The sequence below is a fragment of the Neolamprologus brichardi genome, chromosome 2 (genome assembly GCF_056152115.1).
Source record: "Neolamprologus brichardi isolate AB-2024 chromosome 2, ASM5615211v1, whole genome shotgun sequence".
Lineage (NCBI taxonomy): Eukaryota > Metazoa > Chordata > Actinopteri > Cichliformes > Cichlidae > Neolamprologus > Neolamprologus brichardi.
In genome coordinates this window covers 18,500,375-18,754,278 of record NC_142105.1, presented here as the reverse complement: position 1 = coordinate 18,754,278, position 253,904 = coordinate 18,500,375, and the positions used below count along the sequence as shown (strand labels likewise).

At 41.6% G+C, this 253,904-nt stretch overlaps 13 protein-coding genes across 19 annotated transcripts; 9 read left to right on the top strand and 4 right to left on the bottom strand.

Annotated features, from left to right (window-relative positions):
* The first annotated feature begins 7,529 nt into the window (after positions 1-7,529).
* On the top strand, positions 7,530-16,365 carry ube2d2 (ubiquitin-conjugating enzyme E2D 2 (UBC4/5 homolog, yeast)). Its single transcript, XM_006781836.2, has 7 exons — positions 7,530-7,805; positions 10,235-10,298; positions 12,786-12,817; positions 12,981-13,058; positions 13,209-13,314; positions 13,675-13,768; positions 15,147-16,365. The coding sequence occupies exons 1-7, from the start codon at positions 7,782-7,784 to the stop codon at positions 15,190-15,192; spliced, it is 444 nt and encodes a 147-aa protein (XP_006781899.1). The 5' UTR covers positions 7,530-7,781; the 3' UTR covers positions 15,193-16,365.
* Positions 16,366-17,143: 778 nt separating this feature from the next.
* On the top strand, positions 17,144-19,449 carry zgc:110843 (CDGSH iron-sulfur domain-containing protein 1). The gene is made up of 3 exons (XM_006781837.3): positions 17,144-17,343; positions 18,021-18,223; positions 18,569-19,449. The coding sequence occupies exons 1-3, from the start codon at positions 17,265-17,267 to the stop codon at positions 18,656-18,658; spliced, it is 372 nt and encodes a 123-aa protein (XP_006781900.1). The 5' UTR covers positions 17,144-17,264; the 3' UTR covers positions 18,659-19,449.
* Positions 19,450-20,620: 1,171 nt separating this feature from the next.
* On the top strand, positions 20,621-23,419 carry cxxc5b (CXXC finger protein 5b). Its single transcript, XM_006781838.3, has 2 exons — positions 20,621-20,891; positions 21,742-23,419. Exon 2 carries the CDS (start codon positions 21,930-21,932, stop codon positions 22,821-22,823), a length of 894 nt encoding a protein of 297 aa, XP_006781901.1. The 5' UTR covers positions 20,621-20,891; positions 21,742-21,929; the 3' UTR covers positions 22,824-23,419.
* An 8,765-nt stretch (positions 23,420-32,184) lies between these two features.
* On the bottom strand, positions 32,185-46,242 carry zgc:92242 (uncharacterized). Of its 3 annotated transcripts, none has more exons than XM_087847865.1 (6): positions 45,858-46,242; positions 37,917-38,396; positions 35,275-35,392; positions 34,828-34,933; positions 34,509-34,737; positions 32,185-33,659 (listed from the first exon to the last, which is right to left on the bottom strand). In XM_087847865.1, the coding sequence occupies exons 2-6, from the start codon at positions 38,095-38,097 to the stop codon at positions 33,517-33,519; spliced, it is 777 nt and encodes a 258-aa protein (XP_087703991.1). In that variant the 5' UTR covers positions 38,098-38,396; positions 45,858-46,242; the 3' UTR covers positions 32,185-33,516. The 3 variants fall into 3 exon arrangements, with proteins under 3 accessions (XP_087703991.1, XP_087703996.1, XP_006781903.1); XM_087847870.1 differs by lacking the exon at positions 45,858-46,242 and adding an exon at positions 42,180-42,198; XM_006781840.3 differs by lacking the exon at positions 45,858-46,242 and adding an exon at positions 40,256-40,409.
* Positions 46,243-52,634: 6,392 nt separating this feature from the next.
* On the top strand, positions 52,635-87,488 carry psd2 (pleckstrin and Sec7 domain containing 2). 2 transcript variants are annotated; one of them, XM_006781842.3, is made up of 15 exons: positions 52,635-53,062; positions 61,098-61,665; positions 62,333-63,082; positions 78,176-78,364; positions 78,786-78,866; positions 79,557-79,684; positions 80,055-80,113; positions 81,785-81,874; positions 82,046-82,089; positions 82,229-82,419; positions 82,513-82,583; positions 82,983-83,140; positions 83,691-83,835; positions 84,075-84,218; positions 84,504-87,488. In XM_006781842.3, exons 2-15 carry the CDS (start codon positions 61,178-61,180, stop codon positions 84,732-84,734), a joined length of 2,769 nt encoding a protein of 922 aa, XP_006781905.2. In that variant the 5' UTR covers positions 52,635-53,062; positions 61,098-61,177; the 3' UTR covers positions 84,735-87,488. The 2 variants fall into 2 exon arrangements, with proteins under 2 accessions (XP_006781905.2, XP_006781906.2); XM_006781843.3 differs by having other exon boundaries at positions 52,636-53,062; positions 79,557-79,669.
* A 5,001-nt stretch (positions 87,489-92,489) lies between these two features.
* On the bottom strand, positions 92,490-98,897 carry purab (purine-rich element binding protein Ab). The gene has a single exon (XM_006781844.2). The coding sequence runs from the start codon at positions 98,822-98,824 to the stop codon at positions 97,979-97,981; it is 846 nt and encodes a 281-aa protein (XP_006781907.1). The 5' UTR covers positions 98,825-98,897; the 3' UTR covers positions 92,490-97,978.
* A 3,937-nt stretch (positions 98,898-102,834) lies between these two features.
* nrg2b (neuregulin 2b) lies at positions 102,835-176,377 on the top strand. 2 transcript variants are annotated; one of them, XM_006781845.2, is made up of 12 exons: positions 102,835-103,603; positions 145,546-145,708; positions 148,321-148,439; positions 148,865-148,988; positions 158,368-158,426; positions 163,353-163,376; positions 165,848-165,950; positions 167,742-167,871; positions 168,641-168,768; positions 169,923-170,138; positions 172,194-172,377; positions 173,558-176,377. In XM_006781845.2, exons 1-12 carry the CDS (start codon positions 103,192-103,194, stop codon positions 174,032-174,034), a joined length of 2,139 nt encoding a protein of 712 aa, XP_006781908.1. In that variant the 5' UTR covers positions 102,835-103,191; the 3' UTR covers positions 174,035-176,377. The 2 variants fall into 2 exon arrangements, with proteins under 2 accessions (XP_006781908.1, XP_035767686.1); XM_035911793.2 differs by lacking the exon at positions 163,353-163,376.
* Positions 176,378-178,371: 1,994 nt separating this feature from the next.
* LOC102796203 (N-acetyllactosaminide beta-1,3-N-acetylglucosaminyltransferase 2) lies at positions 178,372-180,787 on the top strand. Its single transcript, XM_006781846.3, has 2 exons — positions 178,372-178,480; positions 179,365-180,787. The coding sequence occupies exon 2, from the start codon at positions 179,369-179,371 to the stop codon at positions 180,758-180,760; it is 1,392 nt and encodes a 463-aa protein (XP_006781909.2). The 5' UTR covers positions 178,372-178,480; positions 179,365-179,368; the 3' UTR covers positions 180,761-180,787.
* Positions 180,788-190,291: 9,504 nt separating this feature from the next.
* On the bottom strand, positions 190,292-194,209 carry eif1ad (eukaryotic translation initiation factor 1A domain containing). The gene is made up of 5 exons (XM_006781847.3): positions 194,017-194,209; positions 193,618-193,736; positions 191,363-191,471; positions 190,845-190,953; positions 190,292-190,752 (listed from the first exon to the last, which is right to left on the bottom strand). The coding sequence occupies exons 2-5, from the start codon at positions 193,702-193,704 to the stop codon at positions 190,524-190,526; spliced, it is 534 nt and encodes a 177-aa protein (XP_006781910.1). The 5' UTR covers positions 193,705-193,736; positions 194,017-194,209; the 3' UTR covers positions 190,292-190,523.
* Positions 194,210-195,056: 847 nt separating this feature from the next.
* On the bottom strand, positions 195,057-202,312 carry ctsf (cathepsin F). The gene is made up of 14 exons (XM_087847821.1): positions 201,893-202,312; positions 201,169-201,279; positions 200,625-200,706; positions 199,925-199,986; positions 199,711-199,783; positions 198,521-198,634; positions 198,257-198,405; positions 198,042-198,138; positions 197,863-197,943; positions 197,621-197,740; positions 197,423-197,487; positions 196,081-196,171; positions 195,903-195,961; positions 195,057-195,660 (listed from the first exon to the last, which is right to left on the bottom strand). Exons 1-14 carry the CDS (start codon positions 202,139-202,141, stop codon positions 195,586-195,588), a joined length of 1,428 nt encoding a protein of 475 aa, XP_087703947.1. The 5' UTR covers positions 202,142-202,312; the 3' UTR covers positions 195,057-195,585.
* An 893-nt stretch (positions 202,313-203,205) lies between these two features.
* On the top strand, positions 203,206-213,540 carry aup1 (AUP1 lipid droplet regulating VLDL assembly factor). 3 transcript variants are annotated; one of them, XM_006781848.2, is made up of 12 exons: positions 203,206-203,499; positions 207,035-207,172; positions 207,663-207,813; positions 208,616-208,797; positions 209,453-209,525; positions 209,642-209,715; positions 210,075-210,141; positions 210,342-210,444; positions 210,530-210,661; positions 210,826-210,965; positions 211,851-211,939; positions 213,200-213,540. In XM_006781848.2, exons 1-12 carry the CDS (start codon positions 203,459-203,461, stop codon positions 213,243-213,245), a joined length of 1,236 nt encoding a protein of 411 aa, XP_006781911.1. In that variant the 5' UTR covers positions 203,206-203,458; the 3' UTR covers positions 213,246-213,540. The 3 variants fall into 3 exon arrangements, with proteins under 3 accessions (XP_006781911.1, XP_087703941.1, XP_087703932.1); XM_087847815.1 differs by having other exon boundaries at positions 203,469-203,495; XM_087847806.1 differs by lacking the exon at positions 203,206-203,499 and adding an exon at positions 205,608-206,155.
* Positions 213,541-214,538: 998 nt separating this feature from the next.
* Positions 214,539-220,074, top strand: fnta (farnesyltransferase, CAAX box, subunit alpha). Its single transcript, XM_006781850.3, has 9 exons — positions 214,539-214,707; positions 215,535-215,620; positions 216,114-216,228; positions 216,468-216,572; positions 216,706-216,832; positions 217,071-217,219; positions 218,692-218,754; positions 218,966-219,158; positions 219,265-220,074. The coding sequence occupies exons 1-9, from the start codon at positions 214,583-214,585 to the stop codon at positions 219,430-219,432; spliced, it is 1,131 nt and encodes a 376-aa protein (XP_006781913.1). The 5' UTR covers positions 214,539-214,582; the 3' UTR covers positions 219,433-220,074.
* A 10,646-nt stretch (positions 220,075-230,720) lies between these two features.
* On the top strand, positions 230,721-237,094 carry tmem271 (transmembrane protein 271). The gene is made up of 2 exons (XM_035912304.2): positions 230,721-232,053; positions 237,037-237,094. Exon 1 carries the CDS (start codon positions 231,144-231,146, stop codon positions 231,933-231,935), a length of 792 nt encoding a protein of 263 aa, XP_035768197.1. The 5' UTR covers positions 230,721-231,143; the 3' UTR covers positions 231,936-232,053; positions 237,037-237,094.
* The last annotated feature ends 16,810 nt before the right edge of the window (positions 237,095-253,904 follow it).

The window sequence follows — 253,904 nt, the reverse complement described above, 5'->3', positions numbered from 1 at the left end:
GCAGCACATGTTCCATCTGCGTCAGGTTTTTCAGCGTTTGGCAGAGCATGGACTGATTATTAATCCGTCTAAATGCCAGTTTGGGTTGCCGGTTCTCGATTTCCCACCTGGAACAGGGTCTGGAACAGCGAATCTCGGGTGTCTGGCAACCGCTCGCCCTTTTCAGCCGTACACTGCGTGACAGCGAACGCAATTACAGCGTTTTTGACAGGGAGCTACTGGTCCACCTGGCGACTCGTCATTTCCGTTTTTTTCTCGAGGGTCGTCACTTTACCGCATACGTGGACCACAAACCCTTGACGTTTGCCATGTCCAAGGTTTCTGATCGATGGAGTGCACGCCAGCAGCGCCAGTTGGCAGCAATTTCTGAGTTTACCACGGACATTTGGCACGTGGCTGGTAAATCCAATCATGTGGCTGACTGTTTGTCCCGTGCGCTGGTTTCTCCCGTCTTTCTCGGCATAGACTACTCCGCCATGGCTGCCGATCAGAGCGGTGACCCGGACATCCTCGCGCTTAAATCCACCCAGACGGGCCTCATACTGGAGGACAGACCCGTGCAGGACGGTGGTCCCCTGCTCGTCTGTGACGTTTCCACCGGCCGCCCTCGCCCAGTGGTTCCCGTTTCCTGGCGTCGTCGAGTTTTTGACTCGGTACATGCTCTCTCTCATCCGGGGGTCCGGGCCTCTGTTAAACTGGTCAGCTCTAAATTTGTTTGGCCAGGCCTTCGCAAATCTGTTAAGGAATGGGCGTCGGCGTGCATTCCCTGCCAGCGTGCGAAGGTTCACACACCAAGGCGCCCCTGGAGCAGTTCTTCATACCCGGCAAACGTTTCGATCATGTGCATGTCGATCTGGTGGGTCCTCTGCCGCAGTCACAAGGTTTTACGCACCTTTTGACTGTTGCTGACCGCACCACCAGGTGGCCGGAGACGGTCCCCCTGGCGTCCACTACCGCAGCAGTGGTGGCCAAGGCGTTTTTGTCAACCTGGGTCTCGCGTTTCGGCCCACCCGCGGACATTACGTCAGACAGAGGCCCCCAGTTCATTTCCGAGCTTTGGTCGGCCATGGCTGATGGACTGGGGGCTAAAGTCCACCGCACAACCGCATACAAACCGCAAGCTAATGGGATGTGTGAACGGTTCCACCAGTCGCTTTAGGTTGCTTTTCGAGCCTCCTTAAAGGATGGCAATTGGGTTGACCGCCTCCCGTGGGTTTTGCTTGGGCTGCGCTCTGCGGTTAAGGAGGATCTCGGCGCTTCGCCAGCTGAGCTAGTGTTTGGTCAGCCCCTCCGCGTGCCTGGAGAATTCTTGCCCAAGAACCCTCCCCCCTGCTTCGATCCTTCTGTGCTATCTCTCAACCCGCTTTTGCACTCGCTTCGGGTTCCTGGTCCGGTGCACCATTGCGTGCCTGACACTTTTGTTCCAAAGACTTTAGAGACTGCCAAGTTTGTTTTTGTCAGGCACGATGCCCACAGGACACCGCTGCGGCCGCTGTATGACGGCCCATTCAGGGTTATCGAACCGGGCCAGAAACATTTTGTTTTGGATTTTGGGGGTCGAAGGGAGACTGTGTGTGTTGACAGACTTAAACCTGCACATGTTCTTCCGGACATGTGCAGGTTTTATTGTTTTTTATTTTGACAGCGAATGCGCACCTGTGGACCACTTATGTGCAGCCCTGGTTATTTAGCTCATCATATTGCAGCCACAGAAATTCTTTTGTCCATGAAACCATAAAGCTGCACTTTCTTTTTGCCTTATAGTCTGATTTGTTATAACTTTTCCGTTTTGTGGTAAGCTTTTCTTTGGCTGTCACTTCTTCACCCTGACCTGTCTTATTTGGCTCAGCTGAACTAAAATATATATCTTGCAGCTTTTACACAGGCACTCACATAACGCTCAGCGATTCTCTGCGCGATCAACCTCTCACATGTTTTCATTTCACTTGTGAATTGTGAATTTCACTTGTCATGTTTGCATAGTAAGCTAACGATTGATAAGATGATGTCAGAGGAATTGGTGCGCAAATTATCATCACTCACCAATCAGTGCTGTTGCTCTCTATACACAGTTCGCGCGATTGCAAAGTGAAAGCAAAAAACAAGCGCAAATTCAAACGCGATTTTAATATGTCACATATTGACAGTGGCTCACCGATGCCAATGACATAATTACCCAGCTACATTTCCGAAAGAATGCAAAAGCATTGACATATATTTTTCCTTCCTACGATAGGCCGACGGGCAGGGCAGAGATAGATTTTGGTAGCCCAACTGGAAAAATCGCCATCCCCAGGACGTCGGGCTAGCGATTTTGCGAGCCCTGTATCTGTTAGAGGAATCACTCATCTTTGGAAAAGAGAGTTTATTACAGAGAAATGGCTCTTTCCAAAATAAAAGCTATACTATACGCTTCTTCTGGGCTATATTCTCGGCAGCATATTAAACATATCAGGTCCCCATAAGGAGAATCATGTGCTAACGGCTGTCTAAATGACTCGGGTAAAGTTTATAGCATGCGTGCTTGTTGTTTTTGTCTGCTTCCACTTGTCTTTGCACTAGGATGATGTCGGCGTAAATGTGCAGTCATATTCGTTGTGTTCCCACTAGTGCTGTCAGCGTAAATCTCGTTGAAATGACGTTAACGCCACAACAGGGCAAATCTCCGTTAACGAGCTACCGCGGATTTGCCCCGTGCGTGGGGCTGGATGGCCAACACGTTAACGAGCTAACTGCGGTAACACACTAGTTCCCACCAATGTAATTGAGCATTGCTGGCACATCCAACATACTGTTTTACTTTAGTCCATGACGCGCTTACCTTCAGGGTCATACATCACATGAAAACCAAAATAGTTCCAAACGCCACATCTGAATGAGGGTAGGGGAGGTTCAATTTGCCATGTTGTAAGGAGAGCTTAACTTCTGTCTCGCTAGCTTGCCCTGCGCTCAGTGAATCTGCGTTCGACTACTCCGCCTAGGCTGCACTGTCGAGTGCAGATCCACTGAGCGCTCAACACAGACAGCACCATCAGAAGGAAAGTTGATAAAATAAATTAAAAATTTTGTATTGTTTGATACATATGCGTACCGAACCGAAAGCACTGTATCGAACGGTTCAATATCGATACGAGTATCGTTGCACCCCTAATATATATATATATATATATATATATATATATATATATATATATATATATATATAGCGTTCGGGTATGTGTCTCTCAAATTACATAATTATTAAAGTCATAATTACACACTGTTTCAGCATATCTGTGATGTTTGAATGGTTTTAAAAATGAATCCTGGAAATGAAAATGTTAATCTGCAGACAGCCTACACTCCTCAGAGCAGTCAAAAAAATGTGAAGATCCTTAAACAGAAGCAGCAGGAAACAGAGAGATCCACACTGCTCGAACCACAGGAAGTGATGATGGAGGGACTGCGGGGCTTCTGGGAGCATCGTCCTCTCCTGATCGTGCGATCTCAGATTCTGAACAAACTTGGATTGAGTCTCTGCCACTCACACAGCAACAGAAAGCCAGGCCACCTTGTCCCGCTCCATCATCACATGGTCCATACCATCCTGACAGGAATCAGAGAGATGTACACACACAGCCAACTTTGCACGTGTGTTGCTCACTATAGTTGTTGATGTAGCAATGGAACACATTTGGAAGATCTTTTAGCGCAGGGCCCCAACAAGCTGGCTCATCAAACACTTCCTCCCAACGAGAGCAAGGTTCCTTAAATATTACTGGAACTGAAGAAGAACCAACAACCACTCCATACTCTCACCAGGTTCTGCATCACCTGCTGCTATACAGCCATCGATGCCTAAAATTTATTTCAGGGAGGATGAAATCATATCATGCAATCCCAATAAAAGGGACCTGAGTCTGCTGGGGTATTAGCTCCAGCTCCTCCTGCTGAATCTGTGATTATTCGTTCAGCACACACAACAGAGCATCAGACCACATTCTTACCTGTCATAAGAAATTAGCAAAACATATCCAAACAACAATGCAAACATATGACCAACATTTACACATCTTATCATATCACTTTTATTCAATAGCCTACTGAGAAACAGCCTATTCATCTATGTCCTCTGTAATGGACATCTGTTTTGACTTACTTAAGCTACCCTACTAAGTCCCGATGTACTAAATAGAGGACATCCTGGGCTTACCATTGATATCTCATCTGTCTGGGTGGCCTCTTTTAGCTCCAAAGAGGAAGGAAATCACAGACAAAGTTCAATGGGAAGATTCTTTTTTTCCACGGTTCTCAGGAGGATATGAACCAAAATGAGGATATGGTTTACAAGAGTCAAGACAACTTGCTTCAGCAGGTAACAAAGGCAGCGATGAGGAGTCAACCTGTAGCCTCTTTTTCTACCTGTTCATGTTCCTGAAGTAGAATCACTGTGGAGATTACTTTGAAGTCTATTTGGGCTGATTTCCACTTTGCAGTTTTTGCAAAGCTATACGTGGAAGGAAACTATGACCTAGATCAAGCTGATGGCATAAGATGTAACTACAACTCCTCCGGTTTCATATGCAAAAAAAGTTATTGCGCTAGCTTACGTGGTTGCAGTTCTACCAGGATTTAAAAATAGTTATGCAAAACGGAGCGTGCCCGCTCCGACCGGCTTTAAAGGGTTAATACAACTTGTACCTGAAAGAGTCTCTTGGTTATTCTGTAGGTCAGGAATGTCACACTCATTTTACATCGTGGGACACTTTAATCTTTAAGTGGGCTGGATTACTGAAACTTCCCATTCTGTCAATGTAAAGACGTTTAACTACACAGTCTCAATATCCTCCTGAGAACCAGCTCAAAAGATGACATCCTGGCCTTTCCAATGATATCTCATGTGTTTGGGTGGCCTCTTTTAGCTCCAAATAGGCAGGACATCACAAAAAAAAGTTAAACCGAAAGATCCTTGTTTCCTTTCCTTGGTTCTCAGGAAACAAAAAGAAGTGCAATTTAAACTGTGTGCCTCAGTTTTTCTACATATTAAACAAATTGTGCTGCAGCAAACAAGTTTTTCGTGTATAAATTCTAAGAAATAATAGCCAATTCCTGAATAAGTCAAAGTCAGAAATTCCGAGTTCCCAGTTGGAAGTTTTTTGTTGAACTCCCACTCAACTCGGACTTCTTGCTCAGGAGTTGGATCAGCTCCAGATACTTTGATCTATCAAAGCATTATAACATAAGTATTATCCTGTATTGCTAGTGATACTTGAATCGCTCTACTTTGCTAAGAACCAGAAGAAATCTGTTTTTGTTTTTTTTCTGTCTGATGTATCTGGAACACAGTGTAAATGTTTTCAATTACATAGAAACGTTTGGTAGCTCATTGCCCATGTTTTTGTTAATAATGTCCCACAGTGGAAAAAAACTAATTTCTAAAAAACATCTATCACTTTATTGTTTATCTATTACTTAATAACACTGATGTAGTAGGAATGCGGTATGGGGAAGCTCTTTATCAGTTGGCAAAGCTTTAAATGCAAATACAGTTAAAAGTCCAAAAACTATGCCCTCATTCACATTGTCCAAACTTGTCCAATGGGCCTTCATTGCTAGGCCGACTCTGGGACCCGGGCCTTATGTTTGACACCCCTGCTGAAGAATATTGAGAACTGAGAAAGCGGAACATTGTGTGCCACACGGATATAACAACGAGTTACCGAGACAAACAAAACAAAACCACACAAGTAAGGCACAAACATAAACTGCAGTTACTGTGCAGCTAATATATTTTTCTCTTGCTTAAACAAACCAATTATGTGCCCTCCGCCAACGAGCTCGCACCCACAGTCGCGAGTCATATCTCTGCACTAAACAAACCCAGACAGTAGTTTATCTATTACATAAGCCTCTGAAAGTGGACTTACACCTATAGCCACAGCCAGCGGCTTTAGCATGTTACCAACTGCTGCGCTGCACTGCACTGCAAGACGCATACGACATTGAAACTCTTGTAAACCATTTTAGTCTCACGTCCCGGGAGTTTACCTACTGCAAAAGACATATACTGGGTAGACATCTTGGCTCAGCCCAGACCGTGCCCGTTCAGCCTTACCCTCGCGTGGCGGGAGCCACAATGACGCCAGTTGCACCACTACGTAGGCGGCGTGCACCGCGATCCCTCAGGTGCGCATGTCAGCGAAGGGGTTCCCTAGCGGTAACGCAGTGAAAAAGCGAGCCAACAACACTATTTCCGGTTTGAAAATTGCTTTCAGAATAAAGGTTTTTAAGAAACATTTTCAAAATGTTTTAAGCCACTGAATATTTGAGTATTACTGATCTCAGAAAAGGAAAGAAGTAAATTATACAATCAGCTGTCATTTTTGAATAGTTCAGGCTCTGTCCGGAAATGGACGATAAATCCTGCTAGTCTATAATCCAAAAATATAATGATTGTGTGGGGACAGAAAATACACAGCTGCTCCCAGCTTTTGAAGTCTTGAGCTTGGTAAACCAGCCAGGTTGCTTTTGTTGATGCAAAATAGTTGTACCTGTGTGAAAAGACTTATAATTTGCGATGTTAACAGATATTGGATTACTGTTTAAATACTCCTGCTCTCAAAGGCGGCCCTCCACAACATTTTATAAAATTGTTTAGGTTTTTTCTTAATTCAGGATAAAATGAAATCTCCTGTCCTGAGCTTGGGATATTGAATCTCACTGCAGCTGGGCAGTTCTCTAGGACTGTGTAGCGGCCAGTTTTTCTTTTCTTAATCTTTCTTAGCGAAATAAACTGGAAATAAATACTGTTTAAGCTGGGAAAATTCTTCAAAGGTTGAGAAAAGTTCTAATGAATTCTCTTAAACATTTTTTTCCACCGATGTCTTTTTTAACCTAATAAAATAAAGCATTAAAAAAACATATTTGTTTTGACTGTTCAACTGCAAGTGTGCTCATTCTTGAATCTATGCCTTGAACAGCTGCGGCAAGCTTTACATGGATGGTTCTTGTTGCAGTGGATGTTGTCCGACACATCCAAACACAACTTTCTTGTACTACTGGCAACACACCTGCCTGAGCGAGGTAGACCGGGAATGAATTATTGTTGAGAAAACCAAAGAAAACACTGGCACACACACACACACACACACGCACAGACCTGTCTTCCCGTTTTTTTAGAGAGGTTTACGGAAGTGCCAAGTATTCCATGGTCCAACTTTTCAGATGTGTCATCTTTTTACTGTTAATATCACAGCAAATTGTTGTATGGAAGTATAGTAATCATGTTTGCAGCCCAAATAATTCTATGCATGAATAAAGTAAAGGTTTACTTCCAGCCTAGGAAAAGGATGCTTCTTTGAGGACATTGCACAGAAAAGCCTGTCAGAATATTAATTTGAAGGCGTCTCCTATGAGACTGTAAACATGTAACAGTCAAAAAGCGGATTTACTTTTGTGTTATATGAGGATGGAGGAGAGCAAGGTAGTTGTGTCACCTTTAGATGGTCGTGGTTTAATTGTGAAAAACGGAATTCGGAAGTGTTGCCGTCTTTGCTGCTAGCAGAACACAGGCCGCAGTGATTTGGTAGCCGCTGCAGTAGGAGGAAGGACCGCGGTTCTACCGCTTCTATCTTTCAGTTTCGCCTCAAAATTCGCTTGGTGGTTCTTTCTGGTAGCAACCAGTTAATTATATGTACAGTAACGATCTTATATGACAGCTAAATCGTAGTATTACTAACGGACAGTGATATCAATCGCCATTTTAATCGCACGTTTTCCCTGTCAGAAGCGCTAGCACAACAATGGCTCTGAAAAGAATTCACAAGGTAAGGAAGTGAACGGCGAGGCCCAGGATTTCGCAGTTTGGTTATAGATTTAATTCCAAGGTTGTCTAGCGGATGCTTGTCTGGCAGATTAGTTGTACTGACAATAATTTGAAAAACGGATCTATTTATTCAAGTTAGGTTTGAGCTGGCAGCTAACGGTCTGTGAGTCTGAATAGCGAGCGGCGACACTGAGAGCAGCAATGCGCCGCCTTTCAGTGCTGCTACAAATGGGCCAACTCCACCATTGGCTGTGTTAGCTGTTCTTGGTTGTGTCACATAGCTTCACAATCTGTTTCGGTTCATTAAGAATGTATTCGATACCGCGTATAAAAAGATGTTTAGCTTGCCATGGTTGTCACTAGTTAATGGTATTAGTGGTGTGTTAGCTGCTGCTGGCTAACATTATCTCTCCCGGTTGTTGGCTAGTTTGGATGAGCTAAAGGGTTCTGTCAGGCTAGCTGACTACATTTCTATCTTTATAGTAAACTAGCGGCAGTTTTCACGATATGCTATCAGATATGTCTTCATTAGTCGATATAAACGGCAGCCTACGTAGCTAACATTATTTAACACGGCGGCTTACGTTTACTTAACCCGCTATTTGATTTGACAGATAACTGAAGTTATCCGGCTAGCGGTAACGCTAACGTTAGCTCAGGAGTCCAGAGCTTATTTAATTAAAGGACGGACGGCTTCTTTGTCGCTAGCCATTTAAATATTCGATCATTTGCTGTTGTTAGAGGAACAGTAAAAGTTCAAACATAATGATCGCCATATCGGAAGCGAGCATGTACCTCCTCCCCGTTTTTTTTCGTTAACTGTATATTGTCATCTTAATTCATAACCTGCAGGTTTTCGCAGTAGTCATGTCAAAGCAGCCATGTTATTGTTTGTATTGAACATGCTTATGGCTCAGCGGGAGAAGCGGTACATAAGGAAATTCTTGTTAATGTTAGCAGCGAGTCGGTGTTGTAAAAACAGGCCCCACGCGTTGTTCGCCTTTGATGGCATGTTGCTGATAGCAGGCGAGCCCTATAATCGTTATTGTGTCGCTCGTCTGATTGAGTTAGCTCCGCGTTGTTTGGTCCTGTTGCAATTAATTCCCCACGTAGCATAAAGGCATGTCATAATTTGGCCAGGCAGCTCGCTTCATGTTTCTCTTACATGACATCCTGTGCTGCTGTCGAGCCGGAGAGGTTAGCGTTTACGCTAAGCTAACGTTACCAGCATACCGTTTACTGCGAGCTAACCAGTTTACACGGCTGTGTGGGCTATAGTAAAAGCTTTGTTGTCAAATTACCGTGATCTCGGTTTGGGTGTACGTGTGTTAGCCGCTCTACCTGGAGAAAGGCTGTTACGTAATAGCGGTCAGTGCCATAAGCAAAGGCTCGGGGTGCTATAGTAGTGTTGTTGTGTCACCGGGAAATGCTTTGAGAGTTACTGTAGCAGGGAGCCTTTATGGCTGTGGCACCGGCCTCAGGAGCTGTCTGAAAACAAGACAGAGCTCCTGGTGAGCAGAGGAAGTAGTAAGTAGAACAGCCTCTATAAGATTATTGAAGCTCTTTTTTTTGTGCCCACCCCAAACACATGCTTAAACAGAGGAAATTCTTGTGTGGTTATTTTTATGTTGCATTTCCTTTTTCTCTCTGTTCTTTAGATTGGGGTTGCGCGGATTGTTTAATTAATAGCCCGATATTGGTGTTTGTAAAACAACCTGGCTAAAGCTGATATTTCTGCTTGCTCCTTTTTTGTTTGTTTTTTGTTTTTTATCATTTCTTCTTTCAGTTTATTCGGAGGATTGTTGAAGGGTACTTTAAAAATGTGTGTATTAGAAAGATATATTCTTAATGATTAAGTTGAATTTCAGAGACAAGTCAAAATACACTGATAATCGTGTTTTAGAAATGAGGACATTTTCTCTGTTAATATATAGACTGCTTTGCTTGGACCTCACACAGAAAAGAAGAAGAAGAAAACAGCAAAGTACTCAAGTGCTCTGTTCTATACATTGTAGCTAAGAGCTTGAGATGCAGTTTGGCAGGTTCACCTTAAACCTTCCACACTTTCCTAACACCCTTTGATGAACTCAGGGAGTTGACTTCAATCTTTAACATTTTAAATTTCTTTTCAAAATGGAAAATATTAAAATCAATTACTTTATATTATTCTTATTTTTTTCTTCGTTTGGCCCTACTTAATTACAAAGAACTAAATGTCATTCACCTCTTAAACACACTGTCTGGACTGTTATCTGGCACGATACTGATGTGACACAAAAGATAAACAGGACACTTTCATCAGTGAATGCTATCCTGTATGCAGATACTGGTGTTTTTAGCCCTCTTATCGGTTCTTAGTTTTTATGGTCTATTTAATACTTCGCTGTATGGCCGGACCCAAACAACTCACATCTCTTTGGTTTGTCTCAGGAGTTGAACGACTTGGCACGGGACCCACCAGCCCAGTGTTCTGCAGGACCAGTAGGAGATGACAGTAAGTCAACATTTAAACCCACAGTGTCACGTTAGCTGTGTGTAAGCAGGATTCAAAACCCTTTCCCGCTTTTTATTTGAACTTATTCATAATCTTATGTGACCAAATCATTTTCAATCATCAAATTATACTCGCACATGACTTAGGAATCAATGACAGATCCATGAAGACCAACATCTATAAAATAGAGTAAATTAGTGTTTGTTTCTGCTTGAGGGTTATTCTTAGAGCTCACATCCAGGAAATACCTGCAGCTCCTATTGTGAAGATTTCTGGGTAATTATAAAAGCATAACCCACTGTATTGCTTCATGTAGGTTTTACTTTTACTTTCACAGCAAGAGTATTTTTTCTTTTGTAATGTTTGGAGTAAATCAGAGTTCAGATTTCTTTTTTAATCTCATAGACTGAGCCAATAATGAAACGCAGAAGGCATTAACTGAACTGAACTGTAGTATGTTTGTCAATGTTTCCTTGTAACCAGTACTTTAAATGTTGTATGTAAAACTCCCAAGGTGCTCCTATTATTGCAGGTTAATTAAACAAAATTTGGTCCTAATGCTAAAATTTGTGTGCAGAGTAAAAAAAAGAAAAAGTACAGAATATTGAAAGAATTTGATGATATGGGGATTTTTTTTTGTACTGAAGGAAAATGTTTAGTGAGCAGTTTAACACTTTCTCTTTGATGCATTTCTGGTTTGATCAATAACCCCGTCACTCAGTCCTAAACCACAGTGTCCACAATCTTGTGACCTGAGGTTTAAGTGTCAGTAAATCCAGACACTTGGAGCCTCTTTTTTTTTTTTTTTAATAAATGCCTGCAAAATTTTGGAGTTTACACTTTGGCCCGATCTCATCAACTTGGTCTTGACCCTGCTGTAACGTCAAAATCCAAACTGTAGTTTTTAATGACCAGTGTCCAGTTTAGTTAGTTGCTTTTAAGAAATATTTTGATACATTAAGATCTTGTATTGTGGTAGATCTGACGCTGTCCCGTGCTATATACACAAACGGATACATTCAGTTAATCGCTCTGATGATGTGCCTTGATATTTAAGTCCATTTAACGATTGATCTTATTCTGTCTTGGTAATACAGCAGTGTTTTTACATATAGCTGTAATCCTTTATAATCATGTCTTTTATGAATGATAGTGTGGGAGTAATAGTAGCCCTAGATGGGTATGTTTAGAACAAGTAGCATGAATAAACACAGACAGATTGTATTTAGGATGTTTAAAAAAATAGACAGAGTGACTATATTAAGTGTATGCACACTGATTTAAATATGAACTCATGGACTTGCAAATTACGTGCTGCCCCAGTCATTGCACAGAGGTTGACGCAAACTTAGCCAGGGGTAGTAATGCGGCGGCTGCCTGCCCGACACATCCTGAGTGCAACACCTGGGTTCAACAAGAGACCGACACCCACGCTGTTATCTCATGTTTGAGGTTTGTGACGTCTGCATACATAACCAGAATCGTCACAGGGTGTACAGTGCAGCTGTGCTCTCATATATTGTGTTGTTTTTAGGAAAAATCTACATGCTTTATTGTTTCTTTAGTCTGTTTTCATGTCTTCAGACTGATTTTTGCATATTGATATCTGTTCCTAAATTATTTATTGAAACTATTCTTTAAAACAACAAAACTTATGTGCAAGATTCCTCGAAGATTATTAAATGAAATATGAATATGTTGTGTTGAAACTCAGACTAACCCATGAATGTGTTAATATCCTTTGTGTGCGTGTGTGAGGGGGGGGGGGGGGGGGGATGTTGCATTTAGGTGCCAGTGTTCCAGTCAAAACAAACACATTTGATTTTTATCTTAGGACCTCACGCGCAGGACACCTCCGTATGTGTCCGTATGCTGTCAAGATCACAACAACCGTCTGAGGAGTTTTTCCTTTGTGTCATTAAAATGTCAGACTTTAAAACAATCGTAGCGTGGATCCCGTAAGCACTGCGTCCTGGGATTTTGGTGTGCAGTCTGTGTTTGTGCACAATAGCGTCTAACTTTTGTACTTGTGCGGGAAAAAATTGGTAGCAGAACTTTTTATTTGTTTGCTGTACACATCGCTTCCTGCCATCAACATCAAAAAACCAAGACGGTGTCTCTTGTGAAATGCAGTTATTGTGGCTTTCTTCACAAATGTGACATTTCTCCTCAGACAGGATGCTTGAATTGGACAGGTTTAAAAGATCACAGTCAGATTACAGTGGTTTGTTTTGGTGGTTATCCAAGCTCTTTAAAAAAATCACTTCTTGTTTATTAATTTCCTCTGAAGCAGCAGGTTAGTGTTATTCATGTGCTGCAAGTGTATATGTAATCATTTCTAATTAAGAAAAGACTGTCCTCAGCTGCACTTTATTTAAAGCCTGTTACTCAACTGTATAAATAAACAGGCATTATTTATTCTAACACTTCCCAGACACACATCATGTCCTCAGAGTTTCATAACAAATTTCTCCTTTTTTGTTTCAGTGTTTCACTGGCAAGCCACAATAATGGGACCTGTAAGTACTCACACAGTCACAACTTTAACCGTTGCTTTAGGTTTATGGGAAATTCACGTACATGAGCACGACTCTGAATTGTTCTCACTATAAGTTTTCCACCTGCCTGTTTCCTTTTATACCATAATTGTAATGAAGCCCATTGGGCTTCTCTCTCCTTCAGAATGACAGTCCTTACCAGAGCGGGGTTTTCTTCTTGACCATACACTTCCCCACAGACTACCCCTTCAAACCGCCAAAGGTGAGAACCAGAGCATGCAAAGAAGTAGCTTTTCATACACAGAGGGCGCCTAAGTTCCTCTTGCCCGTTAAAGCGTGCCACAGCTTTACGTCATTCAGCTTTCTGCCGTCTCCCCCTCTTTCTTGGCTCCCCCCATTCATCTGTTTTCAGGTTGCATTTACCACAAGAATCTACCACCCAAATATCAACAGCAACGGCAGCATCTGTCTTGACATCCTGCGATCACAGTGGTCTCCAGCTCTCACCATCTCCAAAGGTAAGGAGATGTTTCTGGCTGCAGAGTAAAAGAGAAACGCCCCGTTTTCTTTTTCTTTTTCTCTGTCATGAAAGCGCTACCTCTAAATGCATTCCTGCGGCAGAGGTCCTTGATTTAAACTGGAGCAGCACTATCTCAGTGAATGTCAGAGATGGTCCTTGAGCTAATACAGTGGTTTACACAAATAGCGTCCCTCATGCACTGTGAGTGTTTTTGTAGACCAATTATGTTTATGATCAGAAGTGGAATAGATGGGACATGCTAGCATGTGAGGGTCATCCAAAGGAAAATGTATCCAAACTCTGAAAATGTCAGTTTTTATTTGTGAGAACTCTTAACCTTTTGTGTGGTCTGTTCCAGTTCTCCTGTCCATCTGCTCTCTGCTGTGCGACCCAAACCCGGACGACCCATTAGTACCCGAGATCGCCCGCATCTACAAGACTGACAGGGAAAAGTGAGTTTGCTTTCATGTGCCTTTTCAGATTGTTGCTAGTAACACTGTTGCTAACAGTGTGTGACATAACAGAAAAAATTGAAACTGTCACCACGAGTCTTAAAAATAGGCGCACAGTTAACAGTGAGGTTCGGATGTGTCACTCACTCCCCACATTTGGTTTCGAAACACCCAGACAGCAACAGCAAACCCAACTCGGGGCTTCATAATGGGCAAATATCCCCTGTGGCCATGTCCAACTTTTATATACAGGCTATGGTCAAGAAGGCATTCATTCACCCTCACACATGACTAATCAAAAATGGCATGTCTAATGTTAGAGCGTGTGAAACTTGAGCTTTTTGCAAACATTTGGGCACAGACAATGCCACCTTTCTGGAGTTGTCACCCTGTTGAGACGATCAGAATTTGCTACCTGTGAAATTAACGATTGATCGATAAGGCCGGAGAGCCAGAATCGGCTCAACAAAGACTCCCAATTTGGCCCACTGGCTCTGGAAAGTAAAAAATATTGCATATATTTTGGACTTTAAACTGTATTTTCATAACTTGGAACTTTTATAAAGACCCAAAGAGCTCCCCATGGTCATTTGTGCTACATCAAAGTAATTAAGTAGTAGATAAATGACTAAATGGCAGAAAAGGTCCTTTTTTTTAAAATATCTACTATAAAAAATAATAAAATCTTACAGTACAGGTCCACAGTAAATAAAAATAAAAAATTACATTTTATGTGAATGAACAAATTAAGTCACAACTCTTTCAGTAACTTTACACATTTATTTCTTATTCTTTCACGCCAGAGAGTCGTGCTGACAGGTGTGTTTTATATACAGCACGTTTCTCTTATCGTGTAGAAAAATGGACACGTTCCATTGAAAATTCCTTTGTCTTATATTAAAGTATTTGAGGGATTTCATATGAAGCATCTTTATCGTGACAGAAAGGAGAATGGCACTCATCTGAGCCTACGATGTAAAATGAGGATGATGTGTCTGCTCTGTGCCATTCGCTCATGAACTTTCTGCCCTCCTCTTTGGCTTCTTCCCAGCTTGATGCACTCTGACAAAAACCTAATTGCTGTGCAGGTTTAGTGACAGGCAGTGGATGGCCAATTAAATTGTTGAAAGTGCAAGCAAGTTTTGAACAGTCGTGGTGACGTCGCAACAGAAAAGTGATGCGGCCACACTCGTTGCGATTCAGACTTCGGGGAGCGTCTGCTCTAATTCAGCCGCCCCGTTTCAGACACGTTGATGGGACCAGTCAGAGTAAAGGCAGTGGTGCAGATTGACTACAAGTGTTCAACATGTTGATCCTTCACTAAGTTAAAACTGACCACTCTCTCCTCTTTCTCTTTTTTTTTCTTTCTTGTTCACAGGTACAACAAAATAGCTCGGGAATGGACACAAAAGTATGCAATGTAGTGTTGGGGGTAGAAACATGGCCAACCACCTCTACGACGTAAAGGCTAGGGGAGCTTCAGACGTAAAGAGAAAACAAACAAAAAAACCATACAAACAAATGAAAAGTTTAAACAAGATCTTGTTGGTTTCCATTGGAGTGCTTTCTTTGAGCCACGCCTCCCCTTCACCAGAGTACCTGTAAAACTCCCTCTGCCCCACCTTCTCTCTCTCTCCCTCTATTTGCTCTATCTTTACCCCTTCCCTCCCTCTGCCCCTCAGCTCACCCACCCCTCCTCTAGTGTACATATTGTCAACTTGCAACGGTAAAGCCCATCTCTCCTTTTTCACCACCTACCAACTCCTCCTCCATCTCCTGACTTCTGTATTCCATTTGTCACCAAGCAGGTTGGGCTGTCACCGATCCTCCACCCTCCCCTGTTTATTCCCTGCACGCCCGCATTCTCACCCACCATCACTAAAAGCATTCCTTTAAGCACCAGTCAAGCTTTGAGGGGACCTTTTTTTTCCCCATTATCTTCCAGTTTAATTTTATTTTTGAGGGGGAGGGGACAGTAAGATGGAGGGATTTTTACACTCTGCACCCTTTCTTGTTTTTGTTGTCCTAATGATTTCCATCTGTAGGGGTGACATTTCAAGGAAGTAGTCAAAGGGCACTCTGTGTTTTATACAAGGCTATGTAACATGGAAAAAAATTACACGCAGCCTATTTTTGGTCTTCTGTTGGATTCTATGAAAGGACTTGAATTTATCCCCACACCTCCTGCTCCTCATTCCTCCCTCCCCCAATCTTCCCTCACCCAAGTTGACCCCTTTGTACACACGCACACATGCTCACACAACTGTAACCCCCATGTCACCCTCACCACCACCGTTTCTTTATTCACAAAAAGTGGAGGTTCTGGACCAGGTATTTAAGCAATTCATTTTTTTTTCTTAGTTTAACCTGTGTTTTTATTTCCCACCCCATAATTCTTTAGGTTGCTTTTATCTTTCTTTTTTTGTTTGTTTTTTTTTGCTATTGTTAAATTAGAGGCTAACATCTTAAATGGCTATGGGACTGGCTTGGGCTCTGGGTGCGAGGAGAACCCACTCTTCTTGCACAAAACCTCTGTATATTGAATTACCTGAGAGGCTCGTTGAGCTTTGTGTGTTGATTAAACTGTGTAATAAAAACCCTCGACTCCTGTGTTGACTCATACTCAGCCTCTTTTTGAAAAAGGCATACAGAGGCAGGTTGGCAACATCTGAATGCAGTTAAGAGGAAGTTCTGCAGAAATCTAACAAGATAAATAAGATGAGCAATTACCTCATTCTTTTATGGTTACCTCTCTTCCACAGAATTCTTTGAATACTGGGGAGCATAACAAAAATACAAGACTTGAAAGCTTTTGAAATTACATAATTCTTGGGCGCTTGTGGAGTCCAGTCAAGCCTTTAGAAAAGGTCATTTGTCGCCCTCTGGTGGTATGTAAAGTAGTTAAAAGTTGGGAGACCTTCCAGCTCTGTCACAGCTAAATTAAAAGCTTTGACTGGTAAAACTTCATAATTTATATATTTAAGCATTGTAAATTTATAAATGGGGTTTGTTTTGAGTGAAAGTTATGATGTTCAACCCCCCCTCCTTTTTTCTTTTTTTTTTTAAGCCAGTGACCTGTAAAGGAAATGGGACTCACCAAAGCTCGCAGTGGTCAAGATAATTATCCGCCGTTAGGAACATTTGCCAGGCAGTGGAATTTTATTTTTTGGCTATGGACCCGATAGTGAAGAGTTTTAACAAATACACTTAAAATAAAACGTAATATTTATTTATTTTATTTCTGGAACGTTTTACTCATCACGGCAATTCCAACTTCAAAGAGGGCTAAAGCGAAGCCGGAAATGGTATGGGGGTTACACTCTTATCCTTGTCGAGCTTCGTTCTTCCTCGGTTTTGATTGGTTGGTGGGCAATGACGCAGCAGGTTTGGTACGCTGTCAGAGTGGATCGAGTTTTGATAAGCTCTGTGGTTGACCTTGCTGCTGAGCGCTGATCACATACAGTACACCGTCCGAGGAGAAAAAAAAACTCCCAACATGTCAGCCACACATTTACCTGCAATGCCAATGCCTCCGATACCCGACTTACCCAGCTCGGGTTTCAGGTTAACTAAAGGTAAAGTATTAAAGCTGGCTAATAGCATGCTAGCCTTGTATGAGTGTTTTGTTAGCCGTTAGCGGGTCTGCGACAGTGTTGTAGAAAAAACTGTAGGATACTGCGTGGTTGTATTGAGGCTACCGCGTGTAATAGTAACGTAAAGACTCAAATATTTTTATATAGACTTTGTAGTTGCATTGTAAACTTTTCCCCTTCTTCTGGCATGGCGCCGTTAGCTGGCTAACCGGTCATCGAACCCAGTGGGACACGGGTTAATTTTTCCAACTTTAGACTTCACTCTGTGTGGGGCACAGCTAAACGCTATCTCCGTATGCCCGGCTTCCCGCCGCTCTAGCCAAGCAGAAGTTCACAGAAGTTGCTGATCAGGTCTGACAGCAGGGCCCACATTCCTGTTCTGAAACGTGATTCTCAGTACTCGGCAGATAATCCTCTATAGCTTGGAAAAATTTCGCCACTCCTGGCCTTGGAAAACACAGCCACATACCTGCTTGTTGATTTTCTAAGAATAGGCCTAAACTACTCTGGCATAAACCCTTTCAGAACCGAGAAACTGTTAATGCCACTAGGTTCGACAGGCTGAAATGATGACTAAAACGATGTTGCCTCAAATGACAGTTATGATCACTTGTTTAAGACATTACATAAAAGTCCTCATCATATTTGTCTTTTTTCAGAGCATTTTTTGGTTGCGGTGCCGGTGGCTGTGGTTGCAGCTGTCGGAGGCTTCCTCGTCAGCCAGTACCTGAACAGGCGGAGCTGCAAAAAGGGCCAAGTGAACACCTGCATCAACAAAGACAGCCCTAAAGTGGTCCACAGCTTTGACATGGAGGACATCGCCACCAAGGCCGTGTACTGCCGCTGCTGGAAGTCAAAGAAGGTTGGTCCCCAGGCAGCGATAAATGTCCTTTAGCTTAAACTTCAAGTAACAGTCATTGAGCTTTCTAAGCTTGCAGGTAATCTTATCAGAGGTCCAAAACTGCTTAGCTTTCTGCAGTAACAGGTCACGGTTTGACACATATTGTGCTGATCACATCCCAGTCGGTAATGGGATGTGACCATCTTTAACATCCCTGACCTGCGCTGAAAGTTACCCTCTGACAGCCCTACATGCTTAGTCGGTTTCAAACTGCTGTTAGCATGAACTCATATGTGGCTAACAGACTCTCTTCATATGACTGATAAGAGTGAATTCTGTTGTTGTTGTTTCTCCTCTTCCCTGCAGTTCCCTTACTGCGATGGTTCCCACACTAAACACAACGAGGAAACCGGGGACAACGTTGGACCACTCATCATCAAAAAGAAGGACGCGTAATCTGAGCCACCGGAGAACTCGGCCCTCCCTGACTCCTCGCGCGCCCGGCCCGATCATCTGTCATTCTCATTGCCGTGTCACACTGATTGATGATTACAGTATGACGCTGATATGTTCAGTCCAAACTCTGAGCGTTGTCCTTTGCCCATAACAGAAAAACATAGTTTTAATATCAAACCGGCCACACTGGTCTGACACTGCTTAGTGTGACTTTGAAATCAAAGGTCATTTGAGGACAGATAACAGTTAGATATGGTGGCACTATGACTGCAGCTCGCAGTATGACCTACTTAATGTGCCGTTTGTTTAAAGTTCTCACTGGGCCTGATAAAGGTGAAATATTTCCCCGTGCGGGCATTGTGCCTTCATGTTTGGTGTCCTTTCAGCCACCTCCTCCGGCTGTGGGGCAGGTGGCTGAAAGATGAGACCTTCAGTCAGTCCAGCGTCTCGGTGAACTGAAGCGTAGGCCTTAAATTTAAATCTAAACCAGAATCCAAACGCTCACACAACCCTATATGAATGTTAACACACATTGTTCTGTTTGTTTTGCTGCTTTAGTCAGAGGAGGTAGAAGTTTAGTTTGTTGTTAATGAACTGTTGAAACTGTCTCCTTGTAACCAGTTCCTGTGGCTTTCTGGGAAAACTTGTGTTGAATCTGTGAAGTGTTCAGCAGCTCGTGCCCATTAAGAATATATTCTGCTGTTTCAGCAGGTTGATTTTTCTACTGGCTGCGGGGGTGTCTGGTTTGATTCATTGTTCTGTACATTGTGAATAAAACTTGAGTGACCCAATTTGAAAGCTTCATTTATTCATTTCAGGACACACTCCCACTGCATTCGTTCGCCTTTTTCCACCACAGGATCGGAACGCGTGTCACAATGCCGTGCTGATGGATTAACGCAGGACTGGGGTAATGAGTAAACAGCTCTGTGTGTGTGACTGCGGTGGGATCGGGGCTGTGATTTGTGTGGGAGAGACGGAAGTGAGGGGGGCTCCCGTGCTGCAGTGTCCACCGACACCAGTGGCCATTTTAAGACGGAGCAGTATTTGCGGTGACCGCTAGAAGACGCTGTGTTTACACGGATCGCCCAGGCCAGACAGACAGCAGTGTACGCGAACACGGTGGGCCCCTGCTCCCATAGTGACACGTGCGCGCGCTCGCACACACACATAGACACGCACGCACGAGGTATCTGGCTGCGTGCCAGATGCAACGGAGGACTCTCAGAAGAGGTGGAGTGGACTCCGCCGTCCCCGCGTGAGGAGTCACCTTTAACAGACAGCGAGCTCACGTGCTTCAAAGCAGACGGACATTAGCATAAAGGCTATTTATGTTAAACAGGCTAATTTAGCTCACAGGGCTCTTCCTGTTTTCCGAGTGACCTGTAAAAATATAATTTTATTTTGTAGCTGTTTGTTTTGATATTTATTTACATCCACCGTGTGTGACACCACAACCCAAAACGGTGTGCTTTTATGTATGAAAGGTCACGGCGCTGGCTTCCGGTGTGGATAAAACACCAGTTCAGACGGTAAAAAAAATAAACAGTAAATCTGTATATAAAACCATTTTAAGGGGAAGAGTTGTTTTGTTTGGATTTTTTATGTCTTGTTTTTTTAAATAAGAGCATTTTTTTTATGTTGGACTGCACAAACAGTAAACGCTTAAGAGTTTTTAGCTACTTTACTGAACATTTAATATAGCAAAGTTTGATTGAATACATTTAAAGATTTATAAAAGGACAAACAGGAATAATTAATAAACTGGGCTTTTGACTAGTTTCCTATATATATATATATATATATATATATATATATATATATATAAATATATATCTAACAAGAATTTCTAGTAGAGAAAATATAACGAGTGTAAATTATAAGTGTGCCCGGTGTTTACATAATTTTTACATGTGTCTCAGTTGTGCTGTTGACTGCGTGTGACCGGTGGCCTTGATTCGCCTTAGTATTCCCGCTGCCAGCTAACGGTGTGTGCTGATCTGCTTCTGTGGACGTTTCACGGGGTCGCTCTGACCAGAGCCTCGACTGCAGAGTCCACTTCGCATTTTGAGCGACGCCCCCAAATTCCGTGCAGAGTGTTTGCAGACCCTCCGGGACGGAGAGGTGGAGGAGGAATCGGCAGCTCCGCCGTCCATATACGCTACAATCACCACGCCATTAGTTCATGACTTCATCATATCTTTGACAGGAGAGCTCGTGTCGTGTTTGTAAGGTAAGCGGGGAGCTTTTCTCGACACTTCCTGTTGATTTTCGCCGTGTTGTATTGTCGCCTTTTTTCTTGCGCGCAGCGCCGTGTCGCAGCGACCACTCGGACTGTGGTCAGCTCGCCGTGGCGTCGGTCGAGCACCGTCTTCTTAGGTAACCTTAATAACGGCCAAATGATTGATCTGGTTTCCCGATCGATCCGCCAAAAGGGGCGATTGACCGGTCTTGTAATAACACCCATCTCCCGTGTTTAATCAGCGGAGTAGTTTTTCTACAAATGTGGACACGGAACATAGCCTGGTCTTTTTTTATCCACAGCAACCGCATCGTTGCGCACCTCGCTCCTCGTCGTCGATAGCAGACAAAAGACAGCCTGTTTTTTTCCCCCGGCGTCCCTTATTTAGTCTTTCTCTGCTGAGCTTAAGCTTTGGCTGGCACACATAACAGCAGTCGTCAAAATGTATTTGAAAAGCGCGCTCCACATTTGACCTGCGCATATGCGCATATCTTTGCATATTGTTGTCGCTCTGTTATTGATTGCATTGATATACCGTGAAATTCTTAAAGGGATACTGCCTCCTGTATGCGGAAATCATTGGCAAGCATGCAGTGTGTGTCAGATACATGGCTGCCTTCATCTCTGTCCGGGGAGTTTGATTTCTGAGCCTGTGCACATGCATGTAATATTTTTGTGTTTAAGCGCTGAATCTTTGCACTCTGCTTCTCTGGCTGTGTTTGGTGGCTCTGACTGAGAACATATCTCCCAGCCCTTCTTTCCTCGTAACTCTCTTTCTGTGTTTGTCACTCCAACATTTCTATTCTTAACCTTCCTCTCTTCATCCCCTATTCATTTCTAGCTCTCCAGGACTCCGAGGCTGCTGCAGAGAATGGGAATAGGGACACAGGCCAAGGCTTGCCATTTTGGCTGAAGTAACAGCAGGACAGTTGTCAGCCTCGCATCGGCTTCAATCCCCTTCTCCCTCACCTCTCCTCCCACACGCGCACGCATACTCACACAAGGACAGACAACTCCCCGTAGCCAGCTATGTCCACCGCGGTAGACATCGCTGGCCCTTCCTCCCCGGATCAGGCCCACAGCAGTGCTAAAATCCCCAATGAGCCACTGAGACCAAGCCTTAAGCGCTCTAACCACCCCTACAGCCTCTCCCATTACATCTCCACCCCTTCCCCGGCCGTGGATGTCAAAAGCCTGATGGAGCCCTCCTCATCTCAGCAACGGGCCACCCAGCCCGGCCACGCTAAGCCTCGCCGGGCCCCCTCCTGGCCTGACATGTGGGAGTCGCCCAGCGGGCTCCACCTGGCCCACGCTGCGGAGCTGCTGATGCGCGCTGGGCTGCTGGCTCTCACCCCTGCCACCACAGAGCAAGCCAGTTTGGGCGCACAGAGCAGCCAGCCAGCTAAGAGGGAGGCTGCAGAAGCAAAGAGCGGAAAGGGAGACGGCGAGGGAGGTGGGTCCGGGCCTGAGGAGGAGGAAGAGGACTCCTCTGCATGCAGCACTGACTTCCAGCCCTTCCTGGGTGCCTGGTTCCCCTTCAGCCCTGCCCTTTTCCCCCTGGCAGGCTTCCAGATGGGGGGAGGTCACTGGAGAAGCACGGCCATGGGAGCTGAGGGCATAGAGGGGCTGGTGGCCGAAGGATACTCTCCCAGCTCCCTGGGCGGGAGCAGCGGAGGCAGGAGGAAGAGGAAGAGGTGCGGGGAGTGCGTACCGTGCCGGCGTCAGACGAACTGCGAACAGTGCAGCAGCTGCCGCAATCGCAAGAGGGGACACCAGATCTGTAAATACAGGAAGTGTGAGGAGCTGAAGAGGAAGCCCGGGGGGCCGGGGTTTGAGAGCAGAGTGTCTGGGTTTGATCTGAGGGGGTCTGATTTTACTTTGGGTCTGGCACAGGAGAGAAGCAACGGAGCCTTGGACGGATAGTAACGCTTGCGGTGGCAGGATTTGTCAGAGGTTCCCAGTTGGATGATTGTTGAGGAGCTGCAGTTTTAACAAAACAAAAATTACAAAACCACACACACACACCAACACACACTCACCCACAGGACACCCTGTTAACATGCTCGGACTGTGACTGTCAGAGACGTTCAAAGATGTTGTGTTTCGTGCGGAGCTGCAGCTCCCGTTTAAGAATGTCCACACACGTTCCCATCCATTTTGACAATCAGAGAATTGGAGAGGCGAGAAAGAAGGATACCAATGTTTGTCAATATTCAGATGATGACAAAAATTCTGTAAATAGACTGTAAATATCTGGAAAACATTATGTCTTCTTCTTCCTTTTTCTTTTTTTTCTTTTTTTTTTACGTTGCTTTCCAGTTTGGATGTACTGTGCTTCAAAGGTAAAGAGGAGCCAAATGTTTTGTTTCTAACGAGGGGAGTTCTGTTTCTGTTGTTCTGACGTCACTGCATCAGTAAGAAGTGAATGAGTTTGGCCTCGGCTAAATTATTTCATGTGCAACTTGTACTGTATAGCGCTGTTTGCCCTTTTGAAATAAAAGAAATTTGCCATGTGCACTCGTCTACAAGCTCTATGCTACGTCTTTATGTGTGTGTGTGTGTGTGTGCGTGTGCACTCATTTGTAATTGGGCGTATGTGTCCGTTTGCAACCTTGTTTCTGCTTGCGCACACATGTGCTCTTGTGTGTGTGAGGTTGTGTGTGGATTATGAGTCACCTAATGGTGTGGCTGAGAGCCTTATCACAACCCCACAGACACACAAACACACCTACACGTTGCCTTGGCAAGTCCAGTGCGTGCACTTGAGCACACCTAACCTGACACACACAATCATCACAAACATTCGGGCTCTTCCTCGCACACAATTTCCTTTTTTTTTTAAATTTTCCACGTACGTATATATAAATCTCGCACACACAGATGGGGGGGGGGGCAGATTTCAAGCCGAATACACAGCCAGCTGGGCTGAGGCTACAGGGTGGGTTTTTGCTTGTTGCCGTAACGATGGCTGATGTGATAAGACCTTCTTCCTCGGCGCCACACTCCAGGGGACCGCAGGGAAGACGTAACCATGGCAACGGCCGGCCCGAGGTGTCACGCTATAATTGGGCCACGGCTGCACTTCCTGTGAGCCTTCAGTCAGGGGGGATCGCAGAGGGACTGTGTGTGTGCGTGTATGTGAGTGTGCATCTGTGGGGGTGGGGGCAGGAGGGGGATGTGCACGTCCGTGCTCGCGCGTGTGTGTGTGTGCGTGTGTGTTTGTCAGGCAGGGAGAGAGAGAGACAGAGAGAGAGGGAAAGCACTGCACGCCAGCCAACGCAGGACACTGCCAACTCATGGAGAAAAGCAGCGAGCTCCAACATCATGCAATTACAACGCTCCCACTGAATGAGAAACACACAGTCTTTTAGTTTTGAGTCCACAGTCTAGTGTTTCTTCATCTCCCAGACAAAGGGAGAATTTCAAATTCTTGGATCTGCAGCTTTTTCTTTTCTCACCCCCCTCTCTTCAGTGCCTTTCTAGTGATTTGGAGCTTAATCCCCCCACCCCGCTCCTCCTCCTGGTCTCGTCACACATGCACACACACACACACACACACACACACACACACACACACACACACCGGAAATCTGTGTCACCCGCTGCCCAGCAGGTCCAGTGACTCCCTGAACGCCTGCAGTCTGGCTCCACTGGCCTGCAAGATGGCAGGAGCAAAAAAAGGAGGGGGGGGGCATTGAACGGAGGACAGAGGAGAGGCGGAGGAGGGCTGTGAGAGAGAGTTGGGGGAGGTGGAGGAAGAGGAGGAGAAGGAGGAGGGAGTGGAAAGCGGATACAGGGAGAGGGTGAAGGGGAGAGGAGGAGGTGTGTGTCGGGTGGGGGGGTGGGGGGGCATGGTGAAGGGCAGAGAGAGAGAGAGAGGGAAGGGGGAGGAAGAGGAGGGGTAAGAGGGAGAGATGAAAAGCAGGCCACAGGGGGAGAGAAAAGAGAAAGCGAGGGATATGCAGGGAGGAGGATGAGGGAGATGGACAGCAGGGGATGAAGATAACGTGGGGCCAAACAAAGAGAGTGGGAAAGATGAGTGTGAGATCCAGCGAGAGCGGTGATGGAGGCCGATTGAAATGCAGCGAGACAGAGATGCGGAGAGGTTAATGATGGATGCATTGTCCAGATAGACGGTGTGTGCCGTCACAGACCCCTGTGGAGCCTACATATGTTAGCACCAGCGGCCCTGCCCACTCTGGAGGAAAAACTCCTCACACACACACACACACACACACACACTGCAGTGGAGCAACCTGCCAGCCCGAGGCAACCTGCGCTGGAGCTGGGCGGACCCTCGCTCATGAGCAAGTCCTCTGAAATTTTGGCCACTGCATTTGCTCTGAGACACTGTGTCTCATTGTGAAGATCTTTTTTTTCCCCTTCGACCATTGGCCGTTTCCCCAGTGTTAGGAAATGTGTAACAGCTTTGCAGAAAACATCATCTTTCTGAGATCACTCGTCATTATGCCTCTGTTATCCATTTGCATTCCCCCTTTGTACACATGGAAAACATGCATCTCCCAAACAGCAACACAATGGCTTCTTACATCCTCAAAAAGCCCTGTCTCATCTTCCCCCCAGGTTATATTTTGGTGACACCGAGGTCAAAGGGCTTTCTTGACCTTTGACCCTTAAAGCTGTTAAAGGTGGATTCAGAGTACGCCAGGTTCTAAAAACAGCCACAGGATGGTCTTGTTTCTACCAGTGAAAAACAAGCAGAGAAATCACTAAATGATACATGTGACTTCAAAAATATCTGAAATGGATTCTTATCCTGTCAAATCAAAATACAGTCATAAAATCCAGAACAAATAAAAATAACTTTCAAATCCTTCTCACATTTCTATGCTCGGAGGTAACGTGTGCACAAAATTCTGCTAATGTTTAGCTTGCTGCTGATTTCCAGGAAGCTAGGCAAAGCCCAGGGATAAAGTCTCCCTGTCTGCAGAGATATTTCATCATGACGTGGACCACCCCACGATGTGGAATTGATTATTACCAAAGATTATTGGGCTGGAACTCCCTTTGCACCTTTAAATTTGCACAACTCTGACAGCTACCAATCTCGACCACAGCTGCAATGTCAGTGATACGTTTTTGTGACAAGCCCTGCAAATTGTAGTTAATTATTAATAAATAAGTTATTACAAACAACTAATGGCCAACTAATAGACTGTATATAGAAGATGGATGTCATTTTCAGATCTGAAAAGTAAAGTCAGCGTTAACACGGCAGTCTTTCTCATTTCCAGCAGGGGGTGCTGCCTTTAATTATAAACACGTCTTGTTGTAACTCTTCCTGATAGTTTTATGGTTTCAGTGGCTAGTTTTAAGTTGTTCCTGAAACAACACAGTGCTCGTTTTATTAGTTATGGTCCCCATTAGAGTCAAAAAGGATGATAAAGTTTGGTTTACAGTGTGATTGACAAGTTGCTAGTCTATAAGTTTGTTGTGTTCTTCCATTTGCACCTAAGTGAAATTGTTTAAATATCTTAGTTTTATTAGTTTTGAATACTTTATACTCTATTTTACTATTGACGCATATGGAACATAACAACTATTTCAATCCATTCTTTAAAAAAAATAACAATAATAAAGTCTACTTTTTACTCTACCAATGCTACAACTCTGGGCCAAACATGGAGGATTGATTGTTGTTTTAATGTGTTTAAACGTGTTTAACATGTCTATTCTATATAGCGAAGTCCCTAAAAATAATCATTGGTCACCATCAGCCTCTCAGGCTTTTTTTTAGTAGTATTCCATTGCAGTATGTCTTTAAGCTCAGTTTTTAAAAACATTATGAAACAACTCTAACCCATAGATTTACAGTTTGCAAGCACCAAACATCTAAACACTTCAGAAAAGAATCACTCTCAAGCTGAGTAATACGCCAGTAGGGGCATAAAGCCTGGGGTCAGGAATTTTTCATAGCAAGTCACCCAAACCCCGAAGCAGGATATTAATGACTAACCTTGTGTTGTGGATGAATCATCTCAAATGTTCTCTTGCCTGAAGTTTGGTTCGTTTTTGGTGTTATCTTCTTGCCATATGATTGCATTTGTCTCTGGCCATTGGGGACTCTCACATTAACTTCTATTCTGGGTAAAAAAGTTAACCCTCATCCTAGTGAAGATGGAGTGTCTAATGTGTTTATATTATGCTGACCATCACCACACCAATATATAGCAGTTAGCCAGTTAGCCCAGCTTCACTAACTCTACGAACATAGCTGGGCTTTAGTTTTCCGTCTTTTTGTGCAAAGCAATAGCAGAAAAGTACATCTTGGTCCTTCGGTCCCGATCCTTCAGTTATACCACCTTCAAATGAAAACTAGCGAGCTAACGTCCTGCTTTCCTCTAGCTTTGTTAAACATCTTTCATGGAGGCCTGGATGTTAAACTTTAACATCTGAGAGAAACAGTCATGATGATCATTTTATTGGAGATTTATTTGGACCGTTTCTCAGTGTTTGATTGATTTTAACTGAGGAAGAGTTCTGACGCAGAAACGGATGATAACATTAGACTTAGGGAGCGGATACTGTCTTGCTAGCACCCAGTGAAACTTCACAGCATGAAGATGCTGTGGCTACCTCCAAATGTAATCAGGTATTTTTTAAAATGGGGATTTTTCCAAGGGTGTTTTGAAAAATATCTCTGTCCAGATCAAAATGCTAAAAACAAACTCAAGTGCTGTCAAGAACAGCCAAAGCAGGTGGCAATGTAACCTCGCAAAGACATGCTGCTCAATCAAAAGCACAGAAACAATAACAGAGCAGTCTAGTGTCAAAAAAGGAAATCAAACCACATACCTTCGGCTTTAAAATTTACGTTTTCCTTGTCCATATGTAAATGCAGTAATGAAGTTTAATGCATTTACATGTTTTAAAATATTCACCCTGCCAGGAGTCTTTCAGAAACTCAGTTTTCAGTGATCCAAACGCCGCTTACATGTGTACGAAAGACCCAAATAAATTGTTATTTACGTAAATAATCGTGTACATGCAGACGTAGCCTTTAAAACTAAACAAAAAACTCAGGGGACTCAAGAGGATCACATCAGTATAACCTATCCAACAGTTGTTTTAGTCTGGATCAAAGTGTTGGACCCATAGAAAGTATAAAGAAGAGACGTAGTGACCGTGCTGTCACCCTCTGGGTTCTGAAGAACTGTTTTAAAGCCTTGAGACCGAATGTTTCTGCCGTTGCCATTTTGGTGTAAAAGATCCAAATGTGACAAATGGGTATGGGTCTAACTGTGAACCCACTTGATCATTGGCCAGCAATGTGTCGGTTAATCATCTATTTTGAAACACGGTATGACCAAGGTTTACAAAGTGTTTACAGAGTCAAAAAGGTGTTTCCCGTTGACTTCCATTTTTGTAAGTCCTCTAGTTAGAGTACAAGCTGTGTCCAAATTCATAGGCTGCATCCTCCCGAGGACCCAGCCTTCGCGGTCTACGTGGCGTTTGATACTTATTCAGCTGTAATCTCAGCCAAATTGATTTACTCACAAACAATTAAAACAATAAAAAGTCAAACAATAACATTTTTAAGTTATCTAAGTGATTTATATATTATGTTTAATCTGAGTAGTGAAAGACTGTGGGGGGTTTGAAAACGATGTGCTGGGAGTTTGCTGTTCTCGCCGGCTCTAGCGAGACGTACGTCTCCGAAAACGTCAGAGCACTTTTGCAAATATGTGATGTCTTGATAAACCGAGCAGATATTTGAAGTTAACACAGCTACATTCTTGCCTGAAAACACCCTAAAAGTTTATTTTGTGACCCAGAAACAGTAATAAGAGTAATATTAAAACTAGGCAATTCCAGTTTCCAACAACGGCGGCAGTTGTTGTTGGAAACTGGAAAAAAAACAAAAAATATTTATTGGATTTAAAAATGTTTAATCTTACACATTTCAGGTGTATCCTACCTTTTGCCCAGTGGCAGCTTTAAATTCCAGCCCCACCCACATATCCTAAGTTGGATACACAAATAACAAATTTAATGGATGTAGTTTTCAACATTTGTATAGTTTCAAATAATTACATGAGAAGCACAATCTGATATCCACACGTTAGAGTTCCTGCTACATCATCATAACAGTGTTGGTGCAGGATCAACATTGCAAATGACCAATCATGTTGTCAGAGTATTCACTTAGCATTAGCCAAGAAGTTAGCAAATGCTATAAAAAACTATCACAATCAAACTAGCATGAGTAATCTAAATTAGGCTAACAGCAAATCTAAATTGCTAAAACATTTATTATGTTGCATAAATTAATAAAGAATAAAAGAAAGATTTATACAAACAAAAGTTTTTTTCGCTCCACATTCCCAAGCAATGACATCACAGCAATCCAATTGGTCAGTTAGCATTAACGGACAGCATTGTTGATCCTGGACCAACATGACAATGATGATGCAGGACCAATAACAAGATAGGGTTACATGAGAGACTTGCTTTTTACCAGAGAAGCCTCGTTACAAACACATCATGTCTAAAAGACGTGGCTATAAGTTAGGGCTTACAATAGATAATGTTTTTAAGGTGAGAGTCGAGCTGATCATGGTTAAATGAAAAGTTTTTTACGCTGTGTAGCTTAGCTTACTTAGTTTTACTGTTATTTTGCAGTGCGAATTCTTCAAAGTTAGCAAACTGAATAAAAAGCCTTAATTCATGAAACTTAGAACTAGTCAAATAACCAGAATTGTTACACGTAAAGTAACAATTATCTTCAGGCTATAAATGAGACTACCATTGCATTCTTGTGGAAAAGCCTAGGGTGTTGTCTGTCACAGAATCTTTTTTATTGCCTTTCCCCACAATGACCTGATTCACAGAAACGATTAGGAGATAGCTTGTCCAAAAGACAGCCAGATAATATATGTTGTTTACTGTCACACGGTCGACACATGACACGCTGCATGTGTCCTAATTTCACCTTTTGAGGTGGATAGAAAATAATTAGGAGCAGCAGCACTCTCTATACGCAGCACACCAGTGTATACAAACATTACAAGAAGAGCTTTCTCAAGGAACAAAGGTGAACAGGCTCCCACAATGCTTTACTGGGACACCCAACACTGTCCTACTATATATAGCGGCGCTTTTCACGCTGTGTGCATGACTGCTCGTGTAGAGTCACATGGTTCAAGATATATGGCCGGACAGACGCTCACACGCTCTTCACTCAGACACACACACACACACACACACACACACACACACACACACACAGACACACACACACACACACACACACACACACACACACAGAGGGTGAGGGTGTGGAAGTGGTGAAGGAATGCGAGAAGGTTTACTGAGTTGACTGTGACGTTGTGCTTCCCGTGACCAGACTCTCATTTTCTCTGTCTCCCCTAGCGTCTCGCCCTCCGTCTCAGTCTGAACCACATGCTAATCAGCTTTCTGTTCTCTCCGTTTGATCTCTGATGGGCTGTTTTCTGATAGAGCCCAATGAATAGATAATCATTGTGTAAGTGACCACTATCTACAGCTTCTCTGTGTCATCTGCAGCTGTCCCACCTATCCCTACACACACAAACACACACACCAACACTGTGAACAGAAAACAACTTTGTTAGAAGCAAGAAAACTCTTTTAGTTTGTTCTTTTACACAACAGGCACAAACCCATGTAGGACATATACAGTACAAATGCAAACAGAAGGTAAAAAACAAAGTGTCAGCAGGTGAAGACTTTTAGGAATTAATTAGTGACCAAGTAAAAGGAACATGTGACTAAATGGTTAGGTAGTAACTACAGCTCAAACAGCGCAAACCTTAAAAATAAAGTACTGCTGTCTCTGCCACGGGTGTGATTTTGTTCTTTTCTCTGGCTTCTTCCTCCTAATGTCCCGTAAAGCTGCAGTAGAGCCTATAAATATTTGTCCAGGGAGATGCTTTTCACTGTTTTAGATATGTACTCCAGCGCAGTGGAAAAGAAATGAAGCAATGGCCATGAGGTTAAAGTGCTGAGTCAAAGCAGTGGAGGGTGTTCACATCCAATTTGCTTGACCAACATAGAAACATAAGTTATTTTTACACACAGTCCCTCTAATTTGATGACCGTGCAGTTCTGTGAGTTTAAACATAGCAGTGTTTTAGTGCTAAAATGTGGATTCCCCCCTGCCAAGTCCATCACCTGATCATGCCCTCTTGACTGACCTCATCTGATGCTAAGTATAGAAATGTTAACATCTTTGGGTCCAAATATCCAATACGAGTAAAAAAAAAAAAAAAAAAGTGCACTTATGTGGCTTCCACAGCTGTCGGCAATCCTGAGCATGTGGCCATGTTGAAGTCATGAAGACATGGATTTGTTTTATTTTAACCACAAAAAGTTGGTCAGGTCAACAGATGTCAAATGTGGCTAAACGCTCCCTCAAAAAAAAAACAAGCTAATGTTTGTTTAGTGGGTTGTTTTTTGCTATTTTTATTGTTATTTTTTGCCAATGATCAAATAAAAGGTAAATAAAATATCACAACTTTTAGTTTTTGGCTAAATTCATCAAATTTCTTTTGCCCTACTAAAGTCTGTGAGGAGCAGTGCTCTGAGCTGGATGCTAACATTAGCATGCTAACTTGCTTATGTCAATGACGCTAATGTTTAGATATTAGCTTTCCTCATCATAATGCTGTAACTGAAATCCCTTATTGTACATTATTATTCAACGTATGCACTATTGTTCAGCATGTTTTTGACTGAATTCCAGTATTATGTTTATCTGTAACATGCTACGGGTCAATTCCTGAGAGCATATGTGCATTTCTAACAGAACCTGACGTCGTTTCAGATTAGCCAACTACAGATACACAATGAAAAAGTATAGTATACCTGGCAAAGAGAAATTTAAATGCTTAAATTTAAGTGTTATTGAAGTTAACTTTCAACTACTTTGGTCATTGTATCATCACTAATATATTGTTTTGTGGAATATTTATGTCTATGTAATGTCCTTTCTGTGTGCTGCGCAATTAGCGTATAAATGGGTTATTTTATTATAATTATGAGATATTATTTTATTTTGGTCTACTAAACTGTACATTGTTGTGTACTTTTAGAGGCAGCCTGATAAATTATTGCACAGTAAAAGTTGAAGGAACGTTACTCGTTAGCATTCTGTGGGGAATAGAGATACTTAAAGCAGCAGTCCTCAACCTTTTTTGCACCGCGGACTGGTTTATGTCCGGCAATATTTTCATGGACCGGCCTTTAAGGTGTTGTGGATAAATACAACAACATAAAACCAGTATTGGACAAAAAAAGAAGATTTATTCATAACACATGGGAAAAGACCCAGGGAAACCGAGTTAACGATAAAACCGATAAAAAAATAACAATAAAAACCGATAGAAAGCCTGAAAACCATGAGTTTCACACCCGAGTCTCATATCTCACGGCCCAGAACCAAGCGAGCCACAGACTGGAGCCATGTGGCCTAGGTGTTTGGGACCGCTGACTTAAAGGACCTACGTTTACTAAAAGTCTTATGGTCAACTTCAGAGAAAAAAAATAGAAAAGACAGAATTCACCATGTAATGAAGCCAAGTGTTTCTATCAAATATCATTCACTTTCATTATACTCCTGACACAGGATTGGTAGATCAGCTCAGAGACCTTATGCTGCATGCTAGAGCTCGCAGCTCTGTCAAAAAGAGCCACAGTTTAGTCCCTTTGAATCTGATAGGTACAGTTTCTTTTCAAGTCGAGTGTGCTGGAGTGGCCATTACTCCATTGGTAACATTTGCTCTGACAGAAAAAAAGGCACTGTAGGCTGCCACATATTCCAAATATTATCATATACATCTGGATAAATTGTTCTTGAGCAAGACACCAAACCTGAAAGGCCTCCTGAGCAGGTCCGTGTCTGTCAGTGAATGTCAGGGACAGTAGAAAGTACACTGAGTATACTGACCCTGTTAATAATTTTACATGAATTTGGTTGTTTTCTTTTAAACCCAAAACTCTTACGCCAGCTAAAACGCTGAAGGAGAATTTTGCCAACAAGCAATCAACACAGTTAAAAACATTATAGTAATACGGTACATGGACTACATTTAACATAGCTCCCACCTTTGGATCGGTAAAGAAAAAAATGCGGATGATTTATCAGTTTTTCCCGCTTATGACATGTAAAAAAACCACAGTGTTCTTGACCTGCAGTCAATAGTCTCTGTTCGCGTGCGTCTCTCTGGACACGATGCTCTGTGTCGACCTGTCAATCACAGACGCCGTGTGAGCGTATCTGTGCTCGAATTTCAACTCAACATCAAAGCTGCTTAGTTTTATCATTCAGGTTGACTTCAGTCCAAAAGCTTTCAAGTCTTTCTCTCACTTCACCCCCAGATGTTTCTCTTTCTGTAGCTCGGACCTTGAAATAAGGTCTAATAAAGTGGATTTTTGTTCACTGCTCGGGTTCAAGTCAGAATCCTTTTCTTTCAGTACGTGCAGCCTCAGCCTGAGCTGCTGCTGTACAACAGAGTGCTTATTTCTGCAGAGGGCTCATTACACTCAATAGAGTAGGCTCTTCGGGGTCATGTGTAGCAGAGATACACGTGGAGTCTTAATGGGTCGGTGGTGCGCTTCACTTCTGCAGATGAGCAGGTTTGGCTGGTATGGGTGGTTTCTTGGAGGCAGTTGATGTGTTGTGATGATTATCTGTGAATTTCTTCCTGAGCTGCTCCACGTGACCTCTGCCCTCTGGCTTCTCTTTGTAGCACGCAGTTTCTAAGAAAAGAAGCACAGGATGCAATCAATGACATGTTCTGGGATACAGCTGAGGTGGCACCTCTTTCCCAAGGATGAGCTAATACGTAAATATCAAACAGACATGTTATGCTGTGAGTTGCTAGTTTTAGAGATATTTGTCATTCTCTTAACTACAGTAGATCAAACTGGCACGTGCCAGATATCGTGACAGATATCATTCCTTTCCACTGAACTACAGCCCGCTGTGAGGAGAGGTTCACGCAGCATCACAGGTTGAAAATATTAATGGTGCCCATAATGTTGCTAGCTGATGGTGGATGTAGACAGTAGAAAGAAAATAGTTCCGACATGAAGCTGCTCACAGGCAAGCACTGTCTGGGCCTGATGGTCGTGACGATGTATGATAATAAAAAGGTTTTGGACATGTGATTGCTACACATCAACAAAACCTGGCAACCCACACACAAGCTATTCAGCACAGAAGTGTTATGTTCACATGAACTGTTCCTTTAAAACAATAATCAGCTTAATAAATGTGAGTCATGCAGTAATCAATATGTACTGTAACACTGAACAGGCCTGCATAATAATCCCTGATAGTTCAGTTTTTCATAGCTCACAGTAAAATAGTGCGCGTCTGTACTGCTCCTGTACTTTTGTACACTTTTGACCATGAGCCATCTGTGCTGATTGATTCTTTGAGTTTATTGTTTCTATGGGCTGTTCTAATAAATAGCTACAATTTTGTATTCAGACCCACTTTATATCGATTAACCTGAACTTATAAGCAGTTTGAGTTGGTGATTATCGTACACTTTTAACACTAGCATACATAGATCCCTCCTCTATCCTCTCCTCCCTTCTCACCTCTGTCCTGGGGGCCGGTCTTCTCCGTGTCTGCCAGCGGGGCTCTGAGCGGCTGGTTGCCATGACTACTAAAATGGGGCTTGTAGAGCGGAGTCCAGTCGCTGAGGTTGTCCGAGCCGCTGCCTGATTCGCTGTCGCTGTCCTCGGCCATGTCCTTCGGGTCGTCATCAGCGCTGCACGAGTCCATGTCTTCCTCGGATGACTGGTCATTCGGTGAAGCCGTGTCATCCTGTGCGTAAGACCGAAACGACTTGATGTTATAAACTCTAACACACGCGCAGGTCGTCGCACTTTCAAACATTTCAAACATGGAACTTGCATGTGTGACGGGTAGCTGGATGTCTTCTTTAAGGTTAAGCTGCTGGTCCTCGCTTCCTGGAAGCAAGTCCACTCTCTGGATGGCATTCATGTTATCAGACTGGAATCTGAAAGACAAAGACATCCGTTTTAGTCCCTCCGATAACAGCCTTTAAATGAATCCACCAGTCAGCCATGTCACTAATAATTTCTATAATCAAGTTGGTGCAAGGAACTGTCCGGCTGACTGAAAGTTTTTAGTTCACTGTTGATCTAAACAAACATAATTGAGAATCTATATGTTATGTGCTAAGTTAAAAACATGATGCAGAGCAACATTAATTCAGATCTATTTAAAATAGGTTATTGTTCTTTACTGTGATAAGATAAGAGCTTATCATCCTTTGGATTTCTTTGATTTTACTTGTCAAAGATATTTTTTGGGAAAAAACACACTATGTGTTTCTACCTGTTGTTCATGAGGTTCTGGAGGAGTCTGGAGGATCTCAGTTCGTCCACCTCACCAATTATACTGACGCTCACGTCACCATCCCGCCCGAGGAGCCACCTCACGTGTTTACTGGAAGCTGGAGAGAAAATAAAAGAGGAAAACAAAGTGTATATGAAGCATACAACATAAAATATATCCTTATTACACTCGGAGAGAAATGCTCAGCAGCATTTAGAATGAAGTCGTCTAACAAACTGTTATTGTGGCTATCAGCCAGAAGGTGGTGCTGTCCTATAAGTGTTGGTGTTGGGAAGCCTCACTCCTGGAACAGACTTGCCCTCTAACACTTTGTTGCTGATTTGTCCTTAGTACATTTTTAACCCAGTTTGTGTTTTCTGTGTCCGTTTTCCCCCTGGAATTATTTAAGTGTCTCCTACAGCAAAACTACCTTCTCACCTTCAGTAAGAGTTTACTTAAATGTCCCCTTTAAGTTTCACTTTAAGATACCTTACATGTTGTAATGCTAAAACCTTTATTTAAGGGTCTAATGTTACAATAATCATGAATTCACTCACAGTTATGAATCAATAAATTTTATAATGTTGCGTTCACATCTTGGAAACTGGTTGTTTTCAGCCATTGCCTCATTATGACGTTATATTGAAAAATAAACCCCCATCCTGATGGCTGCTGATTGTGTTTCCATGACAGTAGAGTACCTGATAAAGACCAAACACCTGCCGTGATGTCACAGATTGGGCGTGGCTTTAAAATTCAAATTGTCGGTGTTGAAATTCCCCCAGCGGGACCAGTGAACATTTACAGGTTTCCAGCTAATAATGGCAGCTACTTATTTTTAGACAATTGGCTTGTGTGCTACGCAGTGACATAGCACATAATGGTACCTGTGATGTCAGAAAAAAAACAAAAACACACCTTCAGTATTCACATTTATAGTCACCTCGCTGAGTGTCGATCACCTGCCATGACTTTACAGACCTGCGGTGCCTGTCTTTATTACCACCACACCCGCAAATTAACCAGAAATGCAGCACATAATAGAAATCTTCACACACAGGTGCAGGTTTAATCATGCATTTGTATTTAAAGACCTGTTTGCACACCACGTGTAAAGGCTTGTTTTTTCCCATCCACAGAACAGTGAACAAAGACAGAAAGATTGCAGACTGGATTGTATGGAGTGCTATGTGCAAACGGCACACACTCCGTCACCTCTCAGGTGACATGGCAGAGATTGGGTGGACAAAGATGGGAACTTAATATGTGCTTTAAAGCATGGTGACGCCCCAGAACCACAGGACCTCCTCGATCTTATTCAGCCAACAGAATGATTCAGCTGGCTGTGAGAGATCTGTCCATCAAACCCACACATGCTCACACACACACATCCATTGTCCAGGTGAACCGGCTGAGGCGGCAGGGTCTCAGTGAGTTAGAATAACACCTTAATTAGAGGAAGGCTGGATGAAATGAGTAAGAGAGAACAACAGGGATGGTCAAACTGGATTTCTTTGGGCGTAATCTGAACACATTAGTCAAATTGGTAACCAGAGAAGGTTTTGTACAAAACTCGTGCTTCACTGCTCACGTGTACTGAAAATTTAGAAGTTTTCAAGTACACATTAATTAGGTGTAAATGAACTCTGGTGCCCCATTTTCTAACGGCAACTTATGTATTTTTTTAATTGTATTTCTTTATTTGCACTTTATATTTGTGCATCTTAAATTAGCAAGATAAACATTGTTAAGGACAGTTACAAAAAAGAGAGGAAAAGCTAAGCTAGCTCTTTCACCTATTTCTAGTCTTACTATTACTATCTATATAATATTCACATTTACAATAAATGTATCCATATAAATTTATTGTAAAATAAATTTCAAGATTCAGGCCTGTCAGCCAGCTGAGAGCTAGCTAGTTTTTATTTTGTTTTCAATTCAGTTTTTGCTTTAAGCTAGCTTTGAGCTTAGCTTTTATTCGTTAAAAATGTTTCATTTTAGTTTTGTTTTATTAATTTTAATTTTTGCTTTTGTATTCTGTGGCATACAAAAGAAGTTATATTAGCAAGAAGTTATACAATGTATAATAAATAGGCTAACCAAAATAAAGATCACAACCTTTACTTTAAGAAAATAGCTGACTTGCATAGCAAACAAAGCCTTGAATGCTCGCTGTACTGACAAATGTAAACAAGACTAGAAATAATACAGGTCCTGTATCCTAACATATTTCAGTTAGCCTTATAAATAAACCATAATGTTTCCACAACGTTTCATTTTCTGGGTTTTTATTTTTCCATCAATTACACCTTTTTACAGGTAGCTTTAGTCTTTAGTGAACCAGCAGCTTTTCTCTCTCATTTACCTAAACAATTTCCGCCTACTTAACCTGTGGAAAGAGTTGTGACACCTGCTGTTCCTGTAAAGAAATCTGGTGATGTCAGACCTGACGGTATTAACCTCATGTCTAATGATGTTATGTAAAAATGGGAGCCAGGTTTACCAGAAACCTCGGTCCTTCCTCTTCCAAACAATGTTGTTTCATGAGTGTTTAAGGCTGTTCCCTTATTGGAATTTATACAAGTGTGACCTGTATGGTAAGCTGAACAAGTTTACCCACTACAGAATAACCAGTGCTGTACCTTTCTTTGACTTGGTGTTCCTGTTGTGTCCTCTTTCCCTCTCCTCCTTCTCCTCACGCTCTTTCCAGCGGCGTACCTGCTCCTCTCTCATCTTGAGGAAGAGGATCCTCTTCTGCTCCTCACTGAGGGCCTCTAGAACCTCAGGTTCCACCCACATATCTTGAAGGATTTGAGCCAGCATCCTGCCTCTTTTCCCGGGCACCACACACGACTGTCAGCCCCTCTGTCTCTTGGTCCACTGGGTCGTGTTTCAGCAGTGGGGTGTGATTGCTTCTTTTCCCGCTGTGCTCAGAGTCAGGTTGCCCTTTTCTTTGAAGGATATGGGATCAGGTACAGTCCTGGCAGTTGGAGGTCAGTTCGGTGTTGTTTGTCAAGTGCTGTTTCTCTGGACTGCAGCAGGAGTGTGCAGGCTCTTTCTGGAGGCGGAGGTGCAGGGTAGAGTGTCCGGATCAACTGGGCAGTAAATGCTTCTGTTGTGTGCTTTAAAGAGAGAGTGAGAGAGAGAGATTAAACCTACTTTATTGTTTTGTTCCCTTTCACTCAATGCAGCTCTGGCTGGCAGAAAACAATAGGCCCTAAGCAAATGAGTAACAATGCCAAGTGTAATGTATGTGTGTGTGTGTGTGTGTGTGTGTGTGTGTGTGTGTGTGTGTGTGTGTGAGTGTTGCAGTGAGAATGCTGCTGTGCTTCCAAACACTGATGGGCAAATAGGGGCAGGTTCAGTATGTCAACACACTCACACACACAGACATAGACAGGGTGGGGTGCTAATGACTCTATGCTATCTGTGAGTAACAGACCCAGGGATAAAGAGTTGAATATTACACACACACACACACACACACACACACACACACACACACACACACACACTAACACACACACACACACAGTCTCGTTTTTTCAGAACCTTATCAACATGCATGTCAACACAGTTAGTTATAAATTAATCAGGAAGCCCTGAGAGTCTAAATCCCAGAAAACAACCTTGTGCAGTTTTTAAAATATGTGGGCTAATGTTTTGCTGAGTGAGAGCCAATAGGATTTGTGTGGCTGATAAAAGCTGACCAATGAGCGCTTGAGAGCGATCGAGTGTTATGGTCACCGATAAAAGTTTCCTTTGAGGTTAGGTGTGGCCACATGTGCTTCACAGGGGGGCCCATTTAGTGATTCTAAATCCTAGTGGTGCTCAGTACTGCAAATTTTAGTACTGATCCGATACAGGGCAAGAGGTGCAGATATCAGCACGCATACTGATGCTAAAAAACCTGCAAAAGCGGCTCATGTAGGCTATAGCAGTGTGTCCAGTGTGTCATGATTTATGAGATGAATCATGGACGGTTTGCAAATTCTGAACACATTTTAATGACCCTAAATCACTGTGATTTATACCGTCCACAATAATTAGTTCAGTGAGCTTCATACTGTACTTAGAGGACAGAAACAAAGTATCGATCCTATCAGGCAAGTATTGATTCATTTCCAATACCAGAGTTAGCATCATTACTATCGATATTTGGATTGATCTGCCCACTTCTGCTAAATCCTGGACAAGAGCTGAATAATTCAGCTTAAATGAAGCAGTGAAACCAGGATACTGACAACAGGATTGGTGTCAGTTGTAGAACCAGTGTCCCTTCGTTCAATATCTGTCAGTAGTTTTTTTCCCTTGCTGTGATGTCTTTGTGATCCATGTTCTTGCCTATGTGAATGCCTATCCTCTGTACATTGAATGGGGGCTGCTAAAGCCCTTTCAGATTGTGATCGGGAGCAATTCAAATAAACCCAACCTGACTCGAAGACTTCATAGCAAACATTCAGCTCTGTGGCAAATTGCTTCAGCTCTCTATTCATGAACAGCGTTACACCTGCACCACAGCTCCCACAATCAACTGTGTGAATTTGGGACAAGAGAAGCATTCAGACTGAGACGTGAGTGCGTCCAGATTTCTCAAAGACAATAACAGCCCGTGCAGACTCTTTAGAGAAATAATATCACAGAAAGGGACAAAATTAGCACACTCGCGGCTCTGTTATTCTTCTGTAAAGGTAAAGCATTGGGCTCTGGCTCTGCGCCAGCATGCAAATAAGCCAGGGGTTTGCCTCTCTGCCGCTACACATACACCGAGAAGAAAGAAAGAAAAGCAGAAAGGCATGTGCACGGCATACTGAGAGAAAAGTTTGAAAGGTCTCTCAGTGTTAGAAAACACTGGCCATTTCACAGCGGCGGGGCAGAGTGTGAGAGATAAATGAACTTAGACGGGCCGGAGAATGGCAATCAAGCAAGAAAAGCAGGCAGAGAATGAAAGAGGAGTGCAGAGGAGGGAAAGTGGACTTACTCAGCAGCTGCCAACTCGTAGCATCTCCCAGCTCCGGTCTGACTTTCAGTGCCTGTGTGAGTGAGAGCTATGATGAGCGTGTGACGCGACAGGCCGTCACAGAGCGCCTTTGTGTGTGTGTGTGGGATCAGATCAGTCGTCAGCAGTGCTGGTATGCAGGCATTTGTACTTGAATAGAAGTGGGACGGACTGACATCAGTGCATTCGTCTTTTTTTCTCCCCTCCCCTCCCTTCCCCTCCTCCTCTTTCCACTACCTCTTATCTCCTGTTTAGATTACTACAATAACACAAAGAGGTAAACTAACAGCGGCTGGGTCACAGTATTAAAGTAAGCAGATTTACACATGCAGTGTACCTGCTGCTGTTAATGACTTCATAGCCTGAAATTTCTAATCTGCTCCGCTGATGAGATTTAGTTGTGTTCAAGGACATGAGGAGTTTAATTTCCCTTGACAGGCTCTGAATTTTACCCATCAAGGGAAAAGAGGGCAATTCTCTCTGATTCTTTTCTTTTTTTTTTGTCTTTCCTACATGTACTGTTTAAATCTCATCTAGCTGAGAGTGCCTGCATAGCTGCATTTACCTCCCCACTTTCCTCCCTCTTCTTCCTTAAGGAAGTCCTGTTGGCTTTGTACGAAACAATTAATCACAACACCGCATGCACAGAAAGGAAACTGGGTTTTTTTTTCCGCAGGGGTTTTCCGTCAACAGGTTGTTGACACCATTATTATACAGGTAGTCATTGTGTTTGCTCTCACTCTGCCCAGAGGCATAAGATCAGCTTTATAGCACAAATGTCATTCACATTCCTATTAGCAAACAAAGCTATTTACAACTTCCAGTGTATAAGTGATGCATCAATGATGAGGCTGTTGCGTGATTTTCAGGGTTATGTGACTCACAATGAGGCTTCTGAGATAAAAAAAAAAAGGGGAATTGCTGCTCCTGTGATTTTGTTTACAAGGTCCTTGATTTGAGAGATGATTACGTACACTGCTGTAAAGTACGTTAAGAACAGGCCTTTATTAAATGGGTCAGTAATACATTTACATTTTTATGACTATTTTTTACGTAAAATGTTATAATATTGTCATAGATTTATTCCAAAATCAATGTTTATTTCTTCATCGTTTATTTAACACAACTTATTTAACATGGTTTATCATTTATTTGATGAACCTTTAATACAAATTTTACCCAAGTTTCTGCACATTCACTTAAATGCTTGTTTGGTGTATTTTACATTAGTTTCACCACAGTTACTGCCACGTTAAGGTTTATTTAAAGGAAACTTTCAAGCCACTTATTTGGAAGGTCTGACTCATTCAAACTGAGTTATCAAGTTGTAAAGTTGGCTAATTAGCAATATCTGTTCAGCAAGGATGACGGGAGTGGTAGGAGTGGAGTGGAAAACAGGCCGAGTGTGTATATGAGATGGCACAACACACATGCAATTTTAATCCTGGTGTGAACAACAGCTGAAATTTGTTATAACACATCTGTTACAAAATGGCTTTAATAAAACTGACGTGTTACTGTGAAAAATGGATTTAAAAAATCTGCACTAAAATCGCAATATTGTTATTTACGAATAAGGCAGGAAATGGTTTGCTTGTTTAGCTGGAATGGACCCCAAACCCCCACAACAGCTACCATTGCGCAAAGTGAAACCGCAACTACCATCAGTCAATACTGCCGAGTCTCCACCAAAAGTGATACCAGACACCTGTTTGTCTACCTCTCCGTGTGTTTCTCTCTCTCCCTCTCTCTCGTGTTTTTTCCCTTTCCTTGAAATCTTGCTCACGTCATTTCTTCTAATCAGTGACCACACCTCTCAGTCAGATTAACAGGAATTATTTTGTATTAGGAGCTGATTTCCAATAAGGAAAACTTAGACTCCTTCCTTTATCTGTCACCTTCTTACCTTAAATAACACATGACTTTTGCTGCCAGGTCTCTCTTGGAAATGACGGACGTTAGCCACAAATGGCAGCGGCTGAAGGCCCCGCAGTTATTGGTTTGAATTCACTCTGAGGGTAATAACGTGCGCCCACACTGAGTGGTGTTGATGCATGAGCAGCTCCCTCTGCTGGAGCAATGCAAAATAACAAGTCAAGTCAATGAAAGGATCATGTGACTGCAAGCGGAGGGGGGGAATAAATGAGAGTGTGCTTTTAGTCATACTACAAAATATATGTTTAGTGTGTGATTATCCTTATTAGGTATATAGATCTGTTTTGAACAACATAAATATAGTATGTGGGAGATGCATTACCTCACTATATTGAAATAATGCAACCCCCCCCCCCCCCCCCAAAAAAAAAAACAAAGAAACAATAAAAGCACATTGCAATTAAAAGGATATTTTAATATAAATCCTTGTGTCCATTTAAATTATATAAAAATCAAAGGTAGAAACACAAGGATGAAATGGTTTTGACACATGCAGAGAAGGGATAGCAGACATACTGGACAAAGGATGTTAAAGCTGCCAGGCAGGAAAGACCACAGAGAAGATTCATGGATGAAGTGAAAGACGACCTGCAGAAAGCTGGTGTGACAGAGGAGGATGCTGCAGACAGGGTGAGGTGCTGGTGTGACCCCTAAAGAGAACAACGGAAAGAAGAAGACAATTCTAAAATTTAACTGGATCATGATATTTCTAATTTTTTGATGGATAATAAAGAGACTAACCTAAAAGCTGTGTGCTTGGTTTAAAAGGATGAACATTAGTGGAGTTTCAGTTGAGTTAGGGCTGTTTGTATTACCAACCAGGGCACTGGATCAGCAATCATTAGCATGATATACGCTGAAGTAGTCTGTGTGGGTTTGTGCCCAAATGTACTTTCATATATATAAATCCCATTGATTTAGAGTGTATGCTGTCACCAGACCTCACCATCCTGCAGCTGGTGCCTCTTTTTTCTTGGTTGTACATGCTGTTCAGAGCTTCTGTCTCTACACTGAAAAAAAGGGATTGGCCAGCTCTTGGATTTACATAAGCATCTTGCGTGTATTTAACACAATTGCCTCATGCTTTAAAGTTAAGTGTAACTATATAGTGTAGAAACTACATGATATGCAGAGAGGGTAGATTAAATTGTTCATATCATGTTCAAGTGAAGTAAGTCAATAATATAGCAATGTTAAATCCCGCGACACTGCACGGGATTTCAGTCTCGCACTCTTTGGATCGTGGTTTGAGGAAGGCATCCATCTCAGTCAAGTCGAGCAGCCACCTCTACTTTTTTTGGTATACCAAAAAAAGTAAATTGGGTGGTTGTTACATTAAAAAAGTCTACCTTGTAATTTGAACACAATAATTTCATGTTTCTATGAACGTAATTAAATCATGTAGGATTTGCATGGAATTCAAAAACTTAATTTGTTCTTGTTGAGATGACACGATACAATCTAGTAAGAGTGGTTAGTTGCTGAACTCATGAAATTCACAAGATCGCACAAGATTTCAAACTGCAGGAAAATCAGTGGAGTTATAAGAGGCAGAGAACTACACACACACCACGTGCATGCTATTGCTATTTATTGTGGATTAACCTGTCAAGGACAAAAACAAAAAAATTCTGCATCAAATACAGGAAATCATAGCGTTCCTGTATTTCCTAGATTGTTGGCATGGTGGTTAGTGCTGTTGCTTCACAATAAGAAGGTCCTGGGTTCAAATCCACATTCTGGCTAGTTTGCAGTGGCTTCTCTCTGGGTATTCTGGTTTCCTCCTACAGTTAAAAGTCATGCAGTTATTAGAGTTAGGGTTAACTGGTGATTCTAAATTACCCCTGAATGTAAGTGCACGTGGTTGTTTGTTTCTATGTGATAGACTGGTGAGCTGTCCAGGGTGCACCCTGTCACTTCAGGGTTATTTCCCAGCTCTCCTGCAACCCGGAGGATGGTAGTCATTGTAAATCCATTCAATTTTTATGGTAACCAAGATCTAGACTTTGTTGAACATTATGTAATATGAAGACAACATGTAGTATTTAAGTGACCAAGTAATACTGGGGTAAAAGTTATTGAATAGTGTTGAAATAAAATGACAAAATTGTGAAGGATTAAAATATTCCAAGAGCTCAACTTACTTCATCTGAACATGTTTCAATTGCGTTTTAGGAACACAAAATGCACAGGTTTACTGAATATGAAAAAATTGTGTTGATTTAACTCAGTTGTTTAAGTTTCTGCCAAAGCAAAACATTTGTGTGCAACAAATGTCCACTATTGAATCAAGTAAATCCAACATGGCCTTTTTTTCAGTGTAGGTTAATAATTGCTCATATTGAACTTGGTGTAAATTACTAAATAGATTTACTGAACTATAAAAGAGGAACATGAAGATCAATGTATGATAAAGGAGCTTATTTTAACACTGGGTTGTATCCTTCGCAGGTTTTTCTGGCCCTGTTAGGCGGTTAACAGCATTTCCTTGACCTTTAACCCCAACAAGTCTGCTGAGACCACATCTGCATAATCTGTCTTGTTCTGCTTTTCCTATGTAATTTTTCTCTCAAGAACTGGGATCTCATGTGATACCAGCAGTTTACATTTCCCATCATGTTTTTTTTTTTATCAGGGTGATTTTTAATAGTAAAACATTTGGTACTGCAACATATCCCCCCTCAGCTGCTCCATGTTTAATGCATGGGCTGACGCAGAGGTTGTGCATTAGCATGGGTTCACATGAGAGACGCGTGCGGCTAAAACGACCGCAAAGAAATATTGTTTTAGTCCCCAGCGTCTTTTAACTGGCAGAAGCGACTGTGATGAAGCTCTCAGTGCTGAGTGTTTGCCACAACGTGCCACCAGCGCTGTATGTTGACTTTTTTAATGCTTCATTTGAAAAACGTAACATCATTACATACACAGGCTGCATTTTTCATGTACATGCAGCAATGCAAGCTTACGCTGTGGATACTGATTTACGTTCCACATTTTAATACAAAAAAAAATATAAAAAAAATACCAGGCTTTACATGGATTAAAAATGAAACCCCATTTTAATCGCGAGTATTACAGGCAGAGCTGCTTTGCTGATTACATGGTGTGGCTGAATCAACACGAAGAAGCAGCTTAAACAGTTAAAACAGCATTAATTACCTTGGAAGGGAAAACTGTAAACGCAAATATGTCATCATTACCTTATTAGTGCTGCTAGCAAACAGCTACTGATCCTCACATCCACCAATGTAAATCCCTCTATTTTTTCCTTTTTGGTCTCCACCACTTCTTGTTTGGGTAAAGAAATGTCCTCTTCAGCTGTTTACAATGATTTATAATAGCTATAAACTAAGTCTGTGTGTGTGCTGTTTGGTGCTGGGAAGGTAGGCTGGTGTGCAATAATAATATTCATCTAAATCTATTTGTCACTGCTGACGGGACCCGTGAGAGGAAACAAAACAGCTGAATGACACTAAAACGATCTTGACGCCTTTCCTATGACACATACTTGTGATGAATAGAACATAGTTGCAGACCAGATAAGGTAATATTGCATCTCTAAGAGGAACAGGTCTCTCTTGTAAATGAGACATTAGGTGTCAATGGGGCTATCTGTATAAATAAAGTTTAAAATACAAACCATCTCCACCTTGTCTTTGTCTCCAAAAATAGCATCTTCAGCTATGTCACCTCCAGCTCGGCCTCATGTCTTTTTGTCATTGCCACCATCTCAAACATCCATCATAGCGGGTCTCACTCCTCAAACCTTCCCTTTCACTCTTGCTCTTGTCCTTCTGTCCCGAATCCCCTGACTCCTGCCTGTGCGCTCTTCTTCACTGCTCTTGTGCACTATCGATTGTTTTGGATGGTTGGGTATCTAAACTCCTAAGGTTTTAATTCTCTTGCATACGAGTTAGCAAGGCGGTTAGCATTTGGACGGACGACACCTGGGCCTGACACTGTCCAGTTGTCCTCTGGTTCCAAAGACATCCATATTTACAGCTTGACACATAGGGGCAGAGTGTGGCACTGTTGCCATGGTGATCGGTCTGTCGGTTGACCTGGCTGCCCAGCAGACTCGACTAGTTCATACACGCGCGCGCGTGCGCGCACGCACACAGACACACACTAAGTGTCGCTACTACACATGGCACATTCTGTCATCATGTTGGCAGGGCCGCCAGTGTTTCCCTTGTTCGTCTGGCTGGCTGTCTTTCTCTCACACTCTCTTTCTCACACAGACACACACAAACCCAAATAAATACAGATCGGCTTTGTCCATAAATAAACATGGAAGTTTACTTTTTTTGTTCATTTCTCCTGGGAATGCTCATTGAGAATCATTGCCATTTTCATTTTAGAGATAGATTTATACATCATCTCGCTCTCTCTGACACACACACACACACACACACACAGTATATCATTTTCTTTACTTTCATCCTTCAGCTCACGAGGACAAGTGGTCACAGGTGGAAGTGACTGACGCTGAAAAATGAGGACCCTTCCCAGCTCCATTTGCACTCCTGTCTCTCGGAGGAAAGTGTGTCTATGTAACCTGCTTTTTCATGCCTGTGGATATAATGACCCAGATGAGAGACACAGACACACACACACACAATGACATTTACACAGATACACACCACAAGTGCTGACATGTGGTGTCCCCCTTCCTTTTCAGAGGTAATGAATGCTGATGAGGTAGTCAAGGGAATCACTGGAGTCCGACACAAAGGCGTGCGGTTTAATAATGATGTCCAATGAGGAGGTAAGTGTGCGACTTCTTTGTTTTTTCTTCTGCTGAATCTGTTACAAAGATAAATGCGCAGTGCAAGGCCTTTGTGTTACTGATGTGTTCCCGTTGCTAGAGTTCTTTTCCCAAGTGTAATAAATTCACGCAAAACACTCGCTCCTTGTGTTTTTTCTTTTTTGTAAACGGCAACCAGTACAACATGAATTGTCTTGTAAGGCATTGAAGAATGGATTTGAAATTCATTTTTAAATTTAAAAACCATATTTTGCACGACAGCATAGTAATAGCAAGTAATATATGTGTATCCAAAGGGCAAATAAAGGCCACAATACTACTTCCTTTTACCTCTGTTTTGGGCTCCACAACCAGGAGTAATGTGCTCACACGTGTATGTCCCTGTGCAGCAGCATCCATTTGTAAATGTGATAGTGAGGCTTGATCAATATCGACCTAAAGTGCACTACAATAACAAATGCTTGTAAAACTTTAAGTCACAACAAGGATAAAAAGGATCAACTCTAGAGAATCCATTTTTACCACAAGGTTGGTAACAACTTGTTTGACACATGTTGCAAGAGGACTCAAGTCAGAAAGGTGGACAGCTTGGGCCACTCGGCCCAAAAATAATGACCTCATGAAAATTTAAAAGAGTGAGAACCAGCCATGCTCTGATGCCCTGAGGCATCCTAACATCAGCACTGTGGGGCTGGGTTCAATACGATTCAGTGGAAAGTCAGCTGACTGTCATCTGCAGTGTGTTTTATTAATAAGAGACCTAGGAGTTAATACTAAAAAGAAGAGGCCCGAGGATGAATCCTTGAGCTATACCGCAGAGGGTGGCCAATGATGAATGACATTTCCCATGAGAAACGGAAAAACTTCTGTCAGACAGTTTTGACTTGAGCCACTCCAAGGCAATGCCTCTAACATGCTGCTCTAGGTGGGAAATTAAAACATTGTGATCTAATGCGTCACAAGCTGCTGTGAAATGCAAAAGCATAAGTATGACAGAGTCCCCAAAGCCAATGGTTAAAAAAATACTAATAAAAACGTTCAAAAGTGCAGATGCTGTGCTGTGATTTGCTTTAAAACCTGACTGAAATACCTCAGAAATATTGGGAGTGTTTAAAAAAGGCTGCAGCTGTAAGATCTCTACTTTTTCCAAAATTTTAGAAATGAAAAGGAAGCTAGGTCTGAAACTGGACAACAATCAGACATTGTACATCATCTTAAGTCAGGCTGCTGCTTATAAGCCTTTGAATGTAAGTTCCAATATTGTTGAATATAAGGTCCAATAGTGCCCCAAATGTCTTTAAAAAACACAAACAAGTGGGAGGATATCATTGGGAGAGCCCGATCTGAGTAACAAGTTTCCTCAGTTATGACAGACACTGGAACAAAATGGCTAAAACTGCAGGAGTGATAATAAAGAAAGGGTAATAAGAAGGATGTAAGATATGTGCTCTACCAGTTAAAATCTCATCAACAAAGAAATGTAAAAATAGCTTCTGTGCATTTGGACTGAGGAGGGTTAAGAACAGAATTTTCAATGCTAAATAATACACAGGACTTGTGGCAGTGGCTGTTGATAACGCTTGAAAAATATACAGATTTCTGGTTCTTTATGATATTTACTCTAACCATCTTTTTAGATAAGTGTCCTATTATCATAAGACACTTGTAGCTTGCCTTTTTCCCCCCATTCATATTCTGCTTTTTTTTACATTCTCTTGGGGCAGCAGTATTTCTGTCCTAGCTTTGCTAAATGTTGGCATTCTTCCTTTTGGTGCAGTGTATCAGGAAAACCGAAACAAAACAGCAAAACTGAAGCCAAAGAGCCCCCTCTCCCCGCTGCTAAAGCATGTGATGCTCATAAATACGTATTCACACAGAAATACACATTAAATGGTTACTTTCACACATTTAATGCTTTGTGATTCATTGTGATTCACTGTTACAAGGGTAGAGTATAGTGGATTTAACTGAATTCAATTAATTGAAATCAGCTAGATAAGTGTAAATATATAGAATATATAGAATTAAACTGAAACATTATCAGAGATTTACTAAGCATAGCATAAGTAAAACCCGGGAACTTTATTTAAAAAAATTATACCTGGGAATCCCACAGGCCAGTGGGAGCCACAAAGAGGCTGCTGGAAAGCTGCAATCACCAAATACCCGCAAAGAGTAAGGCAAGTCCTGAGGAATCAGCTGAATGGTAAGAACAAGGTCCGGGCTATCAACACCTTCGCCCTGCCGGTGATCACATGCCCTGCTGGTCAAAGGAAGACTTCAAGACAAGGAAGCTTCTGAGCATTTCACCACAAACCCAGCACCCTGAGACTGTACGCTAAGCGTAAGGAAGGGGGCCGAGGACTAGTGAGTGTCATAACCCTAAGTTCCCAGGCCTCTGGTAGAGGACCTGAGCTTGGAGGATAAAGACTGCACACTGTCTATATATATCTATATCTATTTATAACATATATATTATATATATTTTTAAAATAACTCTTCCTATTTATCTGCACCAATGAATCTGTGTGTACACTGGTATTAATTTAATATCAGATATCACAGATGCACACGTGTTTACACTCCAGCACACTGTGCTATGAAGTCCTGCGATCAAAGAGCCACACCATGTGCACACACATACTGTGATGTGTGTGCTATATATATGTGCCCACAGTGGTTCCTGCTTGTGTGTGTGGTGTGTGTGAGTGCTCCCCAGCTGTCTCGCAGAGCTCCCTGTTGTTTGGCCTGACATGGCAGACGGAGCCGGCGCTGTAAACTCTCGGATCAATGCTTGTTTGGAAGATTTCTGTATCTAATTCCACCAAAGTCAGCAGCACTGCATCTTCTGATGTGTGTGTGTATATGTGTGTTTGTGTACCCTAGGGTGCTTGAATTTATGCCCATGTGTGTGCATGCTTGCATCTCCATCTTCCTAATGAGTTGTATATGTGAGCATGTGCAGAGGAATGCTGCAGGAGTTCCTGGTGTGTGTGGATGCACAACATCAGTGTGTGCCTCGGTGGCCTACACACACACACACACACACACACACACACACACACACACACACACACACACACACACACACACACACACACACACACACACACCCGAACATACAGAGCTAAGAGTCATACAGCAGGGGCTAAAGACAGACACACACAGACAGACATCATCAGTCTCTCTCGCACCTCCCCCTTGCTTTGATTAAAGACACAATGTTATTACTTGAGCAGACCAGCATTAGCTTATTGATTTATCTCCCCCAAACCTGCACACACACACACACACACTCAACATGCCAGTACACCTTGTGATTGCACATTTGGGCACCCATGTGTATGCATGACGGAACAAACGCATAAACATACTCTGACACCACAGCCGTGCACATTAACACACTCATATGCACCATTACAGGAGACCACCCGCTCCAACAAACCAAAATGCAAGCTGTTAGCTTCCCCCCCTCACCAGTTACCTCCCCGCCTCCCTCCCATCGTCACATCAGGGATTTCCAGCGCTCCCAACACGTTGCCAGCATCGTGGCCCTGCAGATGTCACTTAGCTGCAGACACACCTCTTCATTTCTCCATCTCGCCAGCCGTCCGCCTCTCATGGGACATAGAGGAGGGACCAAGCGGAGAGCACTGAGTGCATGTGTGGGTGTGCAAGTGTGTGTGTTTGTGTGGCTACAGAGGGGGAGGGGAAAGGATCTGGGCAGGTTAATGAATTAGTAATTAGGATTGACATTGCGTCTGCAGTGGGTTTTCCTCCAAACTATTTCCACCCCTCTCTCCCTCTCGTGCCTCTTTCTTTCTGGTCATCTGTGCATCCTCTGAACTCTCTTTGTCATCTTCACACCCCACCTCCCCTTGTACTTCTCCTCTCTCCATCCTTCTCCTTGGATAAACCCCTCCTCTACCTGCCTGGCTATGGGCCTCCCCTCTCTAACCTTCTCCTCCCCTTGTCTTCAAACGCACACCAGGCTCTTTTGTTCTGTCCACATCATCATCTCTTTTGCTTTATGCATCTCTCTCTCTTTTTCTTCCTCTTAATTCTCCCTGTGCCGCTTCATCACCCTTTTCACTCGCTCTCCCCCTTCTTCAGTCTCCTTCTAATGCTCTATTGATCTCTGGGATATTACTGAGGTCTCCACAGTCTGTGCAGATGTTACTGTAAAACCTGGCACTCCTGGACAGCACTGGAAAGGGACGTGCTTCAGAGTCCTGAAGTACCAACATTGGAAGATTTTGGCACCAGCCAGTGCAGAGCCATATGAATGATTGGATGCTACTGCTGTGCTCCTGTTCATGACCTTGAGGTTCTTTAGTATGAAGGTACTGTCAAAGCAGAGCACTGTACAAAGGCAGTTCTGATGGTTTGAACTGCCTCCTTATTGAATTTAGCTGTGCTTGTGAAGTGAAAGAGAAAGGAGAGAAAAATGGTGTCAGATATATGCTGTTACAGGGTGAAAATATCCCATTTGTTTTGTCAAGGGCAGAGGGGGAACAGAAGCTAATTTGCACTATATGCTGAGAGATAACATTAAATGCTTACCTGTTAGTTGGACCAAGAATGATAACACTTTTGTGTTAAATCCTCTGCAATCCAACTGATCATATGTGGCTCAGAGCAGGCACCATCAGCAGCCTGACAGCACAATCACAGTTTCATACCATGGTGTCTCTATCAGTCTGAAAAAGAAAATTAGACTATCTGGCAATTTCTCATTTTGACAAATGCAAATGTGCACATACACATGAATATTAATATGGGGCGGGGCAAAAGCATGTGCATTGTATTAATGGCAATTTAAGGCGTTGCAGAAAGTGTTTATCTGACACTATGTGCTCATTCCTTAAAACCAGTGTTCGTGTTTAGCGGTTCAATTGGGATTATTGCTTTTCTCAGTGGGCTTTAATCATAGTTTTGACAGAGGAGGTAGGAGCACAAACAGCATTAGAAAAAAAGGGGGACTGACAAAACAAAACAACTTCTGACAGAACTCAAGGCTAACCACAGGTCAAAGGTCAAGACAGTGGTCCGTTGCGATAAAATTAAAAAAATGCAAGTAGATTTTTCCATCATCAGTTGCACAATACAAGAACATTAGGATGTTCACTTTCATTTATGTGTGGTAGGTTACAGTATGTTCTGGCAGGATTACACTGAGCTGTTTCATGTAACATGGTTCACTGTGGGTCAAGCGGGCTATTGACTGTTTCATAGGTCATGTTTTCCCTTTTCAGGCATCTTGCTGAATTCCTGTTGAAACCAAACTTCAGCATGACCAATGCAGCATCCCAGATATGACAGCTGCAGGACTTTAGACCTTGGACAACACCATCTGAATGTCTGTAAATCATCTACATCCTCTCTTTTTCTGGTCAGTTCCCAAACTTTTGTATTCACACCATTAATTCTTAATTCTAATATCTGGTGGAGAGGGGGGGTAACGCCATCCAAGATCCCAGGACCTTAGCGTGGGAAAGGTTTCACCACCTTTCAGCACTCTATAGCTCTAATACCACCGGTCCAGCTGCAACTAAGCTCCAGGTCTCCAGGTTATCGTCAGTGGTCAAAGACGAGAAGCACTTATGTCAACACAACTGTCGGCGCTAATCTTCACTGCGGGCTGCAGTGTTTGATATCAACAGGCCATCGAGACACGTCTCGTTCACACCGCGCTCTAGCCACGGGAGAGGGATGGTACTCCCGAGCGGTCCGAGGAGCGGGTTTAGAGTTTCTCAGCTGCCACTCAAAGCACGCATAAGCTCCACACTGGGGAGGAGACGGGCAGGACGCCTCCGTTCATCCGTCCATTCATCAGAATTAATCCGGACCTCCCGCTTTCCCCTAGCAGCCTGAGCAGAGGCGCGAGACGACACCACGAGCTGCTTCGGTTGGACGTCAACGTCGGTCGCGCGAGCGAGAAGGGGGGCAGCTGAGGAAGGGAGAGAAAAAAGAGCCCGTCTGTCAGTGTGTGGCGTGTGGATGTAGGGGAAGAGAGTGGGAGAGAGGACCAGTGCCGCCGCGCAACTCCCAGCATATTTCAGCATCCGACTGGATGCATTTCACCGGTGAGTGAAGACACGACGCGTTTATTTTTAAGACAAACGGTCAAAGTGTGAAGATATCAACCTAGTGCGACTGTGTTAGCGCTGTTTAACCGGCGGGTCTAGCGAAGCCCATGCTGGGTGACCGTTTAGTAGTTTATTAGCGAGAGGGGCATTTCTCACAGAGGCTGTCTTTAGTTTTCCTGTTTTTCTTGCTAATGTGGGAGCAAAAATGCTCACGCGGGGCTGCAAGCCTCCTCGCGCCGGCAAGCTTAAGGAGAGCCGTGATTGAGGAGCTAATGCAGGCTGTGAGATACGCACCGTGCGGGCCGTGGGATTTTACGGAGGTGTGTGCGTGTCTGTGTGTTTGTGTCCCCCGAGAGGAGGCAGAGAAAAGCGTTTCCTCTGCTTTTTTAGGAGGACAAGTCGGTCTTGAAACGCGACCAAGGCACTATTTTGGAGGAAAAGAAAGACACCGGCCTCAATTGAGCTTGAACCGTGTCTCCCAGCCATCCTGTTGTCATGGTTACTGGCTCGAGGAGGCTGGGAGAACATGGTTGTCTCGCGCTGTGGTCTCTCGCTCTCTCTCTCTCCTTCGCGCACACACACACACGCACACACACTGGTAGAAACAATAAGCCTCGTCTGTCCGGTGTTTGTTTATGTCTTTTTAAGTGCATTGGAGGGGGACTCGCTAGAAAAAATAACACTGGGCCAAAGCTCTCAAATCAAGTGTATCCTATACATATAAGGGCAAAGGTGAGCTGTAACCATGAGACATGTACCTTGAATAACATCATACATACTCTACATTCTTTCCATAATGTCCAATTACAGGAATATTACAGACACAGTGCAAAGACACTGCTGTGTCTTTGCTTCTTCAGGATGTGGGAGGCTTCTTTTTTAACAGGTGTTTGATAGCCGCTTATTTTTTATCCCCAAAAGCAAAGTCGCTATTATCTTAATTATAGCCATTTACATGTCTAGTCTAGATCCATTGTAATTCATTCCCCCGATACAACTGTGGGCTCTTCCCAGGCAAACGTGTTGCTCGCTCTCCAGTGTATTCATTTCATACTCAAGGTGTCAGACATCCAGACACACTAGCACAGCAGCTCCACACCAAACTGTCACCTCTTGTTGTCTTTTTCTTCTTTTTAAATCATCCCACTAATGACTTTATTAGCAGATGTGGAAAAAACACAAAACATTTTACGCATTCAGACTAATGTTGTGTAAATATAGGGTTTTAGATATTAAACATATACAAAACACACTGAAATTCCAAAATGACAGCAACCTATGGTAGCACTTCATAGCACAGCCTGTGACTTACGGTGTAATATCTCAACACTTACAATGCAAATGTTCAGAATTATCGCTAGGTACGGTGGAATAAGGGTAACAATTTGAGTTCTTAAAGGACATAAGAAACAAATTATACTGTAAGCAATTTGAAGTAGTGAGTAACACCATGATATTTTAGAGGAAAAGACAAACAGTATTTACACATCTTGCACTGTAATTACTCAGTACTTTTAGGGACTGTATTACTGAGTAGCCTAACCTCTTCTTACATAGTGGTTACAAAGTATATATAGGGTTGTGCCATTCAAATGAGCTATTTTAAATTCAAAGCTTTAATGTAATTATTCATATTGAAAAATTCAAGGATAATTAATTCAAATTTATTGTCCCTAAATAATACACAATTACAATGTAAAATGGGGAGCTTAGGCTAATCAGTAATACAGCCCCTAAACTCTGTGGATATATTTTTTTTTCAATCCTTGAAAATTTGTTATCACCATTATTCTATAAACTATATTATATACCTTCTGTTAAGTATGATTAAGTACTGAATATAACAGCCTAAATTCAGAAATATTACACAACAGATTTAAGGAAATTACTCCGTAGTACGTGAGCTGTATTACAAATGTTTCCAAATCTACACTTTTCAAAATCACTCACATGTCACAAAGGTCTGTTATGCTTGCCGTGCATAATAATGAGTGAATTTGTATTAGAAGGTGAAAGCACCCAGGGGAATAGGCCCAAAACAAGATAAATCACCACATTATTGTAAGCATGTATTTAGATGTAAGCAGTTAGAGTGACAAAATCTGAGCGGACAGTTGACCTTGACTGCACAGAAGTGACATATTGGGGTGATTTCAGGGAGCTGGCTGACTGTTACGCTCCACTGGGCTGGTCTAGCAAGTTTTAGGCTCTGTGATAATGCTGGTGTGACTTGCAGCACAGGCATGAATGCTAAGAAAATAGCCCTGGACCACTTCCAAGTCCACATTTTCCTGCCTGCTTTCCCATCCTCGGCTTATAAGCAGGAAATGATGACATTATTTTCTCCCTCTCTGCATCTGTTCTTGTAGCACAACAGCATTTTTGAAAGGTGACTCTGTGCTGTGTGTGCATGTATGAGGATAGGCTGCAGGGCCAGTGCTGCACCCAGCCTACGTGTTATGAACAGGGTCAGTAGGTCATTTATAGTATAGGACTAGTCTTTCTGAGCATGTCTTACTGATATTATAAGAGAGGAGAAGGGAAGAACAGGGGAGGCTTGCCTTCTCTGTTCTTAGTATGCAGATCTAATATCATCTGTCAATGTTCAGCTGGCAGCTTCATGAATTAATTTTGATTACTAATTAGCTTGTAGAAAGTATTTAGAAGGCTGTCCCGGTGGTCTTAATGCTGCTCTGTGGTAGATTTTCTATTGAAAGCTAAAATAAAACGGCTGTACTGTTCCTTTTACATGTATAGCAACAGCTTATTTATTTTGATAGTATAATTTACATTTTAGAAAAATAGGGTGATCAACTTGATGTCAACTACTGTGGTGAAACACCAGCATTGCATCCTTCACACCACTTGACAGTATTGTGGTGCTGCCTTTTAGTAAGAAATGCTCACGGTGGCACGCAGCACAAACAAAAGAGCTGCATACAAATGCTTCTATATTAAATGAACGGGGGCAGCACTGCAAACGTAATGAGGTCAGGCAAGTTGAAAGTATCAATTGATGGCCTGCTCCAGCATCTAAATTCAGTGAAAGGTGGTGCAATGATGCCCAACAGAGGTATCTACAGGCAGGGGAGTGCTTCCAAAAAGATTTACTAGATAGAGAGATAGCTAGACAGAGATTAATGGATTAAGATGATTAAGTCTTCATAGAGCAGAACACAGTTAAGGCTAGTACAATACTTATATCATATTGAAAACCAGTATCCTGATTTTCTTTCCTATTGTGTCGCTCGTTCGTTTGTTAAACTCCCAGAGAATCCTGGGTAATCCTCTCCACTGCATCACATTACATTCAGTGACTGCCAATGAAATCTGGCCAGAGTGCAACACCACTTGAGGAGTCCTGTGCTTATAGGCACAAAAGTATCCTGTTTTTATGTATTTACAGAGTAAGAGAAACCAATTTTATACTTAAAGGTCAGGTTAGCCTGTTAATATAACTGTATAATGTCTTTGATTGTGGACAAGGACTGTTAAGTCTGATAAAATGGAAGCTATGAGTTTGAAAGGCACGGCACATCTATTGCTGCAATCATTCAAAATGTCCAAATGGGAATTCATGCATTATTTCAGACTGTCTTCTCACTGGGGTTGAGTTGTATGTTAACATTAGCCAGCCGACCACTGTGAGTACAGGAAGCAGTGTTTGCTAATTTGTCTGCCAAAGTGTGTGCAGCACAGACTCACCAGACTCTCAAATTTTGTATTATTTTTGCTATAGCCTTTAAATAACCAGTAGGACAAAATGAGTAAAGTCAGGGACACCTAACAAAACCTATCAAATTAGTAAATATAAAATTAGTGAGACAGCAAAGAAGACTTAAGTCCCACCCACACATAAAGTGATTTACTTGTTCCAAATCGCTTTTCAATTATTGATCAGTTTGCAAGAGGATATTCCAAGCCCCCTTTGTGTAGGTAATGTATTTGTATGGTAATGTATCTCATATGTCATTCACCAGTATTGCTTTAGTTCCTCGCTTCAAAGGTGAGAAGACTTTAATTTATGACCCTTGACTTTACATCGGTTATTTTGCCTGTTGTTGATACACATGGTTGCTTTTTATTGACATTATAACAGTGCTTATTCGTACACTGGCAGGTTCCCATGGTGCTACATTCATACATCATGAGAATCTCCATCAGAGCAGTCTGTCAGTATCTTTGTACAACTCTCTGATCTTGCTCAACACAACAACAAAGAAGGGAACCCTTGGACGACCACTAAATTAGAAGAATAGCACAAAAAAGGCACAAATAATAGCCAATCGAGTGGACTAGTCTATCACTGAGCTAACACAACAGAGAGACAGATAACCATTCACACTTGCAGTCACTCTTGTAGCCAGTTTTGAACAACCAGTTACGATATAACCAGATACAAAAACTACTGTGTATAGCTCTTAAAATCGAATTGATTATACTAATATTGTTCGTAATTTGTTCAGATATTAAATGAATGGGAGTTTGTTTTAAAAACACGAGTCGATGTGTCAGCGTCTGTGTTTGATGTGATCTTGGGTGTGTCAGAATTATGCCATGTTTTCAGTCACAAAGGCTTCCCCTTTTCAATTAAAATTTAGCACGTGTACAATTTAAGTTAAATAAATATTGAACCTAAGGATCTAAAGCAGCGGCATCTTCAGCACCACTGTGAGCTTTGTGTTCCTGTAAGAGCTTCTCAGCACTTTCCTTTTCACTCTTATTATCTCAGTAGTTGCTTCTCTGCTGCTTATAGAGACCAGTCATGCTTATCACCAGAGACTCCCATTGGACTGCAGCTCCTTGTCTCAGGGATCAATAAATCACACCACGGTGTATGTCTATGTGCAGTCTTTGCAGTGTGTGTGTGTGTGTGTCACAGAAGCACATGTAGACAGATAGAGAGATATAAAAGGCACAAGAGGGAAGAAAAGAGCTATTTAATGGCAACTTGGTCTTTTATCCATCATTCTCACTGGATTGGTGAGTTATAAGTCTAGGCGATGGCATGCTTTTAGATGTGTGTGCTCATGTTTGCGTGTTGGTCACATGATTGGCAGGTTGTCTGATCACAATTAAAAGAAATTGATAAGAGCCCCAGTGTTCTGCTGACAAAAGTGGAATGCATGCATCCATCCTGATAGCCATTGTATATGTTGAGACACAAAGCCTCAGAGACACACAGACACACACATACCCCATCTGATAACCGCCCCCCCAAACACACACACACACACACACACACACACACACACACACACACACACACACACACACACACACTGTCTCTCTCTTATTGGCTGTGTTTTCTTCATCTGTCCATGTGGGGTGTCTGAGCACATCTGCTCTGTCTCTCCTCAGCAGCCGGATTCATAGTGCTGCTCACTTCCACTATCCTTCTTCCCTCCACCCCCTCCTTTGGATAAGACCCATTTACCTCAATTACTGCAAAATGAGTGGTAGAGAGTGCAGAGTTAGACTGTGAGATAGCAGAAAGCATAATGGTGAACAGATGAGGAAGACAGAGTGGGAGAAAAACAGAACACCGGAGACACGCAGAGAGGGAGAGACGGAGAATTCCCACTTCTCGTGTCTGGTTTCATAACCGCTCACTGCTTCCATTTATGGAAATGTTTCACTGCTTTATTTGTGCATCTATGTGTGTGCGTGTGTGCATTTCACTGCTTAATAATATGTGCAAATTCCACTTTGTGGAGTAGCATAAATACATGCAAATTGTTCATATGCCTCATACTCATACATGAATATGGAATCCATAAAGCCCCGCTGGAAATATGAGCACCCGAGTTTGGGAATATTCAAGCTCATTATAGTAGAGATTGGTCAGCAAATTCTCATCCAAAAATGTTTTGGGGCCTAAGAAGCTTTCAGATTCATTACTAGTTTGTGAGATACACTTTTCATAGTGTGCTATAATGGAGTTTTAAATGTCTTGTTTGTGAAAACTATGATGTTTTCATGGATGGAACTCTGAAACAATCTGGTGACTTATGAATAATGCAAACCACTCCCATAATCCTTCTAGTAAAAGACAAAAAAACAAAAGAAAATGATGGTGTACTCAGAAAGACTTTGTTCAGAAATCTGTCGGTCCTTTGAGATCATCGCAGCAGCAGTCAGAGAGAGGATGAGGATTAGAGGAGGCTACAGTAGCAGAGACACAGTGCCTGGTTGTGTCTGTGTTGTGTTTTGTTCTGTTTTTAAAGGTTTACCTGCATTTCTTGCTGCGACACAAGACTGTCTTCGCCTTTTCAGAATGAAATGCGACAAACAAGATGCACTCTTATTTGTGTCTTTTAAATGTGTCTACAATAACACTCCCAGAGTGAAAGCTCCAGCTTGTATTTGTGTGACAACATAAGTAAAACTCAAAGAAGTTCAACTTTAGTAAGGGGAGAGCGATTTGTATGAGGCTCTCCATAAATTCATCATCATTTTGCAACTCTGAGAAAACAGTTTCTGGGCCTGTGGTGTCCTGATGCTCAGGGGTAAGCCAAAGCACTTCCAACATCATACTTGTAGATACACATTTGGCTCACTATCTAGCCTGCCATAAATCTGTCCTCTCTAAAATGGTTCAGTTTTTTTCTGCACAGTTTGGCAGACAATTTTTCCCCTGAGAAACCAGAATCCAGATATGGATGTTCATTTTGGCCTAACAGGACCCTTACCTACATCTGCATGCTATCAGAGGAAGCTATGAATTCCACTAAATATTTTACTGCAGTTGTGCTGCAATTCCCAAGCTGTGGATGATTCAGCAAAGCAGAGAACCAGTAGAGCATGAGCAGACAGGCAGGACTGCTTCCTGGCTGCCCTTTTTATGGTACTGACACATAGCACAACATAGCAATAAAAACATAATCAAATATTCTTGATCTTGGAAACAGCATTTGGCCCAATAAATAGCTGTTCTGGAGCTGTTCAGTATGACACAAACTCCCTCAGCTGATGAAGCTTATCCAGCTTTCATGTCATAGACGTTCATGTTTCAGTCTTTAAATTTTAAAGACTGAGCTTTAAAGTTGCTCGACTTTATGTGAAACTAAAAATCCAAAGCCTCAACAAACTTACTTTCAATGAGAGAAAGACAATCAATATGAGAAGCTGGAACCAAATAAGCTTTGCTTAACAGTGACTAAGAAACGGTTCATTATTCATTCATTATTCATATTTCTCTTAGTCACTATTTCACACCATCATTTCATCGGATCTCAAAAAAGATAAATGTATATTTTTTATTCTCACTAAGTCACTCTCCATATAATTTATATAAGAAAAATACATCGACTGCTGCATTATTGAACATTTTACAACAGGAACTGTTTCTGAGAGATGCTCATTAGCATTTGCCCTTAAACTCCTGAAAGGTGAATATAAACAGAGGGCTAACAGATCAGCAGCAGACCTTTACAATACGTGTACAGAGTTCTATGATGCATTAACTGTGTGTAAGCCATCATCAGTGATGAACCTAACACTATGCTGTCAGAACATCTGATTGTTTTGTTTTTTTTAAATAAAAATTGTTTTCCCAAGTCTTGACAATCAGTGGACAAAAAAGAAAATCAATCAATCAACCCCTGACCCTAACATAGGATTAGGATTAGGACCTAGAGGATGTGATTGGGGTTGTTGCCGTTGATGACTTGGACCTCACAGGGTTAAGTGCATTGAAGGCAGGCATCTCCATGGAGATCAAGAGGAGGTACTATTATAAGGAATCTGCTGAGAATCTCTGTGCCTGCCTGTGTTCCTCTGCCGTTCGTCGCCCTCCTTTCAGAGCTGTTTTGGGATCATCTGCTGCAGAGGACATAATGTTCCAACATATACTGTATATCTCTCTCCAACACTGGCTTACACACCTAAAAACACACGTATGCACAGCTGCTGCTTTGTTAAGAGTGACCTCTGTGACTTGCAGAGGAAAGCGCAGAGGTCATAAGAGAAATAATCAAATGACTGCTCTGGTTCATGGTGGTGTATCTTTCTTTTCTTCTTTTTTCTGCAGAGGATACATCCAGATTTAAGGTTTAATCTGCATCTTTTGTCTAAGTGGAGAGTCACCTATCCCCTGCAGGGAAGGGCACCATGACCCAGGAGGGGCAGGCTCTGCCCTCTCCCACCCCACCAGAGAACCTAGTAGAGCCCAGTACAAGCACCACCACTGACCCACCCAAAGAGACACATGACAAGACAGATGAGGACAAGGTGGATGCTCGGGCAAAGGATGAGACAGAGGAAGGAAAACAAGAAGAAGACGTCAGGGAAAGTGAGGAGGGGGAAACACAGAGAGAAGTAGAAGGGATGGTGGAAGTGGAAGGTGATAGAAGAGAAGGGGAGTTGAAAGAGGAGTGTGAAGATGGGGCCGGGGATGAGCATCAGCTGACAGAAGGAGAGGCGGAGGGGGAGAGGGAAGGGACGAAGGGGGGAGGATGTATAAATATGGAGGAAACCTTAACGGGGGAGGAGACAACACATGAGGCGGAGGAGATGAAAGAGGAAGAGGAGGGGAAGGAAAATGAAGAAATTCACCCATGCACAGAAGAGGAGGCAACTAATTCTCAACAAGCTGGCCGGTTAGTGAACAAAATTGTATTTGTACCACTTTACCTGTCAGAGCAAGAAAGTGTCATGTTGCCTGTTAATTTGCATTACTAAAAAGACAAACACAGCTTCCTTATATTTTTATAATAACCTAAGAGTGTCACTTTTGGTCAGTGAGACTGTGTCCATGTTTTTTGGGCTTTGTGATTTGAATATGTTTTATCTTAAATTGTTTTATCTCTGCGGTTCCCTTTGTACATAATTAGACTAATGTGCTTTACTCATATTTTACAAAAAAAATAGTCAGCCTCAACTAAATGAGCTGAAAAAATGGAAGAAAAATATTTAAAGAGCTAAGGGACCCAGCAACCATTTCCCAGCTCCCTAACTGTCCCAGAAAGACATTAGTGGAGGGCAGTCTGTAAAAAGCTCAACATGTGGAAGAAAAATGTGCCTGCTAATTAGCAGATTCATATATGACAAGCAAAAACTACTCAGAATGATAAAGACATACTGAAAGCAAAGTACATCTAACCTTTTTCTTTAAAAAAAAAGGGATGAAATAGCGATGCTTTTGTATCGTATTGTAGTAAATAGCACAGTGTTTTTAGATGAACAAGATGACTGATCTTTTTTGCATATTTTTATCCATTTTCATGCGTGTAGGTCAGATGTTTTCTTTTCTTCCTGTTGATATAGATTGGCAAACGGTATAGCTGGGAATGACGATGAAGATGAAGTAGGTGAAGAGGACGAGGGGGGAGATGAGGGAGCGATACAAACACACTTGGACACTTTCAGCTCTAATTTTGAGACAACTGTAGAACAGGCTGACACCGAAGTGGAGGAGGAGGAGGAGGAGGAAGAGGTCCAAAAAGAAGGTGATGGCAGAGAAAACCAGGACAGTTTCAGCTCAGCTTTTGAACAGATTGTCGAGCAGGTCGATGTTCAGGATGAAGAGGAGGAAGACGAGAGAGAGTTGGAGGAGGAGAGGGAGAAAAGTAGGGTGGACAACAAAGATGGTTTCAGCTCCACATTTGAGCGCATCGTGGAGTCTGCCCTGCTCAGGGGTGGGACCTGCTACAGCAGCCTGGACTCTCTGGATGTTCTGTCACTCACAGATGAGACAGACAGCTGTGTTAGCTTTGAGGCGCCACTGACACCGCTCATCCAACAGAGGGCACTGTTACAAGGTCCTGAACCTCTGGAGCTTGAGTTGGCAACAGTTCAGGAGCAAGAAGGGGCTGAGATTGGAACAGATGCCCCAGGGCCTGAACTCGGGGCTGGGGACAGTGCTGGAGTAGGAGCAGTGGCTGGAGTAGGAGGAAGCCCGCTGAGGACCACCATACCTGGGAGCAGATCAGAGTTTGTGTTGAGCCAGCCTGGACGCTGGGCCATTCCTAATGGCTATCACACAGATTGCCAGGGAGACATGATTAACTCTGTCAGGTAAGTTTTACTTTAGTTCCACGTGTGGACTAAATAACATTATTATAAAGGGATGAATTTGGTTTAAAAAGTAAATATGACAATCCTGAGAAAATATGGTGTAATACATTAAAGAATTTATATAAAATGAGGATGTTTTTCCATGGTGGGTGGGTAATTTTACACATTCAATGTTAAACACAGTTTAATGAATATTTAAATGACTGATGACAGCTTCCAGGATATGTGGTTGTTGAAGCCTTGTGCAGATGTCTTACTCAAGTGTAATTAACTTAATGTGACCTTGGCTTAACCAGTAGGTGGCGTGAACAAGTGAAGCCCAGCTGTAGGTCCTTAGAGACGGGGACAGGGAGGGCTGGTTGGGGATGAAAGAGGTGGCCCGCCTCTTTCCACATATGCAAACTGAGACAGTTCTTTAAACAATAACCATGATGGAAGTAACAAATGTAGGCATGCGTTACTCAGCTTAAAATGTTCATATTTTTGAAAAATAAAGGAACTGAGTCTTTCAGTGCTCATGACTGCACAGTTTTGTGCACTCCAGCAAAAATGTTGCATTCACACAACAGACTTAAGCCAAACTGAGCAAACAAAAAGTTGCAATACAAGGAAGCTTTAACATTTTGATGAAACCAGTGGGACTGTTAAAGCAGGACTGCTGCATTTGAAATTAGAGGAGCCTCTGGTATATGTATACAGAGTTTATTCACCAGAGCTGCAGACTGTGGCTCGACTATTTGCTCTCTCCAACCTCTTTTGCTTAAAGGATACAATAGAGAGAGATAACCTCAGTACTGTCAAATGAGAGGATTATGCATCATGACAGAAGACCTTTTGAACAGAAACTCATTTTTTAGGTGGAGTGTGGTGGTTTTTCTATGCGAGGGTTACACTACATAAGATCCATGGCAGCCTGTCAGCATAATGAATCACTTGTGTGAGCAGGACAACTCCAATTCACAAACTCGTTGGGCTTTTTGACAAAGAGAACTAGTTTCGTTCTTGATGAAGATTACATTTTTGACATTTTGACCAGTAACAGGTTGGGTTGGAACCTGATATATTGGTTCACTATGAAGGAAACAGATCATGGTAATAATGCTTATTTCTGCCTCTCTAATGTCACAGACATTAACTTGGTGGAGTTTTGGTATTGAAACTATGATATATTTTATGATATTGATGTTTAAAGTTGGTTATAGCGAAATACCATGCTGAACAAAAGCACATTTTTAGCCTTTAAACTGTGACACTTTGAGTGGGTGTAAAGTTGGTTCAGTTGCAGGTTTTATCAGAGCTTAGATGTGTGTGCCAAATTACCATCAACTCCGTGTACTTCATGGACCTGTAGCTATTATCATAATACACATATATAAAATCAAAGCTTTATTTATCCAAATAATTAATCATTAAGGAAAATATGCTTGATATAAACTGAATGTATACGAATCAAGTACATTTCTTTTGACCAGATTCCATTAAATGTAATTTTGTTACATGAAATGTAACAAAATTACAGAAATTTACATGTAACATTGTTACAGGAAGCCAGACCTGGAGGGATTGTGGGGACACGGTAACAGCTGACATGACTTTCTTACAATTAATTACCTTAATAGTAGTAAAATGGGTTGAAGGAGACAACGTAGAGCCACTGAAGGGAGAAGCAGTAACGCAAACCATATGGCGAAAACATGTAACTTGAACTTTGGCTATAGGTCTCCCTTGCTGGTGTGCACACAGTCCCTGTGGCGTGTTCATCAGCTCTTCCCCCTTGCACAGTTCCTGCAGTTAGAAACATACTGGAATGCCAAATAGATGCACAGACCTTTGACATTATCTGCTCAGCTAACTGCTGGGATTTGCTCAGACTCTGGTATGACTTACAGGATGAATGAAGGATTTTAGATGTCAGTTCTGCTCTTCTTTTCTCCTCTCCTTACCAGTCTACAGATGTTGTACTTTAGGCACAGTCTTGCTTCCTGACCACCAGCGCCAAGCTGAATGAGCTATTGTTTATGTCATGACATCATCGTCTTCAGCTTTCCTCGGCCCAGCAGGGTCTTAGAGTGAATGTGAGTGTGTATGTGTGTAAGTGGGTGATTATTGCTCCGTGCTAGCCAGCCTGCCAGACATTTGAGCACTTAAACCTAGAGTGGATACATCTGCTAGTCAGTCTTAAAGGGAAAGTTTAAGATTTAAAGATACTAACAGTATCCAATTATTTACTTCTTGATGTCCATTCAGATGCTGTTTTTCAGGCTATTAAAAAGGGAACCTTTAAAACTATTAGGAATTCCAAGTTCCAAATTCCAAATTCCAAGTGCAAGTTGGTCTTTTAATATTCTCTAGAAGGATTATGGATCATGTGATTCTGAACTCCTTCTACTGATAAATGAATTTCCTTGCCTTACATTTCTTCTCTCTCTGTGTCATTCAGTGTCGTTGAGACAGTGTCGTATTTCACTGTCTCACCTTCTGCCTCTCAATTCATTTCTCCACTTGATTCATGTTATCTCACTATATCACATCTTAGGTATAACACACACACATAGACACACATACACACATATCCTCCATTTCACCTACACTGCTCTCCTACCAGCATGTCTTATCTTTCATTCTTCTTGTCTGCCTACTTCCTTTTTTTCTGGTGGGTAGCTAGAGAATTGCCGTGGTTACACATTTTGGCACCTTGGGCGTCATGGACAACGGGCCTTTTTCACTGCGGGACTGAGCAGCTGCAGAGCATAGAATAAAAAATGAAAGTCAGTCAGTCAGTCAGTCAGTCAGCTTGGCAGACATTTTTTTTTTTTAATAATCACCTTTGCCCATTATTTTCACTGAGATTAAGAATTTTAGTCATAAGAAAAAAAATTGTTCTAAAATAATTGTAGCAGTTGAAACAACTTTGTTTCAACTGCTACTCATAGACTGTATAAGAAAATGGACATAGCCACAATGACATCACCTACTGATTAGCGAAGTCCCCTGTTGAAGCCTAATGCCAGGAAGATTGTCTGAGGCCTTCGTGGTGTTTTTAAAATTGGATGTCTTGAGTAAGGAGGGGAGGTGACTTAGAATCCGAGGGATAACACACACTCGTATGGTAGTAAATTGCTATTTATAATAAGCCCATACTAAAGCATATGCTACTTGGACCCTAATTTATAAAACTGAACATTTTTTTGTACTCAGTATGATGTAAAAGTAATGATTAGTCTTTTTGGCATCATAGATCAAGAGAACAGGAGAACTGTTTCCCCTGGGTGTCTATATCAGCGGTCCCCAACCTTTTTTGCGCCATGGACCAGTTTGTGTCCGACAATATTTTTACGGACTGGCCTTTAAGGTGCTGCAGATAAATACAACAAAATTAAACCAGAATCGGTACCAAACAAAAGAAGATTTATTCATAACACACGGGAAAAAACCCGGGGAAATCGAGTTAATGATAAAAACCATGAAAACCATAAATTTCACACAGGGTACTGGTCCGTGGCCCGGGGGTTGGGGACCACTGGTCTATATGATTTGCAAACGAAGAAGATGCCCCCTGCTGGCCATTAGAAAAAATGCAAGTTTAAGAAACTTGCGCGCTGGCTTCACTTTTCAGAGTTGTATTCTGCTCTGTATTTTCGTCTATGATGTTATTTCTATGTAATCGTGTTTATGGTGTTTTTGCATTGCATTTTTCAGGGTTGTGATTTTGGACGTCATACTTCTGCTATGTACAAAAATGTATGAAAAAAAATGGTCATGCTGTGCTATAACTGTCAGTGACAATGCTGACATTTTTTTCAGTTAGAGCCTCTGTTTTTCCTAAGTTTAGCAAGTTTAGCATGTACACTAATGTTAAAGGATAATACACCCTCTGTCAGTTCTTAGGTTTTACATATCAGGATATAATAAACAATTGGGTCTTAAAATTAGGTAAATACAACATCAGATGAACAACAACATATGGCATATTACACCATGTCATTATTTATTTAACAAAACTAAGACAGAATGCAGAACCATGAATTGTTAAGTTAAGTAGACCTCATGATTCAGTAGCTTATAGAAACTCTTAATAGCAATAACTTGCGGTAACTTGAGGATCATTGTCCAGTTACATGACCCAGTTTCAACCAAGCACAATGACTGCAAGGTGCCCAGGTCCTGTGGCTGCAAAAGAAGCCCAAATAATCACCCCTCCACCACCATGCTTGACACTTGGTAGCCCTTCCAAACAAACCACACTTGTTCAGTCTTTTTCTGATTGTGCTGTCAAAAACTCTAACATTTTACAGGCTAACTGAGGCCCATTTCTCTGAGCATTTCACAGTTTGACCTTGGGGTGAATTTGCTGGGACATCAACTTCTGAGAAGATTCGCAACTGCCTGGAATGATTTCTATGAATAATATGAGAAATAATATGAATAATATTTCTCATTCTAGAATGATGGTCTTAAATTGTTTGGAAATGGCCTTATAACCCTTCCCAGACTGGGTAGCAGCAGTTGCTCCTCTGAGAACATTGCTGATGTCTTTCCTCCTTGGCATTGTGTTAACATGCCCCTGAATGCTCCAGACCAGCAAACTGCAATAACATCTGCTTTGGTAGAGGCACTCACACTTTCTGATGATCAGTTTATCGAGTGTTTGATTACTAGTACATGGATGCTACTTACCATCCTAATTCCAATAGAGGCAATAAGTATATATTTTGTTTTTCATGCACTGCTTCTGCATTTTGGAATAAATTTGTTAAATAATTAATGACACAGCGTAATGTGTCATGTGGTGATGTTCATCTCAGATTGTATTTACCAAAGTAAAGTGTGTTTTATAAATGTAATAAGCAAAGACACACATTTTCTGCCAGTGCCACTGTTTTTTTTTACTTGTGTAAACCCCTGGGTGGTTACATTGTTTACAAGTAACAGATAAGAAGTAAGTTTCTTTTATGTTTTTCCAAATTTGTTGTTGCTTATACCCTACATCTTAATGAAATGTGCTTCATTAGGCTACATCAGTCACTATAAACAGATGTTGTACTCCCTGGACAAGTAGAAGTGATGAGGCTCCACTCTGAGAAAGCATACACTATCTTTGCAGTGCATGTACATCATCTACAAATGTAGCTATACAAATTTGCTCAAAACCACAGATACAAAAACCTTAATGTTGCATATTTCTATATTATATTCATACTAATCTAAATATTACAAATATGAAAGTCAGATGTTTGTTATCTCTTGTGATAGTGAGTGAATGTAAATGACAATACAGCTGAAGAGGCAGAGTGGTGTGTCTTTGCGGAAGAACACATTGGCATGCAGTGTGAAGCAGTTGGATCGGCATATGTGTCTCAAAATGCTGCAGAAACTGTTAATGAGTCATACATCTGATGTACACATGTCTAACATGCTCTTTGTGAATGAAACTGAAAGGCTGTTACTCCACGTTTTGCTTCAGTTGTTCATACTACTAATCTCATCTTAATTTTACATATTTTTCAGCTTTTTTAACCATAGTTTTTGTAATACGGCAGTCAAACCAGGTATTCAAACTGATCCATTTGGCTGGCAAACCATGTGCACTGGTGTAAACTCACTGCCACGTACACCTGAGTTTGATCTGAAGTGGGCTGGAAGGTTATTGCCTGGTAAACTCTTAGAAACACTAGCAAATTATTTACCTTTCCTTTAGGGTATTATTTAATAAACCATCCATAAAACTAATGATACATGATTCAGAGGGACTTTGGTGCATCCAGATGGTTATAAAATGGCAAAAAAAAAAAAGCACAAAAAAGAGAAAATTAGTAAGTTGCAAAAAACGGGCACTTTTCTGTTATTAAATGGGAAGCAAACATTAACCCACCCACACACACATACCTAATTTTGTCTATCTATAACTTACCTATCTTTTACTTACTTCAGTGTGATATACTGAGCCCAACTGACAAAATTAGTTAAAAGTCCCAAATGTATGCCCTCCTTCTTTGGAGTTTTCATGTTGTACAATGCAATCCAGTGGGCTGAAATGGACCATTTATTGGACCATATGTTTGACATCCCTTCCCTGGTGCATATACAGCCTGTCCACAATTTAGCCTTCAACGTTTGTAGCTGGAGCTTTGATGTGGTGCAAAGAAACCTAATCTTACCTCAGCCAAACCCTCTCTGCAGATATTATTCCCACTGTTACTGTCTATTCTGACATCAGTGGGTGAAGATAGTGAAATGGGCAGCTGGCCACAGGAACAGGGAAAAGGTACAGCAGATACTGTAAGCATGCCAAACAGTACATGCAAATATGAGATGACAGTGCTCTTAGTCAGCAAAGCTGGCTTTTAGTTTTGAGCTTGTACACTTGTGTAGTTTGTCAGCCTGTCAGTCATTGGATTAGACAGTCAATTGCATCTTTTTTTGGTTACTTAGTCACTGTTACTTCACACGAGTTGTGTTGCTCTGTGCTCTGTGGGGACCATGAGTGAAGCTTAACCTTTATCCACAGAGGAGACTAAAATCGCCATGAAAACACACTCTCTGTTGGTCAGTTTATTTGTCTGTCCAGCAGCTTACTATAAAGCAGGCTATATCTACGCAGTGGAGCCAACTAGATGCAGGCTGATTATGTGATAATGCAAACTGCGCTGGAGCATCCATGCCCTCAAAACAAACACACGCAGTGCAATATTCAAGAAAAAAGATCCAGTGCCTGGACATATATGAATGTGTTTGACAAATGTTCTATGGCTGAACATTTGCATGAATACATGTGATTCCATTGTGTATGCGTATTCCTCCTGGTGGCTCACAAGCCTAACAGATCAAGCAGAGCAGATAAAAGCCAGGCAGTTTGTTTCCATATCAGAGAAGCAGCTCTACTGCATAGACTAACCTCTTTCATACACAGTGTTGAGCGCAGAAACACACATACACATGAAAGACATGTGGGCCAGAAGCATGCATAAACAAAAACTGTGTTTAATGCTCGCACATTCTAGCTCACTCAGTGATGCAGATATGGGAGTCCTTTATATCCGTCTTTCATATTCTTAATCTTTCTCTCTCTCTCTCTCCCTCTCTCTCTCTCACACACACACACACACACACACACACACACACACACACATATGTTTGAGGATATCACATTGGGAATAAAACCCTTAGTGAGGTTCTGTAGCACTGCTGAAACATCCTGCAGATTATCCTCTCCTGGCTCACACTCAGGCAGTGATATGGACACATGCAGTCCCACATACACAAAAATAGATGCGTACACAAAAGGTTTGCAAACAAATCTTTTTCACCCTCTCACCACAGCGCGCGGTAACTGAATAGTTTCAGCACCAGCATATTTATCCCTGGCTATTTATAGCTCAACTCTATGTTTTATGACACATCCCACAACCCTACTGTAGAAGTGACTGTGTCGGCTGAATTGTGTCTTTCTAACCATGGGTTTCTCTCTTCTGAGGCGTCTTGTCAGCACTTCCTGTATGTGCTAAGTGGAAGAGAAAGCAGACCATATGAGACATTTGTGCCTAGTTCTTGGCATTACTGCTCAAACTGTAGCTGATTTTACAGCAGATGGTAATCTTTAGCTGCTGTCAGATCAAGCTGCTGTGTTTAGTGTTTCACTAAACCCAATCCCACACCTGAACATAATTAGTCTCACCCAGCCAAAAGAGGTCACCATTGTCCATTGTTTGCAGCTGAGTAGGTGGTTTTTGGGTCCTGTGTGTTTCTCTGTGTGTGAATAAGAGCTTGTAAGATGGAAACAGTAAACTACACTAAAGGTTTTCACCCTTTTTCATTTTGTTGTTATTACTGATCGAAGGATTTCTTGGTCATTTTGTATTATTTAGCCATGCTGTGTTTATAAAGGTATAAATGATTGACACATTTAGGTTGTTCTATTCTCTCCTCAGTTTGTGGGTGCATCAGTGTTTTATCTAAATCATCAATCAATCGTTGTCTTGTGTGGCTTGCAACTGTCAATGTTGCAAGCCAAACAGTAATAGTAACTCCTATTAAGAGCTCAAATACAATACAAATTCTTAGAGTAAGACGCAAACAGCAAACAGTGCAATTTACCTTTCTGTTTGCGCATGTGAGCTGTAAACAGACTATTTTAAGAAATTGTTTTGCAAGGCTTTTTATGTATTGAGTTCACTTATGTTCTTTTTGAGTCAAGCTTCACTAGCTGATTGACTAAAATGCATAAAATAAGAGCTTGTTTTAATCAGCTACATGTTTTTAAGGCAACATTTCGCTTCTAAAACCTCATCAGCTGAAAAGCTGAATCATTTTTTTTCCACGTGCTGTTGGCTGCGCCATCATATTTCTGCTCCAACAGGTTTATAAATTCTGCTGTCTGTGTGGTTGTGTGTGAATGACAAAGGTTATCCATGAGTCATAGGAAGCCTCTCCAAAAAACACAGACTTGTGACTAGTGTTCAGATGTGTAAAAACAGTAGTCCGACCACTGTTGTTGTCTGTATTCACCAGCCACTTTATTAGATGCACCTTGCTCTTACCATGTTGGCCCCGTTTTGTGTTCAGGGTACTTTGATTCTTCACTGCGTAGATTCAGCAAGGTGCTGGAAAACATTCCTTACAGGTTTTGGTCCATACTAGCATGACAGCATCACACAGTTTCAGCAGTATTACTAGTCATGCATCTATGATACTCCACGGCATCCCAGAGGTGCACTACTGGCTTGAGATCGGGTGACTGTGCAGGTGTGAGTTCACTGTGCCCACACCATTACATCACCGTTCTTAGCTGGCACTTATTCTGTGGTCTGTTGTAGCCCATCTGCTTCAAGGCTCAATGAAATGTGTGTTCAGAGATGCTCTTCTGCATACCTTGATTGTAACAAGTAGTTATTTGAGTTACTGTTGCCTTCCTATCAGCTCAGAGCAGTTGTGGCCATTCTCCTGAACTCAGGCATCATCAATGTATTTTCATCAAGGGAAAGCTGCTGCTCACTGCATAGGTTCTCTTTTTCTGACCAATCTCTGTAAACCCTAGAGATGGTTGTGTGGGAAAATCCCAGCAGATTATTAGTTTCTGAAACACATCAACAACCATGTTCATGTTCAGTGTGAACTACAGCATGTCATCTTAACCACGTCTACATGTGTAAATGCATTTACTTTCTGTCCTGTGACTGGTTGATTAGATATCACCTGTAGAACAGGTCTACTTAATAAAGTGTACAATATATATAGCTTTTTTTAAATTTCCACACCCTATCTCCTGATTTTTTACTCAATACAGATGCTTGTCATTTCTTTTTCTGTGCTTCTTTCCATCAGATCAGAAAGCGGCTTTTGTGTTCTAGCTAGCAAATGTACTAATATTACTCTGTGGTTTTGTGTGCTTTACATTATGGGTTATTTTTGTCTCATTTAAATTATATTTACATAGCAACCATCAGTCTCCCACCTCTTTTTAACCTCGGTTATATCTGTAGATATTTTTTAGCTAAATACCTCATTGTTCATTACACATGGACATTACACTTGGATTTTTCTCTATCCGGTGATAAACTCTTGCAAAGTAGAGCCAACCAGTCATATTTTGTCATATTAAGTTCAGGTGCCTTTACGTTTACCTTGGAGCATGCACAGAAATCCTCACATCTACTAACTGCTTGCGACTTAATGAACTTTAAGAAAACAGGACGTCCAGCTGGCGTTGGACTGATCTGCTGGCTCTCAGCCCTATAATGCAGAGGAAGTTGTGTTGGCTGGGACACACAGGGCCATTGTAAAGCCACCACTAGGAACAGCGCTATTCATCAGAAAAAAAGTCTGTCCAGTGCTCGCTCCGCCCCCAACATCCTCCCTTCAATGGAGCTTTCAGACCAACCAAGAAACTTCAAGGAAAGCCCTCCAAACACACTCCGTGCATGTTCGCATTGTAGTGGAATAACACAGCAGTGTCACTGATCGTCTCTGAATACGCTGCGATTTTACAGAACTTGACTTGGCTGAAAGTTAGATCACCAAGCCGGGCCGATGCACAGTTCACCGAATACTGGACGATGAGGCGGTCGGACCGTAGCACGCCTTTAACCGCTAATTTCCAAGATCCGAGATGTGGAAAGAGGAATATGATGTTCACTTCGACTTTTTGCTGCAACTCCTGTAAGCTTGGCTTTACCTCTGTAAACTCTTTTAAAGCTCTGATCTCCAGATGGGTGGGTACATTAACAATTATGCTGCGTGGCAAAATGGAAATAGTGAGGTAGCTGTGGTGTAAGTTGACCCTGGCAAAAAAATTCCCATGATACTAGAATAATATTCATAGAAAGGCATATTTATGGTAAAAAAGAAAAGAAAAAGACAAACCGTATTTTTAATCTAATGTGGCACGTGGCCGACGATGTGCTGGACTGGGTCAGCTATTACTTTTCATTTGAATTAAAACACAAAACAAAAAAACAAATCTGCTGGAATTATTATTATTATTGTTTTAATAATTCACCTATTGCTAGATAGATTATTTGATGTCGTGGGTACAGCAGAGTTCAGTTCAGCATTTAATTGAAGCTATGACAGCTCATAAGCTGCCAGAGCTCGAAGTTCAGGTTGATGAGTTTACAGTGGTAGGAAACAAAGAGCCAAAACTAAAAACACCACCCCTCTGATTAAGTGGAAAATGATTAAAAATAAGTCACTTTATCACTAGCTTACTGATCAAGTGATTAATGTCTTAATCAGTTATTGTTGGATTCAGTTCTAGTGATGTATTAAAATATGTATTCAATGGTTTGTAGCCAAAGACCTGATTGCTGTCACCTGCCTGCTTCTTATAAAATCAGTACGGCTGATTTGTTGTAGCAGCCACCAGTGTTATACCCTACGGAAAAGAGCAAATATCAGTTATGTGTGTGATTCTGTTTGTTTATTAATAAACAGTAAAGGCTGCTACTGTCATCAGTTCACTGAACTAATGGTAACGAGTGTTTTTATTCACAGAGGTGCCTTTGTTGTTTGTATTAGGTTCCGTTCTTACATTTGTTTTTAGTTTCATTTTCTGCCAAGACTCAATCTAAAAGTTGAAACAGATGACCTCACTGACACGCTTGCACAACTACACACAGAGCTTTACTTCTGCCTCTACTGCTATACATCACTTTGGCCATAGATCAGTGTAGGCTATATGAAAGCAAAAGAAGAGCCCGTAAAATCACAGAATTTTACAATTTGGTTTACCCCATAATTGGTAATTACACTCATCCAAGATGTATTTAGGACCCTCCGCTTCCTCCCTCATGCACACACCCACACACACACCTTACACAGACACACCTTGTAGCTGTGGGCACGGGTAGTACACAGCTAAAGAGATTAGCATGTGAGTCAGAGACATGTCCTTTCATGCTCTGAGTATGACACAGACACGAGCGCAGACTGAGTGGCGGTCACACTGACTGAATAAGACTGGCCTGGGGATACAAAATTGTGCCTTCACATAGACTAATAGCTTTGCCATGTGCCACTTGGCCCTCAGTAACTCTGAGTGTCTTTTTCACAAAAGACCTGCACTAGATAGCTGACACTTAATACTGTGTCCCTCTCACTAATATTTTGTGTTTGTGTATGCCAGAGACCGTTGCACGGGAGGGAGACTGGCATCATTTTAGCAATTTAGCCCCACGACTGATATGAGTTTTGAATGATTTATAAGGACACTCTGAATGCAGTGAATTAATATGATCAGACAAGCGAAAGCACATTTACTGCTAACACCAGGCTGGATATTGTTTTAATGGTCTGACACACTCATTTTATTAGGTGTATATCAACATGTTTGCCTGTTGTTATGAATTTTTTCCCTTCATCTAATTGTTTGTGTCTCAAGTAACTAAGCCTTTGTGGGTGAGAGTTGTGTATTGATGAGGAGCTGGCTATGCTCTGTTTTCTCCCTACTGTGGGACATGTCCAGGGGTAGATGTGCAGGAAGCATTTTAATCACATCCCTAAACCAGATCTGATGGCCCCTTTTCCACTCCAAAGAGCAGTTAGTTTTACTCCTCCCGGAAACTCTCCACCCTGTCCCCAAGGCTGAGCCTTTGCACGCTGTCAATGGCCATTTTCTGCTAGCTTTATCTGCAATCTCGTTGTCATTCTTGGAAGTGATGCTTTGCTATGATAAGTTGGGGAAGTTTGCATGACCCATCTCTTGGTGGTTAAGAAGTTTATGTATCCTGTGACTCTGGGTACTCTGCTTATGGGGGTAATAGTCTGTTGCTACCAAGGCAAATTGGCCCCAGCAGATCAAGGGCCAGATGATGATTCTATGAGATTAATGAATCAGCCAAGACATGAAAGTGGATCCTTGCTTGGAGCAGGGAAATCAGAGCCCTTTGTGGTACTGAGCTGTATGGGTGTAGCACACAGTCAGCTAAACAGCGCGTGAAGTCAGGGGACTGAGTCTTAGCTATGGAAACTAGTCATTTGTGAATTCGCCTGTAGCTTTTGATTTTTGTCCACTTTTATTCTTCTTCCTGTAGCGTGGGACACTTAGCTTCCGCTGTATCCATAGTAACCAACTAATCCTGTACGACAGCAGTGCCTAATGTATTGAATTTACGAGGGTAATGAAATTGGGCTGATCACATTATGCAAAGACATCTGAATCATCTGTTGGGGCTGCTGGCGGCGCATCACATATGCAGAGACCGGCAGGAAATGAAGAAATGCTGCTGAGACTGACGGAGGTGAATGCGTGTACCTCATTTGTCATCAGGGTGCTAGTAAACATGTGAGTGGTGTATCATTTCCATCTGCTTTTTTTTTTTTTTTTGTCATGGATGGACGTTATGCTGTCTTTTAACCAATACTTTGCCTGTGGGGTCTAGATGGAGCAAGTGCCTTACAGACGTGCACATCACATGTGGAGAAATGTCAAGTCTCTATCGACACACAGAAGTCACAGAAATGACTTGGAATCAAAAACAATCCTCACTGTTTATTAAGATGCCAGTAAAAAAGCTACACAGCTTCCCACTGATTGACTCTGGCATGCATAACAGTGTGCAAAGTATGTAGTGCAGTGCAGCACAGTGGATACAACATCGGTCAAGCTGCCACAGTAAGTCATAAATACATAAGCAGGGCACTAATTAATACTCTGCATTGATTATCTATGCTGCCTTTACAACAGTTTAACAGCCACAGAGCATGTGGGGCCTTTTGTTCGAATAAACAGACTATTAAACTCTCCTCCATCCCAGTAGCCTTCATCACAGCCTGCAGTAATGGCCTTATTTATTAAAGGTTACCAACTGTAGCATGAGACTCAGCCTAGCTGTCATGGTGCTACTTAGAAGTCATGTAGTGTCTTCTGTGACTGAAAGCCTCAGAAACCTGCTGATGTCCTCAGGGTAAAACTCTGTAACGCCAAATCCTGTTTTACAAGCTGGACAGTGCAGTGTTTGAAAGATGTCTGCGTTTGCCAGACAGGGAGGGTCTGATGAAAGATGCTTTTAAGTTTCATTTTGCAAAATGTATAATTTAGTGTCTTTCTGAAGCATGACCCATACTAGTGATTAAAAAGTCAGAACATCAGCTCCTGCTGCTGTGTCAGTTTTTTAAAATCATTTTGTTGCAACATGATGGCTAAGCAAGTTAGCACTGTTTACCCACAGCAAGAAAGTCCTATGTCTCAACCTGTGCATGGGCCTTCTCTGTTCAGTCTGTCAGCTCTGGGTTCCCCTGCAATCAAAAACATGTTAGGTTAATCATAGGTTAATGTTTCTGTGTTGGCCATGAAGCTCTTGCCCAAGAGATCTGAAGAGCTCCATTTCCTGGTTATATAAAAGGTATATAAAGGTTAAAAGTTTTTACTTCCCCCAATTTAATGTACAGTGCTAAATCACTAGGCTAAAAGCTTTTATGCCCGTCCACCCCTGTCAAATGTATTCCACTTATATCGATCCTGGACAATACTTGTGAAACTTCTAATAAATTGAATGAAGTTGACTTTATTCATATAAACATCAAATTTGTGTTAGATCACTAGGATCAGAGCATGAATGATATTTATGCAGCTTTAGGCCTGTTGAGCATGCTTTCCCCTACAGTGGTTTTACATCCTTCTACTTAGGCTTTTACTGGCTGAAAGTATGATTCATTTATTTATTTAATTTTTTTTTTTTTAATATTTAAGCGTAAGCTTAAATGAGTAACTCACTTGGGTGAAATAGAAAAGAGCTTAATAATCAGTTCAGGCTGCTTATAAAATGGTATATTCCAGCAACGGTTAACACATTTCAGTTTGAAACATTACCATGTATTGTTATCATGGTGCATAGTGTTGGAAATCTGTTATCAATTCAGCCTGTGCAAGTTATTACTTTGCGCTGAAAACAGCACGTTCTGTCGTGTTCTCAACACTCACTTTATCTGTTCTTCACCTTTATTACTCCTGCAGGGGTGACTAAGTGCATTCTGTTTTTGGCATAAACTCCTTGTTTCATACTCTCACACAGACTCATTCACAGCTGGAATAGACATTTGACTGATAGACAAGGAGGTTGCAAAGGGTGTTTAACTAGCGCATTTGGGTGTTTGGGGAAAGGCCATCGAGGCCAGGGAAGGAGCATTATTTGGTCACTTCTGAGAAGCTTACTTTACTAACTTCCCAGCTGCATTTTCCCAAAATAGAAGGGTAGAATTAAAGGGTTTTCTTTATGTTATAGCCCTTTAATTCTAATTATCTTAGTGGTCCACGGTCTGAGATTAGTGGGGCTTTTTAGAGGAGATTGGGGCAGGTGAAATCTGCTTCAGCTGTATAATCAGCCATCATATCCACTGCATCAAAGTAGGACATAAAGTGACAGTGAAAGTGGGTCACTGCCATAACAAGTCATTTGAACCTCATTTGACTTGTTTTTCTGTGCATGTGAGCATATGTTTATGTAATTGAGTTTTATGCTTCACAGTTGAGCTTTTTCTGTTTAGCTGTGAGTGAGTGGGTGTCCATAATGGGCATGCGTTCCATTCATTACCCTGGGTACCTGCTTGTGTGTGCGACTGTGTGTTTGTTTTTACATGTGTGTGTGTTCTCCTCCTCAGTGATGCCAACCTCACAGACGTGCTGTCTGACTCAGAGGAGTGTGATTTGGGCAGTCTGGAACACGGGAGCACGGATACTCTGGCCAATGGCTGCCGAGCTGACTGTGAGGCTGCGAAGAGGCTTGCCAAGCGCCTCTATCACCTCGAGGGCTTCAAACGTTGCGATGTGGCCAGACACCTGGGCAAGAAGTGAGCACGCATACAGACAGTTAACACAGGCACACACACTCTAGTGTGATGGTCCAATACAGGGAGGTTTGTGGGCTTGTCACAAGTGTTCCATATCCACGAGACACAAAGATGATGGATGTAAAAAACAAACAAACAAACAAAACAGAAAAAAGTTTCATTAAACACTCCTCAATGTGTATTCATATCTGAATGTGTATCCATTATCTATAAATATTTCCCAGTAGGCACACAAAAATGAGGGCGCAACAAGTCAGGTTTTTACTGTTTTGTTGGTAAATATAACTGTATTGTAATTTGAAATAAAATATAATGAAGTTCCATTTAATCACAGGGGAATTACACCCTTAGTCGTGGCTGTAACATAGTGTTATCAAACATTTATATAACATTTGTTGATGTGCTTTCTGTCTCCCTGCAGTAATGAGTTCAGCCAGATGGTGGCATCAGAGTACCTGAGCTTCTTTGATTTCTCTGGCTTGTCGCTGGATCGCGCCCTGAGGTAATGCCCACTCAGCACTGGCAGGTGATGAATGTGTGATGGTAGAGCTATTAGTGCATGCACCTAGGCTGTGTGTGTTCTTCACATTCCCTCTTCACAACACATTAGCTTTGTGTTAATCAAGCTGTCATGCTCAGTACAGTTAGCTGGTGTAGCTGACAGCTGCAGAGTACATCACAGTCTTGTATCTGACATGTTGCTGTCTCAGACTGCTGCCTTCAGTGCAGGACTTTCAGTTGAGTGAACAATGCTGATGAAAAGTGACATCCTGCATTCATTTTGGTACTGTTGGGATCTTTACATATTCTGGATCTTCAAAGTACATTCAGCCAAAGTGATGAATTCTGAAAAACATTTTTTTAGATGCATCATCTATATCTAAATCTGAAAAAAAGATCTCAGCAACCAAGATGGCTTCCCTAGAATAATAACTTTAAAATTTAGCACAGTTAACAAAAACAGAAAATGCTCAGATCTGTGATAATAATATGCTTTTGTTGTTTAACAAAAGTGTCAGTTGACAAATCAATCAATGATTTTTACACTCGGATCCCCTCTGATTTATTTACAGTTTAGATGTGGAACCTGTACCATACTGCACTATGCCACCATGACCTGAGTTTTAAAAAGCAGGACTTACTGTTGCAGTTTTTGAGAAAAATGTTTCATAAGGTTGTTCATGTGTGGCAGGAACTTCTTAAAGGCCTTTCCACTGATGGGCGAAACCCAGGAGAGAGAGCGGGTCCTTGTCCATTTCTCCAGACGCTATTGCCACTGTAACCCCCAGACACCCACCTCTGAAGGTCAGAGCTGTGAAGGTGATGATAAAGATAATCAAGGGTAACAGTATTATAATCAGAAAGTGAAAAAAGACACAAAAAAAAAAAGGCTTTTGTTGGTGTCCATGTAGAAAACAGTTGACTAAATGTCCATGGCCCATAGTTTTGCATTGCAGTGATGAAGCTGGTACATTTCAATTCTTAAAATGTAACTATTGCAAATCACTTTATAGCACCAGCTGATATTATTTGACTGTGTAGATATATTTTGTGCAGACGTGTGCTGATAAAGTGTATGTACATTGATTTTGTACACTATTGTTTTTATATGAGTGTGTGTGTGTGTGTGCTTAGAAAGAAGTGGTGTGACATTTAGCGGACCTCAGCCATGTGTACTGTCCCTTTACAGATGGAGCCCACACATTGACCTGCGCCCTCATGCTGCTCAACACAGATCTGCATGGACATGTATGTATTGTATTTCTCTGACATTCTGATTCCCAGAATTAACAACCTTTCATTTGTCTAAATCACTCTTCATGTGACTTCATATTGCTATAGAAAGCGCACCTGTGAGGTCTGCTATCTACCTGTTGTTTTTGCAAGCTTAGCTTTAACAAAATGTTGGTTAGTTGTTCAGTCCCTTCAGAACAAGGAACACTAACTAAAGTGTTACTGGTTTGTTGCTGCTGCCCTAGAACACTGACTACAGTGACCCTGACACTAATGAATGCATCAAAGTTAGATAAACTAGCTGACGTTCGCTAAATAGCTTTCACATTTGCTTTGACAGTGAAAGATTTCTTGTCCTTCACCTCCCAAAGGCAGTATTATCGACCCATCCAGATCAAAGATATATGTAATTATCAGTGAAAGGTGATTTTCAGGAAGATACAAACATAGCCAAAGTGGACCTCCGGCAGGGACTTGTTTTAAATGAGTCTGGAGTCCCCAAAACGTGCAGGTTGTTGACATTCAGGTCTTACCTCACAGGACTGAAAACTGAATTAGACAACAGAGTGTAAATACAGGCCTTTGTCAGCAATGCCATGTCTTTATCTATGTCCTCTTTTAGGTATAGTTCTTCTTCTTTCCCTTCTCTGTCTGTGCTTTTGTCCCAGCTTCTCTCTCCCCTCCCTGGCCTAGTTTCTGACCTGTTTCTGTCTCTCCTGTCCTCCTGTAGTCTCGTCTGTTCCCTTCTAAAAACAGGGACACTGTGGTCTGCATAACATGATCCATCATAGGCTTTTTGCTTTGCTTTTCTTCACCCTCCTGCTAATAGTAGTTTTACTTAATAGGCCTTCTCTAATTAAAATCCTCTCTTTTCTCAATCTCTTTCCCTCCTTTTCAAATCCATCCTCTGCTAACCATATCTGGTCCCCTGGTCTCTCTCTGCCCCTGCAGGTGGTAAGTATACGTACAGTACTAACACTCATCTCGTTCACAAATGCTCCTCCTTTTGTCAGACGACAATAGAATTGAAGTCATATTTTTAAAATGTAGGTATTTAAATACTTTCGTTCAGTGAGACAAAAGTATTTAAATACCTAAGTTTGGTTGGTATTTATGCCGCTTAAATGAAAACTGATCATTCAGTGAAGTTGTAAGAGTATTATCTTCTTGTGACCATTAGTGGATCATACCAGTAAAGAGAGAATAAAACATTTTCCACTGCCTGTCAGATCACATCCTGAATAATTTCTGTTTTCGCTGGAAAAGGGAACTGGGCTGTCTTGCCTGCCATGTAGCCTCCCTGGAGGAATGTGTGAATCACATCAGTTTCAGATCAGTTTTATTTCCACTTCTGTGTCTATTCAGGTTAGAAACACCTCCCTTCTAATCATAATGAGGCATCGTGATTAGAGGTCAAAACGCTGGTAAAAAGGTGTGCTTGATATGTTCTAATATAGGCACTACCACTGCGGTAGTACCTCAGCTGTATATCACTGCCACCCAGTGGACAGAATCTAATCTGCATCGACATTGGAGTGGATAAAACTGGGTGTTAAGCACCAGTTGCTTTAAAATAATAATAATATCTTTTAAAAAAAATCTTTTCATACACATGCCCCCCCAAAAATCATCAAATTGTTGTTTGTTCATTTCTCTCTGTCTCTTGGTGTGTTCTCCTCTCCTCAGAACATTGGGAAGAAGATGTCCTGTCAGCAGTTTATCAGTAATCTAGAAGGTCTCAACAACAGCAAAGACTTTCCCAAAGATTTATTAAAGGTACAGATCTCGTCCTGAAGTAGCACAGCAACAGGAGACTGAGTCAGCTTGATTGTTATTTATTCATTTATTCTCAGCCACAGACTAAAGTTTGTGTTGTCATTCCAACCCTGTAGTCTAATTTTTTTTAAAGAAAATGTTCACAAGTCCCCTCTTTTGTTGCCTGCACAGGTTTTGTATAACTCGATCAAGAATGAGAAGCTTGAGTGGGCAGTGTGAGTATGTGTTCTGTGCCCATCAAAAGGATAAGTATTTGTAGTATGCAAGTTTTTTGAAGTAAGTGCACTTGAATACATCTCAGTGTGTGTGTGTGTGTGTGTGTGTGTGTGTGTGTGTGTGTGTGTGTGCATGCAGTGAGGAGGAGGAGCTGAGGAAGAGTCTGTCAGAACTGGTGGAGGAGCAATGTGAGGGCGGGAGTAAACGTGTTGCTAGGGTAACGGACGGCAGTAACCCTTTCATCGCCATTCCCATTCTCCTAAATGCCGTCACCTACAAGCATGGCGTGCTGACCCGGAAAAGCCACGCCGACATGGATGGCAAACGCAGTGAGTACACATATTTTTGACTCAAGTTAGCAAATCCTTTATGATAAAAAAATAGTAATAAAGCAAGAGCTTTCTTTGTGTTTTTTCTCCTAGCTCCAAGGGGTCGCCGAGGATGGAAGAAGTTCTATGCAGTTCTGAAAGGGATGATCTTATATCTCCAGAAGGTACTGCATCTCGTCCTCTGCTCTGTTACCATAGAAACACACTGCTGTCACTGCAGTGGTGGATGCTGTGAGCTTGTGTGCTCTGTGTGTGTGTGTGTGTGTGTGTGTGTGTGCCAGAAAGGGAGGGAGATAGAAAAGGCATTAACAGAGGAAATGAGGCTGGTCTGTGTAAGCGTGTGTTTGTCTCCCCCTGCTGGCAGGAAGACTTTACTAGCAGCCCATAAGGTTAAATGAATTAGCTTCTATTTCTTGTCATCAGGGTAATATTTTTAATTTCAGGTGATAGTATGAAGGTGATGTTACTCTGGTGTCAACCTGAATGTAGTGATCTGGACACCATCGATACGTGCAACAGTTTGCAGGTAAAAGATGTTCCTTTTATTCTTGTTACTTACCCAGGATGAGTACAAGCCAGATACCGACATTTCAGAGGTGGACCTGAAGAACGCAGTGCGGATCCACCACGCTTTAGCTACTCGTGCCACTGACTACAGCAAGAGAGCCTACGTACTGAAGCTCAAAACCTCAGACTGGAGAGTCTTTCTGCTGCAGGCACCGTAAGTTATCTGTCCTTAAACAGTAAAATTTTAGGTTTTGAAATTTTACAACTTTTTTTTTAAAGTTTTAATTTTGCATTATTTTTGACGAAACCATGTTACTTTGGCTTGAGAATGAATGTTTTAAGAGGATACGCAGGTGTAGAGGAGAAGGGTGTGTGGTGCATAATGATCTATGAATAATCTGTAAATAGCCCTGCTCTTAAGAAGAATTTGTATGGTGGTTTAAGGTGCTGAAAAAGGAGTACCTACTAAGAATCCGATAATGGAAGGCACTATCTCTCATTTGATATTCAGCATGCCTCAAAACACTGATTACACTATTATTGTGTCGAATGACTTCAGAACTGTTTCTGTGTTGGATTTGTCATTTAGATTTGAAATCTTAAAAGCTTTCAATTGAAAATGTAGGTGTGTAGTATAACTAGTTGGATGTTTGATATGATTTTAATTGCTCGGTTGCTGTCATCATTTTCTTGCTAAAATGAAACATACTACCATTAAAACTTGAATGAATTGGTTCTCTGTCTTTGTTTCTGTCTCTCTCCAGGAGTGAGGAGGAGATGATGTCTTGGATCTTCCGGATTAACCTGGTGGCAGCGCTGTTTTCTGCCCCAGCCTTCCCTGCTGCTATCGGCTCCATGAAGAAATTCTGTCGGCCCATCCTGCCGTCCTCATCCACCCGACTGAACCAGGTCCGCACTCAAGCACATGCACAGATGGTGGCACGCATTAGAAACACGAGCTTCCTTCTCTTGCATCCCACAAGAAACATTATACACCAATGTCAGCATTCAGCATCCAGTACTAATTGCATATACCACACAGTCTATTTCAGCAGCATGCACATTTTACATATGCTATTTGTATCTGCTTACATCTGATTGGCTGTTTTTGGGTCCTCTGGCATTTGTTTGCGCTGTGATTGGTGCAGGAGGACCAGCTGCTGAGTCACGAGAACAAGCTGAAGCAGATGAGCCTGGAGCTGGAAGAACACCGGAAAAATCTGCCCTCAGCTGACCCAAAAAGCCGAGAGTGGGAGGAGTACCGGCTCAAAGAGCACTACCTCGCATACGAGGTAAATTCTTTGTGTTGCTTTTTGTTCATTTCTCTGTTTTTAATTTTCTTTTTTTAACTGATAAACAGCTAATAGACCACAAATTATGACAGAGGAACGTGTCTGCTGTATTATTTTTAGAGTCAAGGGTCACTTTATTTACCCTTGGTATTAAAAGCTGGGGTAGACAACCTGTTTTTTGGCAAATTGTGTTATTGGTCTCTTCTGTTTGACTCTTGATTAATTGTCCTTTGGTCTTTTTGTCTTCAAAAACACATCTCTCCCTCCACGCCCCTCTCTGAGCAGAAGACTCGGTATGAGACATACATCAGCCTCCTGCAGGCTAAAATACGCACAGAGACGGATGACCTTGAGAAGATTGAGGCCAGTGTGATGGGCGGCCTGATCATGGAGGGCGGTCTGGCCGGCCGAGAGTGTCACCTCCGCAAGACGCAGTCCTCGCCGTCCATCAGTCAGACGCACGGTGGCCTGAACGGGAGGGCAACTGGATGCGCCATCCCAGGAAAGAGGAGCTGAGGAAAGAAGACCAAATGCCACAGCCCTCAAAGCAGCATCTCTTCAAGCCAAACTAGTTAAATCCTACAAGTCCTTCTCGGATTTGCTGTTAGCATTTTATTTATTGTGCTCCATTCTTTAGTAAGCCATCACTATCCTTCCCAGAATTTATCAACCGTGATGATAAGTTCCTGTAATGAGCAATAGATAAGAAGAGCGTGCCCTTGATACCCCACCACAAGCGACCCTGCCAAACTTCAGTTCTTTTAACTTTTGTTATTGCACATTACAGCGATCATAACTGTGATCACTATTTATAGCAGCATTGTCAGTATTAATTTTTGAACTGAGAGTGAAGAGTTGTCTTTAGTTGAAATGTGTTTTTTAGTTGTGAGCTGCAGTAGTTTATAACCTGTCGATATAAGACTGCACAGACACAGACTGGTTTCCTTTGCCTTGCTCCGCAGCCTGGGAGTCAAGCAGTGATTGAGATGGACATAGTACAGATGGTACTACTGTAGCATTTTGGCTTTACTTCAACTCGCGTTTACACACTCGGCCACTCACAAGCCTGTGTGCTTTATGGACCTACAATATTGTTGGAGAATGGTGTCTGAAGATGCAACATATCTGTCCCGGAGATATAGGAACTCGGAGAAGAACTCAGGAGGATCAGATTCCTGTATAGCATATTTATTTATTTATTTAACCTTTATTCACCCCAGCAAGGGTTCCCCTCTAAACATTCACACATTTACATACATTCACATGTGAGCAGGAGCTGCCAAGAGGAACCATAGTTTAAACTGTTCACTGAGCTGCTCCACCGGAGGAACTGGAGGTTGAGTGCCTTACTCAAGGGCACCTCGGCACTAGCTGTTGAGGGATTTAAAGAATACTGTTACTTGTCAGAGATCAAACATGTGTTCCTGTGATTTTTGAGCTGCCGCTTCCCCCCTCTAATACTAACCTGTGTTTAACTGTATGTTTCTGGAGAGGGCAAAAGCACTGTGCCATGTTATCCACTTACTGCTCTTTCTGTACCATGACTGAGTAAACTGAGCTGCCAGAACTCATATGTAACAATATATGGTTGGGCATGAGGTTTCTGAAGGGCTGAACAGGAAAGTGTGGGTGGGCTGGTGTGTGCACATGCATGTGTGTGTACGCGTGTGCATTGGCGTGCTTTTGAAAGTTGCTCCAGTTAAGAATTTGAACTTGTAGGCGACAGGAAGAAGTAAATATAGCAAGGTCATGTTATTTGTATAAAGATTTTGTTGAGCACATTGAGAGAAAACAAGCCGACAGCCTTCTGCTGAATAGCACTGCCGGCACAGTCAGGCCTGGATCTCTCAAAAGCATCTTCAGGACAAAGCCAGCCACGTGATAAAACGTGTTTTTAACTCTTACAAAGTCTGACTGATCTCTGCTCTGATTTATAACATGCTACATGGACCTATTGCAGCGTCGTTTGCGCTGTTATAATTTTGGGAATTTGACTTTCTGTTGCCAGGCTTCTTATTAGATGAAGATGTTTTTGGGAAAGCAGGGCCTGACCGATTTCAGATGGAGGCTGGTTGACAGCAGAGCATAGCAGCAGGACTGCTCTAGCGTAGTGGGTTAACGTCAGGTAGGCTGACAGCATGCTGGATAGGAGAGGGGAACGGCAGCAAAACAACTCCACCAGCAAAGTAGCCATCAAAACACCCTCCGCATGGGTGAGAAGGAGCTGATGGAGGAGAGACTTGTTTTCTTAGAAGAGACTGGTTTGGTTTACTTAGTACGACCATCTCTGCCAGCCAAGAACAGGCAAAATGGACATCCAGCACACATTACTCCAAACTGAGGAAAACAACATAATGAGGCCGATTCTTCTGGAAGGAGGACTTGTATAAGGTTGTGGGAAAAGGACATATGGTGGTATCACTCTCTGTGAGCACCTCAATTGATCCTATATCCCCCAAACACACACACACATACACACGTTCTCTTTCTGTGTGATTTGTTACGTAATGACACAACTGTAGATCAGTGAGTTCAGCGCCCCCCTCACACAAACACAGTGTGACTCAGAAGCATGTAGACATAACCAGGATTGCGGATATTGATGGGAGGAACAATTATATCTTTGGCTCCGGACACATTGCTTCTGTTGCTACGTACATTGTTTTAATAGAGACTGATGGGATCTGAGATCCTTTTGGGACTTTGCTGGAAACCTGGAATCACAGCTGGAATCCTGGAACCTGATTCTTGTACAGACCAAAATGCTGAAACAGGAGCGGAGCTTTCAGAGAGGAAGTACTTTTTCTAAAGCTGTATTGTTAGGATAAATACCTGCTTTCTTACAGGGAGACTTCCCCTTATAGTCACTTTGGCTGTTGTGCTAACCATTGTTTCCCAATGTTCTAGGTTAGGCCTGTGCTGTAATATAGGGTTGTGGAAAAAAAAATAGTTGATTGTTATGTTTTATTTAAGTAAAAAAAAAAAAGACAACTTCGGCACTTTGATGTCAGGATTGGATTTTTCTTTTTGTTTGTATATCTGAACTTTTCTGACAGGATGCTCATACTATGTAAAGGACATATTTACTGAATATTTAGTCTGTGCTTCATAAAGTAAGCTTTTATACAGATTGATTGTGGTTGTAATTTATAAAACTGTCAAGACTAAAACAATGAAAAGCTAAAAAAAAAAAATCCGTACCAGTTTTTTAATTTGTGTGCTGCTGACATCTTTGACATTCTGCAGACATGACTATTACTGTGTAATGCTTTTAAACGTCTCCTGTTTACAACTACGCCCACTTTCCTCCACAGGTCAGTGCACTTGTTTGAAAGTTGCTGCTAAAACGTGTTGCTTTGCAGTTAAACTGTCAGTTGTTAAGTTGCACATTTACCCATTGTGGAGCACATTTATCGTAAACCCTCATTGGCCACTTTATTTGGTTCGACCCTCCCTTTTATTTTCCTTCAAAACACAAAGGTGCTGGAGACACTCCTCAAAGATTTTGGGACCTAATAAAGTTGCTTCAGATTTTTTAGCTATTTATTCATGACGTGAATCTCCTACATCCCACATCTCAGTACAGTAAACTCATTGTCATGTTCAAGAAACCTCTTTGAGATGATTTGAGCTTTGTGACATGAAGCTTTATCAGAAGATTGGTGCACTGTGGTCATAAAGGGAAGGACATGGTCACTAGCAATACTCAAGTAGGCTGTGGTGTTTAAAGCATGCTCAGTTGGTACTAAAGAGTATTATGATGAAATATTTGCAACACCAAGGGAGAATCAGTCCATCCTTTAATGTTGGTTGTGCCAAATTCTAATCCTACCATCCAAATATTCAAGGAGAAATCAACACTTCTCAGGGCAGGCAAACTTTTTCCAATCTCCTGTTGTCCTGAGTTTTCTTTGCATTGTAACTTTAGTTTCATGTTTTTAGTTGACAAGAGTCACATGCTCGTCTGCTTCAAGGCTTGATGTGTTCAGAGATCTTCTTCTGAACACTTGGTTGTAATGAGTGGTCTTTTGAGTTACTATTGCCTCCCTGTCAGCTTGATGCAGTCTGCCCATTCTCTTTCTGACCTCTGGCATCAACAATCATTTTCACCCAGAGAACCGAACTACCGCTCACTGGATATTTTCTCTTTTTCAGACCACTCTCTGTAAACACTATAGATGGATTTGGAGCAGATCAGCAGTTTTTCTAAAATACTAGGACCAACCTGTTTGGTACCAACAACTATGCCATGTTCTAAAGCTCTGTTTGAATTTCAGCAGGCTATCATAATCATGCCTGCATCCCTAATTGCATTATGTTGCTGCCATGTACACAAGAGGTTGAACATGTGTACCTAATGAAGTGGCCAGTGAATGTATATGTTTATGTTATATACACATATTCAAAAACGAAGTTTCTGTAAAAGTTTAGCTATAGGTTGCTTAATGACAGAGACCACAGACACACCTGGCATGTGTCTGTGGTCATGGCCATGTGTTTGTGGAACAAACAACCTATTTCGTGTGTGACGTGTTTAGTACACAACCATAAAGCCTCACAGCTGAGACTGTAGGTAAAAGAGCTAAGCGTGACCTTTTTTTTTTAAAAGTTTAGTTGAAAGAACATGATAAATATTTAATTTTACATTTAGCGCAGCATAACTATGTCACTATAATAATTTAATATGCTTAGTTTAAGACTATAAGGAACGAATATCCTGTAGCTGCCCACATATTAGTCACAATAACGTTATGTTTGTTTGTTTTTTAAATGTCCACTCGACTATTTCCCCTTAGTTGTCATTTGCCCCATGTATATAAAGGTGATTCAGTAACAGGGTTAATTTCATACCTAACGATATAAAGAATTAGCCGATGTGAAAAAATAAACAGGTATGGTAGACCGTGCGCTGTGCCACGCGCTGCCTGTTATAGAGAGTGTTGCGTTATCAATTGCAGCTGTAATGTTGCTGAATTTCCGGGTAGCTGTGTCTGCTTAAGGCTGGGATTATACCCGCACGCAGGCACGAACATTTAGACTCTGTGGGCGAGTAGTCCTGCACGTTTTACTGTTGCCAAGTCCGCTTGAAGTACGCATGCGTAGCGGGTGCGTCGTTGCGTGCCATCTGCCTGGCTAGCGGTCACACGGACGTCCGCGATGGGGAAACTGTAACACTGTCCTACAGTAAGTGTTTCAAACCGAAATCTGTCTGCTGAACCATTTCTGTCATACACGCGTTTGGAAATGCACATGGTTGTGAGTATTGAGACCTCCAGATCATTAAAGTTTTTTTTTTAAAAAACAAACAAGAAGTTGTGACATAAAAAAGACAACAAATTTGGCGCCAATGAAAGTCACGCTAAAGCATAAAAAAGACGTGCTAGAATTTATGAATAAATGAACTGCAAATATGAGCTTTATTATATAACTTTAAAGTAACAATGTTTTAAGGCTGATAAACACAGAGGTAAGGAGCGAGTGAGGAGTCAGTCAATTAACCTGTCAATCCCAGTGATTTGGCCAGTCAGGGGTGGGGTTAGACATTTTGAACCTATCACAGCCAAAGAATCACAGGAGTCACTAACACAGCTAGCAATGTTTGATTTTACTGCCCCACAAAAATAAAAGCATGATCATTTCCTTAATACCACCTGTGCTTAAAAAAATTAAGGAAGTAAAAGTTAAAAAAGAAATGTTTTTATTGTTTTATCTATTCTGCACAGGACTCCCACAGCATCAACAGCAGGTGCTGGTCTCATAATCAGTGCAGCGTAACCAGAAATCTTTTTTTCCCCTCTGCATTCTTGTTCAGTGACATATACTGGAGCCTACATCACACACACTGCAACTCAACCCTGCAAACCCTGAGGGACGTCTTAATGCTAGTAGAAGCTAGCTATTGTCGGCAGCTAAGTTTTGTGTAACTCCTCTGACTTTCAAATCTGAAAGTACCACGAGTTCCCTTTAAATGCTATAATTTGAGAGTGTACTTATGTTTGACATTTTTTTGCAGCTATAATCGTGAGTGCAGTGTGCATCTTCTCAGCTTTTAAAATAACCCTAGCCAGCTCATAATGGGGTCAAATGCTAAAATCAGTCAATAAATTCATACTTGAATTTGGCATCTGTTTCCCCTTACACTCTAACTGTATTCGTTTGGTATAGCACAGACGTATGTGCAAATATATTCTGAGAACTTTCATATATAACCATCATAAGCATATGTATCACTACTTTGCTATTACATTATCAACTGTAGAATCAAATCTAATCTCTTATGTGTCACTTTCTTTGTTTACAGCAGTCTCTCAAAAACATGACTCCTTTATAAGTAGTGAAAACAACAAACATTTGATTAAGGGTATGAATTACCACATTAGCCATGAAGCTTCACATTTTCAATCCTTCCACCTTTGTAACAAAGACAGGACTTCTTTCTATTGCCATAAGAAGTCGGTATTTTTTTATTGATCCTGCAGAAATGAGGCAGACCAAAAGTCTCTTTCAAGCTCTTTTAAGGTTCTTTTTTTTTTTTGCTTTCAAATTCTGTCGCTCTCCTTCTTTGCCTTCTTTGCATCATCCAAGAAGGGGGATTGGAGAAGGATTTTCTTTTTGCCAGGTAAAGTTTCCACGGTTGGTGTGGTTGTTCCACTATTTCGGTTGCCAGGGAAAATAAAAGCGCTGCCTTTCTCCTGTTTTGCAGTCTACATTTTCCCAGGAGATTTTGAACCTGCTTTCCATCAGAACTGCACCATGAGAACAAGGCTTACTGGTGTCCGGTCTGAATGCTGATAGCATCGTTGCATTTTGCAGCAGCAGTTTGAGCATAAACTTAAAGTAACTTTAAACTCCCTTTAGGTATACGGCATAGTTGATTAATCCACATGAGGTGCCATTAGTGATAATGACACCCTGGATGATAACATGGTAGTTAATACAGTGCTCCGTGTTCTGTGTAAAACTTGACTTTTTGGGTCATGATAGTCAAGTGACATGTCACATGGATTAAGAATGCCCTGAGCAGTGAGTCTTATGACTTTAGTATGTCATGTCATTATCCCATGCACTCTTTGTCCACCTGTCTCTGGAATAAGTAAAGGCAAAATGTAAAAAACCCCAAACAAATCAAATCCGCCCACTGTTGTTACCCTCCTATGTGCCAGTCAGTCCTGAAGACGTCTGTGTGTGGTGGCTCTTGATGTTTTGACGCCCGCTTTCTTTCAAGTTCTTGATTTGACTTTTCTTGACAGTCTCCCCAAAGCTGCAGTGATTCCTGTTGAATGTGCACCTTTTTGCTATCACACTTTCCCTTTCCCATCTACTTTCCATGAATAAGTTTCGATTCAGCACTCTGTGAACAACGAGTCTCTTCAGGAGCATTCTGTGGCTAACTGTCCTTACAGACGGTGTCGACGATCATCATCTGGACAACTGTCAAGTCAGCAGTCTTCCCCACGGTTATAAAAGATCACTGACAGGTAAAGTGTCTGTGTAGATTCTCCACCAATCAATTCACCTCACATCCAAGAGGCTTTTAGAACTGAAGAAGGCTCTTGGATGAGAGGTGAAACATCTTCAAGAAATTTAAAGAAGTCCAGTTACTATCTTTCCGAGCTCCATAGGCAGGTAAAGTGAATAACATCAATCATCTTGTTGCAGTGCAATGTTCTGCTGGTAGAGCTTTGCATTCGAGCAGATGCAACTCTGACACGTGGCAGCTGCAGAAACATTATGGTTGCGTATGACAACATGTGCCCCAGCACGCTCCAAATGTAGCGCAAGAAAGCCTGGAAAACACAACAGGAAGTCAAAGGTGCTGACTTTACCTGATCCCAATCTGATCCCGCAGTGGCAGGATGTGCATAAATGAGCCTGACTGATAGAGGCACCACCCTGCCGGGACACCGTGAGAGGTCCAGCTTCCTGTCCGAATAGGTGAGAGCTTCTTTGGGTAGAATGAACAAGGGTAACTTAATGTCGCAGCTGATCAGTGTATATTGTCTTTCTCGTTGTGCATAGAAACTTGGCAGATTTCCTTAAAAAAAAGAAACTAATAACTTTGGTAATAGTATATTGAATTCAGTCAGCAATTCCTGCTGGTTGGGGTTCATCGAGCCCGGGTCTGTTAAAAAACTGACCATTGCGAAGTTAAAGACAGCTGTGCAGAGACCAGGACATGTGGAATGACATTTTATTGCGCCATTAGTCATTTTTCAGACAACAAAGCTCCCTCAACATTAAAACAAACAGCAATGTACAAAACAGCACACCTTTGTTTTATTTTTTTGCCATCAACGGAAATTTAATAAGGTAGTGAGAGTACATAACAGAAAGAAATGGAGTGTAAGGACGCGAGTTATGATGATGATGTCGAGATGTATAGGATGAGCTCGATGTCAAAGCCAAAGTAAGCACCATCGTCATATAGTCAGGAAAAGGCCATATTTCAGTAAGAAATATCCTAGAATGGGTGAGGAGAGGTTAAACATGATACAAGAGGGTCGTTATCACAGTTTTCAGACATTTTTATCAACTAAATAAACAAAACAAAATAAAACGAACAAAAAAAAAAAACAATATCGGTGTAGCACTACTTTATCATGCAATTTACTTTAGTAAACCTTCTGACACAGACAAAATATACTTCAATAAGTAGAACTCAATACATCTCTGTCCAGCAATAGTCACAAAGCCTGTAATTTATACTCTTTAAATGTGAGATCCCTATCAAAAATAATATGCAGATTTTTATTTTTCTTAATATATCTAAAGTGCAAGTATTTATCCATTTTATTCAATGCTTTCTGTAAGTATAAAATACAAAGGAAAAAAACAGCAATGTTTTTCCTGTTTACATGTTATATTTTTCTGAAAGGAGGAGCATCATATATAACAAACCATATATATATATGTATATATATATACACACACACACACACACGCCACAGATAAAATATTTTCGAAAGATACAACATATTATCTCTTATGGGGATGGTAAAGGGATTGAGACCAAACGGTGACAATGGGATATGTTCATTGTGCATTGACCCCACCCCCTTAAAAATCCAGGATCCATTTAACCCAACATCTCCAGAACAGCTTCAAGGACGTCTTCAAGAACTATACACAACAGTAGCTTTTACAGTCTGCGAACACGGTGGACCCTACTGCTCGGTGCGTGTGCAAACAGAAGACATGCTGAATGAGCTCCTCTGTCTGTGGTTTTCTAATGAGTCATATAGTGCTTGGCTTTGACCAGAGGCTGCGATTGGTTGTGTGATTAACCAGAAAGTCAGAATGGCCAATGAAAGACTACAACACTGGAAACCAGAAACAGAGCACATTTGGTTGTTTTGAACACCTTAACATAAGTTCCGTCAGTTCTTTACTTTTTTTGTTAGTACTCGTATAGTCTGGTGGAGGCGCGAGCCGGCAGCCGCGTTTCATTTGTGGAAGTTTTCTGTTAAACCGTCATGTAGACGTGGCTGTTCCCCACCTACAGCGGAGCCATCCTAGCAATCTGACACTGAGGTGCGTGCAGCAAGTAGATATCGCTGCATCTACAACTTAACCTCTCCTCAGTCTGACCAGGAATGGTCTGGTTGCCTGTAGTCTGATCAACGAAAGAAAACGGCACACTTAAGTCAAATCTGACAAATGAATACTGCGGGCGAAAGTTTGGTTAACATCATGATTAGAGATCACTATGATGGCTGCTGCTGTGGAGAAAATAATTGAAACGGCGCTAACAAGCACAGAGCAGCATCGCTCATGCACATCCAACCCATCCGGAGCCACCCGAAGATGGCACACCATCACGTCCGCTGACACAGAAAACGAGACGAACGACATCCGCCTACCATGCTGCATTTAAGTCCTAGAGATGGATGACTGTGTAGATGTGGGCACAACGTGGCTGCAAGGTGACTCCAGGTAAAGGTCTCACAAAATCAGGTTTGATCGCACCGGAAGTACGCTTCGGACAAAGACCCGAAAACGCCACGTTCAACGCTAAAAACACAACTGACCCAGTAGCACCTGGAGAAAACAAAAGAACACATCTTTAAATCTTTTTTAAAAACAAACAAAGAAGCGAACAATGTGTGCGTTTCACAGAGTGAGGCATTCACAAAGTGAACTCTATGAGCATGTTCAGGCTCTCCTCATATTTGGCCATTAGAGAAAAAGAGAAAGGAAGCGTCGTATTTCCAGTCTTAGCATGTAGCAGACATGATTAAAGTCAGTCAGGCTAAAGCTAGAACACTTTGGGGAATAAGTGCTGTATCACCACAGTGACTTCAGACTCGCGGTGACCTCAAGATGAACTCAGGTTGACCTCAGATGTGCTTTTCTGGGCACATAGTCATAGGTGGCTTGTACGTGCGTTCAATGAAAATAAATGTTTTTTGTATTGAGGGCAGTGTGAGGAAATATAATAATCTCTGTAAGAAGTGGAAGAGATTTCCAGAGAGAACGGTCCTAACTCGATCTGTCTGCAGCCGGGTTGGAAGGTTGTGGCAGGCTGCTGCTGCTGCTGGTAAGCCCTTACAGTGCAGTGCCAGGCTTCATCAGGCCTTTCACTGTCACTGAGACAAATGTGGGCCAGAAACAGTCCTGTGGTGAACAGAAGGGATTTTCTGGAACCTTTTTTTCTTCTCCTGCCATCACAAACGCAGCCAATCAGACACAAATCAGCTTTTAAATCTGAGGATTGAACTTGTGACACCTTATGAGCCCAAGTGTGCCCCGGGGACTTCTGCTTTCGACCCGGCCTCAGCTCTCCTACATACACGGTAGGCCTCGCTTGTGAGTGCATTAGCCGCTTTTATCCAGCTGAGGCCTCTAAAGTGTTCCCTTCCCGTCAGCTAGGTGGCATGCCACACCGACAGGCTCAGTCGTATTTAACGCACTGAGAGTTCAGCAGGACCTCAGTGCAGGGCTAAAGGTCAGCTGAGTCAAAATGAAGGGATGGACTACACGTTCTAAGTGATGAATAGTGCACAAGCAACAAGCCTTTTTTTAACGCCTGGGAAAGAGGAGCGAGACTGCGACAAGAGTCTTCCCACATCAGAGGGGATTGTGATCCTCGCCATGAAAACAACAACAAACTCCTCTGTCCTTTGGCTTCTGCCGCGGCTGATCGCTATCGCCCGGCTCGATTGAAACCCCAGAAAAGCCTAAGTCAAACTGCGGTTCACCTGTACTGCAGTCCCAGGTGAGTGAGGGCTCGCACTCAAGCTCCAAGCACACAGTTCTCTTTCTCCTAATGACAGGAGGCCTTGTGCAGTTCTAGACACAATTCAAAACACTTCAGAGGCCTCCCAAACACTCAGATATCAACAAGAGGCCTCAACAGGGGGAGAGTATGTGTGTGTCTGTGCGTGCGTGTATGTGTGTGTATGCCAGCCACCCCTGGACCCAAGCCCCAAGATACTATTCAAGCTTAGTGTAGAAGGGCCAACATGGAGACAGTCAGAGGTTGTTGACGGTCTGTGTTGTGTGTTTGGAGGAGAACTTTTTTTTCGTTTTCCTAAGGGAGGACGTAAAATACCCGAGCTAGTCTACGCGCACTGAGAGACAGACAAGGCAGCCTACTGGTTTACAGAAAGTGACAGGAAGAAAAACAATTAAAAAAAACTCACAACGAGTCTGACTTTTTTCACCTCGAGAAGTAAAAGTCTTCACATTTTGGAAATATAATGCGGATGCATCCACTTCATCATCATGCTTTCAAATATCTACTGATCACATAGCCTATACATTTTTCGTCTATACACGTGATACAATGCCACGATTGGCACGTACACAATATTGCACACTAATATAAAATGTCCTACACTAGTCAGTGGCTTCGTCTCTGGCTGGGAGGGGAAACCTGACACGTTTTGGACAACATACTGTGGAGGAAAGGGGAAAAAAAAGAAGCATCAGAATAACAATGCAAAAGTGACATATTCTGAGCGGCGAGGCCCCCAAGGAGCGATCAAGGGGCTGTAGCACCATAAAGAGATAGACACTGCCTCGGCCCTGCACTGATAGGCCTCTAAATCCGCTGGACCGCATTCGTACTGACTGCATGGGACCGGCCGGCTGGCCTGCCTGGCTGGCTGACTGCCTGGCTCTTTAACAGCATCCATCTCAGCTCTGACAAATAAGCCTCATCCAGCCGCTCCTGGGTTTTAGTTTTTTTATTTTTATATACTTTTGTTGTTGTTGCTGTTTTTTTCATTTTTTGTTTTTCTTTTTAACATCATGGTGCATATGGTGAGCAAAGCCACCCATAACATTTCCAGCTTACTTTCCACGCTCGCGCACACTCAGTGAGTTCCCGGGAGGCACCGATCAGTCCGTCAAGCCAGGGGTGCGGCTAGGGATTCTGGGCTCCATGTTGCACCATAGCACAACGTGCATAGCCCCCAACATGCCAACAACACCCAAGAACACAACTGGACCCACCCCCTGCCCCCAGCTCCCAGCAGCCTTTCAGCTTTACTTTTGGTGTTGCCACGCATGCTCCATGCACTGCAGGGGTGTGAATCCCACAGCCCTGGTGAGTATATATTTCTGCCTACATAACAGCACTCGTAAATGAAAACATACAGCGGTCGAGGTCACAGACCATCCACGTGAGAACACGTAAACGAGTGGAGTGTATAAGGCACGGGTCGTAATGACGTCAGAGAGGATGCGTTGCCTCGCCGCGCGCTGCGCTGACGCGTCTTTTTTTGTCTGTTTGTTTCTGCGCCTTGCGCTCCCACATATGGACCTTTTTTTAATATCCTTTTGCATCCCCCACCACCTTGAGGAAAAGAAAAAACAAAAAACAACAACGTAAAGAAAAAAATCCCACAGAAAACGTGGGCATCTTAATAAGGATTTTTTTTTTTACAGCTGATTCACAAAATCATAATTAGTACATCTAAGTTAGCACTTTTTTCATTTAAGTTTATGTGGACATGGTGCAAGAGGGTTGATATTCAATAGAGTAGCTCAGAGATAGGTTTAACCCATTTGTTTGAGGCGCACATAGGCTATTTAGGTTTGTGTCTCAACCTTTTCCATAATGGCATGAGAGAAATGCTTCCATTATCCGACTACGTTTAGGCCAAATTAGAGACTACGGCCTACTTTGCCAACTTCTTTTCAAAACATGTGCCTACACGCATGCTGACAGGTGTTTACAAGGCCTGCAGTGCTGCCTTCTGTAACTCATTGAGCATTGTCATATTTATTCTGCGTACCTTTATAATAAACTATACATCTGGATTCGGATTTTGGTTTCATAAAGTCCATAATATATCCTCTTTGTGCTGATGTCAAATATTCCTTCTCCATGAAGACTTTATACTCTAAACCTCTGGTTTTATTTTGATTAAATCTTAAGTCTATTACCAGTTTTTAAAACACTTAAACATTTTTTTTTTTGTGAAATAGCTTTGATGTGTGCAAAATCTGTCATCGATAGAGATATAAACACTCTGTTCATTGTCACTTAAATCAAGTAGGAAACGGTTCATATCTTACAGTTAAGTCCTTGATAGCAGCGGCTTACTGTTACATGGGTGGTAAGTGGGGTGACATCCAGTAAAATGAGCGAGGAGACAGCAGAGGTGCTGCCATGTCTGTGGAGGTTGTGTGTGTGGGGTGATTCCCTTGTAGATTCTCTTTCTATTTTACAGTTAAAAGTCTGGGTTGTTTTTTTTCTCTTCAGAGTCCAACGTTGTCTCGGTTGTTTCATGTCAGCTCTCCTAAAATCCGCGTCAGTCATCGTCGCCGTCGTCTCCGCCGTGCGGGCCCTCAGGTAGCAGTTCCGAGGCCCTTTTCTCTCTACTCCTCTCCTGGATCTTCCTCATCTCCTCCGCGTATTTACAGAAGGTGTTACCGAATTTGGACCACACTTTGCAGGGAACCGTAATGGAGTTCCGGTACGTGGGCTTCACCTCACTCACCCGCATGAACACCCCGTACTTATTGGAGCCCACGTCAAAGAAGAAGCGCTTGTTGTCGACAGTGAGCGAGGTGCCCTCCGGGAGCTCCGCCGGCTCCTCGTCCACGCCGTAGTCGTCGATGAGTTTGGCTAAAGCGTCGCGGAACTCGATGAGACCCTGCGCCGGCAGAGCGATGGTCTGGCCTTGCGCGCTTCCCAATCCGGGCCCCCGATTAACGGTCTGTCGGATCCTCAGGAACCGCCCCCTCTGGTTCTCTTTCAGATCCATGTAATATTTCCGATTCTCCCGCACCAGGAATTCGCTCTTGAGCGCCCGCCGGGGCTCATCCTGCACCATGTCCGGGTTGGTCGGGCCCAGCTGGGCGTAATGTTCGATAAAGTCCCCGAGATAGTCGCGGAACTCCACGGCGACAGACATGGAGAGAGTGAGGCGGCTCTTGTTTCCCCCAGCCCCGACCTCGGCTATCTTTAGGAAGCGGCCTTTAACATTCTGCTTCACGTCAAGGTAGAAGCGCTTGTTCTGGATGTCGACGCGCTTCGAGGCGAGCTCCTCGGTGTCGTGCTGCAGCCGGGACATGGCGCCCATTGCGCCCGGAGGCAGCGAGCCGGGGCCTGCAGTGGGCCCTCCGTGGTCACTGCCACTGTCTCTGTCCGCCATGATGCTGCCTCCCTGCTTTACCTTCCACCGTCTCCCTCTGCCTGCTGCAACCTCGACTGCCCGTCAAACCGCTCCGCCGCTCTATCGCGAGACGAGAGAAGAGAAGAGGGTGAAAAAATGAAAGTAACTGTAGTTGGTGTTACTGTAGTACTCCGAGCGGGCTGCGTTCAAGGTCCCCGCGCGATTTTTGCAACGTTTCGCAGAATTTACATTTTAAGCCGTTAAAGTAGTCGCATACTGCAAATGAATGCCTAAAACTCCGCAGCCGAGCTCACAGACAGATGTGTTTACATAAATAAGCGGGTCTAAGCAAAGGAAGATCACGGGGTTTGAAAGCTGTGTCAAACACAGCTAAGAACAGGGCGCAGACAAAGGCTTAGCCTACCTGGTGGTTAATGGGTCGGGTGTTTCGGCACCATGGACAGTCGTTTTGGGGGTTTCAGCACCACGGACAGCGAACCCGCACGAAAGGAGACGCGGAGAAGGGAGAGCGGGGTGAAAAAGAAATTTCTGAATGAACAGTCGATGGTGGCTGCGTGGGATTTTGATGCACTGCGAAGCACCGTGAATCATTAGCCTGTGATTGGACACGCCGGTGTGTCTCTGTTTCTCTCAATGGGAAATGACATTGAAGGGCTTAAAAAAAGTTAAAGGGAAGAAAAACCTGTTGCTATACATTTATTGGCACACATGGTGACACGAGTGTTTGGCAGCACTTCTGATAATGATTTTCTCCTCCTTCAGTGGGAGCCTTTAAGATTCAGGGTTTTCTTGGAATTCACTTCAAGGCCTGACACTTAGCGCTTTATATGGGCAAAATAAATAGTCCGGTGACCCCCACAAACACGAAACACAAGGACTACTGTTTGGGGTCCAGGAGACAATCACCACAGCAAAATTCTAGGTATCAAATTAGTGGAATAGAATGAGCCATAATGTGTGAAAACCAGAGTCATTACAGTTTTGTATTGTCGAACTAGTTTTGATTTCATTTTGATTTTGATTTTTCTTTTTTTTTCTTTTAAGTCAGTTTAGTTTCAGTAAGAGTGAAGTTCTGTTTAGCTTTTATTGTTTGAAAATGTTCAATTGTAGTTTTTTTTAGTTTCTGTGTTCATTTTAGTCTTTGTAATATATGCTGTGTGGAGGGCACATGTCAGAGACAGGATTTAGGAAATCATTGCACAAGTGACAATAAAAACACAGACGCTTGAAAGCAGCGGACTCACAAACAGAGTCTCAATAAACACCAACAAAGTCTCATTTTTATTTGTTTTTAGTTTTGAAAGTTGACACAATTGTTTCAGTCTTAATATTTTTCAAGAGCCTTTTTTATTTTAGTTGACTAAAATGTTTTTTCACATCTAGTTTGAATTTTAGTTTTAGTTGACTATAACCTTTGTGAAAACAACCTTTCCTTTATTGTTAATTCAGTTTTTATCCCACCTGCAATCCACATGCTCACGCTGCATCCATAACCCCTCCAATCCCTGTCCCTAATAATTAGGAGCTACAGGAAACATGAATTCAGTAAATAGTTCACCGGTGGAACTACATGCTTTTGACTGTGATGTCATAATAGCAGTAAACACAACAAGTGCCCGTGTAGCAGACCTGAAGAAGGACAAGATGGAGAGACTTGATGGGGTTTGACCTAATAATCTCTGGAATATATAATTTATATCAGTAGACCAAGTATGAAAAAAGACCACCTCTTATGTTTTATTCGCAACTGTTTAATTGTTTTTTTTTCTAAACTTGCACTTAAATGAATAAAACACGAGGTTTATGCTTTGTCTTTGCAGAGTGACACTGATGTAATCTCACATAAAAGAAAGGGTGGCTAGGACAGCTACAAAGAAATGTGTGTCAAGTACAGAAAAGCATATTCCCTACAAGAACTGTAAAAAATAAAGTGCTTTGAGTGATCAGGTAGAGTAGAAGAGTGTTATATATAAGAACCAGATCATTTACCATTTACCAAAATGACTGCTGGGTTGTTACGATTAGTGTATCATGACAGGGAAGTTCAAGCGACCTCATCAGCACCCTGCTGAAGTGCTGATGTAGCGACAAACGTGCCCCCCTTTGCTCGAGTTCAGGGAGGTTGTGAAGGCAGTTGGTGGTGGCCGCCCCTGGCCAGTGAACAGCAGGAATCATTTTCACTCCACTTTGCTTGGTCAACAAATGATTTGTTTTCAAGGCTAATTTAGAACAATTCCCAAAATTGCATGCAAGCTTTCTGAACGAGGGCTTCCAAGTTGACTAGATGAAGGAGAGACTGATCCTTGTGTATGTGGGTTGTAGGTGGGGAGGGATGATGTGGGGCTGGGTCACAGGATAGATCAGAGATTGGCTGATCCAGTTCTGTGAGCTTGGTGAAACAACTGCAAAAATGTGGCGCAATCTAAACATTCGACTGAGCACATCTAAAACCACAGAGATCAGTGGCACTCCGGCTTTACTCCTGACTCCATGTGAAAATAATGTATGAACAGGGATGTGGTTTTCCTGCTTGGACAGAGAAATAAAGCTGTCCAGCTTTTCAGCACCATGGACAGAGGCAGGCCCCTGACCTGACCCTGGTGATGAGGGGAAGATGAGGCCATGATGTAGCTGCATGCTCAGATGAAATGGCTATATACATTTTCTTTATCTCTCTCTCTCTCTATATATATATATATATAGAGAGAGAGAGAGAGAGAGGGAGATATGAAAACTGTCCATGTGTCCCCTATGTGACATTATAGTTTCTGATTTCCTCTGTATGGACTACAAAAAGGCTTTCTGACCTCTAACGAAGGTCGCACAGCTCCTGACAGGGAGGGAAAGGCAAATCTTATGAATGGCTTGGCTGATGGAGGCAGAGACTGGGAGGGGATACTTATGGTCAACAAAAAAAAAAAACAACCAAAAAACCTCAGCACTTTGTACAGGGGTCTCGTTTCATTGGTGGATGAGTATTCAGTGGAAAATGAAGCTTTATTCACTGTAACTAAGCCAGATTGGCGAAAATATTTGTGTCTTTCTATTATAACACCCGCATTTTCTGGTAACTGTTGCTACCACGTGTTGCCACAGGAGTCGGCAAAACTGCAAGGCGACATTTGTGAAGTGTAATGACTCGCAAAAACAGTGCTGAACATAAAAGCGGGATTCGGGCGTGCTTTGCAGAAGCAGATATATTTTCCAGAGGGGCCATCTAACAGCTCAGAGAGCTCAGCTCCGAAGCGCCCGCTCGCCTCTACATGCCGAGGAATCCATTGAGAGAATTTCGCAGCGTTAGTCATCGCAACAGCTATCCGCAGTGTGTGTGTGTGTAGCAGTCGCCTATAGCCTCTCTTGCACCTCTTGCACCGGAGATCCACAGAAGGCGCCGTGCAGGGCTTGGCTACAGACGCAACTCCGCGCTGCTGATGTGGTGTGCCTGTGCACCGCGTGCGTGAATTCTCCTGCACCCACCCCACAGAGGTTTGGTTTTTTTGGGGTTTTTTTTTTTTCAAACAGAGTCTGCCGGCATGCTCACACACCGGTTGGGTCCGTGCCGGTGGGCCGTTGGGTGCCCGGGTCATTAGGGTGTTTGCGCAGGACGTGGCGAGGCGAGGCGACGCCGTTGACCGGGCAGGTGATGTTTGCTCACGTAAGCCGCTCGCGTTTGATGAGGGGCGCAGGGGACGCGGCTGGAGGGTGCGCGCTACTGTTGCAACGCCTCACCGGATAACCGCTGCTCTCTCATCCTGTCCGTTGGACCTCTCCGCGGTAGGGGGTTTGTTGATTTTTCCCCCTTTTTTAATTTGAATTTTTTTGCTTCCTGACTAACGGATTTGCAACACTGGGACTCTTGACGATATATAAGTGGATAAAGGAGCCGATACTGCGTGTGCGTGGAGCACAGCATATAATTTCTTGTGATTCCCCTGTACGCGCAAGTCGCTTTTTTTTCTTTCCAAAGAGGCAATGCGCCCACCCATGCGATGCTAGCCTATTAGCTGGAGAGAGAGAGAGAGAGAGAGAGAGAGAGAGAGAGGTTTCAGCCCTGGATTCGAGAGGAGACTAATTTACGAGTCTTGTTTTGCCTTTCAGGAAAAGGGAAGATAAGAGGGGGGAGGGTGGTTGGTGAAGGAGAATGCAGCAATCACATTTTTAAGCATGCAGAAGCGGGCCGTTTCCGGTTCCTAGGCTGCTGTGTCCCCCCCATCCGACGCCAGCAGCCGTATGGGGAAAGCAGCGGCAGACACAGATGGCATGGACACTTCCACAAGGTCTGCCGCTCTGCCCTGCCTGCTCTGCCGGAGCCCGTTCGCCGCCGTCTCTCTCTTCCAGCTCGCTCCGCCGCCCAGCAGCACTGCAGCACAGCACAGGCTGACGGCATGAGGCTTGATCCAGTGCATTTCTCCATGCTGGTCATCGGGGTCTCCTTCGCCTGTTACGCCCCGAGTCTCAACTCCCTCCAGGACCAGGCGTACAGATCAGCCGTGGTCATCGAGGGCGAGGTGCGCTCCTCCCCGGAGAACGTCTCCTCCCGGGAGCCCTACAGCGTGAATGTCAAGGTGCTGGATGTGTGGCCCGTCAACAGCGGCGGCCTCGAGAGGGAGCAGCTCGTGACCGTCGGGGACTTCGGTTCCGAGGCCCCGTGCACCACGGTGGAGAAGGACCACAGATATATCTTTTTCATGGACCCCACCGCCGAGCCCTTGGTATTCAAGGCATCGTACGCCCCCGTGGACGCCAGCGAGCCGGAGTCGAAGAAGGATGTTGAGAGAGTGTTGTGCGAGGACTGCGGTAAGTTTAAGGCTTTTCCCTCATACCTGCCATCCACTCACAGCGCACTATAAGGGCCACTGAAACTGCCATGGTGATGTAAGGGAGACATCCAGCACTCTGGCTGCGCATGCACGTTCCCAGTCCATACAGTGTGTCAGCGTGCACACACACATATGAGCGATTGACACCTCAGTTTTCCATAACCCGGTCACCCATAATATATGAGAGGCATGTCAGGGGAATGTGTGTGTGTCGCGTAATCTGTCTGTGTGTCCAAAAAAAAAAAGAAAAAATGAGAGATGGTTAGTTAAACCTAAGTAACCACCACCACCCTCCTCCCTCTCCACCGGTTATGACCCAAACAGCAGCATAAAGCCCAGGACCTGCATCGTGTCATCCTCACGGTAGCCTACATGTGCTGCGTTAAGGTGAAACGAACCGGCGGAAAAGCCAGCGGCTCTTCTTGTCGTGTCGCTCCTGTGTGAGTGAGGCAGAAAGTTAGGCCCAGAATGTGATGGGAATCGGGGACAGCAGCCTCGTCTTGAACTAACCTCCTTTCCAAACTTTGCATCGGAGCCCTCAGCCAGTGTTAGATCTATCACATCTGACGCCTTTTTTTTTCTCCATCAGAAATTGTGGCGAAAGTCTCCACAGTGTCTGTGTGGACTGCAGTGACAGTACGTGGGCGGTGATGGCAGTTTAAAATCTCTAAAACTTGCTGCCAGTTTTTAACATTTAAAAAAATCGTCGTTTGTTCTTGTTTCTACAAACAACAGATGCTGCGGTGGCCCTTTGTTCTAGGGAGTTTAACCAGAGAGGGCCACAAGTTTGAGAGTCTGCACTTTTTGTCTCTCTTTATTTTATTATTGCTGTTTATTTCTTTAAGATAATGGAAAAGCCTTTCCCCCTCTACAGCAGAGCTCTGGAAATCAGCTTCAGCTCAGTTATGACCTCACATGGTGTGACTTATGAATGTTGTAATGTATATTCAATCTACTTTGAACATAACGCTTAAAAACACAATAACGAGTTTCTTTTTTTTTCTGGCTAAATGTTCTTTGTGAGCCACTGCACCTTTGTTTTAAGCACTGACATGCTTCGCTGCCTTTGAGAAGCTGTAACTACAATAGCCTCAGTTATTGTTAAAGCATCTGGCAGCCATGAAGCAAAGAACTACAAAGACAGGAAGTAGTAATTCAGCCTCTAAAATAGAGAATAAGATCTTCAGTGAGAGCCACGCATTTCTCTCAAATGAGCACCAGCGTAAAACCTTTTAAGGGTCTCCTTTTTAAAAAAAATGTGGGTTTAAAAAAACAAACAAAAAAACCTTTAGAAACATGTAATCTTAAAATGTGACATTTATTTTCCAGGCTTGTGTGTCTGTGTATCTGTAGTGTTGCAGCCCAACAGGAGTTAGCTCAGATGTCTCAACAAAGGGTGCATCGAGGTTCTATTTTTACCTCCATGACATGCTAAAATTATCCAGTCATTTATTAATGACAGTGCTGTTGCAATCAGTCTGAACACATTTTCCAGGCAGGGATAAGCTCAGAAGAGGAGATACCCACTTATGAGCTGATTCACCTCTCATGTGTGCGCACATTCTCGCACGCGCTGATGTGTCTCCATGTCTCCAGAGGACATTACACTGACCTGTTCTCTGTTGTTAACCACGACAACTATATTTGCCCTAAACCTCCACCTAACCTCACCTTCAACCTAAAGTATGTTGCTCCACATGATGGCGATTCATCTAGGGCTGATTTAGTCCTCGCGACATAAGTGAGGCCTGCGTTTGTGTCCATCTATAAGAAAGTTAAGTCTCCGGAGTGTGACTGTCCAAACAGATCTACGTTCTCTCAACATGAGTAGCAAAAGTGCGCGCACGCAGAGGCTCACACGACAAGTACACACACAACAAGAGCCTAAATTACATGAAGAACCCCAACTTAATTAGACTCTCCAGGGTGTGTGGCGACACTATAGATTCACCGTAGCAACTTGTAGTCTCTGAATGTCCCCTGTTTCCGTTACGTCCCTCATCAATTTTGTTTCTTTTCCAGGACTGGATGAGATTGACACACGAGTGGAATATATGAGAGGTTAACAAGAGGTTAAAGAAACACGTATATTTTTTATTGACAGTGCAGTAGCCTTAAAGCTTTATAAAATCTGCTGCGGTGAAGTTGATTTAGGACCTGATTTAAAACAGACAAAATATTACACAGTTCAGATCATACACCCCTGTACGCCACCACAGTGGATTTTACATCAAGTCGAGCTTTCTGATTTAATTCAGAGGGTTTAACAAAAGTATTGCAATAACAGTTTAGGAATTACAGTTATCTTTATACAGAGGTTGAAAGTAACTGAACAGCTGACTAACACACAGTTTCATGGCCTGGTGGATTTGCAGTTTAAGTCACCAAATGTAAGTGAAGGAGGCCATCATTAGGCTGAAAAAAACAAAAAAAAAAATGCATCAGAGAGTTAGCAAACACTTGCAGAGGGGCCAAATCAACAATTCGATATGTTTTTATAAAGAAGAAATTTACTGACGGTTCAGTGGTTTCTCAAAGTACTTTTAAGCTAGTGAGAGTGAGTTTTGTGAGTTTTTGAGACCTCTGCATCACCAGTGTGATTTTTTTCCCTTTTGAAAAAACACAATAAAGTACACCATACATTTTTAAGCACTAGATTTAAAAAAAAAAAGTCAGATGTAGCAAATATGATACAAATCAAAACTCATATATATGCATTTATATTTAATTTAAACTTATCAGATGGTTCAATAAACACTCTATTTACAAGAATTTTGAATTATCCGAATTACTTCATGATTCAAGCTTAAAAGTGTTAAAAGTGAAAGCTACTCTTGAGTCATATGTGGATTGTTTAATTTAAAGACAACTGTGGCGATGTACAGATACAACTTTACAAAATAAAAGTCAGACTATCGAAACACTTGTGGCTCTAACAGCACCAACCTGCAGCGTGGAGTCAGATGGGTTTCACATGTCTGCTTGTATGCGCTCAAACATGAATGCAGTAATGTCAGTGTCGCCTGCAAATGAGTTACGACAGAGCAGGACTCACAGCCAGCAGTGAGGCTGGAGATGTGCAAGCAAAGGTGCTTGCAAAGTTTCACCGAAGACAGGAGAAATGGCAGCTGACAAGTGGGTTAGCAAGGGGTGTGTCTGCGGACACCAATCCAAAAGCAAGTCTAAAGGAAAGCAGCCAATCGCAGCCAAACACTTTTATACACACCCCTGTCTGTCAGCATGATGGGATCCAAAACGGCTATGGGCTTTAGGTTTTCAATAGCATAGCTAATAAAGCTGTGGCTTGCACCAGGCTTATGAGTTTTGCTGATACTAGCTGATGATGTTGGTTTTTTTTTTTTTTGAGATTTTTTGTGCAACAAAAACAGACAGCAGCAAACTGACAGCAAGAGTAGCTGATAAGTAGTTACATTTTCGGAGAAGAATGGGAGCAGATGCAAACGATGATCCCACACTGTATTTCCTTTATGCTGCTATCTGCTGGGTGGCACAGTTAGTTTCAGAGGGCAACACTTATCATACTTGTCAGGGGTTTAATCTGCCACGACAAGACGTCTCTGACGTATATGTGAAAGCTAGAATCCAGGCAGGCATTCACTAACATACCGCCACATTACTGTATAAGCATTTACTGTATTCATTTGTTCTGGGTCTGTTTGACACTTAGTGCTATAAAGCAAAACAATGACAGAGCAGGTGTTCTAGCTACATTGTTTAGCTAGGTTACTGATGTCCAGGCTACTGGTGCCAGTCGCAGTGATGTGCTGAATTTTACACACTTCTTGGTATTTCTGGCTACAACGAATATGTGGAATCCACATTATTTGCCCATTTCTGACTGTAATGCAGGCAATTAAATAAATGACAAGTTAAAGTCTTTTTAGGGAAGTGGTTGTCGAGGTTTAATTCAGACTTTGTACCAGCAAACGTTTAAAGGCAGGAGCACAGATCCCTCGCTGTGAGAGAAATTATGAGACAGTAAATCTTCGTGCACCATAAAAGATAGCAGAGCCATCTTCCAAAAGCAGAGCCAATGTTGATTAAATGGCAGGACCGACTGGGTTCTCTCTTACTATTTATGTTATTGAGTCTGCCATAGCTGCTCCAATAAGCTCTCCTCTTCTCCCACTTCAGCTCAGCCCACAGCTGGATTGGGGCTTATGTACACCAGGGTTTGCAGAACTGAACAGTTTCAGTGGCAATAGCTGCAATGTTTGAGTTTCAGCATTTAATGTGAAAGAGTGGAGTACAAACTTCCTTTGATCAGATGCTGAGTTACATGTATGTCTGCATCCAGCGCCTCTCCCTCACCGACGTCTCCCTGTTTTATTCTGTGTAAACGACTTAGGCGTGTGGACTGCTCACACCACCCTCTTCAAAAACTGCAAAACCAATCCCATCTGACATCCCAGACAGGCTGCAGCGTAATGTAGGTCTTCTCTGATCATTGCTGTTGGCACGTCTTTTGAGATGCATTGACAGTTTCGTCCTAAAATAGCTTTATCTGATGCCCAAACATGCTCCTGTCACTGATGCTGTATCTAATGCTGCATACCTCATGCCTCATGCTCTCCCTCTCTCTCTCTCTCTCTCCTGCTTTAGCTGACTGTAGCTGGAGTGTGCGGTTCAGCTTATGCCTGCCCTTCTGTCAGTCAGCCACACAGAGGAGGAGAGAAACAGAGAGAAGGAAGCAAAGGCAGTGATCTTTAGCTCTGGCACTACAAAGAGATGCGGCAGTAACTGATACTGTAAAAGTTTCAGTAATAGCCGGGCCTTTTACCCACATAACGAATAAGAAAGAGCGAGAAGTTCAGTGGGTACTTTTATTTTAGTGGAAATGTCTGAAAATGGTTCACTTTGATACGGCAGAAATACTGCTGCGTTGTCCTTTACTCACTCGAGTGTTTAACACATGCAAGGACAGAAATTAGTGCTTGCAGGAAAAGTTACGTTGTAAAGCAGTGACGGTGAATGTTTCTTCTCCTGACTGTGAGGAGACCAAAATCAAAAACCTGTATCCAGCACATATTGTGTGCTGAAACCACAAATGTGATGCTGCTCTCAGACATACACTGCATTTTCTGTCAATTAGGTTCTGTAGGTTGTAAAAAAAGTGTCGATATAGCTTTCGGGTCTGAAAAGTGATTCCAATGAGAAAGTCATTCTTTTTAATGGCCAGCAGGGGGAGACTGATCAGGTTGTAAAAATTTACTGAATACAATACAATGTTTGTTTTGTATACTGTTATTTCATGTATAGTCGAAGCAGACAATAGAGCAGGGTGTGCTGTAGGGTGTGGCTACACTTTGATTGACATCGCTACTGAATGAGGCTTCAGTGTCTTTGCTTTCTCAGAGAGATCCACATTTGCTTGTTATGTGCAGTGCCGACAACAAAACTAACAAAATGAGATGCTGACTTTAAAAACCAAAGGGGGATATCAAGGTGGCTATCTATGATCATCTTTTATATACAGTCTATACGGGCATGTCCCACTGGGAGGAGGCCCCGGGGCAGATCTGGGACACACTGGAGAGATCATATCTCTCGGCTGGCTTGTGAACGCCTTGGTGTTCCCCCGGACAAGCTGGAGGAGGTGGCTGGGGAGTGTGAGGTCTGGGCTTCTCTGCTTAGGCTGCTGCCCCCGCGACCCAGCCCCGGATAAGCGGAAGAAGATGGATGGATGGATGACATCATTAAACTAAGCTATGGCTCCTTAACTGCCATAGGCTAGCTGGGGTATTTTTTTTTTTTTAAAAAAGCAATAAAGCAACCATCCTACGACTATGGCAAATCAGTGGTTTCCCAGTGACTGTTCTGTCTTCCTCCCCTGATCCCCAATCGGTCACAACAGATGGCTGCCCCTCCCTGAGCCTGGTTTTCCTGGAGGTTTGTTCCTATTAAAAGGGAGTTTATCCTTCCCAATGTCGCCAAGTGCTTACTTAAAGAGGGTTGTTTGATTGTTGGGTTTTCTTTGTAGGGTGTTTACCGTACAATATACAGCACCTTAAGGCAACTGCTGTTGGGATTTGGTGCTATATAAATAAAAATGACCTGAACTGATTGCACTGCATTGCAATTTTTTCACACTCAATCACCAACTGTGGTGCATTTGCATGCATTTGCAAACTGATAGCAGACTCACTCTATCTTACTGCAGTTTTATTACCAACATCACTTTGAAGATGGCAGCTAAAAGCCGCAGACCTGGTCCCCATCTTCAAAGCAGCTATTTCAGAGGCAACGACATTGCCAGCACACTGGATGCAGTTGCAGTTTTGGTTGTGCCACGGTCTCCGATCAATGTTTTCCTGAGTGTGAAGCATGTCACGAGAGCAGCTTTGGTCCAAACACACAAACATGAGATTAGACAACTTTGATACCTTTGTTTGATGTCAATCTTCTGCATCCTGTTTTTGGATCTTTTAATAAGCCAGAGACGGTGGACATATCTTGGCATCTTTACAACCTTAAATGACTATGTTTACCATTTCTCCTTAAGTAAGTAGTGCATGTGATTATCTGTGGATCTGTGGACTTTGTATTCAAAGTTTTACTCGGACTAATGTATCCATATCTCACTATTTTGACTCTGACTACACTTGCACGTGTCTAGCACCTTATAAGCAATAATCTGATATTTCCAGGTTAGCATGCACTGCTGTGTCTCAGCTCAGGTTCACGTCAGTGTGTAGAGCAGCTAGGGGGCAGAACCACAGTGGCATTGATCTCCAAATCCCAGAATTAGAAGGAATTTGTGCTCTGGGGCATCATGTCAAAACAATCCTTGGAACAGGAAACACATCCAGGACCACACCCTTGAATAATTCTTTAAAACAAACCCAGTGAATTTAAGCTTTCAGCATGGCTTTCAAATTCAGATCCCTTTCAGCCAGTGATGAGAAAGCTGCTCATGGAGACATAGAATTGCCTGCGTTTGGATCATGGAAACGGTACTGCAAGAATTCCTAAATTAGAATCAATTTTCCTTTGAGCAAGTGTAGTGTTGAGCTCAGACTTATGTGCATACTTTATGCTGATGCATACAAACCATGAGATTCACAGGTTCAATAGACTTGAACAGATAGTCTGTGTGTGTGTGTGCATGTGTTTGTGTGTGTGTGCATGTTTGTGTGTGTGTGGCCTCTCACTTGTCCGTCTCATCCCTTTTCCCCTTTTTGTTGCGTTATCTGTGTCTATTTCAGACACCCTCTGTGTGTCGTTTTCCCTTCTGTTTCTCTCTCTTTCTGTCTCTCTCACTGTCCTTGTCTCAACAGAGCATTATACCTCTCTCCACACACACACACACACACACACACACACACACACACACACACACACACACACACACACACACACACACGCACGCACAGAGCAATGCCAGTTAGCTGTTGCTGTTGCTGCTGTGCTGCAGATGCCCCAGTGTGCTGTCATTAGCAGAGAGATCTGGGGTTGCTATAAATTATGCACACTGAATAACAGAAGGCTGAGGATTTCTCCTCTCTGCTGCGTGCGCGTGTGTGTGCATGTGTGTGTGTTAGGGGCGTTGTATAGGTACGTCTCTGCACTGACATTATCCTGATCAACTTTCCTCGCCAAAGTACGTGTATTAGCGCAATTCTCTGTGCCTCAGCTAACTCGCAACTGTACAAATCTTGTACCTATCCTCCAGTTACTTAGCGTGTGTGTGTGGGTGTATGTGTGCGTGTCCTTGCTTGTGAATAATGTATCAGCACTCATCCTCTCCAGCAGTCAGCCTTAGTAGAAAACTCTGACACATGCCTTTTAAAGGGACCAGCCCAGTGCCACATGGCTCAGTTTGTGAATGAGAGAGGTTTTTGTGTAACCTCTCTCTCTCTCTCTCTCTAACACACACACACACACACACACACACACGCACACACACACACACACACACACACACACACGGAAGTACACACATGCAGATGCACTGCACACACCACCCACACACTCATGCAGCTGCTGCTGCACACTCCCTCCTCACTGCATCAGCAAAGTGCCTGTTTCAGACAGGATGGATTTGGCCGATGCTCTCTCCGTTTCGGTTGAGATTGTTTTTCCACAGAATTAGATTAGACATCAAATTCAAAATGGAATAATTAGAAATGTTTATGCCAAGGACTTGTCGGTTGGTATTGCAGATAAAATATTTAAAAATGACAAGTTTGCCACCGCCTCCATAAATCTGAGACATCTCATGTTTTCCTGGAAAGCCATTTTAATCTTTGGCATTCTCCTCCTTAAGTAGCCCTGCTGTGCCAGAGTGTAAGGGGCTGGCATGCAGCCAGCGTAACCTGATATTCGTGAAGTTGTAAAGTGACATATTCATCTGGTACTCAGAGTCACACTTCATGAGCAAGAATTCAGCTCTTTAACATCCCAGAAGCTGTGTGATGTATGTTGTGTGCTCAACCTCAACATAAAAACAGCCATTACGGTGACTAAAAAGGGACAATGGATGCTTTGCAAACACTTCACAGAAGGGAAAGGGTTAAAACAAACCCTTTGGTTCTATATCAGGCTATCTTCAGCACAGAAAGGTGGGCTATCTTTATCTCTCTTTGTTGTGGCGAGCTTTGATGGTGACAAGTAGAGCATCTTCATCTGTCTTCCAGATGTCCTCCTCTGCCTCTCTAGACGTTATCTCGTAACTATTATGGGATCGTGGTAGACAGCGCCGCATGTATGATGTGTTTGTTTTGGCATCTTTTCATGTTTCTGTATTAGGACATGTTTGATCACGCAACATTTTTAAAGTCACATTCCACCTTTTATTTAACACAATGCCCATAAAACATCCCCAAATTTAAACTTAGCCGATGGATCGGCTCTCTTCAATATATATGATTTGATCAGTTATGCTACTATTTCAGCCACTCCCAGAAATTAGTTTGTCTAATTTTTATGTGAACTAAGGTGCTGATGAACAATAATATTTTTTTCTTAATGTGGCCCTAATACTGTAATAGTCGCTACACAGAATGGGTGAACTAATGATTTTCCTCTTACACTTGAAGGTTTATGGCTTCATTCTTTTTTGAAATAAAAGCGTTTAAAATGTTCTGACCAGTTTTGTTTTGTGCTGGTCCTGTTTATAAGCAGCACGGTGGTGCAAAGGTTAGCACTACTGCCTCATGGCATCATTTGATCATCATCATTTGATGGCACACTCAAATGATGTCTTGTGCTAAAGTATGTCTGTGAAGGTTCTCAGTCATCCTGGTCATCGTATTCTGGGGAGCTACGACGTGTGAACGGCCATCTTTGAAAAGAGGCGGTGACTTACGGCACCAACTGTCATCTATAATCCACTTTTGAGATCCCTTCCCAGATGCCTTAATGCCCACTCACATCCTGGGCCATTTGACCTCAGTAAATCACATGATTGAATGGGGCTAGGTTTCACAGTGGGTTCACCCAGAACCTTGGCTGATGAATAGGCTTCCGGTTTGGCGCTATAGCAAATGGCTGCTTGAAAGTTTCGGCTCCCCGCCGGTTGGAAATAATCCTCTTGGAAGAATATTCAGACACAAAGAACAGTACCTAAACTTGACATGGACGGGGATAAACAAAAAAAGCCCAAAGGCAAACCAAGCTCGGGACGGGAAAGGGGAGAGTTAGTCGAGGAAACTCGCAGCGGAGAGGAGAATAATGGCGAAGCTAGTCCCTTCATGCTAGCTATCTACGATGAGATCCGGGCTCTGAGGTCGGACCTTAAAAGTGAAATGAGTGAGTTTCGACTTCCTTTCCGCAATGATATGAAAAAGGAACTGAACGAGTTCAAAGGAGAAATTAACAAGAAACTTCAAGAAACTACAAAGGAGCTAGTGGCTACCACGGCAAGGGTAGAGGAGGCAGAACAGTGGATAACCGAGATTGAAGAATGGGACACGGAGGTTAAGGAGGCACTCGCTGTCATGATGGAGAGCCAGGAGACCCTGCGAGCAAAGCTAACTGAACTAGAAGCACGCTCACGCCGGAATAATCTCCGCATACATGGGGTACCGGAGGGATTAGAGGGCCCTGATCTGATAGAGTTTGTAACGAAGCTGATAAAGGCTCAAATCGGCCCGCCGGTACTGCATTCAGCGTGGAGAAAGAAGGATGTCCGCTATGAAGGGAAAAGGATTTACTTTGACCAAGATTACCCCCCAGACATCCTTAAGAAAAGAAAGGCATACGTGGGGATCCTGAGAGAGCTCAAAGCCAAAGGACTCCGCTTCCAAACGCCACATCCAGCCAAGCTGAGGGTGTTCTTCGACAGCGGCACCAAACTCTACGAGAATGCGACAGAGGCAGCCGATGACCTGAAGAAGAGAGGATTCTGCCTGGATGAAATCAAGGAACCAGGCCCCACGGCGCCGAAACAGCAGAGACCAGCAACGTGGGAGAGGGTCGGCGCAGATTGCAGCAGACAGGCGGTGGATCGGCGGCGAATAAGAGAGAAGCTACGGAGCTTCCACCGGGCCCCTCCGGGAACATCCGAGTCCTGCGAGTGAAAACAAGAGGGTCATCACATCCCCACTGGAGCTTTGCAGTGAGGTATCCTGCTCTCATGCAGAGAGGAGGATGAAATATTACTCCTTAGCAAATCTACCAATAATTCGAAAACTGTTTTGCACAGGACAGTTTAAGCTGAACTCTATATCTCAGGGGAAAAAAAAAATTCTTATCGTTACTATTTCTACCAGTTCATCACGTATTCCATATATGACCCTGCCTAAAGTGATTATTTTACTTTTATTATTATCTGGGTCGAATACATTCAGGCTTTTGAGTGTTCAAATGACATGTGTTCCTCTGCTCTCCAAATATTCTGTGAAGAGTCTTTTTTGTAGTTACTCCCTAAGCTTGTTAAAGAAGGAACTTTGTACCGGTTGGGCAATTCTGGCGTAAAACAATGATACTGGTGCTGGGTATTTTCCCTGACTCTGGTGAGAGGCCCTCGACTGGCACGAGGATTTCCTCTCAACTCGAGGTTTCACCTGAACTTCGGACTTGGAAGCCTTTGATTTTGTTTTTTTTGGTTTACTTGTTTGTTGTTCTTGTTCATGTTCTGGTTAGCATGGGTGATGTTGCACAAAGGACCACAGACTGAAAAAGTTATATGCATCATCGGGAAAATAAAATAATCACGTTAAACGTAAATGGGCTACATAATCCGATTAAAAGGGGCAAAATAATAGCCAAAATGAAACGTGAGAAGCTGCATGTAATTTTTTGGCAGGAGACACACTTATCTTCTTTAGAACATGAAAAATTGAAAAAACTTGGATTCCAGAATACCTATTACTCGTCACATAAATCAAGCCGCAAAAGAGGAGTAGCCATACTGATCCCCAATGCTGTTAACTTTGAATTGTATTCAGAGGTAAAGGACAAAGAAGGGAGGTTCATTTTGGTAAAGGGTAAATTAGAAGAGGAGGAAGTAACATTATTTAATGTATATGCCCCGCCAGGAAGCTCCAAATCCTTCTATAAGAAGCTATTTGATTTAGTGGTTTTGGAAACACGGGGAGTTTTGATTTTTGGTAGAGACCTTAATGTTCAACTCCAGCCAAAACTAGATTCATCCAACCACCAGCAAAAGAAAAGTTCGAATGCTAATATGGTCCAACACATGCTTACAGAACTGTGTTTGATTGATGTGTGGAGAGCCTCTCATCCAGGGGATAAACAGTTTATCTATTATTCTGCGTGCCATTCAGTATATACTTGTATTGACTATTTTTTTTATGTACAAATCAGACTGGCATAAGGTAGAGGAATGTAAAATAGGGGTCAGAGATTTATCTGATCATTCAGGTGTGTACCTAACCCTGCACTGTGCTAAACAGCGGACAAATACACTTTGGAGACTCAATACCAGTATTCTGAATGAGAAATCAGTACAAACACAAATCCAACAGGAATTTGAAACTTATCTACAAAATAACGACAATGGCGAGGTATCTCCAAATACTCTATGGGACGCAGCAAAAGTTGTCATTAGAGGTAAGATTATTGCTCTCACAGCTCACAGGAAAAAACAAAAGCAGAAAAGACTTGAGAAGCTACAGGAGGAATTGAAACCACTAGACATATTGACCAAAAAGATCCCCAGATATTGGCGAGAATGAACAAAATTAAACAAGATATAAACGGCATTTACGACGAGGAAATTGAAAACAACCTCAAATTTACAAAACAAAAGTATTATGAGACGGGACCTAGGGCAATGAAGCTTCTGTCGTGGAGGTTGCGAAAACAACAGGAAAAGAACAGAATTCATAAAGTCAGGAACCCTGAGTCACAAATTATTTGCAGTAAACTGGATGATATTCAACAGGCATTTGAACAGTATTACAAATACCTATATACCCAACCTCCCATAGTAGAAAATACAATGATAAATGCCTTTCTAAACTCATTAGACCTACCATCTATAGGAGAATTGCAAAATAAAAAACTCATGGCTGAGATAACTGCTGAAGAGCTGCATAAAGCCATTTCAAGGCTGAAGGCGAATAAGGCACCAGGCACAGACGGTTATCCGTCCGAATGGTATAAAGTATTTAGGTCACATGTAACACCAGTACTACTTAATTGCTTTAATCACACATTAAGAACAGGAGTAGCCCCACAATCTTGGAGAGAAGCAGTTATCTCAATTATCCCAAAAGACGGCAAAGATAAAAAAGAATGCAGCTCGTATTGTCCAATTTCCATCCTTAACGTGGACTATAAATTATTTGCTTCAATATTAGCTAAGAGACTGGAATCAGTTATTCCGGAACTGATAGACTTAGACCAGACAGGCTTTGTCTCAAATAGACAGACTCAAGATAACTTAAGGAGAACACTACAAGTGATGAATCATATAACATCAGAAAATATTAGTGCAATGTTGGTCAGCTTAGATGCCGAAAAGGCTTTCGATTCGGTGGGTTGGGAATATCTATTTAGGGTACTAGCAAGATTCAGATTCAAAGATGGCTTCATTAAATGTATTGAGGCACTGTATTACTCTCCAACAGCCAGGATCAGGATTAATGGACACCTGTCTCAAAATATTAACTTGAAGTGAGGGACACGCCAGGGCTGTCCCTTGAGCCCGTCCCTGTTTGCCTTGTACATTGAGCCTCTGGCTCAGGCTATTAGAGAAAACTCTGAAATACAAGGAATTATGATCAGGGGAGAAGAACACAAGACTTGTATGTTTGCGGATGATGTCCTTCTTTTTATTACAAATCCTGAATCAAGTTTGTTCCAATTGATGACCTTACTAAAAGCCTATAATCACTACTCTGGCTATAAACTAAATATTCAAAAAACTCAATCCCTTACATTCAATTATACACCTCGACCGGAAACTAAAAAGAAACTTAACTTCAAATGGGACTCTCCCACAATAAAATACTTGGGAGTAAACCTAACGAAAGACATGTCTAAACTCTATGAAATCAATTATGGCCCCCTCAACAAAGAGATCAAATCTGACCTGACTCGGTGGTCTCTCCTCCCCACGGATATGAGTAATAGAATAGAAATAATTAAAATGAACATTCTGCCTCGAATTCTCTATCTCTTCCAGTCACTGCCCCTGGAGATACCCCAAAAACAATTTGACGAATGGGATAGATGGATCTCACGGTTCATCTGGAACAGCAGAAGACCGAGGGTCCAGTACAAAACATTGCAACTGAAAAAAGAGAAGGGAGGGAGAGCTTTGCCATGCTTACAAGATTACTATTATGCCGCACAACTGAAACCCCTGGTAAACTGGTGTTCCCCAAATTATGAAGCGAAATGGAAAAATATGGAAATTACTCAATTAGACTTCCCATTACAGTCTCTTTTAGGAAATAAAAACCAAGCTGAAAAATTTTACAAAGATTTGAACCATTTGACCCGGTTCACCCTGAAACTATGGTTCAGGGTAGTGAGGAAACTACAAATAGAAAAACAGGCTAGGACCTTGAATTGGATAGCTTATGACCTGGAATTTGTGCCTGCCAGGCCTGATGGGACCTTTAAACAGTGGACTCTGAGAGGAATTACTTCTTTTTGTTCACTAGCAACAAATGGGGGATTTCAAAGCTATAAAACTATTTCAGATACATACGGATTGGTATCTATAGATACTTGCAAGTTAGAAACTATTACAACAAGACGTTACTATTCAGAGATGAAAACGAATACAACCTAATTCATACCTTTCAAGAGGCATACAAAAAAGGACTCTAAAAAGTTGGTCTCAAAAATATACTGAAGTATACAAGCCTCTAAAAATCACTCTACGTTGTATATTAAGCAAAACTGGGAGAGGGAATCAGGCTCACAAATATCAGAGGACAGCTGGTGGGGAATATGTGAGTCTCAGGCTACCACTGCAAATTCAAGGTCCTTCAGAGAGTTTGGTTGGAAAAATGTTGTGAGATTCTTTATCACTCCTAAACTCACAGCTCGGCAAACAGGCTCACAGAGCCAGGGCCTATGTTGGAGAGGTTGTGGTACCCCCATGGCAAACCATTTTCATGTCTTCTGGGCCTGCCCAAGGATCTAGCCATATTGGGGGGAGGTGGCCATTGAGATAAACAAAATAATCGGGATAAAAATAGACTATTCATTTGATACGTTGTATCTTGGCAATTTACCTAAGGCACTTCCACATAAAGATAATTATTTATTGAAAATACTTTTGACTAGCAGCAGAAAGGCCATAACCCGAAGATGGCTAAAGGCAGACCCTCCAACTCTTGCCCAGTGGCATGGGATAGTGGAAGAAATTTTTGGAATGGAAAGACTTACCTTTGTCCTTAGACTTGAGCTTGAGAAATTCAAGAAGCTCTGGGAAAAATGGATTGTGTACTCCCTTTGTACTGAACAATTGAATATTACCATGATGTAAGTAGATACTAATGTTGGGAATGTGTATGTCTTCCATGCTGACCTAAAGTTTTGTATTCTCATACTGTAAATTAATAAATAAAAAGTTATAAACAGAATAAAAAGTTATAAACAGAACCTTGGCTGATTGTGACCCGTTTTCACAACTTGTGATTAGCTAGTGGATCAATAGGAGGCCCATGACCCTCTTGGGGACACTCCCATTGGGCTTAAAATCTGGGACTCTCCACCAATTGCTCTTAGAACTGAAGAAGCTTGGATGAGAGGTGAAACGTCTTCAACGAAACTTCAAGAAGTCCAGAGGCGTCTAAGTCTGCTAAAGTAGTTGATTTACGGCTGATTAGGCACTGGAAGTGCTCTGCCGACGGCTTTTGGTAAAAATGAAAAGATCTTTGGGTTTATTTGCACATAGAACCAAGAAGTGAGATCCAAGTGGTCACCTCAGATGTGTGTTGAGATCCACTGTAATGTCAGGTACAAACTGATGTACTCAGAGTTGAAAATGAATATTAGCCTGTAAACAGCCACCAGGTTCCTTAGTGTTAGGGTTTACATGCATTACTTTTTAAAAATTTCATTGTTTGCCGTATACGATTGAAAACCTTATAATGGAAGCACTTTAAAGCCAAAATAAACGACATCTTGGTTTGTTTGTTTGCATGTGGCTGAAAGACGATGGCTCATCAGTGATGGTGGTTGTTAAGAGGTTAATATAAATGTTGTTGTCAGAGAAGCTCATGCAACAGTATTTTCTAACAGCCAGATAGTCTATATGAAAAAGCAAATCTTCAAAAATTAAATGAAATTATCAGTTTGAATTACTTAGTTTCTTGTATTTTATGCTGTTAAAGTAAATTTGCATAAACATATTGATATCACCCGGAAAAGGGTGGAGTGCCCACTCTGGGTCGGGGATGAGTTCCTGCCCCAAGTGGAGGAGATCAAGTATCTCGGCGTCTTGTTCTCGAGTGATGGGAGAAGGGAGCCGGAGATTGACAGACGGATTGGTGCAGCTGCAGTGATGCAGATGCTGCACCAGTCCGTCGTGGTGAAGAGAGAGCTGAGTGTAAAAGCAAAGCTCTCAGTTTACTGGTCAATCTACGTCCCTACCCTCACCTATGGTCACGAGCTGTGGGTAGTGACCGAAAGAACGAGATCACAAATACAAGCAGCGGAAATGAGCTTCCTCCCTTAGTGATAGGGTGAGAAGTTCAGCCGTAGAGCTGAGGGGCTCAGAGTAGAGCTGCTGCTCCTCCACATCGAAAGGAGCCAGCTGAGGTGGTTCGGTCATCTGACAAGGATGCCTCCTGGGTGAGGTGTCCCGGGCATGTCCCACCGAGAGGAGGCCCCGGGGCAGACCCAGGACACGCTGGAGAGATTATATCTCTCGGCTGGCCTGGAAACGCCTTGGTGTTCCCCAGATAAGCTAGAGGAGGTGGCTGGGGAGAGAGAGGTCTGGGCTTCTCTGCTTAGGCATGCTGCTCCCGCGACCCAACCCCGGATAAAGCGGAAGAAGATGGATGGATGGATGGATGGAAATTGATATCGCTAAAAAAACAGAGGAACGCTTTTTAATCAAAGTATAGAATATAGTCGATTAAACGTCTTGGATATCGGTTAGTTCAGTAGCCAAGAGAGTTGTTAAGGGTTCAATTTCAACTGGTTTGATGCTAATAAAATTAATTGCAGGTGCACTAGAGGGGCAATAAGATTCCAGGAAATAGACTGTTACTGTGGGAGAGCTGGGCAGCACTGTAGAAGGTCCTTTACCCATCATCAGGACCAGTATCTGCTCCTTTGTGCAAAAAAGAACAGGAAGCACTGCCAACTACAAAATGACTACCAGCAGATCAGAAACAGACTTCATAAGGTTGGCATAAGGGGCCAAAGTCCTCTAGTGGGCCCTGTGCTTGCTGCCCAGCACTGTGGAACCTGACTGGCATTAGCCATAGAATACCAGGTTTGGTAGGTCCACCACTGGTGCCCTGTGCTTTTCACAGATGAGAACAGGTTCACCCTGAGCGCATCTAACAGACATGAAAGACTCTTCAGAAGTCTTGGAGAATGTTATGCTGCCTGTAACATCGCTCAGTGTGATCGATTTGGTGGTGGGTCAGTGGTCTGAAGAGGCATATCCATGGAGGACCATGGATATCCAGACTTCTACAGGCTAGGGGCTGCCCCAGGCACCCTGACTGCTGCTAGGCATCAGGATGAAATCCTTGGACCCATTGTCGGACCTTACAATGCTTGGCCTCATGTACTCAGTACTCAGAGTACTCAGGCAGTTCCTGGGGGAATTGACACCACTAAGTGGCTCTCATGCTCTCTTGACCTAAGTTGAATAAAACACCTCTGGGACATTATGTTTTTTTCCAGATTGCATCTTAGACTGTCCAGGAGATCAGTGATGCCCTGGTCCAGATCTGGGAGCCCCAACAGGGTTTGCTGCAAGGAAATTTGGGCAAAATGGACTAGCCTGCCGTAATGTTTTATTTAATTTGATTTACACATGTTTTTGAATTTAGCCCTCTGTAAGTGGATGATTGATTTCCACGTTGTTTGATTTCCATCAAACAGCATGGCATACTTTCATTCCTAGCACATGACCCAGTCCATAACAGTGTAGATATCCAGCATGACTCCTTTGAGACCTGATGCTTTTTCAAATTGTTCCTTTAATGTGTTTTGAGCAGTATGTTTAGGAAACTCATCACAAACTGCAAGAAAGAAAAAAATGCACATAATATATTCTGTTTATTCTCAGTGTGGTTTGCAATCTATGTACCTTTATCTGCTTCACCTTCAGTAAAGTCCAATGTCTGTCTCTGTTAGTGTTTTGCTGCCTGTTGGACCGTCAGCGTGTTGCTCACCAGTATTTATACAACACTGCTATAACCATGATTTAAAATAAGAGAGGTGGCCAAGGTAGAATGTGTTTGACTAAAATAGGAAGGCCGAGACAGAGAATACATCATCTGTCCTCCTGTTCCCCACACTGTTCAGACTTTCATAAATTATTACTAAAGACTGATAGTTTTGATTAATTTTACAGTAGCTTACAATTGTAACACCTCCCCATCCACCCACACACACTCTCTTCTGACCACGGCTGGAAGAAAGTCAAATGTCAAGTAAAAGCGCATTTTAATCCAGACCAACGTCACACCGCCTTTGTTATATACTCCATAGATTTATGGAAACGGTGTCAAACAGAAGCTCCTATTGACCAAAACACAGTTTGGGAGTGAGACACAGACTGTCACTTAACCAGGCACTAAATGTTCGCTCTCCCTCCCATGAAAGTTGGACTCACTCACAATAAATCTCTTGTGGTGCTTTTCTCTTTGGTACGAAGCATCACAGGCTGACCGGCTGATTAAAGAGCACGCAGTGATCAGATTGCTGCTGTTACATTACAGGGTTCCTGGGGTTCGGCTTCAAATGCTACAACCGGTTCCTCTCACTGCTGTTTGGTGTTGCCAACAAGCAAAGATGCCAAGTGAAGATTTAATCCTCAATAAACCTTTGTCAGTTCACTGCAAAGCATTAATTTTATTTGAAATGCAAGTGGGAGATCCCTGATCAGTAGTGCCAGTCAAACAAAAGATCAGTGAGTCATTCTTTTTTTTAATCAAATCTTGCATGTAATTTACTGCCATGTGTTCACAAATATAAGAGACATTTCTGTTCAAGTAAACAGACGGAAATACATCGAACTCAAAAACAGACTCATGTAAAGCATTCACCTCTAAACGAGCTGCTTCTCTAAACAATAGCTTGCTCTTATATCTCTTTTGCGTGCACTTGTATTGGAATAAAACAATTCAATTCAATTCAATTCAATTTTATTTATATAGCGCCAAATCACAACAAATGTCGCCTCAAGGCGCTTCATAGATACAGAGAAAAGCCCAACAATCATATGACCCCCTATGAGCAAGCACTTTGGCGACAGTGGGAAGGAAAAACTCCCTTTTAACAGGAAGAAACCTCCGGCAGAACCAGGCTCAGGGAGGGGCGGCCATCTGCTGCGACCGGTTGGGGTGAGAGAAGGAAGACAGGATAAAAGACATGCTGTGGAAGAGAGACAGAGATTAATAACAGATACGATTCAATACAGAGAGGTCTGTTAACACATAGTGAGTGAGAAAGGTGACTGGAAAGGAAAAACTCAATGCATCATGGGAATCCCCTGGCAGCCTACATCTATTGCAGCATAACTAAGGGAGGATTCAGGGTCACCTGGCCCAGCCCTAACTATATGCTTTAGCAAAAAGGAAAGTTTTAAGCCTAATCTTAAAAGTAGAGATAGTGTCTGTCTCCCGAATCCAAACTGGAAGCTGGTTCCACAGAAGAGGGGCCTGAAAACTGAAGGCTCTCCCTCCCATTCTACTTTTAAATACTCTAGGAACAACAAGTAGGCCTGCAGAGCGGGAGCGAAGTGCTCTAATAGGGTAATATGGTACTACAAGGTCATTAAGATAAGATGGGGCCTGATTATTTAAGACCTTGTATGTGAGGAGCAGGATTTTGAATTCAATTCTGGATTTAACAGGAAGCCAATGAAGGGAAGCCAAAACAGGAGAAATATGCTCTCTCTTTCTAGTCCCTGTCAGTACTCTTGCTGCAGCATTTTGGATTAACTGAAGGCTTTTCAGTGAGTTTTTTGGACATCCTGATAATAATGAATTGCAGTAGTCCAGCCTGGAAGTAATAAATGCATGAACTAGTTTTTCAGCGTCACTCTGAGACAGGATATTTCTAATTTTAGAGATGTTGCGCAAATGGAAGAACACAGTCTTACATATTTGTTTAATATGTGCGTTGAAGGACATATCCTGGTCAAAAATGACTCCAAGGTTCCTCACAGTGTTACTGGAGGCCAAGGTAATGCCATCCAGAGTAAGAATCTGGTTAGATACCATATTTCTAAGCTTTTCAGCGCCGAGTACAATGACCTCAGTTTTATCTGAGTTAAGAAGCAGAAAGTTAGTGGCCATCCAAGTCTTTATGTCTTTAAGACATTCCTGCAGTTTAACTAATTGGTGTGTGTTATCTGGCTTCATGGACAGATAGAGCTGGGTGTCATCTGCATAGCAGTGAAAATGTATGCTATGTCTTCTAATGATGCTGCCTAGGGGAAGCATGTATAATGTAAACAGAATTGGTCCTAGCACTGAACCCTGTGAAACTCCATAATTAACCTCAGTGTGTGAAGAGGACTCTCCATTTACATGCACAAATTGGAGTCTATTAGATAGATATGATACAAAGCCACTGCAGTGCAATACCTGTAATACCTACAGCATGTTCTAATCGCTCTAATAGGATATTATGGTCAACAGTATCGAATGCTGCACTAAGGTCAAGAAGGACAAGCACAGAGATGAGTCCACTGTCAGAGGCCATAAGAAGATCATTTGTAACCTTCACTAAAGCTGTTTCTGTGCTGTGATGAACTCTGAAACCTGACTGAAACTCTTCAAATAAACCATTCCTCTGCAGATGATCTGTTAGCTGTTTGACAACTACTCTTTCAAGGATTTTTGATATGAAAGGAAGGTTGGAGATTGGCCTATAATTAGCTAAGACTGCTGGGTCTAGAGATGGCTTTTTGAGTAAAGGTTTAACTGCAGCCACCTTGAAGGCCTGTGGTACATAGCCGATTATTAGAGATAGGTTGATCATATATAAGATCGAAGAATTAATCAATGGCAGGACTTCTTTGAGCAGTTTTGTAGGAATGGGGTCTAAAAGACACGTTGATGGTTTGGAGGAAGTAATTATTGAAGTTAACTCAGAAAGATTAATTGGAGAAAAAGAGTCTAACTTAACATCAATGGTACTAAGAGTAGCTGTAGATAATATTACATCTGTGGGATGATTATTGGTAATTTTTTCTCTAATGATAAAAATTTTATTTGTGAAGAAGTTCATGAAGTCATCACTAGTTAACGTTAAAGGGATGGTTGGCTCAAAAGAGCTCTGACTTTTTGTCAGCCTGGCTACAGTGCTGAAGAGAAACCTGGGGTTGTTCTTATTTTCTTCAATCAGTGATGAGTAGTAAGCTGTTCTGGCTTTGCGGAGGGCTTTCTTATAAAGCAACAAACTATTTCTCCAGGCTAAATGATGATCCTCTAAATTTGTGACACGCCATTTCCTCTCCAGATTACGAGTCATCTGCTTTAGGGTACGTGTTTGAGAATTATACCACGGGGTCAGGTACTTCTGATTAGAGACCTTAGTTTTCACTGGAGCTACAGTATCCAGAGTCGTACTTAGTGAGGAGGTGAAATTATTAACAAGATAATCGACCTCTGTTGGGGTAGCGTTCAGATAGCTGCTCTGCTCTGTGTTGGTACAGGGCATTGACGATGATAACAGTGGCTGGATTATATTCTTAAACTTAGTTACAGCGCTTTCAGAAAGACATCTACTTTGATAAAGTCCACTCTCCACTGCTGCGTAATCAATTATTGTAAATGTAAATGTTATCAAGAAATGATCAGACAGGAGAGGGTTTTCAGGAAACACAGTTAAATGTTCAGTTTCTATGCCATATGTTAAAACAAGATCTAGAGTGTGATTAAAGTGGTGGGTGGGTTCTGTTACATTTTGAGAGAAACCAATTGAGTCTAACAACAGATTAAATGCCATGTTGAGGCTGTCATTTTTAGCATCAACATGGATGTTAAAATCACCCACAATAATTATTTTATCTGAGCTCAGAACTAAATTAGATATAAAGTCTGAGAAATCAGACAGAAACTCTGTGTAAGGCCCAGGTGGACGATAGATGATAACAAGTAAGACTGGTTTCTGAGTTTCACAGCTGGGGTGGACAATGCTAAGCATCAGGCTTTCAAATGAATTAACAGTCTGTCTTGATCTTTCATTAATTAATAGACTGGTGTGAAAAATTGCTGCCACACCGCCCCCTCGACCTGTGCTTCGAGATTTCTGGTAGTTAGAATGACTCGGGGGTGTTGATTCATTTAAACTAACATAATCATCCTGCTGCAACCAGGTTTCTGTAAGGCAGAGTAAATCAATTTGTTGATCAATTATTAAGTCATGTACTAACAGAGACTTGGAGGAGAGAGACCTAATATTTAATAATCCACATTTCACTGTTTTACTCTTTGGTTCAGATGTGGATACTGTATTGTTCTTTCTTTGTAAATGTTTAAGTTGTTTGTTGCTGGTTTTTAGTTTGTTTTTTGTCTTTTTGGAAGCATACACAGTCTCTATGGAGATGGGTTTTTGGGGGGGTAGCAGGAGGAGAGAAGCTGCAGAGAGGCGTGTAAGACTGCAACTCTGCTTCCTGGTCCCAACTCTGGATAGTCATGTTTTGAGGGGTTTAATAAATTTGTCGATATTTCTAGAAATGAGAGCTGCTCCATCCAAAGTGGGATGGATGCCATCTCTCCTAACAAGACCAGGTTTCCTCCAGAAGGTTTGCCAATTATCTATGAAGCCCACATCGTTTCTGGGACACCACTCAGACAGCCAGCAATTTAAGGAGAACATGCGGCTAAACATGTCACTCCTGGTCTGATTGGGGAGGGGACCAGAGAAAACTACAGAGTCCGACATTGTTTTGGCAAAGTTGCACACCGATTCAATATTGATTTTAGTGACCTCCGATTGGCGTAACCGGGTGTCATTACTGCCGACGTGAATTATGATTTTATTGAATTTACGTTTACCCTTAGCCAGCAGTTTTAAATTTCCTTCAATGTCGCCTGCTCTGGCCCCTGGAAGACAATTGACTATGGTTGCCGGTGTCTCTAGCTTCACATGTCTGAGAACAGAATCACCAATTACCAGAGTTTGACCCCCAGCGGGTGTGTCACCGAGTGGGGAAAAAAGGTTAGACACATGAACGGGTTGGTGGTGTACCTGGGGCTTCTGTTTAGGACTACGCTTCCTCCTCACCGTTACCCAGCCGTCTTTCCCCAGCTGCTTGGGGTCTGCCGGGGAACAGCTAGCAGGGCCTACGCTATCTTCGGCTGCACCAGCTACAGGGGCCTGGCTAGCTAAGGGTGATAGCAGGGTGCAAAGCCGAGTCTCCAGTTCAGTAATCCTGGCCTCCAGAGCTGCAAATATGCTACATTTGTTACAGATATCATTACTGCTAAAGGAGGCCGAGGAGTAACTAAACATCTGACACAATGAGCAAGAAAGTGCAGAAGGGACAGGTGAAGTAGCCATGGTGCTAACGGGTCGGCTACGAGCTAAGCTAGCGAAACAGTACAGAGACAGTGAGTGAATACTTTGGCTATAAATTAGGTAGTGAGTACACAGAAAGTGTGCTTCGGATGAAGCACGTGAAGATTATACTGTGAAAAAAGAATGTATTTAAAAGTTGTTAATTAAACTGCTAAGCAAATAAGCTACTCAGAAACACCACTGTGTTTGAGCAGGAACAGGAAGCGATACTATACCACAGAGCGAGCGAACACCAAGTGACAGCCATCTCTCACAATCAAACAACACAGACAAAAATCATTTTTAATGTTTTGTCCAAAGCCTGTTTCATTGAAATAAAGGCTTTCCACTAATTAAAACACCTCCCATATGGTTTGTTGGGATCTGGTATAGATAATATAAAAGATAAAAGATGGCTTCTGGGTTTGACTAGTCAGTGTCTTAAACTTGCATTCTTTTTAATGACCAACAGGGGGCAGCTCCTCTGATTGCAGAATTTTTCATCTGCAAAGACACGGCGAGCTCACGGGTGACAGTTTTGAGCCATTATATTACATGCGGCTGCAGCTCTCAAGCTGCCAGCCGCATGTACACCACACCACAACCACCCACCAACCCCGAGTCCCGTGTTTTACCAAGCAGACGTGATTGCGGATGCCGTGCAGGCGTAGTCGGCGGCACCGCCAACTACGCCTCGCCACAAGGTCATAATACAAAATCCACCTCATTTTATACATTTCTGGTCTTTCTGAGAATTGGAAAGGAGGATAAACAGAGCATACTGATTGGCTAATGAGCTGTAAGTCACATCGTCACATAGTCGTGAGTTTAACCTACCTCCACTTTCAAAGCAGTAGGATGGTCAGCTCAGGGCTTCATAATGGGACTTCAGAACCATTATTATATATATACCCAATTATATATATATATATATACAGTGGGGCAAAAAAGTATTTAGTCAGCCACCGATTGTGCAAGTTCCCCCACTTAAAATGATGACAGAGGTCAGTAATTTGCACCAGAGGTACACTTCAACTGTGAGAGACAGAATGTGAAAAAAAAATCCATGAATTCACATGGTAGGATTTGTAAAGAATTTATTCGTAAATCAGGGTGGAAAATAAGTATTTGGTCACCTCAAACAAGGAAAATCCCTGGCTCTCACAGACCTGTAACGTCTTCTGTAAGAAGCTTTTCTGTCCCCCACTCGTTACCTGTATGAATGGCACCTGTTTGACCTCATCATCTGTATAAAAGACACCTGTCCACAGCCTCAACCAGTCAGACTCCAAACTCCGCCATGGCCAAGACCAAAGAGCTTTCGAAGGACACCAGGAAAAGAATTGTAGACCTGCACCAGACTGGGAAGAGTGAATCTACAATAGGCAAGCAGCTTGGTGTGAAAAAATCAACTGTGGGAGCAATCTTCAGAAAATGGAAGACATACAAGACCACTGATAATCTCCCTCGATCTGGGGCTCCACGCAAGATCTCATCCCGTGGGGTCAAAATGATCATGAGAACGGTGAGCAAAGATCCCAGAACCACACGGGGGGACCTGGTGAATGACCTGCAGAGAGTTGGGACCAAAGTAACAAAGGTCACCATCAGTAACACACTACAACGGCAGGGAATCAAATCCCGCAGTGCCAGACGTGTTCCGCTGCTGAAGCCAGTGCATGTCCAGGCCCGTCTGAAGTTTGCCAGAGAGCACATGGATGATACAGCAGAGGATTGGGAGAATGTCATGTGGTCAGATGAAACCAAAGTAGAACTTTTTGGTATAAACTCAACTCGTCGTGTTTGGAGGAAGAAGAATACTGAGTTGCATCCCAAGAACACCATACCTACTGTGAAGCATGGGGGTGGAAACATCATGCTATGGGGCTGTTTTTCTGCCAAGGGGACAGGACGACTGATCCGTGTTAAGGACAGAATGAATGGGGCCAAGTATCGTGAGATTTTGAGCCAAAACCTCCTTCCATCAGTGAGAACTTTGAAGATGAAACGAGGCTGGGTCTTCCAACATGACAATGATCCAAAACACACCGCCCGGGCAACAAAGGAGTGGCTCCGTAAGAAGCATTTGAAAGTCCTGGAGTGGCCTAGCCAGTCTCCAGACCTCAACCCCATAGGAAATCTGTGGCGGGAGTTGAAAGTCCATGTTGCTCGGCGACAGCCCCAAAACATCACTGCTCTTGAGAAGATCTGCATGGAGGAATGGGCCAAAATACCAGCTACTGTGTGTGCAAACCTGGTAAAGACCTATAGTAAACGTTTGACCTCTGTTATTGCCAACAAAGGTTATGTTACAAAGTATTGAGTTGTATTTTTGTTATTGACCAAATACTTATTTTCCACCCTGATTTACGAATAAATTCTTTACAAATCCTACCATGTGAATTCATGGATTTTTTTTTCACATTCTGTCTCTCATAGTTGAAGTGTACCTCTGGTGCAAATTACTGACCTCTGTCATCATTTTAAGTGGGGGAACTTGCACAATCGGTGGCTGACTAAATACTTTTTTCCCCCACTGTATATATATATATATATATATATATATATATATAGCGCTTTTGTAGTGTAACTCAGCACTTAGGGCACTTTACTAAAAGCCTTAGTCACCCAGTCGTGCACATTATATATCTAAGCACCTTTGTCTTGTCACATGTACTCAGATGGATGTATTGGGGCAAACTCAGGGTTGAGTATCTTGCCCAAGGACACTTTGACATGCAGACTGGAGTAGCTGGGGATTTACCCACTGACCTCCCAATTGGTAGACTGAGCCACAGCTGCCCCACAAGTACAGTCTATGGGAGTGGACCACACTAATCACAAGACATGTGTAAACTTATAAGTGTGCATACATACAGTTCTGAGGTGCCACAATAGTGCAAATTATTCATCTTGTATCAGAGAGAGAGAAAAAAGCTTGAATCAGACTTGCCTTGAGTCCATTTCAACTCGTGAACATACCTACAGCTGTTTTTCACACGTGTTTCCACAGTTAGCTTTTCACACATGTGCATCTGCCACCATCTTTCCTGCGGCTGAAATCTCTTATAGATTTCAGTTCGGGATTCTTTGAGCACCTTGTTTCTTTAATGTAACTTGACCCTAAGCCATGGAGCCCAATAACTCTTGTCCTGTGATAGGCTGCACAGTAACTGCTAATATCTGAATAATCAAACCTGTCATACAAACCTATTAATAGGGCAGTTTACAGTTTAGGGTTCCATTTCACTGGTTGTCTTTTTCCCCTTTCCCTGACTAAACAAGGCTTTTTTAAAAACCAGATAGTTATTGATAGTTTAGACTTATTCCTAGCAGTATCGCTGCTTCCTGAGATCTCAGCACCTAAAATCAATCTTTCAGCTTATAGCCAGAGGGGAGTTTATGGAGGTCTCACAGTTCGGTAAGGATGTAGTGTTTTGAACCAGCTATAGTTCCTTTTTGTCCCTGCACACAATAACTATTAACCTCTTTTTTTCCTTATTACCAAATTTATGTCATTCGCTCACTCATGAATGTAACAGGAGCTTAGTGGGGTTTCTGATCACCAGATGAAGCAGAGCTGTGTGCTATCTGTCTGACAGTGCAAACCAGTGCTGTAAGGAACAAAATTGCAGAATAAACCAAAAAGTAAAGAAGAAAAGCAAGAAGGAGCAAGAAGAGAAAATTGGGGTATACCGTGAGAATTAACTCTCTATCTTTGTTTCGCCTTTATGTTTGCTATGTTTGGTCTCTGAGGGGGCCGATAGGACATCTTTCTTCTATAGAATCTTTAGCTCCTTATGGAGGACGGATGTGATCAATGCTTCAATCCCCTTATCAGGAGAATTGTGTCTGTTAGTCCGCTTTACAAGCCTGCAGTTAATGATGTGTGTGAGTGGGGGTGGATGGGGTGGGCTGGTTGGTGGGTGGAAGGAGAGGTGAGAAATGGTGGGATGAGGGGTGAAGGATAAGAAGGAGAGGAGGGGAAGAGGGAGCAAGAATGGATGTAGAGGGACGAGAGAGGGGAGGGGAAGATGGACAGATGAAAAGAGGGGAGAGGTGAGAGAAAGAATAGAAAGTGTTTGGGGAGGGAAAAAAGGAAATGTGAGGAAAGACAAATTGAGGACAGGTGGGGAGCAGAATGACTTGCACACGACTCCAAGCCCAGAGAAAAAGAGGAGGAGAAGAAAGGAGAGAATAGCTTTTCCCCACCGTTCTGACCGCGAGCCCTTCATTAACTATTCATTATAAACTCTATCTATCTATCTATCTATCTATCTATCTATCTATCTATCTATCTATCTATCTATCTATCTATCTATCTATCTATCTATCTATCTATCTATCTATCTATCTAACTCCTTCATTTTCTTTGGTCCTCTTAGTCAAACCTTCTCCCTGAATCTTCCTCTCCTTCTCCCTGGCTTTCTCACACCCACTCTTCTCTTTCCATCTCTTACAAAAGGCTTGACTGTACATCTAGAGCAGAAGACAACCTCGCTCTCCTTCTCCCTCCCTCTCTCTGTGTTGCTGTCTGTGTTTGTGGGGGGAAAAATATCCTGATTTCTGTTGAATCTGAAGGGTGTATTTATACCTAAACAGATCTCGCTGCAGTCAACAGAACAATAAACACCACCACCAGAGATAACAGGCAAGGTCAAGTCAGCGTGTGTGTGTAAGCATGATGTTCATGTGACAAAATGAACATCATGGCAAAAAAAACGGGCTGAAAGGCGAGGAAGACTATGATTTATCAACAATCGCTCTCGCTAACCATGCGCGCACATCCAACTCAGAATCATTTTTGTCATTAAATGTGCATGTGACAGGCAAGAGCCCACACACAAAAACACACACACAGGTTTGCTTTGGCGTTGCCGCTGTGCAGAGGTTAGCCAGCTGCATAGAGGCCTGTTGTGGCTGCTATCATTCAACAACCACCTCCTTTTTTTCTCGCTCTCCCTCAAACACACATTCTCTCTCTCCTACTCTTACTCAATCTTATTTTCTTCTTCCTTTCTGCCTAACATCCTCTCTCTCTCTCTCCTGCTCCCTCTCTGGTTTCCATGGTGACAGCTGTGCGCTGCAGAAATCACACTGATCTGAGAATGAGATAGAAGGAGCTTCTCTCTTTTGTACATGAGCACACGAGCACACACGCATCAGCTTCCTCTCCACATGTCATTTTATGAATGTGCTCTGTGTCTTCCCTCACCATCTCATCAGCTGACACACACACACACACCTACACACACACGCAGCCCATGTGTGCAGTCATGTTGCTGGCCATGACTTCCCAGGGTGCCATACCTGCCTGCGAACACACCTAATTGGTTTGGCTTCCATATCACTCTTTGTTATTGGATCATGCTTAGTGATAAATTAGATCAATTTTGTTGATGCCTGCTTCTCTGAACGGACAGAGGGAGGGAGGGAGGGAGAGCATCAGCTGACCTTGAAAGAAGGACCTCATGATGGACGGCTGATTGGAGCGGTGTCACATGTGATTGGACAGCCGAGTGGGCCGGTCACAGGCTATTGGCCAGGCTCTGCTGTCCGTTTGTGCTCCCCCCTGAGTACCACCACCACCCCTCCACACTCACACTGAGGAATTCTCCCATCACTCAGTGATACAGAAGGCTTGGGTCAGCAACTAAGAGCATGCATGCACACACACACACACACACACCCAATCACACGTATCCATCAGTGCTGAGCATTACGTATGCACATATATGCAGAGAGACGTGGAAACTTTCTGTGTCAGTGTGTAAATTGCAGCTGCAGAATTAGACTTGTTATGGCCTGCTCGGTGCCTGTGCTGTGTGGGATGTGTGAATCTGCTCTAATTGTGTTCGTGCACATGAATTTCAGAGTCACTCTGTCTTTTTGTGCATGGCTGTTGTGCGGGCTTAGCTTTTGTTAATGCTCAAGAATAATTCTTTATCAAACTGCCGCTCAACCTCTAAGCTAACATCACCAAACAAACTCTGTTTGGATTTTACTTCAGTTTCATCCACAGGGTTTTTTTTCAGTGGTTGTTAGGAAGCACTGCTGCCAAAAATAGGCAAGATCTTGGAGGAGGATCTGACGGGACCCACAGGATTTATTAGCTCACTTGGATGTTTTACAGTCTGTTCACTGATAATTTTACAGGTAAAAACTCACAAAGACACAGTCAGAAATGATTTCTACATCTTAGTGCATTATGGACTTTTATAGGCGATGTCTTAGTGTTTATAAACACATATCTGCATATGAATATGCAGAATCTGCAATTAGGGGACAGATCAATTCAATTTCAGTTTATATCAACTCAATTTTTTTTACTTTGCTTTAAGGTAAAGTCCCTATAATATTGCAGCAAAAACCCCAACAATCAGATGACCCTCCCTATGAGTAAGCACTTGGCAACAGTGGGAAGAAAAAACTCCCCTTTAACAGGAAGAGTCTTTAGCAGAACCACGCTCAGAGAGGGGCGGCCATCTGCTGGGTGAGGGCAGGGAGACGGACAAACAACAAGACACAGATACCAGAAGCTTCCTTGCTCATATTCCACATGAGATGGTGGTATTGACCAATCGTGTTTGAGCAGGCTTTGGTTGAATGCAGGTAAACAATCAATATGGAGAACAAAGGAGGGTTGGTGCATATGCATTTCTGAAAACATCAGCTTTTATCTTTTTTTAAACCTTTTTTTAAATGTATCTGGGTTTGAAATATGAGGCACTGGCCTTGATTTTTCCCAGCTACAGTGGAAGCTCTGGCACACTGAAGTATTTAAACAACAGCCAATGATGGGTTCATGGGTTATAACTGATAATAACCACTCTTCAGTGTTTTCATGTGTCTGCCCTCGAAACTATCTCCAACACCAACCATCTTCAAGTTCATCCAGGTCATCCAAGTCTTTCTGATGTGTCTATTTCTTCTTTCAGTGGTTTGTTTTTAAAGAGTTGCATTTTTTAATGAATATCTAATCTCTGAAATAACACACTGGGAAGTCTCGGGTGTTTCTAGGAAGTGTCTAGTGTCCCCTTTGCGCTGTCTTACATGTGTTTTTGGTAATTAATGCAGTGAAAATTAAGGTCTAGCCAATGAGGCATGATAGAAATATTAACTGAATTACTTGAGCACACCTATAGGGTACAGTCAGATGTTAGACAGATGATCTGTTAAATGTGTTTCTGGCATAGAGAGAGAGTTTTAAGGCTTAATGGAGAACCTTTTTCAGTTCAGTCCTCTGCCTCAGCGTTGGGGACGGGGTTTTTGATCATCAAGCAGTGGTAGAGTTTGAGGCAAGCTTTACATGAGCAGCCATTCAAACATAAGAGAATAAACCCATATCAGCACATCTAAAAACAAATTGTATCGAGCGGTATTCTTTGAATTTACTTTCAAGTTATTGCACTCGTAGCTCTTTAAAATCACCCTTCAATAATCACACATAAGAACATTTTTAATTTTCTGCAGTATTGCTCATATTCACAGGATCCAGCTTCGGTTTGTCAGCTGTTTTGAAGGACAAACTCCAAAAGCATGTTTGAGTGCCCAGAGCGACTCGAAGGATTACCATAAATGCTTTAAAATGGGTTAAAAATCGTAAAGGGAATTTATGATAATTCAGTGAAACCAACACCGTCACAGTCATAAATGCGGATGTCACCTCCATGAAGGGTGATTTCTTTCTGGTTTTTTAGCTAGCATTCTCTGGATGACAAAACCTCAGCGTTGCCCAAGGAGAGCGTCCCACAGAGGGACGAGCTCATTGGTAACCAAGCTCACCTCTAATTGCTGCTCCAGGCCAAACTCCATGACTCATTTCCTCACTTAGCTCCACATAAAGCCACACAGACTCGCCAGGTGACCGGCCATATATGTTAGGTGGAGCTGCAGCAGCTATATGCATCTTGAAAAACAGGCCAGGAGTGACATGGTAGAAAGTACGCAAGTAGAAATATGTGTCAGCAGTGTCCAGACCAGATCATTTTGCTTCTCTGAATAGTAGCAGATATTTTCTTTATTGTGGTGTGGGTTTGGATTTGAAACTAATGACTGATTATTGTATCCAGCTGGATATTTTTTAAAGAAAATATTGTTTTTAAAATAACTGCCTGAATATTCATTAGATTCAAGGTCAAATGTAGATGCCATTGAAATGTAATTGCATGCATGTATACGGCAGATATAGGTAACATACATTGATGTGATTAGATAATTATGATGTCATTGGCTATAAATAGCTCTCATTTCCTTCCCATGGGTTATCTGGCTGAGGAAAAACAGCAGTTGCTTGAAATGTTGCTAATAAAGTTAAATGCAGCTGTGACTCCTTTGTGCAGGTACTCTTTGAAGTACAATAGAATTTAATAGCAGGAAATGTTGCAGCTGATTCTAAGTAGACTCGATATCCTGGAGCTGGGGTGAGCAATTGTACAGGAGGAAATACAAGCTTAAAAAATGTCTCTTCTGCTTCAGTCTTCTCTCCTAGAAATTCAGTTTTTATATGACTAATTTGTAACGTAGGAGGGAGGAAACAAACTGCTGCCTGAGTGATGTTTGCTGGCAGTTTTTCCAGGCAAGAAAGTGTCACGTTCTCGTGATTGGCATACAAAAGATACGACTTTGAGTCCCACGTGTAACTATGTTTAACTTGAGCCTGCTAAAAAGAAAAGAAAAAAAGAATAAGCCTTGATTAGGATAAAGGAACGTTTGTTGCTCTGGTTAAATATTAAAAAATAAAACATGTTTTTATCCTTCAAGTCACCACTGACACTCAATATTTAAGAACTGCCATAAGAACTGTAACCTAAAAATAAGGTATGTTTTTTTATTTTGACTTTGAACACCTCATGCACTGAAAAAAGATAACTGCTGGAACAACTTAATTATATGTAATTATATATATATTATGTCAACTCGTAACACAGAATGTATTTAAGCTATTTAAATTAACTTAAGTTAACAAGTTAGATTGACCTGACAGATTTAAGTTACACACCATGCACAATAAATTGAAACTAACCTGCAGGGTTTTACTTAAATAAAAATAGTAAGTTAAGGGAACAGATTGTAAATTCAGGTTGATAGAAACCCAAAAAGTATACCACGTCACTAAAAAAGAAAACCGTGAGAATCATTCAAAATATTTCATTACCTCAACTACTATTTCATTCCTTTTGTCCTTGTAAAACTGTCGGGCATATATCAGGTATCTATCAGGTCTAACTATAAAGTGAAGTGACCATAGCAAGTTTGGCTAGTCGCTGCAAACATAAACCATGTGTGTACAAAGTACAGACACATATATCTGCTAATTAGTAGCTAAAATACTAGAATTTCACTCACCAAAACTAAACCGCAAACTTCTTGTTTAGTCTGGACCACAGCAGGCAATATTGTCAGTCAGACAGTCCATTAAAAATGCTGTAAAAGCACCAGTTGTAACCAGTAACCAGATGGATGACACATAAAAAATTCATCCTCCATGCAGTTTTTATGATGAGAGTAAGTATTTATAGAGGTTAAAACTAGACCAGAGTGTTAATATGCAGTTTTAACGTGTCTTTTAACATGTCTGTGGAGACTGACTCCCTTTTGGAGCCAGCCTCAAGCAGGACCTAGAGGGACGGCAGATTTTGCCACTTAATCTTCCTGCTCCAGGTAAACCCGGGACACGGTGTCAGTCATAAGCAGCTGTGGACACCACAGATGAGCAGTTGTTCTCAGCTGTTTTGTAGTCTGCTTGGAGATCGCATGCATAGTTGATGCACTTGTAGTCTTAAGTCAGCTATAAGATTGTGACAATGTAGAGTCATGTGTACAGCCTCTGCTGATGAAGATTGCTCAGATCCAAGCAGACCCTGACATTAGGGTCAGGGTTAGGGAAATTGCTGTATTAAATTTTACAGCTTTATTATACCAAGCTGTAAGTAAGATTAGCTGTTTCCTTTTTTATCCAGTATCAGGCTCTGCTAGGCTATATTGTGAGACTGGTAATGTTTTTCTCATCAGCTCCCAACAAATAGAAGCTTTTTTTTTCTTTTGCAGTGGCCATCTTGTAGACCACAAGTGTTGAGTAATACTGGTTTAAAAGAAACTTGTTATCTCTTTCAAAACATCATTGCATCACTACCTACCGAGAAACATTTACACACTTTTGGAATTTCCGTGTATCATACTAGCCAATGTGGTGGTATGGTGGTTAGTGCTGTTCTCTCATAATAGGAAGGTCCTGGGTTTGACTCCACCATGTTGCTGGGTTTATCTCCCCATATCTGTGTGGGTTCTCCTTTGGCTCTTGCCCAGAGACTTGCAGTTAGTGGGGTTAGGTTGACTGGTGTTTCTAAATGGCCCATGCATGTAAATGGTTGTCCTTCTCTGTGTGTTAGACTGACAGCCTGTCCAGGTTATATCACACCTCTTGCCCTACGCCAGCTTAAATGGGCTCCAGCCCTCTGCTGTGACCTGAATTGGATAAACAGAAGAAGATATATGTTTGTTATACTGTCCAGAGGAAATGTAGCCCACTGATCTCTGAATGTACTTACTTTAGCTCATTGCATAGCCAGTTGACGTTAGCGCCTCCTCTGCTACATAACCAGCAACCCTCAGAGTGACAGCTCTAGCTGGAAAGTGAGCTATAGCACCTGTTTCTCAGGTGCTATAGCTCACTTTCCAGGTGTTTTTTTCAAAATGTAAAGCTCCTTAGCAGCTGACAGACACTTATTGTCACCTCCACACAAAAATAATGGCTATACTTCCAGAATGTGAAGGTTGACCTCCCTTCCATCAAGCTAGCTGACCTGACTGACACAACTGTAGGACTGGATATATTCCATTAGTACACAGCAGCGTGTCAAAGACTCAGAGGGGGACAAAAACATGGACATACATCAAAGATACAAGATTTCTTATTTGAAAAAGTAACTGGATGTTTGACTAAAAGGCTAATCCAAGTACACTACACAATACTTTGTTGGACGTTACACTGCTGACAACACGGTGCATGGAAGCTGAGTGGTGCTCCGGTAAATGTGATTGAACTGAGCACTTTGAGGTAGTTTGGAGGGATTGATTAACAGACTGACAGAAGGATTGACTGTTATTTAACACCGGATGTATGGACAAACTGGCTGTCCTCTCCTTCTCCTCCTGTGTGTCTTAACCTCCTACTCGCATGTGCGTATTGCCAAGCTTTAGAAAAATATTCTAATCTGCAGAGACCTAAATTTCATTTTAACACCTCACTCCCGTTTCTCCCACACATATTTCAAATGAACTCTGTGGTTTGTGAGAAGTCACAGTCATCTTTTCTGTCTGTTTTTTTCCAGAGCTGCCTTGCCACAGTGAAATGATACATGTAAAAAACTGCGGCGCATGTGGAGTAAATCTGTAGTGCTGTAGTGCAACACCTTGACTCCTCCAGACTTCAGTATGAGCTCTTACCAGTGATGCTGACGTCTTTATATTTACTTTTTTAAAAGAGAAAGGAAAATCAATATATTTGCAAGACTTTTTTTTAGACATCGTGCTGCATTATTTGTGTCCTCCCACTGTGTTTTCTTTCTGTTGTTTGGTGGCATTTCTAGTTAATTTACTCTTGATTATTTCTAATGTATTTACTGACTGTGAAGCACTTTGTAACTTGCTTTTGAAAAGTGCAATACAAACAAAGATTATTATTCTCAGAGGTATTTTGTCATTGTGAAACTAAATGTCAGATTCGTACTGCTGGAATTGGCCTATTGTCGCCCCTCCCACAATGAAATCTCATCTCTTTTCCACATGTGGTACATTGTCATTAGATTACAACTCCCTTGATTTCCGCATCGTCTCCTGCAAAATATCCAGAGCAAAAAGCAGGACAAAAACAGCAACCAGGCTGCTCAGTGCCCTATAGAAAACAATTTGTCATGACCAGAGCCTTTTTATGTATTTTTGCAGACATAATAAAGCATCCTAGTAACATAAGTTACAGGGAAAGTTTCACTTTAGCTCATACCAATAACCTAAAACAGACCTATTTAAAATTGAGGTAATCATGTGTGACACTTTAAATGATATAATTAAGACTGACAGAAACAGAAGTCAGATAAAAGTTTAAAAAGCTCTAAGAAAAGTAAGATAAAGACGATGTTGCAGTACCTTCCCTTAAAAAGTTGCTTGTTCAACAGTTACTATTAGAAAAAAATGTTAGATTTATTATCTACATAGAATTGTGTGGAAAAGTGTTTGCCCCATTCTCGATGTCCTATTTTTGTAAGTCTGTCACACTCAGATGCTTGACAAATTTGACAAAGAAAACCCAAGTGAACACAAAATGCAGTTTCCAAATGAAAGTGCCAGACATCATGCCGCGATCCAAGGACAGTCAGAGCCATTATCCACAAATGGCAAAAACATGGAAAAGTGGTAAATGTTTCCAGGAGTGGCCAGCCAATCAAAATTACCCCAAGAGTGGAACAACAAGTCACCCAAGAGGTCACAAAAGACCCAGAGCAACATCCAAAGAACTGCAGGCCTCACTTGCCTGAGTTAAGGTCACTGTTCATGACTCCACCATAAGAAAGAGACTGGGCAAAAACAGCCTGCATGGCTGAGTTCCAAGACAAAAATCACTGCTGAGCAAAAGGAACATAAAGGCTTGTCTCAGTTTTGCCAGAAAACATCTTGATGACCCCTAAGACTTTGGGGAAAATACTCTGTGGACTGATGAGACAAAAGCCAAACTTTTTGGAACGTGTGTGTGTCCCGTTACATCTTGTGTAAAAGTAACGCTGGAACATCATACCAACAGTAAAATATTTGGGTGGTAGTGTGGTCTTAGGCTGCTTTGCTGCCTCAGGACATGGAAGACTTGCTGTGGTAAATGGAACCATGAATTCTGCCGTCTACTAAAACATCCTGAAGGAGAATGTCCGGCCATCTGCTTGTGACCCCAAGCTGAAGCGCACTTGGGTTGTGCAGCAGGACAATGATCCAAAACACACCAGCAAGTCCACCTCCTAATGGCTTAAGAGAAACAAAATGAAGACTTTGGAGTGACCTAGTCAAAGTCCTGTCCTGAATCTGACTGAGATGCTGTGGTATGAACTTAAGAAGGTGCTTCATCCTCAAAAACCCTCCAATGTGGCTGAATTGCAGTTCTGCGAAGATGAGTGGGCCAAAACTCCTCCACAGCGCTGTAAATGACACTTGATTGCAGTTGTTGTTACCAAGGGTGGCCCAACCCCTTATCAGGTTCAGGGCCATGTAGGTTTTTGTTTTTTTCCCCATTAATAATAAACGCCTTCATTTAGAAACTGCATTTTGTGTTTACTTGCATCATCTTTGTTTATTATTGTATCTAATATTTGTATGATGATCTGAAACACAACAAGTGTGACGAACATAAAAAATGGAAAGTCAGGAAGGGGGCAAACACTTTTTCACACTACTGTATTCACAGATGGAAAAATGTGACCATTTCTTTTCATTCTTGCTTCTGGATACATGAAAAATACAGCCTGAAGCTATTCTGTAGCTGAATGTGAAGAAGCACAACACGACTTGCTTTGTGCTTTGTGCTGCTCTACCAGCAGTTTTATGTGCAGTAATCATGCAGTCCTTATTAGATAAAACCTTTTATTGTGATGAGAAGAAACAGGAACACACTGCAGAACAAGTCGGCTTTCCACGTGCAGCCTGGGTTCTGTCATATTTATACTGTTCCATTTGTGAATGTGCACGTAAGCCCTGTGAGTCCAAAACTCAGGCCTTGAAACTCTTTACATCAGGTTTTCCATTCTTGTTGTTCTGTGATGTCAGGGTGAACACAGCGGCCCGGGCCACCTGATGCTCAGATATTCTGTTTGTGAGGGGCAGCCAATCAGAAGAAAGTCAACTTAAAGTTTGAGGAAGCGAAATTGCCTGAAAGAGACAGAGTATTGACTCAGACTACACCAAAACCCAGCATAAGACAAATAAGGATTATTTTGAACTGTTATTCATGCAAAGCTATACTAGTAGAATCCGGGAATAAAAACATGGAGCTGGAAAAAAAACATAATAATTCTCTTGACGCATCATGTAATTCTGTTATATGTGACTGAACCATCAAGCTTTTTAATCATAACCCGATTTTGACTTAGAATGACTAAACAGAGTGAGGATAATAATTTCTTATTATACATTTATCTACTCTGAAAAGCCTGATGCTGGTGACACTGTTCACTCAATGCTGATAATAACAACAAACTGTAGACTGTATAGCCGTCAGTAAATCAAGTAATCACTTACAGATAACCAAGCTGCAGGTGTTACCTGCTCTGGGCTAAATGCACAACTGTATTCAAAGCTAGCTTGTTGACTGCCTTTCCAGTTGTTTGTTTCTTCCTTGAAAACAGCTGCCTGTAGATAAGAATGATGAGACTGAACGAGATCAGTTGGGGGGCTTAAACCAAAACAGTGAGCTGAAAGATGCTAAAATGTTCTAAAGAATGCAGTCGACTGCAGTGAATGATAATTATACACTTTGACCTGATGTTATTGTGAACACGTTAAGTCAAGCATCTCTAACATCATAAATGCAGTGTTGGCTATGACATTACCTGCAAGTCAAAGATGATGATCAATGGATCCACGTATTACTGAGACAGTCGCACGTGGAGAACATATCAAAATAGTAAGTGAAGTACTCAAAAGTTTGTATTTTGAAGATGTCCACACTGCTATTCTTCAGCATTACTCATTACAAACCAGGAGCCATGGAGCGCGACAGAGACAGCATGTGATGATGCTGGGATGGTTTACTTTGGCGTGACGTGGAATTATACATCCAGTGTGTGCGGAGACTGTGACAACACTAAATCTTACTAAATGTAAGTAGGCATCCTGCTTGTTCTCTTGTGAGTCACAAACACACACTTGAATCCCACTTATATAACTGCAAGCTGTTTGGATGGTGCTTCGTGGAGGATCTACTTATCAGATCCATTCAGAGTTTGTATGTTTTTTTTCTAGACTGACTTCCACCTGTGTAATTTCCTATTTCCTCTGTGGCATTCAGCACCAAACCATTTGGCTAAAAACTAAAAGTCATATTTTAAAAGGGCAACACCATCTTTTAAACAGATGGTGTCTAAGGTTTTAGTAAAAGTTACTCAAGCAAGAAAAGTCGATGAATTTCTATAAATTTGGTGGCATAGAGGGCATTTCTGGCTAAATATAAAGTATATAAAATAAACTACACCATAAACAGTGTGACAAACTTTTTTTAACTTTAGGACACAAAGAAAGCTTAAAGAAATGAAACATATCACAAGTTGGATACACAGTAATTCCTAGTTGGAGTGTGGCTTTGGTTTTCATGAGATTTGTTGAAATTACAAAAAAAATATCACAAGCTGTCTTCTGTATTTATTTTTGCCAAACAACTCAGTTTTGACTATCTTGGAGTATTTGGAGCGTAGATGGACTACGCAGAAAACCTGGACATACCTTCCAGGTCACAAAGGTGAAAGCTATGTGGATTTGCCTTAAACCCACATTCTTTTTAATGGTAAACTTCCAGATGAGTTTTTGGTTTCAGTTGAGACAACATTTCCGTTTTGTAAATTTTGGTCCCACATTAAAGTAAAAAAGAAGACCAAGCCAGAGTGCCATACAGCCAGTGTTGGGGAGTAACGGAATACATGTACCGCCGTTACGTATTTAAAATATAAAATATGAGTAACTGTATTCCGTTACAGTTACCGTTTAAAAAGGTGGTATTTAGAATACAGTTACTTTGTTGAAATAAATGGATTACACGACGGTACTTCCCTGTTTCATATTGTCGCGGGTCAGGACTGTTTGGGTTTTGTTTGACGGCTACGTTCTGTTGTTCCAGGCGGCAGCGTTACGGTTGCCATGGTTACAGGGTGACGTCTCTCTCTCTCTGCGTGTTTCCTGGGTGATAGAGCACCTTTTTGTTGTTGTTGTGCTAAGCTAGAATGCTACAGGTATAGCTCTAAAGAATGTAACATCATAGGCAGTGTAGTCCGTGCTGCAGGGAGAATGGACTGCCATACACGTTATGGACTGAATGGTAAATGGACTGATTCTTATATAGCGCTTTTCTACTCTCCCGGAGTACTCAAAGCGCTCAATGTGTCTGTGAGCGAGGGAGGGAGATAAAGGAAAAGAACGAGTTGTCATCGAGCACAAATGGGAGCTTGTTGCAATCAACCAAGCCCAGTTTTGAAACACCAAGAGGCGAAAATGTGTAGATCACAACTTCCAAACAGGACCTTACAAAGCACAGGGTGACATCATGGTGGCTTCATTCACTTTTAATATAATATTTATGGGAGCTTACGAGATTTTCTTACATGTAGATCAGCTAGCTCATTTCTCATGTGGATCGGTTGGCAAATTCCATGTAGAAGCCTGGATTATACTTGGTTGTGGACATGGACAGCTGGATGCCCGACGATTCAGTAGTTATTTCTGTTATACTTCTTTGAAGTTTGCTGTCTGGGCACATGCGTAGTTGGTGCAGTGTAATGTAAATTCTCTACGGGCTAGTCCACAAGGTCACAAAAAACAGGCAGGCATGTGGATGTCTGCACTCATTGTGTGCTGATTAGCTTTACGTCACAGGAACCTGAGCGGAGACTTGAGGACACAGAAAGTTTATATCCTGTTTTACCGTTTTTAAGCCACTTCAGGCCGCAGTCACACAGGCCTAGAGACTGGTCAGCAACCTCCGATCACAAGGGAAAATGTGTATTCTGTGACTGGTTGGTGTGTATCTATATCTATAATGCTGTCAGCATTAATCTCATTAAAATAACGTTATTGCCATAACCGCATTAATGCAGCAAAACTCTGTTAGCAAATTAGCAGATCGCCCCGTGTGTGGGGCTGCATGGCGTCAACGTATCAGCACGGTTAGCTCGTTAACGCGTTAGTGCCGTGCAGCCCCTCGCTGAACAAAACAACACAAATGTAAAAATTTGTGCTGTCAGCGTTAATCGCCCCGTGTGAGGGCTGCATGCTGTCAACGTGTTAACGCGTTAGCACCGTGCAGCCCCTCGCACGGGGTGATCTGTGTTAACTTGCTAATGGAGATTTACCACGTTAATGCGGTTATGGCGTTAACGTTATATTAACGAGATTAACGCTGACAGCACTAATATATATATGAAGAAAAAAAGCAAGATGCTTAAGACTGAAGGGATAATACCAAAGGACACGGAGAAGATTAGACTATATACACATATACACAAAAGGCTAAAAGGTTGAACTATATATACACAGGCAGCTGATTAGGAAGTAGATAAAGGAGTGGAACTGAACACAGGTGCACAGGATAAGTAATTAACACAAACCCAAAGCAGGAAGTAAGTCTAACACAATGCATGAAGGAAGACCAACCTTCAAAATAAAACAAGGAAGAACCATGAAAATTAATACAGACATGAACACTAACACACTAACAAGATGCCAGACTGGAAAACAAAGGGAAACCAAAACATTAGCACAAAGAGATGAACATGAGACAGAAAACTATAATCAATAAAACTCTATATTCAACCCAAACAAAGGATTGTAAAACTGAAAATAAACTTGACAGGAAAAACGTAGTCAAAAGAGGTATTGAATTTGCTCAACAGCCATGATCAACATACCCAAAAATGAAAACTTCACACAGCAGAATAACAGTAAAGCTTAATCAGAACCCCAAACTCAAAAATGTTCACTATGAATTCAAAAGCACAAAACCTTAGAACCATGACAGCAGCTAATTGTAGTTGTCATGTTTGCACAACTGACAGGATGAACACAATCATATATTGACTTACAAAGTCTCATATAGATGCCTAAAGCTCTAGAGTGTATCTACTGCACCTATGTGAGAAGTAATGGAAGATACAGCAGTGCTGTGAGGAGCCTATACAACAGTTGTCTTCCATTTGATCAAGTGTGTCCTATCACTGCACTGTGTCTGTGTGTGAGTGTGTGTGCACATGTGGGGTAAAATCGGGGTGTTTCACTGCTTGTGTGTGTTATAAATGGTAGTAGATGGTGCTGAGCTGTCTCTTTGCTTTAGCTTCTGTGTGCTTGTGTTGCCTGCGCTGGTGTCAGTGATGCAGTCTGTTGTAATTTTTAAGGAGAAAAGAGAGAGAGTGAAAGACTCCTGGGACTGATGAAGTACACGTACACACACACACACACACACACACACACACACTTTGCTCTATAGTGAAAATCTACTGCAGAGAGTTTCTGTGGCAAGACTTTTTCCTCGATACAAGGTTTCAGTTTGTCTTTGCTTTTCAGGATTCAGACCACCTTACCATAGAGCCTTTCCTCTCTCTATATCCTTACACATCTGTCTTTGCAAGGACTAATTTGACTTCTAGACATCTGGAGTAAAGACATTTGTGGAAGGCAAAGACATTTTGGGTTGTTCTAGGCTTGAAGAATTAGATTTGGGTTAAGGTTAAGCTTTGGAGCTAATGCACCTGTGTATAATGTCTGTCCTTGTTTTTCCTTTGAGAATTTCAGCCATGTGAACTTTGACCTGTTCCCTCAGGTCAACATCTAAACCTTCACTTATAGATTTCCATTGGTTACACAATGGATGAACGCACACTCAAAGAAACATACACACTATGGGAAAAAGGCACACTCAGATAATTACATTTATAGATTAATTGAATGCCTGCCATTCATTTCAATAATGCAAGCTTTGATTTTCCTTTCTCTGCCCCTCTGTCTGTTGGTCTCTTGTCTCTCTCTGGCCAGCCTCTGCTCCTAAGTTGCGGATGATTAGCAGCCAATCTCTGATGGAAGGGAAGAAGCTGTACTTGAAGTGTGAGGCGTCGGGGAATCCCAGCCCTTCCTTCCGCTGGTACAAAGATGGACACGAGCTTCAGAAAGGCAGAGACCTCAAAATAAAAACCAACAAGTGAGTGTGCCAAAGCGTATATTTTTTCTTAGGGTATGATGTAAAAACCAAGAACTGTCATCCACATGTACTATAACAGCTGCTTTGGTTGATGCTATCACTCCGCTGTTCTACAATGAGTAACCATCAAGTTAATATAGTTTCATAAGAATGAGTTCAATGTTATATTTCTGCCTGGAGTTGATGTGACAGGTTTCTCTTGCTCTATGGAGCATTTAATCATCTTTCACCTTTTAGAGCTCAACAGTGACCTCCCACTTTTTAAGGGCTCTGCTTTGGGAAGTGAGTTTTCCATTCATTTCCTCCACTGACATTTCAGAAAATCCCGATATAACGACTTTAACCTCCTAAGACCTGAACTCTTTCATGGCATGCATTTTTAATTTCTTTTTAAGAACAGTGGCAGTGTAATAAGTGCAGTTTTCTAAGTGGATATCAGATCCTTGTAGAGCAAAATGTAGTATTGACCAGCAGTTAGCCGTTTGGTACCGGGCTGCGAGAGTTGAGGCGCGAGTGTGAAATTTATGTGATTTCAGGGTTTTTATCATTAACTCGGTTTCCCTGGGTCTTTTCCCATGTTGTAGTTGTGCGTCTTATTGTGAAATAAATATTTATGCGTTACCATAGTGACCAGAGAGCATTAAGGGACAGAGAGGAGGATGTTACTCTCAATGTTGTTGGCACATTTCAGGAGGACGCTGCTAATAAAGTTACACAATTACACAGTGAATTCACATTTATTATTATATTTACAAAATACCACAGTTTTTGTCTTGGTCGTAGCATTTTATTTTGTTGTATTTATCCTCGACACCTTAAAGGCCTGTCCGTTAAAATATTGTCGGATATTAAACCGATCCGTGGCACAAAAAAGGTTGGGGACTGCTGGTCTAGACAACCCAAAATGTGATGTCCTCATATGTGGATACCAGGTCCCAGGAGGTTAAAGTCTTGAGCCGAGCCAACCTGTGAATTGTGGCCATGAAAAGATTTGATTTGGACCAAAAATGAAAAGAAAATGGAAAAAATGGCAAGGGTACAAGACTATGTAATTAATATAATCACTTTTGACAATGAAGGATCTACCCAGCTTGTAATCTATTGGAATTCCCAGATTCCACAACAAATGATGTCCGACCACAAATGGGTTTTTTTTTTCATTATCATAGTCTTGATATATGTTTTAGTTTGTTCAGTAAAGTAAAGTCTAGCTGTCAGTGTGGTAACGTGCTGCATTTCTTACTGCAATCACCCTCCTCCCAGTTGTCCAGGGGTTTAAACATTTCCGTGGTAACAGTGACCTCCGCCAATCAGAGGCATTGCTGTTTCACTTTAGCAGTGAGAGTAGAGTAGTTCTTACTGCAAATAAAACAAATAAAACCTGTTTCTGTTAAAATAAGGTTGATATACAGATATTTGGTTTCATGATGCTGTAGCCTGCAGCGTTATCGCTTATAATCAAAATTCGTATAATCAAAATGGAAAATATGAATATTTTTACTTAATTTCACTGTTGAGCTCTCTCGTTTTATTAGTAATACTCATGTGTACAACACTCTATCTTTGACGATGCACAAATAGATCCTGTGACTTTAGGTAACGCCACGTAGCTGTGCATATTGAATACAGAGAAAAGAGCCCTACAAACAGCTGAAAGCAACAAACACAACTGCAGCTTTTGTGATTTGCATTGATGACAAGAGACACGTCTGCGTGTGGGGCTCAGGAATTTTTAGCACAGGACGTTTGGGACAATAGGATGTTTTTAGTGCACTGAGAAAACCTGGTTAAGATGGAGGTTTGAAACGTCTTCTGATTGCAGGCAGTATTGGAGCCTACCAGCTCTAATATGCTTCAGGCTATGTGGACTTTATTTTTTTCTCTAAGTTTTCCTACCCTTTACCTGCCAGAACAGCATCCTCTCTGTGCAAGTGGAGGTCCTGTTTTTCAAGTTGACCACTGGGTGCTTAACCTACATGAAAAACCATAGTAGTCAGTATCTTAGAGATCCCCTCATTCATATATAACATAGGCCAAGTTCCCCCTGGCTAGTTTGGGGGTGAAGGGCCGGTGTGCCGTAGTGCTGTAGTCTTTCTCTGCACAAAATAATAAAAACATGCACACAAGGTACAGTTTGATAAATACATGCTCTCAAATTAATAAAAGCAATACTTTTTTCCTTTCAATGGCTACTAAAGTGTTAGTTTCCAGCTAAAAAAAACTTTAGAGTCCCATAGTACACTACCGAGTCATCGTCAAAGGCCTGGTGGGGTAGTGGTTAGCACTGTTGCCTCACTGGAAGAAGGTTCCTGATTCAGACCCCTGCTGGGGTCTGTCTGTGTGGAGTTTGTACGTGCTTTCTCCCAAAGACATGTATTCAAGTTAATTGTTCATTCTAAAATTGCCATAGATGTGAGGTAGTGCCCATAATAAATAAACTGTGACTTGATGTCAAAAGTACTTTAAACGGTCAGTAAATGCATGTCCAAACAGAAAACAAAGTTAGCTGTCTTTACATTTATGTATGCTGAAAACAAGTAGATGAATGCTTTTCTTTTTGAAAGAATAATAACTGACATTGTCTCTGCCTCTCTCCTTCCCTTTTGCTCAAGAAAAAACTCAAAGGTGCAGATCAGTCGTGTCCGTGTGGAAGATTCTGGCAACTACACTTGTGTGGCTGAAAACTCAGTAGGACAAGAAAACGCCACGAGTATAATCAGCGTGCAGATCTGTGAGAACAACTTATTTCTATCTGTCCTTCTGTCTATGTGCTGATGTTTGTGTTGATCTATCGCTCAAATACGTCCGATCTTTTGATGCAGGAGTCTGATCATACGAGCACAAACCTTGTTTACGGTCACTGTCATCATGTGTTCTCTTCACATGGCTGGCTGGGGATAACGCAGACACGTAAAGCAGAGGCAGCGGTTGTAAAAACAGAATAATTATTTTTCTTACTTGCAAATATATCTTAATTTTTCAGCTTTAAGGTTGGAATAAGAAAATACAAATATCCCGGGGACCTTTGCACTTGTAAAACCAATGGAGAGCTGGAGCTCACAACAAAGTGACTAATGCCTGTGTACACTGTGGTGTCGCATGCAGGATTGCAGCGTAATGCACTGTGTCTTTTCTGTCAATCTGTGTTTCTCCTAGTGACCACCACAACCCTGTCTCCAGGTGTGAGTCATGCGCGGCACTGCAATGACTCTGAGAAGTCCTACTGCGTCAACGGAGGAGACTGTTACTTCATACATGGTATTAACCAGCTGTCCTGCAAGTAAGTTTATTTCTCAGTCGGTCCCCCGTCCTCTCAGCCATCACTGTGTAGCTCCCTCTGTCTCTCCACCCAGTCTCTGTCCCTCTCTCTTTCTCTCTGTCTATCTGTGATGTCATTGTTGCTGGTCACCGTGTCTTCTGTTCCTTGGTTATGATCGCTCGACATGCACAACTGCAGCCCACCTGACTGCTCGGCTGTGTCTAAAGGCTTCTTGTCTTCACTTTTCACCAATTTGCTCCAAAAACATGCAACCGATCTTCACCTGCACATTAATGTGCCCATTCACTTAATGCTTTTGTTTCCAAGATGAATTCATTTTAGAGTGAGGTCTGTCTGTGAAATGGGAAGAAAAGCACAGGTGTTGAACAAAACCTCGCCTAATGTATAAATGCCTTTGGATATTTTTTTTATTTATTTATTTAACACTGAAAATAATGAGTCCAGACTATTTTAGATGAGATGCAAATTACTGAAAAACTGGTGGAGTAATTTTCAACTGTTAGCAATAAGGCAGTAAACCCAGTGGAAACAATTAGCATCCCTGTCACAAGGGAAAAGTGGGTTTTCTTAAAAAAAAAAGTCAATATGCTGAGTGAGGACTGTGCGCAGGGAAGGTTTATAGATAGAGTGTACGGTCAATACTATACATATACTGTATTTGCAGTTTTTTTAAACAGTCAGTGTTATGTGCAATGGTATTGTGAAACACATTTATGCTAGGTAACAACATACAACGTACATAGCAGTCCACTTGGAGCCCTTCGGGATTTAATGATGTTTCTAAGCCCAGCCTTGCTCAGAAGAATTAAACTGGCTTGAAAAGTTGAAGAGGACATCCTGCTGACGTTGTATATTAGCAGCTGTCTCTATTGTCGGTCACTCTGTTGGCATGTTACCATGAAACAATTTGCAAGCTGAGGGCACTCCAAAGCAACGAGGACAGAAGAGGCATGATGGATTTCAGGACTCATGGACACCCAAGTTTGTGAATAACTTATGAAGGAAGTCACCTGGGATTTTTCAAAGTCTAGCTCAAAATAAAAGTTGAACCAGCGTTGCGGATATTACATTTGGGGAAATTTTTAAACGTCACCTGGACATCCTTGTTTGATTTTCTAGAATCAGAAAGCTTGTTTATGAAATGTTTTTATTATCTCTTTATCAATTAGAATAATATAGCAGATGCCATCATGCTGACATTTTTTAGCTGAGGTTAGAAAATAATTTAAGATAAAATCTTTTTACAAACTGTAGTGTAAATCTCTACTGTATGTTGCGGTTGGTCGTAAACAGCTCAAGTGTTTGTTATTTTTAAACAATCTTTAGTAATACGATTCTGTGTACACAGAGATGACAGAACCATATTAGTTGTCATTTAATCAAAGAAAATAATTTTGCACAAACAAATGCAAATACATTTTTTCTTTTCAATAATCTGATTGTTAGTTCTCACTTTCCAAGAAGATGGTCTGACACGACCTCTGTTCTCCATGGAAAATCAACATCCATCTAGCTATGTTAGCATAACATAAACACAGTGAAGCTGGAGGATGAACGCTAACTTTTTTCCACTCGATAAAAGTTAACGTGAGGGTTCCTGATGGTTAGGGACAAATGGCAGGATGCCATAAATGGACCAAACTTCAGTCAGGAGAACAACTGAGATAATCCAGCCACAATACGAGGTTAGTCATTAATATACTGCAACAACATGGGAATAGAGCAGCTGTGAGATAATTCCACATTAATGAATCAATGGTATGGAAGTGGAGGAAGAAAGAAGAATGAGTTGAGTAAAGTTTGACTTATCTGACCGTTCTGTTTCGCTTAATGCACCTTTTGGTCCAAAAAATACGGCAGAGGGTAAAATAGGCATCAAATTAAGTGTGGTGATATTTTTTTATTGAAAGATGAACTGGATAAATCTGTAAACCACAACTTTAATCTGTATCCTGCCTGACCCTTGGTTTGGAGGTTAACTGTTAAAAAGATATATTATAGTGCCTTTAATAGCTTTCGTCAGACACAGAAGAACATTATCTGTATTTAGGAACAAACAAACTACAAATATAATGCTTCCATGTTTAGTGCATTATTTGTCTACTTTGTTGTTGTCTCTGTCTGCTTAGCACCCCAGTGAAGTTATCCTACATTTGACACAGAGCATTCCCTGCAGGTTTCTCCGTGCCTACGTAGCTAGCACTTTATGTTGTCCTCTCATGCTTTTATGTACGGCAAAATTCTCTAAGACTTGACAGTGAGCTGTTTCACATCAGCATTTATATGACTAAAGCTACCAACTGCACATCATCCCAGTAAAGTCAATTTTCTTAATGTTTATTTGACTTTCTTTTCTTTGGAGGGTCCAACATTTAACGATTGTCTGGTGGGATCCTTCACAAATATATGAGCACGTCACACAGACAGGCACAAAGAAACCATGTTTAGCAGGTACTGGCTTCAATACAGGGATAATGTGAGTAATATATAAATCACTCAGGCCTGACAAATATTAGTATTCCAGTTATCTCCCCCCTTTACTTCCCATTTTTCTCCTATGCACTGTTTGTGTCACCATGTTTCCTGTTGTCCCAGTAGGTAGGAGACAGGACAAGCTGAGTGACAAACTACTGGTCACAATCATGGCAAGCAGGACGTGAAATGTAGTGATAACTTTTCTGACACAGCCCCACAGTGATTAAAAACTTCACTGCTAATGATCCACTGAACTGTAAACATAAATGCATCACTTCCTGTGAGTGGGAGGATTTTTCCTAGGAAACTGCTACCAGACTGGTAGGTGTTTAGAACAGCAAGTGCAAAAATTTTCATGAACTGAATTCTTAGATGAATCACTGCTGTGTTATATGAACTTATTCCAGAGCAAAACTGTTGTAGCAGACATGCCATCATAACTGATTGCATATGGGAAGTAACAGTATAATGGTAAATACCTGTTTGCAGCTTGTAGCACTTTCTTTTAGAGCCTTGCACTAGAATAACGGAGGTGTTACCTGGCCTTGCACTACTAGCAATTATCTTGCAGGATTTATTTATATATATTTTTCATTTATAGAAAGGTTTGTAAGTTTTATAGACTTTGTATTTGCAGCCAAAGCTTTGTACAAATCTAAACCAGTCATTCCCAATCAAAGCGTTAAGTACCTCATGGGGTATATTTTAGTAGCCAGGGGGTACATGGAAAAATTATATTAACTAATCATGAAGTTCAGTTCTTTAATCACCTTGCTCACTAAAGAAAAAAGGGGAGATAAACACGTTTGAGCTGAAGACTTAGAAGTTAAAGGATAAACGGAAGGCAATAATGAGGCAACAAAAAATTAAAAAGCAAAAAAACTTAAATAATAACAAAACTCATCTAGTTACATCATTAGCCATTCAAAATGTCTAAACAAATAAAATTCTTTAAAGTAGTTGATAAAATATATGAAGGCTATGAGTAAAAATCAAATAAATAGCTAATAGGATGTAGCTGACAACTACAAGAGCTAGCCGGAAAGGTAAACAGTTTTAAACAATTTTAGCTGGCAGTACTTCAGTTTAATCCAATTCCCTTTTATTTATACAGCGCCAAATCACAACAAAAGTCACCTCAAGGCGCTTTATATTGTAAGGTAGACCCTAAAGTAACGCACACAGAGAAAAACCCAACAATCTCACATGACTCCCAATGAGCAAGCACTTTGGCTACAGTGGGAAGGAAAAACTCCCTTTTAACAGGAAGAAACCTCCGGCAGAACCAGGCTCAGGGAGGGGCGGGGCCATCTGCTGCGACCGGTTGGGGTGAGAGAAGGAAGACGGGATAAAGACATGCTGTGGAAGAGAGACAGAGATTAATAATAAGTATGATTCAGTGATTCAGTACCGATCAACATGCACCAGTGGCGTGCTAGACAAGCAAGCAGAGCCAAATACCCTGACAATAAACCAGATATCCTACCTTTCATTAATCATTTCCTTGCTAACATGCTAAAGGAGTTATTAAAAGCTTGCTCCTCATAACACATCATGGTCAAGTTGGTTATTAAGAGGAAACTTGTCTGTTACAATGATAAATCATAGAGGGCTTGTTTACTTTCTAATGCTAGCTCTGTTTCCATACCATGTGCAGATGAGCACTGATCTCAGAGCAGTGAAAGCAAAGCCAGCAGCTGCCTCAGTTTCAGAGCTTATCAACATTGCGCATGTGCAAAAAAAACTTCCTGGTTTCTCAGCTTGCCCAGCTACAACCTTTGTTAATGGGACGTAGGCATTGCCATAGAGACTCCAGTAATTTGAAGTCAACTGAGTTAAGGCTACTTCCAGAGGCAGTAGCAAACTGTGGCCACAAGTAATTTAAAAGATGAATGCAAACAGGCAAGAAGCTTCATGCAATACAGTAGATAAACAATTGAAATAGCTATCTTAAATTAAGAATAAAAAGTTAGAATAATTATCTAAAAATATGGAAATCAGATGAAAATAAAACATTAAGTATTGTTATATTATTATATTATATTATATAACAGTATAGATAAACAGGCACAATACTTGTCAAAACAGAATGGACACAGTTGAAATAGCTAGCTAAAAAGTTGGAAATATTTAGCTGAAAGTATTTCTAGCAGTTGAAATTGAAACATTTGTATCAAAGGTTGAAGTAGCTTGATAAAAAGTATAAATAAACAATTAAGATTTTAGCTAACAGTATGGCTAAACAAGCACAATTTAACCCAATGGATACACTGTTAAAAATAGTCATTATATATACTGGAGAGCTGTTAAATGGAGTAGTAGCTGGTCATGCCACCAGTTCAGATAATACAGTTTCTCGATAAACTCCTAAAAGCAGATATCGAAGTCGCCTAAGTTGACTTCATTTTTCAACGGTTTTCTGAACTAGAGGTTTTAGTCTTTCCGTTCTAAACTGGCATACATGTTGGGTCATTTTGTAGATGTGTAACAAACATTTCCTCTGACAGTGTGGCTAACAGATGGCGTGTATAGTCATGCATGGTCAGAAGCTTTGTTTTTATGCTTTCTGTACAATAGGATGTCTCGGCTAGAAATCCATCCTTAGCTCCAGAGGTGTCTGTTTCAGATCTCCATTTTTTTTGTCTCTTTGTTTTTACATTTCCATCTCTCTCTTTCTCTCACTCTCTTTTTCTCCCAATATTCCCCCTCCACTCGCTCTCTGCCTCTCATCTGATATACCTTTGGGTCATCGCTGAAGGATAAATCAGAATGTTTTTTTCATGGTGCTGACAAGCAGAAAACTTTGTTTGAGAGGGTTCATATAGACATTAGGAGCTGCGTATAGCAGTTTAGCGATGCAAAATGTGCAGGATTGCACAACCGCGTGTGCATGATTGCACTGCATACAACACACTGCATATTTAAAGAAGACACAGCAAGCTAGCAGTAAAGTAGCAGTAGACTAGCCAGCGTGTTCCAGAGAGTTACTGTAGCTTCTCAGCTTTGTCATCCTTTGTTGGCCTGTCTGTTAAGGCCATTGGATAACAGGATGTAAATAAGACTGCTGTTTGCAGGTGTCTGTGCTGCTTGTTCACCTCAGAGATATGTAGACTACCACCCGGCTTCACAGACACATGCATAACAACACTCTCGAATCTGCACGACAGCTTCAAATCCACCCACTGCAAAACATAGCCAGGCAGCAAGAACTGTTAACATCTCTAAAATTCTTTTTGTGCCAACCACAGGAACCTGTAATCTCCTCTTCCCTGAAGGAGAAAGTAATGCTGTATTGCAAAATGGAGTCTGTAGGTTAAAGTGGAGGACAGCACATACAGAAAGGCACCCTGGCTTAAACAGAGTATGGAGGGTAAATTAAAGATGAGCATAGGCAAACATTCCCCCACCAAGCTGTGGGCAAGTTAAACCTCGGTGTGCCTCTGGTTTTCTGTGTAAAGCTGCAGATCCCTGCTCTGATTAATGTGAACTTGCTAAACTACAGTCTGAATGCTGGCATAGAACAGTATGTCGTGTATTCAAAGCTATAGGTGGAAAATGCCGAAATTCCCCTCATGAATCAGTAGAGATAATCTAATCTAAACTAATCTAATCTACAAATGGCAAGAGGTCAGGCTTGTGAACGTTTTGCCCATAACTGCCTGTGGTTCTTCTGTTAAATTTGATGAGCCCTTTGAATAATGAATATAACCACATTCATTCAGATGGGTGGAACAAAAGGTGTGTTATCTTTTTTTTCCCCTTTCCTTTCCACTTGATCTGGGGGCTGAAAGAACAGTACAGAGTAGAAAAAATGGGAATGCAAAGGGTAAAACGGGTGCAAAGAAATAGAAAAGAGATGATATACAGTAAAAGCTTTGCCGGCATAGGGCTGCATCTGCACCCGGTGTCTCCCACCGCTCTCTCTCTCTCTCTGCTCTATTTATATCTCTCTGGGAAATTGCTGAGTGGGCTCTACTGAGGGTTTTTGCTGTAATTGATTCAAAATGCAAGTTGTCTCTTTAGTGGTGAGAAAGAGGAGAAAAGGATACCCAGTCAGTTATACGGACAGTGTGTGCATGAGGGGAAGACGAGGCTCCTTGCGTTTCAAACTGGATAAATTGGTTGACCACTGTAATAAATACAGTGTGGTCATTACTGGGGCCTAGGTGAAATCGCCAGAGAGCTTCTTCCATCCTATGATAACTGTAATGGGGCCACACCCATGATATCATAAAACTGTGGTCAATTGTTATGATCCATCTACAGCATATGTGCACTGCAGCTGAATAAGATATTCTATAACATGTCTATTTTTCATTTGACTGCAGTAAAAGCTGATCTACTATCAATTACAGCAATAAAGAGATTACATCAATTATTCCCAGCTGGGTAAAAGCCTCGACACCCATTATAAAACACAATTTAAGACATTTCTGGATTTGAAGCACTCTTACAGATATTTTTTTTAAATTTTCAGAAAGGCATTATTTAAAATTGGGGTCCTGTAGTGTTTTAGTGAGTGAATGAAGATTAATATAAGAATGTCAAAATCAATATTTAGCCTCCAAAATACCAATAATTGGCATGCGTCAATTTTCTAGTTGCTGTGATGCAGCGAGGAGCTGCAGTTTCAGTGTTGTGAGTTTGATGGCTGATGCCAGAATATGAATCATGTTTAGCTCGTGGTATTGCTGACAGCTCGCCACCCATCCAGAAACAAAACACCACGTTCTGCAGCTGCATGTAAACTGTTGCTGTTATTTATGCCCAAGAAATACCAAAACCTATTCCACCCGTTTTCATGCTCACACACTGTGGAGGGCTGTCTCTCTCTGTCTGCGCGCTCTTTCATTTTTTAGACTTGTGGAAAATGCTTCGGTTTTAAGCGTGTGCCATGATTACAGGTCCTCGTTTCTTTATGATTTATTTATGGAGTACATATAAACATCGCATTACACAGAGCAGGGACACTGCGTTTAATGGAAAATGCATGACTAACGACCAGCATGACTCAAACAGGAAGGCCTGCCTTTCCAGCCGCTGTAGAGACGCACCCAAAGAGAGAGGATTTTTCGTATCTTTCAGCTCTTTATTTTGGTTTGGAGTCTAACCTTTGTGTTGGCTAAGCATTGGTTATATTACACTCATTAATACATTTGAGGCAGGAGATGTTTTCAGTGAAATGGTTCGGATTAATAGCCAGCTGATGATGGCAAAACAGCCATATTATATATATATATATATATATATATATATATATATATATATATATATATATATATATATATATATATATATATATATATAGTTGCCATAGATGGGTGTGTGTGTGTGTGTGTTTGTATTAGTTATTCTGTAAAAAAGTGTCTTAGTGATTAACGGCCATCATTATGTCACATTTTATTGTGTTTTATTGAAATTATAACTGCACTCAGGTAGCTAAGCTACCTGAGTGCAGTTATAATTTCTCTTCCCACAAGCTTAAATTTTTACTACTGCTGTCAGCGTTAATCTCATTAAAATTACGTTAACGCCATAACCGCATTAACGCGGCAAATCTCCGTTAGCGGTTTAGCGCAGATTGCCCCATGCGAGGGGCTGCAGGGTGCTAATACGTTAGCGCCTTTAGCTTGTTAACGCGTTAGTTCTGTTTGATATAATAGGAAAACACTGAAATAATCATTGAAAACAATCTTTCCCTTGCTCAAAAGATCATCCAGCCAGCACTGAAATCAGCTGAATTCACCAAAAATAATTAAAAATAAAGTAACAGTTGCCTCAAAGCACTTTGTATTGCAAGGTAAAGATGCGACAATATTAGTGAGAGAGAAAAGCCCAGCAGCCAGACGATCCAGTATGTGCAAGCACTTGGCAAAAGAGGGAAGGAAGAACTCTCTTTTAACAAAAAAGGTAAACCGTAGCTAACTTTGGAGTCTTTAGCTCTGCATCTGCTACCTATGTATGCTCAGGGTACAGTCACTGTGTTTGCCCACACTTCACCAAAAAAACTAAAATGTAATTGACGAGAAAAACATGGCGGACCAAACATCAAAATGACCATGATCAGAGAGGCAAAGAGTAAAGTGAGGCACAAAATCACAGACGTTTACATGGTAGCTCCTCCTCTGGGTAGAGCATTTATTGAAAAGAGCTCAGCATGATAAATGATAAAACGTGTTCCACTAACAGTGATTTCACAGATTAGCATCCGATTACATCATATCATCCTCCTGCATTTTTTCAAACAACTCACTTTCTTGTTTATATGTGTAAAAACAGCCCAGAATTATATCTGCTGGCTAACATATAGATCCTGCATCGGTCTTGAGTGGAGACCACTGTAAACTTACAGGTTTGGACACAATCAGGTTCATGACTGCTGTGTTTTGTTAATATGTTTGCATATTATATAATGGTTAATAAATTGTTTTAATACATTTCTCCAGTACAACGAGTGGGAGTCCATAAAGCAGTTGTTCATGTATGCATTTTGTGGGTGTTGTCTACACCTGTGTTTGTGTGTGAGAGGGGTTGGAGGCTAACGGCTGTGCGTTTGACCCCTCCTATCTCCTGCACCACCATCACACAACCCCCACGACTGTGATGATGTCTGAACTGTAGCAGTGATGTCATATTGATGGCGGTGATGTCACAGTATGCAGGTCATCTCTCTCTCTCTCTGTCTCTCTCTTTCTCTCTTTCTGTACTTGGTGGATTGTGATGTTTCTAATCCCTCATCTCTCTCCTCTCCTACGTCTCCCTCCTTCCCTTCCTCTCTCCCCCTCTTATCTATCTGTCCTTGTGTCTTCCTCCTCCTCTCTTTCCTCCTGTTTTATCCTCTCTCTTCCCGCTGTAACTTTAACCTTCCTTCCCCTCCCTCTGTGTCTCGTTTTCCCTCCATCAGGTGTCCCAATGACTATACGGGGGACCGCTGTCAAAACTCCGTCATGGCCAATTTCTACAGTATGTCCATTTGCTCTTGTCTGTCTCTTTCCCACTGAGATGCTGCATGCTACATTGGAGGGGTTGAATGGAGGGAGTGTATGCGTGTGCGTGTGTGTTTGCATACCTGCTCGTCTGTTTAATGTGAGTTATCGTATGTATGTGAACGTGTGTGTGATGTTTGCATGATTCTGTGTCCACCCTTTTCTCTCCCTGTCTCCCCTGGTTCCTCTGTGGTGCTCCTCTAGTAACCAGAAGCAACCACTGTAGGAATATTTACATTTATTTTTCCTGCCAGCTCACCTGCTTGAAACCCTATTTAAAGTACGCTGGATCTACAAAACAGTTCCAAAATAAACAACTTAATAAGCATTATGCCTCGTCTTACATCTTAAAATTCTGCACATCAGTCATGTAAATTACACCCAAAAGTTCTCGTGCTGCAGCTTGATCCAGAGGCTTGCACTAAAAGAAACAGAGGAGACAGAGAATTAACATAATGAGCAACACAGGAGGTTGAAGTTATTTGCTTTCGTTGAATCGCTTTGTCACTTTTCTTTGTAGATGATCCATTGGTGACGCTTGTTTTGGAGCAGCGAAAAGAGAAGCCAGAATTGAGCAATCAAGGCAAAACTATGTGGATAGAATCTATTAGCAGAAAAATCTTGGATCGATTTTACATTTTGGAAAGTTGAGTCCTTGCAACATTGTTTTGAACAGCTGCCAGTTTTTGTTAACAGTGACAATGTGCCCAAAATCCCAACAATTTGGCAAGTGAATGGAAATAAGATTTAGAGTTTGAATGTTTCAACATTTTAAGTCTTCAAGTAATGAGGTTTGAAAGTACCATTCATCGTTATTCAACCGAGGGCCTGTGTCAGTGTATATTGATCTGACTTTCTTCAAATTACATCTTAGAGGTTATTTCTTCTGACGGTTAAGAGCTTACGATATACTGTGTATATACTACCAGCTGTTTTCACTACAAGCACCCATGGATCATCCGATAAAATATTTTTATGGCATATTGCTAAACGCTGCTTGAACTTTTCATGTAGGGTTCACTTCGAACACATTCAGAAATTGTCACATAATTTTTGAATAAATTGAATATTTTAACATTTGGGAAATTTTCTTATTTGTTTTTCTGAACAGAGCTATAAGACTATTACCACTCATGTGATACAGATACATTAAATATAAACCTATAGCCAAGATAGCTAACAAGTTAGCGTAGCTTAGCACAAAGACTGGAAACAAAGGGAAACAGCTTGCCTAGTTCTGTCCACAGGTACCAAAATGTTACTACCACCAAACAGTAAAGTGTTATAGTAAATTAAATTGTTATATATTTACTGTGTAATTGTAAAAAATAAAGTAAAAAAATGAAAGTTGTGGGGTTTTGATGCTAGTAGCAGTGAGTTACTGGAATATTGTTATTTACAGACAAACAGTAGAGCTAAGAGGTTAATGTTTTTACCTTTTAAATTATTTAGTGTTGAACAGAGCCAAGTAAGCTTTTCCTAAAATGTTCCAGTCGTTTTACCAAGTTAGGCTAAAGATTCTTGTATCAGTCCTCTTTGTAAGTTGCCACTATGGCTTATATCCCCTCAGTTTTACCCTTTAAAAGACTTCCCTTTTACAGTCATGTGAAAAACAAAGTACTTTCTTTCTGAGGTTTCATGTATCAGGACTTAATAAAAACTACATGGGTCTTAGCTGGTTCTAAAATTATTAACATACAATAACAACTACATATGTCATATTACACTATTCATTTACCAAAAAGCAAAATGCAGAAGCACTCTGTGAAAAGGAAGTGAAAAACTAAGTAATTAATTTTCCCTTTTTCAGCAGTTTGGTTGTAGTTTTGCTGCTGTGCTTGGATTCACTGTTACATGACCCAGTTTCTGCTTTAGCTGTCAGACAGATGGCCTCACATTTGATTCTAGGATACTTTGGTATAGAGAAGAGTTCACAGATGACTCAATGAGTGCAAGGTCCCCACGTCCTGAGACTGCAAAACAAACCTAAATCCTCATCCCTCCACCACCGTGCCTTACAGTTGCTATGAGGTGTTTGTGCTGCTGTGCTGAGTTTGGTTTTTTACAGACATGGTGCATTGTTGCCAAACATCTCCACCTTGGTCTCGTTTGTTCAAAAGACATTGTTCTGGACGTCTGGAAATCTAAGCCGTACTGCCTCGCTCTCTTTACAGAAAGGAGGCTTTCTCCTGGCAAAACATGAGACTTGTTCAGTTTTCTAATTGTACTGTAACAATTCACATGCTAACTAAGGCCTTTAGAGTCTGAGATGTAGTTCTTGTGTTTTTTGCAGTTTCTCTGACCATTACATGGTCTGACCCTGGGGTGAATTAGCTTTGATGTCCACTCCTGGGAAGACTGGCAGCTGTCTTGGATGTTTTTCAGTTGTGAATAATCTTTCTGACTCTAGAATGATGGACTTCAAATTGTTTGGAAATGAGCTTATAGCCCTTCCCAGACTGATAGGCAGCAACAACTACATCTTTAAGCTGATTGAGATTTTCCTCAATACCAGCAAACTGCCAAAATGTAGCTTTTATAGTGGTGCTCACACTTGCTGATTATCAGTTTTTCAGGTGGATTTGATTAGCTGCACCTCTGCTGCTTAACCTCTGAACTCCTAATTCCTTAATTCCACACACTGCTTCTGCATTTTGTCTTAGATTTTGTTAAGTAAATAATAACACAGTCTAATATGCCACGTGTTGTTGTTCATCTGAGCTTATATTTACCTAATTTTAAAATCTAACAAGAACCAAATGACTGTTTTTTGATGACTGTAAGTCTAAATTTAGGCGAAGAATAAAAGGTGAAAGGTCGTATTTACATAGACTTGAATTCCACATATTTTCACCAGCCTGCCCAAGTTATGTTCATACAGTGCATGTACCGTACAAATTTATTAGAGCGCCACCCAAGGTAAGTTTTTGCTTAAGCACTGATGGTTAAGCACTTTGATCAAAGTTATATTTTTAATACTAAAATATAAATTTTGCTTTTAGCTCTGAATTTTCAAATTTACTGTTAAAAAATATAAAACGCATTAATATTTTTGGTTATTTGGTTATTTTTACTTAGAGTAAATTACCTACACTTCTGAACACACAGTGTGCAGCCACAAACACAAATTTAGTTTGTTATTTTCCTAATAAATAGCATTATCATTTTTGGCTGTTTTTCCCTGTGTTCATAAGAGGTGGGCTAATAAATTCAGTGTTTACTGACAGCAAGAAGGTTCTGGGTTAAATTATGCGTTTTCAGAGGAGTTCACTACGAATTCAGACTGATGTGCAAACAGATGTCTTTTCAGCAACCTAAGAATACGACTTTTCACCTTTTCGTTTTGAACCAAATATCAGCGTTGTTTAGACGTCTGTCAGGGTCGTCTTTTCAGTGTCTTTTCAAAGAGGTTTTTGCTGGGTGGGATGTAACTTGCGAAACTCCTGTTCCCCTGCTCTCATTTTTCATTTGTGACAACCAAGCGCAACGCTCCGAATGTCTTCCTGGAGAGACAGGACTGTGTTGTCCCCTTCTCTCCGATCGTTAGCATTTTTGCTCCAATCAGCAATCAAAACATATTAAAAACACGACCAGTTTCCACATAACCAAACCCACTACACAGGAAGTCAAATATGTGGATTTCCCAAAATGTTGAACACTTGTTTAAATCAGAGGGATGAAAGAAATGTGTTTGGTCATTCTCCTGTGATTGCATGGGCAGTGATAGCGAAACACAGTCGGCCAATATTGGCACAGGCACATAATTAATGGGATGAGATCTCTGCTTAAAGAATGAACAGTTTTAAAGTTAGCACCTGGCTTCTTTTGTACAGAAACAAACAAGCTCTTTCTTGTAGCTGCCCAAGCAATCACACCGAGATAAAACTTCTTGTTTCCAGGGGTTATACAGTGTTGCTTCACGTTCATGTTGTGCTTTTGTTTCTGTTTGTCTATTGCTGAAGTTTCTATACTGAATAATGTCACATTTAAAGCAAGAACAGGTTTTAACGTGTGCTTATTTTTGACCCCACCATCAAGCCTTGTGTTCATGCTGAAGTCTGTCTGTGTTTTCTTTTGCACTGTGACGGTGAAGGAACACCCTCTGCTGTTTTAAATCAATTTGTGTCATTTTCTAGCAGTATTAACACACAGTGCTCAAGGTTACAGAAGTTAAAAGTTAGGGTGGACTGTTCTGGCCAGTAATGCATGTGAGGCCAGAAATATTGGGAATGCTGAGATGATCTCTCTGTAAATCCTATGAGAGTCTCTAAGAGCAGCGTTATACAGAAGGTATGCTGTAATCAGTACAAAGGCACACAGTTGCCATTAGGCGAATGAGTTACAGCACCCACCCCCATTTGTTGTGTCGGCCTCATCAACTGTACTGTGTTTTTATGTTGGAGAGAAACTCACTGCTTTTATCGTTTGTTTTCTTTACTTTTTTGTCTTATTTTTTGTCCTTTTTGATTTTGTTTCTGTCCAATGTTGTTTACTCCAGAAATGAGGTCTAGTAAATATAGCAGTAAGTGATGTGGCTTCTTGTCTTGCTGTCTTTGTCAGTCTTTCTCTGCATGCCTTTTCCTGCCTGCTGTTTCTCTTTCCTTCTGCTTTTGGTTCATTTTCTCCCTTCGTGTTTGATTTCTGCCTGTTTTTTGGTTTCGTTTGTTTGGGTTTTTCTTTTTTTGTTTAGTTTTTCCTGTCATTTCTGGGGATCACAGAGCTGAGGCTGTCTGAGTTGTCTGTCTGTTACTAGACGGTACGCGTGTCAGTCACTCTATAATTAACTTATATCCTGGTTCAGCATATGCAGGACATGGAAATAATATATCTGCTCCAAAGTGGACATTACACCTGACCCTATGTGTCTCTTTCTTTTTACCACGACAACTTTCTGCGCTGGCAGAGCTTCTCAGAATTGAATTTATGGGTATGGAACATTATTATTCATTTTGCTGTGCTTAAAGGATGTGCCAAGATCCTCTCACAGTCACACATTATTGTGCCATCTTCTCTCTAAAACCAACAACTGGGTCTCTCACAACCTGTCCTTCTTTTTCTCCTGCCCACTAACTTGGTTTTAAGACACCTAACCTCCCGTCTTTGCATGCACTCTTCTTTTTTTGGTCTAACAACGCTAGAGAAAGAGACAAATTCATTGGGAAGGGATACAATAATAAGAGAACGTGCAGAGGTGCATTCAAACTCAGTGTAAGGGGCTCCTGATACGACTCCAAACTGTTTATCTGGACACCATATCAGAAAAGCAAAAAGCTGCCTCTTTGCTCCAAAAGAAAAATCAGCGAATGTTTTGCATCATTGATTAATACAAGTAACTGGCTCGTCCCCCGGGCTTTGGCAGTGTGCATATTGGTTTCAGCGGCCCGTCGAACAAAAACATGCAAGCTGCGAGCATTTTTGCAAAGCACTGCCAAAAGCCAGCAAAAAAAGCCTGACTATATAGTCTGTCCTTATTATTATGCCCTTGATTGACTCAGTGTCAGAGTCAAGAGCTTGCCTGTCCTAAATCACGATCGCTGCTGGCCCCACCGTGCCAGCGAGCTTGCCTTCCCATTTCCTTTTGCCTTTCTGTATCAGTACCCTGTGACACACACACAATGCCGGGCCGAGGCTTTCGTAGGCTCGTCAATCCCTACAGAGGCCCTTTATTTAGAGACTCTCCTCGTGCCCTCCCTCCCCCCTTTCCCTTCTTTTCAGTGGCGTGTCTAGAGTTTTTGTTTTGTTTTGTTTGGCAGGTTTAATGATAGGTTTCAGGCACCACTGAACGGCATTAGTTTTAATGTAAACTGAGAAGAAACTCATTTGAACAAACAAATATTTGTGTTGCAGAAGATTTTAATGGTAAATGGCCTATATTTGTATAGCGCTTTACTTAGTCCCTAAGGACCCCAAAGCGCTTTACACTACATCTACACTCATTCACACACACATTCACACACTGGTGATGGCCAGCTACATTGTAGCCACAGCTGCCCTGGGGCACACTGACACTGATTTAGGTTGACGAAAACAAAAAGTTACCGTTAGTTACTGTTAATTTGGCCGTAACTAACAATGCAGTGACCTCGATAATCCAGTTAGTTGATAAGGGGACAAAGTCAGGTCAGTCTTTGGTTCCCGCAGGCCTCTTTCTTCTCCTGGGCCTTTTTCCTGGACACGCCCCTGCTCCCCTTGCAGCCTCTTTCCTTTCCCTCTGTGTATTTCCTTCTGCTTCCTCCTTTTTCACCACTTTGCTTTTCCTGCTTTTATTCCCTCTCTCTTCCCTCTCACGTTCCGTTTATTTGTTGCACTGTGTTTTGTGCTTTTCGTTCTGACACAGAGTGTTACGCCGCAGCAGTCCCCAGAATCTGAATTGGATACACTACAGGATTCACGCGCCATCACCATATTGTGTTATGAACTAAATAAAGTTTAATGTGATCCACGGGGACTTCCACGCCTGTACTGTTGAGTCCGTTTAAATCGAAATTGGTTAGTTTCCCAATGTACAAGAACTCTTGCAGGAGATTTGCACGTTAAAGAAACAGTATAGTCGTTCACAGTTTTTCCCAAGAATATGAGCTATGAATTAGATTATTGTAAAAATGTAAAATAACAAAATAAACACCATAACACCATTGGTGCTATTTAAACCTTTTTCTTTGATAAAAATGTTTCGCTTTTTAGCTTCAACTTAAGGTGGTAAATTGTGACATCGCTGTTGGGCTGTAATAGGTCACACCACCAGGAGGCAGCAAAACAGTCAATCTGGTGTCAACTTGTTTTAATTCAAAAAATCCTGTGTTTGTGATGCTGATGGCGAGCTATGTGAATACCAAACTTTCATCTGGTTCTCGGGCCGCTGTGGTGTTAACCTTGATTTTTTTTTTCCCCCCATCTTGACAACTTGTCTCGTGTGACTCCATTCATACAGGCATGGCATCAGATCTTTTCCAGTGCCATCTGTGGCATTACATCCCCATGGCCATTACAAACTTGTTTAAGACAGCAGGAAGTCTGTGCCAGGTTGTAGGTTTACATCTCAGCTTTTCCTCATGATAGTTGTGAGACTGTATAATTACTCCTCTTTGTTGTGTAGTACTGTGTGACTGCAAGAACATTAAAAGTCCAAGGCATGTGATTTGATAGAACAGAGACAGCACAGCGACATGATGACAGCAGATCATAGTGAGGACAACAGTTTCTTTAGTTGCCATAGATGGGATAGTGCTCATGCTGTATGTGTGTGTGTGTGTGTGTTTGTGTGTGTGTGTGTGTGTGTGTGTGTGTGTGTGTGTGTGTGTGTGTGTGTGTGTGTGTGCGTGCGTGCGTGTGTATTTTTGGTATGGTAAAATGTGCGTGTGAATGTGTGTGTATGTGTTTGCATATTTGCATCCACAGAGGCTGAGGAGCTCTACCAGAGGCGGGTGCTGACGATCACAGGCATCTGTGTGGCGTTGTTAGTGGTTGGCATCGTTTGTGTGGTGGCCTACTGCAAAACAAAGTATGTCTTTGAAACAAAAAGAAACGATTCCACTGTATACAAAAGACTGAAAACCTTTGAATTAACCCTTAAGTCAAAAGCAAAAGTGCCATTACAAAGACCTAAAAGTACTCTATTACAATCAGAAGCCTTATATTGCATGCATGTTAAGTAACTGACTGAAAGCATTTGTTCTGCAGAAATTGTCCTCTGGAACTGAAATATTATTAATTAAGACGTTATTAGAGTGCTCCATTTAAAGAAAAAAAGAAGCTGCATCTTTATTTGTGAAAAATTTGTACTGTGCAAAAATCTCAAACCACTGTATTCTGCTAGGAAAAATAAGTGCTGCGATTTTCTAAAACATTTGCAAAATTAAACGTAAATGCAGTGCATAAGACAAAAAGAAATCCCAATGCGCTTAAAAGTCAATATTTGATATTACCACCTTACTTTAAGTAGTCTTCAGGAATAGTTCTCCAAGCTTCTTGAAGGACATTCAAAGCTTTTCTTTGGATGTTTCTGACTTTTGCTACATTCTCTGTCAAGATGGTCCGACACTGCTTCAGTAAAGTTGAGGTCTGGGCTCTGGGGAGGCCAATCCATGCCTGACAGTGTTTCATTGTGTGTTTTTTATCCACTATGCTTTTACTATACTAGCAGTGTATTCAGGATCATTATCATGTGGAAAAATGAAGCCATTTCTAATCAGATGATTTCCCGATGGTGTTGCATAATGGATGAAAATCTGACGCTAATTTTCTGTGTTCATACTTCCAGCAGTTATGACATGATTCTCAACACCACCGACTGAAATGCAGCCGACACTAAGACAGAGCCTCCACCGTGTTTTACAGATAACTCTAGACACTCACTGTCGTCCCGCTCTACTGACCTCTTCCATATAGGATACATTTGACAATCATTTGAACCAAAAGTTTCAAGTTTGGCTTCATGATTCCATCACACCTGTTGCCACTGATCCTCAGTCCAGCTCTTGTATAATTTTCGGACTTTATCCGTTTCACCCTGTTTTCCTTCCTTAATGGCTTCTTGACAGCAAGTCTTCCACTGAGACCGTTTCTGAATGGTGAAGGGCCTGTTTCTTAAGGACGTGACTTTCACATACTGTTCATACTATAGATGTTGTTTTAGGCTTGCTATTTTGTGTTTTGCCCTTTGCTTGTCTAGTTTCCTCAAATTTTTCATGGACACTTTTTTAGCAAACAGATGTATTAAAATTAAGTTTTTGGTGAAAAAGATTATTTTAAATTGGTCAGACTTGATCTTTTGCATAGATTCAACTAAAGAAATAGGAACATGATTTTGTTTTGTGACAGCCTGTTTGTGAAAAGAGCGTAGAGATACAATTTAAAGTTAGTTTTTTGCTAAGTTCTCTGTTATGTGGAAACAAAAATAAATGAAAAAGCAGCCAATGTTTGAAGAAAAACTTTGAAAAACCACAAGAAAGCTTGGAGAACATTTGCTCAAATCTAATTTTTTAAATGACTAAACTGCTTAGACTTTTGCACAGTACCATATTTGAACATTGTCATCTAAATAACATGATTGGAGGAAGGCATCTTGAAACTGCTACCATCTTATAGACCAAAAAAACGCTTTAGTGCAGGCATCTTACACTGACTGTAAGTACAATAGTAATATATAAATACATATAATTCACATTTTGCCAGCTAAATGCTATTTACTCATGTTCTACCACGTCCCCTCACATATTTTGAATTCAGTAGTAAGAGAGGATATCGGTTTGGTAGATCTCTTATTGTTCCTTCATCATCACCACCCGTTCAGGAAGCAGAGGAAGAAGATGCAGAGTCACCTACACCAAAACCAGAATCAGTGTGTGGAGCAGCCAAACCGCATGTTGGCTAATGGGCCAAATCATCCTGGCCCTGGTCCTGAGGAGATCCCCATGGTTGACGTGAGTCCAAACAATAATAACACTCAGCTGAGTGGAGCCCTAATTTTAGTTTGTTTTTGCAAATCATCATTACTTTCAGAGAAGCTGTTTAAGCTTAAGTTGAAACCAGAGTGTTTGCAACTGTAACAAATTGATTTCATTTGACTTTTTGCTGTGCGATTCAACAGCAATTAATTTACAAGCATAGCTACTGATCTGATATAGCATAAAAATCCACTATATCAAAGCCCCACAGCATTTATTAAAATAAAACCAGACATATCAGTGCTTTTAATTAAATATACCCATCCCAGAAATAGGAGTTGGGTGTCAAGATGTCCAGAAAACCCTCACATATTCATTAATGCTAATGACCGACCAAAGAGGAAAAAGACAGGAGGACTGGATGTTCAGAAACCAACAGAGACTCAGCTGGTTCATGTTCCTGCTGGAGTTTTTTTTAGATTCGTGACTTTGATTTAAAACTTGAGCTAAGGTCTGCCTTCAGCAAAGTGTTTATGTGAGTAAAACGGTGATTCACTGACTACATGGGGAAATTTTGGTGTCACGCAGCTAGCTACATGTTAAAGAGAGGGCAGAAAACACCTAGCATCTTGGTGGAGATACAATAGGCATGAGTCAGCATAAACGTAAAGCTGAAAACAGTGAAGAGGAAAGAGCAGAACGCCCTGATGTAGTTACATTTAAAATTCCCTATCCATATGTTTGTTTTTGTTTTGATTTGAAGGTAACAAAGTAATCAAACGCCTTTTATGTTTTATTTTTTCAGTACATCTCCAAGAGCGTCCCTACGACCGAGTGCGTGATCAGCCACGGAGCCGAGGGTGCAGGCAACTATGCAGGCAGTCGAATGTCGACCCGCTCCCACCACTCTACCACTGCCTCACATGCCTCCAGGTACATCCACACACTGCAGTCAGGATGGACACATAATCCAAGCAAAAGAACAGGTCTCCTAATCCTTAGTCTTTGTCCAATTGGAGCACATTTTATCTTTGAGCTGTTGCAGACATTCTTGTAAACACCAAACAGATAAAGGTGGGCAGCATACTAAAACAATGTTCACACAATTCAACCCTCAGTCAAAATAATCGGATTGTTATTGGTCTGTGACTACTACATCTGGGAAATCCACTGGGGGCTGTCGTACATACTTTACAGTGCATAACAAATTTAATAGAACACCATCGAGTGTAAGGTTCATGCCGCAGTTGCACTAATTTAACATTATTGGTTAATTACCAGAATCATTTTTTCTGTAATGGTTGATCCACCAGTTTGTGCAAGCTCTTTAATCGACATGATCACTTTAATGCTAAGATAGAATTATTGTTGTTATCCATGAATTTCAAGATTGACTGTTTTACAGTAAATGAGGAGAAGCACATTTTAATTTTAAGATTAAGATACCAAATTACAGATATATGCAATTGTTCCTACTTAACAGAAAAATGAGTTTTAGTGGTTGAATGTCGCATTTGATTTATTTTCTGATTTAAGTGTCAAAGTTTGGGTATTTAAAGTAAATAATTTCCTGAATATAATACAGGTATATAAAATACAATATAAACTGTCTGTGTGACCTTATATTGCTAGAGCTAACTAAGCAAATTGCAGCTAAAACAGAAAAGATTCTCCATAGTTGCAGATTGATTAGTCACTTCACCACCAGAGGGCAGAGTAATAACTCATTAACTGAGCTCTAACTGCAACCACAGCCACTGGACATACCCCGTGCCGCTTATCTGTGGTACTGGCTGCTGCTTTGGCCTAGCTTGGCATGCCTTTTAGATCACTGTAAAAACATCCACTCCATCTGCTATGAATAGCTTTCAGTACACGGCAAGCACATATCTGCACAACAAAGTACAGCAGCTACACGGGGTAGCTTTAACCACCTTGAACACAACACAAACGAGTCCTGATGCTCTGTTTTCATGCTTAACACAGGTGACTGTTGAATGTCAGTGGGATCAGTGTACTAACTTCAGTCTCCCTTTGTATCCCCTTCCTCCCCGCTGCTGTCATAACCTTCTAAACTCGTCCTGCAGACACGAGGAGCACACGTGGAGCATGGAGCGAACAGAGAGTATGAACTCAGACTGCCAGTCAGGTGGGCTCTCCAGCTCTGTGGGAACCAGTAAGTGCAGCAGCCCAGCATGCATGGCGAGGAGGGCCGCCCACTGGGGCTGTACGGATGCGTCGGGACCGGGAATGCAGTACGGGGACTCCTACGATTCTCTAAGAGACTCACCTCACAGTGACAGGTAGAGAAAGTGGAAATTGTGGGCACTGTGGTTTGGAGGGAGAAGGAACTTGCTCAGTGGCTCTTAAACACTTTTGCTGGGCTGTGCTTCTTGCTACAGTGGGCCCACCAAGTGGCAATTAATTGCTAGGACTTTTTTTTTTTAGTCTTTTTAAGAACTATATCACCCAGACACTGTTAATAATAATGTGTAAAAAGATATAGCGGTGGTGAAGGCAATTAAATTAAATTAAAATCTATTATTATTATTATTATTATTATTATTATTATTATTATTATTATTATTATTTGTTTGTTGTTGTTTAGGTGATTCTACTCACCTAGTTTTGATACACAGGTGTGACATCTTTTATTTATTTTTTTTCACCCATGACTTTGTAAAGAGAAGAGAAACGGGGCGACAGCAGAGTTCATCGGAACAGGAGAACCCTGAAAAAAGTTACAAAAAAAAACCTACAACATGAAAAGCACAGACTGAGGCTGCAGTGACACTTCTCATTGTATTTAACACTCAGTTGCACTTCAGCTCTTTGCATTTTATAACTTCTCTCCTCCGCGTCTGGCTCATGGATCAACAACAGTACAAGCAAGAGTGGCCCAAGGCTCGTCATACCTCACACTGCAGGTCTTGATGCTCAATTCCGATTTTTTGATCAAATCCGATTTTTTTGTCTGCTTGTCCACACTACAAATAAAATGTGACAGCAAGCGCTCTCTAGTGTGAACGCTCAAAGCGCCCGCATGCGCAAAAGAAGACGTCACACACAACGCGCTCTGTAGACCCAGAGCAAACAATATTGTTTGACCGATGTCCCTTAATATAAAGACTTCGGACTTTACGTTTCCCAATTTTTGCTTTAAGTTATTTTGTTATTTACATAATAATGTAAATAACCTAATAGCGGAGCGGTGCTTCAAAGGATAGTTGCAGATTTCTGTCAGAATCTGCAGATTATACAGTACAAATAAAATGTTCACGTTGTCTTCCCAACAGTTTCACTGACATCTACACGGGATGGCCAGGAAGCGTTCGCGATGTCTTCTCGGGCGCTTCTCCGGAGCTGATAATTGGCGTCTGTCTTGTGTCAGTGACGTAAAAGACGGATGTAATGCAACATGACCATTCAAACAGCAGACGCTTTCTAAAACATCGGATATGTATCGGATTCAGTACCACATACGAAAGTGACCCAGATCGGATTTGAAAATATCGGATTTGTGCCGTTCACACTGTCATACCATGATCGGATATGGGTCGCATATGGTCAAAAAAATCGGATTTGATGCGCTTTCGCCTGCAGTGTGAACGTAGCCTTTGTACACTGCCTCTATCTGACAACAGAGCTCACTTCAGACAGACGGGCTTATCTCTGGACTAGAGCGGACAGCGAGCACACTACCTCTGCTCGACCATAAAACCAGCTTTGGCTCTGCTATAGACTGGTGACCAGTCCAGGGTGGACCTCATTTCTCTCCCTATCACAGCTGAAGTAGGCTCAAGCTTCCCCATGACCTTCATTTGGTTGGAAGAAAATGAATGGATGGATGTTAATACTGCATAATAATAAATAAGTAGTATTTCAGAATATGGGACACGGATGCACAAGTAAAGCTGAATTCAGTGAGCGGCAGGAGTCATTCAGTTCTTGTTGGAGTGAATGCACATGAGCAGTAATGTCTTTTATACTCTTGTGATTGACTAAGCAGGTTTGTTGGCACTTAATAGGGGGAAAAAGGTGAACCTGAACAGTTGGTTGCTTCTGTTGTTTCTGTTTGAAGTTTTTTCCTTCCATAGTTCAAAGACTTACAGATCAGAATGAGAGTTGGTTTTTGTGTGTGTTATGGTGCTTTTCAGGGAACAGACAGATGTGTGACTTCTTTCAAAATATCATGATTAAGCCGATGGTGCAGCTGAGCACCTCAATAATGCAGGAGTGCACACTTACTAAGTGCATTGTTAAAGTGAGAACATTGTGTTCACCAGATATGAGCATCTGTTAGAGGTAAAAATGCACACAGTTGTGGTTATTTTTTGTGTTTTTCTAACCTCATCCAGGTATGTGTCTGCACTGACCACGCCAGCACGCCTGTCTCCAGTGGAGTTCCACTACCCCCCGCTGCCTCCCCAGGTTCCCACTTTTCAGATCACCTCGCCCAACACAAGCCACGCCCTCTCCCTTCCACCTGCTGCTGCCGCCTACCACAGAGACGATGACCAACCGCTGTTACGGTGCCCCGATGTACGTAAGCCTATATACAATATATAGCCTATATCAAAAGCACATGTCTGTTCCCCCCAGCTTTACTGTTATTGAACATATAAAAAAAATCTTTATTTTAAAAAAAAATCTGTTAGTTATAAGAAGAACTTAGCATGTAACCTGCAGTCTCTGTGTGGGCATTCACTGTCCCCAAGTTCATTTTCCTTATAATGTTTGCATGTTCAGCACAACCCATATGTATAATTGATTTACCAGAAGTAAACAAGCCACCATGACTAACATAGTCTCTCCCTACAGCATGTGTTTGAATGCAGGCTGTACAGAGGTGTCTTTCTTTACTTTCTGTGCACCGATACTGCTGACAACAAAGCCGAGCCAAGGCTCGTGAAGCTGCATTCAACCTTCTGTGGGGTTATTGTGAAATATAATGGTTTTTGCTGTGGCACGGACAGAATAGCATCACAAAACTAGCATCACAAACAGTAACTGCTGCCTAATGTCCAAAAGTCACCAAAAGATTGATGTGATAAACAGATGGCTTTGACATACAAGATGGCTGAGCCTGGCTCTGGTTAAAAGGGAGTTTTTTCTTCCCACTGTCACCAAGTGCTTCCTCAAAGGGGCCCTGCTGATTGTTGGGGTTTTCCTTATAATATTGTATGGTCTTTACCTTACAATATAAAATGCCTCTAGGCAGCTGTTATTGTGATTTTGTGCTATATTAACTGAACTGGATTGAAAGCCAAAGGGCCTGAAGTGCCTTAAACCTGTATTTTGTTTTCCTAATCGCCAGCAGGGGGTGACTGGTTACAAACAGAAGTGTACAAAGAAAAAGGGGCTTCATCTTCCCAGATTTATGACATCATTAAACAACTTTCTTATAGCTTTATGATCTCAGTTGCTAAAATTACGTCTTGCAAAATACAACATTAACTTAATGCTTAATATTGTAAATTATGGTCCCCAGGTGAGTAAATTGGGAGGATATTGAAGTGTAAGTTTTAGGCCAAATCCACCTTGTGATTGGCAAGCTGCTACCATGTGAGCATGCAGTCTCTTGATATACATGGTGAAGTGCGCTCAGTTGAAGGCTTCACAGCAGGACCTCCTTCTCTTGTATGCATTGGCAGACAAACACACCAGTAGGTCAATAAATTTGTTCAGCCATTCTAAGAAATCTGTGTTTTCTCTGTTTCAGGATGGAAGTTTATACAGGCAGCCCCGACGTCCTCGACGACCCTACCTGACAGAGAGCACAGGAAGTCTACCGTCCAGCCCCTACCGGCTCCCTGATGACGAGGCTTATGAGACGACACAGGAGTACGCCTCTTCACGGGAACCCATCAGAAGCCGGCGTCGCCCGCGACGCAACCGACTTAACGGACATATCTCACAGCGCTCGGCGGGTTTACGGGACTACAGCTCACAGAGCTTCAGCCAGTCAGAAGAGGAGGAAGAGGACGAGGAGGAAGAGGACGCTCACGGGGAGAGCACGCCTTTCCTCAGTATGCAGAACATGAACATGGACCCGCCTCTAAATGTCCCGGGTTTCCGTTCGTCATCCGGTGCAGACACACGGACTCACCGCGGGCTGAGTCGGCCAGGGACGCGCAGCAACGGGCAGAGCCGCGGCTCCCAGTCGCAGCGCTCCAAGGCTGACAACATGCCCCTTTAAGACTTAACCTCCCTCCGACGCCCACCATTACACCCCCGCCACCTCCCGCCCTCTCCACCTCACACACTCCCCTTCCTCATACACACAACCCGTGGACTAGAGACCTGCACCTAGGAGAAATATTTTTATTTTGTATAACAGACAGATATTCTAAACAAATGAAATATTTATTTTCATTTCAGCAAAAATTGTCTACTAGCTAACAGCAAAGACTTTTTTTATAATGGGGGGAGGGGATATTTATATGTAAAGTTTTTTGATTTACAGCATTATGAGAGATGAAAAAAATAAGAGAATTACGTGCCAATTTTTTCACAAGTTAGATAAATAGAATAATATTGTGGTGCCTTTTGCTGTATGCTGAAGTCGGAGGTCCCATTGAGTTTTTGTAGCCTTTCTTATAAAGACTCCTCGTTTTTATAGAGACCAACCCTCTTCCTTCCTTTTGCTTTGGTTTGTTTCTCTGATTTGGGATCTTCCTCTTTTTGAACTGTGATCTGATTATGTCATCATGCAATATTGATTCCTCCTGTGTAAAAGGTGTCTGTTTACATGAGTATGACCCACGCGATGCGCTCGTTTCACAGGGACATTTAGTCACTGACGCAACCAAGATGTGTAGGGTAGTTTCCTCGGATGAACACACATCGGTCATTTATGTCCTCGTTCGCTGCCTGTCAGTCATTTCTTGTTATTTCTGTAAAAGCAGGAACGTTGGGGAGTTGTCGAGGGAAAGTGACTCCAGATTCCTCGTGTAGGTATTCAGGGTGCTGCCATGACATTGGTGGTGGTTGTAGTGTGCGTGTACTGTATGTGTGTGTCTGTGCGTGCGTGCCTGTATCCATTCTGCACGCCTCATGAAGCCTCATTCGGTTGGCGCCTCTGTTCACCTTGGAGGGTGTGATCTCTGTTGTTTGACTGTCACGCTCCTCTCCACCGATCCTCACGCTGCCAGAAGCTCCATTGCACTGTAAGAACCTCCCTCCGTGAGCAGTCATTGGCCAGGGAGCTGCCGATCCAAACCGAACCTAACCAATCCAGTTGTAATCCAGCCTGACTCTGGCCTCCCGTGGACTGCCTAGCCCGCTCGTTTCCTATGCCAGCAGCTTAGAGCCGCACTGTGTCTCAGGACTTCCCCATCACATCACAGCCAAAAAGACTCAAAGCAGAGAACGCACGTCATCTCAGTCACAGTTCAGTTCGCAGGTCAGATCGACATCCCCTCACTCCTTCTTTTCGCCATCTATCAGGTTTCTCGCGCTTACTTGTGGCTAAAGGACGGTAAACAACGCGTTTGATTAAACTTTTGGAATCAGTAGGCGGATTCAGTTACTTTTTTCTTTAACTTCAAGAAGTTATGTGTGCGTTTAAGTGAGCATGTGTGTAGCCGTGTTAAAAAGATGAAGTTGTGCAGAGACGGCATCTGTTTGCGCTCTGATGCAGGGGCGTAACCTTGGAATTCTGCCCCCACCACTGAAAGGTGGATCTCCCTCTGGGTTTCCCATTTTCGCTCTTTTTCCTTTAAAAAAAAATTTGTTTGTTTTCTTTTTTAAAAAGGATATCCCACCGAAAGCTACGTGGGCGCACATTTTGCCACACTAGTGACAGTGCTGCTCCGATCGGGAAGAAGCACCACGTGCGGGTTCACATTGCTGGGAAGAGAGTTTCCGAGGCTGATTCTACCCTTTTAGTTAGCTCACACGGTTGTATATGATAATCCTGATTACTGCATCCTTGATTTGCATTCCTATACCTTTTATCAACTGAACTTTATTTGCTTGGTCACACTGACTGACTGAATGATCTGTTATGTGTGTCTCCGTCTGCCCCTTCCACCCACCACATCGCAACCTCACCGTCACGTCTTCCTCGCCCTCTTACAGAAGCAACTAGCAGACAAAGTTAAGTCCAGTGAGTAAAACCAAACAGCACACTACCAGTAGTCCGATCATGTCAGAAACTCTTCCACTGCAGATGTACATCAGGTTCTGAGACCCTTAGAGAGACCCTTTGAAGTTCACTGAGGAAAATGATACTGTGTTAGATACAATGTGTCCCGACTAGACTTCATTTCCAATATGTAGAGTTTTGTTTTCTTTCTTTTTCCCCCACACAGGCAATGCATGGATCACAGATATAGAAATTATCCCCTCAGATTTAGGGGGAATCGTATGATATGAAAATACAATTTGGGTTCACGGCCCAGTGGTCTGGCTAGTTTTGTCTTACTATCACTGTAATCAATCTGGGATTTGCAAACGATTTGAAATTACTGCAAGTGAGGATAGTGTGCTTCTAGAGCTAGTCGAATTGTTGACAACCCCACCCTCTTTCTCCTCGACCCCACCCCACCCCTCCCCCGCGCTTCCCACCCACCTTTTTTACGAACACACGTACTTCTCTCACGCACGTACATCCATATCCACAATGAAGCACACACACTGAGCACACAGACACACAAAACCGTGCATACACAGACACACTCACACAGCCCCTCTCATGTTTGTTTGTCAAGCAGTTTGTCTTTTTTACCTACCAACCTACTTTTTCCTCCTCCTACTCCTCATCTTCCTCCCCTCCTCTCAACCCCGAATCCCCTGCATGTCCTAGTGGTACTGGTAGTTGGGTGCATGGAAAAAGCAGCAAGCAAATCTTTTTTTTCCACTCGGTGAAAAAAATAATAATAATAACAATAATAAAATGAAATAAAAAACGTGTCCTCATTTTAACATTCAGCAATAAATCCCCTTCTCTTCATGTCCATCATTCTTGGAATATGCTAGAAGATTTTTTGCAAGTTTTATCAAAAACATACTACTTGTAAAAGAAGAAAAATCCAAAACACCCCTTCATATGAAAAATAAAACTTTATTCCTACCATTTTTGAAACAGTCCTGTCATCTTTGTAACTGAAATACTGCATGATTGCCTCTTTAACAAGCAGAAGGTTTGAGATGATCAGAAGCATATCCACTCAGGCCATCTGAAGCCTAGAGCAGGAAAGAAAATAGCTGGAAACAGGGTTTGGAGCAGTTGGACCTTTCAACTCACAGGGATTACTTACACACAAACACTGACCACATTCTTTGAAACCTTAACCACGTGCATCCACAACTGTAATAGTAAGGAAAGTTTTCATTACTACTAAAGGTTTAACTGTTCTAAAGGAGCAAGGAGCTAAATGATCACATCTTCAGTCTGTTACCAGAATATCAGATGATTATTGTGTATTTAAGCTCTCAGTTTTTAATTAATCAGGTGTGCCGACACTATTCACAGCCCACATTATGACATGAACAACTAATAATGTCCATTATTATCTAATTTACAGTTGATAGACAAGCTAGATTTCTGAAACGTTTGGAAGCCGGGAACCAAAAGTTACTTACTGGGGACCAAAGGGTCCTAACACTAACATACGGCACACATTTACAACCATTTGTACTCTTAGCTGCAGCTGAAACTGTTTGTAGGACTTTGCCTAAATACTTCAAATACTTGAGGCACAATGTGTCACAATCCTGCAGAGGTTTCTACTGGATCAGAGATAACAAGGGAAGGAATAAAAAGGAAATGATGGTGATGGCACACATTTTCATACAAAGAAACAGAAAACATCCCATCATAGTAGCACATTATATGCATAATGTGCTACTATGTACATGTAGGGATGTAAGACAGAGAGGAGCCACAGTTTATGCCTCCAAACTCCTACAAACACTGAGGAGGGAGCGTTTAGGTAAGATTGGTTGGTGATTGTTGTCTTAGGGTTTTCCCAAGCTGATTCACACTTGTTTTCCATGACAGCTGTTGTAACACCTTAGTGTCAGGTATGCAGACACACCACATTATTTAAATGCAACCGTTTTTAGAGTTCTTGTCTGACCTGATAGGTGTGCGGATCACAGGAATCTGCCCATGAAAGGATTACCAGGTGATAGGGTAAGGCGGCACAGAAGGAAGTTCTGTTTCCAAACTGATGTCTGGTTATTCATGTGCACAAGATGAACTGAATGAACTAGTGAAGTTTCATACCCACACTGATATGTTTTACATGGTATTTTCTCTGTGATTCTGAGGTAGTGACACCAACAGCTGAGTCATTGATAAATGTTATTAGTTTTGTATTGTCTTCATTTCTTATGAAACACATTGATGTGTTTCCCATTGTTTGTGGGTGGAATTTCTCTTTGTTTCACAAGTGGGTGTATCAATGCTGCTCGGCAGAACCCGAAGGAGCCTCCTCAGCCAGAGGGCTCAAAGGAGGAGCTTCAGCTACAGAGGAAAACCTTCCTGATAGACTGACTCACTGTATTTTATCTTTAATTCTTGAGTAGAGAGTTTACTCAGACTAAATGAGACAAAACTGTGCTGGACAACGCTTCTCAACTAGATAACAACAACTAGGTGATTATTCAGTAAATAGAAAGCCTTCATTAAAAACAGGTAAGCAAAGAAAACTGCTGACATCAACAGCTTCATTAAACCTTTTAGGGTTGAAGTCATTATACATGGTAACCCTAACCCCTATATTTGGGAAGCGACCAAAACAGAGTTTTTAGAAAAACTGTGTTTTTTTTATTCTTGTTGGTTAAAATGATGATTTTCTTTCTACCCTCACTGGGAAAACAATATAATAAAAGCCAAAAATGACATATTCTTATTGGCTAGGGTCAGAATAGGAGTTAGAGTTAGAAATAGTGAAGTTTGGGCTGTCACTGATTTAGACCTAAGAAGGTAAGTTATTTAAAATGACATCATCTTTTCAGTTTCTTGTTAACACAAGGAATTTGTAGACTGTGTTTGTTTATCTGCTAATAAAAATGTGCTTAACTCTTTTTCATACCTCAAAGTATGACTAAATTTAACTCTAAATAAACATTCCTTTTGAACTTGTGATAATTATCTGCTAAAAACCACACTACTAAATTTGAATCAAAGCACATGGTTTTTGATTGGTGGAGTCAAGATTGCGCATGGCTTTGAAATGACCAGAAAAAAATTGCTTTGCATCTCAATGCTTACATGCCAAATGAGTCAATTATACTGGCTGTTAATCATCATGTGATCAAAAAGAACTCAGCTAAAATCTATTTTACGCACTCGTTTGTGAGATCACTGTTACATATGGTCTTAGTTCATCTCTCTTTTGCAAATCTTCCATTTCCTCATCATGCTTCTTCACTTCATTTCTCCGCAGAGCTTTGCCTCTCGATCCAGATACACATAAATTTGCTATTGTACATTTAATAATTGTTTTATATTTTGAAACTCAGAAATTGCCAGATGTCAGATTTCTTCAGAGTAACTTGGTGTTTGTGTATTTGCAGCTGAATGGCATGGTGTTATATTCGCTGGCGCAGGGTGTTAATCTGTGTGTGCACGCCTTGCATCTTCCTGGCCCTGCTCTTTGTCTACGTTGGTTTCACGGTGTGTATGAGCATGACAGCACCAGCGAGTGAAATCATGCCAAAGAGTTCTCATTTTGTGGCCAATGGAATTTTAAGAAATAAGACCTTCGCCTCACTCCCTAAAACTTTCTGGGAGAACCAACGTCAGAAAAAGGCTTTTTGGAACCAGCTCCAGCTGGTCGTTGACCGCCAATTTAACCCCATCCTGCACCCCCACAAAGCCAAGGGATTAATGAAGAATATCAGCTTTGATGATTTCCTGCTGAAGAAGAGTTTCTCTGCAGTTCGCAGACTCAACAACATGACATATAATGTTGACGAGCTACCACAACAGGTGCAAGACTTCACCAGGAACATGCAGACAAGAGACTACCCGGTTCTCCTCCAGCCAGGTGGAGAATGTGGAGCTATGGGAAAAGACGAGCGGGAGGACCCTCTGATTCTCTTCGCCATCAAAACAACACTGGATAACTTCAACAACCGACAGGCTATTCGGCAGACCTGGGGCCAGGTGGGATGGGTGGCAGGACAGAAGATAAATGGCAGTGGCAGAGATAATGGTGGAGCCTATGTTCGCAGGGTGTTCCTGCTGGGCAAGCAAAACACCAAAGAACCGGGTGTGGATGTGTCTGAGTTACTCAAGTTGGAGAGTGAGTTCTATGGAGATATTCTACAGTGGGACTTTGAGGATACATTTTTCAATCTCACCTTGAAGGATGTGCTCTTCTGGAGCTGGTTCTCACACTCTTGCAAGCAGACCCACTTTGTCTTCAAAGGAGATGATGACATCTTTGTCAACACACCAAAACTGATAACCTACCTCCAGATCCAGATGGAGAAGCCGCATGTGAAGAAGAACATGCACAACTTCATGTTTGGGGACGTCATAGGAGCAGCTTCACCCAACCGAGTCAACATCTCAAAGTACTTTATCCCACACAGCTTCTACAAAGGGTTATACCCCGCGTATGCAGGCGGGGGAGGGTTGGTGTACTCGGGTCAGTTGACCAGACGTCTGCACTTAATTTCTAAAAGAGTTTACCTGTTCCCCATCGATGATGTGTACGTAGGGATGTGCATGGTTCGGCTCAATGCCTTTCCCACACACAACCATGCCTTCCTCATGTTTGACTTCCCCAAAAATGAAGGGAAAGACCCGTGTTCGTACCACACCATCTTAGTGATCCACAAGCGAAGCCCCAAGCAGGTGGTGAAACTTTGGGCTGACTTGAAAGAGACACAGGCACAATGTCGACATGTGCCTCTGAGAGTTGAAGAGAAGAAGAAAAACAAAATAATCCCCAGCACTTTGTAGCCACCTTGAAATGACTCTGGGCAGCTATACGGGCAGATATGTTGTTTAAGTTCAGTGGTCACTGAGACATAAAAACTGCATATAAAGAATAACAGGATTGCGGTAACGGTTAAGTGGAAAAAGTACAGGCTTGGAAATGTATGAAGGAACTCCTTTAAGGAAAATTCTAATAACCATTTTTGTAAAAAGGTATCCGAACCTTGTCCTACATTAATATAATATAAAACAATATTAGTACATGAGAAGGCAAATACTATTCCAATCTAAATTCTAATTCCCATGACAGCTTCATTCTGTTGTTTTTAAAAATAACGATTTTGTTGCCTACATTGTAGAGGGTGACTTTGCCTCCACACCTAAACAGTAAAATGGGACAGTCAGGAGTAACCGTAATTTATGTGTAGTGGCTCAGCATAAGGAAAAGAATCACAAGTCTGTAATTTCTAATGTGAGCTCCAGTAGGTTTTCTTCGTGTATAGACTGTGATCAGCTGACCTGCCACTCTTTGTGGATTTACACAACCGGATTCAACAAGATGTAAACAGTTTCACAAGCTATCTTCACTGATGTCTATCCTCTACACTAAAGTTAGAATTCGGTTAATTATTCCAAGTGTCATTAGGTTAACTTCAAATTCAGTACTTGCTACACTTGATGTAACCTAACACTGACCATGAGCACCACAGGCCCTTCGCACCAGTCCAACAAAGAGCTTTACAGCGGTCCCTTGTTTATCACGGGAGTTACTTTCTAAAAATAACCCGTGACAGGTGAAATCCACAAAGTAGCCAACTTTTTTTTTTTTTTTTTACAATTATTATAGATGTTTTAAGGCTGTAAAACCCCTCCCTACACAGTTTATACACTTTTCTCAGACAGGCATGGACATTTTCACACTTTTCTCTCTAGTTTAAACACTGAACACGGGATTTTGTTTCACTAAATGTGCCTCATAATCCAAAAAATACAGTAACTTCTACCTTCCTTTAGCATGTCCAGAAGTCCAACATTTTGTGCGATGGTTAGCAATAGCATCGTCCTCTGCAAACTTAAATGGTTAAAATCCTTCCTAAATAATCCACACTCCATTTGGTTTTTTATACCAAGTACGGTCTTTAACACATTGGGGGGTATTGATTTTCTCCTAAGATGTGACTTTGAAATTACTAAGCTACCTGTTAAACTCTCTGAATTCCATAAACAGGTCCTTCTTTATTGGAAAATGTTATTTAAACATAATTTCACTCCACATAATAGCCCAATTTGGAACAATAGATATATACTGATGAACAGAAAATCTATTTTTATTCAAGATTGGTTATCAAAAGGTGTTTGGGCAATTGCCCATTTTGTAGATGAGGAAGGACATGTTCTAGGACATCAAGATTTTTGCCAAAAGTTTAATATCCAATGTTCTAAAAGTAAATTTAATCGGGTTATAAAATCCATTCCATTGTCACTCAAAAACATAGTGGTAAATGATATCATATATTCTGACATCTCCCCCAAGTTAAGGCAATTATATATAGATGATATTCGATTTTGTGATGTTAAATGCAATAATAAGTTTCTAAGATCTTCATTAAGGAGTCTTTATTCTCCAAATTTACTTAGATGTAATTACATATTAAAAGATTTCCAAAGGGAAGAAATTGAAAAAATAAGAACTGATTATATCACCTTCCCTATCCCTCCTAAAGGGAAAGAAGTCCAATTTAAAATTTTGAATAAAATTTACCTGACAAATAGACTCCTTGGTGATAGATTCAAAATAGAAACTGGTAATTGTGTATTTTGTGAAACAGAAGAGGAGGATTTGGACCATCTATTCTTTTTGTGCAATTATATACAAATATTTTGGTTGGATTTTCATACCTGGCTTTATTCAAGTGGGATTCAAATTACCCCATTTACATTAAATATGATAATGTTGGGAGTGTTTTTGAAAGAAAACAAAGCTAATTATGGTGTTAATGTGTTATTAATTTTGTGCAAACAATTTATACATAAATGTCGTTTTTTTTAAGACCAAACCAACGCTAGCGTACTGGAAAAACGACTTAAACCTGTTGGTTAAAACTTTGACTTTAGTTAAAAAGAAAAAAAGAAAAAGGCTGCTTTTTTTGTTTCCTATGTGGAAGATTTTGATTTAGTGAGTTAATAATCTGTTAAATTATGTGACCCCATCTTTGTTTTTGTTTTTCCTATGTATGAAAGTTGCTAATATGTAAGGAATGTTTATTTTCTGAATGTGCAATATATGGTGCATTTTGTCTGTATGTTAATTTTACTAATAAAAAAAAAAAAGAAAAAGCATCGTCCTCTGCCTTTGGGTGCTACCGCAGGTGCGTTTGATGGTGTATAACGTTTCGTTGACATTGTTGTGTTTGTTGGGGAGAAAACTTACAAACATACAGTCACTGTGTCTACTATTTATTTTTTCACTTCATAAGTCTATGTTCTTCACTTATATTTAAAACACTGAATAATGTTAATGACTAGCAATTTAATAATAATTTGCGAAGCATTACATTATTTTTAAATATATTTTTTCATTTCTTTCATGCTCCTGTTTGTACTATGAAATTAAAATACCTTGCAGACTGGTTTGTTAAACTTTGACTACTTGCTTACTTTAAGCATGCAGTAATGCAAAGTTTGAATGCATGCAAAATGGATATAGTAGGAAGTATGAGGGAATGAGGTGGGGTCATTGTCTTGTCTCACAAACAGCACTGTATAAAACAGAAACTACACACAATATTCGAAGCACATAGTGCACTGTGGGAATTTACGACTGTGCGTAAATCCCCCCTAATATTGGTATGAACCAGCTCAGACACTATGGCTACGTTCACACTGCAGGCGAAAGCGCATCAAATCCGATTTTTTTGACCCTATGCGACCCATATCCGATCATGGTATGACAGTGTGAACGGCACAAATCCGATATTTTCAAATCCGTTCTGGGTCACTTTCGTATGGGGTACTGAATCCGATACATATCCGATGTTTTAGAAAGCGACTGCTGTTTGAATGGTCATGTCGTATTAAATCCGTCTTTTACGTCATTGACACAAGACAGACGCCAATTATCAGCGCCGGAGAAGCGCCCGAGAAGACATCGCGAACGCTTCCTGGCCATCCCGTGTAGATGTCAGTGAAACTGTTGGGAAGACAACGTGAACATTTTATTTGTACTGTATAATCTGCAGATTCTGACAGAAATCTGCAACTATCCTTTGAAACACCGCTCCTCTAAAACAGCAATAAGGATAATTATTATGTTATTCACATTATTATGTAAATAACAAAATAACTTAAAGCAAAAATTGGGAAACGTAAAATCCAAAGTCTTTATATTAAGGGCCATCGGTCAAACAATATTGTTTGCTCTGGGTCTAAACAGAGCGCCTTGTGTGTGACATCTTCTTTTGCGCATGCAGGCGCTTTGAGTGTTCACACTAGAGCGCGTTTGCTGTCGCATTTTATTTGTTGTGTGAACGAGCAGACAAAAAAAAATCATATTTGATCAAAAAATCGGAATTGAGCATTAACACCTGCAGTGTGAACGTAGCCTAAGCGACTGAGCGAGGGGGCGGGGGCAGCTGCTGCCTGCGAGTGCGCTGTTGGAGAAACGCAGCCAGGCAGACAGAGGAGAGCTTAAGTTTGACCAGGTACCAAAGCAAATCATTCGTACTGTACAAATAATGTAAATATGACGGTGTATCACGAAAGATTGATATCAAACTGATCACTTGACCCATATTAAGTTACTTGTTCTTTAAGTGAATCAACAAATGGCAAAATGAAAAGCTGAACAACAACAATGCTGTTTCTTTAGAGAGTCTTAGCTTACATGTGTGTTTATTTCATATTTTCAGTTGTTTCCCTCCGCGACTAAATAAATCGGTTTCAGTGATGTACTGATATACAAGAATGGACATAAGGGGGTTCTTTCAAAGAAAAAACTCAGGTAGATGTTATTTTATATATTATGCTTTGTGTGCATGTTGTTCAGTATATTTCTATGCAAAACAAGAGGAATTTCTACACACAGCAGTATATTCACAGTTTAAACCAGATACTTACATACACTTTATGGAAAACACAAGAACTGTACAACATCAATTTAGAGTAAACTTGTTTTGTTTTGGATAAATAAATATTGAAATATCTTTTGAATTCGTTAAATGTCAGAATAAAGAGAGACAGAGCTGTCTATTTTTATCACTTTCATCAAATTTAGGAGTACATATACACTAAGTTTATTGTTAATTAATAAGAAAACTGCAGACGATTCCATTCTGAGCTTAAGAAGCTTCTGATTGGTTGGTAGAGTAGATGTGAGTAAATTGGTGGCACACCTGTGGATGCATATAAGGCAAAACACAGAGCCTGTTTCTTTGAAATGGGAAAATCAAGAGATGTCAACAAAAGACCAGGAAAAGAATTGTGGAGCTCCATAAGTGTGGCTCAATTTTGAATACAATTTGGTGATATTTACAATTAAGAAATACAGATAGTTTCTCTCTTTACTCTTAAAGTTAACAAATATGTTTTTTATATTTATCAATCTAAAAAAAACATTTAGTCTGATTTGATGTTACAATTAAAAAAGTGTTTGTGTTTTTATCTGAAGGGTTTGTAAATATCTGGTTTCAACTGTATATTTGATGATGTTGGTGTTTGGCTTGATTTTCAGCACAAAGAGGGAGAGAGAGGAACAGAGAGAGAGAGAGAGGAGAATGAGGACAGAACAGAGATGGAACAAGAGCAGGTGAGACAGACATGTTAGTCAAATGGTTGTTTACCAAAAGTATCACTGTATCATAGGTCCTCATGTATCTCGTACCTAGTGTTTCTTTTTAGGTTTATTATTTTTCAAATTCTATATTTATTAAGTTATGCAGGCTTGTTTGCACAACAAGGCTAAATAATTATATAAACTTTTCTGAATCTAAATAGTGGACTTTGGTAGAATTAAAAAACAAGTGTGCAGGTCTATGATGATTTTAGTGCTACTATCATCTAGTTCTGATTCTGGTTCTGTCTTGGTTAAATCCTAAGTAGTCCTGATTTTGAACTGTTGTAGTCCTGTTTTAACTCCGGATCAGTTCTGGGTCTGGTTGAATTGGGGTTTAGTCCTCGTGTCTTGATACAGCACGACTTTGTTCTGCCTTGCTGCCTAATTAAAAAACTAGTTTAAGGTGTCCAGCATATGTGATATATACAGTGTTGGGGAGTAACGGAATACATGTACCGCCGTTACGTATTTAAAATACAAAATATGAGTAACTGTATTCCGTTACAGTTACCGTTTAAAAATGTGGTATTTAGAATACAGTTACTTTGTTGAAATAAATGGATTACACGGCGGTACTTCCCTGTTCCATATTGTCGCGGGTCAGGACTGTTTGGGTTTTGTTTGATAGCTGTGTTCTGTTGTTCCAGGCGGCAGCGTTACGGTTGCCATGGTTACAGGGTGACGCTCTCTCTCTGCGTGTTTCCTGGGTGAGAGAGCGCCTGTTGTTGTTGTGCTAAGCTAATAGGCAGAATGCTACAAGTATAGCTCTAAAGAATGTAGCCTCATGGGCAGTGTAGTCCGTGCTGCAGGGAGAATGGACTGCCATACCCGTTATGTGTCTGTGAGCGAGGGAGGGAGAAAAAGGAAAAGTAGGAGCTGTCATCGAGCAAAAACGGGAGCTGGAAACATGTAAATATAATAATAACCACTGCAGCCAAGAAGAGTGCCTGACAAGCCCACTTGTAAGTAAGCTATTAAGACTCGACTGTACACCGTGTTCGTGTTTTCCTCCAAAAACAATAAGTTCTGTTGGAGCAGCCTTTCAAGGCCTCTCTATGTCTCTCGCTAGCAAAGTTGACCCAGACAACAAAGTAAAGCTAGTTTTCGGCTACAAGCCCGACACAGAGCCCACCGTATTAGTCAGAGGTCCGTTTACTACGGTTCGGAGCCGCGGACCTGCAGTAACAGTAATAAATCACAGCAATAGTACATTCACATAGTTGTAAACAGCATGATAATATATTAAGTAATCCAAAGTATTCAGAATACGTTACTCTCATTGAGTAACGTAACGCAATACGTTACAGAATACATTTTGGGGCATGTATTCTGTATTCTGTAATGGAATACATTTTAAAAGTAACCTTCCCAACACTGGATATATATTTTTCCCTATATGAAGTCATTCTTTTTTGAAAAAAACTCAAAACAGAGGCTATTAATCTTTCAGTCATTTCTACCCCCCCCCCCCCCCCCCCCCCCCCAATCCCACATGCATACTACCCTTTAGGGCTAAGCCCCGGGTGTATCAAATGTCTGCCTCCGCCTCTGGAGCTGATGCTAAATGCTATCATGCTGTCAGTAATTTCTGAACAGCTAGATGAAGTACATGAGAGTACCTACCTGCCCCTGAACCTGGTTTTGCCAGAGGTGTCTCCCAGAAACACTTCCCTTGTGCTTTTGGAAATCAGTTTTTTCCTATTTCTGTTTTTTTTTTTTTTCTCCTATTTCCGTTGTGTTTTGTGTGCTTTTGCAGCATTTTTCTTATTGCTGGTGTTTTCTTAAGTTGCAGTCCATTCGGCCTCTCAGGGCCACCATACCATATAAATAAAACTGAATTGAATTGAATGAGTTAAACAATACAACAGGTATTCGAGTTTCAGGTTACAGCAGCTTAGCTAGTCTTGCAGTGCCAAGGCTCAAAACAAACCAAACAAATGTGATATCTGTTTTATTGTAATACAGTGGGGCAAAAAAGTATTTAGTCAGCCACCGATTGTGCAAGTTCCCCCACTTAAAATGATGACAGAGGTCAGTAATTTGCACCAGAGGTACACTTCAACTGTGAGAGACAGAATGTGAAAAAAAAAAAAAAAAAAAAAAAAAAATCCATGAATTCACATGGTAGGATTTGTAAAGAATTTATTCGTAAATCAGGGTGGAAAATAAGTATTTGGTCAATAACAAAAATACAACTCAATACTTTGTAACATAACCTTTGTTGGCAATAACAGAGGTCAAACGTTTACTATAGGTCTTTACCAGGTTTGCACACACAGTAGCTGGTATTTTGGCCCATTCCTCCATGCAGATCTTCTCAAGAGCAGTGATGTTTTGGGGCTGTCGCCGAGCAACACGGAATTTCAACTCCCGCCACAGATTTTCTATGGGGTTGAGGTCTGGAGACTGGCTAGGCCACTCCAGGACTTTCAAATGCTTCTTACGGAGCCACTCCTTTGTTGCCCGGGCGGTGTGTTTTGGATCATTGTCATGTTGGAAGACCCAGCCTCGTTTCATCTTCAAAGTTCTCACTGATGGAAGGAGGTTTTGGCTCAAAATCTCACGATACTTGGCCCCATTCATTCTGTCCTTAACACGGATCAGTCGTCCTGTCCCCTTGGCAGAAAAACAGCCCCATAGCATGATGTTTCCACCCCCATGCTTCACAGTAGGTATGGTGTTCTTGGGATGCAACTCTGTATTCTTTTTCCTCCAAACACGACGAGTTGAGTTTATACCAAAAAGTTCTACTTTGGTTTCATCTGACCACATGACATTCTCCCAGTCCTCTGCTGTATCATCCATGTGCTCTCTGGCAAACTTCAGACGGGCCTGGACATGCACTGGCTTCAGCAGCGGAACACGTCTGGCACTGCGGGATTTGATTCCCTGCCGTTGTAGTGTGTTACTGATGGTGACCTTTGTTACTTTGGTCCCAGCTCTCTGCAGGTCATTCACCAGGTCCCCCCGTGTGGTTCTGGGATCTTTGCTCACCGTTCTCATGATCATTTTGACCCCACGGGATGAGATCTTGCGTGGAGCCCCAGATCGAGGGAGATTATCAGTGGTCTTGTATGTCTTCCATTTTCTGATGATTGCTCCCACAGTTGATTTTTTCACACCAAGCTGCTTGCCTATTGTAGATTCACTTGTCCCAGTCTGGTGCAGGTCTACAATTCTTTTCCTGGTGTCCTTCGAAAGCTCTTTGGTCTTGGCCATGGCGGAGTTTGGAGTCTGACTGGTTGAGGCTGTGGACAGGTGTCTTTTATACAGATGATGAGGTCAAACAGGTGCCATTCATACAGGTAACGAGTGGGGGGACAGAAAAGCTTCTTACAGAAGACGTTACAGGTCTGTGAGAGCCAGGGATTTTCCTTGTTTGAGGTGACCAAATACTTATTTTCCACCCTGATTTACGAATAAATTCTTTACAAATCCTACCATGTGAATTCATGGATTTTTTTTTCACATTCTGTCTCTCACAGTTGAAGTGTACCTCTGGTGCAAATTACTGACCTCTGTCATCATTTTAAGTGGGGGAACTTGCACAATCGGTGGCTGACTAAATACTTTTTTGCCCCACTGTATATATCTGGATTTTCATGTCTGAGTTCATAAATGATCAAGACTGAAACAATCTCATCCCATTACAAGTGGAATTAAAATCCAACTGATAGTGGACTACAGTATTAAACTTTAGGCGATAAATAAGAGATTGGCATTCATCCAAACACTGAGGCTAAAGCTGTCAGGCAAAGGTGGAGTTGGTTGGTGTTTCCCGTCCTTGACAGGGAGGAAAAACAGGTCTGTTCTCCTCCAGTTTTGTGCACTGTCACAAAGTGGAGTGTTAAATCCAATAAAGCTCCTTCAACAGTTCATGTGTATGACCGCGGTGGTTAATCCATGTATAGATTAGTGCACAGTGTTTCACTACATGTATTATTTGATATAATTATTGTAGGATACATTTCAGGTATTCATGGGCTTTTGAAAAAACTGAGTGCACATTCTTATTTAAAATTATTTTTGTCAAAATACGACATAGATGCTTTCATTGTGCAGTTACGCAGTGAGAGCAAAATTGTAATGACAGGAATCATCTCTCTTTTGTTCAATGTCATGTGAGTTATGACGAAGTTTTCTCACACCTTGGGGGAAGAAATGTGTCAGCCAAAAAGGCGTGGGACTTTTTCCACTTGCAGTAGGAATTTTCTGTGCGCTGGCGACACTGTGATGTAATTTCTGAGAATCCATATATTGTAGTTTTTTCCCCTGATATGCTAGTGTGACATCTACACAACCTTTTCCGGAGATGGCTGCTTGACTGCGTAATAATGAAATGCATTCAGGATTAAGTCTTGAATCCGGCAAGATGGAGACATGCACAGGAAGATATCGAGTCAGTGTGACATAAGCATACTCTGCTTGGGATTTATTCCATTTCAAAAGCTTTTCAGTCATTTCACAAATTAACTTTTGCTGCAGGATAAGATGAAAATAAAACAGCTTTCATTTGTAACTCAAGCTGATACAATAATTTTTAGAACCATATCCAGCACCAATAGGACATTTGAATTTTCTTTGGCAGCAAAATTAAACAGGTTTCTACGGAAAAGGTTGCATAAATTTAACATCATCGTACAAATATACTGTGTGCCCTTTTATATAATGTACCAGTGATGTGCAATGGACCTATCATCAGAAAAAAACACTAGAAATGTATCCCATGTTAAATTTCAGATACATTTTAATCTCACAGATTTGTAAAACAAGCAGGAATTACTAAGTACATTGAATGAGCCCAGCCATTCAGTACATGAACTGCAGAGGGCACTGTTGCAGGTGGACCATTGCTTCAGATCATCATAGCGTCAGTCAGTGATGACAGCAATACAGGAGAGCATGCTGTCGCATCTGTTTCACAACTCCTGATTGTCCGTGTCCTCAGTGCTGCTGCTATGAGGCATTTTCCCTCCTTTTCTCTTTGTCCTCATCCCTGTCCTCATCCCTGTCCTCATCCTCTTCGCTATCGTCCTCCTCACTTTCACTGTAGTGATAGTTACAGCGGTTAGTGTTTACAAAGAGGTCGCTATCGTCATCTTCAGAATCACTAGCATCCTCGTCCTTTTCCAGTTCTTTCTTTGTCTTATCCGGCGTCGAATGCTCGTCCATAAAGCCCTCTGGCCTGGAGACAAGAAAAAATGTAAAAAGTGCAAAACATGTGACAAATGAGGCTGATCGAGGAACGTAAAGGTTGTGCAGTGTGTTCCCACCTACCAGAGGTTCTGTTTTTGTAGGTATTGAATGTGATCCTTGTAGAGAATAAAGCTGATTTCTGCCTTCACCTTCTCTCCTTCTTCAATAGGATCCACAATCACATAGTCACCTTTGGAGTGAGAAGACGAAATTTAAATGAATGAACACAAATGGGGGTCTTATTTAGACCAGTACTAGCTAGCGGGAGATCACATTACTAACTTATATGTTTGCACTACAATATATATTATTCTTTTGTTTTGAAAAGGCAATGAACACCATGACAACGAGGTTCACTGTACTGTATACTGTACTGATACGTCTGCACATCCTCCAGCAAGTAAGGTGCAGTGAAATATAAAAAGTGTAAACTAACTGGTATGCCCACAAAAAGCACCCCAATTTTGTTGTGGGCAGCAGCACAGACGATGCAGCATGAACGTCTGTGCCACAAGCCACTAAAAATAATATTTGCCACCAGCTGTCACTGGATTATTACTCGAAGTTTTAAACACGTAACTTCCCTTTCCATTGCTTACCTCTCTTGATCCAGATGTTCTTGCGGAACTTGGTGGGCATGCTCACCAAGAAGGTCTCACCCTGAGCTGTGACAGCATCATGTAGGTTGTTACCACGGCTCCCAGTTACCTGTAAAAGTGAAGAAACAGAGGAAACATGGAATCGGAAAAACAGCCACTTTATGAGGTGCACTTGTTCAACTGCTCGTTAATGTAAAATGTTGCAGAGGATGGTCAATGGACTTAGGTGTGTGAAAATGGTCAAGACAACCTGCGGAAGTTAAAACTGAGCATCACAATGGGGAAGAAGAGCGATTTAAGTGACACTGAATGTGGCATGGTTGTTGGTGTCGGCAAGCTGGTCTAAATATTTTCAGAAACTGCTGATGTGAGACACAATTATCTCTACATTTTACAGAGAATAGTTAAATATTCAATTCAATTCAATTCAATTCAATTTTATTTATATAGCGCCAAATCACAACAAAAGTCGCCTCAAGGCGCTTCATAGATACAGAGAAAAACCCAACAATCATATGACCCCCTATGAGCAAGCACTTTGGCGACAGTGGAAGGAAAAACTCCCTTTTAACAGGAAGAAACCTCCGGCAGAACCAGGCTCAGGGAGGGGCGGCCATCTGCTGCGACCGGTTGGGGTGAGAGAAGGAAGACAGGATAAAAGACATGCTGTGGAAGAGAGACAGAGGTTAATAGCAGATATGATTCAACACAGAGAGGTCTGTTAATACATAGAGAGCGAGAAAGGTGACTGGAAAGGAAAAACTCAATGGATCATGGGAATCCCCCGGCAGCCTACATCTATTGCAGCATAACTAAGGGAGGATTCAGGGTCACCTGGTCCAGCCCTAACTATATGCTTTAGCAAAAAGGAAAGTTTTAAGCCTAATCTTAAAAGTAGAGATAGTGTCTGTCTCCCGAATCCAAACTGGAAGCTGGTTCCACAGAAGAGGGGCCTGAAAACTGAAGGCTCTCCCTCCCATTCTACTTTTAAATACTCTAGGAACAACAAGTAGGCCTGCAGAGCGGGAGCGAAGTGCTCTAATAGGGTAATATGGTACTACAAGGTCATTAAGATAAGATGGGGCCTGATTATTTAAGACCTTGTATGTGAGGAGCAGGATTTTGAATTCAATTCTGGATTTAACAGGAAGCCAATGAAGAGAAACCAATACGGGAGAAATCTGCTCTCTCTTTCTAGTCCCTGTCAGTACTCTCATTGCAGCGTTTTGGATCAACTGAAGGCTTTTCAGGGAGTTTTTAGGTCAGCCTGATAAGAATGAATTACAATAGCCCAGCCTAAAACTAGACACGTGAACTAGTTTTTCAGGATCACTCTGAGACTGGATGTTGTTCATTTTAGAGATAGTGGGAAATCTAAGAAAGACAACAGAACACTGGGAAGGCGTTGCCTGGTCTGATGAGTTTACCTCTCTCCTGCATCATTCAGATAGAAGGATCAGAAACAACCTGAAAGCATCCTGCCTTGTATGAACAGTTCAGGATTGTGGTGGTTTAATAGTGTAATGGTTGCCACACTTTTGAGCCTTTTACCAAAGCATCACAACAGCATCACTCATCTTACACAAGTACACAGATGGTTAACAGCTCAGATCATCTCAAACTGGTTATTTGAACATGACAATGAGTTCAGTCTACTGTAAACATTATGGATGTGCAGCTGACAAATCTGCAATAACTTTGTGTTGCCATCATGCCAACATGGACTAAAAGGAATGCTTCCAGTACTTTGTGGAACCTGTGCCGTGAAGAATTAAAATGGGCATGAAACACTACTGTATAAAGGCCAGTAAATTACCCAGCCCTGTAGATGTCACACTCTCTGTGAAGGTGGATTTAAGAAATAATTGCTTATAGTTTTTAGAACAAGTTTAATGCCATCTTGTGTCAGTATAGAACATGATATCAATGGGTTGGTTGTTTGGTTGCATCTAACAGATTTACATTAGTTTATGTTAGCTTACTAGAAATAATTAGTTTGGCTAGCTGCACTGAAACAGGAAAAATCCACTTGTTAGCGTTAATGTTTGGGTTTGAGCAGGGCACCACAGTGTAAATAAGCCTTTCTACAAGTAGTGTTACATGTCCACCTTAAGGCAGCTCTGGAGTTAAATGGGGGTCTTACCTGTACTTCCAATCTGTACCTAAGTACACAAGTATCCACTGTATGCTGCTGATTACTAAAATGTGAATGTTGTAGTATGTAGGAATTACAGGGAACTTTATACAAAGTTTACCTTTACAATCTGCTGGTTTTCTGTGGGTGTGACAAAGTCTCCAAGAACCTCCTTGACAACGTGTTTGCGTTTAGTGGCCTGTGACATTATAACCGACAGCCTTCACGTTCCTTCGCCAGCTGAGAAAGAAAGAGTGGGTCGAAAGTTCTAGTTAACTAAAGACACATTTAAAGGCTAGACCTAACAGTAACAACCAACGCTGAAAGGTCAGCTTAATGTGATTACCAGCAAAATTTAATTATTTTTCCTTTATAAACGTCTATAAAACTTTCTGTGTACCTTAATAATTTAAACTTCCTCTGCCAATTTTCTTCTAAACAGTAAGAAGTTGCTTACGAATAATAACTTAGCGGAAAAGGCTAACATTAGCTGTCTCCACATTAGCAGGTTAAATACTACCTTGAAAGAAAGAAAGACAGGAGTGGCTGTTTGTCTTTTTGACGCAGAATGTGTCTCCGAGCAGCAGGTATAAGTTCGTGTACAAAAAGAACCTGAAATATTCAGTCACAAAAAAAATCGACTGACATGCGTTCTTGTTTTCAGTACACAGTGCCTGGAAAGACAGGGAGCGTTACACTTCCGATGTCAAGTGGGGTATATTTTCAAAATAAAAGTTCCATACGTGTAAAATGTTCATTTTATCGCTAAAAGCCCTATTAATGACTGGTTAAAATGTGACTAAATTTATGTAAATGAACTTCAGGATGCATTGTAATTCACCATAAGATTATATCACTAACTTACGACGACTTTTGTTTCTTATTTTAGAAGCTACAGCTAAAGACCAGCTGTTCCGTTACCTTCCCTTGGCATTGTGGGAAAATGAGGTTGTTTTGATTAAAGGAACATTCAAGAACACGAACGTTGTTGCCCCTCTATCGTTCAAAGTGTTTTCCTACATTGTGTTTGTCCTGCTTCTTCTCAACATACCGTTTAAAATCATAAACAGGTTAAAATGTTTTCTCCCTTTATAGGCCTTATTGTCGCTGTAGTTATTTGAAGTTAATTTTGCCTTATGGTTAAAGTTATTATATATGCACTAAATAAATTATAAAAAGTAATGATTTAATTGTACTGTCAACCAGTTTATAGTTTCAGTGCACATGAAAAACTTTATAATAAAATAGGGCAGCACAGCGGTGTGGTGGTTAGCACTGCTGCAAGAAGGTTCTGGGTTTGAATCCATCATTTTCTTCTTGAGCATCTGTGGGTTCTCCAGCTTCCTCCCACAGTCAAGAGACATGCAGCTGGGTGAAGCAGTGATTCTAAATTTCCAGTGAATGGTTGCCTGTCTCTCTGTGTTACCCATGTGACAGACTGTCCAGGGTTTACCTCATTTCTCCCCCATGGCAGCTGGGATAGGCTCCAGCGCCCCCCAGTGACCCTGAATTGGATAAGCAGAAGAAAATGGATAGGTAGATCATAAAATAACAAACAACTGGATTTCACACTTTTTTTTAATTCAACTCCCATCATTCATTTCTCACTGTTATACAGCTATTATTGCAATTACATTGCACTAAACTGAGTTTGTGCAGTAAACCACTTCAGAATCAAAGCCTTGTTTTTCAAAAACTCTTTGAAGCACATACCATCAGCTCACCACTATGAGCATGGGCTCTGTTACTGTAAGTAAAGATGACTTACAAGCTGTTGCCTTAAACACATTAATCATTTTAACCAAGCTTCAGGACTAACAGAAAAAGCAGATGTAATCTTGATTTAAAATTACTGGAAAGTTTCAGTATCACATCAAAGCTAGCTTTATTAGAGCTGGTAAAACACTGGTTTGGTCTAACGGAGAAGAAACATCAGCAGGACTTCACATGTGTGCGTGTTGAGCTCTTGTGCATTCTGGATAAGTGATGTGGAGCTGGGGTCAGATGACAGCTGTGGTGCATGTAGCATGATGATGATGATGATGATGTGTGTGTGTGTGCGTGTGTGTCTGTAGAAGGTGTTAGGGGTTCAGTTGACTACAGCAGATGAGCACATCTTGTTGATCCCACATGCATTGGAGCCCCTGTAGAGGTAGTAGTAACCCTGTGTGAAGGAGAAAAAACAAATTAACACTCACTCCCTCACAGCTGTACATGAACAGAACTCATTTTTTCATTATGCTATGAAACAACAGTCAGCTTTGTAAAGCCTAGTGCACGGATCAGCACTTCTACTGAGTCTGTTATGAAAACGGTGCTTTATGTTGGTGATCCTCAGTTGTGTAGTTGGTTTCAAATGAAAGATTTTTAGAATGATAAGTGTTCTGAAAGGTCGTGCTGTCTCACCTGCTCTCCATAATCCTCCCCCCAGCTGTTTTTGATGGCCCAGAAGGGAATACCTTTACCTGAGAACACAGGGGGGAAACATTGTTGACAAACGAGGCAAAAATATGTGTCTGTGCTTTCCAGAAACTGGGCAAATATTTAAGACTAAAAAAATGGGATAAAAAATAATAATAATTACGTTCTCCGTATCCCACCAACAGCACAGCGTGGTCGATCATCCAGGGGTTGCAGAAAATCTTCAGAGGGTGAGATATACCCTTCCTGTAAAACTGGAGGGAATGAAATGATATTCGAGATAATGTAAGAATAACATGTATCTTAAGGTTATTATCTTTATTATCTTTTATGTCCAGTTTAGATAGAGGTATGGAGGTGATTGGCGCGCATAATAATAACAGCAGCAATATAAACAAGAGTAAGAATAAGAATTGCTCTTATTTGGGCAGGAAATATGTCACTCCTGATATGATACAATACACTGCCCATGATACTATACACATGCAAGAAAATGATCTACATACGACTTTGCTGTTTGATAAGCACCACCACCAAGTACTGACTCTGATAAGTCAAACTGGTGGGGGTTAGGAATGTTTTAATGAATCAGTAACGTATAAACCAACATTACACAAGGAGGCAACGTGACATATTCTATTGATATTTTTATTCCACTCCTAGTTGACACCTCCACTGAGGAGCTGATGTTTGTTTCATTCTGGTAAAACTTTGTAGGCTTGTAGAGTGGGGTCACATTAATGACCTATTAAAATTTAGCTTTCATCTACCAAAGTCTTCAAGTTCAATATAAAGATTTACTGGTAAAAAAACAAACAAACAAACAAAAAATGACCAAAAGCCTTATAACTTACAAAACTATGACTCTTACAAGTGCAGTGTGTATTGTCAACATATAGAAAATACTGTATAAAGACTTGAAATATGATGTCACATTTGACTTCTGACCTTTTCGTCAAGGTCAACAGACTGATCTGATGGTCAAAGTGATATTAATGTTGTATAGCGGGATTTAAAACTCAGTTTCTGACTGCCATTGTTAATAATGACAATGTATTTTTATACTCTTATATAAGACAATAGAACGATAAATGGGGATTCTAACTATCACAGTATAGTTTGCATCTAAATATCACATCACATTTGACCTCTGACCTCACTTTTACATTTCCATCTTAATTTCAAGCTGACCCCAAAACATCTTTAAAGAGAGGATTGTTAGAGACTGAGTTGTTTAGTTAGTCACAAATATACTTCAGTAATATTAAATAATAAGCTCAAGTTATTCGTGTCCAGTTGTTTACAAATCAGTACTTATTATCTATCACATACTCACTGATACCCTTCTCTGATTTTGACTACACTATAAACTTCTTCAAGTACCTCTAAAAAACAAAGAAAACAAAAAGAATTCATCCTCTTAAAAATAAACACTGCGCATGACTGAGCTGCTTTGCTTCTTGTTGTTTTGAGGAGTGATTTCACTTCTTAAAAAAACCTCCTACCTGCATTGCAAAAGCATTCAGAGCAACAGAGACTGGCCCATTCTCAGCCAGCCAAGCAGCGATCTCTGAGAAGGAAAAAATACAAAAATAAATCAAAATGAGTCAATTCAACAACCCAAACAGACACACTACAGTTAGAATAGGATAAAAATCATGGACATGTCCATGCAGTTAAACCACTGTTGTCTGTATGCTCACCCTTCTCCTCTTTGGGCAGCTCCACGGAGCTGTTGATGTAGGCGGCCACCTTCCCGGTGGTGAAGTCACACCTCTGCTTGTGCCCGGTGTAGGAGTAGTCACTTTCAGTCTCCAGACCCCCTTAACCACACGAGGGGCAAAGATTATAAGAAAGCACTTTAAGGAAAAATCTGCTTGTGTTCAGTAAAAACATCTCTCTGTTTTTACTTATTGCTAAACACAGAATAAAATCTTAGTTCTACCCAGCTTCTCAATAGCTTCATAAGCATTTGATGGAAGCCCGCCTCTGCACGCCTGGTCCAGCCCGTCACAGTCAACCAGCTCTGTGAAGAACAAATCAGTACTCAAGCATGTCAAGACTTTATGCTGGATTTGAAAACCCCTGAGTTATTCTATCATCTGTGCTACTTTTCTGTGTCACCTTGTTCGGAAAGTGACAGCAACGTTCCATTTTTCAGGAACCACTGGCCTTCAATGTTGCCTATGACAGAAAATGCCCAGCAAGATCCACACATTCCCTGCAGGAGAAAAGAAACCACACCCTGATCAGCATAAAGTGGGCACGGTGTACAATTTAATCGCTACTAACAAGCTCTTTAGGGTGACCGCCCCATAATGAACTCTGTTTGTTGGCACCTGGTTCTTAACAGGACTGACAGCTCCATGATCCCTCCAATCCCAGCTGTCAGGCGAGGGGCCTTTGGCGGGAGTAGCTGGTTTCATTGGTTGATGGAGAGTCCATTGACTCAGCAGTGGGTTTAAGTATGTAGAGTGAAACTCCTCCTCTGGAGAAAAGCAGAAGGATATTTCACTTTGTTTTCTTAAGCTGAAGCAACACGTGGAAAGCAGAAGAGACGTTCTCTCATCAGAAACTGTGGACGTGCATTCACAGTTACGTACCGGTGAGGTCGCTGAACTTGGTGACTCCATACTCAGCTGAACCTTGATCCAAAGCCTGGAGCTTCTCAGCAGTCTTCAGGTTCTTGTGGAAGATGCGCAAACGGCGGTCCACTTCTGCAAGGTCAAGGGTCAAAAGTACATTCATAAAAGATTCTGCTTAAAAGCCTTTCATTTTTTTCCATTTTCAGTTGAATTTAATTTTGTTTCTAAAGTGTGAACAAGAGAAGAAACATATCAGATGTTTAACCTGAGACATTTAACTATTTCACTTTGAATTTGATGGCACCAATATGTGTCAAAAAAGTTGGGACAGAGTAAAAAAATAAAGACTGGAAAAGTAATTGATACTAAAAGAAAATAGTTGGCGATACATTTTGCAAGTTGCAAGTAATTGGGTTAACTGGGAACAGGTGAGTAACATGACTGGGTATAAAAAGAGCATCTTAGAGAGGCGGAGGTTCACCAATCAGCAAAAAACTACATCTACAAATTGTGGAAAAATTTCAGAATGTTCCCTGACAAAAAAACGTGAAGACTGTGAATATCTGATGATCTATGGGACAGGATATCAAACGATTTAAAGAATCTGGAGAAATCTCTGAGCACAAAGGACAAGACCAAAAATAGCATTGGATGCCTGTGATTTTTAGTCCTGAGGCAGCACTGCACTAAAAACAGATATGATGATTCTATCATAGAAATCACTGCGCGGGCTCAGGCTCACTTCCTGCAATCACTGTCTGTGAGCACAGTCCACTGTGCCAGCTGCAAATGCAGGCTAAAGCACTATCATGAAAAAAGAATGTGAACATTATGAAAACATGTTCAAAAACCTGCAGCTCTGACGATACGGGAGTGCATTAGCACCTATGGAACTGGCAACTTTCACGTCTGCAAAGGTGCTGAAAGTTAAATACAGAGCAACACATGCTCCCTCCCAGATGATGTCTATCTCAGGGAAGGCCTTCCATATTTCACCAAGATACTAAACCACATACTCCATGTATTTCTTTGTGGTAGAAGAGTTGAACTGCTGAACTGTCCTGCCTGCAGTCCAGACCTTTTCAGTTTGAACATTTGCATTCAGGTGAGACTCCAAACAGGCTTTGATTACTTAAAGTGTTCAGTGTGTTCAGACAGGAATGCGACACAATGTCCATACGTGGTATGAATGAGATTCAGTCACTCACCCTCCTGACTGCTGTAGACTTTATTGTACTTATTCATAAACTCTTTAAACCGGCCCAGCAGCTCCACCGACTCCTAATGCAAACACACACACACAGAATCAACGACAGAAAGCCTCGATCTCAAATCTAAATCGATTAGAACAGTTTAAACAAACAAGCAGACAGGCAGATAAAACCACAGGCCTGTAGCTGTAGAGCCTGACATTAACTTTACCTCCAGAGGCTGGCTGGTGGATGGATCCTCTACCTTGTTGCTCTCTTCTACTTCAAATTCAACTGATAAGAGAAATGAAACACAGGAAGACATGGGAAGTGTGAGAGTATTTAACACTTAAATCAGTCAGTCAAACTGTCATGCAGGTTGCTGCAATTCACAGTTTTCACGGACGATTTTCAAGCTGATAAATATAACAGAAAGAAACAACAAAAATACAAAAAACAACATAAAGTCAACATATTTGCAACATCAAATGCAAATATGTCAATTTCTCCTTTGTTCAACCTTCCACCTCATTTATCTCTTTGTAAAACAAGCATGTAAAAAAAAATCTCATGGCCTGACTGGCTGATGTGGCTTGCTAGGAAAGTTCACTGACAATCAGCAGAAATAAATGCATTTTAAAAGGAGTTTTCTCTATATGTGGTCAGAAATATCATGATTAAGTTATTATCATAGAATAGAAATGCTGAACTCTTTTATTGTGTTTTTTGGGGGTAAAAAAGGTCTAAAAAATACTTGTTGATGTGTTTTTGGATGATAAGATAATCAGTGTATTTTTTCACAGCACTGTAAGAGAAGACCAAGTGAGCCGCAACTATGGTGTTCAGCTATAAATGTCTACCATATGACTTCCATAATGGGTGGATGTGAATCTTAAATGTTGGATGATGAGTCTGTTTGGCTGCTGACTGACCTTTGGGCTGGCACTTCTGTTTGAGCAAGGTTGACGCCCCCTGCCAAGGGATGTCCCACACCTCGAAGACGCAGACTTCTGTCTGAGACATAAAAACAAAAATAAATTAGAGGAAAAGCGATAACAGTTGTTATGTGTAGGTTTGGGTCTCTTGTAAAAAGCCCCATTTATAGATTTACTTATAACTTGGATATTTTTAGTTGGGAAGAAAACAGGAACAAAGAAAAAAAAAGAGTCAATACTGTAAATGAATGCAAGCGTGAATGAGGCATAAGTGAGATCACTCCAAGTCAAGGTTGAGTCACAAGATCAAAACCAGCAAAACTGCTTTGACGCAATAAAAAAATCAATACACAGCTGGACACACACACACACACAAACACAGAGCTTTTTTTTCTCTTAAATATAAACTCATATCACACATTCTCTCTGCTTCTTAATTTTTTTTATCACAAGAGCTATCTCTCTCTCTCTCTCTTTCTCGCTCTCGCTCACACACACACACACACACACACACACACACACACACACACACACACCCTACCTTGAGTTGATTTAACTCGGGATAGAAGTCACATGTCCTGAGCATGGTGGACTTCTTACATTGAGTGTTACTCAGCTCCACTGTTAAAGTGTAACGGATCCCTTTAACCAGCTGGAATACAGATAAACACACAAACATTCGGACATCTTTAATTCAAAGACACAAAATCTTGGTATAAATAAAGATTTTTATTTAGACGTGGTATAAAATATAATGCGTGTTATTGTTTTATGGATGCTCGTTATGCTCCAAACAAGCCACACTGCGGAGACATTGTTAATTTAAAGTCAAGGACATAACTTCCGGCTGCAGTAAACCGCGCATAAAATCTTATCTTGAACGCTTGATAATAAAAATAGGTAAAATAAAATAATAAATACTGTTCTCTAAGTTGAAAACTCTTGAAAATTGTAAATAAATAGGAATACATTTTTGTTTGTTTTTTGTTTAAGCATAATCCCTTGCTGACCAGCGCAGCAAAGACGTTTACGCTATTATTTCGAAGGTACGTCGCCCCTTTTTCCGGCCTGTGTTTAGCTAAAATGACGACCCTGCAGCAGCGCCGTTGTTTACAAAAAAACCGAGCATACGCAACGCTTATTACAATGACATAAATCAATAAACAACAAATACTTTAACCGTTCTTTGCAAGTACACTAGAGGACCAAAATATGTTGAATAAATATTATAAAATCAGAAGGAAAGCCATCAATAATAATTATACCTGTTTGTTGGCAGAGATGACCCGGCTGACTCTGCGGAGATGCATCGCATTGGAGACCCGGTTGTATTGCTCCTCTGCAAAGGCCAGAGCCTTCTTAAGACCCGGGTCGGACTCGTGGACCCGGATAGAAGAGCCGGGGGGCCCGAAGAGAGGCCGGTCGAGGTCCTCACCGAGTCCGAAAATCGAGCCCAGCAAAACGGCCAGGGACAGCCACTGGATTAGCGGGCAACAGCGCAATATGACCACCATGTTGGCCCCGTGTGTTGTCACCGACTGAAAGGACCGATGTCCAGTCTGCGCTCACTTAAATAACAGCCGTGTTTGTTTTCTTCACACAAAAATCGATTTTCAGTTAAGCAGCGATTATACAAGAGGTTATTACCAAAAAAATCTGAGAGGCTGTAGGCGGAGACTGAGCTTTTATCGGGGGCGTGTTCATGATAATTCCCATATTTATTATTCAGGCAGGGCTGTCGCTGATAGGTCTGTAGGGCAGCATGTGTCTTTCTGGCTTTCTGAAGCTGTTGTTTGGACATTTGGCTGATATTCGCTCACTTCAGTCCAGTCGTTGTGCCTGATCATTTTCAGATTATATTGTTTTTCGTTTGTTTGTTAAGGCACCTGGCACTGACCTATGAATCATTCGAGCATTCAAGAGATGAAACAGGGTGGTGCCTGCACTTCACAGACAACTTAGCAAAGAACCAAACAGCTATTAGTGGAGGTTCTGTCACCGTTTGTTGTTGCATTTCAGCCAGTGGTGTTTCAAGCTCTTTAGAGTTGTACAAACTCTGGTTTTGCCTTACATACTGTATTTACACATATGTTTGCACATGTTTCAATAAATCGCTACACTTCCCCCCCCTAAACTGCTGACTATAAACACAGTAAAAAAAAGAAAAGAGGGGCGACTAAAGACGTTCAGCTCATCATTGGAATAAATAAATAGATTCATTAAAATAAAATGGTAACAAACATACTAACTACGTTTCCTGCAAATTAAAATTTATCAGATTTCGCCACTAGAGGTAGACAAAATACTATAACATTTTACCAGCGTTTCCTTTAGGGGACGTCTTTAGTGCTCCTTTATGTTTTTTCTGCTGCTCTTTTATTTTGAAAGTATCGCACCTGACACTCCGATAAAGATGAACACGCAGTTATAGATTACATGCAATCATGAAAGTAATTGAAGGGTTGGGTACAAAGACTCCCAGATTATACACTAATGTAGAATTTAGAAACGAGTATTATTTATATAAATTTACTTTTGTAGAGATGGCGCTTTTATTCTAGGGGATTCTAACAACGGACCGGAAGTGGTGTCGTGCCGACTGAAGCCATTATCTGTGCTAGCGCTATTTAACCACAAAGCTAACATTTTAAAGTCGCGTACTTAAGCGGTCTGAAAAGGCTGTACTATAATCTAACTAGCTCCTTAAAGCTACCCAGTTTCCAGTTTACCCACCGCATGACAGAGGTGCAGTCGTGAAAGTAATGACTAATTTATATTTAGGGGTCAGGTTGTATTTTTAGCATTAGCCTCTGAAGGTCTGACTGGCAGACATGGAGACTCGGGGAATTGAAGACATGTTTGACTTTCGTCGGTAAGTCAGCTAACTGCTAAGTAGTGTAAACTGCTCGGTTAACCTTCACTTAGCGCTAATTAGCGCGTTGAAGAAATACACAGAGGTTATAGCGTCGACGACGTTTATTATCGAGCAGCTAACCAGTATAGTAGAAGATGTATTAAATAATCTGGAAAACATGCAGCTAGATAGCCGATACTGGCAACGTTATAGTAAACAAGTCATGGATAGCGTTTGACATGAAACCTTGTCCAGTGCTAATTTTAATAAGCACGCCGATCAGTTGCAGCATGAAATGCGTGCACTAGCTAATCTTAGATGTCTGTTGGTTTCATGTATTCACTGCTTGCCTTGTGACAACCAAGAGTGAAGTTTTTTAAAAGACTTAAATTTTTTTGATCTAGACACAAGTCAGAGATTATATTTGAGCGCGTGTAAAGTGGAGAAAAAAACTGACCGCAAAAGTAGCTGTCGTTGTGTACTTAAATACTAAAGTGTTTTTGACTTGAATAGAGGGCGGACATGAGGCCTGTAGACAGTGGTAATGACGACTAGAGCGTTTATAATGAGGTTTCGAAATGTTCTCTAGCGCTTGACTGCAGAGGGAATCGAGTAGTGACACGTGTAATATTGGTAAAAACGCTGAAACAAAAGCAGCTCTAACTCTGCGATTGGTTTTACTAACGTGTGTACAGTACTGTGCCTCGAGCCACCCTTCATATCGTCAGACTTGATTGTATTTTTTTTAAAGTGGTCTTGAGCATCGGTTCTCCAGGATTTCTGAAGGTCTTTCAACGTTATTCTTTAGACACTTGCTGCCTTTTCACTCATTTTCAGTCCAGTCCTTGTAATGGACCACTTAACACTGATCTATGATTCCTTCAGGCATGAAAACAGTGTTGTGTCTACACATAGCAGACAGCTTGGCAAATAACCAATGTTAAATTACTTTGTTATCAGCAGTCTGTCACAAAAACATAAAGATAAAAGTTTGACAGACGTAATATAATACTTTTGTCACAACAAGGTGATTCCCAAAGTGCTATTTGCTGAAAATTTGGCATTTTGCAGTAACATATTGCAGCACACTATATGGCAGTGCTTTAAAAATTATCAACAGCAGATGAGCCAGTAAAAGTCATGTCACAGGACCTGAAAGATGCATCTGGCCCTGCAGTTGATCCAAACAACAAAAAGCACCTAATGCAAGGGATGATGTTGTGTCTTTACATAACAGAAAACTTGGTAACAAAAACAAGTAATTTTACATTGTATCTTTAGGCACTTTTTTACTTGCAGTCTATAAAAGAAAAAACCTATAAAATGTTCCCATTTCTTTAGTTGAATCTGTGAAAAATGTCAAAAATAACAGTTTGGCAGATGTCGAATAATATGTTTTCTAGAAAAAGGTGATTCTCCTCAAATTTTCATGCCGAGATCTGCTGGCATGAAAATATGAGGAAACTGGACAAGAGGAGGACAGATGAAGTGGCTGGCTTAAAAAAAATATCTACAGCAAGTGTCTGAAAGTCATGTCCTTAAGAAACAGGAAACAGTCCTTAAGAAACAGGAAAAAAATCTGCCATAGACCTGACAGGACCTGAGAGATACATCTGCCCCTTTAGTTAATCCAGCTACTGTTCACTGAAGACTCATTGGAAATGGTCTCAGTCTAAGGGTCGCTGTCAAGAAGCCCTTCTTAAGGAAGGGAAAAGAGGAGAAAAGGATGAAGTATGATCAGTGGAGGTCAGTGGGCTGATGGAGTGATGAATCCATGTTTTTGCTTCAACTTCTCTTCAGTATGAACAGGAAAGAATTACGACAGTGAGTGTCTGCAGCCACATGCAAAACACAGTAAAAACATACCTGAATAGAAAAGCACAAATTGGAACACCATCAAGCATGAATTTGCCTCCACAGACCCCGGACCTCAACACTATTCTAGAAGTGATGGATCATCTTGACAGAGAGAAGAGCTTTGAATGTCTTCCTAGAAGATTGGAGAACAATAGGAAAGCTTGGAATTGTACAAACTCTGTTTTTGATTTACGTACTGGATTTCAGTGTGTGTTTGAACATGTTGCAATAAATACCTGCACCTATAACTAGGGATGGGTATCGAGAACCGTTTCCCACTGTTTCAATTCCTTGGAATTGTTTGCCATTTTTGCAAATGATTCCCTTATCGATTCCAGTCACCACGTTGCGGAGCGTCATTTACCTGGCAGGAAACACGGCGCCTAAGCGGCTCAAACGCTCAAAAGTTTGGTTATACTTTACGAGAACGGATGACAACAGGGCAACTTGCAATACTTGCAAAGTATATATTTCATTTAAGGAAACACTACGAATATACAAAAGCATTTGCTCACAAAACACGCGATAACCTTAAATGAATGTCGTGTTTTTAATTCCGCTCCGGACTCGTGAATCTCAACCCAGCAGCAGCGGTAATGTTTGCACGTCCTCTCCCGTTAATGCGGCAGGTAAATAATCAACTAACAGTTCATATTATGTTAGCAGAGTCTAGCTGGCTCAGATGCTGGCAGTTCTCGCTGCAGTCTATCGGTAGCGTCTCCTTTCAGGCCAGGATAGACGAATGTCACCGAGCAGTGACTAAGTTTGTGGTAAAAGGCTTGCACCCATTTGCCACAGCAGATGCCCCCGATTTTCGGTAAGTGAATGTGTTTAATTGTAGGCAGGGACATTACTGGATATTCTTGTGTAATTGCTACAGAAGGTTATGTGCTCGGTGCTGGGCATGCATGTGAGACAGAAAAATCCCTGCTTATGTTATACTTTGTTATTGCTACAGAAGAATATTTATTTTATTATTTTACATTTACATTTTTTTTCCTGGGGACCCTGTGACACCCCATTGAAGAGCCATAGGCTGTGGATCTCTTAAGATCTCACTGTTGGGTTTGTAAGGCCATGTTGCTCCTAAATTTCTATCTTGTTCAAAGAGAAGATATAAAACAAAGTTCTAAGCTAATCAACCTTAGTGTTCTCCTTTTTTAAAAAGAATCGATAAAGAATCGAATCGTTAAACAGAATTGAAAATGGAATTGGAATCGTGAAAATCTTATCAATACCCATCCCTACCTATAACCATTTCGTATCAAAACATAAACAGATTATGGATGGCTCTTTTTCACAGTATTGTATCATTGGATATCATTGCATAGTTGAATAACAATAGAGTGAAATGGTTAAACTCTGATGTGAGTTCATGCTATGGCTCAGTGCACATTTATCCAGTAATAAAAGGAAGAAGATCAGTAGGTTGTGAAAGATGCTGTCATTCAAACCACAGAACGGTATTTTTGAGGCTGATGGTGAGGTCTATATTTTGAAATTGGGAAATAAAAAAAGGGCTAAAAATGTGTTGGTTCATTTGAAATATAATCCGCACAGGATAAAGCAATCTTGCTACAGATCCCTTGGAAGTCACTTAAATTCTCTCAACTATAAATTTACATTTAGATTTGTTTTTCTTTTGTGTTTTCTATTCCAAATGTCATTTTTTTGATTCTGCTCTGTTTTTCTGCAGGTTTCCCAAAGATGCTGTCGTTCTTCTGCTGTTGCTGATTTACTTTCCAGTCGGCATTTCTTTAATGTTCATACGTATTTTTATTGGTGTTCATGTGTTCCTGGTCAGCTGTGCACTTCCAGAGAGTTTTATAAGAAGGCAAGTGTTGAAAAAGTGTTCCAATACCACATTTTACTGTCAGCGGTAACCAAATCTGTAGCTGAGTCGTCTTGTGTGTCACTTCTAATCATGTTTGTGTGTGTGTGACAATAATGACTGAGGTGAAATTGTAGTATAAGGGATAACAATAGCAGTTAATGCTAACACACATGGCATCTGTGCCATTAAAATAACTGTAATTGCTTGTCAGAGTTTATTCACTTTAACCACAATAAATACTACTGAGGCCAGTGGAAGGTAATTGTACTTTGCACACTGTAATTTTAGTTTGAAGAAAGGTGGTGACTGCATGATTAAAGAACCAAAGCATGTACATGCCCTGGAGGTTATAAGAGCAGTTAAGAAAAAAGATATTTGTACGTATTGCACATTGTGGTAAATTATACATGCAGTGTTACACTATTGAGGACTATCCTGTTGCCAATTGTGTTTAAATGCTGACATCATGGTTTTTTTTCTTTGCTTCTAGATTTGTTGTGAGGGTTATGTGCTCGGTGCTGGGGATGCATGTGAGACAGAAAAATCCCCGCTCCAGAGACAAAAACACCAAGCTGTACATATGCAATCATGTGACAGAGTTCGACCACAACATTATCAACCTCCTGACCCCCTGCAACACAGTGAGTGCTTGGCTTGAACGTTTTTCCTGACTCAGCCGTGTCATGCAGCATGTTTTACACATTCAGGGATTCAGTGTCAGTGTGCTGATTGCATCAGTGCCCTCCTATTAACAAGTCTATGGTGACATCATTGCATTACAAGGCTTGGAAATAAATACAATTTGACACTACATACAGTCCTGTGAAGAAGAAAGTTTTCAGTTGTCTGTGCATTCCATTATAACTTTTGTAGGAACTAAGCTGGTAATTAGCAGTTAGGTAACTCTAATCATATGCACTTGATGCGCTGTGTGAGCACCTCTATTAAAAGCAGAGGTGTTTGGCAGTTTGCTGGTCTGGAGCATTCAGATATGTCTTTCCAGGAGTGCTACGTCCCAGCAAATTCACCCCATGCTCAGTCTCTCTGACCACTGCATGGTCAATGAGTCGACCGTGAACTCCTCTGTATACCAAAGTATTCTAGAGTCAAATGTGAGGCCGTCTGTCTGACAGCTGAAGCTTGGTCCAAATTTGGTTATGCAACAGGACAATGATCCCTGGCACAGAAACAAATCTCTAACAGATATACTGAAAAATTCAGTTCTCAAGGTGTTGCAATGCACCTCAATCACAGTGAAATGCTGTGACAGGACCTTGAGAGGGCTGTGCGTGGAGGCAAGATTGTGCTGGTGCATTAACACATGTTATAATATACCTGATCTATTCTCAAGGTCTGTCAGTTGAAAGAAGATCCTGTGTACTTTAATGTATTTTAGATATGTAAATATGTGGTGAATTTGACCCGTCTCTTTCTGCCTATCAGCCCCAGTTAGATGGCTCCACAGGCTTTGTGTGCTGGGCCAGAGGCTTCATGGAAATCCATGCAGGCTCCGGAGCCATAGGGGAGTCTCTGCAGAGTTACTGCTCTGCTGAAGGCACCACACCTTTGCTCCTGTTTCCTGAAGAGGACACCACAAATGGCCGTGCCGGTCTTCTCAAATTCAGGTGACGTTTGTACACATGTTACTGTACAGTAATAAACAAGAACTATCCAATAACACAGCAAGTGTTTGCAATTCATCAGCACCCTGGGACAGTTTTGGCCTCTTACCCATACCCAGTGATTTAATGCAGCCAGCGACAAATTATCATCCCTCTTTCATGGCACATTGAGATAGAGATGAATTACTTTGGCGGTTGAGTCTCCCCCACTAATTTCCCTCTAGAGTTGAAGGGAAATTAGTGCGAGGAAGTGAAAACAGCTGCTAAATTGATTCATTTCTATAGTTAATTCGAGTAAGACTGAAACAAGTGTACTGTATCCTCAGTGGAGACGCACATGAAAACCAGAGAAGCTGGGAGTTGCACTTTATAATGAGGTTGTGATTATTGCCATGCTTTTCTTTACAGTCTCTGATACTCTTCTTTCACTGGAACCTAACGCAGACTCTCTTAGGCTGCACCTCCTTTGTGCCATGTCAGAATCACCTGTTCACTATGTTGCTGATGCTAACTACCAAAGGCATTGGCCTTTAAATGCTTAGCTGACTAATTGCACATATCCCGAATGTCTTTAACAATAAAATCAATTTTTATTGGCTCACAGCACAAAGCCCAACCAGCTACTATATTAAATATCTATATTTGTTTTTTCTCTCAGCTCCTGGCCTTTCTCACTGACTGAATCCATCCAACCTGTGGCCTTACGGGTGACCAGACCATTGATCTCTTTGGTAAAGTCATTTGAACTCACATTTAGAATGAAAGTGACATTAAAAAGAGCTGATGAAATGATGTGACTGCACACCAAAGTAATCTAACAACACAATTACCTCCTGTCTGTACACAGAGCACACCGGAGTCCAGCTGGCTGACGGAGCTCTTATGGACATTTTTTGTTCCATGGACAGTGTATCATGTAAGGTACTAAATAATTTGTGTCATTATTTCTATCTTTTTCTGCAGCCACATTTTTCACAATGTAGGTCTTATTTCCTTTACCCTAACCTGGTTTTGTGGAGATTGTTATGTAAAATAGTCCAAAAAAACCTGTGAATTTTTGGCACAAACTACCCTCCTCAGGCTCATGCTCCTGCCAGGACTTCTGATTAATGAATGTGCATTTCAAAATCGTATTGCTTTCATGAGCAAGTTTTTTTTGGTTGTTTTTTTTTGGTCTGAGTTTTTGAAAAGACCTTCTATTGATTTTTGATATTTCTGTTGCTCTAATTGTTCAGATTGTCTTCTTAGCATTGCTTTTTTGTGTTTCGTTTCCATCCCAGTTGGCTCCCAACAGTATCCAGACAAGATGGCGAGTCGACACAGGAGTTTGCCAACAAAGTCCAGGAGGTAAGAACAGCATGCGCCACTTGGATGCACATGAGTTATATTTGTAATTGTAAAAACAAATATGTGTGTGTGTGTGTGTGTGATATGTGTAAGAGTTATGAAGCCTTGCACCTGTACACAGATCTCTTTGTTGTTGTTTTGCAAAACCTCATACATAGCAGATGTGAGTTCCCACTTTCTGCTTGTGTGTTTTTGTTTAGCTGCTAGCTGCTGAGCTTGGCTTGGTCGCCACCAAAATCACTAAAGCTGATAAAGCAGAGCACATCAAAAGGACAAAACGCATTGTTCCACAAACAACCACAAGTAAGTCGGTCACATGATTCAACATCAATTCTGACCATGTGGAAGATTCAACTGATTGGAGTTTTTTGGGTTTTTTTAAATGTAGGTGTAACACCTGGTTCTATTGGGCTTGGATTCATGAGTTTGGGCACAGATGACCGCAGGATTGCTAAGATGGCCCAGCAGGTGAAGGACGTGTTGCCCCATGTTCCACTGAATGTCATCACAAAGGATTTAGGTACACTTACATTTGGCTACCACATCTATTTTCTTGGAATACACTTTTATGTTCATTCTGCACCTGAGCTCTTCTGTCACACTTTCACTTTGTAAGAAGTCCTTTAAAAAGAATGATAGATTCATTTGCCATGCACTAACAGGTGTTCTTTTTATTGTGTATAGCAAAAACCAATTGTGTTGACACCACCATTACAAATCTGCTGGAGAACAAGGAGGAAACATCAATGGAAGCAACGGGGATCTCGACTTTTGGCCCTTCCAAGATCAGCTCCTATTCTTCTGGTCCTGCTCCCACCTTAAAGGTTTGATAAGGCCTATTTCCTAGAATTTAACCAGACAATTGGAAGTTATAGAGCACATCTGATTAATTTGCGGGTCAATATCATTGACTGATATAAGCTATTTGGGGATCTGTTGGTATCTGCATTTGTAATAGTCATAAACAACATTTTTAAAAAGTAAAGAACAGGAGAAACAGCCTTCAGTGATGTTATGAGTGTGGAAATTGCAAAGTTCGCCCATCAGAGGGCGCTCTGCAACTTCCCTGTTGACACACCACAAACGCAACAACCAGCTTGTAAAGTCAGGAAGATTGTAAACGGGTAACTAAAGAACTACATCTAACAAATGTTAATCTGTTTGTGTTTGATGCATCTGAAAGAAAAACATGATAAGAGGACAACCTGTCAAATTTTAAATCATTCAATTATTGGTACCAGGCAAAAAAGTCATGTAATAAGTTGGGTAAAAAATTATTATTTATGAAGTGATACCGAAAAGGTCCATAAAAGGCACAAGCTGTCCAGAGGTGTACGAGAAGATGATCTTGATCTTTTGATCTCATAAGCTCCATATCAGTGTCTTTTTATCACACTTTTTACCTTACATTTTAGCTGCATTGCATGATAATAATCACTAAGATATTATTTATAGTAAAGGAGCCCAATATGCAGTCGGTCCATCACATGCTGTCAAAATCAGTGAGACGTGAAGCGGCCATCTCCTTATTTTTTTAAGACTGCACATCCCAGATCCTCAAATACATCCGTACAATATAATGAGCCCTAGTGTCTTCTGTTAGTTTTGGCTTATCTGTGTATATGAGTGGTAATAAGAAGTTTTTTGGAGTTGTGTTTTTTTTTTGTTTTTGTTTTTTTTTTTAAATTCCATTTCGTTTTTATTCATAGCCTGCTGCCAAAACGTTTGGGAAATCACCAACCGACAGACATTTGTCTCTCCAAGAAAGAAAAGAAGCGCTGTATAACTTTGCACGAAGGTGAGATTTTCTAGTAACTATTATCTTTACTGCTTTAAGCAAGTGTTTCTGGACTTTGTAATAATACCCCATGACAGTTCAGTTCATCTTAATAAGAGACCTGAGAGAACAGCCAAAGCTGTTTAGTTGTTCGTTGTTCAGGGCTGAGAAGTTATGCAACATTCATTTGATTTGAGATTTTCTTGCTTTGGGTTGAGTGTGTTGTTCATTTCTGATTCTTCACAGTATTCGAGCAACACCAAGCACAGATCGTATGCAAAACAGAAAGTGTCTTTACAAATTTAAATCCCACAACTTTGTTTTGGCAAACAACATCCACATCTCTAAACTCAATTTTGGGGAACAAATTGTCAACAAACGGTACCTGGCAAAACCTACGGCGGAAAGACACTGATGAACACGGTGAAGCATTAGCATAATTTTATTTATAGTCTAATAAAAGCCAGAGGGATGACTCCAAATGAATGCTAACTTTGTTGTGAGTCTGCTGGATTTTCTCATGAGTGCAGCTGTGTCCAAACACATCTGCTATACAAACTTTGTGTTGTGGTAATAGGCTAGTATTTTAAAGGTTGTTGTGCTGCCCCCACGTGGCTGAAAATACATCAGTGCATTTTTTTTAAATAAAGGTAATAAAGCTGGAAATCGTAAGAGAAGAAATCCTATGTGAGCATTGGTGTCAATTGTAGCACTAAAAGTTTTGGTAACTATGTAAGCAATGACTGAGTATGTCAGTGCCATTACCTTTTTTTTTATAGATGTGAAGAGGTTGCTGTCCTTTTTTTACTTGTGAGACTGAGGTTTTAGCCTGCTCTGAGCTCGGACATGCGTGTCCAGTGATTTTATTTATTTATTTATTGCTTGAGCCGATTTAATGTAAGTTTGCTTGGCAAACATGATCTCTCGATGGTGGTGCATGAGATGAGTTCTCTTGTTTGTCGTATTACCAGAGTATTTGAATTTATTTAAATATAGATATTTGATGTGCCTGATGAACATGCAAAATATCAAGATAATAAAATACTGTCGTGGTGCTGAATCAATTTTTTTTTTCTCCCTTCACGCCACTATTACCTAAAAGTCAAAATAATTTGGCATTAGCGTGGTCTTAGACCCTAATAAGAGCACAACTGTACAATCACAGTCAGTCTGGACGTGTCAGAGTTGCATCTGTAGTTCTGTAGTTGTGTTTATTAAACTTTTATGATGCTAAATAAAAGCTGTATTTAATCTTTTTCTTTTCCTTTTCCCTTCTTCCAGACGCTACATTGAAAAACATGGATTGGAGCAGGAAGACGGTCACTGAACAGTTTGGGTCAAGCAATTATGGAAAGAAGCATATTCACGTTGCATAGCTGTCTGATTTGAATGGTGATTTTATATTTCCCCAAACAGTTCTGTTGACGAAAAGGATTTTGTTCTTACGTATTCGGGACATATATAAGTTCATGGAATGGTGATTATGCATGTGTTCAGTTTTTCATTCTGGCTGATACATAATTTTGATAACAGTTTGTATTACAATCCACTGACTGTGAATCATCTATTTATTTTTATAATGTCCAGAGTTGTTGATGGAAATAAACCTCTGCTTGACCTTGCTTTAATGAAATGATTTCACATCCATGTGTTGTCAAGAGTTTGGTATGTGATTAAGAGGCCCCAGGTTTTGGCAAGTAAAGTGAAATTTGACTTCCAGCTGCATGACATTGTATTTTAATAGTTTTATGTTTTTTCTATTCTCCAAATATATGTCAACCAAATCCTGCCATAAGAGGGAGCCAGAACATAGCGAACCTCGGCAGTCCTATAGACACAGCAGGAATCTAGAAACTAGTGGATGGTGTATTTTTAATTAATGTGAACATTTCACACATTTAACTGATGAACACACACAGTTACAACTCCATCAGAAATTTAAAAGTCAGATGAGTTGTAACAGGTTGAAAACAAACATCCATAAACTGAGACTAAACTGTGTGACATGAAGACCAGCTGGAACAGTCACTGTGGGATTTGATAACTGAAAAGGCAGCAAAACCACTGACCTATGAATCATTTATACATAACAAGGCACCTAACTCAAGGAATGAACCAGTGTTTTGTCTACACAGGTGGCAAAAAAAACCAATACTTAGATCTTTAGGCACTTTGTTACTAGCAGCCTTTTACAAAGTAACATTTGTTTCAGTTTCTTTAGTTGAAGCTACTGAAAAACAAATAACACCGTTTGGAAGACAGCGTGGTATTTTTAAAATCATTTGCATAAACTTATCTCCATAAACTGGAGAAGTGGGGAACAAAAGAAGGGGCAGGCCTAAAAACATATCAACAGCGCAGATGAACAGTATCTGAAAGCTACACATTCAAGAAACATCTCAGTGGAAGGGTGTCTGTCAAGAACCTTTCTTAAAGCAAGGAAAACAGGGAGAAAATACTGAGGTACGCCAAATTACGCAAGAACCTGACTGAAACTTATACATATCGTATGGACCGTGTGGTTGTCTATTATTATTAGGTGATAATTACGGATAGAAATTCTCCCTTTCCTAGCAGCACTTAAAGGCAACTTTTTTCGCTACACCGGATATGACGTTTTCTTTCTCAACGGAGCACAACTGCGATTAAGCTAACTAGTTAGCAATGTCGGACATTGAGGAAACAGTTGAATCTGTACAAGTTAACGAAGACAAAGAGTTTGATGTAGAGGTCGAGGAGCACATCGAGGATGAATTTGCTGTTGACCCGACTCGATACCTATTTTACAGGTAGTGTCTAGTTATCACTTTCTCTTTGGGTGGCTAACTTAGCTTTGGTCGCTCCTCTACCGGTACTTAGTAACTACTCTGTAGCTCGTTTTGTTATAACGCGGTAATGTTTGATAACTTATAGTTTAATACGAGTTTTGTTAGCAGCTGTCAAAAGTGCACTATAATTATCGTCTTTGTGATGGAAAGCCGGAGGAGTTGCGCTAACAGCCCTCTTTCTAGTAGAAGGTTCAGCTCTGTACGTTTATTCTAGCCAATACCTTCAGAAAGAATAGTACCCAGGTTAATTTGGCGTCCTAACGTCACAGCTTGTCTTAATGATTTCAGTATAAAGTTAAACAGTTATCGCATTTGCAGTTTTTTTCCTTGCACAGAGGCTTTTTTTTTGCCGCCCCCTCCAAAGTGTCAGATGACAATCAGCAGCATTGTAATGACTTTGCTGTTTGGGTTTTCTTTTACCCAAGAATAGGAGACCTCCTTGTTTATATGGCGGTCAGAAATGGCTGATAAATGCATTGGTTGATCACAAAAACGGTGCACACATTCCCCCAAAAGTAGTTAACTCAGTCAGAGACATTATATCAAGAGATATAATACTCACAGAAGCCTGAATTGAATTTATGGGAGAATTTAGTGACAGCAGACGTGGTAGTAGCAAGTTTAATGGTTCTTAAAGCCTTATTTGTGGACCAAAAACTGGTGACTGGGCTGGTGATTATCTACAATATATTTGTTTCTAGATGGATCTTGGCCCTGTGTAACTAAATACATTAGCTACTATCAGGCTGTACTGACAGTTAATCCACCTCCGTGTTTTTGTGTTTCAGAGACAGAAAGGAGTGGGCTGACCTGGAGCCTGTTCCACAGGATGATGGACCAAATCCTGTAGTGAAGATCGCCTACTCGGAAAAGTGTAAGTGAACCATGGAAGGCTCATAGGGAATTGCAAGACAGCAAGGAAGTGGGTAGAGGGAAAGGTCACTGCAAGATATTTATATATTTAAGATTTTTTATGATTATGAAAATGACATTTGACAATGACAGCAAATATCATTTGCTGTTTGGGACATTTTTGACTGCCAGTACCCTCATCCTAATTTGTAAAAATACCAAAGTAGGTTTTTTTTTTGTTTGGTTGTTTGTTTGTTTGGTTGGGGGGTTTTTTTGGTGTTTTTTTTTTTTTTTGGAATAATGGTGTTCTATGCCTCCAGTAGATTTCCAAACACTTGGAGAATCATTGCCGTACTGGTGACACCTGGCTTCCTTGCTGTACTTTCCTTCCTTTAGGCACATTATGTTGTTTTTTCCGTTAATATGCCACTTGTCTGTTAAAATCCAAACTATTTCAGATGAAATATGATTGCAGAAGGATTTCATATCTAATGTTCACGTCTTTCTTCCAACAGTCTCAGATGTCTTCGACTATTTCCGTGCCCTCCTAAAGAATGATGAAAAAACTGAGCGGGCTTTTGCTCTGACTGCAGATGCCATTGACCTAAATGCTGCAAATTACACTGTCTGGTGAGCATTTTGCCTGCTGGAAAAGCAGTGCTGATCTTTTGATGTTGTAGCATTTACGCATAATGGGAAAAAGAGCAAAGGAGATGACATTCATAGTTAAGTAGTACTGTTTATAGGTACAGTGCCTCAGTCCAGTCACAATTTTAAAACAGCATCAGAGTATAAAATGTGTTTGTTTTGTTTAGAAATGAGTGTCTTCTGTGAAAATGTAATCTAACCTATGCTGTGGTACTGTCCAGGCACTACAGGCGAGTACTCCTGCAAGCCCTGTCGAAGGATCTAAAGGAGGAGATGAAGTACATTACTAACATTATTGAAGAGCAACCCAAAAACTATCAAGTCTGGTAAGTGCAGTATGTGAATTTATCCAGAGCACATACAAAGGAGCGTGGGAGTGGAACATTCCTAAAACGACTCAAGTTTAATGAAAAAGTTGGAAGATAAGGACAGCTTTCCAAACTCCTCCGTTTGCTCCAGGCATCACAGACGTATGGTGGTCGAGTGGTTGAATGACCCCTCAGAGGAACTCCAGTTCATCGCAGACATTCTCAGCCAAGATGCAAAGAACTACCACGCTTGGCAGCACAGACAGTGGGTCATCCAGGTAGGTGTTGCTCTCGGCAGAGTTTGGCTCCAAAGCTGAGGAATGAGATCCAGTTCTCCTCCCACAGCGACGCTCTCTGCCAGACTGACTCCTTCACTGATTAATTTGGTTGGCTGTTTGTGTGTAGTTCGAGTCCCTCTGTGGTCAGTATTTGTATCATGCAATGCACGACACAAACGCTGCACTATGTAACCGCATAAACGTGTTGGATGCCAGCTTAGTTTTCTTTGTACCCCAGGAGTACAAACTGTGGGACAATGAGCTGGAGTTTGTGGAGAATCTGTTGGAGGAAGATGTGAGGAACAACTCTGCATGGAACCAGAGGCATTTTGTGATTTCTCACACTACAGGCTTTTCAGATCCAGCTGTAGTGGAGAGAGAGATTCAGTAGGTGCTTTTTTTCTTGCATTTTTCTAGTGTTGTTTAATTAATTGTAATGTTTAATTGGTGAGGAAATATTAGGTTTATTATATTAAAAATCATCCAGTGCCTCACAGCTGACCTCATTAGGTTCAGTAATGTTAATATATTTAGTGGAGGCTTGAAATTTTTTACCTTCATACGTGAATTCTGAAGTAAGAACTGAGGCGCTAAAAATGTTTAATCGGTGTGACAAGTCCAAACTATTATTTATAACATGTAAACCGCAGTGTGGTTTCTCCAGTTCATGACCGCAACCTACACTGATGTGTGTTAAAATATGATTGGTTTAGAATTTGTATTTTGACACAAAAATAAGCAGAGCTAGAAGATCTAAAACATGGATAAAAATTAGCAAAACAGTTTGAAACTCAGTCTGTACTAGAGATAATCAATAATCAGCTCCAGTGTAAGAGCTCTGCTGTTCTAACATCAAGGTAAATACAGCCCTGAGCAACTAAACTGTAAACATAATGGAACAAAGATGGAACAACTCGGTTTGACAGCGTGCTTAATATTCTAGCTAAAATCTACAGTCGTGTAAAAAAAGCGCTAACGCGTCTCTGTTTGCTCCTCTGAAAAGTTCATCCCTTGATGTAATATCTTATAGAACCAACTTTAGCAAAAATAACTTGAAGCAGTTGTTTTATGTTTGAATTTATCAGTCTCTCACATTGTTGTGAATTAATTTTGGCCCACTCTTCTTTACTGTGACTGGAGCATTGCACCGCCTTAATTCTTTTCTTTTTCAGCCATTCAGTTGTAGATTGGCTTCTGTGCTTGGGATCACTGTCCTGTTGTTTGACACAATATCAGCCAAACTTTGGCAAACGGCCTCATATTTGACTCTATAATACTTTGATATACAGAGGAGTTCATAGGCCACTCAATAAGTGCAAGGTGCCTGGGTCCTGTGGCTATAAAACAAGTCCAAATCCCCAGCCCTCCACCACTTTTCTTCACAGTTAGCATGAGGTGTTTGTTTTGGTTTTACTCTCAGGAACTTTAACATGTTTTTTGCACTTGGGTGTTTTTGGAATTTCTTTGAGCATTGCAAGGTCTGACCTTGCTGGGATATCCACCGCTCCAGACCAGGAAACTGCCAAAACCTCTGCTGTTGTAAGAATGACTGGGATGTTTTAGTGTGCCATCTCAAGAAATATACAATATATAGTATGCTATAAGAACGTCAAAAACTCAAGATTTAGTCATTAAAATCACTTCTGACAACTTAAAACAGAAGCAAATATCAGAAAATCCAAATACTTAAGTCCACTTTTTGGAAGTCTCTCTCGCTCTCTCTCTCCTGCTCTCTCTCTCTCTCTCTTTCTCTCTCTGTGTGCAATATGAATACATACATGTTTCTGTACCCTCAGCATTGTTCCTGCTTCAGTTGTGCAGTTGCATTCATTTTTCTGCTGTTCTTCCCTTTGTGTCAGATATTGCCTCACCCAGATCAGGAAGGCTCCCCATAATGAAAGTGCATGGAATTATTTGAAAGGGTAAGATGCAAATCACAGTGTAAATGATCCTATGTGTGTTTACCTGTAAGGCCCAAACATGCTGACATTTTCTCACTAGAATATTTCACTGTGCCATCCTCAGACATTCAATATATAGCATGCTACAGGGAGCTTGAGAAACAGTTATTAAAAATGGAAAAGCTCACTGCCAGTATCCTCTCTTATTTCCTTCTTTTTTTTCCCCCCCAAGGATGCTGCAAGACCGAGGTCTGTCATCTCAGCCAGGTCTGCTGGAGAGGGTGCTGGAGCTAAAGGAGACACATTGTTCACCTTACCTGCTAGCATTTCTGTTTGATTGCTATGAGGATGCCTTAGAGAACATCGCCCAAAAAGAAAAGGTAGAAGAGGAGGAGCAAAAGGAAACTTTAAGAAAGGCTCTAGAAGTAAGTCCTTAGGCATACTTAGAAATAAAAGTTTGCACCCAATGTTGTTCTTGTCAAACTCGAGATCTGAAACAATGTTGTTGTGCTTTGTTGTTTTCCTTTGAAGATTTGTCAACTACTGGCACAGGAGAAGGACACCATCCGTAAAGAGTACTGGGAGTTTTTGGGACGTTCTTTAAGGAACAAATATGGAAACGGTACTCTCTCTGATGAGCCCATGGCAGAAAATCCTGAGCCATCCATCTCAGCATCACAGTCGCAGGAGGCTAGCTAGGTCTCCTGGGGACTCGCACCATTTCCACTCCCTGCCCTGCTTCATCGCTGCCCTGCTGTCCGCAGAATCAACTCCTGGAGCTTGATATTACTGTAAATGGCTATAATTTGTATTGCTGAACAAGGTTTGAGAAATAACCACAGACATAAGGTCACCTAGAGTCTGAAATACACGTGACAGCTACATCAGAAAGTCTTTAAAAAATGAGGGAGTTAAGTTTTGTCTCACACCTGGAGGTGAGTCTTTTAGCCAGGTTTAGATTTAGATTCATTAACTGGCTGTTCTTCTTCTTTGTCTCAACTTGAATATGTGTTTGTATGTTGTCATGGATTCAGCTGCACCCCTGTGAGTGTGACATTTACGTTGTTTTACAGCTTTTTGTTATTTTTAATTCATGGAACTGACGCGTTAGTGAGCAGACTTCAAAGTAAGACTTTATTTGGACTTCTGGTTACAAAACCCATTTTTCACATAAATATAAAGGAAAATATTTGGTTTGAACGGGGAATTCATCTGCTTGTGTTTCAAGGAAAGATGAGAAATATAAGTTTGGAATAACAGCAGTGACATGTTGTGTTGTCTTTTTTTGTTTTTGTTTATTTGTGGGAATGAAGCAAGTTGAGATTAAAAGCAGTCATGTGCTGCTGCTTATTTTCAAATCTATGCTGCTCCCTTTAAATGAGACACTTTTTAGTTTGATTTTTTTTCTGTTTGGTCCTCTGAACTTTGCAGCCTGTGTATTGACACTCGCAGCCTCATGTCCTGACCTCCCTTGGAGCGAGGAAATGGATTTACTCCACTAGATGCAGCTGTTTCTACTTCTGCTGACACTACAACACAATCTGTCCCCTTACAGTCTCTGACCGAGCAGCCAGTGTTCCAGCTGTGTGTAATTACAGCTTCAGTGCATCGTTGACATTAGAGCAGCGCTGCTTGCATAGTGTGGCGAACCCTGTGATCAACACGGTCACGTCATCCGCGCTTGGCAAACGAGTGCAGTCGGTGCCCATTCAAAGAGAGTGTAACCCAGGTTACTGTTATTGCTACAATTTATAGGTGATTGCTAAGCATGTGGCATTCAGGCAATCAGGATCATTAACGTGTGCGTGTGGATGAGATTGTGCCTTGAAAATGTGGCCGTGCAGAACTGTCAGATTTTAAAAAATCAAAAGAACTACAGTGCTTTGCAAAAGTTTGAGCCACCAATCTTTTCTTTGTGTTCCTCCCAGGGACCCAGACTTATTGTTTGAAGTAGTTTCAACTATTTTCAGAGAATATTACGGTATTTTATTTTCCACTGACCTGTGAAACATTCAAGCACAAAAAAGCACCTAATGCAAGGGGATGATGTCTATACAGAACAGACAAGTTGGCAAAAAAACATTTAGATTGTATCTTTAGTCACTTTTTACTCGCAGCTGCATTTCTGCCAGTCGTGTTGGGGATCTCATCCAAGTTGATGGATTTATAAACATAGTAAAAGTACCATCTGTAAAGCATGTGACTGGCAGCAGCTTCATTCTTCAGCATGACAATGATTCCAAACACACTGACAATGCAGTAAAAAGATACCTGGATAGAAAAGCACACATTGGAACAGTCAGTCATGGATTTGCCTCCTCAGCGTCCGGACCTCAACATTACTGAAGCAGTGTGGGATCATCTTTACAGCACAGAACAAAAAAGCAGCCAACATCCAAAGAAGAGCTCTGAATGTCCTTCAGGAAGTCTGGAGAACTATTCCTGAAGACTACTCAAGGTAAATACAGGAGAGCTTAGCTAGGAGTTCATGTTAGGTTGAAGAATAAAGGTGGTCAAACTAAATATTGACTTTCACACTTATTGGAACTGTATAAACTCTGTTTTTGCCTTAGATACTGTATTTCACAGGTTTCAATAAACTGTTAGCACCTTCTCCCCATTTTCATAGCAAAACAAAGAAATGAGGATGGCTCAAGACTTTTGGACAGTACCGTATATATGTTTAATCTGTAAGTAATTTGTAACAGGAAATTAAGGGCAATGACTACATCATATTAAAAAATAAACAAAAGGCAATATCTCTATATTAAATAAAGAGAGTGGTTTTAGATGAAATGTTCAAACAGATACAGTTGTTTGGCCGGCCCTTTTTTTACACCCTTCAAAAGCGTCTCTGAGGGTTAAGACCTGATTTTAGGGTTAAAGCTTTTGATAAAACGTTGGGGATGCATGCCCTCACAGCAATAGCCAAGCAAACAGACCTCTGTGTGTATGTTTGCTCCTTCCTCTACACACAGAATGAAGCAGGAACTCTTTGGGGAAATTCTGGTAGTAGAAAACAACTTTCATCCAAAATGTGACAACCACTCATTTAAACTACCTCAAACTTGGCACCGCACTTACTCGGGTCCCTGGCAATACACCCACAAAGTTTAAAGTGCGATGAAATGAAAGGTGCTTGCGATAGGTGAAGAACAGGCTTACAGTTTCCACTTTTTTTGCTTAACAAAAAAATGAGTCTTTCTAACTTTGGGCCAATCTGCAGGACAGTAAAAGAGCTGCCAAGTTAAACCAGGCAACGGGACAATCCCGGCAGCTGAGTATGCATATTAGCCACATTGTTTCAACTTATTAAGCAAAACAGATCAGGTACCTGCTGCATCACTTCCAGCATTGTTGAATGAGAGTGCTCCCTAGTGGTTAAACCCAGAACAAAAAACAAGCAGGCGTTCCAGGCAGTGTGTAATTAAAATACTAATTAAACCCAGCACAAGTCCAAACAAACCGCACACTGTTAAATACAGGTGAAGCAGACAGAAGGCCTGCAGCCAAACATTTGCCTTCTGTTTCGGTGTCCATATGCTATGTCCATAACAGCAGTTGTGGTAAAGGCTTGTGGAGCCACTGTCAAGCACAGACACAGTGGATTAAGAGGAGACCGCTGTATCCATGTAGAGTCCTGGACGAGGTCCAGATTGGTTCTGAGACATCTGCTTCTTTTAGTGGAAAAGGAAAGGCGGCTAATCCTGTGTGGGATTCTGCAGCCTCTCTGTTCATCAAGGCACCAGCCACGTGTTGGTTTTACATCAAAACATCAGACAACTGATATTAAACACATGCAGGATTTTTCTTTTTCCTTGCGTGTGCACATGAATGTTGTATTGTTACAATGTAATACAAAACAGGAAACAGACAGTAGAATCTCAGATGAAAGGAGCCCGCAAGTGTGACAAAGACTGTGTCAGAGTGACTCGTGACATTTCTGTCACTGTTTTATCACTTCTGGAAGACACAAGTTGAATGTGTAATCATTTTTCCCTGCAGCGTGAACATCTGAAAATAAAGTCTGGAAAGTTAAAAAAAGAAAAGACTATAGAGAAAATCAATGAAAGTCAATGAATGAATTAAGTAAATGTGTAAAAAGTAGAAAAATGGAAAGATGGGAATATTTGTAGTGACATACATGAACTGATAAACTGAGCATGAAGTCAAGCTCCACCAGTCCTGGCAGATCAGCCATAGGAACTGATAGCTCAGGTTACATCCTACCAACGTGTTGGTTATTTAAGTCACCAAATGTCCGTCTCAGTCTTAAAAATCATTTATCAGTCAGACTCTAATTGCAGGCATTTTCATAAATTGTGTTGCATTTTCAGATGCACAAAACTTTTTTTTTTTTGCCTGTCCTGTTTGGCTCTTTTGCCATCAGAATTATTGTCTAAAGGCGAAGAAAGATGCCCAACGGATTTACTTTACCAAATTGACCATCCCAGCCTTGCCGTAATGGTCCATTTGATTCACCTTTTATTGTTTATTTTATTTATTTTTTTATTTTCACTTGCTAGATATGGGACAGACTTAAATGACGAAAAGAAAAAGGAGAAAGGAAGAGGGGGAAAAAACAGCGGAGAAGAGGGACAGGGATGAAGGGCAAAAAACCAAAAACCAACTAAATAAGCAGACAAAAAAAATACATATATCGATCACCTGGATCACCTGTTGAGAAAGAAAAAAGAAAACAAGCAGAAGAAAACGAGAGCAATACAATAAACAACATCACAATGATATATGGGAATATAACAGTAAATACTAAATATTAAACATTATTGTGCAGCACGTAATATCGACAGCGCACAGTGTGCTTTGAGGTAGGAGCCAAAAAGGGTGTAGTTTGTGTGTGTGATCACCCGTGTGTACACCTGTGAGCATGGACGCGCTTGTTTTTAAAAGGTTCCTTCATGTAATGATCTGCTAGAGGGTGTGGGGAGCCACAGCCCCGTCCACCAGGGCATGAAGCAGGTATGGAGGAGATCAAGACTCCAGACATCCAGAGGCCCCCAGAACACAAGAGACCAAGGAAGACCAACAGAGGGGCAGCTGCGCCACTATCCCAGAAGGAGCTGAGGAGAGTCCCAGATGAGGGGTCACTCAGCAGCCATGGAGCAGAAGCCAGGGGGGTTGCAGTGACGTGCCCGTGAGCTCTGCCGGCAGCCAGCTGCGCCAGAGTGACCGAGCCCCAGGCCGAGAGGCCGAGGGCACCTCACCCCCGAAGTGGACCGAGCGAGCCCCAGGCTCCAGGCCCCGATAAGCAGCCACCAAGGAGTGAGCCGGTGTGTACCTGGGCGCCCATCCCCGGACACAAAGAACCACCAACGCACCGATGTCTGAGGGCGTCTGCCACTGGCAGGGGAAGTGGTGGGGGGAGATAGGCCTGAGATGTTCCCAGAGAGGTGGCCTCTGATACCCAACCTGACATATAGACACAGACATACAGGCACACACAGATACAAACATCCATTCCCACCCTCATGCTCTCATATGCAATTACTCAACACTCAACCAACGTGGAGACAGACATAGAGAGACACTGTACACACAATAACACTCCCCAAGCGTACTCTAAGAACCGGGTCTAGGTACCTTTGCCCCTGGAGGGGGAAACTGCACCCAGACCCAGGTGGTGTTACCCTTTTCCCTGCGGTGGGGAGAAGCAGACCGCCCAGACTGGCGGATGCACAAAACTAATTGGACAAACAAATGTAATTGTAAGTAGAAGGCTGTTTTTAATAACTGGATGAACATTAGTTGCAATCAGTGGATGTCTAAAGCTGACATTACCATGAAAACAACAATCCTCAGCTCCCCATGAAACCACTCCTCGGTCTATCGTCCAGTTGTTTGAGCCTCTGAAAATGATGCACTATGTATAAAAATGTCTCTAATTCTCAAACAGTTAATAGAGCACTTTTATTAAGCTCCTTGAATTCAAGCTGAAGGTCTGCACTTCAATCACACATTGATTGTTAGATTTAAAGCCACTGTGGTGGGGTACAGAAACACAATGACAACATAATGTATCGCTGTCCAATGATGATCCTGTGGATTTAACTGTATGTGTTTTTATTCATGCCTGCTCAGCGCTGTGCTGCTCTCAGAACAGCACCAAGCTGCCAAATATAGATTAAATTAAGTAGAAAAAATCTTCTTTTGACTGGAGTGATTCTCCTCTAAATTAACTGATGCTCACACCACCAAGTAGACTTATCTACCATTATATATGCAATTAAAGAACGTATCTCGCCGTTAACTTGCACTGTGAGGAAACGAAAACATCTGTAAAGTGGCCACTGAATTAAAACCAATGGTGTGTAGTGTTAGTCTCCTTTACAGCACTATAAAACTGTTTTTCCTCACTACACCCTTGAAGCTCTCAGCCTTCCAAAAATGCTAAATTTGCTGCTGTAAACCTGACTGTCATTTCTTTATTCAGTTACTAACAGTAATGTGTGTCTAACACTAAAAATGATGTTACATGTACATCTAATCCTTCCTAATCCAGAAATCCTGGACCACAAAACTGGACTCGTCTTCAGCTGGTGGCGTAAAAGCAGCTCGAACATCAAAGTGAGGAAGTGCATAGAAAAACACATTTTTAATCGGGTCACATTTGAAGAATCCTCCTGAAGTCACAAAGGCCGGCTACGAGCGTTGTCTCTTGAGCATCTTGCAGTCTCGGGAGAAAGCCTAAGGTCAGCTGTCTGCCCCTTTTCTATACGCTCTGCCTGTGTGGTGCTGGTGCAGTAATTCCTTCCACCCGCATCTCTGTTCTCTAACAGCCTCGCATTTAAAGTCTCTTAAATGTCTGATGCAGTTTCCTTATATAAAGATGTGGACTACAAGACAGAAGGAAAACCCCGGATTGGGTGTAGCTTCTCCTAAGTCCTCTGTTGCATCATTTTAAATGATTCCACACAGTTTTATTATTTGGTGACACTTCTGCACTCAATTTATCTGGTAATGAAAAACATTTACTACCTCTGGCTACAACGGTTTTGAAAAGAACGAGCGGAAAGACCCTCATTTGTTCTGTGAAATAAACCGAGTAGGAGGATTTTGAATATTTTAAAATGATCAACGACAAAGATGCTTTGTGCAAACATAACAATATCAAAGTGATCTGCAGCATAATTTTGCAAATACACTCCATTGTGGAGCAGTGTTTTCACTTGCATTTGGACGATGCTATCATCTTGAGCAGGACTTTATTTGTATTCTTTGGATGCCTGAAATAAACTCCTACGTAGACTGTGCTTTACGCTCACATGCAACCCTCATCATTACATTGCCTCTTACCTTCACCTCCTCCTCCTCACTAATGAATCTCACTAATGTAATCTGATCATCATCGTTACCATCGCCTTCATCTGTATGGATTCCCATTAACATAAATACCACTATAAATCTTCTTTAAGGTTCAGCACAACAATTTCAGCGATGATGCTAAATGGGGAAGAATTATACTTACAGTATTAACAGGTTTCAGTGTGTGCTCCCTCCAGTCCAGCCAGTCAGTGCCTGAATTATTTATAATTTACCTCGTTATTTTTCATTTGTTTACAACAAACAAATTTGTTTGGCACAATACGCATTCGTGATTTAAGCCTGTGTATTTCCTGGCTTGAAAAGTGAAAATGTTTCTTGGTACCTTAACTCAAAGAAAAATCTACTTTGCAGTTCTTTGATTAAAAGTCAGAGGAAACTAAATATATATGCAGTTGGGCAGTGAAGGGTATAATTAGATGAAGCAGCGCTAAATTAAATGACCAGGGGAAAGGTTTGAAGTTAAATTGACTTTTGATTCAGATTAAATTATAACAATGGTGCTATTAACATCGGGAACATCAGAAGGAATAGTGGTGATGCTGGTGGTTACTTTTCACACATTCATTTCTGACTTTATTGTTAATAAAATATGCTTGAAGTTTCCCAAAGACTGAGATTCTCCTCGGAATAAAACAATCCAAGTGCAACTTTAAGGGTAATGGTACTCTTAACCAAGGTCAATAAGTCAGGAAGTACCTTAGAGACTCATTATTTCAGTGAGATGTTATTTTCCATAAAGTGCCAAAAGTGCCCACAAATCTCACTTAAAGCTGCTTTGTTGTCATTTCTGGCCACAAGGGGGCAGTAGCTCAACCTCGAAACTGCACTACAGCAGCTAGCTCTGCTAGCCATATATTTGATATGGCAGGGTTTTTTTTATTACACCTGATGCCCTACCTGTCCCCTACCTATGATCAAACCAGGGATATTATGCTTGTTAGATACTATCCTGTGGAGCCTCTAATCCTGATATAAAGTTCATAAAAATCAAGCAGGAAACAGAAGGAAAGGGATAAATAAGTTCAAACTTCCACTTTGATGGAATCATTTGGACCTCATCTTCAGCCTGCTCGTCTGTTTTGGCATCTACAAAAGCTAAATGGCATTTCTTTACTGCTCCTCAGGCTTTATGCATAAACATCCAACCTCTGCACCTTGTGTTTTACACAGTAAAGCCCCGCACAAACACAAACACAAACACACAAACACCCAAACCACTCGAAACTGACCTCCAGTGATGCCAACAAACACAAATCCAAGCTCATTTTAAATGAAATGCTTTCTATTTTCCTCACGCGCCCACACACACACACACACACACACACACACACACACACACACAACAATCTCATATATTCCCTTAGTGATAGACTAAACATTATTTGATTTAAGGAGTATTCAGCTTTATCGCTGGAACTCTTTTCTTGGTCTTGTTGTAAGGGATATCATTATTTGGAGTCGAGCCCAGTGTCTGCACACAGATCTGTTTGTCTACACTGGGTTCTCGCTCTGTTCATCAGGTAACATTTGCTGCTTTTGTTTTCAGTCTGTTTCGGGTGGGTACTGGAAGCCCACAGTGGGTTTATCTGAGGTTTTCTGCTGGCGACATGAAGCTGCAGCAGCTCTACAGAAAGTCAATAAGAGAAGAAGCTTCACGCTGGCAAACCAAAAAAAAAAAAAAAAAAGCAAGCGATATCTTCCACACAGTCATTTGATACACTGTTGATATGAATACTATGATAATCTCACCAGCTGACTGCCTCACTTCTCTGTTCCTAATGCTCCTGCCCATTTGACAAACGCTGTCCCCTGTCTGATCTAGATCTGACAGGTTTTCAGCCTTGGTATTGAATTTATTTTTCAGAGTCAGTTCCTCTTTAGAAGAAACATTGTTTGAGTCCCTCCCACCTCCAGCCATCAACAGCAGCGGCTGCTTTAGATTCATTAATATTTATAGGCTAACACAGGATTTTACAGGCCGACCTGTCGCGGCTGTTGTAACTGCTGCTGTAAAACTGCATCTTAGATGCCGAAGCACTCCCTTCACAGCTGACTCTTGGCACAGCTGAAGCAATCGAGCCTAAATGCTCACACACACAGAACGACGTGTAGTGATTTAAGTTGAAAATCTGCTCTTGGAGGAGAAGGCTGATTTATTATTATTATTATTATTATTATTATTATTATAATGCTGGGGATCTATCTGCAGTTCTTTGTGTGGCATTTTCCCCTATAAACCATATAGTAATAACATTCAGACAGCCCTCTACATTAAAATGAAGCCAATTTCAGGTCTTTCTGCCATGTAGGTGAGAGGTGATCTTACCCATTAAGGTTAGAGCCACTTTCCCCTTCAGTAACAGTGTCTTCCAGGTCTGTGACCATGAGGGAAATGGTCTGTGTTATGGAGGTGAGCAGGGCTCACCTTGTGCCCTGATGAAAGACATATGCTATTAACAACCTCTGCCTCATCACTTTTATCGGGCAATTGAATCCAGTAGTTTTCCTTCACATTAAAGTGCATGCTCCTTACCTGTGGCTGCTCACACTGTGAGTGAAGTGAAGCCATTTTCTGTGATGCCCTGGTCCAAGTTTATTTGTATAGCTCTTAATCACAGTTACAAAAGGCTTCGCAACGCCCACATTATGGAACAACAAATGTGAAAAATGGGTTTGAATCTGCTGCCACACAGAGCATGGCTCAAATACAATGCTTTAACAGCAGGAAAGACTCAGAGCTGTGGGTTTTATTGCTCATGTATGGACTGGATAAGAAGTGACAGAGAGACTCGTTAAGCAGTGGGTTATATGCTCCCCAGGAAACTTTGAGCCTCAGACGCTTCGTTTTCTGTGTTTTGATTCTCCAGTTTTTGCCCCTTTATTGCTTCGGTTTTGTATCTACGCCTGTGGTGACTGGGCCAGTCAGTCAGGTTGTTGCTGCTGATGGTGTCAACATCACTGAAGCACACTGCCAGCAAGCAAGCCTGCCAATCAATCAGCCAATCAGCAGCTTATCAGCTCATCATTCACAGCATCTTTTCTTATCTGCAAACCTATGCAAAGTAGTAATGACCTAATTAGAGTGACACTCACACTTGCTGGCAGCTGTGCTGGTACAGTCAATGAGGTGGCTCATTGTGATGAATGGTTAGGCGACGGCTTTCCCTGGTGGAATTCTCCCACCTGCACTCGTCAAACATTTGGTTAATTAAGTCAAGAACTCGCGCTCGTCCGCTGAGAGTTTTCACAACCAGATAAAATGAAGTGGAAACAACTCAGCTCCAAGAACCGGCAATGTTTTTACAGCAGGTCACACAGTTGAATCATTTTGCATATCCTTGAACTTTTTCACGATTTTTTTTCTTTGTTACATTTCATTATTAGCCAGCTCCGATTCAATGACACCAATTTGTTTTCACTAAATGAATGTCACTCAGGCACTTTGCTCCCAAAACTCCAGCCTCAAATGCCATTGGCATGAAATTTTGTTGTGATACTTACTTTGCTCATGGATGACAAAGATGATAAATCTTAGTGACCACAGTGGTGTCATATCTCCACGCTTTAGTGCCAAAAATGTTTTTGGGTTTTAGGTAATAAAAATGACTCAGCATATATTTGGATTCGTTATCATGAAATCTGGTTCACGTCCTCCTCATGATTACACACACACACACACACACACACACACACACACACACACACACACACACACATACACACAAACACAAATAAATCTCGTATTTTCTTAACATATTTTCAACATATGAATTAGAAGAATGTCTCTTTCAGCTGCCTGCTCTATTTATAATGACCATGAACTCTATTAGACTTCACACTCAAACATTTACTTTTACACTGTGGGCTGTAGCTTCTGTTGGGCATTGCCGCATGGACTTTGGATGACTCATACAGTATGTCTTTCTACATTTGTTTTAAGACTGAAATGCTGCCTCTAACCAGTTATCCACCCTGCAACACTCCTGTAAAGGTTGTCTATGGTGAGGTCTGGAGCCTGTCTCAACCACCATTAAAATACGAGACGTTTATAGTTTTAAAGATCCATTAGAAATGTGAGGAGAGATGCTGTGGACTCCAATCAGCGGCCGTCTGGCCTCCAGGTTTGGATGTTTCAGCACCGCGGACAGCGCACAGCCTCGCTCAGCTCCTCTCGTCTTATTGATGCTTGATGATTTGTGATTTCCCGAAAGATCTGCCTGACAAAAACAAGTCCTAGGAGAAACAGAGACCTGGTGGGCTTTTCGCTTTTTTATTTAGCTCATATTAAGAATAAGAGGATTATTTTGTTTCCGCCAAAAATCAGTTTAATAACAGGAACACAGGTTACCGCTCGCCTAAATTAAATTTCCTCACCTCGCAGTCACTCCTGCAGAACTGAACTGACTACGAGCCTGAGGGTTTGAAGTGCGTGTATAAAAAAAAGAAAAAAGAAATCATTTCATGTTCCCGAACACCAGTCGCGCTCACGATTGTTTTGATCACCCACCAAAAGTCGCTCACTCGCCTTTCCATTTAACACAACGTCACTGTAAAGTCTCTACGTGGCACCTCAGGCACACTTATAGCCCCTGTAGGAGTGTTCTTGGGGCCTGCGGGTCATTGGTCAACAGGACGCTCGAGCATCTCCGGCTGTAGCAGCCGCCTCCTTCTCTGCCACAAAACCCCGCACACGGCATTCAAGCCGGAGACTTGGCGGACTGCACTCTCTCGTCAGGAGGAAAAAGGAAAAGCAACATAAAAAAAACTTTTGCTTGGGAGTGAGATGGGCGGCTATAGCTGATCTTGGGTAACGCGATCATTGGCTGTATGGATTATCGATAAGTGCAGTGAGGAATGCGTTCTTGTCATTAATTATTTATATATTCCTGTAAAGCGGCGGGCATGCGAGAGAGACGCCGCAGCGGCGAGGATCGCCCGCTCTGAACCGGAGGAGTCACCGGTAGATGATGTCCCAATGTGAGAGTGCTTCCAGAGGAGACGGAGGAGAGGACGCAGGAGGATGAAGAGCGGGGGAGAGGGATCGAGAGCGGCAGAGGTGGAATATAATGAAGTTGAGTGGGAAAGGACTGTGCACCGTCCTCTCCAGCACCCTCCTCTTCGTGTGCGCCCTGAGCGAAGTTGTCGTTGGATTAAGATGCGTCTCGTTGGGATCTACGGTGAAAGCGCATTTCCACCTCGGCTCCACGGCCGGGGCTTTCTACTCCGGGCTACTTGTGGGAATCGGGCAGGTCATGCTGGGAACCGCGCTGGTGTGTTGCACGGACAAGCCCGGCTGCAGGAATTTCTTTCTCCTCGGTGTTGTGGTCTTCTTGTTGGGGGTCCTCACCGCCTTCTCTGGCGCGGTGGTGGACGGGGACACGGCTTCTCTGGTGGAGAGGAAATATTCCCATTACTGCTTCCACTCTGTGGTGCTGAACCCTGCCTGCGAGCAGCTGAGGGATTACCAGCGGAGTTTGGTCATCTCCACTGTTCTCAGCACGTTGGAGTGCCTCCTCGGGCTCATCAACCTGGTGATCATAAAAAGGTACAAAACAGCGCAGTTTTCTAGGAGCAGACAGTGTCAGAGGCAGAGCGCCGGGGCGATCATCTTCAGCGAGGAGCGGGACTGCTCCTCGGTGGATTTCCAGCCGGTGTCTTACATCAACCTGGGTGTTTTTGGTGTGTTTGACGAGACAGGTGCAGAAGTGCAGTGCGGGGGACACCCGTCAATCGAACTGCCGGGATACTCGCCCACGGACCCGGAGCTCAATCATTGCTTCCCTTTCTCCTACCCGCTCCCCAGTGAACTGCCACCCGCATACGAAGACATTTTCCCCGCTGAGGCATGCAACACATAGCCGCTCTGGAGCAGCCCCGGCAGCGCTTCCCTCTGCTGTGACAATCAATGACTTTACGCTTTAAAAAAAAACAAAAACAACCCTTCCTCTTCCTCCTCCAACAACCCAACAAAAAGCAGTAAGTTACACAGGAGGACGGCGGAGTGGATTTTGTTTTCGCCTCATTCCTTCTCACTTTTCTTTTACCTCTGCCTGTTAGCTTATGTTGAACATCACCAATCAGACTGATGTAGATAAACACATCATCCAGGGCCAGACAGTGCAGGCAGATCAAGGCCCATAAAACGCAACAGCTTGCTAATATAACAAAAAGCAGAGTTTGTGTTCTGAATGTTTGCTGTTAACGTTTTTACCTGTGAATAAACTCTATTTAACCTCACCTGACGTCATGGAGCTGCTGGCAGTTTAGATTTTGTGCTGGTGTGTTCACTCTAAACTTCGAGCCTAAAGGTTGCGGGCAGACCTCCTCCAGACTCTGAGGATAGCTGGTGGAGCGTAATTAATGAAAGTGTCGCACATCAATCCAAACGGTAATTTTATAAATTCACGAGAATTCATGTAACCCGCTGGGTAAACACCCGAGAAAAGGCTCCAAAAGGAGTCACATCTTTTCACGTCAAAGCGGGGATCATTTTACAGCGAAACTCTCCTTTGCACGTTTAATCCCATCCAAGTGCAATTTTAGTATTTACGCACGATAAAATAAATTATGTCGCAATTGTTACCACAAAAAAGCACACACATTTCTGTAGCTGCTAGTAAAAAGCAAAAAAACATGAACATATGTGTTTTAACTGTTACAGTTTATTTGTTTCTTTAATTACTTTGTATGAACGTCTTTCTCAGTAGGATAAAACTTGTGAAAATACAGTTAAAAGTCTAAAATCTATGCCCTACTAAACCAAAGGCCATTACAATGGGCCAGATTTCAGACTTTGCTGGCCAATTCTTACCTTATGTTAGCCACACTTAAGTAATGCATTAGTGTTGCACTCCAAAGAGCAGGGTGACTAAAGAGAAAGAAAGACATTATTTTAAAAAACGAGTCAAGTCTAACAATCAAGAGCTTCAAACGCACAGGATCCATAAAGCAGCTGCAAACGTGGATTTGTTCTACCTTCATCAAAGGTTACTCCACTCCATCAGGCTACCTGACCACCTAATCTGACATAACTCTGGTGACATCATTATGACATCATCAGGGGTATTTTTTTTAGCCTCTGGATAGTTTTTCTCAGCTGGCTGCTGAGACCCCATGAGCCGCCTGAGCTTGATATGTAAAATCTGTGGAATTTCCTTTTATAGCAAAGCTTTTGTGAGTGACACAATAGATTATGGTAATGCTGATAATGAGCATGTGAGGTTCAGGAGGAAGCAGGCAGTCTGAGCCTGAATGCGCTTCACTTTCCTTGATTTTTGAAGTAACAGGCAGGTAAATGACACAAAATCTCTCAATTCAAGGGATCAGACCGGCTGTCCGGATGCGATACAGCCCCAACGCAGTAACTCATTTTAACCAATTTAAAGAGTTCAAACTGTGCAGCGCTGCTTCCCATATGATTCCGTGTGATTGGTTATGAAATTATATACTTTCTCCAACCACACAAATGACCGCATTGTTTCTCAGCATGGATCCTCCCTGGAGATTGAAAAGCTTTTCAACCACAGTATTACTCATTTCACTTAACAGCAAGAACAGAGAGTAGACAAATGACAGATCTGGCTGTCATTATTACGTGCCCACCTTTGGACAACGCGTCTCTGTGGAAAATTAAATCGAAATGCTTCCTTTTCCTTCAAATTAAATCCCCTCAAATGAGCATCCGCGGCTGAATGTCTTTCTAGGGGCACTTTGACGAGCACTCTGTGATGAACAAACTTTAAGAAGTACTTCACTGGCTCAGTGTAATAATCCTCCTCTCATCTTTTTCAAAACTGTGTCATGATGCTCTCCACTTACTCATTCTGCTTAGGTTGGGCTTTGCGTGCCAGAGCTGAATAGAGGCTAGGAGGGGGGAAAACATCCTGCTCTTGTCATCTCTCTTAGGTTTTCTGCCTGTAAAATATGTGGCTATGACCTAAGATTATCTGAGCAGCCGATTGGAGAACAAAAGAAGTCTCCAGGGAGCTGGTGCCCTCAAAGTTTCACAGAGTGTTGGCCAGAAAAGGGGAAAACAGAAGAAGATCCAAACAAAGCTAATGGTGTTGGTTCTTTGAAAGTCACCTGCCGTGAGTGTGCATAAACAAAAAGTTAGCACAGAGAAAAAAGACTTTCAAACCAAAACATGATTTCTCTACCACGAATAAAGCTGGACGCTTGCGCTCCACGTCAGCAGTACCACACGGGGCTGGATCAGTTATGTGGCCCGAATGTGTTTCAGGTGGTTTTTGACAAGTGTGTGTTTTATTTTTATTTGAGAGATTTAAAAGTGCAATATGAAGGTTTCTAGCCTTCTCTCTCAGCTCATAAAACCTCAAAATGTAGTAAAGATTACACTACAGGGAGGTGGTGCAATGAAGCAATGCTGCTCCTATTACTTATTTTTTTATTACGCACTGTGATTATTACTTTAGTGAAATGGTCGGATATTCAATAACCAGAGTCAATGAGGTAAATAGGCGTCATTTGGTTTGACGCGAATGCCTCAGAGTTATATTGTTAATGGGCTGAATGTGGCACAAATAAACCCAAAATTTAGATGGTGAAATAAACTCCTGTCTGACGGTACTCTGATCTCCCCTCCTTGTTAAATCACCAGACCTTCAGTGCAGGCTGTTTGCATTTACAGATATTGGACTGAAGATATTTGCCACTTCCATTTTCTAGCTTATTGTCTGGTTAGGCAAGGCACAGACAGAGTGCACAAGGTCACTTATGGCATATATTTAAAATAGCTTTACAAGTCAAATTCTACATAAACATCCCCACGAAATGCACAAAACTGATGATTTTATCTTTCAAATTTGTGGAGCCACAATTATGTAGATACCAGGACTAACATTTTCTGACATTTGCTGATAAAATCTGCTGCACTGATAACACAGAGACCATATTTGGTGGATTTCACTCCAGAAAACACGAGTATTGAAGCAAAGTTTCTTCCAGGAAAGAAGAATGGCTTTTGTTCACACTGAGGTGATTAAACGAAAACCGAGCTGTGTCATGCTTCTGTTCGCTGGCTTATCAGATCTGTTTTCTGAGCTGCAATCAGTGTGCTACACCATATTGCACATAAGTGCATTATGATGTTGCCAAAAGTAATTAAATCCCGTTAGTGTCCAGAAGCTAATTACACATGATCGTGGAAGTGTTCCCATTTCACGGCATTTCATACTTTATATTGAGCACATTCGTCATACAAAATTAATGATGAGCTCACAAGATATGACGCTGTGGTATAAACCGCCCTCTCAAGCAGTGTAAATATGATGCAAAAATATGAGCTTTAACTGGACTAACCAAAGCAATCAGTGACACTTCAGCACTAATGCAGAGGTAATCATTATCCAATTATATACTGCAACATTACTGACATTTTATGCATTCATGAGGCTTTTCAAAACTGTTGGAAAATGCAGCTAATAATACACACTGGAATGTTCAGTGCTTGACATTTACTCTCTACTATTTTTACACTGTGGCATTGCTGTTATTTAGTAAAATACTGAGTACTTCTCCACCACTGCAGCCAGCTTGGTAAATGCTGACTGAACTAAGGGCGATATAATCCCTCAATCCCTGTAAGGTGATTATTATTTATTTGCTTGTCATTAACACAAACATAATAATAATTTAAAAAGGCCAGAGGGGCTGATGGCGCGATATGGCAGCCTCGCCTCTGTCAGTCTGCCCCAGGGCAGCTGTGGCTACAACTGTAGCTGCCTCCACCAGTGTGTGAATGTGAGAGTGAATGAATAGTGGTATTGTAAAGCGCTTTGAGGGCCCCGAAAAGCGCTATATAAATGCAATTCATCATTATTATTATTATAAAAAAATGTAACAGTTAAATAAGTCTTACAGACAAGAAGCTACCGAGACACTGCTCACATCTTATCTACAACGTTTGAGTCGTATGCATATGTACATAAATTTGACCTTTATTGCACAAAAGGACATGAGTGTGATGGTAAAGTGCAAATTGGCTTGAGGATGGTAACAACTGCATTCTGCTGTTAACACAACTTCAGCTCTTTGCAAGCATCTGCACACACAACATGCTCACACAAAGAATCCAGAGTGATGTTGAAACTGGGCGTTTGCTGACCTCAGCCCTGCAGACAGAGATTGTTTTGAAGTCTTTTGGGCTGGTTTTTCACTTGCATGTTTTCGGCTTTGTGTTCAAATGTAAACACTAAAAGAAAGTTTGTGTGTCCTCATTAGGATAGGGATTTGTTTCAGTGTGTGGGACTGTAGCCTAAGGTTTAACTCGGTAACTGGTAATTAAGTGAGAATAAATTTCACCCCATGCTACAAAGTAATGCTACAAGTAGAGTAATGAGTTGCATTTTCTGGGGAGTAACATATTGCATTTATTTATTAATTTTTAAAAAGTAATCAGTAATGTGTAGTACACTACTTTATTTGCATAATGACACCAAAATGTAACCTAATACAGCAGATAAATGAAAAATATAACTTATGGGATTTTAAGATTCTCTACTATATCTAATTTTTGCTACTGAATTAAAAAAATGCCAACTTGGATTTAGAACTACATTAAGAAATTCTAATGTATATTATAATTGGGTCAGTACAGGTAATGAGGAAGGTAGCTAACCTTCAGCTAGCAACAGAAGTTATTAGCTTTATATTGCTAAATTAAAAAATATATCTCTTTATAGGATTTTAAGTCTCTGTACTGTATTTACTTTTTGCTACAACATTTAAAAAATGAGAACTTTGACTTGGAACTACACTAATAAATTATAATACCATGGATGTGTATTGGTAATATAGAAGGTAACCAATTAGCCAATAAGACTTTAAAGCTTGTTTAAAACTTGACAACTTGGATTTAGAAATACAGTAATGGGTATGTATAGTTAATGGGGGAAGTAGCCAACAAGCTCCGTTCACTAACTTTCTGCTTATTCTACCTAGCATCAGAAGCTGAGGTTGTCCATCCATCCATCCATTCATCTTCTTCCGGTTAACTGGGGCTGGGTCGCGGGGGCAGCAGCCTAAGCAGAGAAGCCCAGACCGCCTTCTTCCCAGCCACCTCCTCCAGCTTGTCCGGGGGAACATTAAGGCATTCCCAGGCAGGCCAAGAGCTATAATTCTTTCCAGCATGTCCTGGGTCTGCTCTGGGCCCTCCTCCCGGTGGGACATGCCCAGAACACCTCATCTACGAGGTGCCACCTCAACTGGCTGCTTTCATTGTGGAGGAGTAGCAGCTCTAGTATGAGGCCCTCCTGGATGGCTGAACTTCTCACCCTACCTCTAACTGAGAGGCCAGCCACCTTTCAGAGAAAGCTCATTTCTGCTGCTTGTATCCGATCTCTTTCTTTTGGGCACTACCCACAGCTCGTGACAATAGCTGAGGGTAGGGACATGGATCGACCAGTAAATTGAGAGCTTTGCTTTCCTCCACCCTTTTCCGGTTGAGGACCATGATGTCAGACTTGGAGGTGCTGATTCTCATTCCTGCCACTTCACACCCGGCTGCGAACAGCTCCAGCGCGAGCTGGCAGCCATCACCCGATGAAGCCAACAAGACCTGCAAAAAGCAGAGATGAGATTCTGAGACCACCCAAGTGGAAGCCTTCAGCCACCTGACTATGCTTAGAAACTCTGTCCATAAACTTTATGTACAGAATCGGTGACAAAGGGCACCCAAAGAGCTTCCTCTACCAGGATGACATTGTTCCCCCTGTATCCAAGGTTCAACAAATGGATGGACTCTCCTTTCCAGCACCCTGGCACAGACTTTCCCAGGGAGGCAGAGGACTCTCCCTCCAGTCCCCCTTCATGAAGATAGGAATCACCACCTCGGTCTGTCAATCCAGAAGTACCGCCCCTGATCTCACACATTGCAGAGACGTGTGAACTCAGACAGCCCTACAACATCCAGAGCCTTCAGGAACTCAGGGCGAACGTCATCCACCCCAGGGGCCTTGCCACTAAATAGCTGTTTAACTGCCTCAGTGAACTCACCCCCAGTGTTGGACAAGTCGTTCCCCTCTTCCCCAGACTCTGCTTCTTCCACAGAAGACGTTTCAGTGGGATTAAGAAGCTCCTTGAAGTATTCCTTCCACTGCCCAAAATTATCCTCAGTTGAACTCAGCAGTGCTCCACCCACAGTGCACACAGTGCAGGTAGAGCATCGCTTTTCCCTCCTGAATTGCCTGACGGTTTGCCAGAATCTCTTCCAGGCAGTCTGAAAGGTTTTTTCCATGGCATCTCCAAACTACTCCCACACCCGAGTTACTGCTTCAGCGACTGCCTAAGCCGCGTTCCGCTTGGCCCATCAGGGCCTGTCGGCTGCCTCCGAAGTCCCACAGGCCAACCAAAAGCGATAAGATTCTTTCTTCAGCCTGATGATTCCCTTCACCTCTGGTGTCCACCATCTGGTTTGGGGGTTACCACCATGATTGGCACCAACCACCTTGCGGCCACAGCTCAGTGCAGCAGCTTCAGCACTGGAGGTGCTAAACACGGTCCATTCAGACTCGATGTCCCCAGTCTCCCTTGGAATGCTGTCGAAGCTCTGCCGGTGGTGGGAGTTGAAGATCTCACAGACGGGGACCACTGCCAGGCGTTCCCAGGGAACCCTCACTATACGTTTAGGTACCCGAGGTCTGTCCAGCATCCTCCCCTGCCACCTGATCCAACTCACCACCAGGTGGTGATCAGTTAACAGCTCTGCACCTCTCTTCACCTGAGTATCTCGAACATATGGTCGCAGATCTGATGATACGATTACAAAATCGATCATCGATCAGTGTTGGGATTCCATATAACCGTAGGGAGCATTAAATATTTTTTTCTCAAAATAATCTTTTGAAACTGTGATCATTATCTCCACAAAAACAATTTTGTTTCCTCACTGGCTGTTTTCCAGGCCACAATAAAGAAACTCTAAATTTAGTCTGATTTATTTTTATCCAGCATGTTTCTCCGTGTTGCTGAGCTTAAATATCAGCTCCATCAGATCCGATTACAATTTGACAAAGTGCGTTCACCCTTACAGGTAATAGAGGGAGAGATTAACTTTCTAAAAAGTCACCACTGTGGGAGCATTTTATAACATGCTTTCTATTCAATTCAATTCAATTCAATTCAATTCAATTCAATTCAATTTTATTTATATAGCGCCAAATCACAACAAATGTCGCCTCAAGGCGCTTCATAGATACAGAGAAAAGCCCAACAATCATATGACCCCCTATGAGCAAGCACTTTGGCGACAGTGGGAAGGAAAAACTCCCTTTTAACAGGAAGAAACCTCCGGCAGAACCAGGCTCAGGGAGGGGCGGCCATCTGCTGCGACCGGTTGGGGTGAGAGAAGGAAGACAGGATAAAAGACATGCTGTGGAAGAGAGACAGAGATTAATAACAGATATGATTCAATACAGAGAGGTCTATTAACACATAGTGAGTGAGAAAGGTGACTGGAAAGGAAAAACTCAATGCATCATGGGAATCCCCCAGCAGCCTACATCTATTGCAGCATAACTAAGGGAGGATTCAGGGTCACCTGGTCCAGCCCTAACTATATGCTTTAGCAAAAAGGAAAGTTTTAAGCCTAATCTTAAAAGTAGAGATAGTGTCTGTCTCCCGAATCCAAACTGGAAGCTGGTTCCACAGAAGAGGGGCCTGAAAACTGAAGGCTCTCCCTCCCATTCTACTTTTAAATACTCTAGGAACAACAAGTAGGCCTGCAGAGCGAGAGCGGAGTGCTCTAATAGGGTAATATGGTACTACAAGGTCATTAAGATAAGATGGGGCCTGATTATTTAAGACCTTGTATGTGAGGAGCAGGATTTTGAATTCAATTCTGGATTTAACAGGAAGCCAATGAAGGGAAGCCAAAACAGGAGAAATATGCTCTCTCTTTCTAGTCCCTGTCAGTACTCTTGCTGCAGCATTTTGGATTAACTGAAGGCTTTTCAGTGAGTTTTTTGGACATCCTGATAATAATGAATTGCAGTAGTCCAGCCTGGAAGTAATAAATGCATGAACTAGTTTTTCAGCGTCACTCTGAGACAGGATATTTCTAATTTTAGAGATGTTGCGCAAATGGAAGAACGCAGTCTTACATATTTGTTTAATATGTGTGTTGAAGGACATATCCTGGTCAAAAATGGATCTTCTAAATGCATCTTGTACATATCTGTGGTCATTAGCAAACGTCACCTGCCTGCTCACTGGAAAGAAAATCTAAGATTACACCATCAATCTAATCTGTATTTATCCACGGGTGTTTACTGAGCCTGGAGGCTTTTTTCAGCAACTTACCGAATCCCACCGAGAGCCTGGTGTGGACAGCGTCTTATACTGCTGCTACTGAGCTGATACATGAGAGGAGACAGGGGTTAAGTGCCTTGTTAGTGGCACCTTTTAATGGGCTCTGACTTGCAGGCTTTCTGTGCACAGACCTGCTTTCCCGAGCTTTAAAATCTGAGCTTTAAAATTCTCTGTTCAGCTGATGAGAGTTTAAAAGACATCTGGTGAATGTTTTTAAAATATTTGTGGCTGTTTTTTAATTATTAATGAAATGTTAAAACTGCTTTAAGATGCCACTGACAGTGTGAGTACTTCTGTTAATGTTAATATAGTCACTGTGCCTTTGAAGATAACACATGATGCCCTGCTGCTTCGGAGGTAGAATGAGCAATAGGATTTTTTTTTTTAAAAAAGAAAGATGAGTAAGGTTGTAATGTAGGGAAGTCCATTATCTTAAGAACTGTGTTCTTTGCTGTCCAGAGTTCCCCCCCTGGTGGCAGATCCTTTGTTGGATAGTAGTACTGCATTAGTGTAATGACACTCCCCCCAGCTCTGGTCACACACAAAGTAAAAAAATTGCTGACTTGCATCTTAAAGTTTTTCACTCTGAGGAATAAGAGAATGTTTCTGCACAAGTGATTACGCTGCAGATATTTAGATGACTGATGTACACGGACAGGAGTGTGCAGCCGGGGTGAATCCTGAGGTGAGGAAGTTAGATCAAAGATGTCTTTGGCACTGTGTGAGACCTGGTGAGACAATTAGCTCATTAATGTGTGTAATAACTTTTTAAATGTCATAGTGCCACTCTATGGTGGTCACGCAGAGAAAATAATCACCACGTTGCTCAGAAAACAGGCACACTGGGTTGAAACAGAATTTTTCATTAATTTTTCTTTCCCATCTGCATATTCGTCCGACTGCATGTCAAGGACAAAACTGCCAGCCATACTTATGGAAAAAAAATCGATATCCCCTAAAAGCCTTTCATTAGAAACATATCCATTTGCTGTGTATGGCTGCCAGGGAAAGTTGTGTCTGGAAAAGCTCCAGTGGCTTTTTTAAAAGCCAACTCGAGGCTCCTTTCCTGACAGAAATGTGGTTCATTACCTATGTGTGGGCTTCCAAGCTATTAGACACATTTGAGCCGACTACTCAAAACCTTTATTCTCCTCTAAGATCTCTGAAGTAGCATTTTAAAGTTTCTGTTTTTCACTTTTCTTATCAGGAGCAACATTTTGAGGCTTGTAATTACTGCTGAACACACAAAGGACAAATCACAGGGCAAATACTTCTGAAAGCACCGCACACATGTACATTTAGTTTGCTCCAACTCTACCTGTTAACTGTGTGTTCACATTTTTTGCAAATGACGCATAATCTTTCTGAGTGTCGCTGACGCTAGCTGCACACAACTTTAGAATGTTCTTGATTTGGACACTTTAAAATGGAGTAATATCTTTAGACTAGACAGAAAAATGTACTTCAAAGAAAAACAGCAAGGTATCCACTTACAAACATGCAGTAAAACAGTTGCATAGATTACAAAGTCTAAATTGTTTGGACATCCATTCACTGCTTTTCTTCTTCTGTAAGACTTCAAACAAAAAAACACCTCCCAACATATAAGAGTTAATTGCTTTTTGTCAAGAATTTACCAAACATGTCTCTCATGTCCAGGAAAAAACAGACTTCTACAGATTAATGTCAGTTAATTTAGTTGCCTAACAAGTAAAAAAAAATCCCCAGCTTGATGCTGGGAGGAGATATAAATCCCTTTGGGGTAGCGTCAGGAAGGGCAGCTTAAAAATCTGTCAAATCAAACAGAAGGAGCTGCCTGCTGTGGTGACCCCTTATGAATAAAGCAGCAGCCAAGTGGCTTTAATGGATACAAATAAAATGGCTTTAAACCCCCTTTAAAATGGCTAACCTAATTCAGGTCCATCCAGATGATGCTAGTTGAATCCCAGTTAGTGAAATAGAGATCACCTGAGTGCACTTCCTGTGTCTGTATCTGGTTAATTACGCCATGAAGATAAACTCTCTAGGCAACTCCAAGAAAAGGTTATAGAAAAGTAGAAGTCAGGGACTGATGTAAAAAAATATGACGTCACTGAACATCGCTTGGAGTTCAGTTAAATCTGTCAGTAAAAAAAAGCAAGAAATAAGACAGAGACGTAAACAGACCTGGAACAGGTCGTGCTTACAAACTGAGTGTGCAAGATGCAGACCACCAAGACACCTGTGACTACTCCAAAGCTTCAGCAGCCGAGACCGAAAGACTGCGACTACAACACTGTTGCCTGAGAGCTTCATCCGTCAAAGCTTTATGAACAATAGGAAAAAGAGAAAAAAGCTCATGTTAAAGCTTTGCTGGAGAAGCATGTGGGAAACTCCGAGGTGAACGAGAAGAATCTGATGGGCAGTTTAGCCATCAGACTAAACACGATGTTTGGCAGACACCAAACACTGCACATCTCCACACACATGCTATCCACACTGTGAAGCATGGTGGCGGCAGCGTCATGCTGTGGGGATGCTTCCTGGCAAACAATCTGATTTTACAGCATGACAATGACCTGAAGACACAGAAATGGTTTATGGAGATGAACAAGGTGGAGGCTCTGGAGTGTCCAAGTCAAAGCATCAATCCAACGAGGAATTTAGGACTGGACTTGAAAAGGACTCTTCAACCTGACAGAGCTTGAGTAGTTTGACGGAGCGGTATCTACAGACTCTGTGCTGTGATGGCAGCCAAAGGTTCATCTGTTAAATGCATTCACTTATTTTACATGACGTTTGTTTTTTATTTTAAATTTTTAGACGTCTGTTTTAACTTTGTCAAATGTTTTTAAAATGAATTCTTGCCATAAAAACCGAGTTATATTTACCATGATTCCATTTATAAAAGCGATAAATGGAGGGGGGAATGCTTTTTATAGGCACTGTGCTTTCAACTTCATTCCTTTCATATTCTCTATATAAACTTCCCACCATAAGAGCCATATGCATTAAGCTGTCTCTTGAATGAAAATAACAGAGGTCTGTTTTCTGTTTATGCTCTAAATCCATTCGGTCTCATTCTTTGAGGGTACGCCTGATTTTTTTGCTGTATCACTTTCCCTCTGCTGCCTTTTCTCATCTGTTTTTCTCAACATTGCTCCCAATTATGCTTCCCAGTCTGTTGCTGAGCTCTTTGGGTCTGCATGTGCACTTTCCTGTTCTCAGTTCTCTATTTGTGAACTCCCCTTCCCCCCCCACTGTGGAGGACTGTCGAACAGAGCGGCGGTCTTTATGCAAACAAACATGACCTTTTCTCTGAGCTCACTTCACTTGTTTTTGCCATTTTAGCAGCTGCTTAACTAACTAACTTCATTTATAATACATGTAAGCTATGAAGTCATTCACAGGTGCTCCTTCACACAAATGATGGATATGTGATCCAAACCTATCCAGATACTTTCTGTATAATTTCAGAGGTTCAGATTTATTTATTTACAGGAAATAGACAAAATGTGCAATACTGTATCTCTGTCACACTTAAATGTTTCAAATTGTAATACATTTTAATATTAGACAAAGATAAATGAGTAAACAAATAGTAATTATACAGGTTTAAAATACAGGTTTAAAATGATGATATTATTTACTAAAGGAAAAACATCATCCAACCATACCAGGCCCTGTGCGAAAAAGTAGTTCCCCCTGAAGTGGATAACTGGTTGTGTGACCCTTATCATCAAGAACTGCAGTCTTGCATTTGCAATAACAGGCAATGAGTCTTTTGCATCACAGTAGAAGAATTTTAGCCCACTCTTCTTCGCAGAACTGTTTTATTTCAGCCACAGTGGAGGCTTTCAAGCACGGACGGCCTGTTTAAGGTCATACCAAAGCATCTCAATCAGATTTAAGGACTGTTTCAGATCATTGTCATCATTGCTGCATGACCCAAGTGCTTTTGAGCTTCAGGGCATGAAACTCAAGGATGATCAGGTAGAGAACAAAATTCATGACTGAATCGAATCATCCTGAAGCAACAAAGCAGCCCCTACCATCACACCGTGTCTGATTCTTGTTCTTTATATGAAATGCTGTTATTTTAATGGCAGCTCAAGCTTTCTAAAAAGTTCACCTTTTGTCTCGTCAGTCCACTGAACATTTTCCCAGAAGTATCTGGGATCACCAAGATGTCTTTTGGTAAATGTGAGATGAGTCTTTGTGTTCTTTTAGGTCAGCAGTGCCTTTCATTTCCTTGCCTATTCCCTTTTTTGTTGTTGAATCCTGAACACATAAGTGAGTTTTGTAGTTCTTTAGATGTTTCTTGGTTCTTTTGTGGCCTCCTGGATGAGTCGTTGATGTGCTCTTGGATTAACTTTGATAAGCCGACCTCTCTCAGGATGTTCCAATAATGGATAATGGCTCTCACCGTATTTTGCTGGAATCACAAAGCTTTAGAAATGGCTTTGTAATCATTTACAGACTGACAGATGTCAAACTGTAGCATTTTAAGAAATAAAAATAGTCAGTTTAAATTGGATGGCAACAACATGTCTTTCAGAAACACTCCAAACGTCTTCTTTCTGGTTTTCTTTGTTTCATGATGTTCCAAATGTTTTGAGATTCATCTACTACAAAGCCATGCTGTTGCAATAGATGCAGCATGCAGCTCAGCATTACCTTGCTAAAACATGCCAGGGCTGAAGACGTCATATGGATGGGAGCATATGTTGCTCTGATAATGCCTTTTCAGACGTGCAAGCTGCCAACTCCATAGACACTAATGCACCCCGGTACCATCAGAGATGCAGGGCTTTGCGTCCTCCAGACTGAAGAGGAGAAGGAGTGTTATCAGCACTCAGTTCAGAGTCCATGTTTGTTTGATTTGTCTGACCACTACTTTCCAGTTATTTTAAATGAGCTTTGGCTCAGAGAAGAAGGTGAAACTTCTGGATTGTGTTCATATATGGCTTTTTTTTTTTTGCATGGTAGACTGATTAATCTGCATTTGTGTTCATAAACAATGATTTCTTTAGATGCGACAGAATCATTCCTGTTTTCAATGCAGTGCTTGCCAGAGATCACGGGCATCCAAGATTGATTTTTGACTTGCACAAAGCAGTTTCTCCAGATTCCCTGATTCCTTTGATGATATTATGTATGGCGGATGATGGTGATATTCAGTTTTACATCGAGGAACATTATTCTGACATTGTTGCAAAATTTGTAGACACAGTCTTTACAGATTGGTAAACTTCTGTCAATTACCCAATCACGTTGCTGCCCTGTCACTGGTTAACCTGAGTAGTTACAAAATGTTTCTTTTCAGTATCATTTACTCTTTCAGCTTTTTTGTGAGACCTGTTGCTGCAATCAAATTCAAAATGAGCTAATATTTTTCATAAAGTATAAACTGTCTCAGTTTAAACATTTGATATTTTTTATGTTCTGCTGTCAACAAAATATGGGTTTTATACAGTGTCCTGACTTTTTGGGAATTGGGATTGTAAAAACATGTCCAGCTATACTTGTGACCACTACACAAAGACTTTGGGGTCAATGTAAGGATTAGTTTTAAGTTTAGGTTAAGGTTAGGGTTTGCCACTTCATATGTTAGAGTTAAACTTAGTTTTAAGTAGCTTGGGAATGCAATAGTGTCAGTGACTGTCCTGACAAAGTAAGCCAAACAATATGCCTTTGTGCTTATGTGTGCCCGTTCCCCTCTCACAGACAATATAAAAGATGGACAAAGCTTCTGGGTTTGAAGAGTGAAGCCAACTCGGAAGTGCCTTAAACCTGCATTCTTTTTAAAGGCCACCAGGGGGCAGTGCACGTGGTTGCAAAAAGACTTCCGGTGTTCTGCGAAACTTTGTCAAAACACCCAACCGTAGCGTAAATGTATAGTCATGTCTATCAATCCGTGCTACCTTATGAGAATATATATATATATATATATATATATATATATATATATATATATATATATATATATACTACCTTACGTGGTTTATGCCTCCATCGTACATATCTATAGGTAGGTCGTTCTGATGGCCAAATCACACTTATCGTTACATTACATGCTTCCGGCTTGGATTTATTTAGATATGACGTAAATAAATCGACCTAAATTAAGACTTGAAATATGACTTCAATTGAGACTCCAAATTGGAGTATTTTTGCACAAAAAACAAAACGCATGTTGGCTTGAAAAGTTAACAAACTGACGACAGCTTAAGGAAAACAAGTATCAGCTGTAATAAAGAAGTAAAACATATACTAACCTTTTTTCGCACGCACGAGATCGGGGTAGGATCAAATATTTGGCGTGTACTAGTAACACCGAAAACATGGCAGTTTTGAGTTGTGCGCATGCGCAGTAACAACAAGTAGGACAGCTTGATAGGTAGCGTGTTTTGTCAGACACCGGCTCCTAAACTACTTCAAACTTGGCGCCGACTCTCACTCAGGTCCTCGGCGATACACGGACCAAGCATGAAGGGACCCGATGAGTAGCTGTAAGGAGAGCAAAAGATGAAGCTAATAAAATGTATTCACAGAGTGAACTGTTGTAAACACAATAACAGTATAGTTTATAGCAAACACTAAGATTCAGGAGTTACTATGCAAATCAGTAAATGTGACCAATGTTTACTGATTTACATATCACCTCAAACATCTGGTGAAACAGATGTGTATATCCACATTTCAGCATGTCAGCAATATTCGATAAAACCTTTTTACAACTTCATTTTTGCTTACAAAGTTTAATATCTTAGCCAAGGAAAGAGAAAGATCTTTATTTTATTTTATTGTATGTTTGCATCACATAACTCACTAATTATTTCAGTCTCGGTTTAAAATGGAGCATCAGCGCTCACTCTTGGCTTTAGAAGTTTCAAAGCAAACAATGTTAACCAGAGTTTTTCAGTCACAGCTCACGGTCTTCATTATTCAAGGATATCATCAGCAGGTAAACTGTAAACAAACACAAGCTTGCAAACATCATTTACCGATGATTCAAAGCTCCTGAAAAAGCTAGCGAGTGCACTTTGTGGTTACTGATCAGTAGGCTAGAAGTGAGTCTGTCAGATCCTGAGATTTCAGCCTTTTTCAGTCAGTACTGTGTATCAGATTGAAACCTTCCCACCTCATAAAGCATCTCCTTGCTTAAAAAGTGTCACTCACAGAGGACATTTTTATTTCGATGAGGGTCATGAGGATTGCTAAAAAGCCCTTTTGGCGATCTGGACTCCACCATCATCAACCTGTGGCTGGATCATCTCACACCTGCTGAGTTAATATTTAATGAGCGCTCTTCATCTCTGCTGCTATTTAAATTTTTATTTGTTTTTAATAACCAGCGTAAACCAAACCCTTTACACCAGATATCTGTCTGTTCCATTGTTCCACCAACTAATAAATACCATCTTCTAGCAATGTTATTTTGTTATTTTGTTGCGTTCTTACTGAAAATGAGAAATAGTGAGTGCTACATTTCTAAACCAAAACCTCTGCAAGAGAGAAGCTACAGTATTATTGTAGATATTATTGAAGTTCTGGAAAGTGCTCTCAGAATGACTTCACACAAAATCAGATCAGACCCTGAAACGTCTGAGCTAACGCGTTCCTGTCCCATGTAGTTCACGGAGGGTTAACGAGCTACTCCTCCACTGCTGTGTAAGTCAAGCCAGTAGTAATTTTATGCAAACAGCAAGTGTTTCCCTCCAGGCTTCTTAACAACTAAGCCGAGGTTTAGCGAGCTGGATTCCTCTCAACAGCTTGGAACAGAAACTGTGGCAGAAACTCAGTGAGGGGAGAAGGGGAACCCTGGCAGCGTCTGCAGCCACAGAGTGACTCGTGCGTCAATCAATAGCTCCTGCAGTGGCAGTGTTTTCAGAGGGAGCCAGCTCTAAACTTGCAATAACCTCTCTGGCTTGTTGCCATCTGCCACTTAGCAGACAACTCCTGGAGCATCAAAAGAGTGGAGGAGCGGCGCAGCTGTAATTAGTCCTGCATTTGCTGATGGACAGGCAGGCACGGTTGGATCTTACCTTACCTAAAAGAGAGACGAGGGGCAAAAACAAACACACATGTTTCCTTCATTCGGCATACATGCTGAGGAGGTGCAAAATGCTTACCGATTTATGAGAAAATGATTTATGCTGTTTCACATGGGCACAAACACAGGCCTGTGGTGATTTAAAGATACATCACACTGCAAAAGGAAGAACTCTCATTTCACACATTCTGTTTTTCTTCACTACAGAATAGAAACATATAAAAATATTTCGGTTGCTTTTATAAATTTCGAATTTTCATCACAGGACATGTTCTATCCAACATGTGCATTGCTGGAAGGGAGCACAAGCTGCATTATAAAGGGGAAAATCTGCTTTCTTTTCAGTTACAAAAGGCTGTGTGTTCATCAGCTTGTTGCTTGACTGGCCTTGCTTCTAGACGGGCTGTGTGCACCTAGTTTGTGAAACCAGCTGCATGCTGCATCTGAACTTGACTCTGATAAAAAAGAAGTGTGAATTCAAAGGGTTATGTGCCAAAAACCAGAAGAGCGGTAATGCCTGCTGATATCTAACTCCAGGAATCCCTCCCAGCAAACCTAACTAGTGGGTCCTTAAACATCTTGATGCCGCTGGTATTCTGAAGCAGTGGAGCTTTGAGAGACTTACAGTTCAGTGAGATGTTTTTATGTCTCACGGCAGATCATCCAAACGTGATAGAAGACGGGTCTGGAGCTGAGTCTGACTGGGGGCCAGACATGAATCTTATTGACGGGCTCTAATCTCAAATCATCTGCATCGACCTTTTATATAAATTTGACGTCCAAAAAAAATAGTCCTCTACATTTTCAAAAACTGCATATATATCTACATTTTTATTATAATTTGAAGTTGTCAATAACAAATTTTATTTACTCCACAGCTGCAATTAGTCTAGCATTATTCAACATAATGGCAGGAGTTGTTTAAGTAATCAAGAGCAGACTTGTACAAACATTTAGTTAGTTACTAAATTAGCACTAGAACAAGGATAAACATTTAATGCTCCAGCAGTGACGTTGTAGAAACACAAACTAAGGAGCTTGGAAAGAAAAGCGTCTGGACTTCTTTAAGTTGCTTGAAGATGTTTCACTCTCATCCAAGAAGCTTCTTCAGTTCTAGGGGTCAAATGGTGGGGAGTCCCAAATTTAAACCCAGTGGGAGTTTCCCCCCAAAGAGGGACAAAAGGACCCCCTGATGATCCTCTAATCACATGAGCCAAGGTGTGAAAGCGGGTGTGGGTCCCAATCAGCCAGGGTTTCGGGTGAGCTCATTGTGAAACCTGGCCCCACCCTATCATGTGATTTCCTGAGGTCAGATGGCCCAGGATGTGAGTGGGCGTTAAGGCGTCTGGGAAGGGAACTCAAAACTGGATTATAGATGGCAGACAGTTGGTGTCGTAAGCCTCCACCTCTGTTCAAAGATGGTCGCTCACAGTGGACATAGATGGCTTCTTTCACTCCTCTTTCAAACCATCTGTCCTCTCTGTCCAAAATGTGAACATTGGCATCCTCAAAAGAGTGACCTTTGACCTTTAGATCCTTGGCTGATTGTGATCAACACAAACCTTACCAGGAACGACACCATTTTTTTTTTTCTTTTGATGATAAGCCGTCATCTTAGAGAATTTTAAACCTCCTGCTGGAGGTTTCTTCCTGTTAAATGGGAGTTTTCCCTTCCCATTGTTGCCAAGTGCTTCTCACTGGGGATCATCTGATTATTCTTTGACATTAAATACACCACCTGCTATAATTAGAAAAGGTAATTTAAGGAATTGAAACTAAAATCTGGCCTAAGCGAGTTCAAGCATCTCAATTGATAAAATAATACAAATAAAAACAATAATAACCAAATCAATAACTGTCCTTTCTGTGTCACTTCCAGCTCTTTTTAATCCCTTTAAAGGTCTCAGTCTTTAGAAAGTGGTTACAACACGCTCGGCTTCATAGACAATGTGTGTTGGACAAAGAGGTTAATGGGGATTTGAGATGTGGAGGGCTCTGTGGTTTCTGGGTTACCATTGGCAAAACATCCAATATTCACTAGTTGCTGCAGTTTAGATCTTAGACGGCTGCAATAAGCTGATGTTCTTAGACCCAGCAGTATGTTTAAAAACACATTTTAGTCATTGTTTAAAGAGCAAGAGCTGTGTTGTAGATGAACATGTGACAGTAATGAAGGTGAAATATGTAGGACTGTTTTCCACTTAACCCAAAGCCAAATGAAGGGCATCACGATTGTAACAGATTCCTGTTGAACACCGTAAAGAAGCTTGTTGCCTTTTTTCCTGCACACCATGCTTGTGTGTGTAGTTTGTCCCCAGAGCAGTTTCACTGAGGGCCTCGCTGCGAGCTGACAATCTCACCAGCAGCCAGAAACATGCAGTTTGACACGCTTTGACTTCACTGAAGAAGTGTGTCCAGTACAGCCTTTTCATGTACAGTTTAGCCACACTTTAGGCTCTTTAGCAACATTTAGTTAAGCACACTTGTGGATTCTAAACGTAGTTCTACAGACAGGCTTCCACAAGCAGAGTTTAACAGCTCCTGACAGTGTGGGTCATTTCATAAAGGCGGATTCATTGTGTTGGAAAAGCTTTGCAAGGAATCTTTAACTTTGTCCTAGCACATATTTCTTATCTAATCTGTTTCACAGGCATGAGCATAACAAATTAACAGCTGTGTGGGAGGTTTTATTACAAAAAATAATAAAACAAAACAATGACATTTGGTTATGGTGTTAGGATGGGCTGAAAGCTTCTGTTTCCTGTCTGTGACTCCATGTCTTTGCTCGTATGTAGATTCCAACATTTAAAGTCTTTTGAAAGAGAACTTTTCTCTTTTGACACATGTGGCACAGATCGCAAAGATTAAAATTTTTACAGAGCGAGAAAGAAAAATAGTTTTCCAAATTCGATGCACCAGGCTCGGATTGGAGCAGGACACTTTCCTTTCACAGAGATGCCTGGGGTGAAAAGAGTGGGTCAGATATAAGGGTATTCATGAGCCCACAGCTGAGCACTGCAGTGTTGCTGTTTGGGCCAAAAACACAGCCACATCACCTCGATGGTCTCAGCTGCTGTTTGTGCCAACATGTTTACACCCTGCAACGTTCCAGAGTTGATGGTCTCCTTGTAGCGTTTCAGTGTAATCCTTCAGAGGCCAGAGCCTGAGGGTGGTCACCACAACAACAACAACAACCATGAGTCGGGCTAGAAGGAATGTCCCTCTTGAACTAGATATCTGCATCTGAGTATGAGGTGAAACCTCAGATGAAGAAGGCCAAGATAACTACTGAGATTATTTAATCATCATTATTTAATTTCCTGAAATAACACAAATGATTGAACAACATCCCATCCATCCATTCGCTTCCGCTTATCCTTTTCAGGGTCGCGGGGGGCGCTGGAGCCTATCCCAGCTGTCATAGGGCGAGAGGCAGGGTACACCCTGGACAGGTCGCCAATCTGTCGCAGGGCCAACACACAGGGACAGACAACCATTCGCACTCACATCCATTCGCACATTCACACCTAGTGACAATTTGGATTTTCCAATTAACCTATCCCCACAAGCTGCATGTCTTTGGACGGTGGGAGGAAGCCGGAGTACTCGGAGGGAACCCACGCAAACACGGGGAGAACATGCAAACTCCACACAGAAAGACCCCGGCCTGATGGTGGAATTGAACTCAGGACCTTCTTGCTGTGCGGCAACAGTGCTAACCACCGTGCCACCGTGCTGCCTTGATTGAACAACATATGTAGGAATATGTTCACTTTGAGATGTCAACAAAGAAAACAGAAGAAAACAATTCCAAAGCATCATTATTTCATACACGGCAGTGGTCATATCTCATTTGTATGCTTAGCGTATTAAAACTGCATTCATTAAAGAAGGACATCCTTCCTGGTTGACATCAGTTACACTTTAATTTATTAGTAATTTCCCACTTATGGACTTTTTAAAAATAAATGTGGTGAGTTTCTCACCTTGGGCACATAAATCAGCTGCTCCTCATCCTCCTCCCGCTTCCCTCTTTTTCTTCCAGTCTAACTGTTTTTGATGTCAGAGCTTTGTGTATTTTTTTTTAACCCAGCTACAGTATACAGCAACATCGTGTCTCAGTGGACACAACCTTCACCGACTCAGTTAGTGCAGCCTAAATATCACTTCTTTGTTTTGTTTGTTATCCATCCTCTCGCCTGAGGAAAATACGAGGAGGTAGACCTTTGCTGGCTTCATCCACCGACACTCTTCAATTTTAGTTTCAGTCAATGAAGAGTTTTTGTTGCAGCAGTACTTTTCCATGACACACCTCTGAATGAATGTGTTTACTTACATTCAGATTCACTAACGTATGCACGGAGGTAAGGATGAAACTGGTCAGAGCTCACATTTCATGAATCCAGAGTAATTTTCTGTGGCACTTTCACAGTATGCACACATTTCTGTGCTCATATCGGTGAATGAAGGACCAATGGTTGAGATTCTCTGTCCCCAATAAAGGCACAGAAAAGGCCAAAAGAATTACAACCTCAATCAATCAATCAAGGCTTTATTCGCCACGTGCAGGTTGCCCTGCAGTGAAATAGGACAACCATCCCCCCGACCTTACACACACAACACAGACATCACATGGGGATACAGGTCGGAGATCGGTAGCGTTACAGAAAAAAACCACTGAAATGTACACTACAATGGGAAAGTACAAGAGGGAAAAAAACACCTCTACTCATGCTGGGCTCCTGGGAGGACAGCATGAGAACAGGAAACAAAAAATCTCCTCTGCACAAAAAAAGCACATAAATGTCCACAGCACAACATTATGGAACACTTCACAAGCCACAGGGTTGGGTGGGGGGTAAGGAGTAATCCATTCCAGTGCGGGCTCAGACCCGCCGTGTTCCCAGGAGGGAACAAGCATCGAAGGCGTTTGGAAAGGGAGTTCTCACACAAGCAAAAGCTCTTGTGTCGGATGAGGCTGGTAAGTCTGCTGACTTTAGCTCGAAATTTTATATTAAAACTTGACGTTGAAAAGTGAAGTTTGACTGTTTGGACACCTGGCGGCACCTTTGCCAATTGGACGGGAGTCTGCTCATCTGATCAGAAGCTCTCGTGAACCCGGGAATCGAAAAGTGGGCCCTAAGGCCAGAGTACACCTCAATCCCTCAGAGAAAGCTAGAAGGCACGATTACTCAAAAGCTGTAGAAAAAAGGTGATTGGATTCAACTTGAATTGCTTGAATTCAGCCAAGAGGAAACTCTTAACAGCCTACATAGAGCACCGTGCATCATGAAAACAAGCAGAAGAAGGAAATATTAGATATGTGTACTTAAGTATGGACTAAAACTGCACAAACCAACCATATCGATGCTTTCACGTGTGTATCTATTATTTCCAGCTGGTTTCTAGTTTCGAGTCAATATTTTCAATTAAAAGCTCACTGAATTCAGCTTTGTGTGCCTTACAT

Excerpts from the sequence above, each read along its gene's own strand:
- psd2 (XM_006781842.3), top strand. The coding sequence starts at position 61,178 with ATGACCCAGGAGGGGCAGGCTCTGCCCTCTCCCACCCCACCAGAGAAC. Across the intron at positions 78,867-79,556 it reads TCGCTGGATCGCGCCCTGAG|GAACTTCTTAAAGGCCTTTC; the intron begins GTAATGCCCACT and ends CATGTGTGGCAG. Across the intron at positions 82,420-82,512 it reads CGACATGGATGGCAAACGCA|CTCCAAGGGGTCGCCGAGGA; the intron begins GTGAGTACACAT and ends TTTTTCTCCTAG.
- ube2d2 (XM_006781836.2), top strand. The coding sequence starts at position 7,782 with ATGGCTCTGAAAAGAATTCACAAG. Across the intron at positions 7,806-10,234 it reads CTCTGAAAAGAATTCACAAG|GAGTTGAACGACTTGGCACG; the intron begins GTAAGGAAGTGA and ends GGTTTGTCTCAG. Across the intron at positions 13,059-13,208 it reads ACCCCTTCAAACCGCCAAAG|GTTGCATTTACCACAAGAAT; the intron begins GTGAGAACCAGA and ends ATCTGTTTTCAG.
- LOC102796203 (XM_006781846.3), top strand. The coding sequence starts at position 179,369 with ATGGCATGGTGTTATATTCGCTGGCGCAGGGTGTTAATCTGTGTGTGC.
- zgc:110843 (XM_006781837.3), top strand. The coding sequence starts at position 17,265 with ATGTCAGCCACACATTTACCTGCAATGCCAATGCCTCCGATACCCGAC. Across the intron at positions 17,344-18,020 it reads GGGTTTCAGGTTAACTAAAG|AGCATTTTTTGGTTGCGGTG; the intron begins GTAAAGTATTAA and ends GTCTTTTTTCAG. Across the intron at positions 18,224-18,568 it reads GCTGCTGGAAGTCAAAGAAG|TTCCCTTACTGCGATGGTTC; the intron begins GTTGGTCCCCAG and ends TCTTCCCTGCAG.
- cxxc5b (XM_006781838.3), top strand. The coding sequence starts at position 21,930 with ATGTCCACCGCGGTAGACATCGCTGGCCCTTCCTCCCCGGATCAGGCC.
- tmem271 (XM_035912304.2), top strand. The coding sequence starts at position 231,144 with ATGAAGTTGAGTGGGAAAGGACTGTGCACCGTCCTCTCCAGCACCCTC.
- eif1ad (XM_006781847.3), bottom strand. The coding sequence starts at position 193,704 with ATGTCACAGGCCACTAAACGCAAACACGTTGTCAAGGAGGTTCTTGGA. Across the intron at positions 191,472-193,617 it reads AAAACCAGCAGATTGTAAAG|GTAACTGGGAGCCGTGGTAA; the intron begins GTAAACTTTGTA and ends TCACTTTTACAG. Across the intron at positions 190,753-190,844 it reads CTACAAAAACAGAACCTCTG|GCCAGAGGGCTTTATGGACG; the intron begins GTAGGTGGGAAC and ends TCTTGTCTCCAG.
- nrg2b (XM_006781845.2), top strand. The coding sequence starts at position 103,192 with ATGAGGCTTGATCCAGTGCATTTCTCCATGCTGGTCATCGGGGTCTCC. Across the intron at positions 145,709-148,320 it reads CTCAAAATAAAAACCAACAA|AAAAAACTCAAAGGTGCAGA; the intron begins GTGAGTGTGCCA and ends CTTTTGCTCAAG. Across the intron at positions 163,377-165,847 it reads TCTCAGAATTGAATTTATGG|AGGCTGAGGAGCTCTACCAG; the intron begins GTATGGAACATT and ends TTGCATCCACAG.
- ctsf (XM_087847821.1), bottom strand. The coding sequence starts at position 202,141 with ATGGTGGTCATATTGCGCTGTTGCCCGCTAATCCAGTGGCTGTCCCTG. Across the intron at positions 200,707-201,168 it reads CCGAGTTAAATCAACTCAAG|ACAGAAGTCTGCGTCTTCGA; the intron begins GTAGGGTGTGTG and ends TTTATGTCTCAG. Across the intron at positions 197,944-198,041 it reads GCTGTCACTTTCCGAACAAG|AGCTGGTTGACTGTGACGGG; the intron begins GTGACACAGAAA and ends TGTTCTTCACAG.
- aup1 (XM_087847806.1), top strand. The coding sequence starts at position 205,935 with ATGTTTGCACGTCCTCTCCCGTTAATGCGGCAGGTAAATAATCAACTA. Across the intron at positions 206,156-207,034 it reads GCAGATGCCCCCGATTTTCG|GTTTCCCAAAGATGCTGTCG; the intron begins GTAAGTGAATGT and ends GTTTTTCTGCAG. Across the intron at positions 209,526-209,641 it reads CCAGACCATTGATCTCTTTG|AGCACACCGGAGTCCAGCTG; the intron begins GTAAAGTCATTT and ends GTCTGTACACAG.
- purab (XM_006781844.2), bottom strand. The coding sequence starts at position 98,824 with ATGGCGGACAGAGACAGTGGCAGTGACCACGGAGGGCCCACTGCAGGC.
- fnta (XM_006781850.3), top strand. The coding sequence starts at position 214,583 with ATGTCGGACATTGAGGAAACAGTTGAATCTGTACAAGTTAACGAAGAC. Across the intron at positions 216,833-217,070 it reads ACAGACAGTGGGTCATCCAG|GAGTACAAACTGTGGGACAA; the intron begins GTAGGTGTTGCT and ends TTTGTACCCCAG. Across the intron at positions 217,220-218,691 it reads GTAGTGGAGAGAGAGATTCA|ATATTGCCTCACCCAGATCA; the intron begins GTAGGTGCTTTT and ends CCTTTGTGTCAG.
- zgc:92242 (XM_087847865.1), bottom strand. The coding sequence starts at position 38,097 with ATGCTGGCTCAAATCCTTCAAGATATGTGGGTGGAACCTGAGGTTCTA. Across the intron at positions 35,393-37,916 it reads GAACACCAAGTCAAAGAAAG|CTTCCAGTAAACACGTGAGG; the intron begins GTACAGCACTGG and ends TTTTCTCTCCAG. Across the intron at positions 34,934-35,274 it reads CAGAACCTCATGAACAACAG|ATTCCAGTCTGATAACATGA; the intron begins GTAGAAACACAT and ends TTTGTCTTTCAG.